This window comes from Leptidea sinapis, chromosome 23 (genome assembly GCF_905404315.1).
Source record: "Leptidea sinapis chromosome 23, ilLepSina1.1, whole genome shotgun sequence".
NCBI lineage: Eukaryota > Metazoa > Arthropoda > Insecta > Lepidoptera > Pieridae > Leptidea > Leptidea sinapis.
Window position 1 is genome coordinate 2,452,701 of NC_066287.1, and position 288,358 is coordinate 2,741,058.

The window sequence follows — 288,358 nt, forward strand, 5'->3', positions numbered from 1 at the left end:
TTCTTTCACGTAAAATAAATGCACAGTAGACTTCAGTTACGGAAAATTAATACATACGTGCAATTCAACAGCAACTTATCAACAGAAAATGTACATATGGCAAATATTACAAAATCTCAAGAAAAGGTTATTATTATTATTTATGTCGCCGAATCAATCAAAATTGAACATACAATCTTAATATATATAAATTGCGTGACACGTTGTTTGTCCGCGATCGATTCCTACACTAATGAACGGATTTAAATGAGGATTTCTTCATGGTGTGCAGTTTAGTCCAACTTGAAAAATATGATACTTTTTATTTCGATTTGGGACCCATAATTATTTTTATTTCCAATATTTGTTTTGTTTGGACATCTTTTCTGAGAGAGAATTTATTGACGCACGGTTTGACAGTTCTGCTGTGAAACAATTTCATCAAAAGGGAGTATATTTACGAAATAATTCTTGATGTTATAAATTATTATTGACACATTCATAAAGAAGAGTATTTTATCTATTATGTGCAGAACAACGTCTGTCGGGTCAGCTGGTTATAATATAAAAGTTTATTGAATCACTGCCTCCAAGAGCAGCACAAGAGATGTGGCTGAAGCGTCGACCTTTTTAGTAGCTGTGCACACTTTTTATGAACCCATGTCCTCAGTGATAAGCAGTTATTTAACATATAAACTTGGTGTGTGCACCGTGCCAATTTAGTGACATCAGGCTTCCCCCACATTATGGATTTGCCTTTATTTCCAGTTGTCTTATTTGTGTACTACTGTTTATTTTTCGTTTTTACGATCGTGCATACTTATTTTTTTTTATTTCAGATGGAATATAGGTAACACTGAGGATCTAACTTATTACATGTTTAACTTTTCATTGCCAAATCGGTCAGTGGAAATAAATTAAGTTTTCATGTAATTATAATGTTTAACGGGTGAGACCCAATTAATATCGCTGTGCTTTAAACAAATGAGCAATGCAACTATACGAAGGTTAACATAAAAAAGGAGCCAAGTGGAAGTCACCACATTGCATTCGGCGGTCTCTTCAATATAACTCGCTGAACAAAAACCGACATCTCGACAGATTCATCAAAAGTAAATTAATGTAGCCATACAGAAGCGGAAAGGCTTCAGGTTTTTTACACATTTGGGATCCTTCGTTGTTTGACATATTTATTTTTAGGGAAATATTGACCTTTGTAGGGTAGCTATATACTATACATATATATTATATCTGTCTTTCTGTGCAACTTTGTTAGTATGGTAGACTTATACGTTTGAAGCCGTCATTAATTTAATAAAATATAGCATCATGTTTAATTTATTATTTTTGTAAATGTGCATATTTACAATTACAATACAAATAAACTTGGTATAAAGACCCTGAGAATAAACCATGAATATGCAAAATATTAACTATATCGCTGACAACACTGTCAATACAATGATTATTCTGAAGTTATCCGAATGTTAAGCATCCTTGGTAAATAATTCCGAATAAACCAACCATAAGCAAAATGTCTATTTGTAAACATTTTGCATATTCTTGGTTTATTTTCGGATATAACTTTATACCAAGTTTATTTGTAAGGCCATTAATACATAAATATATAAAAAGTAAATTTTGAATTTATTTATATAAATCATCTGAATTGCCATGTCGATATTTTAATAAATAAATAATCACTTTAATATTTCCTTAATCTTTAATAAATTTGGATATGATGGAAAAGTTCGTATCACTTTTTTTGATTTGGATGAAATTTGGCATACTGGAGAAGAAATGATAAAATCTAAAACTAATGTCAATATAATAAAGATGTGTATACATTAATTAATGAATTAAAATTAATAATTTAATTAGTATGTTCTTTTAAATTTTTATCAATGACATATTACAAACGTCAAGAGTAAAGATTCAATACTCATTTGGTGATTATACTCTCCTATAACGTAATAATTTTTTTTTCAACTTTGGTTATGTTTCAAATTATTTTGTACTATCTTTTAAATCTAATATTTACTTATTTTTATATTTATTATTTAAGTTAGGATATGTATGGACCAATTTTGATGGATAAATGTCAAATAAATCAATAAAACATACTGATCCCTCGCATATAAGGACGGTGGTACACTCACCAAAACATCCAAAACGGGATTAGGCGGAGGACACAAAGAGACAGCGGGGCGCCGGCTTATCGACTCGCTAATGTGCACCGCGGGTGACGTGTGAACAACGGCTTACAAAGACGCGTGACACAAGCTTAAGAGGAAGCGGAAGCGACCAATACAGTAATCTTAAACTCAGATGTTCTTTATTCATTTATGACAAGAACTTTAAATACTCATCAGATGTATTAATTTAACAATTGCTACAACATAATATTCAAATAAACGAATTTTTATTAAAAATGATCGCCACTTCTTAACAAATCAACAATTTAATGAAAAAAATATTATGTTTATGTCAAAAGAATGTCCAAAAATCACAGGGAGATAAAAATAATATGAAAAGGAAACATATATAAGAATAATAGTTGTATTATAATAAATAATCCATTAGACATATACTAATTAAAATATAAAAAATTATATCTTAATGTGTAGAAGACATAGACTTCATAGCAAATAAGTATTTATTTTTACTATCTTAAAATCTAACTTTTAATTTGGTAAATGATAATTTAGGGCTCGTCTTGAGACACAATAACGTAATGCAAAGCAAGAGCTCTAATAATGATGAATTCATACTATAAGTATCAACACGCGATCCGTCGCGGTGTGTCGATACCTGAGCGCTCGACTGGATTTTACGGCGTGTGGGCGCGTGTGATCACATGGCGTGCTGTATATGTTATGGAGGTATTAAATATAAGAGATTTATTAGTACTGACACGCATTGGATGGCGTGGCGTGGTGTCGCGTTTTATCTATTCAAAACTCTCTGTAAAAACTACGACCACTAAATTGTCCAAGCGTATATCGTCTTCATTTCCACTTCTTGAAAACCTGTTCCACTTAAATCAGACTGTTGCAAAAGTCACTCAAATAGAGTTAATTGTTTCGTACGATACTCACGTCAAAATGTTTTACCATGCATCACAGTTCATGATGTATAATGATCCAAACTCGCTTAATTCCGTCGCTTGCACCAAAGCCGTTAGTCTTTTTGTACGCTATAATGCAGTGGCACTAATGTTTTATTGTGTCCTACTGTGTAAAGGTGTTTATATACGTGTTGTGTTGACGACAATCCGATGATCCGACAATACAGATAGAGTGTGTGAACACGACTTTATACAAATAGCATATATACATTGGACATATTTCGAGCAACGTACACAAGTCACCCATTCATTGTTCGAAACCTAGATAATTTATGTGTCTAGATAGACTGCGACATCTGTGAACACGCCAAAAATAAAGGGTAAATAGGTAACTTCTATTATCAGCAACGCACGCACTCTTAACCAAAGTGACTGTCGTATCGCGAGTGTAAGCGTAGTTGTCACACACACTAAAATAATAAACCTAGTCTGTTGTCATGCCTTACAGCAAGAGGCTCTATCAAAGGTTTGAAAGTTTAAAATTACGCACCAGACAATACAACATAAATAAGTACATATCCTTTAAGTCTTTTCTTTCATGAAAAATATAAAATAATTTCACTAAGGAGTTTCACAGAGAATTATTAAGCTGAATAAACGAACCACTTTGTAAGGGATTTTGGTCAATACATTTGTCTCTAATTTTTTTATTTATTGAAAAGACCAACAGCATAAAATCTATATACATAAAAATGAATTGCTGTTCGTTAGTCTCGCGAAAACTCGAGAACGGCTGGACTGATTTGGCTAATTTTGGTCTTTAATTATTTTTGGAAGTCCAGAAAAGGTTCAAAAGGTTAAATAAATATGAAAATACTCAGACTTAAATAAAAACAACAATTTTGATTTTCCTTTGATGTGTCCAAATAAAAATAATAGTTTAAAATGAATAACTAATTGAATTTTGACAGTCTTTTCAGCGATATAGTCAAAATTTTGCATATTCTTGGTTTGTTCTCAGGTATAACTTTATATCAAGTTTATTTGTAAGGCCGTAGGTGTTTTATTTATCGATTGAGGCAGTACGAAGTCTGCCGGGTCAGCTAGAATGTTATAAAAGAATCTTAAAAATTTGTGTAGATATAACAGCCAATTGCAGGTCTCTATATAAACAAAAAATCAACTAATGAATATTCAACTTAACACTTTGTGTAAGTGTGCGTGCATTGCTCAAAATAGAGGCTAACTCTAAACTTTCTCTTTTTTCGACTTTTACACAGCTGTCATAGTCTATCTAGGCGTATTTAAAATGATCTAAGATGTTTAGTTTAAAAAAGTTATAAGAGCAATATTATATATATACATTCGCATTGATATATATCTATATGAAAGTGTTAACTCTGCATATACTCTTTTGTAACACTTCACTTTCACTTAATCTTAATTACTTCTTTTTATTTTAATGTAAATATAGATTTCAAAGAGTGGCATTGAATATCTTGCCACTTCTTCTCATGAAAGCTCAACTTTTCCTAAGCGGTGTTAAAATCTTTGACATTCATAAGTGTTATTTTGACCTAATTGAATAAATGATTTTTCCCTCTTTCTTCGTTTCTTGTTTTATGCATATTTGAAGTCGGTATACTCAATTTATGTGATAGAATGATACCTACCTAAAACAACATATTTTTCACACACCCTTTGCATTGATATAGGTAACAAGACGGAGTAGTCGCTCCGCGTGCATAAATTCACATTCCTTTGACCATAGAACATCTTTTAATAAAAAAAAAAACACTAACAATACTAAACGCAAACATAATACGTTGATTCGTCTAAGTAATTCAACTCTACTTTTCCGGGGTGTGGCACCATTGAATAGCCTTAGGAGTTTGTATCGATGCTTTTGTTAAATGTTTGCAAAAACCAGCTTTTTATGTATGGGGCTTTCTTGTTTTATAAGTTTTGGTAATATTATTTGGTGTCGGTTTAAAGATTGTTCATATTCGTCGACATTAAGATATCTATTCATAATACTGTAGTGTTTTAAGCATCCTTACACAAACAATGAATTCAAGCTCTAAAGGTTGACGCATCCAATATACGATAGTTTATATTTACCCAGTTAAATCTTTTTTACTTTTTATGGAATAATTTATATTATTTAAACACGATTCATATATTGGATACGAACATTCACTACGAAGTAATTTGTTATGTATGTGATACACATTGTAAAATACTGTATTTGATTGAAAAGAGTGGCCGTTGAGTTTCTTGTATGTTCTTCTCACGAGCTCTACTTTTTATGAACATATGGCAAATTCAGCCATTTTAAAGAAATAGTGATGATTCGAAAGCACTTAGTTTAAGCCTAATTTAATAAAGTTTATTTGACTTTGAATGAAAAAGAAGGAGAAAGTTTTAAAGTTGAAAAAAGATTTTTTATTTAATTAAACTTATATTAGTAATAATCTTGTCCATTTCTCTATCGTTAATATGATATTGGCCGTCCACTCCTTGTTTGTGTGTTTGAAAGAATTCATAATTCCTCCGTGAATTGTCACCGAATTTGTTAAATTGATACACGTATCGTTGTCCTTTTTAAAAACTTTTTACATAGAAAGTACATTGAAATATTGTCATTGTTCTAGATATTCCATCAGATAGAACTTTTGGCGCGCAAGACAGACACTTATCTGTTTTTCTGTCTTAATATCTAAGAAACGTAGCATTTACATCCTCTTTGCTGAGGAGCATAAACAATAGAAGTGTCAAATAAGTTGTAAATACAACCGCCATTATTTGTCACGTTCAACTATTGCAAAGCGCACAAATTGTAGGTTTACATTTACTTTATAATACATTGTGCCTAAATTGAAAGGCACGCGACATTTAAAATCTAACAGTCATTATTTGTAACTCAATACCGTCGAATTAAGAGACCCAGTGAACCTATGTAGCGCACGCGTCAAATTGGCGGCCATCTTGTGTTACCGTTCAACTGTTCTGAATTTTACAATAGGTTTTTTATAAGCTACTGGGAAGCTGATAAAAATATTTACCAATTATAAAATTGATTTTTTTTGTTGTAAGCATATTAGAAGAACATTAGAATTTTGAAATATAGTACCTATTTGTATTACAAATGCATCAATTATAATAAATGTTATTAAAGGAAGACATAATTGTTATTATCGCGGCCATCGCGTGGTTTGAATATGTTCTGATTGGCACATATTTTGAACGCTTGTTTACACAAAGTTTTATATGGGTTAACTCTAACGGCCTTACAAACAAATTGGCATGATCCAAATGTTTTGAGTTTGCATCATTTGAGGCATCCTCAGGACATGTTGACTCGTGTAGAGGCGAAACACGTGTCGAATTGTTTAAAAGACAAATATTGGCGGAATTAACACTAAAGAAAACTCAAAACATTTGGATAATTATGGATTTCTGCAAAGTAACGCCTACTTTAATAAATTTTAGCGCATTTGTAGTCCCGCTCAGACCTTTTGAGTTTTTCAAGGATCCTGAGTGGCACTGCGTTGTATGGAAGGGCGTATCAATTACGAACAGCTGAACGTCCTGCTCGTCTCATCCCTTATTGTCATAAAAAATTAGATAAAAACAATATTACATATATTATAATTTAAATATTCGTAATTTCTATTTTAAATATAGGTTTAATAAAAAAATTGAATTATGTTTATTTAATGGTTAAGAAATAATTGGTAGAGTCGCAATTATGATTTAATATAAGCCTCAGTTTTTGCAAAAAACTGTTCAGCATACTCAAGTTATACATAAACCTACCTATAAGTTATTTGAATGTCGTTGGAACTGGTATATTCTATTTAAATTATTAAAAAAATATAACCAAAGAGTAAATCCAGATTAAATTATCTATGAATGGTTCGTAACAAACAAGAATGTTTGTGTGCTAATTAGCTTCGCCGCGGGGTTGCCAGCTCATTATTGTAATTTACCAATTTGGCTCAGCGTGCTTCACTTGAGTCCCCGATCGGCGCGTGCTGGCAACTAATAATAACTTGTGAACCCTTGAGGGATCAAATGGGAGATTTTGTTTGATTTAATTATGTTATGGTTACTATTGTATGTCACTTAAATTATTGAGAACGTATTTCTTTCGAAGCTATACATAATATAAGCATCAGTAATAATATTGTGCTTTTGGGAAATAAATGAATGATGACGTCACGATTATCCAAAATGAACTTGGTCAATAAATCTATCTATTTTTAATAAACTCATTAAGTAAGAAACTAGTAATTCATAACAATAGTTAACTATAGTGATAAAGATCTCTGAATACTATACAGTTTTTCATTGAGATTATATTTACTTCCTTTGCTGCGGCCATATTTTCGCAATAAAGATCCTCCCTATTAAAATTCTTAGGATAAACTTTTAATGAGATGAACTTTCCCTAGACCCTGAGTCTTAATACCCCTAGTAAGGAGTTTATTTACTTTTCCCCGAAAGATATTTACATAGTTTTTTATGCTTTGTAAAACTCCTACGAGGAAAATAAAAATATATCATTTTAATTTTAAGAAATGTAAGTATAAATATCCAACTGTTTTGAGTTTTCTTAATGTGTTAATTCCGCCAATATTTGTCTTTGAACAATTCGACACGTGTTTCGCATCTACACGAGGCATCCTCAGGATATGTTGAATCGCCAAACTCTGGCACGAGACATTCAATATTCTTTTTGTAAGTATAAATTGCAAAACGCAGAGAGCTATTGACGTCTGTTTGACAGGCCAAATCTAAGGCTATGCTGCACCAACTAACGTTAGCAATAAAAAACAGGTTAAAGTACCGGTTAAGCTAAAAATGTGCTGCAACATTTGATAGTTTTTAGATGACGTCATAACTTAACTGTTAAGAGTAACCGTCCAATCTTCGCCGGCTTAAGCTTATTGTTAATATTAAATAGCTAAATAGCGAACTGTCAAAAGTGCAACACTCTACGCAGTTTATGTTAAAGTCAGCGTTACTGTTTACATTAAATTTGACTTAAACCTTACGTACAACAGCTAATATGATGCATCTTAACCCGTGGGAGGCTCCTTTGCACAGGAACCCGGCTAGATTATAGGTACCACGTGTAAACATTACTGTATTTCGGTCTGAAGGGCGTCGAAGCTTGTGAAATTACTGGGCAAATGAGACTTAACATTTTATGTCTCAAGGTGGCGAGCGCAACTGTAGTGCCGCTCAGAATTTTTGGGTTTTTTGAAGAATGCTGAGTGGCACTGCATTGTAATGGGTAGGACGTATCAATTACCATCAGATGAACGTCCTGCTCGTCCCTTATTTTCATAACAAACTCAGCCTTAAATATCTAAAAAGCTGTCACAAAGTTTGTAAATAAAGTTAGCTAGTGTCAAACAAAACGTGTAAAAGAGAAGAACATCTTTAATATAGTTACAGTAAGATAGAAAAGGAAAGCGAATCTATTATTACTGTAACCGATAGTTATTGTCAAGTCCTAAAAAGTCAGCCACGCTTGGGGTTAGCTCCTTAGTGTTTTGAATACTACACAAGCTAACCCACACATTGACAAATCAAAATCAGGTGGCCTGTGCGCTATGATATTCTAAGTCAATCGTCAAAATATTCAATAGATAATATGTTATGTTATATTTTTAAAGTGATAACCCTCACTTCTAGGATTAATACTTCTAGTATTTTATAACGAGGCGGTACTCGAACGGTTAGCTCAGTTAGTTAGAGCACCGGCACGGAACGCCGGAGGTCGTGGGTTCGAGTACCGCATCGTTCATAAAATTTTGTTTTTCAAATTCAATAGATAGCCAAACAAACAAAAAAAAATATATACTGATTTTCGTATATATTTTTTTCGCCCCATGAATCATGTTAATAATAAATTAATTTAAAAATGGGATTTTGGATTTTAAAGTAAATTAATTTAAAGTTGGTCAAAAGTTGCCAGCCAAGGCAATGTTTGCCTCCCCTCGGCCAAAACGATGAGCAAGCACGGTAACTAGCAATAATCTCTCATAAACCAGTTGGATGGAACATTTTTCAAGAACAGAGAAGGTGGATATCATAGCCTGGATAAGTACAGTGTAGCGTCAGTTCTAGAGCTTAATTTTAGCTCGAGAATACAATTTATTGTGACAGATTAAACCAGAGTTACTAAGATAACATAAAATAATGGATATGGCATATTATCACGAGCTAAGAAATCAGAATAGCTATAGGAAAAGAAAATCATGCGTGTCCTCCTGAGCAGAGGATATCCATAAATATCTATATTCTTCATTTATCGCGGTTATGAGACAATTCCCTAGATTTTTCCCCTCGCATCAAACCTTTCATCCAAGTTCTCTTATTCTTTGACTGGACAATGTGGCAAGAGCAACTAATGCGTATCACTTACCATCAGGTGAAAGTCTTACTTATCTGAACACTTCTTCTAAAAAAAAACACACCATACACTTCAAATTTTGAGAGAAATTCGTCTAATAATTGAAGATCATATTAGATTGCAAGTACCTATTGGTAAAAAATCAACGCTGTCCCATCTCTTGTAGCACTGACTAAACAAAGCAGATCATTCGACAAAATATCAACCAATTAATATTTTCAATGCCTGATGTAAAAAAAGATCGCACATACTGTATTTATTCCTTGAATAAATTGTAAAACGATGAGATTTTAAGCGGAAATATTGTTTAAATATTGTGTCAGGTAAAGATCAATGTATTTTTGTGGGATACAACTCCAAGCACAACACACTGCGCTTGTGGTCTCACAAGGATAAAATGTCTCATTTATTTTGTAAAAACACTGGCATCCATGACCTGAACACAATAATAACTAGCACATTAGTACAATGTGTACTTTAATCTAGAGAAGATAAAATAATATAGTAATGCCACATCCAAACTGCGTAGGTCCGTGGCGCAGTCTTTCTTCGGAACGCTTTGTACTTGCCGCGTATGAGGTAGTATTTCTTTAGTTTTTACACTAAAATAATTCTTACGAGAAGATGTCCTCTACTTCGAATAAGGCCGAACGTGATTCTAGATTCTCCATGGACTTGGCGGTATGGATTATCGTTTCATTTTATTTTTAATTTAACTCATATTTTAATTGTCTTCTATTACTGTATCTAAATGTGATTAAGGGTTATGTTTGGTCTCATCTTATAACCAAAACTTCCTTGACATTGACATTCTTGTTACAAGAGTGGCTACCTTTAAGAAACTGATATTTAACAAGTTGCATAAAATAAATTCGTACTCTTTGACTAATATTGTCATATAATGTGGATAATTTTTAATATGTATATTTGTATCATTATGTATTTTAAAACCTGTATTTGTTTCTACAACACAAATAAGTAATCTGTGGATAACGTAGTTGATTATACATTTATTTATATTATAAGAATTGTAAATATTAAGTAAGATGTCATGTATAGTTGTTTGTTGTTCCCAATAAAAAAAAAACTCATATTTTCACTGTCTTCTATTACTGTATCTAAATGTGATTAAGGGTTATGTTTCATAGATTAAATTTGTAACCAAAAGTTATAAACGAAGTGGCAATCGAACCTGCGACCTCTCGGCTTCCTTCCGAGTGCTGTTAGCTACTGTGTTTAAATCTACTCGTAAATCTTGGTATGTCTTCTTCAACTCTCAGGTTGTGACTAAATCTACAGGATCTACTTTACAGGTGATAACCTGCTCAAACCCAATAATAGCTTATAAGGAAATTGGCTTGAGATGTCGCTCTTTCAAATCTTAACAATTTGTTATTTTTAAAGTGATATCCCCCATTTTTAATTGGACGTAGTTCCTGAAACGTTCCAAGCCACAAACAACGCATTTTAAGGAATTCGTGTTTAAAGTTTAATAAATATTAGTCTATTCCATACATGTGGGTTGGGTTACTTAGCCATGATGTCATTCAAAGAGTGAAAGTAGGGCTGCCATTTTTTGTCAGTCCGTTAATATGAATCACGTGACCAGTTTTGTGTTCTTAACTCAATTTTGACATGATTGTGGTTTGGAAGGTTTTTCAGGAATTACGTCCAATTATACAAATTAAATTTGTAACCAAATTTTATGAACGATACGGGACTCGAACCCGCGACCTCTCCGGTTCCGTCTGAGCGCTTTTTTCAACTGATTTTAAAGAAATATTTATATTGACTATTAAAAAACGCTTCATTTAATCCTTTAAAGCATTTATATAAGCATTTAATAAAGTTTAAATGACTTTGACTTTGAGCGAACGGTTCGAGTGACGCACGGTATGTAAATGTGTCGCATGTCGTGTTCGACTTTCAGGTTGGGTTGAATGTTCATGTCCCCCATATGGAAGTATTGGCGAATAGGCTTAGATCTGCAGCAAATGCGGTAAAAAAAATTCGACAGTTAACTGACTTATATACGACGCGACCAGTTTACTTTAGTTTTTTTCATAGTATTATGTCCTATGCTATATTGTTATGGGGCAGTGCGGCCGATATTAATACCATCTTTGTGCTGCAGAAGAGGGCTATGCTCTCTATTTATGACCTAGGTCCTTAAGAATCATTAAGAGGAAAATTTTAAGAAATAAACATTTTGACTGTTGCTTCTCAATATATTCTTGATAATATTCTATATGGTCATAAACACATTGAGGAATTTCCTAGAAACTGTGACATTCATAATGTTAACACGAGGAACAAACATAAACATGATATGTTACTCTGTTAAATCGAGTTAGTAAGTCTTTTATTGGGCAATGTATATTCTTTTACAATATGATCCCAGAAAATGTACACAACCAACGCATTACGATATTGAAAAGAATTCTTAAAAAACGTTTGTGTGGGAAAGGTTATTATAACATGCACGCTTTTTTAATGATACCACAGACTGGGAATGAAGCGAACACCCTCAGGCTCTTTTATTATAAGTTAATTGTACGATATTACATTATAATCCACATTTTTATAAAAAAAACTGGCACTCTGTTTTGAATAGGTGGTTGTTTTTGACGTTCAATAAGTGATTTTGAATCCTATTTTGAATAAAAATATTTGGTTTTGAATTTGATCCCAGAAAATGTATAAAACAAATGTTTTACGAATTTCAAAATAATTGTTAAAAAACGTTTGTGTGGGAAAGGTTATTATAATAATTGGTTAAGGTTGTTATAATTAATTTAATAGTCATTATTAATCCGTTAATGTTGCATAAGCTATTATTTTTATACTGACTAAGAACTAAATTATATTGATATCTTTCAAGTTAATCAGATATAACATCTGATTAAGTTAAGAAAGTAAGTAAACACTCAAAATCAATGAAATCACAAAAAACAAATCCGATCCAACATCCGGAACATATGCGGAACGCCTACAGAGTGTCGTGTTAAAATAAAAAACATTAAAAACGGGAACAGAACCCCAGTCGCAGGAAGTATCCGCCCACCGAACCCTTTAAAAAATAATAAAGGCGAGACCCTATTGAAATAGTTACAATAGAATTTAAAAAATGTCCTTTAACATCTGTTTATTCGCTTTTAATTTTATGGCAATAGTTTCAAGTTGAGATCTATAAAGCGTACTTAGGCTTTGCTTAGACTTTCAACATCATCATCATCAGCAGCCGGAGGACGTCCACTGCTGGACAAAGGCCTCCCCCAAAGATTTCCACGACGATCGGTCCTGCGCTGGCAGCGCAGGCATTATCCAACGTTCATGAAGGCATTCATCCAACGTATTCCGGCGATCTTGACCAAATCGTCGGACCTTCTTATAGACTACCAACACTACGTCTTCCGGTACGTGGTCGCCATTCGAAGACTTTACTGCCCCAACGGCCAAGTGTCCGTCGAACTATGTGCCCTGCCCACTGCCACTTCAGTTTCACAGTCATTTGGGCTATGTCAGTGACTGGTTCTTCTACGGATCTTCACTTTTCTGTTTCGATCTCGCAGGGAAACTCCGAGCATAGCCCTCACCATTGCCCTCTGAGCGACCATGAACTTTCTTTCAGTTCCATAGTTAGCGACCACGTCTGCGTACCGTAAGTCATCCCTGGCAACACACACTGGTTGAAAAGCTTCGATTTGTACACTGTGGTATTTGGGTCGAAAACATTTTACGGAGCTTCCCGAAAGCTGCGCATCCAAATTGGATTCGACGACTGACCTCTTTCGTGACTTTGCTCAGACTTTACTTATGTAAAACTTAGTTGAGTGTGATAAAATGGGATCTTGACTTTTTCATTGTGCTCTCGTTGCTTAAGTTCAATATAATTTCAGCTATCAAATGACTATAAAACGATATCAAGGATTATGCTAAGCTTACACTCAGATATATCATCTCATATAAATTATCTGCCTTAGGCCGGGTTTTTTTTTTATGGAATAGGAGGACAAACGAGCGTACGGGTCACCTGTTGTTAAGTGATCACCGCCGCCCACAATCTCTTGCAACACCAGAGGAATCACAGTAGGGTTGCAGGCCTTTAAGGAAGGTGTACGCGCTTTTTTTGAAGGTACCCATGTCGTATCGTTCCGGAAACACCGCACAAGGAAGTTCATTCCACAGCTTTGTAGTACGTGGAAGAAAGCTCCTTGTAAACCGCACTGCGGAGGACCGCCACACATCCAGATGGTGAGGATGATATCATAACTTGTGGCGTGTCGTGCGAAGATGGAATTCGGCGGCAGGAATCAGTTTAAACAGCTCTTCGGAACACTCCCCGTGATAAATGCGGGTTTCATCATATTAGCTGTTTTAGTTAAGGTTTAAGTCCAATTTAACGTTAACAGTAACGTAGACTTTAACATAGATTGCAGAATGTGTTGCACTGTCGTATTCCTTGGCATAGTTAATGTCAAAAAGTGCAATATCAAGACAATATTTAATATTTATTTGAATATTTTGAGAGGTCGCTATTTAGCTACTTAACATTAACAGTAGCTTTAAACCGGCGATGATTGGACCGTTACGGTTAACAGTTAAAGTTATGACGTCATCAAAAAATTGTGTAATGGTGCAACCAGTCTTGCGAAACTCTCTAAGAACAAAGCGATTCACTCAATTATATGAAACCTCATATATATCTCGTGAGCGTCTTGTCCGTTTGCCCCCTCATATATAAGAAAGACGACATAAATTAACCATTCTAAATATTAAATACGAACTTAGATTGGTCTCCGCTGCGCTCCAACTAGATACCGCACTACCTAAGAACAATAGCCTTTTTATTACGACAGCTATTAAATTCTTGTATGCGTGGCATTTTGACACTCAATGGCATATTTCAAATTTTGTACCATACGCTTCGTATTATTTTACGTTGAAATTAATAAAATACGAATTACTGATGATATGTGATCCCAGTGTCTTTCTTATCTCTTGTAGTATTATTTTTACAAAGTCAACGTCACACAGTGTTCGAGATTGGCCTCGAGTAGTAGTATTAGTTGCCACACTTTGCGTCAACAAAAGTTCAATTATCTACAGCTTATTAAAAATAAAAATTATCTACACAGGAAATAATGATTTAAACATAATAAATAAATTTTAAAAAGTACCCTCTATAATATTTAAAAAAAAATACTTTGACAAAAGTATTTAAAAATGACAATAATTCCACTAGTTATTATATCTTGTGAGACGGTGCTGAACCCTTCGTATATTAAACCGGCTCACACTTGACCGGTATATTAGATCCACTAACCTGTTGCCAATATACTATCTACAGATAGAGACAATTTACTATCTTCTACTGTCAATAATCTGAAGCTGTCCTCCGATAAGTCATCTTATCGCCTTAAATTGGGACGCGTGAATTGCAATTTCCATACAAACTTCTATCTATAAGATAAGTCAAGAGATGCGTTGCCAGCCCATGCTCTTTTCTTGAAGGACCCTAACGGCCGTTCCCAATATACTATCTACAGATAGAGATAAATTACTACCTTCTACTGTCAGTAATTAGCTGTCCCAATATAACCGATAAGTCATTCTTATGGCCTTATATTGGGACGCGTGAATTGAAATTTGCATACAAACGTCTATCGCTGGTATGCTATACGTCCTCCCATTGACAGACAGCCTGTACGGATAAGGTGAGTTACCATCGATAAGTTTATTGGGACAGAAAAGTCAACGATAGCTACGATTTTTATCTCAAGCAGGCCACAACCGGAGATAGACTGAATATTGGGAACGGCCGTTAGGGATGAGATCGCATTGTCTAATATATCTGTCATTTTTTTTTTTTTTATGAAAATACGGGACGAGACGAGCAGGACATTCAGCTGATGGTAAATGATACGCCCTACCCATAACAATGCAATGCCGCTCAGGATTCTTGAAAAGCCCAAAAATTCTGAGCGGCACTAGAATTGCGCTCGTCACCTTGAGACATAAGATGTTAAATCTCATTTGCCCATTAATTTCACTAGCTACGGCGCCTTTCAGACCGAAACACAGTAATGCTTTCACATTACTGCTTCACGGCAGAAATTGGCGCCGTTGTGGTACCCATAATCTAGCCGGCATCCTGTGCAAAGGAGCCACTGGTAAAATGTACATTCAATATACATTTCCGTGCGGCAATTTTACGCAGACAAAACCAATAAACGAACTAGTATTAACGGAAAACTAATAAAATATAGACGTCGTAAGTGAGTTAAGCTAATTTGGTTGTCAATGTGTAACTTTTTATTCACTTATCGACCTTTAAGTAAAGCAAACAAGATATTAATAATTGTGATAAATTATTTCATGAGACTGTCAACACTTAGAACTTGGGTACAATTTTATTTGATGAGCCCTTATTATTATTTTTATTATGCTCTTTTATTCCTAGGTCGAATATAATTTATTTCTCACAGTTTTAAGTATTTTTTTTTAAATAATAATACTAATAAATTTTTTTTTCTTACAATTATATTGTTATTTGTAGAAGAAATTTGTTGTTGATGTTATGACCTTAAATTTTTCTCTTGTCTCTTTCAATATTTTTTTCTTATTTAAAGAATATTTTAATATTTATATTAATACTAGCTGACCCAGCAAACGTTGTATTGCCGATATTTAAATCAAACAAATTTAAAAAAAAAATGTCAAAAAATTTAAAAAACCTTTGATGTGACCACCCTTAACATTAAAGGGGATGAAAAATATATGTTGTCCGATTCTCAGACCTACCCAATATGCACTCAAATTTCATGAGAATCGGTCAAGCCGTTTCGAAGGAGTTTAACTACAAACACCGCGACATGAGAATTTTCAGCATAGAGATTTCAGCATAGACTTAGAATATATTAGCATATAGACGAATTGACAGCCCGATAATGCATGAGCACTCTTGTTTTGTCAATTTGATCGTTAGCTAGTGGTTTACTATTCAATATACTAAGGAGCTTATGTCTAGCGTGGCTGACTGTTGATGACTTGTCAATCAGAAAAGGTTACAGTCACAATATATTCCCTCTCCCTGTATCTCGTTAGAGGTAGTAGCTAGACTATGGGTACCACAACGGCGCCTATTTATGCCATGCAGCTGTAATGTGTAAGCATTACTGTGTTTCGGTGTGAAGGGCGCCGTAGCCTAAACAAAGGTATTCTTCTTTGTTCGTCTGTACGCAGGTATTAATGTAAGGTTATTGATGAAAGTAGATTGACTGAACAAGGCTTTGGAAGAAAATGACGGGGAAGGTCTAATTAGGCGTTGGTTTTATATTTGAGGACATTTATACATCTAGGTAGACTGTGGGAGCTGTGAAAACGTCGATAAAAATTGAGGTTGACCTCTATTTTGAGCAATGCACGCACACTATCACAAAGTGACATACAATTCCCGATTGTAAAACGTAGACGTCACGCACACTAAAGTAATAATCCTAGCCTGTTTTCATCGGCTGTCTAGCAGCAAAAGGCTCTATCTAGACACATAAATTATCTGAATTTCATCATTAGATAGTGCATCTTATGTTGACAACAAAGAGTGACGTTGATATACTGAATGGCGTAAACAATTTAAAAAAAATGGTTTTAATCATAACCATAATAAACTTGCTAAGCTTACTAATCGTATAAGTTAAGAGATAGTAAGTCTTGTGTGGGGTGATGTATTTGCTTTAAATGTAGGTATCATGAAATAAAAAAAAATAATAACTTATGTGACTTTCTTAATGATATTACAGATTGGGAATGGAGCAAACGCAGTTAGGCTATTTAAAGTATTTATGGAGTACTGATCTCAATTCTGGGCGGGTGCACCCTAGTATCAGCTTCTTCCATTAGTCGCACACAACGAAGAGCGGCTCGAATCATGGACGATCAAGTCATCTCCGATCGCCTTGATTCTTTGGCGTTGCGTAGAGATGTGGGTTCTCTCTGCATCTTCGACAGCATTTACCACGGGGAGTGCTCAGAGTTCAGGTTGATTCCAGCGGCCGAATTCCACCACCGGACATTACGTGCAAAGTACCATCCAGTACGTCTGGCATTCCTCAACCGCGAGAAATTTCTTGCCTCGCACATGGCTTTGTGGAATCAATAACAGGCTGCGGTTTTCCCGAACCGATACGACTTACGGCCGCTCCCAATATTCAGTCTATCTCTTATTTGGGATAAAAATCGTAACTATCGTTGACTTTTCTGTCTTAATAAACTTATCGACGGTAACTCACCTTATCCGTACATGCTGTCTGTCAATGGGACAACGTATAGCTTACCAGCGATAGAAATTTGTATGCAAATTTCAATTCACGCGTCCCAATACAACCAATAAGTTATTCTTATCGGCTAATTACTGACAGTAGAAGGTAATAATTTATCTCAATCTGTAGATAGTATATTGGGAACGGCCGTTAGGGACCTTCAAGAAAAGAGCATGGGCTGGCAACGCATCTCTTGACACCTGTTGTTGCGGATGTCCATGGGCGGTTACCTCACCTCTCCCCATGCCGTGAGCTTCTAGCCCGTTTACCCCCTCTTATTTAAAAAAAAATATTGTTTCGACGTTTTATCAAAAATTTCGAATGAGTGGTAGTTTTTGATTTTCAATAAGTGATTTCATATCCAATTTTGAATAACAATATTTGAAAATAACGATTTTATTTATCTCGGGACGCTATTTACCAGTGGCTGCGACTGGCACCATAGCGCAGGATGTCAGGGTACCACAACGGCGCCTATTTCTTTCAGTTCCATAGTTAGCGACCACGTCTGCGTACCGTAAGTCATCCCTGGCAACACACACTGGTTGAAAAGCTTCGATTTGTACACTGTGGTATTTGGGTCGAAAACATTTTACGGAGCTTCCTGAGAGCTGCGCATCCGAATTGGATTCGACGACTGACCTCTTTCGCGACTTTGCTCAGATTTTACTTATGTAAAACTTAGTTGAGTGTGATAAAATGGGATCTTGACTTTTTCATTGTGCTCTCGTCGCTTAAGTTCAATATAATTTCAGCTATTAAATGACTATGAAACGATATCAAGGATTATGCTAAGCTTACACTCAGATATATCATCTCATATAAATTATCTGCCTTAGGCCGGGTTTTTTTTTTATGGAATAGGAGGACAAACGAGCGTACGGGTCACCTGTTGTTAAGTGATCACCGCCGCCCACAATCTCTTGCAACACCAGAGGAATCACAGGAGGGTTGCAGGCCTTTAAGGAAGGTGTACGCGCTTTTTTTGAAGGTACCCATGTCGTATCGTTCCGGAAACACCGCACAAGGAAGTTCATTCCACAGCTTTGTAGTACGTGGAAGAAAGCTCCTTGTAAACCGCACTGCGGAGGACCGCCACACATCCAGATGGTGAGGATGATATCATAACTTGTGGCGTGTCGTGCGAAGATGGAATTCGGCGGCAGGAATCAGTTTAAACAGTTCTTCGGAACACTCCCCGTGATAAATGCGGGTTTCATCATATTAGCTGTTTTAGTTAAGGTTTAAGTCCAATTTAACGTTAACTTTAACATAGATTGCAGAATGTGTTGCACTATCGTATTCCTTGGCATAGTTAATGTTAAAAAGTGCAATATCAAGACAATATCTAATATTTATTTGAATATATTGAGAGGTCGCTATTTAGCTACTTAACATTAACAGTAGCTTTAAACCGGCGATGATTGGACCGTTACGGTTAACAGTTAAAGTTATGACGTCATCAAAAAATTGTCTAATGGTGCAACCAGTCTTGCGAAACTCTCTAAGAACAAAGCGATTCACTCTATTGTATGAAACCTCATATATATCTCGTGAGCGTCTTGTCCGTTTGCCCCCTCATATATAAGAAAGACGACATAAATTAACCATTCTAAATATTAAATACGAACTTAGATTGGTCTCCGCTGCGCTCCAACTAGATACCGCACTACCTAAGAACAATAGCCTTTTTATTACGACAGCTATTAAATTCTTGTATGCGTGGCATTTTGACACTCAATGGCATATTTCAAATTTTGTAACATACGCTTCGTGTTATTTTACGTTGAAATTAATAAAATACGAATTACTGATGATATGTGATCCCAGTGTCTTTCTTATCTCTTGTAGTATTATTTTTACAAAGTCAACGTCACACAGTGTTCGAGATTGGCCTCGAGTAGTAGTATTAGTTGCCACACTTTGCGTCAACAAAAGTTCAATTAACTACAGCTTATTAAAAATAAAAATTATCTACACAGGAAATAATGATTTAAACATGATAAATAAATTTTAAAAAGTACCCTCTATAATATTTAAAAAAAAATACTTTGACACAAGTATTTAAAAATGACAATAATTCCACTAGTTATTATATCTTGTGAGACGGTGCTGAACCCTTCGTATATTAAACCGGCTCACACTTGACCGGTATATTAGATCCACTAACCTGTTGCCAATATACTATCTACAGATAGAGACAATTTACTATCTTCTACTGTCAATAATCTGAAGCTGTCCTCCGATAAGTCATCTTATCGCCTTAAATTGGGACGCGTGAATTGCAATTTCCATACAAACTTCTATCTATAAGATAGAAGTTTGTCAAGTCAAGAGATGCGTTGCCAGCCCATGCTCTTTTCTTGAAGGACCCTAACGGCCGTTCCCAATATACTATCTACAGATAGAGATAAATTACTACCTTCTACTGTCAGTAATTAGCTGTCCCAATATAACCGATAAGCCATTCTTATGGCCCTATATTGGGACGCGTGAATTGAAATTTGCATACAAACGTCTATCGCTGGTATGCTATACGTCCTCCCATTGACAGACAGCCTGTACGGATAAGGTGAGTTACCATCGATAAGTTTATTGGGACAGAAAAGTCAACGATAGCTACGATTTTTATCTCAAGCAGGCCACAACCGGAGATAGACTGAATATTGGGAACGGCCGTTAGGGATGAGATCGCATTGTCTAATATATCTGTCAATTAATTTTTTTTTATGAAAATACGGGACGAGACGAGCAGGACATTCAGCTGATGGTAAATGATACGCCCTACCCATAACAATGCAATGCCGCTCAGGATTCTTGAAAAGCCCAAAAATTCTGAGCGGCACTAGAATTGCGCTCTTCACCTTGAGACATAAGATGTTAAATCTCATTTGCCCATTAATTTCACTAGCTACGGCGCCTTTCAGACCGAAACACAGTAATGCTTTCACATTACTGCTTCACGGCAGAAATTGGCGCCGTTGTGGTACCCATAATCTAGCCGACATCCTGTGCAAAGGAGCCACTGGTAAAATGTACATTCAATATAAATTTCCGTGCGGCAATTTTACGCAGACAAAACCAATAAATGAACTAGTATTAACGGAAAACTAATAAAATATAGACGTCGTAAGTGAGTTAAGCTAATTTGGTTGTCAATGTGTAACTTTTTATTCACTTATCGACCTTTAAGTAAAGCAAACAAGATATTAATAATTGTGATAAATTATTTCATGACACCGCTAACACTTAGAACTTGGGTACAATTTTATTTGATGAGCCCTTATTATTATTTTTCTATGCTCTTGTTTTCCTAGGTCGAATATAATTTATTTCTCACAGTTTTAAGTAATTTTTTTTTTAAATACTAATACTAATACAAAATATTTTTTTTTTTACATTTTTATTGTTTATTGTAGAAGAAATTTGTTGTTGATGGTTTATCCTTAAATTTTTCTCTTGTCTCTTTCAATATTTTTTTCTTATTTAAAGAAAATTTTAATATTTATATTAAGACTAGCTGACCCAGCAAACGTTGTATTGCCGATATTAAAATCGCGATACAAAAGTAACTGTTGATCGTAGATGGGTGAAAATTTGAAGTTGTATGAATTTTTGAATGCTGACTGAATGCTGAAATTTAAAAAGAAAGTCAAAATAATTAAAAAAAAAATTTGATGTGGACCACCCTTAACATTAAAGGGGATGAAAAATAGATGTTGTCCGATTCTCAGACCTACCCAATATGCGCTCAAATTTCATGAGAATCGGTCAAGCCGTTTCGAAGGAGTTTAACTACAAACACCGCGACATGAGAATTTTATATATTAGATTAATTTGCTAAAATGTATGTAACGCTCTATCTATGTCCGTTTTGTTACTTGATCTCGATTTGCACCTATAATTGGGGTGTCACCTAAATAGATATATATGTATATATATATATCTGTGTTGTTCTTAAGAAATTGTATTGGTGCTCAACTGTTGGAGCAATAAATAAAAAAATAAAATAAATAAATACGTCTAACGATATTGTATTTAATGTAAATTTTTAAAATTAAATATGTACTTAAAATTTGGAATTTTTCATATTAATAATATTTAGAAGGATGTAAGCATAGACTTAGAAATATATTAGTATATAGACGAATTGACAGCCCGATATTGCATGAGCACTCTTGTTTTGTCAATGTGAGCGTTAGCTAGTGGTTTACTATTCAATATGCTGAGGAGCTTATGTCTAGCGTGGCTGACTGTTGATGACTTGTCAATCAGAAAAGGTTACATTCGCAATATATTCCCTCTTCCTGTATCTCCGTTAGAGGTAGCAGCTAGATTATGGGTACCACAACGGCGCCTATTTATGCCATGCAGCTGTAATGTGTAAGCATTACTGTGTTTCGGTGTGAAGGGCGCCGTAGCCTAAACAAAGGTATTCTTCTTTGTTCGTCTGTACGCAGCTATTAATGTAAGGTTATTGATGAAAGTAGATTGACTGAACAAGGCTTTGGAAGAAAATGTCGAGGAAGGTCTTATTAGGCGTTGGTTTTATATTTGAGGACATTTATACATCTAGGTAGACTGTAAGAGCTGTGAAAACGTCGATAAAAATTGAGGTTGACCTCTATTTTGAGCAATGCACGCACACTATCACAAAGTGACATACAATTCCCGATTGTAAAACGTAGACGTCACGCACACTAAAGTAATAATCCTAGCCTGTTTTCATCGGCTGTCTAGCAGCAAAAGGCTCTATCTAGACACATAAATTATCTGAATTTCAACATTAGATAGTGCATCTTATGTTGACAACAAAGAGTGACGTTGATATACTGAATGGCGTAAACAACTTAAAAAAAATGGTTTTAATCATAACCATAATAAACTTGCTATGCTTACTACTCGGATAAGTTAAGAGATAGTAAGTCTTGTGTGGGGTGATGTATTTGCTTTAAATGTAGGTATCATGAAATAAAAAAAAATAATAACTTATGTGACTTTCTTAATGATATTACAGATTGGGAATGGAGCAAACGCAGTTAGGCTATTTAAAGTATTTATGGAGTACTGATCTCAATTCTGGGCGGGTGCACCCTAGTATCAGCTTCTTCCATTAGTCGCACACAACGAAGAGCGGCTCGAATCATGGACGATCAAGTCATCTCCGATCGCCTTGATTCTTTGGCGTTGCGTAGAGATGTGGGTTCTCTCTGCATCTTCGACAGCATTTACCACGGGGAGTGCTCAGAGTTCGGGTTGATTCCAGCGGCCGAATTCCACCACCGGACATTACGTGCCAAGTACCACCCGCATCACGTAGACGTTTTGCAAGAAATTTTTTGACTCGCACAGCCACTTTGTGGAATCAATAACAGGCTGCGGTTTTCCCGAACCGATACGACTTACGGCCGCTCCCAATATTCAGTCTATCTCTTATTTGGGATAAAAATCGTAACTATCGTTGACTTTTCTGTCTTAATAAACTTATCGACGGTAACTCACCTTATCCGTACATGCTGTCTGTCAATGGGACGACGTATAGCTTACCAGCGATAGAAATTTGTATGCAAATTTCAATTCACGCGTCCCAATACAACCAATAAGTTATTCTTATCGGCTAATTACTGACAGTAGAAGGTAATAATTTATCTCAATCTGTAGATAGTATATTGGGAACGACCGTTAGGGTCCTTCAAGAAAAGAGCATGGGCTGGCAACGCATCTCTTGACACCTGTTGTTGCGGATGTCCATGGGCGGTTACCTCACCTCTCCCCATGCCGTGAGCCTCTAGCCCGTTTACCCCCTCTTATATAAAAAAAAATTGTTTCGACGTTTTATCAAAAATTTCAAATGAGTGGTAGTTTTTGATTTTCAATAAGTTATTTCATATCCAATTTTGAATAACAATATTTGAAAATAACGATTTTATTTATCTCGGGACGCTATTTACCAGCTCCATAGCGCAGGATGCCAGGGTACCACAACGGCGCCGATTTCTGCCGTGAAACAATAATGTGTAAGCATTACTGTGTTTCGGTTTGAAGGGCGCCGTAGCTAGTGAAATTACTAGGAAAATGAGCCTTAACATCTTATGTCTCAATTTGACTAGCGCAGTTGTAGTGCTGCTCAGAATTTTCGGATTTTTCAAGAATCCTGATAGGCACTGCATTGTAATGGGTATCAATTACCATCAGCTTAACGTCCTACTCGTCTCGTCCCTTATTATCATAAAACAAAAAAAATATTAAGTGCGATTGTCCATTATCATTATGACTTATATAATACAGCCTCAGTTCACAGTATAGGCATGCTAACCCCCCCATAAGGGAGCACATAAGAAGCCCTTTATGAAGCCGAATGACAAAAACGAACCGCCATCTGCAACATTTCAATACTAATAATTGGTTTCTGGTCGTCATTTTAATTACGCCCGACCCGTTTTTCGCGGCATCGCAATATGGCAGACACTTTTAATTCCAACATGGACGGCGTTAAAGATAATGTGGGATTAACGTTAATTAATTAGAATTCTAATAAATTCTGTGGAAGGGGGGAGGAGGGATGGGAGTAACGGGCCCATGTTTGTGAATGTTACATAGGTACGTGAAGAGTTAATTGAGTAAATTTAAAGAATTAGGCGTTATTTTGTCATAATTCATAATTATTGAGAGCATTTAGAATCAATGAGAAGCAAAATTTAAATAAATGAGCATCTTATCTGCTAATTCTCAATATATTCTTGACTAGCTGACCCGGCAAACGTGGTTTTTTAGCCGTTTCTAGGACATTGCAACATTACTTGATTTATATAAATAAAAGAATTTTTCTGAAACAAAGGTAGCCTAAGCTACTCCTTATTACATTAGCTACCTGCCAATAAAAGTCCCGTTAAAATCGGTACAGCGATTTCAGAGATTAGCCGGAACAAACAGACACAGGCAGACAAAAATTTAAAAAAATGTTATTTTAGTGTATGTACTGGATATACAGGATGTCTCAAAGTTATGGGACATGAAGGGAAAGTACCTTAAATATCATAGATAGGGTATTTTACTGCAAGAAGACTTTGTATTATTTTTAAATGTTAGTAATTCTGCATTCAAAGATTTTCTAAAGATTACTTGCCTCGTCTGGGAATCGAACAAACTTAAATATAAAAAATTTATCCCTACTTTTATGATATGTAGATATGAGAAAATAGTAAATTAAGTGGGTATTTTTTTGTAATATAATTAATTAAATGCTCAAAATGTGATCCCTCCTATCTTACGCAAATCGAAAATATTTTAATGAGTCCGCTACCTTTTGATTTTCTTATCATTTTATGGTGAATACTCGATATGATATGGCACAATTCTGTTTGTAACTCGCCCAAGTTCTTGTATTGCTTTTAAACTAAAAAAAAAACTGTGCTATAAAGTATTTTAATTATGAAGTGAGTACTTATTTACGAATAATCAATGCTATCTATGGAATGATAATATCTCTACTTTTTGGACGTCGTCATCGGCAATAAATAATATTCTTGAAATTTGACTCAATTAATTTACGTTGCTCCTTTCTTTTAAAATACTGTGTTACTTAAGAAGAGTTATTAGTTTTTGGCCATTCTTTCGATTGGCATCATTAAACTAGGGGTGTTTTTCTTTACATTTAAGTCGGTTCGATTCCTAGACGAGGCAAGTAATTTTTAGAAAATCTTTGAATGCAGAATCACTAACTTTTAAAAATAACATAAAGTCTTCTTTCAGTAAAATACCCTATCTACGGATATTTAATGTACTTTCCCTTCATGTCCCATAACTTTGTATATTCACATACATGTAGTAACGGTTATACAACAAATACATACAAACAGACACTCCAATTTTATTTATTTGTATGTATAGATAATGTTATGTATGTAGATAGGCACATAAGTGAAATTGCTAGAAATTGTCATTACCATAATGTTAACACGAGGAACAGACATCAACTTATTATGCATACTACTCGGCTAAGTCGAGTTAGTCTTTTATTGGGCGATGTATATGCTCTTACAACACAATCCCAGAAATTCTACAAAACAAATGTGTTAATAATTAAAGTCGAAATTGCTGTACGAGGCAAATACATGCGAGGAGCGGCTGGTAAAAGTTGTATGAAAATCTATATCTGTCGTGGTTTAGCGGATAATTAAATTATAATATTATAGCAAACTCATATCTGTGGAGTAATTATTTAAAAATGGAACGATCTTTTCTTTTTCCGAAACATGGCAACCAAGAAGGTAATTTATCAAAGGTTTTATATGAATTTCGAACTTGCAAACAGAAGGCTGTTTGAATTATTGTAATTATTATTTTATAGCAATAGCAATAACAGTGCATTATTGTATAATGCATTAAAAATATTGCAAAAAACAATGCTGGGAGAGTTTCTTGCGCCACTTCTTCTCAATCAGAGCGCCATTAGTTTCCGAAGCGGTAGTAGTGTCTGGTATATTAGAAATGACATCAAAAAGAATTCTAAAGGAATCAATTTTGAGAAAATAAATGCCTTTATGGCTTTTTTACCTCACCGAGCTCAGAAGCTGGCCGGTGTCTAATGGTGCCGTTACATGATCAATAAATTTGTAGCAGGCTTGTACAACATTGTGACAGGTGGCGAATACTGGATTGATCAATACAATCCCAGAACAACGCGTCAGTCGACAGTTTGTCTGTTACAAAACGAACCAAGGCCTACCAAAGTGAAGCGATCAAGAAATGCAGGTAAAATATTGTTGGTTCTTCACTGTGACGGGGTATTTGGTGTCAATTTCATTACGAAATCAAAGCAGCATTCACGCCAAATAGTAGTAGTTCTTCACAATATCTGCCAGAACTTTTCCCTGCCAGCGACAGGCGACCGAATACCAGGCTCCGCAGGCTATTTCTTCGCCACGACAACCCGCCTGTGCATCCAGCGATCAAAACAAGGGACTTCCTGGACACCACACCGGTCAAAGCCACGGGTCCTTACAGTATTGATTTAGATCTCATTTTTTCATTCTCTAAAATAAGTAATTAACTGAAAGGGATCCAGTTTTTTCGCAGGACTTGTTACAATAACTGGTTTAGACTTTGTATAGAGTCTGGTAGAGATTTTTTGTCTATATAAATTGATTTTTTAGCTTCTCAAAACTTTCTGAGTGCTCGATGTACACGCCTTGGTCACAACTAGGCATTGATGAAATTACGTATACGTCCCACATTTTGACGACACCTATAGGCCAGTGGTTAGTGACCCTGCCTACTAGCTAGAGGTCGCGGGTTCGAATCCGGATAGGTGCGGTGCAATCATTTATATGATAAATATAAATGTTTGTTTCCGAGTCATGGATGTTCATAAGTATTTATGTATGTTAAAATAAGTATATTGTAATAAATATATCGTTGTATCCATAGTACAGGCTACGCCTAGTTTGGTGCAAGATAATTTGTGTGTTAATATTGTCAGTATAATTTGTCGGTCGTCCATTAATATCTCTTTTGCTGGCCGCTGCAGTCTTGTACCATTCTTAAAAAAATGGCAATTGTAGAGACTGCTGATAGAAGTGAAAACTTAGAATTTTTAGTATTAAAATTTGAAATTTCATTATGTTTCAAAGCAATAAAATTATAGATTTCATTTATTTTTAGAACTTATTTTCAATAATATATTACACAAATTAAATTTATGAACGATGCGATGACTCGAACAAGCGAACCTCTCGGGTTCCGTCCGAGCGCTTTTCCACTGAGCCAACCTTTCGAGTTACGTATGGTTCACTTAGAATGGTTACAAATTTAATTTGTGTTATAAATCCCAGCAGTGAGGGTTATCACTTTGAAAAACAACAAATTGTTATTAATATATTAATCAAACAAAAACAATAATTCAACTATGCACAGTTTGTTCACATTAAAGTTTTCACCAAATCCGTTCAATTTCATATAGAAGATATACACAGCACTAATGTTGTACAATACAGACAGATGTATAGCTACAGATATACTGCTATAAGCATTTTGGTGACGCAAACTTACGAGATTTCACCCATCCAAAAAGTGTCGAACTTTATATATTTTTTTAATTATTTATTTATCGCGTGCGCCAGTCATGAGCATGTCGGTGACGCGAACCCATAAGATAACCCTCTACCAAAAAGTGCCCAACGTGACTAAAGAAGTTTCCACTTCAAAAATATATAAGTGGCTGTTCTGTGGTCAAAAACCGTGTCTAAGTATACAAAAGAGCATAAGCAAAATCAAAAGACTTTATTTTTTTATTTATTAAAATAACCTTGTCCCTAATTGATACTATTAATAAGTGAAGCAATAAACCAACATTTTAATACATTTACTGAAATAGTAGAATTTTCCATGTGTGTTCTGCATGCGAAAAGTTTTTTTTTCATCCAGAATACAACCTCTAAATACATGAAGGAGGTTTTAAAAAAAAGATTATTATAAAAATAGTAGCCGAGATAATTTATACGTCTAGAGAGACTGTAACAGCCGTGAAAACGTAGAAAAAAATTGCGGCTAACTGTTAAGCTCTATTTTGAGCAATGCACGCACACTAAAACAAAGTGACTGACGTATCGCGAGTGTAAGACGTAGCTTGTCACACACACTAAAGTAAAGCTTGGCTATTTGGCAGTGACTATCAGCAATAGGCTCTATTTAGGCATATAAATTATATCTTTGTAAGAATAAATAGTTGAAAAAACTTAAAAAGACACGCTTTAAAAAAAATGTGCACAACAATTTTTAATAGGCATAAACTACGAGTAGTATTATACCTATTATTGCGATAAAAACTGAAACAAAGAAAAAAATTCTATTGCAAATAACATTTATTACTTTTACAGTGTGTTAGTTTAATACATAAATATAAAACAATTTAAAATATAAAAAGTTTATTTGAAGTGGTCTCCATTGGCTGCAATATAGTCCTTTAAGCCTTGAGGCCAGTTATCAATAGAAGCACGCAGTCTTTCCATGGGAAAATCGTACGGATTGTTTTAGGCACTCCAAATTATCATGGCGCTTAGAGCAAGTCATACTCTCTAAAACTGACTATAAATCATAGTCCAGCAAATTAAGATCGGGACTAGACGACGGCCAGTCTTCAGCTCTGATGATGTCCGAAACGTTCGTTCAACCAAGCCTGCTTAGACACCGAGCTTTATGACCCGGCGCCGAGTCTTGCCGGAAGGACCATTCTTGGTTATTAAGCATGGTGTTGTTAAAGGGCTTCACTGCCCTCTCAAGAATGGTATCTTGATATACTTGATGTTGTGATACCTTTTTCACAAAAGTATGGCTCATTTACTCCTTTATAGCTACCCCACCAAACCATCACTGAAGTCGGATAGTGCCCACGTTGCACTCTGTCGACAAATTGGGAAGCTTCCTCAGACCTTTGAGCATAAATACGGTCATTTTGTTAGTAAAAATTTTGCAGTTGTAAAAAATTTCTCATCCGTACACAAAGTTTCTTTGTGACCAACCCCTGCGCTTCAAACCCTAGTAGTTGTTTTGATTTTACCACCCTATTCTTTTTTAACCAACTTCAAACAAGGAGGAGGTTCTCAATTCGTCGGTACGTCTTTTTATATATGTTACCTAAGAACTTTCGACTGGGTGAACCGATTTTGATAATTCTTTTTTTATTTAAAAGCCGGTGCTTCCCATAGTTGGTCTAGATCTGACAATGGCAACCATAAAAGTCTTTTATTTACTATAAGTATGTGCGCGACAAATTTACGAATGACCCGCCAACCGATTTCGATAATTCTTTTTTTATTGAAAAGGATATACTTCGAGGGAAGTTTGGTGAGAGTTTGGTTAGGTTCTGATTATAGGATGATATTGTTTTGGAATAGTTGTTGAAGTTGGTTTTTGTTTTAGTTAATTTTTTTTTTATTAACAGTTAAGAAATCCGCGACATGGTTCTCGGTGCTATCTTCATCTCCCGAGATAGAATGTGCTCAAATTAGAAAACTCAATGGACATTCATATAAAAATGACATATTCCAAATTCAAATGTAATGTTTTTTTTATTTTTAATTGTGATTATGGCCAGACTAAGTGTATAACAAAAAAATATAATGTCAATAAGAAGCTCTTTTATCTTTTAATTATTTGTGTGTATTGTAATTATTGTGTTTAATACAAACTTTGTCCTGATATTAATGAACACAAAAAATAATTATCAAATTCGGTGCAATTGGTTGAAAGTTATTCGCGTAAAGACTTAAAAAATGGAAGGGGGACATGGAAGTGATTTGGTAATGAAGTTAGGTAATTATTTTTTATTTATTTATACATACCTATCTTATAATATAAAAAAATTATAAAGTTATATGAGTTACAGATAAATAAAATAGTTATAATATACAAGATGATGCAACAGACGTTGCACTGTTGAAAATAAAAAAAATTAGGAAAACGGTTGACCCTCCATCCCTTCAACTTCCCGCCAATTGTTTCCATTCCAATCAATACTTCAAATTGTACTTATAACGATTTTCAGCTCTTCCACCTCAATAATATAATTTGTGTTGTTTTGAGTTTCAGATTTCAAAGAGTTAGCTGTTCTATGTTTTTGAGCTTTTCGAATTCAAAAGTCTGGTATAAGTTTAATAAAACCCTATATTTTGTCTCATACAGACGACAGCGATTAGAATAGGGCATCCATAATTTGTATATAATTTATTGAAATAAAAATATTTTGCCCTGAAACCTTTTATTCATTTTATATCTCCTCTCGTTGGCCTTACTATTTTATCATTTCAGCCAGAAGACGTCCAATTCTGGACAAAGGCCTCCCACAAAGATCTCCTCGATGACCGGTCCTGCTCTGCCTTCATCATACCTGGATCGTTGATGATCCGTTCGGATCAGCTAACCATCTGACACATATGGTCTATCCCAATTGGTTGAGTTGCCAACGCGGCTCCCGGATGTGGATAGCTACATGCCGTCCTTATTAGATCTTCTGCGGACTAGACATCCCGATAGCTCTCTACCGACGCCCCTCTCGGACCGTTCAACCATTGTCTAGTCAGGTATGTAGTGCCTATCCGACGCCCACGTCACAGACCACCTGCCACCGCCGCGTTTGGAACTACAAGTAGGCAGATTTTGATACAATGCGTTCCTTTTTTGCATCCTACCCTTGGGGCAAGGTTTGTTGCCCTTCGGATGATCTCAGTGCATGCACCGTTACAGTAGCCGATGTGATACTACAGGGTATAGGTATTTTATACCAAGCTCTGTTATACGCATCGGTGGCAGATAATAGCCCTGGTTCGATGTGTCAGTTAAAACAGCATCTGACTGCAAAAAACAACGAACTTGGGTTGCAGCGCTGGGCTCAAACGATCCGAACTGCAAATTTCTAAAGAGGAAATGTAACCGTTCCTTCAGATTTTTTGAGACAATTCCTCGGTGTCAGAGCTCTATGTTTGAAGTACAGTTGAGACACAGAACCGTTCGGCGAGCTCTATTTTTGATGGACGTCAGGAAGTCGAGTGGGCCGGATGGCATTTCTCCAATCGTGCTTAGAATGCGTGGCCCTGAGTTGACACTGGTGTTAACGCGTTTATTCCGGCACTCATATTCAAAAGGTGTAGTCCACTTGATCCAAAAAAAGGAGGCTGTTCGGATCCGGCAAACTACAGGCCTATAGCTATTACCTCCCTGCTCTCCAACATTACGAAGAGTCTAATTAACCGCCAGCTCTAGGTATTCCTAGAGGGTCACTAGTTGACCAACGACTGACAGTACGGCTTTTGCCATGGTCAGCAGGCGATCTTCTGGTATACCTAACGCATTGATGGGTGGCGGCTATCGAAACCAAGGGGGAAGTCCTGCCAGTTAGCCTGGATACAGAGAAGGCTTTTGATCGTGTATGAAGAGAAGGTGCATTTTAACCCCCAAAAGACTCAAGTTTCGCGTTTACCACAAAAACAACCCGATTTGTCGTATCACTGCTCTTCGACAACACTTCCCTCACAGCCTCGCCTATTATCGGAATAGTAGGTCTTGAAATCTCGAGCGATTGCCAATTCCGCGGTCATCTGAAGGTTAAAGCCAAATTGGCTTCGAAGAAACTGGGTGTCATAAATATAGCACGGCAATATTTCAAGCTGGCCTACATTCTAGCTCTCTACAAACTCTACTCCACATATGGAGTATTGCTGTCATCTCTGATCTGGCGCACCCCAATATCAGCTCGATTCATTTGACCGCGTGCAATGCAGAGTGCCCTGTGAACGACTGGATCACTGGGCGTTACGTAGAGATGACGCTTCATTGTGTGTCTCCTACCGCATTTATCACGGGGAGTGTTCCGAAAAGCTGTTTCACCTGATTCCTGCCACCGAATTCCACCTTCGCACGACACGGCACAAATTAGGATATCATCCCCACCATCAGGATGTGTGGCGGTCATCCACAGTAAATAATTCACTCTTATCACTTTCCTCTAACGAGAAAAAGAAGAACAACAATCTTTATGAATTAAAAAACAGTCTAATATAAATTACTGAATAAAAACAATTAAATGCTTAATTCGACGTCAGAGCGATCACTTGTATATCAAAGCCATTAACAATTCCGATCTTTACAAAGATACCGGACACAATTACAAATACATCAATAAATACCAACTTAATGCTTGTAAAAAGGGTATTTTAATTGTACTCAAAGTATTAAGTTCAATTTGCATATCAAACTTAAAAGGACTGAACAGCTTTCAACAACTTGATATGCAAACATCAATAAGGTATTGGGTTTTTTAAGAGCAGACTCCTAAGGACTTCTCCTTACTTTTCGGTGCCTTTTTAAGATCCATCCTTATTTAAAGCTGCATCCACTGCAGCTTTTAAATTTGAGATAGAAAACTGTGTTTGGAATAACGTAGAACTGTTGGCGTATGACCATTCAAAAACTTTCGCAAATCTACTTTAGGAGAGGCTAATTTGAAATACAAATGTATCTGACAATCAAGTGGGGGTCACCGCGAGACTGTCCATCATAATATGCCTTCGTAGGATCTTTGAATTTTTCGGTCACATCGGCCACAAAGAAAAGCGACAACCTAGAAACATACAAGGAAAAATACAAGACAAGCGATCGAGGGCAGGAGTTTCAGGTGTTGGAGCGAGCAGATCGGCGACGCCGCCAAAAAAAACGTCCACGAAACTACATATTGCTGAAAACCATATCAAATGGAAAATCATCTGGAAAATCATTCGTGAAAGTCACGACCCTCAACAATGAGGAAAACGACACAAAGAAGAGGAGGTATTTGAGTTTTGGATTAGCAGAAATTTACATCAATATGTCACTCGTTTATTTATTGTTATTGCGTTCTAAATTGCATCTTCCAATATTATATTTTATTATAGAATCTGAAGAAGATCTCTTTGTGAGACTTCCTGCATATCAAGAGCAAAATGTTGAATAAGGCTACCTGCTTAATCATTCATTTCTTTCGAGCATTAATCTTTTTTGAAATCCAAAGATCAATGATCTAATTCTGAATATTTGATTCTCATTCCTTTACTTCGTTTGATGATATCATTGTCTTGATTATTAGTAAATCTTCCATTAAGTGCTAAATACCATAATAATTTAAAATATTACAGGCTCATGCACTATTGCTGTTAATATTATATATTATATATATTAATATATTAATGATCATTCTTCCTAAAAATTTTCATCCTAAAGTTTTCATTCATACTATTTGTAGTGCTACCGGCGATGCTCATAACACTGATGTTTCCGAAAATTGTAATTAATAACATCATTAATGTAAATATATTTAAACTCCTACTGTTTTTTATCATAACGCTTTTATCCCTAAACATACTCACCATAATATTTTCACTCATACTCAGAAAGAAACACTTATCAAGTGTAATAAAAAGTATATGCTATATTCTACCCAGAAGATGATATTTATAGTTTTAATGATTATTATTGGATCTGGTCAAGATCGCATTACATGCATAAATCCACACTCACCGTAAGTACATAAATTAAGGTGTTATATGCGAGCATTTTATTAGCGATTATATAAAATATTTTAACTTAAGACTATATTGTCTTAATTCAAATGGTAAAAACACAAATTGTATTAAATTCTAATCTACTTTACCACAAACTGTTTTTCTCTTAAGGCTTTGACGTTTTATTATCATTTTATTTGAAAACCCAAGAGATTTTTATCAAGTTTATTTACATTTAGTTACAAATTACGTGTCATTTTGTTCTATGACTATTTGCCATCTTTTAAGTAGTAACATGATTCCATTGCTGTACTTTGAGACTTGAAATAACTGGACAAATTACCGCAATTATAGTGTCGCTCGGAATTTTTGTGTTTTTCAAGAATCCTGAGTGGCACTGCATTGTAATAGGCAGGGCGTATTAATTACCATCAGCTGAACGTCCTGCTCATGTCGTCGCTTATTGTCATAAAAAAAGTTATTTTTGGCAGTCCTCTCTTCACTTCCTGACACTGCCTTAAGAATTCTGAAGAGACTGAAACAGGTGAAAGCCTGAATATAAAGATGTTTCAAGCCAATTCCCAGCCAAACTCTCTTAATAATTTATTAATGGCTAAAGATGTGAGTGATCTAGTGTCAAATCAAATCAATATCACTTTATTCGTTAGGTCAAGGAAATGACACCTATGAATGTCATGTTTTATTTTCTTTTTACATCTACCACCACTTCGGGAAAAGTTAAGCTTTAATTAGAAGAAGTAGCAAGAAACTCATTGCCACTGTTTTATATCAACATTTACAGCATCATCGTTTTGCAAATCATTTCAACTAGAATATATTATGTAATGAGATGCAACAAAAATACTCAAACGTCAAAACACGAGTTAGTCAAAAAGTAAATTTAAATGAATACGTAAAAACTAGATTTAATGCGAGATTTTTATTAGTGATTGTAAAAAATAAAATAACTTTAAAAACATTCAGCAGAGTTTCTAGTAACAGAATCGTTCACGAGCATATTTTAGGGAAGTGAATGACCCGTCTCACGTCGCCGCCATAAGCAGTGTTATCGTGATAAAAGATCACATCTTTCTATTGATTATTTTCGGTCGCTTTCTATTAACTTCTTTCCTAAATCTCATGAGTTGTTGCTAGTTGAGATAGAGATACGTCATCTGCTTTTCCACACCAGCTACCACCATCTTAGTAGATAGTAGCGCAAGAAATTACTCTTTGATAATACTGAAAAAGCCTGCTGCAGTGTCGTGTGCCGAGGCGTCTCGTTCTCTCAAATATTTGCGCAGGGAACGATGCATAAACTCGTGGTGCCTGGTCGACGGTAACTTAATAAATCATTTTATTAATTGTTGGAGGTGATTACTAATTATGACAGTAAGGGACTACGCGCACTTATTCAGCTCCATTCGCGTTTCGCTGAACGATTTTGGTCACACTTATACAGCTCTGCTTCTATCAGCCGCATACGGAACTTTAAATCACGCCTGCACTCTTTGCGTTCATTATAATTACATCAAATCAATGCAGGAACAATACAGGTCGCAACTTGTCGACAAGGAGTCGCGAACCATCCCTGTAAAGAGCTGTTCCGCCGCATTCGACGGCGAACAGCGCTGTACGCGGAGGAACAGCGCCGAACGTTCTCTATAGCATTCGCATAATAAAAACACATTTATCCTCATTTTATGCTGGTTTGCCGCGAAAGCAGAATGGACGCGGAAAACTGAATCGACGCGTACATGTCTCCATACAAAGTTGTTGTTTTCTATGGACAAAAGCTGAAAAGAGCTGAACAAGTGCGCGTAGTCCCTAATGGTGACCATCATGTTCACGAACTATCCTTACACAAACAATGAGTCAAGCTCTAGCATCCAATATGTAATATCTAATTTCAATGAATTATTTAATATTATTTAAACACGATTCATATATTGGATGCAGCACCTTATAAACTAATTTCAAATTTGTTTTGTTTATTACAGCCATTGTATAATACTCTATTCGATTATAAAGATTGGCCTCCGAGTTTCTTGTACGTTCTTCTCGATAGCTCTACTTTTTCCGAAGTTATAGAAAATTCAGTAATTTAAATTACTTACTCGTAAATATTTTAGTGATGATTCAAAAGAACTTAGTTTAAGCCTAATTACTATTAAGGAAGTGTTTTATCCACGAGCTTTATAATGATTCAGGGGAAACTTTTACGTTTTAAATGAAATAGATTATTGATATAAATAAGATAAACTCAAGGTGTTAACTCTTCATTTTGTTGCTGTCAAAAATTTTGCTGAATATACACATCATTTTGAATTTCTATCCATAGATATTTTATTAGGTCTTATGAGACCTGTAATTGGAGTGAATGTAATATTATTCCAAAAGTGCTCAAATGTAAATTCAAAAAAACTGAAAGATGAACTCTACATCGAAATTTCAAACTGTCATTTTCAGAATATCGCCGTAACTCAAACTTAGTAGATTGACTTGAGTTGTTAAAAAAGTAAAGGTAAAAAGATTTTTGCTTCAATTCTTAGTATTATTACGTGCAAAAGTAAACCAAATTTAATATTATTTGTCTATTAAACAGTTCACACGTTTTGCGTACCTAAAAAAAACAACATGTTATAACCAAAATATTATGTTTATTGCGTTTCAAAATGTCATTTCTATGATTTATGTTATGTATAATCTGTGCTCTCTTGGCCTGAGACGGCTTGCAAGTAACGCGTGTGTTGTGCAATAAATAAAAAATATCTACGAAATTCGGTGGTATTATTTCAAGATATAACACAAAATACTCTCCTTTACATTATAAAAATGAAAAAGTGAAAGTTAATGAAGTGCAAAACTTTTAGTGCGCCCCATTCCACAGCTTTGTAGTACGAGGAAGAAAGCTCCTTGAAAACCGCACTGTGGAGGACCGCCACACATCCAGATGGTGAGGATGATATCCTAATTTGTGGCGTGTCGTGCGAAGGTGAAATTCGGCGGCAGCTTGTGAAATTACTGGGGAAATCAGACTTAACATCATATTATGTCTCAAGGTGACGAAGGCATAGTGCCGCTCGGAGTTTTTGGTTTTTTTAAGAATCCTTAGCGGCACTGCATTGTAATGGGCAGGGCGTATCTATTACCATCAGCTGAATGCCTGCTTATTTCATTCCTTATTGTCATAAAAAATACATATTTAAAATGTTTTACACTAGATAGAACGTAAAACAGATTTTACGCTCTTTTCAGAATCGGAAACCACTGAAAGTCGAGTGGTATCGTCAAAGCACTTAAACTGTGGTGCTTTCTACCGGAGCGATAAAGCCAATCAACAGAATTACCAACAAACAATTTACAAAGTAGGACTTTGCAAATTCACCAATAAAATTTCACAAAAGTTTTCACTTCACCTCTGGCACTGCCACAACCGTGCGTTTTGCTAGAAATTTCTTGCCTCGTTTCTCATACGCTTTGTGGAATCAATTATAGGCGGCTATTTTCCCGAACCGATATGACTTAGACCCACCCTCGCTAACATATGGCTGCCAAACCTGGGCGCTCAATAAACACCAAGCGAAGAGACTAAAAGTGACGCAAAGACATATGGAAAGAAACTTATTATGTATTAGACTAAAAGACAAAATAACAAAGAATGAAATACGGAAAAAAAGTAAACTTAAAGACATAATACGAATCGCAAAAACTGCAAAATGGAATTGGGCAGGCCATATATCAAGAGTCAGTAACGAAAGATGGAGCAGTATAGCAACAAACTGGTACCCATTAGACGCCAAAAGAAGAAGAGGTAGACCTGGTACTAGATGGAGAGACGACCTAGTAAATTACGAAGGAGTGATGTGGTCACGCACATCATACAATAAGGACCAATGGAAAAGAAGGGGGAGGCCTTTGCCCAGAAGTGGGATGATATATAAAAAATATTGTAAATAAATTAGTAATAGTTTTAATATTGTAATAGGCTTTAATAAATAATAAATAAATATGACTTAGGGAGAAGAGAACTTATAAGCCGGCAACGCATCTCTTGACACCTGGTGTTGCTGATGTATGGACATCTTCCCATGGTTGCCTCACTGCTCCCCATCACGTGAGCCTCTTGCCCGTCTTATATAAAAAAAAAACTTGAATCAAGAACATTTACTGCAGGTTGGTGCCTACGTCACTAGATGCTGCACTGGTTCCTGGAAATGTTCCTAATTGAAGCATAAACTTTTCGCACATTCATAAAGAAAAAAGTTACATGTAAAAACCGACGTAGAGGCAATACGCTGCATGCAATTTTTCCACCTTTCGAGTTTCTATTTCATAATATGTTTTCAATTTTTTCTTGCCGACATTCAGCAATTGTTTTGTGTTTATTTACTGCCGTTTTCAATACCCTATCTATCTTTAGTTTAACTTACTAGAGGTAATACAAATGTATCCTCTTACGCTTACTTACATTTCAATAACCTTTCGACATAAAGCATTGGACTATAACTATACTGGACATAACTATGGATAGATCAGATCTTGTCATTAAACAGTGGCAGCAATGTATCCGTAACTAGAGATACGTTATTGAAAACGGCCGTTAGTCAGTCTCGTACGGCGCGTGCCGCTATGTAGACATATTCTGTCTTCTCAATAGATTATACACAACAGCGAATCTTATGGAATGATTCTTTAATGTCTCGGAGGTTAAGTTGTAGTTCTAATAAGATTTTCTGCAAGTATAATTATTTCTTTATATTTTGTTCTATAATGTATTGTCTAACGGTTTTAGTATTAAGGTCATGATGGAGTCTATTATTGTTAATATATCAAGGTCAAGCTAGCATACGCAGCTGTTTGGAACTGTTGAAAGGTTCGTTGTTTCCAACTAGCTACTGTTCCCCATAACTGTAGGAAGTAAGTCCAAAAAGCCTTAATGAATAACACACTTTTAGAGCAATAATTTGATGTAGTGAAAGACTGTCTTTTGATCAACCAATACAGTAAGTACCACCCATCGCGAGGCGTTTGGTAACAATATGTTTTCTCCATGTCAGTCGTTTAATACATGCTAAAGTACTTTACTGCGTCAGCTTGAATTAGAACACACTATTTATATTTTCCGCAAGCCTATGATTCTACTGTATGCCAGCCACATGTATATCAGCGGATACTCCATAGAGAGTGCCGCTTGCGCCTCTCTCTCCCCAAGAAAAGGTCGCCTTCGATGAAGGCTTGGAGCAAAGCCAACCTCAGGTGGTGTTTAGTGGGTAGGCAACTAGGTTTTACGTGAGTTCCACATATCCAACGCAGACTTAGGCTGCGTTGGTATGCATGAGCATGCACCTCCTCCCTCCCGTCGTTATCCCCAAGGGTAGCCCTTTCCCTTTGTTTGGGCGCAAAAAAAAACCTTCCCACAAGCACACAGCCGGTTCAGAGACGCCCCGCGACTGTTGTTGCGTAGTATTTCCAGCGTATACGACCCATCTTGCTCGACAGAATAAACGAGGTTTTTAGTCGGTCTGTGTATGCGGACCTGACATATTGACCCCATTTCGGCGTCTTCAATACGTAGATGTAATTTCTTCCACTTTAAAAAAATATTGACGTGCAATTTGTATTCTAGTGAGAGGTCTGGTGTGGTGACTTTATTAGAATGTGCGTCACATACACGAGACTTACGAGTCAATCTCAATCAAGACCCAAAAAATATGAAAATATAAAAACTCCCACACCAAATTAACCCATGAAATAACGGGTCACGGCCCTTTTAAAAAACATCTGTGTCACCGACAGCCGGCTGTGCGGAGCCTGCATGCAGGCAGAAGTGACGGCTGCACACATCATTCTGGAGTGTAGGAGTGTGGCCACTTACCGGGCCAAACACCTGGGGTCACCGAGGACTCTCCTCGAGGTCATGGGTGACATCAGAGGTTTGATTAACTACCTTGAGGAGCTGGGATGGCAAGATTAGCCGCCCACCTCACCACGCAAAATAGGCACGCCATAGTCGTTGAGTTGCAGATAGTAGCCCGTGATAACCTATAACCTATGACTGCCAATAAATTTCTTGCCATTTCTTCTTAAACAATCACTATGACCTAACTTTTGAAGCTATGGTGAAATGTATACCTGAACATGGTACAATGTATAACATTAACACAAATATGCTAGTATTTTTGGTATACGTAAGTACTTTTTGCCTTGGGGTAAGCAGTAATGTATGGAACTCCAAGCCACATATGAAGTGTTGCTGTTGTCTCTGGTCAGGATCACCGCAGTATCAGCTTTAATGATTAGTAAGGCAGAGCTGCTGGAATTGTCGATGATCCAGTTCTCGACGTGTTTGACCTGATTCATGCTGAACACGCAGCTGGAACGTTGAGTTCCAGCTGCGTGCATGACACACCACAACTTGTGTATCAAGTCAAAATTAAATAAACTTTATTCAATTAGACTTAACGCGTAGATTAAGAATATAATTATGAATATTTCTTTTAAATTACTGAATCTACTATAAGTCCGAAAAAGTAGAGTTCGTGAGAAGAATATACAAGAAACTCAACGGCCACTCCCATAAATCTTCGTCAAAATTAGGAAGTATGGCGTTTCGCCTTAGTGAAGTGAAACATTTTGCTATGGTACATTCGAACTGTGGAATGCGCTTTCTTGTGTGATGTTTCCAGGATGATACGATATGGATACCTTCAAAAAAAGTGAGTACAACTTCCTGAAGGCTAGTGATTCATAATGCCCCCGTTATTTCCTTAGTGCTAAATAATGACGTACAATAAACAATTAGACTGAAGCTTGAGCGTCAAAAAATGTCCGACCGGCGTTTTATATACATTGACTTATACAGATAATATTAAAACATTCATTCAAATTACCACCTTATTTCCAGGCAGTAATGTTCAAAGTCTTATTGCATACGCTCATCAACTTAATACTCGGACGCGAACTCAAGGCAAGAACATTTTGTTTTGGCAATTAAAATGTAATTATATAATAAAATTATTAAAATCATCAAGTCAGTCACACAATTTAAAGGAGCACACACCTGAAATACGGTACTCCATCATTTGTGAACAGTTTTTCACTGAACACTTTGTCTTTGCGTGGCGTTGTATTCAAAGCGTGGTAGAAACACAACTGAATGAAAAATCTTGCATAATAGACGCGTTGTTGGCGTTGTTAGTACAATTTTTGAGCGCGATTGTGAGTCTGTTAATTGAAAGTCAATTAAGTTGCGGGAGAATGTAGGCACTGGTGATAAATTAACATCAGATAACTTGTGCGCTCTTCTAAAAAAACAAAAATCTGTGAGGTGTGTCAGGAGACTAAGTTGTCTCTTGACACATAGGGACAACAGAGAAAAATAAAAAAACAAAAGTAATAATATTTTTCCAATTTTATTTTGACAAAAGAAATTATTAATTCACTTTTTTCTTATTCCATTTTCCTTATTATAATACACTTTAGTAAGTAATTATTCTATCTATATTTATAATAATTTCTATATTTTACAAAAAAAAAAAACTATTTACAAGGTCATCCCGTAACACCACGCTGAGGAAAATTCTATTTTATTATTTATTTTGATAAATAATAATAGGTAAATAAACGTAACAAATTTCTTTTTATATTAGTTGGTTTGCTACGAAATTGCCTGTTCAAATAACATGTTCGTATATATATTTTTTATTCCTGTATAAAGTAGGATAAAGAATCTTTAATCACGTTAGCGATAACTATAAATATTCTTACGTAGGAATCTGATGATATTAGTGTTTTGCCACACCGGTGTAAAAAACGCTGATTAAACTCGTAGCAGTTTTGTCAATTATGTCTTAGAATATTTCCGAAAACCTTAATTATTTTCTAATAGATTGATTGATAATATCATTTATATATGAAATTTCATATTCATACAAACATGTTTACAGAATGTTGATAAACAGAAAGAGAAACGCAAGCCTCTACAGACAAAATAGAACTCACCTCAGTATTACAACAGTTAAAATATAAAAGTACATTCATTCCAATAAAATATACTTGTTCGGAACACAATTTTGCACAGTATCATAAATAAGATACGACAAAGCTGTTATTCTTTTTTCAATAGTTTAACAGATACTTACATGTACCGCGAAAACAATTATGGCAGTAAAATACTGCACGATCATTAAAATATGGAGTCTTAAAAGATCTCATCTTCAAAATGAAATTGTTTAAATATTCGGTTCGTGATGCTTGTTACACTATGAAAAAAAAGTTATTAAAAATTGATAATTATTAAATTGTATATTGCAAGCATTTGAGGTATCCGTTTTTAAAGCATTAGTTTTGAATTCGCACAAAAACCAATTAGCTGTAATACAATTATTGGATTTAGTGCCAATAAATAGCCTTTTAATCTCTTTTACCTACAATTCGGGGAATTAAACAGTAAACTATTGATGCTTATCTCCAATTAGAGTAGGTATCCATAACAAGTAAACTTTTATTCAATATTATTATGGCCAAATGAGGATAACAGCTTTGACGCACCTAAAATACAATTTTACATAAAAACACTTAAAAATATTTATCACAACAGATGGTTTGTGTTCTCATTTCATTTACTAAATAAATAAAAGTGGTTTAAAGCTTAAATTAATATTATTATAAGGTTAACATTTAACATAAATTCACTATAATATGATACAGTATTAAAATGTACTTCAAAATTATAATATTTTACGCATTTTTTACACAAATTTATTTCAAGTGTTTCTCATTTACTAATTGTATTTAGGAATTCAATAGAAAATCAACAGAAGGATATTTCAAAGTTTAGATAGAACATAGAACATATGTTTGTGTTCATACTCCTAAGTTTTCATAAATCTGTGTAATAAATGGACACTAATCGTTCTCCGAAGAACTTTTAATAAAAAATTCAATCAAAACAAATCACCGTAGCATTATATTACTAAAATGTAAACATACAAAAGTTTAAAATTATGTCAATTTGAATCCATATTTACAATATTGCACGCCTAAAACTATACAATTGAAATTACAATGGCATATAATATAACCTTTCTTCAAGACACGAACGCAGAAATATGTCTGTGGCATAATCCACCATAGCTAAACAGACAACAAATTATTCTAGATAGTAACTATAAAATTTACAACAGTTGGTTGTGCATTTCCAAACGGGGGGAGTTATTATATCCTCGAAATTTTTATATTCTTTTACCCAACGATGTTAAACAGCAGGCCATACCCTGTTGACAAATAATTATCGAGATTAATAATCTGTTTTAAGATTTACGTCAATATTAAACGTCAAATGTTAAAAGTAAATACCATAGTATTATGATTCGTTATCGAAAATTTTAATAAAATGAAAGGGGTGGTTTGTTTGTCCATCGACAAAAAGTTATCACAGTATTGATTCTCAAGTTTTCAGGCTTATAATTCAAGGTGTCTCATATTTTGATGTAATAAATTATAGTCACAAATTTTTAAACAGAAGGCTGATAAATGATTAAGTTAAATTTATTTAATCAACTAATACGATTTACACCATTTACATTAATTAAAGATTGTTTTTTAAATTCAGACATTCATCATAAATGGATGGATCTACCATTTAATCCCATTTAAACGTGACAAAATAAAAAAATATATAAAAAGTATCTATTAATAGAAGAAAACAAAATAAAATTTAAAGATTTCCTAAATTAAAAAACGATAATAGAAAAGTACTCTTTGCTACTTAGTAGCCCTTTTCTTCGACAACTTTATGTTCAAAAGTTTTTATTATGCAATGCATATCAGAAGTCATAGCTTCATGAATCATAAAAACTCGCACATAAAAGTTTCCGGGACAGAAGATCCTCACATTTGTGACTATAAAACTTAACGAAGCCATAACTGACTTACAGATAATGCAACAGACAAGAACACTCCAAGTTCATTCCTTTATAAACTTCTAAATATCAATGTTATTATATGCCATTGTAACATGCAGTAAAACATTCTATTTTGTGCATTCGTTATTACAAACCGGTCATGTAAATGCATGCAGATGCAGTCACTAAACAGAACGGATTCAAAAATAGTGCATAGTTTATACCCTGTTAATGTTTAGAACGTGCGACTTTTTAACACGGTTTAGTCATAAATTAATGGTATAAATGAAGAAATGTCAACAATTAATGAAGTTTTATAAGCGAAGTGCAGTATTAACCATATATAACTTATCTTTCAGACGTGAATTACCGACGTGTAAGAGTTCTCGCGGATAAATTTTGAAGAATCTTTATAAAGGTAAACATCTCATATTGAAGCTGGTGTTTTAAGATTCATATACGAGATGAGATTAAATTAAAAATATACGACCTTACAAATCTATATATATTATTATCTTGTAAGTTTAAACGCCTTGAAAAACACGCCGCGTTCTAACCTTCTACTAGCTGCAGGCTCTTACACCTTTATTAAATTAAACAATTCCGAGCGTACTCACAAACTATACTTCTATATTCAAACAAAAAATCTTTACAATTTTACAAAATTGGTAAGAATTATTTGTGATACACCAAGGCCATTTTCGGAATTACGAATGTCGCCGCTGCAATCTATATAAAACTTTATTCTGTTCATAATAACGTTCTAATTTACATTATACACATATATACAATGATTTATCTATATAAAATTTCAGCTATCATAATTCTGTTCGTTCGGTCCTAAGAACTGACTTCTTAAGCCCATCCGGTGAAAGAGAGCTAACCCGTTTTCACTGTAAAAAGTATTTATATGATGTTAAAAGAAAGTACATAGTCGCTTACTTTATGGAGCACAAAATAAATTTTTAAATACAGTAAAAACTCTTATTTTTCCATTATTCGAGGAGTACAAACTTGAATCCAGCTTTATAACGTGCTCAGTATCCAATTAATACGAGTTTACGTGTGTGTTCCGTTAAGATATGTCTTTAGCTTTTAATAATGACAAGTGTTTTGCTTTTACATGAGGTATATCACGGGAATTTGACTCACCGATATCTGGCACGAGATTTGAGTGTCAGGCTGAGATGTATAGACTAGGGTCTAAGAGAGACTTCTAGTCTAGAGAGACTATCTGAGACTTTGCTTAGATTATACTTATGTAAAACTATACTGAGTGTGATACAACGCGAACTCGACTTTCAGCTGTCAAATGACTATAAAAACGAAATCAAAGCTAAGTTTACAATCAGCTTTACGTAAGTAAAGTCTGAGCAAAATCTAAGTAAGCTCTATAGATCTCAGACTCAGACAAATCGTAGAGGAATTTACATTAAACACAACCCAATACAAACTCACAATATTTGGATAATTATGGATTCCGGAAAAATAAAGCCAAATTCAATAAGTTTTCTTAAGATGCTCAAATAAGAAAAACAATACAGAAACACAAATAAACATTGAGTTCTTTGACCAAAAGCAATAAAAAGTAGCACGATTACATTGTTTTCTGTAAAAAGTTTCTATATGATAAATTAAAAATAGGTACTTAATATTTTTCTTCCGTATTTAACAGTCTTATTATCGATTATTCGTTTACTCAAAGGTTGAGGTTTTTACTGTAGATAAAAATTAAAAGATCATTTTTCGAAAGTGCACTAAGTCAGTAATATTAACTGTAGCAGTAAATCAAATAATATATTCAAACGTATAGCCACTCAATCCTTATATTATACTTTTGCTTTCATTTGTAATTTGTTCAAAATCAAAACAAGCCAATTTAACAACAAATTATTGATAGATGTTAGTGGTAAGATCGAAAAGAGACAGCAACATGCATACTTATTGCTATTCACAGGGCATTCGGATTTTTTTTTTCATAAGGGGCTAGACGAGCAGGAAGTTCAGCTGATGGTAATTAATGCCCATTACAATGCAGTGCCGTTCAGGATTCTTGAAAAACCCAAAAATTCTGAGCGGCACTGCGATTGCGCTCGTCACCTTGAGACATAAGATGTTAAGTCTCATTTGCCCTGTAATTTCACAAGCTACGGCCCTTCAGGCCGAAACACAGCAATGTTGACACATTACAGCTTTACGGCAGAAAAAGGCACTGTTGTGGTACCCATAATCATCTAGTGCAAAGGATTTTACTTAATTTGAAATAGTACATTAATTAATATTTGTCGATAGATCCAAGGAGAAGGAATATACAGGTGAAACTTTAGAATTTTCTTACGTCGAAGTATAATCCCCATTTTTATTTCTAAACTTTTTTTTTTTATAAAACTTGACATAATATATGCAGAATGCCAACGGGAAACAATTTATCTACTGCTTTCAAATATGAGATTGAAGTGTTTAAAAAAAATGAGATTTAACATCTTATGTCTCAAGGTAACGAGCGCAATTGTAGTGCCGCTAAGAATTTATGGGGTTTTTTAAGAATCCTGAGCAGCACTGTATGGAATGGGCAGGGCTTTTCAATTACCTTCAGCTGAAGGTTCTGCTCGTCTCGTCCCTTATTTTCATAAAAAAAAATAAAAACATTTTTATTGTAGGTCGCTAATATAAGATATTTTTTATTGATTATAGAGTTAGAACTAAGATATGGTATTAGTGAATTTTTTAAGTTGGGCGGGGTTGCATCATATTATAAGCTGTTATAGTTAAGGCTTAAGTCACATTTAACGGTTAAGTAACACGGTTTGTGTTACTGTTAGCATAGTTAAAGTTAAACAGTGAAATATCAACTCAGTATCGAATATTTATTTGAAACTTTTGACAAGTCGCTATTTAGCTATTTAACATTAACAATAGCTTTAACCGGCGAAGATTGGACGGTTACGGTTATCAGCTAAAGTTATAACGTCATCTAAAAATTGTCAAATGATGCAACTCGTTTTTTGCTTAAAAGGTACTCTAACATGTTTGTTATTGCTAAAGTTAGTTGATGCAACCCAACCTTAAAAAATATCTCTTTTCGAATATATGAGACGATAGATGTTACAGAAAATCTGCCAAATAAAGATGCAACTATCCGTAGTAAGAGGAAATATATCGATTGATCTTTAGATATACTTACGTTAGTAGTCCAGGGTTGGTTTCCGTCTGGTACCAGGAGTACTGCGGCACGTAGGGTGGGTGGGGTTGCGGCGGCCCCTGATGGAGGGGGTGGGCGTGTGCACCTTTCATGTCCCAGGGTCCAGGCGGCGCCCCCTACAGGAAAACAAACATTTCAATTTAATAAAGGTTTATATAATATAATCAAATAAAGATGGTTGCGAAACTGAAGTGGCAGTGGGCAGGGCACATAGCTCGACGGACAGATGGCCGTTAGGGCAGTAAAGTCCTCGAATGTTGACCACGTATCGGAAGACACAGTGCTGGACCCCCACAAGATGGACTGACGATCCGGTCAAAATCAAGATCAAGAGAATACCTTGGATGAGGACAGCGTTGGACCAATCGTCGTGGAGATCTTTGGGGGAGTTCATTGTCGAGCAGTGGACATCTTCCAGCTGAGATGATGATGTTGATGAAAGGTATATATGTATATACCGGATGCTTATTATACATATTATGCTGGTTAGATAGTAAAAATTTAAATCCAAATATTTTATTAAAAATAGGATAATTATAAAATCTTTTATTGAACGTCAAAAACTACACATTCGGAAACGTATGGCTCAGACAAGACAAGGCGCAAGAACAAGACAATTCGTTAAAATTAATAATTAAATATATATAGTTTAAGGACGTTCGCTCCATTCCCAGTGTGGTATCATTAAGAAAATCATTTATGTTATACATAGTAACCTTTACCACACAAATGTTTTTCAACAATTCTTTTGAATTTCGTAATACATTTGTTTGTAAGAAAAGCATATAAATCGCCCCACAAAAGACTTACTTACTCAACTTAGCCGAGTAGTAGGCATTATAAGTTTATGTCTGTTCCTCGTGTTGTGTTAACATTATGGTTTTTACCACTAATGTGTCTATGTATATACATAACATTATCAAAATGATATTGAGAAGCAACAGTTAAAATGTTTTTTGCTCTGTTTATAAATATTGAAGAAGTAATTTATATTGTAATAAAGTTTTGACAAAGACCAAGTTTGCATGCTATTTGTAATGGCTAAATAGGAGATACTTTAAGCTATTGTAAGACCAAATTCTTACCCTATTTAAAGGCGAAAAAATTAATATGAATGAACGAATCTGTGCTAAACCAGTAAAAAATAATCTTTATTCCAACACATAAATTTTAGGGAAGGCTGTGTTTCCATCAAAATATTAAAACCCAATTGGCTGTTGTTACTTCAATTTATCTAGAGTTAATAAAACAGAGTGTTTGTCCACAAAATAGGCGCGGTTGACACTCCTTAAACGTTGATTGTATAGAAATGGATGCACGATAGTCGGCCATCTTGTTTTTGTTGTAATAGTGAGTTCCCATTTAATTAATTTTGGTAATGTAATATGCATTACATATTCCTATTTATTATCCTATGGCGTACAAAATTAATTAATATTTTTTTATGATATAAGAAGCTTTGTTATGATTGTGAATTGAATGAACTTATAAATGCTTTTTTTTAGACGAGCAGGACGTTCAGCTGTTGTTTATTGATACGCCCTGCCCATTACAATGCAGTGCCGCTCAGGATTGCTGAAAAATCCAAAATTGAGCGGTACTACAACAGCGCTCGCCACCTTGAGACAAGTTGTCAAGTCTCATTTGATTTCAGTAATTTCACTAGCTACGGGGCCCTTCAGACCGAAACAGTAATGTCTACACATTACTGCTTCACGGCCTACCCCGATATTGACATGTTTTTAACTAAACCTAGTAGAATTCAGCAACTTATAAGCAAATGATACTTTCTCCCCTAAATATCGAATTATTGTAAACTTTAATTATATTATTATTATTAATAACTGTATATTTTATAAGTGTAGAACTTGAACCACGTGGTACATACTAACAAAATGTAGTTATTATAAGTAGTAATTCTATATTTAGAACTAATGTAATCTATCTATACATATAAAAATGAATTGCTGTTCGTTAGTCTCGCTAAAACTCGAGAAAGGCTGGACCGATTTGGCTAATTTTAGTCTTGAATTATTTGTGGAAGTACAGGGAAGGTTTAAAAGGTGAATAAATAGGCAAATGCTCGGAATTAAATAAAAACAACAAATTTATTTTTCTTTTGATGCGTACCCCGTCGAATTTATTGACGCAACGGTTTGACAGTTTAGCTGTAAAACAATTTTATTACAACAACAGGGTGCATTTTTACGAAGCAATTCTCGATTTTATGATATGTTATTGACAAATTCATAAAAAAACATTATTTTATTTATTAAATACAGAACAACCTCTGTCGGGTCAGCTAGTAGATTATATAATATCTAACTCTCTAGTAATTTTCCAAACTAATAAGATTTAGATCCTACCTAATAAGCTAGAGCTCCCGGGTTCGAATCCCGGTAGGTGCAAGCATTTATATGATGAATATGGATGTTTGTTTCCGAGTCATGGATGTTTAAATGTATTTATGCATGTTTATATGAATTTATGTATATTTAAGTAAGTATATTGTACTAAATATACCATTATCTTGTAACCCATAACACAGGCTATATACAGGTTGTCCCAAAGTTATGGGAGATGAAGGGAAAGTACCTACCTTAAATATCGAAGATAGGCTATTTTACTGAAAGAAGACTTTATGTTTATTTATGATCATCATAAGAGTAGGGGTGTTTTTTTTTACATTTAAGTCGGTGCGATTCCCAGACGAGGCAAGTAATTTGTAGAAAATCTTTGAATGCAGAATTACTAACTTTTAAAAATAACATAAGGTCTTCTTTCAGTAAAATAGCCTATCTTCGATATTTAAGGTACTTTCCCTTCATGTCCCATAACTTTGGGACAACCTGTATATGATTAACTTGGGGCAAGATAATTTATGTGAAAAGTGTGTCATATTATTATTATTATACATGCACGGTGTATTTGTGGACACTATTCCAGTTAACAGCAAGAAGTAAATAATTCAAAGGCCTCCTAATACCTAGTAAACTCAAGAGTTCTAGGTAACACTGTAAGCCCTTTATAAAAAGGTCAATTGTTCTACATTGTAACTGTTAGAGCGCTTTTTATGGCTTTTTTCATTTTTCAAACGCATAAATGTTAAACGACATATTTTATTAAAACCTTTCGTTACAATTCAATGAAAAACTTACGTTTTGTTTCTATATATACACATTCGGCCTTAAAAATAAACTTGGTGGTAAGTTAATACCTAAGAATAATCCAAGAATAAGAAGAAGGGTAAATGTATACACTTCTATAATAAAGTCCCAGCCACTGTTCAGGCATTATCTATAAATAAATTTAAATGTTTTATAAAAAAATGGCTCTGTCATAAATCCTATTACTCCACTGCTGAATATCTAAATGATCGGACAGCCTGGGACTGGATTGTGATAATTTTATAGCGATACAAATGACTGTACAATAATGTTGTAAAAAAAAGAATGCTGGGAGAGTTTCTTGCGCCACTTCTTCTCTCTCAGAGCGCCATTTGTTTCCGAAGCGGTAGTAGTATCTAGTAGTTATTAGAAATTACATCAAAAATAGTTCTGAAGGAATCAATTTTGAGAAAATAAATGCCTTTTATGCCTTTTTATGTCTTTAAATATTCAAAATGTTGACTATATAACTGATAACACTGTCAATACAATGATAATTCTGAAGTTTACTAATTGTAAAGCAGCCTTGTATATAAACGCGGGAAACGTAATACGTCCGAATAAACCAATCATAACCAATAATATCTATTTGTAAACTTTTTGCATATTCTTGGTTTATTCTCAGGTATAACTTTATACCAAGTTTATTTTGTAAGGCCGATGGATTATTGTCAATATATCAAAACATATCAAGTACAGTAACAGACTGCCAAATGATGATATGTCTAATCTTTACATCTTCATACATACTTTAATTGAACTAATAACTTCTTATTAGACTGTAAACTGCTACGTAACGTAACGCGTTACGGCGCCAGTCTGTCTGGCTTCTCTCTCTCTCACGCATACGGCAGCGGTACACAGGCGGCAAGCATTATTGTGTTTTGGTCTGAAGGTCGCCGTAAGTAGTGAAATTACTGGGCAAATGAGACTTAACGCCTCATGTCGAGGTGACGGTGCAGTTGTAGTGCCACTCAGAATTTTTGGGTGTTTCAAGAATCCTGAGCGGCACAGCATTGTAATGTCCAGCTCGTCTCGTCCCTTATTGTCATAAAAAACCTAGTGCAAATTCCACAAAGTGGCGTTTCGTGGCATGGGCATTGCAATACGCAAACCGACCGTGTGAGTAATGATAGGATGTAGATTAAAAAATACTCACATATCCTACTCTGGGATCCCATGACTGTTGATGGGGCTTCACGTCACAAGATCCACCATCCGGTGACCTTCCTGCCGTCGGCTATAACAAATACACTTAAATTAATTATTTCTCGCTACCAGTAATCGGTAAGTGGTTAGTGAACTGTTAAGCAAGATGGTTCTAAACCCGGTAAGTACAGGAGTTTGCATGACATTATGTTAATATTTAATCCTGATTCAAGGTTGTTTATATATTTCACCTGATTCCTGCCGCCGAATCCCAGTTGTTACCGGGACGATACGACATCCTAGTACCTACAAAAAAAGCGCGTACAACTGCCTTAAGGGCCGGTAACGCTCCTGTGAATCCTCTGGTGCTGCAAGAGAATGAGGGCGGCGGTGATCATTTACCACCATTCCATAAAAATATATATATTGGGTATATATATTTTTTCCTTATGATGAAATATTTCGATCTGTATGATAAAGCTGCAGGATATGTTTAAATTTAAATAAAGTCTTCTTTCAGTTAAATATCTCATCTATAATATTTAAGGTTCTTCCCCTCTATGTGGCATTGGGAGGCCTATGAGATGGAAATATATAGTTGTAGCTGACACCCATATTTATAGGCTATGCGGAGTTTGGGTATAAAGAGTTTCTTGCGCCCGTTTTTCTCAGGTCTAAGGCAATTTTTCGAATGGGTGGAAGTTTTTGACGTTCAATAAGTGATTTCATATTCTGTTTAAAATAAAAAATTTATGTTGTTTTCTTTTTTGAATATGCCTATCACCTATTGGAGATATACCTCAGGCCTTAGAAGATGCGGCCCAAGGAACTCAGCGGGATAAAAGATAAAATTATATTCCACTAAATATTATAATTCGGTGAACCAGTAGGTACTATGTGAACGGGTAGATCACTTGCATTGAGAAACACTCAATCATCAAAGAGCTTTTTGACCTGATTCTTACCGCCGTATTCCAACTTCGAAACGCCACAAATTAGGATTTCATCCCTACCACAGGCGTTCGTCTACAGTGCGGTTTTACAAGAACTTCCTTCGGGGTACTCAAAGCTGTGGAATGACCTTCTTTGTGCTGTGTTTCCAGGACGATACGATATGGGTACCTTCAAAGATACCGTGTACACCTTCACCTGTACCTCCTGTGATTCCTCTGGTGTGGCAAGTGATAGTGGGAGGCGGTGATTACTTAGCATCAGTAGATCCGATCAGGTACCCTCCTTTGTTCTACTCTTCCATAAAAAATATCATTATTTCTATTCCATTGATAATATTGTGGCGTTTGTGGAAAGGTCACCACAATTCAGTCAATGTCAGGTTGAGTTAGGCTATAAGGCTATTCCTAAGGTCTTATTGATAGTATAACATGGTAATAAAAAATCGCTTACATATCCAACCTTTACGTCCCACGACTGTTGTGGCGGCTGCTTTACATCCCAGGGTGTCCCCGTAGGAGATAGTCCAGGAGACAGCTCTGAAACTGGCGTGGAACTCGGCGTGGGACTGTGGGCTTGTGTGGGACCGCCCTGGTACCCGGATGGAGAATGTTGGGACCCGCTAGAACTGCCACCACCTAACAAACAAATATTTATTACATTAAGTTTTATAAAATGAAATAATAGGTATATTCTTGGAACTCAATCTACCATCTAACGGGCCAGATCTAAGGCTAAGGATCTATAGAGCGTACTTAGTCTTTGATCAGACTTTACTCACGTATATAACATAGTTGAGTGTAAGTTTGGTATAATCTTTAATTTCGTTTTTATAGTCATTTGATAACTGATATTATGCAGAGCTCAAATTAAAACCAATGCAAAAATCAAGTATTCGTTCTATCATACTGAGCCAAGTTCTACGTGAGTAAAGTCTGTAAAAAGTCTTAGTTTGATCTGTGGATCTCAGCCTATGTCTAAATGTAATCAAACCCAAACGAACACAGAAAATTTAAATTAAATTATTGTTAAAATCTGGTTGAAATAAAATCGGTTTAGGATTGTTCCAAAAGATCTATGTATAATTTACAAACGCATATTTATTATAAATTTAGGCATTTAATTATTTCTTAATAAATACGTACTTTTAGCCCAGTTGTCACAGAAGATCGAAGTCAATTTACCGAGAAGATGAAGCATAAAGTATATCGACTATATAAATATAAAGAGGAAAATTTTAAATGGAATGTTGGAAAAGTAGATCTGAACGTATATTCCCCGATCAGACCTGGAATTCACTGAACAGGGTTTATGAGTTCAAGGAATTTTACCAGTGGGAGGCTCCTTTGCACAGGATGCCGGCTAGATTATGGGCACCACAATAGCGCCTTTTTCGGACGTGGAGCAGTAATGTGTAAGCATTATTGTGTTTCGATCTGAAGGGTGCCGTAGCTAGTGAAATTACTGGGCAAATGATACTTAAATTCTTGTCTCAAGGTGACGAGCGCAATTGTAGTGCCGCTCAGAATTTTTGGGTTTTCCAAGAATCCTGAGCGGCACTGCATTGAAATGGGCAGGCTGTATCAATTACCATCAGCTAAACGTCCTGCTCGTCTCGTCCCTTATTGGCATAAGAGAAAACAATAGGAACTTGCATGAAAGTTGCTATGAGAGAGTTGTATATAAGTTGCTATAAATACATACCGTGTAGCATCTGGTTGTTGTTGGGTGGACTTCCTGGCGGCAGACCTAGTCCAGGAGGCGGCGCTCCAACCTGAGCTGCCTTCATCATCTTTTTGTACTTGCTGCGACGATTTTGAAACCATATCTTGACCTGTTGAAACCAGAAATTTAAATTAGTACAATATAATGCTTATAAATATCGATTATACCTGAGTAGAATTATCAGCCACACCGAATTTATGTTTTTATTTCAAGAATCCTGAGCGGCACTGCATTGTTATTGGCAGGGCGTATCAATCATCAGCTTAAAGTCCTGCTCGTCTCGTCCGATACTATCATTTGTACCAAGACTGACAGAATATCCGCATGGGTAAGCAATTATTGGTTGTTAAAAATTTCGCCAGCACTTGGATGGCCCTATGAGACGCATTGGCACTTTTTTGTGCCATTGGGACCCACGCGCCAAGAATATCGACACCAAACGGAATTGATTTTCAATGAGATCGATAAAAATATTATATATTACATACATATTGTAGAATGTTTGCAATGGTTTGTAAAGTTTATCGAGTTTATTTTTGGGGGTAAAACATGTATTACAATAGCTTCCTTGAAATAACTTATTATTTTGGTTTGTGGAGGGTTGAGATTTTGAGTTATAGATATTTTAGGACTTAGAGTCTTAGAACTTAGATTTAATAGTCAGCAATTATTAAATAAACTTCGAAATCAGCGCCTCTTTTTGATTTTGAATGCTGCTTAAATCCATCCAGTTAATATAAAGAGGAATACAATAAAATGCAGGAATAAAAAACAGGATATTTCTACTAACACTTCTGTTCTTGCATGAGGGCATGGGCGAAAGTGGTCACTTAGCTTCAAGTTACCAGCTCGCATATCGAAGAAATCATCAAATTTGTTCACGAACACGACTATATTTTTATAAGTGCACAATCATCTCTGACAAATCTCTGACATCAATGCATCGGATTGATAAAAATAAAAATAAAGTCAAAGTTAAAAATACTTATATAGTCTCGTAAGAAAGTCTTGAAACGTCAGTTAAATTATTTTAACCATCATAAAGCTGCTTATGTTGTAAAAAAAACCAAACAAGTAACTCAACAATAATTGTGTTTTTAATCATTTGAATACAATATCATTGTCGTCCATCACTATAACACCCACATTCTAATATCCACATATTTCATTCCATATTAACTTTCTATTGCAGGTATATAGCTTATCATGTCGGAGACATCCCTAGTACGCATGCGAACTGTATAGATAATATAGATTAGAGGGCGGGGTTTAAGGGTGCGTGTTATGAATTACTCCTACCCTAGTGATGTGCATCCTTTATGTCGATTGTATGATCAATAATATTCTTATTAATTACTATACCAGTGGTTTTAAGTGAGATTGATTGAAATTGAGATGAATATTCAATAAGAATAAATAATTCCTCATGTAGGGGAATCATAAAGGTGAATTAAATTTAAAAGTTGAATTATTGTGACCAATCGGTTTATTATAACATTAGGTTGATCCGCAATGATAATCGTAAAAACTCGTCATCTTCAGACGCTATATGATAATATTTATTAACTCAATAATTTCACTTGTCGACCTTCAAGCCAAAAGATACCTTAACCTCTTGCGGCAATAATAAGATAAAACAAACACGGGCTGACTGTTTTAAGCTTCGTAACATATAAGGAAGTACAGGAACCACTTTCCGAAACTTAAAGCATCAAAGTATCGAGTTTTTAAACATTATTGTGTTAATTAAGCGCCTCGGTGCGTTCATTTAATCAGGTGTCAGGCCATTTTGTAATAAACTCCTTATTAACAAACGTGATTGAAATTTTAGCGACATTCTTGATTTTAATTGTGTTTTATGAACTTAAAGTTTGGACGATTCTTTTAAATCTCAAGTTGTACTCTGATTGAAATAAAAATGAGAGCCTTTTCATAGTTTTTAAAATCTTAATTATACTATACTTTATTTTCAAATTATTATTATATTTTCATGAATTTATAATGAATAAATAAATATATTAAATATTCTAACCAAAATATATAATTTCTTGCAAATATCTATCAAAATATCAAATATACATTATATTTCAATGAATTTTGAGCTTTGACTCAATATACCTGTCTATTTTCCATCGATATCGACAATGAGCATGCCCATCACTACAACCCCACCCTGATTAGCTAGGTCAAGCTGTGATTTAACCCCAAACCTATTGGCTTTGTTACAACGTGCTTTTTCAATTACCACGTGTTTTATATTAAATAAATAAATATTTTTACTGAACATTCCATATGATATTCATATAGCTTCAAAAAATAAATTGTGCTATTGGATAGGGATTGCATTCGAAGGTGGTTAAGGAATTTCTGGTTTCGCTTAGACTGGATCCAGATAAATCAGGACTTTCGTAAATATATTATCTATTGTTACTGGTTAGATATAATTGTGAGACTTTAAGAGCGTAATTGAAAAAGACAACGAGAATTTGTATCACCCAATAGTAGCTGGTCTAAAGATAGATTTATAAATAGCAGATTTAACCAAACCAAAGATACGACCCAACACAATAACGGCAATGGCAGACATTTGCAGATATACAGATGAGAGGTATTTATAGGTGAAGATTTACCAGTAGGGACTAGATTATGGGTACCACAACGGCACCTTTTCCTGCTGTGAAGCAGTAATGTGTGTTCCGGTCTAAAGGGCGTCGTAGCTAGTGAAATTATTGGGTAAATGAGACTTAACATCTTATGTCTCAAGGTGACGAGCGCAATTGAAGTACCGCTCAAAATTTTTGGGTTTTTCAAGACTCCTGAGCGGCACTACATTGTAATGGACATAAAGTGGGTTAGAGAGGAGACACGTTGCGGGTGACGAAATTGAATCAACCTGGACTCAAAAGTAGAGTTGGCCGAAAAAGGATAGGAAGATGATTTGTAATATGAATTCAAACCAACATTTATGCAAGATGCGGGATTGATTCAAAAGTTGATTGTGTTATATCTTTACTATGGTACAAGACAGTTCGTGTGTGAGTCCGAATCACACTCTTTATTTGATACACTTTGACTGAGATTGCAACTCTACAATTTTTTCAAATATTTATTTGCGTACATTTTTTGTATCTTTATTACAATAATAACCTGATATCTGCATAAAATCATCCTACATCGGCCTAAAAACACTAGGACATTTTTTACAATAAATTAACAATCTTATAGGAGAAACAAGTTGAGAAAAAAAATGTAAGCTTTCCCACCAAAAGCATTTCGTCAGGCAGGGACGGTGGTATGCAACCGACCAACATATCTGAAGTCGGCATTCTGCCAGCGGCGGCAACTACAAAGGAGTCTTGGACATAGATGGGATAGCACTAAGAAGTGCGCGGGGACTGCTATTCTGCGCGGATGGTTTTATACAGTACGTACTTTTAATTCAATTTGGTTTACTATTCAAATAGGATTATTTTAATTTTAAAGGTGCAACTTATTTAGTATCTAAATGCACTTAGTAACATAAACGATATTTTTGGTACATGGAATTACTTCTTCTTGGCACTTTTGCAACCGCAATCGCGGGTTGATTATTCAAAGTGCCAACTTTACAAAATATATCGGGAGAATATCGTGTAAGAGACAATTTTAGTGTATTGGATAAAAACTTTTCTTAATTCACCAAATAATCTTATCACTTGTGCTTTAATTACTATGAATTGGTGTATAATAACCGTGCGTTAAAATAGCAACAAGCTGCCATCTTTATCACGTTATAGTGACGTAATATTAACCAAAAATTTGTCAAGACATTATTATGTTTTTTGATTGAATTTCATTAGCACTGCGTTTTGTTTTATCAATTGCTGAGTTTTATCAATTGAACCTAATGTGATGACAATCTATATTTATAAACGTAAAAGTCCTGACTGACTGATTCACTCACTTAAATCAACGCCCAGCCCAAACCCTTGAACCGAGAAAGCTGATTTTTTCAAAACAGGTAGTTTATATAACGCAAGTATCCACTAAGAAGGGATTTTTGAAAATTCCACCCTTAAAGAGTGAAAAAGGGGTTGAAAGTTTGTATGGGGATGAAGTAAAATTTTAAGTAAGAGACTTGAATCTTTGCGTATGGACTCCTTATTACAATACAAGAAAATGAATTAGGTATATTTTGCTTATGATGTAGATGCGGATACTTTTCATTGTAAATTTTATATAGAATTGTGTATTTAACATTAATAAATGGTGATATTAAAATAATGACAGTTCATTTTTTGTTGCAACGAGCATATTGCATAATGTGTTCGATTGATTTACGTAAATCTTTTTGAAATAAATGGATTTTACTTTCATTCCACGTCTCAATTATTATTCACAAACATACGTGCTCTTTGATACTAAATTATCTTGTACGATTTCTATCAATATAGAAGTATTCAAGATCATTGGCCAGTTGGTATAGAAACTTCAAGTTATAGCAGGAATTATCGAGATCAATTTGTCTGTGATTACGTGATATGATTTTCTTTTAAGGCAAAACGAAATTGGAATTGACAGAAATGCGTTTTATAATCGAATGACGAATAAATAATCATATATATTTTATCAATAATCTTCTTTACTATGCTAATAATATTTAAACCTGACATTCAAAATATTCTATATCTAATATCGATAGAGTACAGTTCGAATAGATGTAAATAATATTACATTTATAAGAAATCATATTAAAATATTGAAGAGTTTATATACGAATAGGAACTAAAATACTATTTTAATTAACTTCTATAACCAACTAAATTTAGAATAATTCAGAAATATTAGAACTGCAAACAGAATGAAAACGTAATGTGAAGATTTTTAGTTTTAAAAATCCCTTGGTATTTTTCCACGCATTAATTATATAATATGTGTTTAATATAAAAATAATGCAATAACCAATAAGTGCGAAAATAATCTTTTGTAATTTAAATAAATGTGATTTATAGCTTTTAAGTTTGACATAATTATGTGCATAACAACATTCTTTAAAAACACGAAAAAACCACATTAATAAAGAAATAACAGGATCAAAGGCCTTCCGACCTCATTATATTTATTAAACTCAGCGAACAACTCTAGAAACATCAATCAAACTTTATCACAACTCAATTTGTGAATGGCACTGAGAATTATAAATAATTAATTAAAAATATATAAATATTAATGCAGTACTCGATAGCGCATGACGCGGTTCTTATGTTTTTTTAATGTAAAAAACGGTAGCTGGTACAAAACTGCATGCCGATGATGGACCGCGAATGGCGTGGAGACGATTTATTGCTAAAAATAATACTAAATAATAATAAACTTGCAATGGAGTGGTGTACTTGAACTATATTAATTGCTTTTTATATTAATGCGGTTTGACTATGTTGTTGTTTTTGCCGGTAATTGCCTTTAATATAATTTTGTTTCAATAAGTTTTCGCAGATGATAATATGAAAACTTGAAGTGGTAAAATTGCAAAGAAAACGCCTTACCACATTTATAATATGTTATGTGTATTTATTAAATATAAAGAGGTAAAGAATTGACTTGTAGCTTTTTTTAATGACAATAAGAGACAAGATGAGTAGGACGTTGAACTGATGGTCATTGATACGCCCTGCCCATTACAATGCAGTGCCGTTCGCCCTTCTGACCGAAACACAATAATGTATAAACATTACTGCTTCATGGCAGAAATAGGCGCCGTTGTGGTACCCATAATATAGGCGGTATCCGGTGCAAAGGAGTCTCGCACTCTACTTCGCTCTCCAACTTTTATACGAATATTCAATTTTACAAATATACAATTTTAATGTTAAGGATAAATCGTGGCCTGTAAACTCTTACACTATAATGGCTTAGAAACACGAAATTTGAGAGCATTTACAATAGATGCAGACAGTTTTTAGCACTTTATAAGTAAATTGTTGATCATCTTTTAATTAAAAAAGTTGAGATGATATATTATAGTAAATGTGTATGTACAAAACAAGTTGGTATCGTCAAGTGGAACAGACTGTCAATTATATTTTATACGCATCAAGATGCAAAGCAGAACTAAATAAATATGCATGAGTAACTCATAAGATTATGGTTTAGATACGGCTTTATATTTACAACGTTATTTTTTTCATGTTTTGAAATTGTTTTTACTTTATGGCAGAACATTCCTTATCAGTTTCCAATAAATTAAATTTTGTTTTATTACTTTTGGTTACATATTGTTTACAGATACTAAGACAAATATGACATTTCTTAATATTAAATTTCATTATACATATATATGTATTACATATTGTTTCTACGAACACTGTCAGTGTAATCAATGTGTAACACTCTGTTTTTTTTTTCATTCATCTTTAGAATTTATTTATATTCCTACATGGAAATAATCAATGGAACGAGCAGATGTTAATGATAACAACCTTCTGTTAATTGGTATAGCATTGTATTAAATTGTAAAGTGAAATATGTTTTCTTAAAAATAAATAATTATGTTATTCTGTCGAGATGCTGAATAAAAGATCGTGAGCCATAAAGTATATATAAATTAGTGAAGTCTCTATAGTTTTCGATGTTCAATTGGCACAAATACGTTGACTGTCAAGTCATCGCTCGCGGTCACAATTCTCGCTTAAATAACAACTTGAATTTGTCTAAACATTGATATTATTGCGATTTTCCTGTGCCGTATTTTATTTCAGTTTAATTTTAGAATTTTAGTAATGGATAAATAAATTAAAAGTAATACAAGTGGAAATAATACTTATATATTATTTGATCCATTGCCAAACTTGTCAAACAACTGTTCTATACATACTTTTGTCTGGAAGCATAATATTCTAAATATTACTAATAATTGTGATGACTCAAACATAAATAACTCATAATTAGTTCAGTCATTGGTTTGAAAATAAGTGAGTTGGAGAATATAGATAGAAATTAATATTATGCCAGTAGTTGTTTCTCTATTTGAAATGTTTTAAAAATTCAAAAATGTTTGTCAGACATAAAATAACTATTTTACCTTTAGTGATTTAAAATGCGTTTATTTGAACGAAATTCTATACTAGATACTTTCAGATACTTAAAAACCGATAACCAAATTAAAAAGCAACACGAACTATATTCAGGTATAACTTTTTTATCACTGTCATTGTTTATTACAATTTAACTATTTACTGACATTTTTTTATTGATATTCCATGTAATAAAGTACCCTATAAAATGTTTTCGAAGTGTTCCCGAAAATCTGATAAATCTATTAAATCTGAAGAGATTTCAGTAACCTTGACAACGTGTGTGGTAAATTTTATGATTACTTGTTGAGTATTTGCCAATAAAGTGCAACGAAGAATATATTATGTGACATAATAATTAATATAGATCAGTAAATATTTCATAATTATATACAATTATGCTTCTCTATGTATTTTATGTCCGTTTGACACAGATGCATGATGTAGGTAAGTACATTTGCTAGGCTGACATACCGGTAACTCTACCTACATTCGCATAAATCTCCGCTCGAGAAAATCATTTATTGGACTCCTGATATTTGAGACAGTCTGCAAAAAAGAGGGCCCCGTACCATAAAACACCTTAATCGTATTGATATACTTGTGTATTAATTGTGACTCTTGAAACTTTTTCACATTTACCCCTTTATTCATAATGGTCCGCTAACTTTAAACAGCCGCTAAGGAGTGTTTTTTCTCATTCTGACTTAGGTCAATAGAAGAAGACAGAATGAGAATTAGCAATGCTTTAAGTTAGCAGACTATTATGAATAAGGGGGTTACTATTAAGCTCTACATTTCGAGAGTAGCAGTAATTATGTTATTTTTGCACGTGTATTAATGAATCACTTACTTCGACTCTAAGATAATGTCACAAGAGAGACATAAACTACACATATAATTAAATTAATATAATATTCACACACTTTTATATAAATTGTCTTGCCCTAAACTAGGCATAGACTGTGTTTAGTATGGTTTGCAAGACAACGATATATTTTATACAATATACTTGCTTAAATAAATACATATATATAAAAATTCTTCTGCATTCGAACATGGGACCTCTAGTAGTTCAGTAGGTAGACTAGTCACTAACCACTAGGCTATCCCACATAATTTGTCATTAAATAATTACTTATGAGTTGGATTGGAATTGGACATAACTCAATTATATGTTCAGCAAATTGCATTTGAATGTTCAATTTCAATTGATTCAATTACTACACTATAATGAGTTAAAAATGTATAAAAATAAACCTTCTTGGTGCGAAAATCTTAAGATGGACCCAAGTTTGCTACATAACTATGATTACTAAATATTTTATGTTGTATTCAATTGGATTTCTTTTTCAAGTTTTTGTAATAACCTAAATTACCTGTTAATAAAATGTTAACACTGTTTTAAACACTATTTTGTAAATGCTCGAAAACATCAAAGCCATTAACATTAACAAGTGTTAAACTCAGATAATGCTTGAAAGACACAGAATTTCACAAATCTTTCGTATGAATTGAGTTTCAAGCGCAAAAACCCAAGTGCTTTTTGCGCGAGTAGGTGAAAGCCCGCACAATCTCTGGGCAATGTCTTTACGTTTGCCGACGCTGTTTTATTAGCGACGCGGGGGTATGCAGCTTGTTCCTGCCCCGGCCGGATTCTATCGATATTTTTTATCGATAAGACGTTTTGGACGATGCGCGTCACTGTTTAGGCCATGCTTACATGATATATAATGTGTATTTTTTTAGTAATTTATATTAGAGCAAGAAGTTTTTTTAATTTTAGTAGGTATACTATGTTTATGAATTTGAATAAATTAAAACAAAATATCTAGACTTTGACAGCAACGGTGTACAAAAACATTATTAAGAAACACTACATCATTTATTGAAAGTCTAAAATTACCACCCATTCAAAAATTTATGCCTCACCTGAGAAGAATAGGCATAAGAAACTTTATTACTGAGAACAAAAATCCCTTTTTATATAGTTGGGGTTGAAGCGAGCGCGAAGTCTTCCATTCTTATTTCATCGGAGGTCTAGGCTGTTTCTAGGAACTTAATGCGCTTGCTCTGTGGGAGTTTAAATCATATCCTTGGGGTCTATTATAGGGTTAACACGGGGTCATTTTTAGCCGGGCGGCAAGTCACCCGTTGCATCGCTTATTAAAATCGAATCGCCACCGCATTCACTCCGGTCGTCAAGAACAGCATGCGACTTGATCATTTTCAAAAAAAAATTTATTATTTCGGTTATTTCGTAGCGGAACACTACAGCTCAAAACACACCTCATGCGGCTAGCGATCGACTGCAACTGACCATTCACGGTCGATTTTAAACACCCGCGGCCCGCCGCACACAGGTCTACGCCGCACGGCAAAAGTCGGATTGCAACCAACTTTGGGGGTTGCGAATATAGTCACTTGCGCCGTAGTTGAATTGTCATTTAAACGATCGAATTTCGCCATGTGGCCTAGCCGTTTGACGATAATCTACACGTGTAAACCCCCTATTACTTTTAAGAGGTGTAGTATCCTCAGGAGGATCAGGTGATGTATGTCCTCTTTTTCCGATTTATCTACCAATGGCATTTGGTAATTCTTTGTGTTTTGAGTCTTCAGTAGCCTCGTAGCAGAACAGCACATATTAGATTCAGGATAATGGACCAGGTGCCCGTTGAGCCTGCAATGGTCAGAGAGGAATCCTGTAATGGTTCTCAACTTCTTCCTGTTCTTGGTGATGCATGGTCTAAGCCTTTGATGGTAGTTGCCCAATTACTATTACATTTTATCACTATTTTTATTTTTATCTAATTTGCCTGGCGGCCATTTTAGAATTTTGTTTATATTGTTATTGTTACGGCATTAGTAATAGATAGTAATAGGCATGAGACAGTGAAGAACACCTGCACGAAGTTACAGCAAGATAGAAACGGTAAGCTAGTCTGAAAAATCATCGATTTTGATTGACTAGTCGTAAACAATCAGCCACTCTTGGGCTTAGCTCCTTAGTATTATGAATATAAAACCTATAGATAACGCACATATTGACAAATCCTCTACTTCCTTCGTTAGAGATGTTCTTCTCTCTTGCACGCTTTGTTTGTCTTTACGCTAGTATATTGTAATTCTATGGCTAAAACATTAATACGTCATCCCACATACTTCCATAAGTCGGTTATTGAAATGACAAAAGCCAGTTTAGTATTGCGATTGCCTATATAATTCGGCGGTTAGAAGTATGGACTTAAAATCATCAGTACCAAAACCTGTCTGCCATAAACTATGACAATTGTATTAATACGTGTCAGAACTGATATAATAATTGTCAGCTGCAAGGCATTATCACAGGTCGCGCCGTCAAAAGTGACGACCGAATATGGGGACACGTAAAAACGGGTTTTCTGGCGAATAAGTCGCTTCGTGGTGGTTGCTTACTGAGAAATATTCAGGAAATTTATCAAACATATGCGATGATTCATTTGCAGGGCCCTTAATTTTTTAATAACACGAAGTAAATAAATTAGCAATATGTTAATATGTTATTCTGTTGGCTAGTGAATATAATATGTGTAAGCCCAAAATTCTGCACGACAGATCAATTACTCTTGTTATCTATAGAGTACGGGCTATACTGAATAGTCTGGTAGAAATAGACAGATCTTCGATGGGTCAGGACATGTAGCGACGGAAGGCAATGAATGCGCTGACGAAAATGCAATAATTGGTGTTAAAAGCACTCAATTTGGCCTTGAACCCTTCTTTGGAGTCCCAAGGAGTCGTGCTAAATCAACCATTGATAAATCAGGTCCACATGAGTGTAATAAACTCTGGAGCATCAATCTGGGCTTAGACCATTCCAAAAAACTAATCCAAGCCTTCAACAAAAAGGCACTAGGGTAAAGTAGGGAAAATTTATGCATTCTAACAAGGACACTAATGGGGCACTGCATATTAAACAAATTCCTGGTATCACACGAAACGAAAAAGAAACACTGGAAATACGGTAGAAGGAAGCTTCACAGCTTCATTCCACAGCTTGGTTGCAGTGGAAGAAAAATCCATGAAAACCGTAGTGTGGAGAAACGCCACACATCCAGATGGGTGGGGATGATATCCTAATTTTCTGGCATGTCGAAGGTGTAATTAAGGTCAAACAGCTCTTTGGAACACGCCCCGTGATAGATGCGGTAGCAGACACACAATTACGCGACGTCTCTACGCAACGCAAGCTGATCTAGCCGTTCACAGAGTACTAGTCTATGACCCTTGGCTGATCCGGACGAGGAGTATAGAAGCTGCTATGCTTCTATAAAAAATGGTATCTTCGTCAAAAAGACCGCGAAGGCATAAATTTTAAAAGACGTCCACATTTCCATTTGCCCGCCGATTGTCAATCACTTCTAATCCACAAAAAACCATCCGGCATTCACAAAAGGAATGCCTTGTTAAAGCAATGAATATTTATATAACTTGTAATCGAATTTAACACCGATTTGCGATTTATACTGAAAACTTTTTGTACCCAAGTCAACGTACGAAGGACTTGGGTCATACATTATTCAGGAGAGCTTGCGAGGTTCAATTTAGCGATAAAATTTTCACTATAGCTCAGTCGCAGAACATTGCAACGGAACAAGATTTCGTTTCCAAAATTCGTAATCTTAGGCAGTGAGGATTGTTGCAAACTTGCATGCTTTTCCCACAGATGTGCCAATCTTGACATGCCACAAATTAGGATATCATCCCCACCATCTGGATGTGTGGCGTTTCTTCACACTGCTGTTTTAATGGATTTTTCTTCCACTTACAACCAAGCTGTGGAATGAGCTTCCTTCTGCGGTATTTCAGGGACGATTCGAGGAGTTTTTTTTACTCTGCAGTGCCCCGTGAACTTTGTGCCCCTTGTTAGAATGCTAAGCTTTACCTACTTAATCCTAGTGCCTCGTGCGCAGCCTCTTTGTTGAAGGCTTGGATTAGGGTTTTGGAATGGTCTAAGCCAGACTCCAGAGCTTATTATACTCATGTGGACATGATTTTATCTCAGCATAGATTGAATATATTTTTGTCTTAGATTCTAATTTTTTTGCGGAAACAATAACGATCCAATAGTTTTTATTAGTGTTGATTCCGCTAAGATTTGTCTTTAAGTCTCGTTCCAGGATTCAGCGAGTGAACATCTACTGAGAATGTGGAGTCGAAACACGTGTCGAATTGAGACATAATGATGTTAAGTCTCTTTTCGTCCAGTAATTTCACTAGCTATGGCGCCCTTTAATTAATGATTACACTGGTGTTCTACCGATGGGAAGGATCTTTGCAGAGGATGCCTTCTAATTGCATAGCACGGCAATGCCTGATTATGCCGTAAGAAGCAGTGAAGTGCAAACATTATTGTAATTCAGTTTGAAGAACCTATCTAGGAAAATTACTGGGGTAATGAAACTTAAACCCTTTTTTATCTCAGGTAAATGAGCGCAAATGTAATGCCGTACAGAATTATGGGTTTAAATAACAATTTAGAGTTTTCATCGTCAGGAGAAAGTCTTGTTAGTCTCGTGACTTTTTTTCATCAAAAAATCTGGTTAGAAAACCAGGCACAGTTATAAAAATATTCTACTGCTATTAGTCCTTGATACGTGTGCAAAATTTCAAGAAAATCAGACGCCTTGAAGGTGAGCGTAATTCTATTGAAAGAAAATAAAGTGGCAGTGACGCAACAGGTTGAACCGTTGACTCTAACCACGGAGCCCCTGGTTCGATCCTCGCCCGCCATGTACAAATGAGGCAACGCTCTTATGATTCCTCTGGTGTTACACTTATTTTTTTATGAAAATAAGGGACTAGGCGAGCAGGACGTTCAGCTTATGGTAATTGATACGCCCTGCCCATTACAATGCAGTCCCGCTGAAGATTATTGAAAAATCAAATATTCTGAGCGGCACTGCAACTGCGCTCGTCACCTTGAGACATAAGATGTCAAGTCCGACAGACCGAAACACAGTAATGCTTTCACATCACTGCTTCACGGCAGAAATAGGAGCGTTGTTGTACCCATAATCTAGCCGGCATCCGGTGCAAAGGAGTAAATTAATTAACTGGTAAATTATCTATGCTCGTTTGTCCTCCTCTTCCATAGAAATAGAAAGATTCCGTCACATACATCGATACAGATTAGTATAAAGCATAGAAAAATGTCTCACATCCATGTTTGTTAATTAATATTATACTTTGACATAAATTATCTTTTAGAATTGGAGAATGAGTAATAATATAATAACAATAAATGATAAACCAAGTGATCCCTCAATATTTTACACAATAAAGCCGTGATTAAGTTAAAGGTTTGTTTTACAATTCTGACTAATCATAATTTGCCTGGGGCATCCCTTTAAATTAGGTAATTGTGTGCTCTACGGCGCTCGCTTCTACGGCGGCGTATAATAAGTCTACATGACAATCTGACTACTAAATCTTTTTAAAAGTAATTAATTAACGGGAAGCATATTAGTAATATTAAGTATAGTATAAGAACGTATTGTAAGTCCGTACGTCCATATAGGTTAAGTGGCTCTTTTTAAGGTTCCGTAGTCAAGTGGCAAAAAACGGAACCCTTATAGATTCATCATGTCTGTCTGTCTGTCTGTCCGTATGTCTCAGCCACTTTTTCCGAAACTATAAGAATTATACTGTTGAAACTTGATAAATAGATGTATTCTGTGAACCGCATTAAGATTTTCACACAAAAATATAAAAAAACCATGAATTTTGGGGGTTGCTTATACTTAGAATTGAAACTCAAATTTTTTTTATCATCAAACCAATACGTGTATCTATGGATAGGTCCTTAAAAATGATATTGAGGTTTCCAATATATTTTTTTCCAGAGTCCGACTCGCACTTGGCCGCTTTTAAATTGTAACCTGATGATAAGTGATCACCGCCGCACACATTCTCTTGCAACACCAACGGAATCACAGGAGCGCTGCAAATCTTTTAGAGAGGTGTGCGTTTTTTTGAAGGTACACATGACGTATGCTCCTGGAAACACCGCACAAGGAATCCAATTGCACAGCTTGGTTGCACGTAGAAGAATGTTTCTTAAAAAACGCATTGTGGAGGAGCGCCAGAAATCCAGATGGTACGGATGATATTCTAATTTGTTGCATGTCGTGCGAAATAGGCGGCTCGTTGAAATACTTCTAGTGATAAGTGTGGTAGAAGACACACAATGAAGCGACGTCTCTACGTAACATCAAGTAATCTATCCGTTCATAGAGCACCGGATCCTCGAAAATTCCAGCAGCTCTGCGTTGCATGCGGTCAAATGGTTCTAGCTGCTGAGGGTGCGTCAGACCAGAGGAGACTGTCACATAAACCCCAATACTTGGCTAAAATTTTTAAACTGTTTATTGGTATTTCTGCTATAATAACAATCATTAAAAAACCATGAAGGTTAGTTAGGTTGACTGAGCTTTTTACGCACTTAGCCCATTGATTGAGCTATTATGCGTGTGTGATCGTCTCGTACTTCAACCAGCCGAGACCATACCAAAAATCTAGGAGCCTTTTTTAATTGCTGCAGTAATCCGAGAGCGATGCTGGAGATCGGAGTTTCCTCTGCCTCCATATATCTTCTGTGTAAAGGGCTGTCTGTTTCATATATGGTAAATGGATGCTTGTTTAAGGGACACTAGCGGGTCACACCAACTATTTTGTGTATTGTTCCTGTCTACATAGTTGGATTTGTTTAATAAGCTTTCACGTCTCAACTACTTAAGCAATTGACTAATGTTACGTTGCTAAAACAAAATATATCAATTCATCAGAGTAACAAAGTCACGCTGGCCTGGATACCGGGACACAAAGGCATAATAGGTAATGAGATAGCTGACTTGCTAGCTAAGGATGGAGCCTCCACTCCCTTCATAGACCCAGAACCTTTTTGTGGAGCAGGTGAATTTCCTATCCGCAATTCCCTAAGGAATCAAGAAAGCCTGGAAGCAGACAGTCTCTTGTCCTCGCTACCAGCCCATCGGCAGGCTAAGCTGCTCCTAGGAAACTATCAACGTAAGCGTACCAAACAATGCATAAGCTTGGACAGGAGACAACTGAGAGCCCTCACGAGGTTCCTCTCAGGCCACTGCAAGGTGAATGGGCACCTAGCCAGAATGGTTCTCAATGAATAAAACCTGTGCAGATTCTGCTGCGATACCGCTGAAGACCCCATACACATCCTTATGGAATGCGAGTTCATTGCCTGAATCAGGCTGGGGTGTCTTAAAACACCTTCACTCAAAACAGGGGACGTGCTCTGCTTGGACCCTCTAAGGCACCTACGCTTCTTAAAAGTAATAGGTCTTGAGAATGTAATTTATATCCCGGCACACGTTTCTTAGTTAGTAGCTTCGACTTTTCCACAGCTCATTTGTTTTTTTAGACATAGGAAGTCTAGGGTAGGCGCGTTATCGCAAGCAGGGGGACCAATATGTCCTTTATGGTCTGGTAATCTAAATCCCCTACTCAAAATAATAGGCGATTGTGAGTCTAGATGTTTTTTGTACGTCAATGATCAATTATTATGAAATTTTTCACAGACTTTGTCACGGGTACAGAAAAGGAAACAAGGTACACTTTAACCCGACAATTTATATGAAATTCGAAGGGACCACGATACTTAACGTGAACGAAGTTTGGGAAAAATGAGTCTTTATTAAATAAAGTAAAGCAAGCCAAACTAAATCCAATTAGATATTAGAAATAACATAACTGTATTAAATAAACTGGGCAATTTGAGTCTCCGATTTCTCAATTAACCCTTATTGAATCAGTAACGCAAACAGGGGTCTCAAATGCCCTTATTATTTTGTCATACGAATCCTGCAGAACAGAGGGTTAACAAATATATCTAATTAATATGCTTAGATACATCACTTAATTGATATGACGAGTATTTTGGACAAGCATACTTTCATGGAAGAGAAAAATAAGCAGATTTTACGTTAAACGGTATTTAACGTACCAGTGGGAGGCTCCTTTGCACAGGAAGCCGGCTAGATTATGGATACCACAACGGCGCCTATTTCTGCCGTGAAGCAGTAATGTGTAAGCATTACTGTGTTTCGGTCAGAAGGGCGCCGTAGCTAGTAAAATTTTAAAAAAGGTTAGCGATCCTACCTACTAAGCTAGAGGTCCCGGGTTCGAATGCCGGTAGGTGCAAGCATTTATATGATGAATATGGGTGTTTGTTTCCGAGTCATGGATGTTTATATGTATTTATGTATATTTAAGTAAGTATATTGTTTTAAATATATCGTTGTGTTGCAACCCATAACACAGGCTATTATATATGCCTAATTTGGGGCAAGATAATTTGTGTAAAAAGTGTGTCAATATTATAAAAAATTAAAAAAAACTACCCGCTTAATAGGAGAATCAGTTTATGAATGTTAATGATCCTCTAATTATCTGAAATACTGAAAATAATTACTTATTATATTAAATAATAATTTGGAACAATGTCAGTTTATGTAGCTAGATATTTAAATACATAAAAGTGTCTTTTCTTGTGTCAAATGTTTAAGAATAATCTAGAATGTATTGTAATGAAACGCGCATATAAATTTGCCTTAACTCAAGCTTATTTCATCAAAGGTACGTTATATTTTCCACGATTGTATAACGGCTAACCATAAGGCCCGGTATCCACCAAAGCGGATAGGAGACGAGAGGAGATAAGACGCGAAGCTGTCAGGGTATTTCCACCAGAGCGGAGAGGAGATATGAGCTGTGTTTATAGCAACGCTTTGGCGCCGCTTTATCGCTCGACGCGGCACAACTTTCTATAGAAAAATGAGACATCTCCTCTCCTCTCCGCTTAATCCATTTCCACCGAAGCTAAGCGGAGAGGTGATGTGGAAATAACGAAATCTGATTGGTTATCAAAATATCTCCTCTGTGCTTTGGTGGATACCGGGCCTTACGCACCTATTTTTATTTATTTATTTATTCATTAGCTTAGCATAATCTCAGCTGTCAATAAATACCAAATCAAAACTGGGACTCAGATAAGTTTTACGTAAGTAAACTGTCAAAAAAAAGTCTGAGCAAAGTCTAAATACTTACCTGATATTCCTATAGACGAGGTATATAGAAAATGTTCTCCTTAAGATAACCTGATTGTTTAAAAATGCTAAAAATAGGGGTACCTATGTTTCTTAGTTATTAACAAAAAACAGTGCAACAATATTTTTACATCCCAGAGGTGATGAAGATGATGGTATCGTTGCTTCAAAAGCAATAAACTATTCCCAAAAAAAGTGTGTGTGTAGTTATGTATGCACGCAAGAAGTTATACTTCTTTAGCGTAACAAAGTAAAAATCATAAAACAAAACTTGTAAAAATCTTGCAACGATAGCTTTGATAATTAATACGGCCCGTACAGCCTTGGCTGAACGGGCTTGAACCCTTTGCCTATGCTAGTAATGGACGAAGAAACCAAAAAAAAAATTACGAATGACGCAAACGTCAGATAGTTCTAGGAACCAACTTCACCCTGTTTTGTGTTACAGTGTTGCGCGCGCATCTTAAAATTTCACTCTCATATTTTTTTCATAACGTGCCTAAAGAAGTATAACTTCAAAAAGACAAAAATATTATAAACGCACTTTCCAAGCTCAATTTTCCAAAGAACGCCTCTAAAGCTTCACACGCCCAAATACAGACAACCAAAATCTAAGAATTGTGACTAATTCGAAAATAATTATGGCCGACCGCTTCCGTCGTGTAAAAACCACAATTGCAGGCTTGCGTGCTACATAGAAACAATGTTATGAAAAAATATAAGCAACCACGACTTTGCATACGACTTTTGGCCTTATTCCAATTGTAATACAGATTATATTTTGAAATAGTATGTACGTACGAAGTGCTACTTCTCACGCCATCTTTGAAATATTTTTACGTTTGTATGTTACTGTCAGAATTGATTTTTTGAACCGTTATTTTTAATTCATGTGAACTTTGAATCGATTTCGTGTTAAACTTAAATATTTAACATGTACTGAAATGGCAAAAACGCTTATCACGTCTTGAAAATTAAAAAAAAAACGTGTGCTTTTCGGATATGTACCGGATAATAACGGTTTTGAACGTATCTATATCGCTGCGTCATTTGACAACGTAAATTTTGAATTTAAGTGATATTTACTTACCAAGTGTCAGCAGAAGACAAGCTGTTTCATAGGTTCTACTCGTGGAGTTAACCGGTAAATAAGGGTTATTAACACTCCTTTAACGGTTACAACTTCTAATGATATAATAGACCGACTTAAACCATTAGTAAGCGTTAAGTTGGAAACTGGATTTGAACAACTCTTGGGCTTATTAATTCATTACACATTTTACCAGTGGGAGGCTCCTTTGCACCGGATGCCGGCTTGATTATGGGTGCCACAACGGTGCCGATTTCTGCCGTGAAGCAGTAATGTGTAAGCACTACTGTGTTTCGGTCTGAAGGGCGCCGTAGCTATTAAAATTACTGGCCAAATGAGACTTGACATAGAATGTCTCAAGGTGACGAGCGCAGTTGTAGTGTCGCTCAGAATTTTTGGGTTTTTCGTGGACCCTGCGCCACTGCATTATAATGGGCAGGGCGTATCAATTACCATCAGCTGAACGTGCTCGTCTCGTCCCTTACTTTCATAAAAATGAGACAGTTAAGAATGGAATATTTGCTGCCAAGGTTCACAACTCAGCCCCCATCAGTTTTAAACACAAAATGAACAAACAGTCATCAAAATATTGTATGTTAACAATTCACGGCATGCTATCGTGAGAAAATGTTGGGGCCTTGACTGCAAATTGTGACTCTATGCAGTCACCATGAAATAGACCTACTTAACTATAAACCATGCATTAATCTTATATACAGCCTTACAGGCTATGTTTAGGCTAAATCTATGCATATGATAAAATCATAGGCCGTGTTTATACACATTTTACTCATGAGCCGAGGCCAAAGATACAGTTTTATTTTTTTATTTTTTACAAACTATTCTTGTTATGGTGGTACTCATTTGATGTCTTGCATGACATTAGGATGGTGAGAAAATCTTGTATTAAAGCTTTTATGGCTTTTATTTTGTCCGTTATTTTTTGCCTGTTTTCATGTAAGGTAATGATGTAATCTGTGGTTGGTGATGTACAATGGTGCTTTTACTGTCTAGTTTTTAAAATTATAATTTTTTTAGTCTACTTGCTATTTGGTTGACAATCTCCGTGTAGCTTTTAGTGTTTGTTTCATTCCAATCGTTTGCTTGTTCGTTTGATCAAGGAAAAAGAATATGTTTTTTTTATGCAAATAAGGGACAAGACGAGCAGGACGTTCAGCTGATGGTAATTGATACGCCCTGCCCATTACAATGCAGTGCTGCTCAGTATTCTTGAAAAACCCCTAGCTATTTATATGTGAGGTTATAATTCGCCTGGACAACACTTTAATAAAAGTACGAGGTGCCGGACCCCACGATCCCAAAGTCTCCACTCCATATGGAAGAAACATGTCTTCGACTTGGTTGTCAACCCTAACTCAATATATTTTTCAAATAAGATCAATATCAACAATATCTCTGATTCCCTTTTTTTATAGATTTTTAAACGGCTCATATAGAAAAAAAATTTGCTTCCAAGTGCGGTGTTTCCGGGATGATACGACATGGGTGCCTACAAAAAAAAGCGCGTACACCTTATTTAAAGGTGACTGTGATTTCTCTGGTTTTGCTAGAGAATGTGATCATCGGTCCATCTTGGGACCTACCAACACTGCGTCTTCGGGTACGTGATTGCTATACGAGAACTTTACTGCCCCACCAGCTATATTTCTGTCGAGCTATATGCCTTGCCTACTACCACTTCTGTTCACAATCATTTTCTCATTTCTGATTCGATCTCGCATAAAAACTCCGAGCATAGTTCTCTCCATTGCCCCCTGAGCGACCATGAGCTTTCTCATCAGGCCCATAGTTAGCAACCACGTCTGCGTACCGCAAGTCATCACTGGCAACACGCACTGGTTGAAAACCTTCGTCTTCAGACACTGTGGTATTTGAGACGAGAAGATTTAACGCAGCTTTTCGAACGCTGCCATATTATACATATTGAAATTGAAACGTTTTGATGTTTTTTGATTGATGAATTGATTTGTACATAAATAAATGATACGTATTTGACGAAGTTTCACACCATTTCTTAGCCCTAAACAAGGCACAGTCTGGTGTATTTAAATACAGTGTACTTTGTTTATATTACATATTATATAAGCATCCGGTAGGTAATCGCTGGTAGCATATCTGTAACGACTGCCCACTGCGATACGGTCAAATACAAGCGCTGCATCGATGTTACGGGATGTGTCAAAATATTACAGACTAGCTGACCCGGCAAACGTTGTTTTGCCCTATAAAGTATAATTCACGCGATAGTTTTATAAGTAATAAAATTTTGCCTATATTATAGCCTGTACATCATTTTGTTCTATTGTCAATAGTTTTTGCAGCGCACGCAAAAATAGGTTTTCAATTTTACACCTTGTGTTACAAAATAGCAATTTTATTACGGATCCCTAATTTTGAAAAAAAAAACATAGCCTATAGCCTTCCTCGATAAATGGACTACCCAACACTGAAAGAATCATTCAAATCGGACCAGTAGTACCAGAGATTAGCGCGTTCAAACAAACAAACAAACACTGCAGCTTTATAATATTAGTATAGATTATAGACTTACGCCCGAAATTAATATTGTATCTGCAATCTCAGATTCAGTCTGATCTTGTATTCAAAATTATCGCTGGATTGCTCACCTACCTACTTGCCAAAACTCAACTAGGCTATCTCGACCGTTCTTAAAGAATAAATGTTACTGTAATATTTGTACTATCACAACTATAGTTTGCAATGAATAATTCGAGTGTTTAACATTACATTTATTTATATTATCAGGTATTCATATATGAAATTATTATTATTTGTTATTTTTTCTTGATTGGACACAATATAGTCTGTCGGATCAGCTAGTTAACAATCTTTGTAAGCGGACATTTTGGATCGCAACGTAATTGTCTATGCCTTGGGGCTGCAAGGTTTGAAATCGCGTAAATCATCGGCATTAGATCGTGGCATTTGCCTCACGTACAAAGATCTGTCATTATTCTGATAACACCGTCTGTCTACGTGCGAAGTGAGAACGCAGTAGTGATGGAATGCGGTTGTCGATTGTGGTTTTCGGTTTATCGAATTAAAATATAACTGTATTTGGATTATATGTAATTGTTGGATAATTTCAGTAAGAATTTATTGTAGAAATGTACAAAATAATCTGCAAGACATGTAAGCAAACTGTGTTACAAATTCAACAATGTTTCATTAGAAATTTTACTTATTACAATAATTTGACACAAACAATAATTACAAAAAACATATATATTTCTATGATTCTTTAATATTTATTAGTTTTTTAAAAAGACAATTCCTATAAAAATAAAATAGAATTTGATTATAAAACAATAACTAAATGTGTCGTGGTTATTACAATGTAAAATAAACTCAAAAATAAATTAAAACTCAAAATGTATACCTACATATATGATGAACCCTAAACCTATGTTTATAGTATGCAAACACTTACCCCCTTATTCATAATAGTCTGCTAACTTAAAGCATTCTCACTCTGTCTTCTTCTATTGACCTAAGTCAGAATGAGAAAAAAAACTCCTAAGCGGCTGTTTAACGTTAGCGGACCATTATGAATAAGGGGGTTATTATATTAGCTTGAGTCATGAGTCAGTGCGACCTTTTTTGGGATTTTGAACAAGTGGAAATTAAAAAAAAAAAAGTAAAAATAGAGAAAATTATCATCATATTGATAGTACTTATTAAAATACTAAGGAGGTGTTTTTCATTTATCTATTATTAGTTTAATGATTCGTGTAAACGCCTTTAAACAGATCGTGAACATTGTCACAAAATTCGCAACAGTAATAAATTGGGTCTCACTGGCGGAACCTTTGGAGGCGATATGTGTGTAACTTTATACGTTTTCATTAATTTCACTTGCAACTCAAGGTTTGTGCCACACTCATTAGATTAACTAACTGCTATTTCTAAGTCCGAAATTCAAGATTTGGTAAGCTAGTGGGAGGCTCCTTTGCACAGGAAGCCGGCTAGATTATGTGTACCACAACGGTGCCTATTTCTGACGTGAAGCAGTAATGTGTAAACATTACTGTTTTTCGGTCTGAAGGGTGCCGTAGCTCGAGTGAAATTACTGGGCAAATGAGACTTAACATCTTATGTCTCAATGTGTACCACAACGGCGCTTATTTCTGCCGTGAAGCAGTAATGTGTAAACATTACTGTTATTCGGTCTGAAGGGTGCCGAAGCTCGAGTGAAATTAGTGGGCAAATGAAACTTAACATCTTATGTCTCAGGGTGACTGGTGGGTTTTTCTGAATTCTGAGCGGCACTGCATTGTTATGGGTAGGGCGTATCAAATACCATCAGCTGAACGTCCTGCTCTTCTCATCCCCTATTTTCTTAAAAAAACCAATAGAAGTTTGTTGTAATATAGCTAGTTACCTATCTCTGGCTTTTATAGTTCACAAAATATATTACGTTAAAGAGTTAATGCTAATTACCAATTATTGTAAGGGTCATCTCAGCCTCGTGGAGGAGGGTGAATGGTGCACGAAGGGTTAACATATTGTTAGAATTAAGAATACTTTCCATATGGTCTAGTTTTCATATGATTAGATAACAACAGCAATCGGGGCTTAATTTCAGAATTCTTCTTAATTTAAGAATAGTCGCACATTAATTTTTCAACGAAGACAACAGAGACCCCAGTCGCAATGCTAAGCTCATTGTATATTCATTGGGAACGCAACAACTAAATTTAACCGGCTACAAAATCTAAGGAAATATAACACCGTTCTTAAATACTTCATTCTGCTCTTACATAAAAATCCTTAATATATAGCCTCATTTTATAGTAAGTGATCACTCCAAGTCAGAACATCAATAAAGCGCTACCGACCAACATTAGTATCGAGCGTGCGAAATCCCCAAACATATAATTATAATTGTCGATAACCGTAACCCATCCCTACAGCCTATACTACGGTAAGTATACATCAGTGTTTGTAAACATATAATTACTTGGTAAGTCGATGCATATCAATTATTTATGTGTGTGCGTACATGATATATGTTTGTGTGTGTGCGAAACTAGTTCTGCAAGAATATGAGTGATTGTAACACGGTTCAATTTTACTGACCACATACGATGTTTATTTAATTAATTAGCTTATAGTTATGAGGCTTATATTTTGATAATATCATAAGCATCTTTTTTTGGAATATAATCTTAATTTACTATTGAGGTGTTGGGTTTTTTGGAAGCTAAGTACGTCATTTCGAGTTTATGAATAAACAAGAAATTATTGAATATACTTGATAAGTGTAATATTTTAATAATTAAACATAACAAAAATAATTATATATTTCTTTTATGACGCAAAAACTGTTATGGAAAATCGTTCTACAATTCTAAAAAAAAATATTTAAACATAACAACATAATTTTAATACTTAATTGTTAAGTATGTAGGCAAAAATATAATTTTGAATTTATTAAATCACATGGACAAGTCTTTTTGATATTCTGGAACTTAATAATAATAAAATGAAAATCATATTCATTTGATGTATGAAGTAACATTTCCACTTTTACGGGCTTTAGCCTCGACTATTCAGCCAAGCGACCATAGACGAAAACAAAAGTTGCCAGTTACAAAATGACTTTAAACAATTTAATGACAGTGATTATTGTGTATCAGATTTTAATCAGCTTTTAGTGTAATTGTGTTAAATTGATGGCTTTTAAAACGTTGATTTTTGCATAACTAACAGTCCATGTAATATTAAGTTTGGTAGCGAATTAATATACGATATTAAATACTTTTTGGTGGATGCTACTCAAGGCCAAGGGCACTTTATAAAATTCCCTTCAATTTTATTCATAAATACAATTTGATGCAACAGATTTTATCATTTATATTATAATATACATATTTGATGATTAATAATTATAGTACTTATTTATGTATTTGAAGAACTACTACTATTTCGATAATTTATAAGATGTAGGTATTTATAAGCTAGGTATATATATTATGGTTTAATTTAAACTAATCAAATATAGTACGCGACGGTGAAATTATTTTAATATACTTAAATTAATATTTATTCAAATATGACCGCAGATAGAAGCGTTTTCTGATTGCTTAGTGTAAGCGATTGCTATATTAGAATTAATCTTGTTTATGGTTTCGTAAAAAAGAGAGGTAAATGATACGGAAACGAAACGCGGATTTTTTTTTTAATAATTAATGCTGGCTTAAGAACTCAAATTATTTCAACTGATTTTTGTCTATGAAAAATATTGCCATAAAGGAAAATAAAAGTAAAGTTATTAAAGTAAATACTTCATAAAGCACATTGGGCACTAAAATTGATATGGAGAAAAAGTAAACATTGAACAGACAGCACAAAGAATTTTTTGTTAATGTACTTAATTAATTATCTATGTACATAAATCTGACATCATGGATTTAAAAATGACAGGAATTTAAAATTTGAATCAAAATTATTCGTTTCTTAATTATGTATCCATAATCCTATGGTATGTTTTGGGAACATGCTTTAAATAAGGTATTATGGAATAATTTGACTAACTTTAACGTAAGATATTCGGAACACGGATCTAAACACAAAGTTTACTTTTAATTAATACTTGGTCTAGACCCGCTTTATTAGCATACGTTTTAAAATTTACTAAAGAAGTTTACTTTTTTCATTTGATATTCTAATTTATATATTTAAATCAAGATTAAAAATCCATTTCATTGTGATTATCATCTTCATGTCTTAAAATTAGAGCGTGACGAGTTTTTGATTTCATAAAATCATTAAAATTCATGTCGAAAGTATGCTTATAGAAACAAAAATTTCGCTAACTAGGACATGCTCTATTTTTCATATCAAATATTATATTATAAATGTATTATAATTTTGAGAAAAAATTTGTATCGAACGCATTGTATTGAACAACAATTTAAAAGCAAAAAGTGTACCTTGGTGAGTTCTACAAAATATTTTTCACATGGAACAGAATGTGTGGGCAAAAAAATAAAAATAATAAAATGACACATACAATCTCCTGCATATTCCCCGAAGGGGGAGGCAGCGTTATAAATTTTGCCGCATTTCGCCGGCTATATTTCTGGCACATTCTCTCTGCTGCTAGTTGCTACTGAGAATTTCCATATAGAAAAAATCTTCTTCATTATAATACTAATATCTAATTTGCTCTATTATATATCATTTTGAGGTAAAATATAGATACCCAAAGTTTCTGTCAATATGGGTGCGCAGGATATTAAACAAGAAAAATTTTCACACAAAAAATTGTACCTTGGCTAGAGCAGCAAAAAATTTTTTCACATGGACCAAAAGTTGTGGGCAGTTTTTGGTAAATAACCTTTAATAAGGTGATCGTCTCACGTAATACTTGACCTCCGTACATACCGGCGGACGTTCCGCGCTGTGCCTTCGTAATTGATGTGCATAAACATGAAATATCTACAGGATGATTATTTTTAGACAACCATTGGACAGAGCGTCTCAAAGTCCAGGAAAAATCTTATGGGATAAAGACGTGGAGGATAATGCTATCAACGGACCAGAAAATAAAACCAGAACTACTTCAAACAAAGTAAAATGGGAAATGATACTCATGGCCCATCTGTCAAGAGTTTAGCGAATTATCAGAAGTAGGTAAATTAATTTCTTCAACATCACTTTTTACCCCTACTACTAGAGGTTTACCATCAGCTCAGTGAGATCTTCGCCTTGCCAAGCGAAACATGTCTTTTACATTTTCAATACTTGGTATTTTTACAGGTTCCTAAGTCTTCTTGTCTAATAGATTCACAAAGAATTTATTTTGTTACGTCAATGTAAAAATCCATGCATGCAGTCGGAATATTTCATAGTTAAAATACAGTCTTTCAACTCTTCATTTACTTACTGCTCTAAACCTGCTTAATAACCGTTCACCTTTACGTGAAACAATATTAGTGTAGTATATTTCCATAAGGCAACTCCAGGGGCTTCGAAATTCCCCATTTTCACAACGCCAGACAAACCAATATCACAATCAATATTTTCAGGTTAGATTTGTCGTATATCGTTGATATAAATTTCCAGAAGAAAATATTGATATAATAAGAGATACCCTGTATATATTATAAAGCAACAATTTTTAGAAAGTCAAACTTTGTATCAATCAATCTTCAGCTACGTCCTATAACAACGCAAGCAGCGGCGCGTGAATACTCTGCACCAACAAACTGTTATTTTATAATAACATAGTCCCATTGTCCCCCCGGATCCGTATTGTCATTTTTTCGCTTTGTGGTAAATTATAGCTTGAATGAGGGGAAAAATTATTTTTCCGCTCGCCACAAGGTTGAATGTTCTCGTAAATGTATTGTTGTGCTTAAAGATTGTTTTATATTTTATATTGTTGTCTGTTTAAAAATGTCTTTGTCACATCATCAAAAAAAAAAACAAGTTTGTTTTTATTGTTATGTCGAAATATATATAGAAACGAAATAAGGTGGAGGTCTTACCTACATCATAAATTTTATTTTGCACATTAAACCTAACGGCGGTTTTTCTTGTGATCGAATGTATTGAAAAATGATTTAAATATTCTTTATTAGATTTTGGTATGAGGCGATGGTGGATTATATAGGATGTAGTTTTTATTAAGAGCATTGGTAAAAACAATGCTCTAAATAAAAACTAATTAAAAAATCAAATAGATTTTTATCAATTATTTCAAGACGTCAATAACAATTAAGTTTCAAAATAACGATAATAATGACGATAGTTTCCGATAATTTATAAATCTTTTTTTAAATTGGAAGGTGTAAATAATGACAATACGTAATTAAATAAGTCAAACTCTTCTAATCTCTGGAAAATAAGATTATCATTAAAAAGTATAACGGACGACCTTTATTAACATTAATTAATCATTCATGATTAATTAATGCTAATTTTATTGAATACACCTGTCGCGAAATTCTCAAAAGTCTAAAACAAGTTCTCGAAATTGTTAGGCTTAAGTTACGTTGCATTTTATGACTTTATAAAGTTCTTACATAAAAACGACAGAAGGCGAATTGTTTATAGGTTACATTGATAGCATTATTTTATAATTATCTTATGACGAATGACATTTATACATTGTAAGTCATTTCTACATTGTATGACATTTCCGAGAATTTTCAATTTTCTGCCTGTATTTTAAACTATTATTTAAGATTATTGTTAGAATTTTAACAAGGAATAAATATTTTTACCGATATTAACATCGTCCTTCTAGATACACAATTATAAATTTAAAAAAAACAATAACAAAATATTGTTATTAAGGCTTATCATGTAAGTGGATTATAACAAAGACATCTGGCCATTCCGACAACAGCCTTGTAAATCCTACACTTAGACGTGTATAGACCGCGTCTGATAGATATTAATTAGGTGATTATTACTAGCCAAATACAAATTAGTGATATATCCGTTATCTCAGAACGAGAATTATTAAAATTTAATAGAAAAAAGTCTATTTATTTAATACAAGTTATTGGTTAAAACTGGTTTAATTTATTTTAATATTTTATATTTATTTATAACCCAGAAAATTAACAGTCACTGCCGCTGTTTTCTGAGTGTGTCAAAGAAAAATAAAGAATATCAAACTATAATTTTAATAAGTTAATCGTTAAGAAGAATAAAATAGGCAAATTTAGAAATATTTGAAAAAAAAAAGGAAATAGTGTTATGTTCATTCGGGCCATCTGATTGTAATTGATCATTGCGATACGCCTTTTTAGTAACTTTTAACACGCAAACAGTCTAAGCACAAAGTCAGACTCAATATAGTGTGGGTAAAATTTTTCATTTTGACAAGATGTCCACAAACTTGGGTGGTTCACGTAACCTGAAAGTTTCAATGCATTATTTACCTATTAATTAGTTATAGAATGTCTGCTCTAAATATATCTAGATCTACGATGTACGTGTCGTTAGTAGCAAGGTGTTGTAAGTACATGTACCCACTTGTTTTAATTAATATATTATTATTTATTCGTGGCATTTTTTTTATGCTACACTGTATAATTTTCTACATTTTTTATTCTAGCAACACTTAGTCATTAAACGCATTTCCTGGGAACGTGCAATGGATGTTCTTATTGCAGTTAAATTAAAATGTTCACTTTTAAAAGAAACTTATTATGAATTAACTTACGAACAACTAAATATGTCGCACTAATTAAAGACTGCTACTCTAAAGAATGTTTGGATATCTTTTCTTCAATAATTTAATTTTTTTTCAACTTTCATATCTAATTCTCTAGTCCTGAATTAAGCTAACTAGGTACTAAATATGTACGACTAATTGAAGACTGCATTCTTTGATGTTTGCATCTCTTTGTAATGAATTTTATTTCGTTATTTTTCATATCCCATGTAATGTTAAGAGACCTAATTTAGACATAAAGTGGTATAGGTACCTAATGGTTTTTAACCATCTTCCTAAAAATATTAGATAGTTGCCTTAATCTTTAATACATAAACAATAAAGAATATGGTTAGTTAATAAATGCTTTTATAATTTAAAAGAATTATATTATTTTAAATTATTTATTTGAGGGTGGTAATATTAAGAATTTTAATTTTAAAATGTGTTATTATATCTAACAGCGCAATAAAATATTCCATTTAATATTGACAATTAAATATGTGAATGCCGAATTATCAATTTTAATGACTATGTTACCACGATTCATGCAAATAAATTTCATTTCATTTCAAAAAGGTTACTTAAATATAATATTGAACGATAACTGTTATAACTGTTATGAAAGTACACAGTTCTGATACTTTTAATATACAAAATATGATTTTTAAAGGTATAAAAATAAAGTTATAACATATTATACATAAATCAAAGAACCACAGTCATGCATCGCCGCGCTGGTGAATAAGAGTGCCCCTTACTAAGAAACAATAAGTGATTCATAGATGTTTTTTTTAATGAAAGTGAACATTTGCCGGAGTTTCTTTTTTTATTACTCCTGTGGCAATGGTCGGTTGGATGAAGTATTTATTGAGGCTGGCAACAATGTGAGTTCATTGTTACTAACATGACATTAATTAGTTGATTTATAAATCTTTTCCGTAAATAGGTTAGGTGGGTAACTTAATATTATTATTTTTTTATAAAAGGGGGCAAACGGACAAGAAGTATATGTTCATGTTTATACACTATATTAAGCGTCAGAGATCTGCTTTGCTTTACAAAGCAAATGATTGTTTTTTTTTTAATAAAAATATTGTCTCTTTCAAAAGAAAAGACCGAGAAAAATTTATAGATACAAAAGTAAAACGAAGTTTAAGAATGCATACACAACATACAAACAGCTGAAGTGGAGGTGGCCAGATGAGAGAAAAGCAAGAAAAATTGACAAAACTTATTACAGAATGGTCCTTTAGACGGAAAGAGACATAGAGGAAGACAGACTAAGAGATGGGAGGATGACGTTAAGAAAATAGCGGGTTCAACATGGACTCGCACTGCAAAAATGAGAAAAGACTGGAGAGCTTTAGAGGAGGCCTTTGTCGGAAGACAAGTTGTAACCGAACTACCGTTTGCCGATAATCAATAGATATTAAAATTGTTAGTATATTAGTTGAACTCTAGTTAATAGTCAAAATGAGTTTTTCAGATAGTAGTCATAAGTAAATTAATTTTAGGCACACGAAACTACTCAGTATAAAACTTGTTAACGACAATAAAGGTGTTTTATTTTATTTTATTATTTTCCTTTCATGTCTAAAAATCTTAAATTATTTTCAAAATTGATTACTTGAAAATACTTTTTAATGTCAACCTCTACTACTGCTTCGGAAAGAATTGCCACCATGAGAGAGAAAAACAGCTTACTCTTCCAGAAATCTTTCTTTGCGCTCTTTTATTAGTATTATCGTCATGGAACTTATAAAAGACATTCATAATCAAGTCGGAGAATATCTCATTGTTAAGAATTTAGATAATCTGCATTTGATTTAGACTACCAACCAAGCATTTTTAAATATAGTTTTAAAATATATTCATATAGGTATAACTTCTGAACATAGGAATGGACATAGGATTAGAAATAGGATGGATTGCATATAGGATTGGACTGCCCTTAACACTAATGTGTATTTATTCTATTTACCCTATTATTAGAGTTAGAATCATGAAATTTCTTGTTTTTCTTCTGTTGTATAAAAAATTCAATACTTTGACCAAAAAGGTGCCATTTTTTGTAATCATATAGAACGAGAAACAAATCTGGCATATAATCTAAAAATCTGTGAAGCTTGTGATGCCAACCGTAAAAATAACACGTATTCTTGTTGTTAATTAAATGAATGTTAAGAATTCTATGTTTTTGTTTTAAAACTACATATTTGACTGACATTACAATTGTAAGGCCAAGTTCGCTAGTGGATGCACTTAAGGCCGATGCCACACTTAAGATAAAGCCATTATTACCGTGTGTGTCACCCGTAACGACGCCATTTTGACTATTAACTACGGCACTGAGCGTAATAGTGGGAAAAATATGATGAAACAGTGAAATTGGTTTTGAATTTTTTGATTTCCGCTTTTTGTTGCGTAAAAAGTTTTTGTTCACTGGATGTTTACGCTGCAGCCTTTGCCTACTTCATTTTATACACATATCTACATATTTACAAACGATAAAAGTTAAAACTTATACAGCCAATACATGTAACCTTACCTTTTTATTCTTTATTCGTAATAATTCCAAAGTGTACCTGTAACAAATAAATAATGTTGCATTACAATTAACGAAACAAAACAAATAAAAAACAAATTAAGTTAGTTAACAGACATTTGGCGGCAAAACAGACGCTGGCCACCATAAATTCTAGCCCAATAAAAAAGCAATTTAAAATACATTCAAATTCGAGAACTATACTAAGTCGACCAGTTATTCTTGATCCTTGCTCGCATCAAATTGAGTTGTAATTCATCAGAATTGAAGACAATTTCTTAGAGATTTGGGTCAGGGTATATTTGACGGGTGGTCAGGCGAGCGTGACGTCATCGGTCGGTAAACACGCTTTATGCACAAGCGTTATAACTTCACTATCATGATTTCATCGATAAACTGTACTTTTATTTCGCATTTTATTATAAGCTGCACATTTCTTTGTCTGAGACTGTAACTTATAAAAAGACATGATAGGAGAACTTTAATTGTACATGACGAGATTTATTTCTTTATTTAATTTTCCAAATATTTTTTTTTCTTTGGGTAATTATCAAAACCGGTAAATTACAATTCTGACTTCATTACGAATGATTATCATTCTAGATAATATAAAACTAGATGGTTTTAAAGTACTACTGAATCAGATTTTATTTTTGGAATTCATAATATAGTCTAAGTTTACGTTGTTAAACTATTACAATCTTATGGGATTCATTATGGGATAGATCCAACTGATATACAAACGGATGGAAGACTTGGATATAGGATTGGTTTGCCTTAAACAAGATGATTAATTCCCGAGAGAGTTTTACATGAACCTATTATCATATAGCACTATTCTATATTTTTGCACTAAATTTCGTAGAAAGCCTTAATATAAAACTACCTAATTAATACTAAAACGATAAAAATGATATTAGAAAATATGATTAGTTTAGTGATGAGTAGTGGTGACGAGAACTAATGATAAAAATCCTCGAAACTCAACCAGAAATAAAGGAAAAATACGGTATAGAAGGGAAGACGAATTAAAGAGGATAGCAGGACCTTACTGGCTATCACTAACAGCCCTTTGCCAGTTCAATTTTAATATTTTTTCTTATGGATAAGGAGGACAAACGAGCGATCGGGTCATGATGTTAAGTGGTCACCGCCGCCCACATTCTCTTGCAACACCCGCGATTTCACAGGATGCCGGCAACACGGCTTTTAAGGAAGGTGTACGCGATTTTTTTGGAGGTACCCATATCGTATCGTCCCGGAAAGACCCCACAAGGAGCTCATTTCACAGCTTTGTGGTATGTGGAAGAAAGTTCCTTGAAAATCGCTCTGTGGAGGAACGCCACACATCCAGATGGTAGGGATGATATCCTAATTTGTGGCGTGTCGTGCGAAGGTGGAATTCGGCGGCAGGAATAAAGTGATACAGCTCTTCGGAATACTTCCCGTGATAAATGCGATAGAAGACACACAATGAAGCGACGTCTCTACGCCAGGTGATCGAGCCGTTCACAGAACACTGGGTCCGAGCAGCTCTGTGTTGCACGCGGGCAAATAGTTCAAGGTGATACTGGGGTTGGCCAGACCAGAGATGACAACAATACTATATATATGACCGCACCTGCACTTTGTAGAACCCTAGCATATAGCGGCTTGGAGCATTGCCGTGCTCTATTTATGACACTTATACGAAGTATAAATAATTTCTCTAGTCCTCTAGAGTAAAGGCTATTTTATTTCAATCCTAAATAAATAATCACATAATCATTACTAACAGAAACTAATATGGCTAAAGAATTGTCCCTTATATCGTATTACTAATATAGATTATGACTCTTGTATTACAGAACTGGTAGCTATTAATCAAAGGTAAATGCCTACATTAGGCAAATATATTTGATTAAATATCACTTATGTTCGTCTTTATTTATGACTATTTGTATTTCTTGTTATATTACTTAATAGTAGAATTTATCATCATTGCTTGTGAGAATTTTAAAATTTATTTTATCGTGTGAAAACGCCAGTGAAACCTCAGCACGGGGTAAAAATAGGTAAATTACAAATCAGGTTGGCGACGCATTTGTATTTCAAACTGCCCAAATGATGGCATCTCTATTTGAATTCAGTGTTGAATTAGAGGTAGACAAAAATCCCTGAAACAAGTACTGTGGAGTATGAAATTACGAATAACATATCATTTATTTTTACTGTAAATTCTTAAAGAACCTTTGTATTCAATCACCATTCCAAAACAGGCTGTTGAAAGAAAATGAACTAATATTTATTTTAAATTTAACGTTTTATTAACGTGATGCGCATGCGCATGACGTGCGTTCTAACTCTGACATTTGACATTTCCGGTTCCTCGGCACGACAGACGGCTCTGAATAATATTCTTTAGTGTTGTAATTTAGTTTTAGAGGGGTCACGCAATGTAGTTAAATAAATATTCGAAACTTACTAGTACGATATTTTGTTTATAACTTTAGATTTACTTAGCAGTTTTAGCCTACTTTTAATAACGTAATAATCAAAATTTCTAAACTAGAATCTTTTATGTATTAAATAGATAAATTAATTTGGCTATCGCGTGAGATCACAATGTATATTTTTTATTTATTTTTGTACGACATTTTCCTCCTCCTCGCGTCGTTTTCCTCATTACTGAGGGTCGTGACTCCCCCGCTGCATCAGTTTCTCCCGTACGATTCCCATCCATCTGCTGCGACCCTTAGCCTTATGAAGGCCTTAATTTAACTTAAGGCAGAAGGACATTACATGGATCTCACAAATTTTTACTGTAGAAGAACTTTTGAGATCAATCCATCTAGTCTTGTCATTGTCCTACTTTTCAAAAAAATCTCATATATAAAATTCTCGTGTCACGGTGTACGGGACCGAACTCCTCCGAAACGGCATGACCGATTCTCATGAAATTTTAAGTCCGATTCTCAGACCTACCAAATATGCATTGGGTAGGTCTGAGAACGATTTTTTTTTTAAATTTTTTTGACATTTATTTATTGATTTGTTTGATTATGAGTCACCATTAAAAATTCAAATTTACACCCATCTACGATCTACAGTTACTTTTGTATCGCGATTTTAATATCGGCAATACAACGTTTGCTGGGTCAGCTAGTAATAATATTATAATGGACAAGTGCAGTCTTTGTAAAATGGTTTATATTTGTCGATATCGCGCTGAACCCTAAAAAACGTTATATCATTCGTTTGTCCTTGAATCTATGCCGGAATTAATATAGTTTCAATACTAGAAGATGATTTATGAGCCATTTTGTTCGTAACGTCATTAGTAGTTAATTATTACTAGATCATTTGTTATACACGGGTTAGGGGTTCTTATCATCGACGTCTGTTCAAGATAGCACCGTATTGAGATGACTTAGAGTTGATTTGCGATTAAACCTGTATTTTGGTGTTAAATTAGCACCATTCGGGTTTTACGATGTTGGTTATATATTTGTTATAGTCAAATTTCTAAAACGCGACGCTTTAGTTTTTTGCTAAATCTTTGGCTAGATAAACCTCAACGGCCTTACAAATTCAAATTCAAATATTTTTATTCAAAATAGAATGTGATATTACGTATTGAAAGTCAAAAACTACCACCCATTCCAAAATGAATGCCTCAGACCTGAGAAGAACGGGCGCAACAAAATCAGCGAGCTTTTATTTTTCCATCGAAACAAATATGTTTACAAAGTAATATTGTACAATTAAACTTATTATTTAATAGCCTGAGGGCGGTCACTCCATTCCCACAAATATATAAACCAAGTATATGGAAAACGTTTACAAATAGACTCTTTGCTTATGATTGGGTTTATCAGGACTCTTAATATTTCAATATATAAGACTATAATAGCTCAGATGGGACATTGGGTGATAAGAAAAGCAGAAGACCCCGGTTCGAATTCCGGTCCGGTTCAGCACTCGTAGTATTTAAAGCAAATTAGTTAAATATATAATATAGTATACCACAGTACATAGGTGAGAAGTAATACTTCTTTATGACATAATTTTTCTACTATTTACAACTTCACAGAAATTACTACCTAAAAAAGACTTAAGAAAAAACATTTCAATAGTAAATTTAAGCTATTTTATTATAATAAACACGCACACAACTAAGTCTATTATTTTATTATTTGCAGCCTAATATATTATTATTTCTTTATGTCACAATATAGTCATAAAAAACAAAATGGCGCGTAACCAAAAATCGTGACGATTTCCTATAAAATTTCTCTAATACGAAGAAGTTTCACTTCAATAATATAATGATAAATATATCCTCAAGCTAGATCTTAAGTTATTATGCAATAGCAGATGTCTAACAGATTTCTTTTTAGACTCAACGAAAAATAAACTTAGCCTATTTTCCGTCAAAGCTACATAATTGCAACACTTAATCGTGATTAATGGCAGCATTGGTCAACGAGTTAATCCTGCTATCGATGCCCTTGCAACACTCAACAATTTTGATTTATTACATTGTTGCCAGTTGCCACACACAAAACTGTTCCACTTGTTAAAAGCTCGCGTGCCAAAGGTCAACTTTTTGCCAACGTAGCTTTTTTAATGATAATCTTTAGTGTATGGTTTTTGAATGGATTAATGACAGTTTGAGAAGTTCAGTTTAATGAAGCAAAGAGGCTATATACCTGCTTTAGGGTAAAACCTTAGATCATTTAGATGTAGATAGACTATGACAGCTGTGAAAACGTCTTTTAAGTCGGTGCCAAGCCAAATTTAATAGTAGGTACCTACACTTGCCACGCGTGACTTTGAGAGTGATAGCTTCATCTAGAACAAAACAACCCAAGCGGACAGACACCCATGGCCAGACAACCTTAATAATTACAGTAAGCTTTTTATAATATTAAGTTTTATTTTGTTTAGGGCTTGGCACCGACTTAAAACCTATCCAGAGGTAGCACATATAAATAATAGCATATTAAAGGTATTATAGGTTTGCGAGGTGTATTAAATAAAATTTTTAGTTATTTGATACTTTTAAGTTTTTGTAGTCGGTTTTTTTAAACATAGTCGTTTTTTATTATCGGTTGTCTAACAGCAAGATAATCTATCTAGACATATAAATTATCTAAATGTAAAATATATTTCGCAGGTGAAGTAAAGTTTGAAACAATTAATTCTATATATGTTTATAAAAAAAATCCTACGAGCAACCAAATTATCTAGCCTAGGCCTAAAATAGGCCTTTTTGAAAAATGTCGTGTGTATTATTTTGTTTGTACTGGTTTTATAAATAAAATAGCTTTTATTTTAATGTTATGAGTCCTTGCGATGCAAAAACTTTTTAGGCCTTTTAAGAACATTGAGCACACGGAGAAATTTGTTATTTTGCAAGTTTCAAAGAGCAAAAAGCCAAAACGAATAACTTGTTTACATGTATTAAATGTATAATGTATAAATAATATAAAATTATATGTATTCATAAAATAATTCAATCACATTACTTTTAACTCTATCAAACAAGAGACATAATAATAGATAATTAATGTCTGATGGTAAAATTCAGTAAACGCATTATTAAAAAAACCTCATTGAGAAGGAAAAAAAATATATGGTAGGTATTTTATAGAACAGAAGGAGAAACGGGTTACCTGATGGTATGCGATCACCACGACCTAATCAAGTCAGATTCTCAAGTAAATTTTTATGCTAATACGATTAGTAAATGCATTATGTATCCGTTCCTAGTCGATAGACGACATATTGTCGCTTACGGTACGCAGAAGTGTTCGCTAACTATGAGCCTGATGAGAAAGCTCATGGTCGCTCAGAGGGCAATGAAGGCTATGCACGGAGTCTCACTGGGACAAAAATCAGATATGAGGATCACGGTATTGATCGGTACAGATCTCTGTAGGAGACTAAAATCACCGAAATAGCCCCAATGATTGCGAAACTGAAGTTCGACGGAAAGATGGCCGTTGGGGCAGTAAAGTCCTCGAATGGCGACCACCAGAAGACGTAGTATTGGTAGGCCCCCTACCAGATTGACCGATGATGATGAAGTATGAGGGCTGCGCAGGACATCTTCCGCCTGATATGATGATGATGACATTTCTGTCGTCATTTTCTATATTATGTTATTTGACAAATGTCAAATAACATAATATATCCAATGGATCCATCCAAATGGATGACAGAAAAATATATTACCAATATGGCCTTGCATGGCAAGCAATTTGCCCTTTATAATGTAAGATATACCACGCACCCTTCAATAATATTACGTAAATATCAGAAGGAAAATTCCCAAGTCGAGGCCAACACGCGTTCTTTCTCAATCCGACAAAAACTATAGGCTAACCTACAAACTTTAGACACGGCACCGTCTTGGGCAAGCATCCGGTATTCCAATCGAGCCAATATACAAGCCAGATTAACGTGACCTCCCTCACTCTATCCACAGACCCCTGAAACGCCTGCAACGCATACAGATAAAGGGACGAGGAAGATCCAGGTACGCTGGACATCAATAGAACGGTCAGTGCAAAAGTAATAACCAGCGTAAGAAGAACTATTCTAGTATTGTAGTGACCCCCTCTGACGTCCAATTGTGAGGTGAGAGGGGGGCGAGGGGAAGCCGAACCGTAGCAGTCCTTATTTAGAACGTCACTTGAGCACATTACGACTTTAATCGGGACTTCCTACTTACGGGCGAGCTACGCTGAGATTTGTTCCAATTTTAAATTTCATTTTTAAATTGCTGCCAGCAAAATTAAAAAGTTACGCGCAATGCTTATGAATATTAATGAAAAAACAAGGGTAAACGTAGATTAACATCTACTGCAGATAAAAAACGAATAACATGAAGAAGTTTCATTGTTTGCAATCTAACAATGCAAAGACAAAAATAATTAAGAAATGTCTGTAAAGAGCGGTTGTGTTTATGCAACGCATATTTTATGTATGACATTAAACTTATATTGTTATGCAATTAAAACAGAGGTGACTGACGTACAGCCGTTATTGCGACAAAAAAAAATATTTTATTGACCAAGTTCTTGAATCTTATTACGACATTTATTTAATACCACTGCTACCATGGCTATTTCTTTCAGCTGAAACAAACATGCGTAAGAAATTCACTGGGTTTTTTTCCCAAAGACTAAATCACATTAAATTATTTAAAATTGATTGAATTAGGCTTTATTTTGCGGAAATCCATGATTATCCAAATGTTTGTGAGCCTTCTTGCGTGTAAATACCGCTAATACTTGTCATTTAATCAATTCGACACGTGTATCGCCTCTACACGAGGCATCCTCAGGAGATGTTGACTCGCTAAACTCTGGCAGTCTCGTGTTGTGCAGACTCATAAAATTTTTATTTACATTGTTCATTAAACAGCCTGATGGCGTGGAATAATAATGGTTTCCTTCCTTGATAATCTGGTTAAGTAATAGAAATCTAAATAAGAAGGTTTCGCTCGGGTACTAAAAGACTTGCCTTCATATATATCTCCTTACTATTTAATATTGTGTGTATAAATTATGTCTGTTTCTGTTTTATTTCTTCCTAATAAATAATTAAAAAGATCTACCTCCATAAAAATGATTGCCTGAAAGACAATAGTCAACTTAGCCCGACTTGTACAAGGGGCCATTCTAGGTCCTCTGCTTAATAGTATATATAAAACTATCGATGTGTATGAACTTCAAAAAGGCTGACTTATAAATACTCTTGTAAGTTTATTTATAATGTTTTCACATCTTAACTACTCAACGATGACCATGAATTTGTCACAAAAGCTATAACAGAAAACGAAGTGGTTATATTTATATTATAATCTCACACTAATTCACAGAAGCTTTTAACATTTTTGAAAATCCCAATTATTTGGAATTATAAAATATAAAAGCCACTTACTTACATGTCACTTTTACAACGGTGAACGTTATTAAGAACAGATTATATAATACGGTGAGTTGCTCATTTAATTACGTCAAAGTCGATACGAAAAACGTAAAAGGTCGGATACCGTCGCAAAAACAACAGTAACACTGTCGCAACTGACAGACAATTAATGTAAAGCCCCCACATACTGTTGATTATACGTCAATAATGACATTATTGACTTGCAAAAACTGCATTAAGATGTACACCGTACCATCGGAAGCGTTATCATCTCACGCCAAACTGTTCCTAATTCCACCTACCTATAAGATCTTAAATTCTGTCAACGTATTAATCCATGGAAATAGTTGGATCGACTATTGATACTGGAGTTAGTACTCGTTGGACAGATGCGTTTTCTAGATATTATCTCATTTTCTATTAAACCTAGTTGCTTATTTACGACTTAACCTACTTAAGTTAAAATGGAACTTGTAGTCTATAAACTTTATATCTTTATTAATCGATAAATTTCATTTAATTATAACTACGGTGTGCTTTGAGAACTTATTCCTTACTCTCATAATTGTTAATATTAAAAAAAGGTTTTATCAATGTGACAGTTGGAAAAAGAGCCGTTGTGATATCCATCTAGTACACAGAATCCAACCACTGGTATAACGCGTAGATATCACTTCACTCTATACTAGAGACTTAGAAAGATAAAAATATATTCAGTTCACAGTGTACAAAAATTATGTAACCGCGCGTTTTTCTTATATGCTTATACGCCATAACATCACAACTTCAAAAAGATAAGAAGTATAAAGGAGTTAGTTCAAAGAATAGAAATTGTTGGCAGTCTAGAAAAATAATAAATTGTGCAATATTTCTTGAATCTTCATTACGTAAAGCAAATACCTTTGACCATGTTATAAACATCATTATGCGTTTTAATTATGTGCATAAAATCTCGTATTTTAAAACTGAATATTTTTTTATAATAAACCATGAACAAGAGTAACTCGAGTGGTAGGCATGTATAGCTTTTTTTATGTTTTACTTCTATCGGCAATCCCTGGCAAACACAGGGAGTAACCTTGTTTTTGCTAACAGAGCACCTACCTATGTTTGTGTAAAATTTAAGCTTGCACCCTTAAATAGCAAGACCTATTGAGGGAAAAGAAATCACTTCTTTATTAAATACATAAAACATTATTCCATAGTATTTTTTCCAGTGGAACATTTTTCGCAGGATGGCTAATCTTCTCCCGTGAGGCACACAACATCGTATGTCTTTAAGCGAGGAGCCCATTTATATCAAGCAGGGAGCATAACTTACTATAGGGGTATAACACCCGATTGGATAAATGTCTCAATGTCTGACACGTTAACTTATCAGCCTCAACAGACACGATATCCGAATCATGGTGGGCACCCTAACGGGTCACACATCACTATTTATGCACCTTTTCACAATCGGCGTAACGGACAGCCCTAAATGTAGAGGTTATCTGGCTGACAACGAAACAATCACTTACGAAATCCTGAAATGTGCAGGGGTGCCCAACCAACGGGCAAAAATCTGAGCAGATACGAGGTTGCTCCAAGAAGTTTGCGAACACCCCAACACCACAGGAATGTTCTGAACTTTTGGAAGGATTACCGGCATTACTTAACCGGCTGGAGTTTTCCCGAACCGATACGACTTAGGGACCTTCAAGAAAAGAGCATACCATCTTAAAGGCCGGCAACGCATTTCTTGACACCTGTTGGTCCATGGGCGGTTGCCTCACCTCTCCCCATCACGTGAGCCTCTTGCCCGTTTGCCCACTCTAATATGAAAAAGGTGGTAGAAACAGGAGCCCTTTTACCATTACCAAGTCTCTTTTTCTTTTAGTAATTAAAAAACACAGCTTTGCACAGAATGTCACAGTTCAGATAACAATAATCCTTTCATAGAGGGGTTATAAAGAACTCCCCACATGTTAACTTAAATAGGTTTATTCCGATTGGCTTGATGAGAATTTCGATTCTCATTTACAAATCATAATATTAGGGTTACTAATAAATCATTTATTGAATAGAATTTATCTAACTCAAGTATTTTGAACCGTTCCAGTATTTTTAACGGAGTTAAAAACAGAAGGGGTTTCTTTATTCGACGCACTACGCTTTTTAACTTTGAATATGATTAGTATATTGGATCGTACAGCACTTTACAAACTAATTTGTCATTACTAAGTATTGTATAATACTCACTGATTTAAAAGAATGGGTGTTGAGTTTCTTGTATTATCTTTTTTTTATTAAAATAAGGGACGAGACGAGCAGAACGTTCAGCTGATGGTAATTGATGCGTCCTGCCCATTACAATGCAGAGCCATCAGGATTCTTGAAAAACCCAGAAATTCTGAGCGGCACTACAATTGCGTTCGTGCAATCTCATTTGCAATAGAACTTATTATCTAGCCTGAGGTCGCTCCATTCCTAATCTGTGGTACCTTTACAACACAAACGATTTTTTGAACAAAACTTTTAAATTTCTTCATACATTTGTTTTGCATGTTTTCTGGGATCTAGTTGTAAAAGCATATACAACGCCCCACAAAACTCTTACAAACTCGACTTAGTCGAGTAGTATGCATTATAAATTTATGTCTGTTCCTGGTGTTCACATTATGGTTATGAGTTATGACATTTTCTAGCAAATTGAACTATGTGCCTATGTATATACATAACATTATCAAGAATATATTGAGAGGCAACAGTTAAGATGTTTACTTGTTTAAATTTTGTACTCAATGATTCTGTAGGACCATTCATCCCTTATATCCATAGATATATTACAATATAAGCATTGTGTATTCATACGAACATTATTGCAAATGTTAGAAGTGCAATTACTTCACTGTGAATGAAGCGGGCGTTCCATATGACCTCGATATGACGTGTAACAGTAATAAATGCACTGGTTATACGGCTGTTACTTTGGAATTGAAACGTAAGTGAATTTTTATGGAATAGTTACCACAGGTGAGCGACTTTATCAAACATCATGCTCAACTCTCTCAACTAAACGTTTTTTAAGTAAAGAAAAGAACACATACAGTTTCCCTGCAAGATCAGAAATGAGGAGATCCATAGGAGAACATAAGTCAACGGTATAGCCCAAATGATTGCGAAACTGAAGTGGCAGTGGGCAGGGTACATAGCTCGATGGACAGATGGCCGTTGGGGCAGTAAAGTCCTCGAATGGTGAATACGCACTGGAAGACGCAGTGTTGGTAGGCCCTAAAAGATAGACCGATGAGCTGGTTAAGATCGCTGAAATGGGATGAATGAAGACAGCGCAGGACCGTATTGTTAAGCATCTCCGAATAAGACCCATAGTGCCGATGATTACATAGTGAACATTGTGAGTAAATTTTGTGCACTCGTGAACACCAATATTCATACAAAAGCCACCCCCCACCCTATCAAGCCGCACACTACAAGCACAAATCCGTACTGTGAGACGGGACATGACCGAGACTCACTACACTCACCACTAATGAAGGAATTTCTAATTGTCCAAAACTAGTCGGTTCCTACACCGAAGCATCCTGAATAAAACCGTTTTAAGTAAATAAAGTTAATTCAAATATTTTTATTAAAATAGGGTATGAAATCACTTTCGCTTATTGAAAGTCAAAAACTATCAACCATTCGGAAATTTATGCCGCAGACCTGAGAAGAACGAGCGCAAGAATCTCAGCGGGCTACTAATATCTCACGAAAGTTTTAATAATTAAATACTTTATCTGCCACAGATAGCTATATATCATTAGATGATGTCCTTTTCAACTTCCGGTCATTTGGAAATTTGCTCCGAGTAAGCTTTGAATATTAAAAGGACATATTCTTATAAATTGCAAGCCAGGTGAATAGTAAATAATTGTTATTGAATTAAGAGGCATATTTTTAAGTGTGTTCTCGGCTACTTTTGTATTTAAAAGGGTAGATGTCAAACAATTGCTTTTATTACAAAAAGTCAGAACAAATAGGCTCGAATTTTGCTCATAAAAACATACAAGTATTTATTTCAACAGGCGTTTTACCATCATACATAAAATTATCTTTGCAAGCTTTGAGAGTAGATCGCAATGTGAATTCAACAGCTAATATCACGTAAAGCATAAATCTATATAAGGAATATATTAAAATGACTAGTATGGTATTATGACTCGCCGTATCACAATAGGCACTTCTGTTATGCGATCTTGAATTCACGTACTTTTTGCGTCTGCATTTGTGAATTTAAAAATTATCCTTTATACGGCGACTTAACGGCTAAGCCATTTTTGTGCAAACTTCGTGTGGTCCGTATATAGTTTAAATATTTATTTATTCTTATGATACGTTGGCAGGTTATCCAAAAAGGTGTCAGAGAAATCTTGAAAGGAATTGTATCTGCACAGTATAGAATGATTTTTGCTTTATGTGTTCCGGTGTTGTGTGTCTTGGTATTCTATTTTATAATGTTGCCCCACTTGCATTACAATCTAGCCTTAACTTAGGCTAATAAGTAATTCTACTTTAACTGAAACTGTTAGATAGATTAAACTTAAAATGTGTCCATTAACACCGTTCTTAATGTCTCTATAAAGGGGAAGTTGTTCATGTGTTTTTTATAATATCACTATTTTAAATGTTCGTTTTAGTCTTCTTACTATATCAGTGTTGTCAAGGAGCTGCATTGCCTCGACATTCACGTGATGATCAAGACTATGTTGATGGGTTTCAGCTTATTTTTGTACTACTTTGCCAACGAACTCGATGTTAAGGTCCCGATGGAGATCGCTGTTTCGAATGTATCAAGATGAGTTCAAATCCTGGCATTAATGATAAAAGACGAACACATAGACAAAGAAAATGTTGGTGGGAAGATATCATAGCCACAGTTGACAAGCAACATAAGTATCAATGGATAACAATTTTTGAATTTGATACCAATTGTAATTAAATTACTTTTATTTCTGGTTTTATAAAGTTTTTGTGTTCAACCAATGCTTCGGATAAAACATGCAATACCTTTTATTCTGTATTGAGCAGTTATTTTTGGGCATAATCTATACTAATAATAGAGAGATAAAGCTTGTGAGTTTGTAGGAGGTATTCTGGATTTACTGAACCGATTTTGAAAATTATGTTACTAATAGAAAGCCACATTATTTGTGAGTCTCATAGGATCACTAATCCAAAATCCGTTTTTTGTGGTACTCGATTTTGTAAAGTAACAAAAACGTTTCTTTTGACCGCTGCCTTAACGATGAGAGATTTATGATTGTTTTATATTTAAGTAGGAACACCAACTAATATTATGGTTACACTGATAAATGTGGACAAAGTCGCGGGTAAAAGCTAGTTGATAATAATTACAAAAGAGAATATTTATTTTTGACTGAACAATTGGTTATGTTTTAAAGTGATAACTCTCACTTCTGGGATAAATTAAACAAACAAAACTGAAAACAAAATTTTATTAACGATGCGGGACTCCAATCCTCTCGCGTTCCGTGTGAGCGCTCTTTCCAACTGAGCCAACCATTCGAGTGACGTATCGTTGATAAAGTCTTGTATGCTTTGTTCAACTCTCATGCTGTGGCTTCATCTACCGGATCTACTTTGCAGTTGATAACCAGCTCAATACCAAAAATTGCATATTAGGAAATTGACTGTAAATGTCGCCCTTGCAAATCTAAACAATGTATGTTTTTAAAATGATAACCCTCACTTCTTTCACTTGTCTTTGACTTTCATAAATACATCAAACAAATGTCAAAACATCAACAGTAGTAATAAAAACTTCTGCAACACCTGTCCGACGATTTACTTCATCCAAATATGGCTAATAGATTCATATCGACCGACTAATTTATATCGAATTGGAAGCGATACTTGAAAATCGATATTAATGACGGCTCAATACTGACAGATTACTTACATATTTATAATCTTGAAGGTTTTATTAGGAAGTTTTTTTTTGAGACATCCCTTACTTCTTGGATTAAATATACAAATTTAATTTGTACTTAAATTTACGAACAATGAGAATTTGAAAATCTTGTTCAACTCTCAGGTTGTGGCTCCATCTACAGGATCAACAAGTCATCATCTACAGGAAAAACTAACAATCTAGATATAAAAGAGCAATCAACATCTCAAGTCAATTTCCTAAAATGCAATTATTTGGGTTGAACAGGTACTGTAAAGTAGATCATGTAGATAGAGCCACAGCCTGAGAGTTGAACAAGACATACCAAGATTTACGATCGATGCGTCACTCGGACGGTTGGCTCAATTGGTAAGAGCTGTCATAAGCTTCTACCTTTTGCTTGCACCTTCCGTTTGATTTACGTTAAGTTACATTTTGAATCTCAAAAGTATTCTTTATATTTGTGGTTGGTTGTAGTGGAAAAATGACTGGCTTAATGGTAAGTCTAAAACAGCCGTTTTTACGCCTTACTGCAACTTCTTTCCAAAAATGAACAGACATTGTCAGCAGAATTTATTATTGGTCTCATAGCAATATCGATTAATTTCTGAGCAACTCAGCTAGTGCTAGTCGACATGTTACATGTTACATATTTTTGTAGATAATATCGACACATCAGTTGCAAAGAGTAACAAGTCTGAAATTTATTAAGTTTGAAATAAGTATGAGAAATTACTAAAGAAAAACAAGTCGATAAGTGAATGCAGTTTAGTCGTTACTTCCAATATTTCTTCATAAGTCAAGGATATTTTCGTTTCATACAGGAACGACTCGAGTTGTTTTTTTTTTTAATTTTGTTTGAGAATTCTTTTCTTGGTACTCTTTGGAACCATATGTTTGTTTCCGAGTCATGGATGTTTATATGTATTTATGTATGTTTAAGTAAGTATATTGTATTAAATATATCGTTGTCTTTGTACCCATAGTACAGGCTATGCCTAGTTTGGGACAAGATAATTTGTGTAAGAGTGTGTCAATATTATTATTATTATATCTTTAAATTGCATGTACTACTTAGATTCAATTATCTTATTCTCCTAACATAACGTTTGTATGATTTTCTGATTGGCTCCTAGGTAAAATATTGTTTTTATCATTCTATTATTTAGTGCTATCACCTAAAATACATTTCATACAAAGTACTTATGCTTCTATATTATCATAATTTGCTGTAAGTACAGAAATCGCGGTCACTGCACAGATCGCCTTCCTGTCGGGCAAGTCAGGCTGATATTAATTAAGTTAGCGGATACTTAATGCAAATGGCTGGCGCCAGCCGTTTCCCCTCTCTAATCAACTATTCTAAGGAATTAGATGCTTTTTTAGATTTCTTTACCAGTGGGAGGCTCCTTTGCACAGGATGCCGGCTAGACTATGGGTACCACAACGGCGCCCATTTCTGCCGTAAAGCAGGAATGTGTAAACATTACTGTGTTTCGGTCTGAAGGGCGCCGTAGCTAGTGAAATTACTGGGCAAATGCGATTTAACATCTTATCGGGAGTACCGCTCAGAATTTTTGGGCTTTTTGAGAATCCTGAGCGGCACTGTATTGTAATGGGCATGGCGTACCAATTACCATCAGCTGAACGTCCTGCTCGTGTCATCCCTTATTATCATAAAAAAAATATATACAACTACATCACTATTTTTTGCATAGTTATTCGTGTAACTTTAATCGACTTTAAGTACTCAATTAACATTACAGTCGCAAATATTGATTACTTAAAAAACTTATCAATGTTTCATTAAAACACGAAAGACGGCTGCACCATCAACAAGCGGCTTTATCCAAAAAACCTTTGCCTTTAGCACAATGTCAGTTAAAAAGTCAGTGTCACGGCATGCGATAACCTACATTTCTGACACTTTCACTAAATAAAAGCAGTATTACATTCAACCTTTTTGCAAGCCTTGCGCTTATCTTGTTGACATGTAAAACAGGAAATTATGATTCATAGTAATCTTTTTAATTATCGAAAGAAGCTTGAATTCTTTGCGTACATTCTTAGGGGTATAATTCATCGACTGTTTAACGCAAATTATTTTCTTGAAACAAATAATGAAGTTGTCAGAAATTCTATCAGGCATTTTCGCACGCTTTCAAATGCCTGTTTTTCATAAAAACTGTTTTTTATGAAAGACTCTTGTAACACCAGATGAATCACAGGAGTGTTGCCGGTCTTTTAGAAGGCTGTACATGACTTTTAGAAGGTAGCCATGTAGTATCGTCCTGAAAACATCGCACAAGGAAGCTCATCACAGTTTGTTTGCATGTGGGGTAAAGTTTCTGGAAAACCGCACTGTTGAAGAACGCCACACATCTAGATGGTGGGGATGATGTCGAAATTTGCGGCATGTTGTGCGAAGGTGGCTCAGCAGCAGGGATCAGTTCACCATCATTCTCGAAACCATCAGTTGAGGCTCGCACCCCGTTATCAACACCTGTTGTTTTGTTATTAACCTAAAATCCCTTCTCCGTTAAAAACTCAAAAGCAACGCTGACCTTTCCGGACGTGTGAACGCCAACAATATTTCATATACGTTGTATAACACACTGGTTCTTATCAACTCATGAATAACGAGGGCGTACACTTAGCGTCTGATTTTTGAAGTGAAAACTTCTTACCAGCATTGAGCTGTTCTTGGGATGAGTATAAAATGTTAAGCTCGTGTCATGACACGTGACCTGATCGAAAATTTGTAAGACAGTCGTTGAAATTATGGATAAAAGTTGATTTTTCTGAGAGATTATCTTTTTTATGTAATATAATTGTAATAGTTCTGAAGTGTTAATTTTTTTTGTGTAATATTAATTGTTATTTTTGTGCGCAATAAATGAATATTGTATTGTATTTAACCACATTAATGCTAGAACTTTTATACTGATATTTCGCACGAATATAAAGCAATTCGTTTTAACAATCAACAATTATTCCCTAACCATTCCAAAATATTCAAAAATGCATAACGTTAATGTACAAGTTTTCAGGTCTGCCGGCACTCCCAGAGAGCAAACTGTAATTTTTTTCTATATTAGAGGGGTAATAGGCAATGCTCATCTAAAGAAAATATATGCATACTATAGAAACTGGCAGTACCACCCGGATGAGAACTGCGCATACAATTAGTTCTACTACTATTAAAATGTTGTAAAAGTGATGAGTATAAATCTAGATTAGCTCTAAAATTGTTTAAGTTGAGTATACGTCGACCTTTACTCATTTCAACGTGCTCACATACCGAGGCCAATTTTTTATTGGTCAGTGAAATTTTATTTATCGCTACATTACATATTTGTTTTTTACATTATTAAAAACCTATAAAAATAGCATTTTGTTTATTGAACTCATAAAAATTTATTATTATTTAATTCCATTTCGAGGAAATGTCTTCTAGTATATGAATAAAAGGTGGCATTGTACAAATAATTATGGAATGTTGATGGAACTTTTGGTAAAGAAAAGGACAAACTTATGACAATGGTTACAAGAAAAAAAAGCAAGATATGAAAGGGTTGTGAATAAAGCTGGTAAATATGTTTAGTGGCAAATGTGCTAAAATGATTTGAAATCGTCATTTAACAATATTGACAGATACAGACTTGAAGTATAACATAGTATAGTATAGTAGCACTGCATGGAAACATGAATACATGATCCCACGTCAGGTGAAATTGAGCCTTCTCCTTTTGCCAATTGCTTCATCGCTTAACTATATTTATATTAGGCAATTAAAAAATCCAAGCTTACGACAATTATACGAGGGATGGAATGGCCATGCTTTTTGTTTTTTAAATTAATTATTTTTTTAATAATTAATAGTTAAGGCATCCCTTAGCATGTAAATATTATTAATTGTTTTTTTATTAAGCCACTATTATATAGAGATGCTAGTCAGTATGATAGCTACCATTTTAAAAATTTAAAACTGTGGGAATAATATATTATCTGCAATCAATGTCTTATTTTTGAGTTTGACCTCTAAGTGATCACCGCCGCCCACTCTCATTCTCTTGCAACACCAGAGGAATCACAGGAGCGTTGCCGACCTGAAACGAAGATGTATGCGCTTTTTTGTCCCGCAAAAACCGCACAAGGAAGCTCATTCCACGGCTTTGTAGTACGTTGAAGAAAGCTCCTTGAAAACCACACTGTGGCTTGAACTGTGTTCGATTTCATGTAGTAGTTTTTGCGCGATATAAGATGCGATAAGACATAATATAATTTGTTGTTTGTTTTGGCATCTGTTTTTCTATTATTTATTCAACTGTCCTTAGATGTCTGCAACCAGAGATCAAGACATAATTTGCTGGCAAGTGAGAGACTGAGTGTTAATGTCCAAGAATGAGCATTCTTAAATTTTTTATAGTTTTAATTTTCCACACGGCTGAACTTATAGATTTGAATTATTTCTGTTGCAAATATTTGACGTATGTCAAAAGTACTTCAGGACAATTTTATAGAAACTCGTAACCCCATCATTTTACATCTCTTTTTACGTTTTTGAGGTATTTTGGAAAAGTGATTGGGATAATTTTGAATTTTTTTCTACCCCCCAAATGAATTTCATCTATTTTAACTATAAATTACTTAGAACTTTGCTAAGATCAAATAACACTAAAAATACTGACTTTCAGATTAATTTTATTCGATAGTAAGCCGTGGCGGTTTTGTTTCTTTACTTCATCAAGGAAGTCTGTCGATGAGTGATGACACAAACATAAAAAATCTAAGCACGCCATTAAATAAACAGGAAAAAGAAAATAAAAAAAAACGACCTACAATTAAAAGCGTACCTACCAGGCGCACATAAGCGTAAAGAGAATACTTGGAAATCAAGAAAACAACGCATTGCACACTGTCGTAGTAAACGTTGATTACCTTGAGCGGTAATGCTGTCTCGCTCTAACGCTCGCAGTCTATCGCCGTCTCGCTTCCACGTTACGTCATACAGAGTTAAAGGTTTGATTGATGTCTTAAGAAAAATTATTACTTAAGTCCGGCATGAGTTATGAAATATATCCATTTTTATGATAGCTTGATCACTGTTTTTGTGATGCACCTAGATTTACTTGAATTTCAGCAATTAATTTTCATCAAACCTTCGGGTTTCATTTTAGACTTTTCAATTTTAGGTTTAGGGATGAGAAAGAAAACTTTTTACTGGAATCTGGATATTCCTCTTCAGTGCGGCTTCTGTGTACGAAATAAACTTCCTTCCCAACACGACCTTCAAAAAAATCAATTAGGTGCCTTTTTCTAAAAGGCCGATAAAGCTCCTGTAAATCATCTGGTCTTTGAGAAGAATGTGGGTGATAATGATAACATGAGGTGACCCGCTCGTTTGTCCTCCTCATCCATAAAAAGCCTTTTGGACTTGGCAGACGGCAGTAACTTCGTGAGTTGTTGGTCAAACTGTTGGAGAGAATATTTTAAAATTTTTGGTTTCCATACATAAGTAATAAAAAAAGTCATAATAAAGTTCTTCCTCAATGTATATCTGTAGGTTTCATGTTGATATTTATTTAAGTCTTAAAACTACTTTTAACTATAGAAAACTGTTATTCTAATATGAATTATAGTTTATACTTCATCCCACTGCTGGGCAAAGGCCTCCCCCTTTTTCTTCCACAATATTTTGTCAGCTGTTGATCCGGTCCAGAGTTCTCCTTCAAAGGCAATTAATTCGTCGATCCACCTGGTGGTAGGTCTGCCTCTTTTACGTTTTTCGTCCCTCGGATACCATGATTGACATGTTGATATTTACTTTGTAAAAATGTTTTTTATGAATCAGTTTAATAACACAAATTTTAATGCACGTTTTAGTCTTAAATAGTAAATGTATTTCTATCCGTTGCTTTATTAAAGATGAAATAACCCTCATAACTGATATAAACCACAATTTGCTGTAACTTTAACCTTCAGTACTGTACGCAAAACAGTCAGTCGAAGAGTAATTCCTCCTGTTTTGTGTTTCACTAGGCTTAGGTCGACGGAAATGACGTAACAATGACCTATATCTTATATTAAACATAAGTATAAGTGAATATTACAAATAGTTACTTTAATTGCAGGAAACACACATACAATACTCACACAGATGTCATGGCTAAGTCATTGTGTACGGTCAGCATAGAAAGTTACATAGCGCATATAAAGTAAAAATGATAATACGTGTAATAGTCGAATATGGAATATTGGGAAATCCAAAAACGTCAAATATAATATTATAATACGACCATTCATCATTTGCCTGTATATATATATATTGTTTTACTTCTTTATTTGCTCACTAATTATGAATTTTAAATTGATGCATGAAACTCTTATTTATTCTCTGAAAAAAGTACCTTAACATATTATGACATAGCTATCTGATAATGAATGTTAAAATTAGTCTAGTTGTTTCAAAGTTAAGTCGAATGAAACAGAAATGTTAAGACAAAAAAAAACTGTTATAAGTTCTGTTATAACATTAACTGCATTTGGTTATGAATGTTATGACATTAGAAGCACACACTTCAATTTTAGTTACAATGGCTGCCAAACATGGAACTTAGTGACATAATAACTAGAAATGCCTTTTACACAGGCATATGTTGTAAAGAAAAAGATGTACAAAAGTTGCTTACTTGGCCTTGCGGCCTTTAAGATATTTAAAATTCCAATTTAAAAATATATATATTTATTGTATAAATGCAATCTACTTATACGATGCGGTAAGCATTTATTTTTTATGTTAAACTATACCTCAAATATACACACTTATATGCGAACCGTACAAGGATTTCCATAATGCAATGCATCTAGATCCTACTTGACTTACAAGATACCGTCAGCATATATAAGTTATTACAATTCTACTACGCGCATATTTTAAACCTGTTTCGTTTAACTCGGTATTTATTCATTTTTAATCATAATATTGAAGTAGCTGTTAGGTTTCCTCTCTCTATGTGAAAATTTCAAATAGTTTGTCGAGGGAGTATACATATTTTATTCGTGTTTATTCTTGTCAATTGTGTCCGCCATTTTGTTTATTTCGCAGGTAAAGAATACCAAGGAAGACAACAAACAAGAAGTTTTCACAAATGTCACAGTCTTTGTAGACGAATAAATGATCTAAGATTATATTCATGTTAGTTGAATGTTCGCTTAAAACGATTACATTTTTTTATTTATGAAAATAAGGGACGAGACGAGCAGAACGTTCAGCTGATAGTTATTGTTACGCCCTGCCCACTACAATGCAGTGCCGCTCAGGATTATTGAAAAACCAAAAAAATCTGAGCGGCACTACAACTGCGCTCGTCACCTTGAGACAAAAGTTGTCAAGTCTCTTTTGCCCAGTAATTTCACTAGCTACGGCGCCCAGACCGAAACACAGTAATGCTTATACATTACTGCTTCACGGCAGAAATTATCGCCGTTGTGTTACCCATAATCTAGCCGGCATCCGGTGCAAAGGAGCCTCCCACTGGTAAAAACACTTTACTTGTACTTATTCACAGTGTGTGTGGATTTATGAATCACTTCGCAAAATAGGTATTTAAAGTGATTTGTTTAATACTAAAACTGTAACTATTGATTTTAAAGCCTTTTCCGAAATGATGGTGAATGGTAAAATATAGTATATCATATAGCTTTGATATTCATAATTGTCAGTTTTTGAACTAACTGAAAAGAGGAACTTTGATTTGACTCTTAATAACGACTCAACTAATAGTAGGTTAAGTACCGAACGTTAAGTACAATTCCTGTCCTTTGATATTAGAAATACATTAGAAAAGTTTTGCAAAACTCTCGTCAAACACCCTTCAATACGATAATGTCACCCTTAAAGCTAGTTAGTTAAAGGTTATATTTAATTTCTTTCAGTGTTAAAGTTATGACGTTTTAACATTAGGAAATTGATGTATTACATTTTTTGTGACGCCTTGTATCCGGTAAGATAACGCAGGGTTCACATGATATGCAGTCGCTGTTCATTTGAATACTTACCTACGTAATACAAGTTGTTAAAGGACATGCTGTACTTCTAACAAGATTAATGGCATAAAAGTGTCGAATGATGATGACTTGATGTTAAGTGATCACCGCCGCCCACATTCTGTTGTAACACCAGAGGAATAAAAGAAGCGTTGCCGACCTGTTACAAACGTGTACGCAGATTTTTGTCTCATTTCGAATCGTCATAGAAACACTGCACAGGGATGCTCATTCCACAGCTTGTTTGTACGTGTAAGAAAGTACCTTGAAAGCCGAACTGTGGAGGAACGCCACACATCCAGACGGTGGGGATGATACCGTAATTTTTGGCGTGTCACCCGAAGGTGGAATTCGGCTTCAGCAATCAAATCAAACAGCTCTTCGGAATACTCCCTGTTATTATTATTACTGTGTATGTAATATCGTTACTGCTATAAAATAATGATAATCTAGTCCCAGGCTGTCCGATCACTTAAATATTCAGCTGTGGAGTATTAAGATTTATGACAGAGCAATTATTTAATAAAAAATTTAATTTTTTTTATAGATAATGCCTTAACAGTGGCTGGGACTTTATTATAGAAGTGTATACATTTACCCTTAAAGCTATTATGTATCTTATGAAGCCTACTAGAATTAGTTACAAGCAATCCCTTATTTCTAGTGTTATAATAATGAAAATCACTATTTTGAGCAAAAAGTTGATTAAAAATTTTAATAAATGTTCTGACAATGAACAGTCATAATGTTTATTTCTTTAATTTTTTATTTGAGTGACTGTCTATAACCAAGCTGATATTCGTATATAGCTCTCTTTTACAGCGCTGAGTTCTAACGGTCTTGGTTCAATTTTAAAACAGCGAATGCATTTTAAAAGATAATTGCAATATCATGTGTAGTAACATACTACCAGTATGACAATCTATATCTATATAATATATATAAGAGATTTATTATTTACCTATATATTGACTCATCGCGATATCTCTGGAACCATTAGGTATGACTTGAAATTTGGCCTACCAAATATAATAATCCTAGAATATTCCTTTCGCCGAGTTGAGGTCAGCTGTGATTTTCCACCCGTAACAGTTTTTTTTTAAATATGACCAGAACAACATCTTTTTTTTTTTTTCGAGACGACTAGGACGTTCAGCTGATGGTAATTGATGCGCCTTGCCCATTACAATGCAGTGCCGCTCAGGATTCTTAAAAAACCAAAAAAAAAAACTGAGCGGCACTACAACTGCGCTCGTCACCTTGAGACATAAGATGTTAAGTCTCATTGCCCAGTAATTTCACTAGCTACGGCGCCCTTCAGACCGAAACACAGTAATGCTTACACATTACTGCTTTACGGCAGAAATAGGCGCCGTTGTGGTACCCATGATCTAGCCGGCATCCTGTGCAAAGGAGCCTCCCACTGGTAAGGTCGTCTGTCGGGTCAGCTAGTATTTATTAAGAATGAATACGACAAGCTTGTATGTAAATGGATGATCGCTAGGTAAAAGAGCAGGATGTCTTTGTTCAAATTCTAAACCAGAGCGAGACAAGTGACCGCACACCCTGAGAACAACCTTTTGATCCAAGAATGGGTTAAGTTTTCGAAGAGGCTTAGGCAGCGTTTAATACGTTTTTAATTTCTGAATTTTATTTCATCATCATCATCAGCCGAAAGACGTCCACTGCTGGACAAAGGCCTCCCCCAAAGATCTCCACGACGTTCGGTCATGCGCTGTCCTCATCAAACGTAATCCGGAATTTATATTTTTATATATCCGAATGAAGGATACGTCAATACGAGTTATTTTACCTTTTGTAATAAATAATCGATAGGCGTAATGTTATCGTTAGCATGGACAATTAGTACGGTCGACTGACGCTTTTCAGATTCAGCCTTTGATTAAGGATTGGTCCAACTACATACCGCACTTCCTAAGAACTAGAGCTCTCTTATTACGGCAACTATTAGATGCTTTTGTGCGTGGCATCTTGACACTCAATGTGATCTTTCTAATTTTGTAACATACGCACCGTGTTATATTACATTGAAATTAATAAAATACAAAATACTTACTGATGTGTGATCAAAGTGTCTTTCTTATTTCTTGTTCATTTTTACAAAGTAGAACTACGCAACCCGGCATTTTAGTTTCAACTATGTATTAGCAAAGTTTAACAGAACATGTGACACGTTAACGACACACATTGTTTGACGACCTGTATAGCCTAGTGGTTAACGATCCTACCTACTAAGCTAGAGGTCCCGGGTTCGAATCCCGGTAGGTGCAAGCATTTATATGATGAATATTCATGTTTGTTTCCGAGTCATGGATGTTTAAATGTTTTTATGTATGTTTATATGAATTTATGTATGTTTAAGTAAGTTTATTGTATTAAATATATCATTGGCTTGTAACCCATAACACAGGCTATATATATGCTTAACTTGGGGCAAGATAATTTGTGTAAAAAGTGTGTCAATATTATTATATTATATCTACTAGAAAACCAATGAGCTCCCTTGACCATACGTCATTTAATTTCATTTCTCGACAAGCTATAAACTACTGGATCAGCTTGCTTCTCAGAGTGAACATTAACAAACTACTTGGCATTTGATTATTTGTTTACACGCTTTATAAATAGGAAGGTACAGATAAGAACGACTCAAGGCCGCAGTCTATTGTATGCTAATCTTCTGTCGGACTAAAGGTACTATACGTTACTGCTTGTGAAGGAGTTGAATAAAAATGCGCTTATATGATCTTTCATCAATTGTTTTATGGAATAACTTAGTTCCCGAATGGCGAATATTAAAAGGAAATAAATTAAAACAATAAAAAAATAAGTAGCCATAAACCATCAAGGATAAATTTCGCATCGAATGGTGGTAGTTTCATGTCGATACGATCAGTGGTTTAGGCGTGAAAGAGCCTTTGAGGCAAAGACCATTTTCACTATATATATAATACTATCTGTTAATATAATATCTGTTTATTTTCTCCTCACAAAAATTTTAATCTAATACAGTACATAAGTGTGTGTGTGTGTGGTATTATACTCTCTTTTACTATAAGTGTCGAAGATGAAAGGAAGGAAAGAATAGAAGGTTAGTCCTAAAGTCAACTTCAGTCAGTAGTCAAGATTGAATGAAGCTGCATATTTTATCTTGAAACCTAAAACAGTACATAAGTGTGTGTGTGTGTGTGTGTGTGTGTGTGTGTGTGTGTGTATGTCTGTGTGTGCGTGTTGTGTGTCTGTGTGTGTGTTTGTGTGTTATTAGACTCTCGTTTACTATAAGTGTAGAAGAAGGAAGGAATTGAAGGTAGGTCCTAAAGACTTCAGTCAATACTCAAGACTGAATGAAGCTGCGTTTTTCATCTTGAAATCTAATACGGTACGTAAAAGTGTGTGTAGATATGTTATTATACTCTCGTTTACTATTAAAAAAACTCACACAAAGTAAGGTTTCAAATAAAAATAAATATTTTGATAATTTCTACGTCTACATAGACTGTGACAGGTGTGAACACGTCGAAAAAAATAGCGGAGAACTGTTAACGTCTATTTTCAGCAACACACGCACACTAACAGAAAGTGACTCACAAATCGTGAGTGTTCGTGTTATTATATATAACATAATCATTTCAAAATATTTTGACGCAATAAACAAACAGACAATTAATTGAAGTCCCACGAAAGAACAAAATCATGGACACCGTATTCGTTTCGCTACATGATTTAGTAGGTAGGGTCATTATAAAAAGCTAACCGAAAGTGCCAAGGGGAAACATGCAGTTTGTAAGTAACGGCGACTTATCGCCTTTGTTCCTGGGTCAAGCGTTGAGGCGCGCGGCCGCGAATTGGATGGGTGAACGCCCGCAACACAAAATATTTATGCAAAATGTTTACAGATAAGCGAATCTTTCTAAATTTATATAATGATTCTGGATATGGGTTTTACTATTCCCGAATATCAAGAATCTTAAAATTAAAGATATTATGCTTTTTTATAATCGCTAAGAAAATGCTCACAAAATACCTTTAGAAAGAGCGCTTGGACGGAACCCGAGAGGTCGCGAGTCCGAGTTCGGTATTGTTCATAAATTTTGTTTACTAATATTTGTATAAGCAATTAATCCTAGATGTGAGGAATATCAGTTTAAAATAAATTGTTTATTTGGTTACTCCTAATTTAGAGAAATATAGTCAAAAATAGGCATAAAGCGGGCACTGAGTAAAAAAGGATTCCGCGCCGTGATATTAGCAAGTGAAGCACCGTTATGCTAGTGTGTGTGCGGTTACGAGGGATACTTGTTTTTTTAGATACACAATTTTTTCTCCCTTAAATAATCATATTATATGGCCACAAATACTTATATAAGTAGTATCGTTTTTACACTTTTTCACAACGTACGACGGCTTTTTTAAAATATTTTATTGAGACGCAAACTGATCTGTCACAGACGATGACAATTCTCATAATGGCAGCCAATCGGCCTGTAGTAGTTTAAGTGTGTGCGTGGGGCACGTTAATCGGCTTGTTTTGGTGCTACACTGTTGTGTAAGGTGACACGGAATCCTTATTTTTGTACTAGTCCGTGAAAGCGGGCAACACTTTGCTCATACCATACAGACTTATTACCTAAAGCACGTGCCAGAGACAGCAAACTGCCATTCGCCCCTGTACCATAAAACGAAAACGATCATAAAAGATCAATATTAAATTCAATATTTTTATGAGTAACGGCCATCCATTGACATTTGTATAAGGGCATAACCCTTTTCCAATAAATAGACAACCTGTTATGTAAATAGGGTTCAGTGATAGTATCGCAAATGTCGTAATCGAACCCACTTTACGTCAGATCTAATCTACTGTGTTAAATGATTCAATAGAGAATATGTATAAAAAACTACCGACTTATACTTGTATTTGTTAGTTAGCAATAGCTATAAAAAAATGGCGTTTTTAGAGACTGCCAATAGAAGTGTTAACTTAAAACTTTTAGTATAATGCTTAGAAACAATTAAATTATTAATTTCAATTTATTTTTAAAACTATATCAAGCAATCAAACAAAAACTATTTCAAGATATACACGTTGAAATTTTTCAACTAAATCCATTTAATTTCACAAAGATATACACAGCACTAATGTTGCACAATACGTCAGCTGTATAGCTACAGATACACTGCTATATGCATTTGAGTGACGCGAACGCGCGGTGAACTTACGATATTGAAATGAAATGAAATATATCTTTATTGCATACAACACAATAATGAAACATAACAAAAATCGAGACTACAAAAAGCAATAGGCGGCCTTATCGCTTAAGAGCGATTTCTACCAGGCAACCTGTAATGAATCAGTTATAGTTGAAATGATAACAGAAGGTGGTGTTATCGATATGCATATAATTTAAACATACAGTAAATGATTCCAAGAAAAGAACTAGTATTGAAATTGTCACAGTAATAAATAATAATTATGGAGAATTGTTTTGAAAGATTGGAGATATTCCATCCATCCAAAAAGTGTCTAACTGTATACATATTTTTTTAAATGTTTATTTATCGCCAGTCATCAGAGTGTCGGTGTCGCGAACCCATAAGACGTTTCCCAACCATGAAGTGCCTAACGCGGCGAAAGAAGTTTTCACTTCAAAAAAAAGTTAAAAAAGTCGCTATTTAGAAAGTCTGATTCGCACAGTGCGTTGCTTTACAAATATTTGAATTTGCCAGAATTTTTTATTCCTTTGTTGTTTCATGAGAATGTGGGCGGCGGTGATCACTTAACATCAGGTTACCCACTTCGTCTGCCCTCCTCTTCTCCTCATATCTAGAGATTGTTAGAAAAGTGCCATCAGACACATTCTTAGTTTTTTTATGGAGGAGGACAAACGAGCGTACGGGTGTTAAGTGATCACCACAGCAAAAATTCTCTTGCAACACCAGAGGAATCACAGGAGCGTTGCCGGCCTTTTTGGAAGGTGTTATTTATTATTAAAGTTATTTTTTTAAATGAAGTTATAAAGTAACTAATTCCCATATTTGGCTAGATTTTAATAATTTGGGGGTAAAATATTGATGATATTATATTATCATACTAGCTGACCCAGAAAACGTTGTATTGCCGATATTAAAATCGCGATACAAAAGTAACTGTTGATGATCGTAGATGGTTGAAAATTTGAAGTTGTATGTATTTTTAATGCTGACTCATAATCAAACAAATTTAGATAAAAATGCCAAAAAAAAATTCGTGTGGACCACTCTTAACATTTGGGGGGATAAAAAATAGATGTTGTCTGATTCTCAGACTACCCAATATTTCATGAGAATCGGTCAAGTCGTTTCGAAGGAGTTTAACTACAAACACCGCGACATGAGAATTTTATATATTAGATTATATGTTTAAATAATAATATGATATTTCTTCGACACCTTCAAGTATAGACCATAAAGCCTTATATTAACTTAAAGTCCGGCAACGCATATTTTCCCCTGGTTTTGCGAATATCCTTGGGCTCTAGTGGTTGGCTCACCACATCCCATCAAATTGATGGCTAAATCCAGACTAGACAAAGATTTTCCAGAGATTTTCCTCCCTAGCATCAGCAATTTCATCACTCTCTCATATGAGCATGAATAAATATATATTTTCTAAGAAAACAATGGAACCACGAGGCATAAAATTATGCATATATTTACATATTATCTGTGCATATGTAGGACTTTTTTATGTATGACTAATGCAGGTTGGCATTATGTAATAAAAAATCTTTCCGTTGTTTTTAAGGTGCTAACTCTTTGGTATGATGGTTGGAATCCTAAATCAGAGTTTTGTGCTGTGATGATATTAATATTTTTATAAGAGGAGGCAAACGGGCATGAGGCTCAAATGATGGGGAGTGGTGAGGCAGCCACCCATGGACCTCACCAAAACCAGGGGTCAAGAGATGCGTTGCCGGCATTTAACCGGTCCCTAACGGCCGTTCCCAATATTCAGTCTATCTCTTACTTGAGATAAAAATCGTAACTATCGTTGACTTTTCTGTCCCCATAAACTTATCGACGGTTACTCACTTTATCCGTACACGCTGTCTGTCAATGGGATGACGTATAGCTTACCAGCGATAGAAGTTTGTATGGATATTGCAATTCACGCGTCCCAATATAAGGTGATAAGAATGACATATCGGGTATATTGGGACAGCTTCAGATTATTGACAGCTAATTACTGACAGTTGAAGGTAGTAATTTACATCTATCTGTAGATAGTATATTGGGAACGGCCGTAAGTCGTATCGGTTCGAGAAAACAGCGACCGGTAATTGATTCCACAAAGCACTTGCCTCGCACAGCCAGCGAGGCAAGAAATATTCCGAGCTGACATTTGTGTGGGGGCGGATAGTTTAAAGACCGAATGAAACACAGTGGCATAGCCGCTATTTTCCGCTGTTTGTGTCTCTTAGGATCCAACATGGCACTACCACTCATAAAGGTTGTGGAATTATCTCCCCAACTCTGTAAATCCCGTACAATGTAATGTGGATATCTTTAATGGCTAATAAAGACAGACAATACCGACTGAATGTATTATATAATGTTCGACCTCATTATCGCGTTATATTAAAACGAAATTCAGGACAAACCCGCTATCAATCTCATATAAAAAAAAACAATGGGTGTTAAAACACACGATAGTAGTGCGTGCATTATCAAGGTTAAGTGATTAATAGCGAATACTACTAATTTTCGTTTTATATTCATAATTTTATTACATTTCGAATATATATACATGGAAATTGTAATAACTTTATTAGCAATATAATTTAACGCGACACTTATTTTATTTATCAATAGGAAAATGGTCTTAATATACTTAATTAAAACAGAAAAATAAATTCTATCTTCTTCGTTGGATTACTCTTGACAGAGCAGTCGTGATCACGTCGAACGACGAACGATTCTACGCCAGTTATCCCTGGCTGTTGCTTCTCTGGCACATGTGTTGAGGGGAGTATTGGTTAGGGCTTTGATCTGGTCTGTCCAGCGCATAGGGGAGCGTCCTCTTGACCTACTGCCGTTGACCCTTCCCTGAACAACGAGTCTCTCTATGGCATGCTCTCCACGTCGCGTGATATGTCCGAAGTATCTGAGGATACGGGCTCTGACTATAGATGAAAGCCTTTCTTTCACCTTGAGCTCTTCAAGTATCGAGACGTTTGTGCGGCGTTGTGTCCAAGATACTCGTAGCATTCGTTGAAAAATAGATACTTAGTTAAAAACAGCACATATAAAATTGAAATTAAGTAAATCTGTGCAGCGCGTGATTCATAGCTAAAAGGAGCTGACTCAGTATTTAGATAAGTTAGTGCTTGAGACACCAACACACCACTGGTTTTCAGCAGCCCTTTCCCACAAGGTGGAGCGACGATCTCGTCAAGATCGCCGGAATACGTTGGATGAGGATAGCGCAGGACCGATCGTCGTGGAACTTTTTGGGGGAGGCCTTTGTCCAGCAGTGGACGTCTTCCGGCTGATGATGATGATAATGATGATAGGTATCAAATATATATTCAATCATATTAAGAATTTACAATTAAATTATTATACACATATTATATATGGGAATGGGTACTGTATATATTCGTGTATTTAGTCGTGGGACAACTGTCCGCATCGGGTTTTTAGTTCAAGATACGTAACCTGAACTTAATAAATGTTTGATATTGCTGCTTAAATGCCGCTATGTATTGATATAGCAGTCGAAACCTATTATCGTGTAATTTGTGGCATGTTCCATATTTCGGCTTTGTTTTTATACGACGTGATTTTTCTATATGTTTAGAACGTCATTGACTGTTGCACGTTACTGCTTCATGACATAAAAAAGTAGTTGTAGATATGGCTTAAGAGATCTCTTATATACCATGCATTCTAAGCATAACTTGAGCATAAGCGAGGAAACCAGTGGACGGCGGTGATCACATAAAACCAGGTAACCCGAACGCTCGTTTTTCCTCGTTTCGTCAGAAGTAAAACCTGCATTGTAAGTACATGAACCTCTAAACTGCTTATGAAGTCCTGGTACTTGTTGCTAGGATGACACATGATTTCAACCGCTATGAAAGACATTACTATCACCGCAACCATATTTTTGTTCTCCTGGTGTCTATGTAGTATTACTACGCGTACGTCGCGCCAATGACGTCAGAATATATTAACGTACGCTCGCGTCACATAAGGCAATCTCTTCTTCACTATGATCACCTGGTACCAAAACAATGTATATTGCTTCCTTTCTCATTTTCTCCGACGTTAAATCTTATAAGTTTATGTGTCTGTCTCTTTTTACTGTCGATTTTTCATCTACTTTCAAATCACAACGATGCTAAAAAAAAATTCACTTCAAAAACTACCGAGTGGACCCTACGATGCTGTCCAAAAGTAGGTCGAAACACAGATGTATGACAGTGAAACAATTACAACAAATTGCCTATAATTGTCAACAATTGCCCACAATTATCCAATTTACTTAAATTTATTGTTTTTCGAATTAGTTTCATTTGAAACGCCATCTTCCTGCTCGTTAGTGGAATTGAAACTGTTTCGTCGACGATAAGAATATTTTTTTCAGCAATGTTAAGCGACTAAAAATGACCTGTATTCATTCATTCATTTAATATGACTAAATATTTGCCATTAAAATATATTCGTATCTAAAATGGCTTCCAGTGCTTAGATAAACTATTTGTTATTGAACAATATAAGTATCTTCAAATACATAAAAATTTCAAATATGGTGTTGCAAAAGGTGTTCATTTACCATTAAGTGACCCATATGCTTGCTTGTACTCCTAATCAATAAAAAAAACGCAAACACAAGGTGAAATTTCGTATGAACAAAGATAAATATTAAAATTATTCTTATGTGTGCCATAGCGGCCAGGATTTACTAATATTCTTATACAGAACCATTTTAAGATTTATTCCAACCATTTACCTTATAACTAATTTCAAAATGCCTCCATAGTGTGTGATAATAAAGCACATAAAATTGTATTATAATTTAATACATAAGCCTTTCAAAAAGTCGCAAGTCATCGCTGTTAGAAAAGATGACTTTCGAATTTCAAAATCGGATCCCTGATTGGCCGTCAATACTAACCGTTCGGCCAATGGCAGCTCGTCAAAACCGATGACAGCGCACTTCAAAGACAATGGAGCGGCTTCTGTTAAAGTGGCAGTGCCTATTTGTGATTTGAATTAAAAAAAGAACTCAGCGGTATTGTTCGATTGACCCATAAATTAAAGAACTCTTACAACGTAACTCACCTTCATGCAGCGATCATATTACTTTTTTTATAGCGTGGCTTTATAATATAACACAGAGTTGTAACGCCGCCATACTGTTTGAAAGAACCACAGTTTATTCTATTTTTTTTTTAAGCCTCAACCATCTTTTTAAAATTTCAGTCTTATATAACCAATTATACTAGCTTAAATCTGAGAAATATAAAATGCTGATTTACTTTTTTAAATGTCACATTGATGCACACAGGGCGTTCAAAATTTGTTACCATGAGGCGAATCCGAGAACCTCAATACACCTAAGAATCAAAGAAATATCCACACACTACTTTATACTACACCTACTATTTTTTTTTAAATTATATACTCTCCCCCCAAAACTCAAATTATTTAAACTCTGTAACCCAAAATTTAGCAAAACGAATGTCTAAGCAACTTCAAAGCGAATATTTGCTTGATCTAACCTAGGTCAAAACTTTTTATAAGTCAAAAATTCTAAGGATGCATTGAATTTCTTCTAACAAAAGGTTTATGATATCAATACAGTGAAATAACACTCGGAAGCTTAAAAAAATATTACATAGACCGGGATATTCAGAGCTGGCAACACTCATCACTATAGACATTTCAAATATCGAATAAAATCAAGAACAAAAGCAGGCCGCAGAGTCAAGTGTCAGAAAAAAAAGGTAATTTGTAATCGTTGGACGTCAGAACGAAGCGATGATGGATGGTCGCTACCGTTCTTTAATTCGAAATGAGGCGCTGTGACGAATGACCAGTGCCTTATTGTAACCTAATGTTGTTTTGAGTAGAAGTCTGAATCCACCTTTGCCTAGAAATAATATTAAAAAATAAGCGTCACGCAATTTCGTCACAACGTTGATAATAAAATGGCTGCATGGAAATTGCTATAGGATAACATTTATATACATTGTAATACATTTACTTGAATATCCTTTAAAAAATTGTGAATATTACAAAATGGTCGCTTTGTAGAATGACTTTGCAGTGCTCTTGTTTAGGCAGGGACAGAACTTCATACAGAATATTCTAGAAAAAATAAATGTGATTAAAAATTCAAGCCAAAAAGGTATGTGTTATCGGTTTTTCGTTATTTTCTCAAACGATACATTCACATGACAGGCTGACAAAATTTTTAATTCTTAGAGCCTCACAAGATCTTTTTAATAACAGTAATTATTAATTACTAAACATAGGTTGAATTTTAAGATATTAGGTATAATTAAATTGTGGTAATTTTGCTTATAAATATGCTATATATATTGCCATAGCTAAACCATTCACACACAGCCTGTCACGAATAAATTCCAAAGGTATATATATCGACAATAGCTTAACATTGATTGTAAAACACATTAATAAAACATAAACAACGCATTAAAATTCATATATAGCTCATTTCATAAAGTTTGTTGGCATAAAAATAGTAAATTTTCAATTACAATAGTTAATCTATCTTTGTTAGATAAGGAAACACAACTCTAAAGAAATTTTATAATTCGATAAAAAAGCCGCGAAATAATTTATAAGAGACCATAGAGTATGCTCTACACAATAACAGATAACTAATAATTATTTATGGTTTTAATGATTTCAATGTTCGTTGCATAATATCTATGGACTCTACTACAATATATTCCATTTTAACTTTGTAACGCTTAATTTTATTCATTTTCAATATAATTCAATTTCATATTATATTAAGTATTCCTGCCCAAAAAGACCGAAGAGATAACTTCATGAAAGCGAGGTTAAAAATAATAATAAATACAACTGTTCACAGCGCGACAGCACTCCCTTAGTCGAGTCGACCTCACTCAAGCGAACGTGATAGGACAGTCTCATTCACTACGGCACTAAAGAGCTAAGTGCACCCGAGGAAGTCTGCTCTTCTTAAATTTTTCATGTGGTCCGCTTTATAGGGGTACACCAGCGGTGCATTTTTTTTGTAAAGCAGTTAAAATCTTATGTCTCAAAGTGACGAGCATAATTGAGATGCTGCACAGAGTTTTGGGTTCAATCCTAATCCTGAGCGGCACTGCTTTTTAATAGACAGCGCATATCACAAAACATTTCATGAGCCCATCAAGAGTTACACCAAGAGTGTCCAACGCGCCAAAAAAAGTTTGCACTTAAAAAAAAGTTTAAGTCTTCTGCTAAAAGTCTATAAGGCCGTACATATAACAATTCCTTCTCTATGGATGGAATTAATTGTAAGAAATCCCCGTAGTTAGTTTTTAAGCAAATTAGTGAAAATTTTAAATTTTGGCAACATAGTTGACATATTGTATTAAAGCACTCTTAATCGCGATGCATCGGGCGTTTATAATAATTAACTTGAAAAAGCAACATTGTCTTTAGTTAAGCTAAAAATCCAATAGCAGAGGTCGTTAGTTCTAAATGAACTTGTGAGAAAGAGACGGATAATCTATTCATATTTTTTATAGTTTTAATGAGAAATCGAATCAAGAAATAGGAAACTAGTGTTGGGAAAGAGTGAATCGATAGATATCGATGTATTAGTTATTGTTTTTATGAATTTGAAACAATGAGAGTTATTTGATTCATGTTTATTTTATTTTCATGATAACGTAAGACGGAAATTATTAGTTTACATATTTTATAATATATTAATACTCTACGAATTTGTTAAAAAAATTTTTTTGCTAAGTGTATATATTTCATAAAATATTATGGTATATAAGTCATTACCATTGTTATGCTTTTTAAAATCAATAAATGAGGCAGTTTAGAATACAATCATATAGTGCCTATACGATAGGACGATACTAAAATTTCAAGTGCGTAAACTTATTTGTTTTTAAAGGCAAATATGTGTGAATTCTGTAGCTATCGATGTTTAATCAAGTAATAGTGACATCACTAACATCGATGCGGGCCCATCAAAGTGCGCCATACAACTACAGACAATAACTGAGAAAAATTAAATTATAATAAAATTAACTTGAGATTACTTTTTATACCGTTAACATATTGTGTTGATTGGAGACTTAGACTATACTAGACAGAGCAAATATTATCTTATATCCGTTTTCAAAGTCTAAATGAATTTGAGCTTTACGTGGCATAAGGAATTGCAGATTTAATGGCCTCTTTCTTTTTTTGACAAATTTCATTTCTTATGGGCTTATATTTTTTTTATAAATGCATAGTATTCTTACACAATAGGCAATATAATATTACTATACTATATATTACTGTGTATATTTAAAACTAATTTTCTGTGAGAAACAAAATTAATTATTTCTATTGCTCTCAGCGCTGTATCTACAAAAATTCCTGATTATTTATTTGATGGTATAAATATTAATTATATATATGGTAAAAATTTACAATTTCCCGCCTATATATAAAATTATTTTTATTTGAAAAATCAAATATTTTTTTTTCAAACTTTATAATAATATTTTTGAAAAAGGTATTACTGCTTTTTTATAGTCGTCGTTTAAGACATTTTTATAACATAAAAAAACAAAACGTGTACTTTCGTAACCTATCTAATTCTTCCTAAGTCTATATTCTCACGGGCGCGGCACACAGAACATACGAACCGATTATTCATTCTATACGGTGACACATGACGAATCAATCTGTTACGATCAAATCCAATCGAATCAAGCCGAGCTGTATGTTGCGTGGCCGTTGCCGCGAAAATACTGGATCTACTCTATGGCCTTAATGGCTGTCAGTCTAGAGTCTAGATGAGGCTCGATGAGAAAAAATGCATCGAATTGATTTCCGATTGCTTAAGAAAAATCTTCTTTCTTTTATAGTTTACATCAAAAGACGAGTGGCTTAGTAGATGATCACCCCAACTCAGCAGCATAAATTATGATATATAGCCCTATTTTAACTCCCGCATTAATGTTAAATTCAAATCGAATATGTACCCAATTATTTTTTTTATGGAAGGGGAGGACAAGGGGCATACACACGGGCCACCCGATGGTATGACCTTTGCAGCCATACTCGCTTGTAACACCAGAGACATTACAAGAGCGTTGTAGACCATATAAAGCGTCGCTTAAACGTACATATGAATTAGAAAACCGAAAACATCTAGATAGAGTCTCTTTCTATCAGACAGCCGATAAAAACAGGCCAGGAATATTAGTTTAGTGTGCGTGACAAACTACGTCTTACTCTCGCGATGTATATCACACTTTGTGTTAGTGTGCGTCAATTGCTCAAAAAAGAGATTAGTTCTAAACTTATAAAAAAATCTACGTTTTCACAGCTGTCATAGTCTATCTAGACGTAAAAATGATCTAAGGTTGCATGGTGGGTGAGGATCGAACAGGGGGCTCCGTGGCGAGAATCTACAGTACCACCCATTGCGTCTCCGCTGGTTTTTATACACATCATGTATCTATCCAATACATTTTTCGAATAGAATGAAAATATTAATCTAATTATAAACAACACATTCAGTAGCTTCTACTGTGTCAAAAGATGACAGCTGTCACTTGTGTTTTTGTCGATAGCAAAACAACAGTTTGAGTTTTATGTAAGTTGACTATACTCAGGTTAAACAATAAAATAGAAGTACGGTGAAAACGAACTAAGATATATATTGAATGTAAGATACACCTACAATAAAGTATTTGAAATAAAATCGATTTTAACCTACAAAAATAGTTTAATGTTCATTGTAACAAAAACATCAAGGAAAACAGCCTTTAACGACATCTGGTCAATTGTTTTGCAATACGACAAGACAAGATATATATTTTATGACTCTTACAAGTGTAGCTTGAATTAGCTCCATAAAGCTTAAGCCTGTAAAAATATTTCAACACACTTTAAAAAGACAACTACATCTAAGTAATTTGAATACCTTCCATTTAACATTATTCGCGCTAAAAATGACAGCCGCGCATAGACAAGTGGCGGGAAAGAAAAAAATAAATCACTACTACGAAACAGCACTGTCACAGATAACAAAAAGCCAGTAATTATCCCTCTCTAATCTACTACTGCGTGATTGTAAGACGTGTAATGGTTTTACACCTTATGTCAACCAATTAAAATACATTTTACAGTTGCACGTCTAGATAAAGACGACAAGTGAACGTGCAGGCTTAATTATTAGGTTTGTGACATAATTGTAACGTTGTCTATGGTTTTTTTTTGTTTCTGGTCACGATGTGTGTAGAGAAGGCTTTCTAAAATAGGTTTTGATGTAATAACTAATAATGACTTTGCAAATACTATGGGAAATTTTAATGGATGATAGAGAGGCGAATATTGATACAAAATTTCTAAACATATAATATTTCCTAGTTAGCTAGCACTTGGGGCGGGATTATAGGCGCATTCTAATTAAAAAAACAGTCAAACTTTTTTCTGGTGGAGGAAACTATAACATCTTAGCTTACTATACAGGCTATAATAAAAAAAATGCCTACGTACAAAGTACCTACCCAAGTCAGAAGTGAAACCCACCTGGTACAGATTCCCAGGATGACACATGATTTCAACCGCTTTGAAAGACATTACTGTCACCGCTACCATATTTATGTTTTCTTGGTTTCTATGTAGTAATACGTCGTGCGCATGACGTCAGAATATATTGAGGTATACTCGCGTCATACATAAGACTATCTTTTCATCAATTATGATCGCCTGGTACCATAACACAGTAAAATACATCCTATTTCATTTTCTCCCACGATCAATCTTATGAATTTATATGTCTGTCTCTTTTTACTGTCGCTCTTTCGTTTCATCGACTTTTAAATCACAACGATGCTAAAGAAGTTCTCACTTCAAAAACAAAGTTAAGGTAACCTTACTTACCTGAGTCTGTGTTAATCCTAAGCTAGCAGCCAACTCCGCCCTTTCAGGCAGTGCTAGATACTGCGTCCTTTGAAACCTCCTGTTGAGCTGCTGAAGTTGAAGACTGGAGTATATCGTGCGTGGTTTCCTCATCTTCTTACCCTTGCCATTCACTCTTAGCCCAGGGTCGTCCGAGAGGCCACATTTTTCTGTAGATAAAAATGACTTTTATCAAAAAAAAAATATATAAGACTTAGATTATTTATGTATCTTGATAAACTGTGACAGATGAAAACATCGAAAAAAATTGAGGTTGACTGTTAACCTCTATTGATTAATGTACACTAACACAAAGTGGCATGCAAATCGCAACTGTGAGACGCAGCTTGTCACGCATACTAAAGTAATAAACCTGGCCTGTTTTCATAGGCTGTCTAGCAACAAGAAGCTCTATTTTGATTTGCATTTTCTTTGCTTAAAGCGAGTTTAATACATTTAAATAAAATTCTTATTTAAAGATTAGTACGCTTGAAATAATGCGTTTAAAAAGTGCACCATGGCGAACAATGACCTAATTTTGAAAACAAAAGTTTTTATTACAAAATATAAATATTATATTATTAAATTTATAAACAACACACAATATGTATTAAATAAATTAACATATTAGCAAAAGTTTTTAAGTAACATTACAGCGTTAAAATACATTATGTATATTATGTACCTATTTGAAAAGAAGGTATTTAAAAATTTATAATTATATCTATAGCCTTACGGCCTTACAAATAAACTTGGTATAAAGTTATAACTAAGCATAAACAAAGAATATGCAAAATGTTTACAATATCGTTGGCAACACTGTCAATACAATGATAATTCTCGTGCCACTAAATAAATAAAAAAAAAAAAAAAAAAAAAATGATAATTCTGAAGTTCTCCGAATGTCAGGCAGCCTTCCAAATAAACGCGGGAAACGTTATACGTCCGAATAAACCAATCGTAAGCAAAATGTATATTTGTAAACAATTTGAATTTTCTCGGTTTATGATTAGTTATAACTTTATGCCAATTTTATTTGTAAGGCCGTAAGTCTATTAAAAGTCAATATATTACAATTTCCCCAAAATGGGCTCATCAAACTTAGCCCCCCAAAAAAAAGTTTTTTTCTATTTTTGAATTTTCAATATCGCATATCGTTAGTTCGTAGTTTGTTCTTAATTGTTCGCTATAAATAATTGTTTGTTCTTTTGTTGTTTATTTAAAAACAATTAATTAAAAATGGGGGGAAACGCCTACTATTTGGTTCAGGGAATACCCGGCCGCTGCCGCGGCACGCTACGCTCGGCTGCGTTGTTTTAACTGTTCTAACAGCAAATTAAAAAAAAAAACGGAACAAACAAATGTTTATAGAGAACAATCAAGAACAAATGGCGAACTAACGATGTAATAAAAAAAATTATGAAAAATAAAAAAAATTAAAATCTGGGGGGCTAACTTTCTTGAGCTCCCAAAATGGCGAAGAACTATGAGTGACATTGTCAATGTCAGTTTACAATCTTATGTCTACAGAGTAAATATAGCATAGACATATATCATCTGTTAAAATATAGTGTGGTGTTCGCTACTCTATAATTGATAGCTATAGCTTGTAATTATAGATATCTGATTGCCTTGAGATGAAATGCGTTCATTTTAAACTTGCTTGAGTCTTTTGTTTTAAAGTTTCTCACGACGAAATTTGTCATAGCCGTATGTTTTGAATTGAAAAGTTAACGCGTATAAAAGTCTCACTTCATGTCAAAGTTAAATAAACTACTTATACTTAAATAGACTTAATCTAAGCCCTTTTGAATTGTCATCATAAATATTTAATTTCAATTACCGAATCTACCATATGTTCGGAGAAGGAAGATCTGGCGAGAAGAATATACAAGAAACTCAACGGCCACTCTTTTTAATGAAGATGTATTAGATCTAGACCTTTAAAACTTGAATTCATTGTTTGTGTAAGGATGCTTCGTGAACACGATGGTTGTGATTACTGTCATAAAATATCATAATCGCATCATACAAATACATTGATTTATTTTAACTATAACAAGTTGACTAGGGACCACAAGTAGCACTCGTTCAGGAGTTGACGCATGGACCAGCCATCGTTCCCGTCGCACATGATAAGGGACAATTGGTGCATCTATCTTTCTAAATAGACGATTAGAGAGATTGTTGTAAATTATATTGAAATAAAATTTATATTTACATGTTCTATATTCGTTTGAATACAACGAAACAATTTCATGTAGTTTGTGTTGCAAAGTTAGACAACTGCAGTATAAATATTTATGTTATCAATAAAATAATTACAGCAGAAAACAAACAAACAGTAACTCGAGTGGTGTAATAAATAAAGCCAATTATCTGCATCCTCCATGAAAACTGTTATTATCGCCTCGGTCAGTAGTAGCCCATAATGTCCAATTTGATATATTTATTTACAAAACTTGGCAACACGCGAATTTGAGCTAAGCTATGGTCTATTTTGTGCAAATAATTCATTGCTAACAACATCCTCAATCCAAAAATATAGTGAATTTGGTAATAAGAGACCACTAGCGTAATCACTGGGATTAATAAATAATGAACTACATGAGACATACTTGGATAATACATATTTTCACCTTAGATCATTTATAAAAAAATGATCTTGACAGTTAACCTCTATTTTGAGCAATGCACGCACACTAACTCAAAGTGACATGCTCATCGCGAGTGTAATACGTAGCTTGTAATGCACATTGGAGGTATAAATCTGGCCTGTTTTCATCGGTTGTCTAGCAGCAAGAGACTATCTATTAATAAATTATCTAAGGCATTACGGCACATTAGATATTCACGTTGTGATCGGGTTTTAAGATATTATTGTAGGTAGATTTCCGCTAAATTTCTGCAGCACTTTCTTTACTTCTAACGACTACTAATAACGAATTATCATATAAGATATAAATCTGGTCATTTTTCATCAGTTGTCTAGCAGCAAGAGGCTCTATCTAGACGTATAAATGATCTAAGTGTTAAAAAAATTCTCATAAAAAATATAACTGTGTTTTACGCCTGTTTCTCACTTCTAAGAAAGCATTTCTCCACCAAATGAATAGTAGATTCTAACTGCATATTTTCATTTTCATAATTTGACATAACTGCATTACAGTTATGTCAAATTTCTATGATAAATTTATGAACGGAATCTGCCTTGATTTTTATTTGCTGTTACGAGTTAGCGACAGTAGAAATACACTCGATCAAGATTTCAAGTTTTTAACAATTGCGGTTTGTGAGTTAAAACTATGTAGGGTACTCATAGAGGTAAGGATTATCATCTCATATGGGAGAAAAGTTGAAAAAGTGTCTAGGTGTATGCTGTAAGTTATAGTTCAAAAACCATCCACAATGGCGCTGGTGGAGACACAGGGTAAGGTATGAATGTAGCAATTGTAGATGAATTGAAGTATGCTGAGTTAAAATTTTAATATCATTGTCGACTAATGTAGTTGATTATTGAAAATTTAAATAACTTACGTTGTACGAAATAATATAATAAGTATAAACTTAAAGTAACACCTAATCTGTTCTGAAAAGTGAGAGTTTCTTGCTCATTCTTCTCTGAGGAAATCTGCCTTCCGAATGAGCTGTATGAAAAAATTACATATTTCAAGTGTAATATGATTTACCTATGAAATAAAAATATTTTTGATTTGATTTGATTTGAAAATAATTATTATAGGGAAATATACACCTGGACTGATTTTATATGTGGCGCTTCTCTTAAAATATACCCTGATACTAATGTAGCGCCACTCGAATTGAATGCATTTTGACGGACACTTTTTCATATACATAGATGATTATTTTTACCTCTACCCTCCATTTTAAAACGAAACCCTTAAAACAACTCAGTGGGATACAGGCTCATCAAACTTAGCCCCCCAAAAAAAATTTTTTTTCTATTTTTGAATTTTCAATATCGCATATCGTTAGTTCGTAGTTTGTTCTTAATTGTTCGCTATAAATAATTGTTTGTTCTTTTGTTGTTTATTTAAAAACAATTAATTAAAAATGGGGGAAACGCCTACTATTTGGTTCTGGCACTCGCCGGCCGCTGCCGCGGCACGCTACGCTCGGCTCGTGCGTTGTTTTAACTGTCCTAACATAACCTAACCTAACCAATTTTAATGAATTGCAAATTTAAAAAAAAAAAATCGAGAACAAACAAATGTTAATAGAGAACAATCAAGAACAAATGGCGAACTAACGATGTAATAAAAAAAAAAATTAAGAAATAAAAAAAATTAAGATCTGGGGGGCTAACTTTCTTGAGCTTGAGATAAATTGACGCAACACACGAAGATGCCAGCGGCATCGTCCATTCGCAACTTTGACAGCTAGCGGTACAGAGTAAAGAACGAATAGAGTACAGAGCTTGAGGCTGAAAAAGTCGAAGATTTTTATTATGTGTCGTCTGTTGTTTTGTGGCCCTACCGTTAGCCAATACTGTTTCTGTTGTTTCTCTTCATACGATAGAATAGGCAATAGTGATCACTTTGTACTAATAGGTGCGATTTTTCAGTGAATTACTTGTTGTGTGGTTCTGTAGGAATTGGTCATTTAAAGCAATAATGAATAATAAATTGAATAAGTTCATAAGTTAAAATCAATCTTTTAGTTCTAAATGGTTTCCCATGGATATATAGATGGATACACATGTCTGTCTGTCCGACAAAACAATGCCAGCCTAAGGTACAGCCACACCCCTGTAGGGATGGGGCACTTATCGAAAAGATTTAAAGATTTCGATGTTAATATAATAGTTTTGTACTAAATGCTTATGAGTGTTCACACAACACTTACAACACAAAACTGGTTTTATTCAACTTATGTTGATATTGCAAGGTAATGCTTTTATTTCATTTATTTTTTTTTTTCATTTGAAAACAATGTACTTAATTGTAATTTCTCGATTGTCCCATTCTTCCATAAAAAATTGTAAAGAAGTATTCGATTCATATATTATGGATATCTACATAGGTAGGTCGTGGATAGCCTATCGTGTTTTAATTCAAATCAGTTCTATTGTTAATATTTTTGAAATTGCGCTCCCAAAACTAGACATTTTTTTTCTGTTATGTGATTATTCTATAAGTACTCATTTACATACGTCTTTTTTTTTTTATGGAATAGGAGGACAAACGAGCGTACGGGTCACCTGGTGTTAAGTGATCACCGCCGCCCACATTCTCTTGCAACACCAGAGGAATCACAAGAGCGTTGCCGGCCTTTAAGGAAGGTGTACGCGCTTTTTTTGAAGGTACCCATGTCGTATCGTCCCCGAAACACCGCACAAGGAAGCTCATTCCACAGCTTTGTAGTACGAGGGAGAAAGCTTCTTGAAAACCGCACTGTGGAGGACCGCCACACATCCAGATGGTGGGGATGATATCCTAACTTGTGGCGTGTCGTGCGATGGTGAAATTCGGCGGCAGGAATCAGGTTAAACAGCTCTTCGGAACACTCCCCGTGATAAATGCGGTAGAAGACACACAATGAAGCGACGTCTCTACGCAACGCCAAGTGATCCAGCCGTTCACAGAGCACTGAGTCCCCGACAATTCGAGCTGCTCTACGTTGCACGCGGTCAAATGGATCGAGCAGATACTGGGGTGCACCAGACCAGAGATGACAGCAATACTCCATGTGTGGCCGGACCTGCGCTTTGTAGAGCGCTAGAATGTGGGCCGGCTTGAAGTATTGCCGTGCTCTATTGATGACGCCCAGCTTCTTCGAAGCCAATTTGGCTTTGCCCTCCAGATGGCCACGGAATTGGCAATCGCTCGAGATTTCGAGACCCAGTATTCCGATACTAGGCGCGGCTTTTAGAGAAGTGTTCTCGAAGAGCGGTGATACGACAAATGGGGTTTTTTAGTGGTAAACGCGCAAACTTGAGTCTTCTGGGGGTTAAATTGGACAAGGTTCAATTTACCCCATTCCGCGACCTTCTCGAGAGAGGACTCGATAGAAGACACAAGTTTCTCCCGGCACTGGTCGACGATTTCCCGAGAGAGACCTGCATGGCCCGTGTATACGGCATCACCAGTGCTGTCATCTGCATAGCAATGCATGTTGGAGGTGTCCAACATATCATTGATATGCAGAAGAAACAGCGTAGGAGATAGCACACAGCCTTGGGGCACTCCAGCATTCACGGGCTTCGGGTTCGAGCAATATCCGTCGACAACGACCTGTATGCTACGCCCAGTGAGGAAGCTGGAGGTCCACTTGCACAAGCTCTCGGGAAGCCCAAATGATGGAAGTTTTGAGAGGAGCGCCTTGTGCCATACACGATCAAAGGCCTTCGCTATATCCAGGCTAACTGCCAGGCCTTCCCCCTTGCTTTCAATAGCCGCCACCCATCTATGTGTTAGGTATACCAGAAGATCACCTGCCGACCGTCCATGGCGAAACCCGTACTGTCGGTCGTTGATCAACTGGTGACCCTCTAGGTATACTAAAAGCTGGTGGCTAATTATGCTCTCCATGATTTTGGAGAGCATGGAGGTGATAGCAATAGGCCTGTAGTTCGCCGGATCCGAACTGTCTCCTTTTTTTTGGATCGGATGGACAAGGGCTGACTTCCATGAGTCAGGGACTACGCCTTTGGAATAAGAGTGCCGGAATAAACGCGTTAGCACCGGCGTCAACTCAGGGGCACACGTTCTAAGCACGATTGGAGAAATGCCATCCGGCCCGCTCGACTTCCTGACGTCCAACGAAAACAGAGCTCGCCTAACAGTTTTCTGCCTGAACTGTACTTCAGGCATAGAGCTCTGACACGGCGGGATGGTCGGCGGTGTTTTTCCGTTGTCGTCAAGAGTCGAGTTGGAGGCGAAAAGAGCGCACAGGAGCTCGGCTTTCTCTTTTGCCGTATGGGCCAGGGTGTCATTCCTCATGTGCAACGGCGGCATGGACGGCTGGTTGAAGTTACCAAGAGCAGCTTTCGACAATGACCAGAACTTGCGTGTTTCGGTCGGGTAACTGGAAAGCTGCTCGCCGATTTTGACGACGTGCTTAGACTTCGCACGGGCGATTTGCCGCTTAAAAAATCTGGAGGCACGGTTATATTTCCTCTTAAGAACTTTGCAGTTCGGATCCTTTGTGCCCAGCGCCGCAGATCACAGCCCAAGTTCGATACGCCTGTTTTTTGCAGTCAGATGCTGCTTTAACTGACGCATCGAACCAGGGCTGTGATCTGCCACCGATCGGTACTACAGAGCTTGGTATAAAAATATCCATGCCCTGCAGTATCACATCGCCTACTGCAATGGCGCAGGCACTAGGATCATCCGAAGAGAAACAAACCTTGCCCCAAGGGTAGGATGCAAAAAAGGAACGCATCCTATCCCAATCTGCTGACTTGTAGTGCCAAACGCGGCGGGTCGCTGGTGGTCTGCGACGTTGGCGTCGGATAGGCACTACACTCCTGACCAGGCAATGGTCGGACGTTCCAAGAGGGGCGTCGACAAAGGCCTGGTAACCATCGGGATGTGTAGTCAGCAGAAGATCTAATAAGGACGGCATGTGGCTATCCACATCCGGGAGCCGCGTTGGCGACTCAACCAATTGGGACAGACCATACGCCAATGCAAAATTATGCACAGATCGCCCTGCGTAGTCTGTGGTACGTGATCCAAGCCATTTGGCATTGTGCCCGTTGAAATCACCCAAGACCACGATTAAAGCGGAGGGGATCTGTGCAAGCACGACGTCAATTGCAGCTTGAACGCAGCCCATGAGATGATCGGTTTCTGCGTTACCACTATGGGACCTGTAGACACACGCATAGATACGGACGCGGTCGTCTAAATCTACGCGGAGCCAGAGAGTAGACAGGTCCCTACCCTCAAAATTGCCGAGACGGCGACAGCAGATATCCTCCCTAACGTACACACATACCCCGGCATGAGGCAAAAAGTTGTGCTCAATTTTGTACCCGGGGTACGTTAAATATGACGTATCGCTAGGTCGAGATATCTGCGTCTCCGTAAGGAAACACAAGGCCGGCTGCGCCGTCTCAAGGTGGTGGTGGACGGCGATTAAATTGGAGTGAATTCCCCTGATATTGCAAAAGTCCACGTTGAGCGTGGAGCGGGGTGCCGTGGTATTACTGCCTCGTTTGTCCTCGGTCATGCGCGGTTCAGTGCCCACCCCAGAATACGAAGGGCGGCCCGAGCGAGAGTGCTCGGGGAGGGATTCTCCGGCTCTGGTAGAGCTGGTACCCTCCTGGGGTAATATCTTTTTACGGACCGCTCTCATAATTTGTGTGGGGGGGGGGGGGGGAAGGGATGGCCTCCGGTCCTCGACACTAACCTATGCGAAACATAGCGGCACTAGGCCGCTACTTCACGCCGGTATTCTGTGCGAGTGTGGTAATTAACCCGGACGGGTCTGGCCCGATTGTGCTGACGTCATAAGACGGCAGCGTGACTCTCCCACTTCTAAAAAGCCCTTAGTCGCCTCCTACGACACCCATGGGCCTGGGACTCCCCTATTCTTTTTACGCCCCGGAGAAAGTACAGGGCAGTACGTCTTATCTATTAAAGTTAGTTTGTTGTTGTTAGTTGAACTGTCGCAATCGAAAAGTTAAATAATATCTACATTACAGGTCTTGCAGTCCTAAAAATAGGTATATATCATTATACCTAGCTGTCCATTATTTATATTTAATTATTATTTGATTTATCGATAAACTTTAGGCACGTCACTAGCATCGCGTCGAAATCGTACCGCCCACTATACCGCCTACCGAAAATGTTAAGATAAAGCGAACCAAGTAAAAAATAATAATGCCTTTCTTAAAACATTTTAACCCTTACAAAAACACTCTCAAAGCAACCGCAGAACCATTTGTTTGAACCTTCTGATGAACCCGTTGGTCAAAGAGCACAAGTGAGCATCAACGAACGGGTAAGGTGTTCGATATCAGCCGTGCTTAAGCTTAAAAAATCAAATTTTCTTCACTTTTATTGGTAGAAAACAAAATACTAAAGGAAAAATTGGTTTGTGTATCAATTTTCGAAAAAAAAAAAAAGTTTCGTTTCATCAGTTTTCTCTTAATCGTACGCAAACTTCATACATTTTGATGCAAATGCTTTCCTACCATCCTACCATTTGTTTGATAGTTATACACGACTTGCACTCGACCAAAAAATATATGAAATAAAAGATATGTTATAATATTAATTTAGGTCTCACAATTTTCATTCTTTGCTCTCAATACGTAATTAATCTTTTCAACACGCCGAAGAATCTACACTGGTAACCTTGACATCTATATATATGCATTTGCATACTTCTGTTATGAATACTAAGTTGCATTAACAAAAAGACCTACCAAAGAGGATGTAAATACTACGTAATAAGGGGCGGGACTGACTAAGTAAAAATTTAAAATTATTTATGAAACTTGCAGTCATTTGACAAAGTTTGAAATACTAGTAATTACGGTATGACGATTGGCAACAAAGTATAATCCGGCTAAGTTTGAAAGCGAACAGTTGCTTTAAACGTATTGGATTTCGGCAATCTCCTTTTTTACCAGATTATGCCGTCATCTGTCAATCTAGCAATGACTGAATGTTTCATACAATCGAGCGAATTGCTTTTTTCTTAGAGGGTTTCGCTAGCAGGTGATACCTACTAAGAATTTTGTGGAAGCTCCTCATATTATGAAGCGGGTCGTGCATTTATCAAATCGGAACTAAACATCGTGGAGTAATAAATAACAATACTCAATAATCTATATACCTACTCAGTGTTTGTTGTTATGTACCTAATGTACATTTTTTGTGCAAGAGGGTCTTCCTAAAAAGAGCATAACATTATAATATGCAAGTTACTTGTTTTTTTTATGAGAATAAGGGACGAGACGAGCAGGACGTTCAGCTGGTAATTGATACGCCCTGCCCATTACAGTGCAGGATTTTTAAAAATCCAACATTTCTTAGCGGTACTACAATTGATAGAATTTCACTAACTACGGTGCCCTTCAGACCGAAACACAATAATGTTTACACATTACTGCTTCACGGCAGAAATAGGCGCCGTTGTGGTACGCATAATATAGCCGGCACCCTGTGCATAGGAGCCTCCCACTGGGTAATAAGTAATGTTAAGTGATAACCGCATTCTATTACCTATTCTCCGTTTAAAAAAACACTTTCATCTACATTTTTGTGATTTGGTACGGTAAATTTTATATATTTCGTTTTCTGCTATTTAACATTAGGTTATTAGCGCTAAACCGGTACACAATGCCAGATAGAATATCCTATACTTCATCATACATAACTTAGTTTCTTTTCACTTTTAATATCAGTGAAGTGTCATTCTCAAACGATGTTTTTCTTTAAGGTTAGGAAGATCATTTACATAGATAAGGAAGAGGAACGGTCCAAGAATAGACCCTTGTGTTACCCCCATACTGAGAGGAGTCCCAGAAGACCTCTTGACAGTCGACCTTCTGAACTCTATTGTTTAGATACGAAATCAGAAGATCGAGCGCAGTTCCTTTTATGGCATAGTGACATATCTTTCTGATAAACTGCAGTCATATTCTATGGCAATACCAGAGCTAATGATCATTCATAGATTCAGGGTTTATTGTTCAGCAATTCCAACATGAGCAATTTTCGCCCGATTTGCTCGCTTCGCTTGAACAATCATTTAATTCGCTACAAGTACAAGAGTACCGACTTCATAATTATTGCAATTACAAAATAAAAACTCAATCAACAAACTAATCAGTAATTATTGCTTGAATTCATTAATTTAATTGTTAAGTCAGATACAATCGATTTTGCTTAAAGTTGATTTGTAGCAATTGATTTGAGGCAAACAGGCCCAACGTATATATAGTTGAACTCTCAGGTTGTGGCTCCATCTACAGGTTCAATTTTATAGTTGATAGCTTGCTCAACCCCAATAATTATTGCATATTACGAAATTGATTTGACATGTCGCTCTTTCAAATCTAATTTTTGTTTATATCTTTGACATATGTAGCTAAAAGACAGATATTTTGATGTAACTATAGTAGAAATCTTATGTTGTTAAAATAAACAGACGCATCACAAGATTGTAAAGAATAATAAACATCCCATTACTTTATATTATAACCTAATCAATGGCGTACATCTTAAAAAGATCGAAGCAAGATAGTCTTCTTCGAATCGGAGTGATTGTATTTTTATATAATTTTAGCATTAGATAATTTATACGTCTAGGTAAAGGCTCTAGCTGTTGGGCAATGCATGAAAACAGGCCAGGTTTATTACTTTAGTGTGCATGACAAGCTACGTCATACAGTTGCGATTTGTATCTCACTTTTTTTAATGTATGTACGCTGAAAATAGAAGATAACAGTTCCCCGCTATTTTTTTAATGTTTTCACAGCTGTACAGTCTACCTAGACGTACAAGTGATCTAAGAGTATAATATATTATTAAGTTCTTAATCTTTGTTTGATCAATTTCCAAAACAATATCAACGGCCATATTTTTTCTGTTATCAAAAGTGACAGGAACATTGTTATTACCGGGAATCGTATCCGGGACCCTCGGTACATCTGCCAGCCTAGAGCGTCACCACAAATAATTACGGAGTGGAAAGCCATCATTATAGACATTTTTAATTACAAGTTTGAGTCGAAATTTTAGTTTTAAAAAAGTGACGCTTAAGGCGGCACGTGGAGGTACAGTCGCGTGAATAATGTTTTATTAAATCCTGCTATTATTATTAATAGGATTTAAACATTTTAAATTTTTGTATTGCAAGTAATTTCAATAACACAAAATTAATTATGATGAAATTTGGAACACAGACAGTGTACTTTTTAATCTGAGATATGATATGGACAAGAAGGTCGCGACAAATTTAGAGATGGTTTCTGGAAATGACTAGAACATAAAAAACAATAAATATCTGATGCTGAATATGATGACATGTTCAAAATAAACGTATTTCGAAATGCAAAAGAATAATAAATGTATAAAATAATCATAAATGAGAAACGGTTTGTGTGTTAAAATTTAATTCTTATATTTTAATGTTTCCTGTATGTGTATATGTGTTCAATGTGAGTAGAATACCAGTAAGGTTTATTAAGTCTTTAAGACGTTATACCACAATTGATTGACAAAAGCATATTTTTTTGTTATTGATTAAAAAGTATTGATCAATTAATTTTATAATAAGAATCATAATTACATAATCGGAAATAATGATAAGAAATAACCTTTAGAACAAAAGACTCATTGTTTATTTTATTACTTATAACTGTTATATGATTGTATTATTAATATTCAGATATTTTATGGATTCATTCATATTTTTATTGTATAAGGTAAATCTAATTACACCATGCCTTGCTTTGCCAATGGACTTAAAGGTATCATTGCTCGTTATCATTTTTCATAATCTTGAATTTGAATGAAATTCACAATTTACCATATACTTATTGGAAATAAAACAAGATAGATTAGTAAAGCTAATCTATAGTTACTGTAACTTATTTTGATTGACAAGTCGTAAACAGTCAGCCACGCTTGGAATAAGCTCCTTAGTATTTTGAATATTACCTACACCACTAGCTAACACACACATTGATACATCAAAATTGGTGACGCATTATTCAGCTTTCAGATGTTCTATACGCTGATTTAATTTAAGTCAATGCAATTAACAATAACATTTTTAATAAGGTTAAAAATATCATTAACAAATATTTCATAACATAAACCGATAACAATATCACAATTTGTGTTAAATATTTCAGAATTAGTGTTTATATATAATTTTGATCAAAACAATATACATTATATCAAAAAGAGTTATAAAAAATCTTATAAAATAAAGAACAATTTACTTTTGACAACGACTGTACAATATTCAGAGTTTCGTACAAAACGTTCAGCCCAGTTTCGCCTCTTGCCTCGAGATACAAGTTACTACGAAACTTTAATCTTTTATCTCAAAATGCCCGCTTCACGTTAAAGCTAACACTAAAATACTTTGAAACGTGAGTTATTGTTATGCTACCTAACGTTTTGACTCATATACTAATGCCCGATACCTATAATCAAAGGACCGTCGTAATACAATCACTATTATTAAGAATAATAATAATACCAGCCAGTACAACTACGTACCAGCATCTGCAGTTTCTATTAATACCAATAGATGTCTCTGATACTAATTTAAAGCTTCTTCAACATTTATTATGTATTAGCTGACTCAACAGACGCTGTTCTGTCAATATAAAAAATGATGTACCTAAGTATTCGGGAATTATGTAGTCTAAAGCCAGTGGAAATTAATGATTCTATTATATGTAGTAATAAACTGATAATATCGTATTTTTGTAAACAACTTTTACATTAAAGCTTTTTAATTGCTAATTTTTAAAATGGATATAGTATGTTATCTGGCCTTTCTGTAGAATTATATAAGATACACAATTCCACCATACATTATTTTGTTATATCTCAATGGGTTGAGACAGAGTTTTCGTTGAAAGCTCTCAAACGACTAATTCTTTCCGACATCTCCTACAAATATTGTTTATGTGTATAAAATATATACAAAAACTAAACATATTATATACTTAAGCCTTTCTCGAGAGTCACACTATCGATTGGCAATCGGTGCAATAGCTTTAGTTTATCGCGAACAGACAGACAGACAGACGCGGTGGAGGACTTTGTTTTATAATATGTAGTGATACCTGTTTTTTTAATAACATCTGTTCAAGTGTTAGTCAGTCTTAAATCATGTTTAATTGGAAATGTAGTTGAGTTAACCAATAAAATATATTTGTTACTTTCGGCATTTGTCCCACCGCCTGCGAGAAACGGAGTAAATACATAAAATATATTTTACTTATCATATTTATTATCAAATTCAACCGGAACACAGTCGGGGTGTGTAGCTAGTGTTAAATAAAAACAGATGTTACGTAATCATGTCAGAGGAAACTCATCCGTAAGGATATTCTCCGACGTAGTGTTTTCTAGGCGACCGGTTGTCGGCAAGGCCGATTTTCCAATGCGTCAGTTTTCATATTTCATGATTTCTATTCACCTTCCTTAGCTCGAAGGTGAGGCCGGACTTGTACGAGTATTCAATATTATTTTCTTTAATAAGTATCTCGCCTTTATATAAATACTTATTAAGGATTAAACTTGTGTACGTAACTGTATTATTTACTATACTACATGGAAACATTATCTTCACCCCCTAGCGCTCATTCTGTTACGTCAGTACGGTTTTCAGTTTCATTACCGTTACGTCATGTCCTGATATTTTTGTGCTGTCGCTGCCTTCTTTTTGAAGTTTTCATTGTAACGTTTTGACTTTTATTGTTAATAGTTCTGTAGTTTCTGTTGTTCTATGTCGGTATAATAGTTCTGTCAGGAATATAAATACTTTTTATACCTAACCCCGATCCTTTAATTGTTTTTTCATCATTATAATAATAATTATCAGCATCACCACACAACAAACTCACATAAATCTATAACACTGAAAAAATAAATCGTAATTTATTTATTAATAATAATATCCTAATGATACTTGTTTTGCACACCGTACTAAAGTGATGATGTGACGTCATCAGGTCCAGAGATAATCTAATTGGGTAGTAACTATTCATAAAGTGACCTCGCCAATATCCATTTAAATTCGAGCCAACTACTATAAAATTTTATCAAAATCTGTCGAGACGTTTTAAGAGTCCATAAGAAGCATTCGCCGCACATATTTTTATACAATTCATTAATTGTAAAAGTTACCGTGTGTTTTGATGAAATTTTTATTACTTCTCGTCTATGCACACAGGATTTAAATTTGTTGTATGTTGCTTGAGCAAGAATATCGTTAATAGCTTAGAAAATTTATTGAATTAGGCGTTACTTTGCGGAAATCCATAATTATTCAAATGATTTAAGTTTTCTTTAGTGTTAATTCCGCCAATATTTGTTTTTAATTGTTGGCACGAGACTCGTGCCAGATTTTGGCGAGACAACACGTCCTGAGGATGCCTCGTGTAGAGGCGAACCACGTGTCGAATTGTTTTTTAAAAACAAATATTGGCGGAATTAACACTAAAGAAAACTTAAATCATTTGTATAGTTAATAGCTTAGACTTAAAATATACTAGCGCAAAGACAAAACAAGTGTGCGAGAGAGAAGAACAATTCTAACGGAGATACAGCAAGATAGAATCTATTGTCACTGTAACCGATTTTGATTGACAAGTCGTAAAAAGTCTGCCACGCCTGGCACCAGCTCCTTAGTAATGAATATTAAACCACTAGCTAGCACACACATTGATAATCAAAATTAGCTATGCGTTATCGGGCTGTTAGGTCGTTTATACGCTAGTATATAGTCTAGCTATCGGCTTGATTCTTTGGCGTTGCGTAGAGATATGGGTTCTCTTTGCATCTTCTACCGCATTTATCACGGGGAGTGCTCAGAGGAGCTGTTCGGGTTGATTCCAGCTGAACTCCACAACCGGACATTACGTGCAAAGTACCATCCGCATCACGTAGACGTCTGGCATTCCACAACCGCGCGTTTTGCAAGAAATTTAAAAGCCACTTTGTGGAATCAATTACCGGCTGCGGTTTTCCCGAACAGACCTTCAATAAAATCGCATAAAAGGCATAAAAAGACATAAATTTTCTCCAAATTGATTCCTTTAGAATTCTTTTTGATGTCATTTCATATAACTACTAGATAATAATACCGCTTCGGAAACAAATGGCGCTCTAATAGAGAAGAAGCGGCGCAAGAAACTCTCCCGGCATTCTTTTTTTTGCGCTCTTTTCAATAAAAATATACAATATTGTACAGTCATTTCTATCGCTATAAAATAATTACAATCTTGTCTTGATTTACGACAGAGCCATTTTTTTATAAAACATTTAAATTTATTTATAGATAATGCCTGAGGTGGCTGGGACTTTATTATAGAAGTGTATACATTTACCCTTAAAGCTATTATGTATCCTATCATACTCCCACCTTAAAGGCCGGCAACACATTTCTTGACACCTATTGTTGCCATGGATGTCCATGGCGGTTGCCTCGCCTCCCATCCCGTGAGCCTCTTGCCCATTTGCCCACTCTTATATAAAAAAAATAGTATGTGGTCTATTCTAACTCTATGATTATACCTCTATGATATTACAAAGCGAGCAAAACGTAAATCGGACACATCAAAACATGTCACAAAGAAAATTTGCAATTGTACTAAAATTGAACCTTTAAATTCACTCAATAATTCATAGGACAGAACTTCTGTCGTGACTTGTAAATATTTAATGTCGTATCGGTATAGAACTGTCGTAGAACACGTGACGCTTTTACATGACTTTTATACGACACGATGTTTTGACGGCAAGTTGTGCAGGTTTACTTATTTTTTTTTAATAAGGGCCGAGACGAGCAGGACGTTCAGCTGATGGTAATTGATACGCCCTGCCCAATTCATTGCAGTGCCGCTCAGGATTCTTGAAAAACTCAAAAATTCTGTCTCGTCAATTTGAGACATAAGATGTTAAGTCTCATTTTTCCAGTAATTACACTAGCCGCGGTGCCTTTCAGACCGAAACACAGTAATGCTTACACATTACTGCTTCAAAGCAGAAACAGGCACCGTTGTGGTACCCATAATCTAGCCGGCATCCTGTGCAAAGGAGCCTCCCACTAGTAAAAACTTAATATAGTTTGGCAAACATAATATTTTTATGTATTTATCTTTATACTTATATATAAATTTCGTGTCACTTCGTAAAATACAGAACTGATTTTAATCAAATTGTGCACACTATATGCAGTTTGATCAAACTTGAGAAGTAGGCTAGTTTTAAATTCGATTCATGACCGTATATTTTTTTATTTCAAATTTTATTTCTGTATTCAGAATATTTCTATGAGATATATTTTTGACGCACAGTTTGGCAGTTCTGCTATGACATCATTTAATTACAAGATCAGAGTAAAACGAAATAATTTTATAATGATTAAAGTTCAATAAATTTCGTAATTAACCAAAAAAAATCTGTATATACATAAGTCCAATGTCCCGATCAGTTGGTTTTAATATAAAATTTGGATTTAACAGACTGCATTATTTTACATTAATACAGTCTTTTTTTACTTTACCTTAAGTTCTAGTGATTTGCCCTTTGGTTTCTAATGTTATAAATTATGAAGGCCTAAAAAGATATTACGATATGAAAAACAAAATTATTTTAGTTAGCCCGACGTTTCCTGACTTTTCCAGAGCAGAGTACAAATTCGTACAATTATTTCTACTTACTAAAACTAAATAAATAAGTAAGTACTGAATTATACAATCCACAGATAATAAAGTAATATTCATTAATTGAAATCCTAAATTTTCTTACAATTACTCAACGATAAAATATCGTATTGTATAAAAGAGTTTTATGAGAGTTCGTAATATTTTATTAGGAAGAAAAACTGTCCATACTCGGTAACACAATCGTATTCTAATAAAAGTCATTATTCTACGCCTTCTTCGAACCATACTTTAAGTTATCCAACACCTTTTGGTAGAATAACAGAAAATTGTATAGTCTTTTCGGAAATTGTATGAAATTATATTATATTACATGATTATCTTATTTAGAAATAGAAAAGAAATTTTCTTTGATAATATTTAACTTGAATATGATATATTTATATTTTTACATGTAGTATTTTCTTTATTAATGCGAGTGTTACACATTTAAATAAAACACTTTTAAAGGAAATCTGTGTACAGCAAATACCACCTCCGAGGAAATAAATGGCGCTAAACTTCATAATGACAACTTCGACAAATACTATCTTTGACTCACTTCATCTGCAGTCCCCCTGAAAACGAGATCTGGAAAGGTCTTGAAACGTCGGGTTAACTAAAATAAAAATGTAACTTTTACGCAAACATGTAATGTTTTTACCGTTACAATTACACGCGTTTTAATCCTTTAAAATTGTTTTATTTAAATTTTTACATGTAATAAAATTATCTGTACCTATATGATTTTTTTCCAAATACTAATCTTAGTGGTTGTAATGTATTTTATGTATAAAGTACTCAGGCCAAACGCATTCAAGTAAGAATAGATTTTCGCACAAAAAGAATCCTAGAATTTATAAACAAAAGATGATTCTAGTTTAGTTTGCCATGTAAATAAATCTACACGGGTATTGTATATTTTATACGTTAGGCAAACACAAACTCCAAATTTAAAACTATTGAGATCACACAGATATGTGCTGCTTAGAAAAAAATCGAAAAATAGAGGAAACCTGCCACTAATATATAATATATATAATGACTTATTCTGTCTCATTGATATTAGGTTCAAAATTGAGTTTAGAACTAACCTCTATTTTAAGCAATACACGCACACTAACACAGTGTCATAAATGGCGAGTGTAAGACGTAGCTTGTCACGTACACTTAACTAACATTCCTGGCCTGTTTTTTATTTGTTTGACTATATCTAGACGTATTAATTATCTAAGCTATTATGTTTTACAAAAAAATTAAAAAATTTATAGACTTACCATCTTTAGGTGGACTTGCACATTGAGGAGCATAGGAACCTAAGTGATACCCATACGTATTTTGATGCATGGGAGGAAAAGGATAACCTAAGGACCTAGGACTTGGGAACCCAGAGGCTTCATGAGGATTTTGCTGACCACCCGGACTCCCAAAATGATGGGGATGCTGATATCCCCCCTTAAAACTATACCCATGTTGTTGCAGCTCAATAAAAGCTGATTTAGACGATACATTTGTTGGTGTGGAATTCGCTGAATTGGATATATCGTGCGGAGTTTGGTTCCCCCCTAAGTGGTGATGGTGTTCTAAGGCTTCTTGGGTGGTCATAGCCGGCTGGGGGGTAGACGGGCCCCCTCCGTCCGAAGACTGAGGAGGCCCAAATGGATCAGAGAAACTCAGGGTGTTGGTTTTGACGTGTGGGGATTGAATTCGGGTAATTTTGAAGGATTTCTGGTGCTCCGAGTGTATTCTGCCGCTGTTTCAGCCTGCGAAAGAAAATATTTAATCAAAATGCGAAATAATGCATATAAGGAAGAGGATCAATACATTTTTTTTTATTTCCAGGTCGATAAAGCATTGGTCGGAAATGTTTTAGTAATTTTCTCTACCTCAAATTCAAAGTCAAATAAACTTAATTTAATTAGGCTTAAATTAAGCGCTTTTGAATCATCACTACAAATATTTCTTTTAAATTACTGAATTTACCGTATGATTGTATAAAGTAGAGCTTGTCAGAGGAACATAAAAGAAACTCGACGTCCACACTTTTCAATAAAAATGAGTATTATACAATGGCTGTAATATACATAACAAATTAGTTTGTAAGATGCTGCATCCAATATATGAATCGTGTTTAAATTATATAAATTATTTCATAAAAAGTAATATTGCATTTACTGTATAAATATAAATTATCGTATATTCGATACATCAACCTTTATAGCTTGAATTCATTGTTTGTGTAAGGATACTTCGTGAACCTATGTCCTATGAAGATACAGAAAAATTACAAATAGTGTTAAAATTTACATCATCTATATTTTATTTGTATTAGTTAATAGGTATTACTTTGAAGACATTGCTTACTTATATACTTAACTTATAATTAATTTATACCTTTTTACTTTATTAAGTTTCTTCTTTTCTGTGATTATTTTGTTTTAATATAAGCTCTTTACGCCTGAAACCCAGGTTTACCTAGTTCAGGCACATTGTTAACTAGCTTTTAAGTAAAACTTGTATTATTATTCTTATTATGTGTTTTAATATATTATATATTAATAAATGAATTGAATGAAATTGATTACTGTCACAATTAGTAATTGCATCCACAAACAGCACCAGGTGGAATCTTCTCATAAAGTCTTTAAATCCCACCATGAAATAAGAAACCCCATTTGTTTGTTTTCTTATTTATTTCATTAAACAGTTTCACCTTATCCCATACTCGCTTGGAATACCAGAGAAATCAAAAAAGCGTTGCCGACCTAGTACAGCGTCGAATAAACGCACATATGAATTGATTTTGATTTGATTTGATTTATCTCTTACCGGTATAGCCACAAGATTCAATATGAACCCGAGTGAGATCAGGCTAAATATATATATATATAAACTGTAGGAGGCTCCTTTGCACGGAATGACAGCTAGATTATGGGTACCACAACGGCACCTATTTCTGCCGTGAAGTAGTAATGTGTAAGCATGACTCTGTTTCGGTCTGAACGCCACCGTAGCTAGTGAAATTACTGGGCAAATGAGACTTAACATCTTATTTCTCAAGGTGACGAGCGCAATTGTAGTGCCATTCAGAAAATTTTGGGGTTTTTCAAGAATCCTGAGCGGCACTACATCGTATCAATTACCATCAGCTGAACGTCCTGCTCGTCTTGTCCCTTATTTTAATAAAAATAAAAAAATATTTAGTATCTAATAAATATATTCGTTCGTTACGAAAACACAAAATCAGTTTTATAGATAACGGACCTCTTGGCCATCGTCAATGGACCGTGTATAAATTGGTTTCCATAATCTTCGAACTCAGCTGACCCCTGTGGGCGGATTCGATAAAAAATTCTTGTTACGCTTAAGTAACTTAAGCTAAGATCGTTAGAGCGTACTTAGCCTTTACTTAAGTAAAACATAGCTGATTGTAGGCTTAGCATACTCTTTGATTTAGTTTTGACACGCTCTTTATTAGCTTCACATGTATGTATGTTTGTAACCGACTCATTTGGGCGCGATTTAGACCCACTTTAAACCGCCGGATTTCAGTCAAACTTCGTAGATTTATCGAGGACCGATGACAATACATTTAATTGATAAAATTATTCCATTTTTCAATTTGCAAAATAAGATTTTTGTTAATTTATATATTTTTTTCATCTCTCGTCGATAAAGCAGGAATCGATGTTCATTTTAAATTTCAACTATTATCTTTTCAACCAAAGTGTGTTTTTACTATTTTTATTATTACTTAGATAATTATTTATACGTCTAGATAGACTGTTACAGCGGTAAATACGTCAAAAAAGATTGAGGTTGATAGTTACATCTCTATTTTGAGCAACGTACACTAAGTCAAAGTGGCATATAAATCGCGAGTGTAAGACGTAGCTTGTCACGCATACTAAAGTTATAAACCTGGCCTGTTTTCATGGGTTGTCTAGCAGGAAGAGGCTTTATCTAGAAGTATAAATTATCTAAGACTAGACGATCCGTCAGCGAGCTCTTTGTCATAAATAGCTATTATATGCAGTAAAAAGTTAGACCGTGTGTGTCATAACTATGCTATAAAAACTATTGTTTTTGGTGCCAAGATTCAAAATGGTCTCTTGTTTATTTAACAAAAATATTGATACATCTAGATTGTTGTGATAAAAACAATAATATTCCAGGAAACTTGTAAATGTTAGCTTATCTTAAACTATTATTAAATTAACGAATTACTTTGATAAAACCATCACAAATACCTCATAATATAACCACTGGTGGTCTATGATCCCAAAAAGAAACTAATTTTGTATAGCGATAGCCTTTCAAAGAACCATTTCTCAAAAGCCAACGCGAGAAAAGTTAAACCTTAAAACAATTGACCTGTATAAAAAGATCACGACTCTATTTGTGCGTGGTTCCGTACAGAAATTAATATAAATTATTCATTTTTTTTGAATGACTGCATTAGCGCTGAGCACTTTTCTTGGGATGGGTATAAAATGTTAAACTCGCGTCATGACACGTGACCTGATCGAAAATTTGTAAGACAGTTGTTGAAATTATGGATGAAAGTTGATTTTTCTGAGAGATAAACTTTTTAATGTAAAATAATAGTCCTGAAGTGTTAATTTTTTATGTAATATAAATTATCATTTTTGTGGAAGATAGCGCAATAAATGAATATTGTTTTAACCACATATGTGATAGTACTTTTATACTGGTAAATAAAGCAATTCGTGTGAAATTATTAGGTAATGTTTAATGTTAAATTTTTCACTACTGCCGGCACTATCGGAGTGCAACCCGTTATTGTTTTTAAATAAAGTTCTTTTTTGTTATCCATGCGTCTTCTACCGTATATATCACGGGTAGTGTTCAGAGGAGTTGTCCAGGTTGATACCAGCAGCATAATACCAACCTCATCATGTAGACATCTGGCATTCTACAACCGCGAGTTCTGCTAGAAGCTTCTTGCCTCGGACAGCCACTTTGTAGATACAATTACCGGCTACAGTTTTCCTGAACAAATACGACTAAGGAACCTTCAAAGAGCATACTCCCAACAACGCATCTCTGGAACCCTGGTGTTGCGGTGTCCATGGGCGGTTGCCTCACGACTTCTACCACGTAAGCCTCTTGCCCATTTACCCCCCCTCTTATGTAAAATTAAAAAAAAATACGTAAATATAAAACGAACAAAGTGTACATTTCTATAGCTTTCTGTAAAAAGAAATCCATGACGCCTTCAGTCTTAAATTTTCGTCCTAGCTTTTTTAGAGACACTCTAAATAATACTATACCTACTGTAATGATAAAATTAAAATAAATAAACAATTTGTTATGTTTTTTAAGTGATAACCCTCACTTCTGGGATTAATACACAAATAGAATTTTAAAACAAGATTTTATGACGATACGTCACTCGAAAGGTTAGCTCAGTCGGGAGAGCATTCGCACGAAACGCGAGAGGTCGTGGGTTCGAGTCCCGCATAGTTCATAAAATTTTATTTGTGTTAAAATAAATAAGTCTTTTCTTTGTTTTCAGTGTTTTCTTTGATTAACTCGAGTGTTACACATTTAAATAAAACACTTTTTAAATGATTAACTCGCGTGTAACTGACCCCCAAACGTGCTCTTAAAACGTCATGAAACATCGGGCTAGCTAAAATGATAGTAAAAATGTAACTATATAACACATAATAATGATAAATCCTTTAAAAAGGTTATTTATTTAAATTTTAGAACAGTGTTCGTTGCAACTTCGGATATATACTCTAATGACTTGAATACCAGATGAAATACATAGATATCAAAGAATACAACAACTTGGAAATCTATTATTACATGAAGAACACTAGTAAAGAGAGATTGAGTAAGTTTAAAAGCATTTTGATCCAATTATTAAAAATAATAGACAAATCTCGTCAGTTGAAAATCTTCTGTGAAAGCCTTAAGTAAATGTAACGTTAAAAGGCATTTATTTTCTCAAAATTGATTCCTTTAGAATTCGCTTTGATACAAATGGCGCTCTGAGAGAGAAGCAACAGCGCAAGAAACTCTACCAGCATTCTTCTTTTGCTCTATTTTAATAAAATATACAGTTACCACACAATACCATTTAAACGGATATATTATTAATAAATTTTTATTTCTGATACTTATGTCTTTCAAAATGTAGTTACATCTTCTGACTCTATAAATATACTTTCCTTACATTATCATATTTAATATACATAAAACTTAAGTTATAACCTAGGCTTCAACTTATATAAGTTTAATTAAGTTATCACTTCTCTATCGCGTCACGAGGCACTTTATTTATCAATCAAAACTTATGCAAATTAATTTTTTATATTTTTAACTAACTGCATTTTTTAGTAATTAATCATTGTGAGATTTTATACTACTCTACGGTACCCTAAACCCCTTTTCGGCAAGTTCTTTGAGTTAATTACAACATCGTCTATCTCTTTCCAACACATTAGGGTAGCATATATTTTACTCTATCGTTCATTAGTTCGCCGGCGCTTAGGTCTCGGTCGGGTCAATCAGTTTTTTATTTTGTTTGTTTGTCTGAGCGTTTCTGTAATAATAATGTTTACAACCAACTAATTGGTGTAAACTATTTAAAATTATCGTCTGTCAATGCCTTTTGTGGGTCAATTTGTTTAACAGGCGATGTTTTAGAACAAATGTGTGCCTAATTATATTTAAATCATACGTTAAATTTAACATTACTAATTTATCCCGATGTTTCGTTTACCTTACAGTATTTAGTAGCATTGTATTCTCTTATATAATGTAAGTGAAATTTGAAATAAGACATATTATTTGTGAAGTTAAATTATATTTAAATTGGTGGTCTGTGATGGGCTATCCTACCTTAAATGGGCAGGCCGTATCAGTCGTCATGCCAGTATTAATGAAGTCATCCACAGGGCTTTTACAGCTTTAATATACCAGCTTTATTTAGAGCCAAATTTCGCGATGGAAAGCGTTCTAATATAAAGACACAGGGAAGGGCGCTGGTGTGGAACGCGACTTACGTCAACACTCTGGCTCCTTCTCATGTCGAAGACTTCAACTGCCGAAAACAACATCGCAAATATGTCGGTTTCAGTGAGTCAATCTTTGGTGTCCAGGCTCTTGGCCTGTGGGGCACAGATCCACAGAGAACGTATAAAGTACTATCTACGGGCCTAAATAGTGCTACTAGAAACCCAAGTGCTGGCAGCTATCTCGGTCAGCGGATCAGCCTAGCTATCCAACGCGGAAATGCTGCCAGTATTCTTGGTACATTTTCCCGTAATGATGGTCTTAATTTAATGTAATCATAGTCTTGTAAATATAGTTATAACTGTAGTTTTTTTTATAAATAAAGTAAATAAAACATTTTTAAAGGATTAAAAGGCGTGTAATTTTAACTGAGTTTTTACATTAGATTTTTGCGTAAAATTTACATTTTTATTTTTATTTTAGTTGACTCGACCCGATGTCCCCCTGAAAACGAGATCTGGAAAGGTCTTGAAACGTCGGGTTAACTGTAATAAAAATAAATATTAATTTTACGCAAAAATCTAATGTAAAAAACACAGTTAAAATTACACGCGTCTTAATCCTTCAAAAGTATTTTATTTAAATGTGTAACACTCGCGTTAATATTAGAAAATACTATGAATAAAGTAACTTACTTGAGAAAAAGTCTGTATGTAAGAATTTCAGAAATAAGGGTTTATTCTCAAGTATTATTATTACTAACTCGATTAATTATGTTAGACGAAAGATAAATTCGAGCTTTCTTGTTAAAAGCGAATTAAATAGTAATAAGTTAGATGGCTATGTTCAACGAACCGTGCCTTGAAATTGCTATTTGATTGTTGAACTCGTGTTCCCATGAGCCCCTCTCCATGCCTCAATGAATTAAATTTTATTGCTTCTGTCCTTATTTATATGTTTACGTCGAAGAGTTGCCCTTTCATTTTATATCTTACGCTAATCCTACTGCTACTTTTGTTCAAGTTGGTAGTAATATAAGAATTCCAAAAAACCGACGATTCGATGTGTTTTCGGTTATTGAATTTACAAGAAGACGACAGCGCTCTAGTGATTCCTTTGGTTGGAGTTTATGGGATGTGTTGATCACGTTCTATCAGATGACCTGTATCACATATTCTCGTTTGGCCTTCTTGTCCCTAAAAACATACTTCCTGCAGCAGTGGGAGTGCAACAACGGTGCCTAATTCTGCCGTGAAGTAGTAATGTGTAAACATTATTGTATTTCGGTCTGAAGGGCGCCGTAGCTGTTGAAAACTACTGGGCAAATGAGACTTCATATCTTACGTCTCAATGTGACGAGCGCAGTTGTAGAGCCGCTTTGAATTTTTGGGGTTTTTCAAGAATCCTGAGCGGCACTGCATTGTAATGGGCAGGGCGTATCAATCACCTTCAGCTGAACGTCCTACTCTCGTCGTCTCGTTCTTTTCATAAAAAAAATACATTTCGCATATGATTTATTCGGACGTATAACGTTTCCCGCGTTTACTTGCAAGGCTGCTTGACATTCGGTAAACTTCAGAATTATCATTGTATTAACAGTATTGTCAGCGATATAGTCTACTTTATTTGTAAAGCAGTTAGTGTTCAAAGATAATAGCCCTTTTAGTAGTTTTATTCTCTTAATGGCAAGAGTTCGCTACAGTTTGTATTATCAATAACTTTTTATCCACAGTACTTTCACTCAATTTTACCACTTGCCCATTTAATCCCCCTAAAAACGAAGTCAGTGAAATGAAATTAATCGGCAAAAGATAAGTATGTCGATATTTTATTGTAACACCAGATAATATTACAAGAGTAACGATAGCTTTGGTGTTGAAAGAACTGCATTTATGGCCACTGTACCATAGCTAGGTACCCTACTAAAACTACCCCTTATAATAATAAATAAAAAAAAAATTACTTACATGCCCATGGAATGGCAATGGCGTGGAGAATGTACTAAGTACTATCTAACCAACTCAATCGGTCTACTGGAAACCAAAGCGCTGGAAGTATTTCGTTTCGGACCTAACCTAACGGATCAGCCTAGCTGAAATGCTGCCAGTATTCTTGGTACACTTCCCCGTAATGATAGTTTATATAAATATTTTAATACATTTTTAAGATTTATAACCTTAGATCCTTAGCACTTTCTCTCTCACAACAAAGCAAAGAGAACATCAAGTACAAAGAGTATAATATAAAGATTCGTGTCATAATTGCATGTACCTACTCTATTAATTAGTAACACAAGCCACAATATGTTTTTTCCTTCGCGTGCCATGTTTACGATCAAAAATATTAAAATTGGTCGCGGTTATCATCTGTTGCCGTTAGCCGGTGTGTTTGAAGTTAAACTTTTTAATTTAATTACGGCGTTCATGTCCAGTTTTATGACGATACTGGATCTGACTTGATATTAGATTTCTATTTGATGTGCCCGTTGCTCGTTCAATTAAATCCCTATTCGATATTCTTCAGGCCTTGGACTGCGATTGCTATTTTAGTTTTTTTTATGGATTAGCATTATTCCATCCATTTGACCGCAAACAACAAAGAGAGGCTCGAATCATCGACGATCAAGTCATCTCTGTTTGGCTTTGATTCTTCAGCGTTGCGTAGAGATGTGGGTTCTCTCCGCATCTTCTATCGCATATATCACGGGGACTGCTCAGGGCAGTTGTTCAGATTGACACCAGCAGCCAAATTCGACCACTGGAAATTTCATCAGCATCGTGTTGACGACTGGCTCCACAATCTCGCGTTTTACGAAGAACTTCTTGCCTCGTACAGCCACTTTATGGAATCAATAACCGACCGCAGTTTTACCGAACCGATACGGCTCAGGCACCTTCAAACATACAGCCCCCTTAAAAGCCGGCATAGCATCTCTTGAACCCTGGTTTTGCGGATGTCCATGGGCGGCTGCGACGAAAGTCTCTTGCCTGATTGCCTCCTTTTCCAACACCACAGCAATTCCATGAGATTTTCCGTATGCAATAATGCAATATTAATCTACATAATTCAAATCTATGCAATCTAGCGAAAACTTTTCTTACATACGCTTCCATAGCGATGAGAGATACATGATTCTTTTATAAATATACTGCCTGCATTGGAACAACAACTAATGTGGTTATACTGGCTAATGCAGATGAAGCAAGAACTGCTGGTTTTTAATAAAGCAAAGAAAATGCGCATCACTCGGTGATGTATACATATTTGTTCCCCTTGAAGTGGAGACGAAGTGACCTTGGGTTTCATCAGCACTAAAATTCATAGAGTTAACCAGGCGTGTTACCGATTTGACAGATAGCCCAAGGTCTGGTAAGTACCTCTGTCACATGATTTGTTGGGCCGTACATAGAGGTAATGTTATCAGCTTCAAGTGCACCTTTCCTGCCCACTGAGATATTGATTTATAATAAAATACCTCATAATATACTAGGACTCACTGAGCAGAAATTAAAGAAATATATTAAAGCTTCTTTGACAAAGAAGGCTAACTATAGATAGTAAATTATATAGTTTTTGAAGGCAGAATGGAAAAATACATTGTACGAATAAACAACTCAACCTGAAAATGTCAATAGTGTGCTTTCGAAAGTAAAATTTTGTCCATTACTTAAAAAAGTCTTAGAAACTAACTGAAAAAGAGAGGCTGGCTACAGGGTACGACATTGTGGAGAAATGAGGCTGAATACTGGTGAAAATTGCAATTTTTTGTTTAATATTGATTTTATCTATAATTCGAATAATGTATTTATAATGATCCGTGGTTCTTGTCTGGTTTTGCTCAGGCCTCCAAAAATAGTATTATATTAGATAAAATAGGCTAACTTTTTATATGATTTAAAAGATGGGCTGGGAGTTTCTTATTAACTCTTCTCCCCATGTCGTATCAACTTTACACACACTATGGTAAATAAATGTTATTCTATTAAATTATATTATATTCAATAATGATATTATTTACAATTTCGTACTTAAAAATTTTTGGAAAAATTGATTTAAGTCTTATATAATTTAATAACGAATGTTTTATGATTGCAATAAATACATTTAAATTCTATTAAGATTACATTAGTTTATAATGTAATTAGATTACTTATTTATTACCATTGATAAGAGTTGTGAGGGAAAAGCGTATTTAACATAATAAATTTATATTTTATAGGTACACTATAAATGCGTTAGTGTATTTTTAATTCTATCGATCTATTAACTGTAGAAGCCTCGAGCAATTGCTACTAGCATACTTCCGATGCGAATTAATCCGTTAATAAAATTAATAACATGTGCATATTGTAGTGACCCGCACAGCTGCCCGAATAAAAACATAACTTGGCCTCGATAATCGATAATTTACAATATTTCGATGCAAAAAATTGCTATTAAAAGGTAATTTTAGATTGAAATACTGCAAAAAGTTTTACGACGCTTGCGCCGTTGACGCTAAGTTGACTTTTTGTTGCCAGCAGTAAATAAAGGGTTAGGGTGAAAAAGCTTTGTTTTTTCCTGAAAACCTAGATATTATATACAGTCTCAGCGTTGAGTGGTATCGTTAATCCACAGAAGTCATAAATAGGGCCGTGCAATTAAATATTATTCACGACTCTAGTTATAAACAGTTACATAACCTATCATCGTCATTTCAGCCGGAAGACATCCACTGCTGGACAAATGCCTCCCCCAAAGATCGCCATGACGCACGGTCTTGCGCTGCCCTCATCCAACCTATTCCGGCGATCTTGATCAGATCATCAGTCCATTATGTAGGAGGCCTACCAACACTACCTTCCGGTACGTTGTCGCCATTTGAGGACTTAACATCTATGCGAGCTTTGTGCTCTACCCATTACCACTTCAGTTTCGCAACCATCTCAGCTATGTTGGTAATTTTGTTTCTTTTTTATTTTTTTTATTTATGTTATAGGAGGACAAACAAGCGTACGGGTCACCTGTTTTTAAGTGATCACCGCCGCCCACAATCTCTTGCAACACCAAAGGAATCACAGGAGCGTTGCCGGCCTTTAAGGAAGGTGTACGCGCTTTTTTTGAAGGTACCCATGTCGAATCGTCCCGGAAGGAAGCTCATTCCACAGCTTTGTAGTACGTGGAAGAAAGCTCCTTGAAAACCGCACTGTGGAGGACCGCCACACATCCAGATGGTGAGGATGATATCCTAACTTGTGGCGTGTCGTGCGAAGGTGGAATTCGGCGGCAGGAATCAGGTTAAACCGCTCTTCGGAACACTCCCCGTGATAAATGCGGTAGAAGACACACAAGTGACGTCTCTACGCAACGCCAAGTGATCCAGCCGTTCACAGAGCACTGGGTCCGCGACAATTCGAGCTGCTCTGCGTTGCACGCGGTCAAATGGATCGAGCTGATACTGGGGTGCGCCAGACCAGAGATGACAGCAATATTTCTTGTGTGGCCGGACCTGCGCTTTGTAGAGCGCTAGAATGTGGGCCGGCTTGAAGTATTGTTTCTTCTTATATAATCCTATATAAACTATATTTGCGCATTAAATTTGGTGACGGAACCCAGCTTTTTAGCTGCGCTGACGCGGGACATTCAGAGAAAGACTCTGAATGTCCCGCGTCAGCACAGTTTGCTCTCCAGAGTCAGGAGACATCGAGAACAACTCAGTTTGTCACAATGGTACACAATATTTATAACAGGTTCCAAATTCAAATGTAATCTTGTTGTTATTTTCTTTATTCTAAGAGTATCTACGATCAGATTAAGACAGCATATTAAACAGTTTTTTCGTTTTACTCACCAAATAGTTTTTCATTATTATTTAATGTTAGTAATGATAAATAAATTTAGTAATTTTATTATTTCACTTAAAATATACAAACTACGAGACGATGCAGGGAATGTAATTATTTAAAGATAAAAAAAGATCTTCCATAGAATATATATTTTATAATAATGTGATATCTGTTTTACTTTTAACATGGTACCTATAACAAACACACCTGACCCGTATAATTATATCAAAATAACTTTCTCAATGACAGTTTGCAGGGAGAAAAAGTTAATGAGTAAAGCAACACTTTTTGTTCTAGTATTGGTGATAGCTATCTCACGCAATCCTATTCTAAGAAGATATACATGATTTTGACGTTTCTAAGTCCCTGGTACACGCAAACAAAGCCGTGGCTTTCATAACCGTTGCTTTATTAAACAATATTAATATTTTTTTACTCTCTGACATATCTAATGCATTGGATGTTTGGTGCCGTTGTCGTTGCCTCGAAAAAAGGACCTTATAAATTATATTTAGCCCAATTATGGACAATCGAAAGGCTTCTTTGCACAGAATACCTGCTAGGATGGTACCACTACACTAGAGGACTCTATACAAGCACGGAATACACTCCCCAATATTAATCCCAATATGGAAAATCGCCTTAGCAAGCTTAATAGAATTTAACTTAGACAGATAACGGTAGTAGATAGCCCCAACTGATCACAGTCCTCATAAGAAACATTTATTTAATATTGTTAATAATTGCCTACATGGTGGCAGAGGAAATGGCTGCGCATGTACTTTTGCACTGTCTAAGTGTATTAACTTACCGGGCTCAACATCTTGTCAGCCCAAACACACTCCCGGATGTCTTTAGGAAGGAGAGGTTGCTGAGGTTTCTGGAGACGTTGGGATCGCAGAAATAACAAATATATTCCCACACACGCAAACTAGGCGCACAGTCGTCGAGTTGCAGAGATAAGCCGTTATAAATACCATATATCAAACTATAGGTGGGAAAACTATTGTGTTTCGATTTGAAGAGCACCCTAGCTAGTAGTTTTACGAGTGGGAGGCTCCTTTGCACAGGATGCCGGCTAGATCATGGGTACCACAACGGCACCTATTACTAATGTGAAGTTTTCTGTGTTTCATTCTAAAGGGCGCCATAGCTAATGAAATTACTGGACAAGTGAGACTGAACATCTTATGTCTCAAAGTGACGAGCGCAATTATAGTGCTCCGTTCAGAATTCCAAGTATCCTGAGCGGCACTGCATTGCAATGTGCAGGGTGTTCCAATCACCATCAGCTGAACGAGCTGCTCGTCTCGTCCCTTATTGTCTAAGCCTAAAACTACGGAGCTAAAGAGACTTAATATCTTGTCTTAAAGTGACGAGCGTAATTGCAATGCCACTCTAGAATTTTGAGTTCGATAAAGAATCCTGGGAGGTACTGCATTGAGCGGTAATGGGTAGGACGCATTCTTTACTATTAGGTGAACGTTTTGAAGTTTTGAACGTTTATTCATAAAAAAATGTTTATTTATAGGTACTGCAACATGGAATGGTATTTACCGTGAGTTTCAGCACAATGCCGATATATGTAACGTAATTCTTGCATTTTAAAAGTAATACGAAAAACTATTGCACTTCACAACTCAATGTCGGACACCCAACCTGTGGAATAAACTATTTCTATGGTATCAAGGCATATTATTTCCCGTATAGTAAAACATTTTGTCAGACTCACATATTGTGCATTTTGTAATTCTGGAATAAATCTAAATAAAGGTACAGATTTTATAGAAAACATATGAAATTTATGTTTGAAGGATAATTAATACCTATGTGTATTTTGTTGAATATATATAATTATTTATTATGCCTTAACTGGGATTATCGTAATTAATAGTAATATAATAATATTGTAACAATAACATTGTAACGCTTGAAACAAGTTTGCAACTGGAAAAACTTTTTTATAACAATGGGATCAAGAATATTTAACACAAAGTGTAAACACATATGTATGATAAATAATAATGATATTGACACAATTTTACACAAATCATCTTGCCACAAATTAGGCATAGCCTGTAATATAATAAGACAATGATATATTTGATACAATATACTTACTTAAACATACATAAATACATATAAACATCCATGACTCAGAAACAAACATATTCATAATATAAATGTTTGCAACTACCGGGATTCGAACCCGGGACCTCTAGCTCAGTAGGCAGGGTCACTAACCATTCTATCTGTTATAAATATCTGCATAATATTTCTCATTTTGTTATTACAAGTTTATTGGTATTATGTAGGTCAGCAAGGAAAGCTTAACAAACGAGTTTTGCACATGAACTCGCCAATATTTATCAATTTTACGCATTTAATAACTTCAGTGATAAAATTAATTGATATTTTACGATTCGATACATTGATTTGATGTTTGTATTTCTTATAATAATTATCTTATGATATTAGTCTAACGGTTTTACTAATACAATCAGAGTTCGGTTTGTATCCTATAGGAATTCGCTGATTTTATGACATTGAAGTGAGGACTACCTTTTTTTTTATGGAAAAAGGAGGACAAACGAGCGTACGGGTCGCCTGGTGTTAAGTGATCACCGCCACCCAAATTCTCTTGCAACACCAGAGGAATCACAAGAGCGTTGCCGGCCTTTAAGGAAGGTGTACGCGCTTTTTTTGAAGGTACCCATGTTAGATCGTCCTGGAAACACCGCACAAGTAAGTTCTACAGTTACCTGATGTTAACACTCGATGAATCACTAGAGCAGGCCCTTTAGAAAAGTGTGCGCGATTTTTTTAAGGTACCCATTTCGTATCGTCCTGGAAACACCGCTGAAGGAAGCTCCTTCCACACCTTGGTTGACTTAACACGTGTCATAATGCGGAACTACCGCAAACACATCTTCTCAACTCAACGAAATCAAAATGAAACACACCAATTTTCGCCCTTGACTGAAAAGTACTGGTATTTATTACTTCATTTATACTTTAATAAAACGGTGTGAGCCAATTACAATATTAAAGTAAGTAATTAATTACAAACAAACAACATTAAAGCTTACATATTACACAAATAATGGTAAATAAATACAATATTTACTATAATGAAGAATTATAATAATTCGCACTTCAATAAGGCTACTGGAAACCCAAGCGCTGGCAGCTATTTCGGTCAACGGATCAGCCTAGCTTCAACGCGGAAATGCTGCTTGTATTCTTGGTAAGTTTCCCCGTAATGATAGTTTTAATGTAATGCAATCATAGTTTTGTAAATATAGTTATAAGATTTGTTTTATTTGAATAAAATTTTTGATAATATTTAAATTCACTAATAAATAATTATCGAAATACCGTTCATCCATCCCTCTCACAAAAACGCAAGTACTCTGTTAAAATCTTTTGCCATCCATCCGCAAATATATCACAACCAGGCTTGGCTTTGAGTAGAGCGTTGAGAGCAAAGAGACACCTCGATATAGGTGAGTCGCATCTATATTGCCTCTGAGAACTTTGCACATAACTGAGAGATGCTGTGACTTTCGCCTAACCTCGAGGGGGTTGTAGCCTAATGTACCCAGACAAAATTTCGTTGGATACATATCCGTACATACGTTTGTAAAGGTACCTAAGAAAAGCTTTTAGTACCTTTTCGAGAAGGAGTACATAAGTACGTACGTAAGCCGCCGAATTCCACCTTCGCACGACGCGCCACAAGTTAGGATATCATCCTCACCATGTGGATGTATGGCGGTCCTCCACAGTGCGGTTTACAAGGAGCTTTCTTCCACTACTACAAAGCTGTGGAATGAACTTCCTTGTGCGGTGTTTCCGGGACGATACGACATGGGTATCTTCAAAAAAGCGCGTACACCTTCCTTAAAGGCCGGCAACGCTCCTGTGATTCCTCTGGTGTTGCAAGAGATTGTGGGCGGCGGTGATCACTTAACAACAGGTGACCCGTACGCTCGTTTGTCCTCCTATTCCATAAAAAAAAAGTACTTCCCTGGGGATTCCACACACACACATACACACAGTTTCTAGCTTGCTGCGCACTAAAGCACTAAAGCTGTGTCACGGTGTATCTAGATTTCGCCAGCTATATTTTTCTATATCCCTCATAGTGAGCGCAAGGCTCGTTGCCTTATAACGGTCATAAAACCAGACACAGAAGAATCTAATACCATTTTGCCTAGCACATAGATTGAACTCAAGACCTCCAGGTTGTACTATCGCTACGGAATCGGGCAGAGGTAACCTAGCTAAGGTGAATGTTAGAACTAGATCATTGAGAAATAGAAGCATTTTTAATTTATTATAAACAAAATAAATTTTTCTTTACAAAAGTATGTAATGTTGATTAGCATTGATAAATAGTTAATAATTTTCCAACTGTAAAAGTTTGAGGTAATTTGCAGATTTTTGTTCGAAGTATCTATTAAAGATAGAAAAGTTTAAAAAATGAATTTTCTTCTCATATTCTGTAGATATATAATTATTTTTTTGAAAATTATAAGCTTTGTATAAACCTTCAAGAAATGTTTTCAATTATGCGATATTTTGGCGATTTCTTGAGATAGCGGCCTTAGACCGGAACACAGCACGGACACAACTATTTCGGTAGCTAAAAATTTAGCCTAAAACTGAAAATGGCACCGCTCTGGTGGCGTCATACAAGTAGATTGAAATTCAAATAAATGAATTCTTTATAACAATACCCGAACTGAGAAAAAATTGGAAATGAATTAATTGGTATTAAAACACATAGGATCTGACAATTCAAAATGACAGTCACATATTTTTCGAAGGAGCTGTATTGAAATAGTGATCACCCTTAGGTGGAAAGAACTGATGATGCATACTGAGGAACACTACTATGGGGTAGTGTTTTCCAACATGCTTCTTCAAAGAATATTGTGGTTTCATCGCTTTAGACATTTATATGGTCTTAAGCTTACAAAATCAATTACAAAATACAGCTTATTTTCTAGTTATTTGCCATAGCAACTTTCATAAAATATAAAAAAAACATGATATCCCGTGAACCCCACCAGCTAGCAGAGTCAGATAAAAACTGTTACTATAAAACAGTAACACCCTTATTCATAATAGTCTGCTAACTTAAAGCATTGCTAATTCTCACTCTGTCTTCTTCTATTGACCTAAGTCAGAATGAGAAAAAACACTCCTAAGCGGCTGTTTAAAGTTAGCGGACCATTATGAATAAGGGGGTAAGTATTGTAATGGCATATTAGATATGTCTTGCTGATGTACAAAGAACCTTATTTCAGTACCAATGCCCCATACAAAGTGGTATTTCTGCCTTAACTTAATACTATTTGATTGAGTTAAGGGTGGGTTATTAGTAATTATTATTTTTATATTATATTTGGTTCTATTTTATTATAAACGTTTCTCATATATGTAACTCATGGTCGCTCAGAGAGCAATGGAGAGGGTTTTGCTTGGAGTCTCACTGCAAGAATCAGAAATGTGGAGAGTGCTGTGGAGATCTTTGGGGGAGGCTTTTTTCCAGCAGTGGGCGTCTTCCAGCTGAAATTATCATGATGATGATGATGATGATGAGCTTCAGGTCTTCTTTGAAGATACGTGAAAGAGTCCTAACGTAAATCTTAATTTTTCACCACATTTTTTTTTCATTATACGATTTTGGCGGAATCTGACTTCAACGGACTGTTTGGAGTTTCTTTTTCTGAGCGACCATTAAATTTGTTGATTGTTGTATGTAACTACTATTTATATGATAATATACTTTCCTTAGATAATTTATACGTAGTTAGAGCCTCTTGCTGTTAGGCAACGCAAGACAACAGGCCAGGTTTATTACTTTAGTGCATGACAGCAACGTCTTACACTCGCGATTCGCTAGGCACTATATTTTGTGTGTTGCTTAAAATAGAGGTTAACTGTTCACCGCTATTTTTTTCGACCAGTCCACAGCAGTCACAGTCTATCTAGACGTAAAAAATATCTAAGATACTTTCCTATAAAAGAGAGCTGAATATATATAACGGTTATAAAAAACATATATAAAAACGTATTTATATTTTTACAAAGCAAAATGGCAACAGTAAAATTAACAGCCAAATAATAGAAGAGAAATATTTATATGAAATACAATGGAATATTACCAAAAGGGTCGAAAATAGCAACAAAAGGGTATAACCACTTCGGTACGTATTTGGAAGTAGCCAGGGACACCGCAAATCAACCATATGACGGATGACAGATGTTGAATTGTGGAATATTTTGTAGAATTCGCTACTACTGGCAACATTTCATGGAGCAACTAAATAAAAAATAGGTTTTGAATGTTTTATTTTTACAACAGGTTACACCGATATGAACAAATGCTGTCTGACATGAGAGAATATAACTATCAAATAGGATCGAAGCGACCTTATGTCAAAAATATAAAGTATGTATTCTTATAACACAAATTGACAGTTCCGATTGAGATGAAGTTACGTTTCGATTTAGGGAAAACGGATGTTGCGTAACAAGATCGAACGTCAATTGCTGGGAGATGCGTTTTATGTGAAATTTAACTTAAAACATCATATAATAGAGCATAGATAACCCTTTTAATAGTATTAGAAATGTTCGAGATTTGGTTCAACAATATTGGTAATTTCGTACGAGCTTGTCCATTTCTAAATCTGTACTTATTCGCTCTACAAATCACCTTGGAGGCGAAATTTCTAACTTAGCTTTATCACTTTTCATACCATAAATATTAAATACCTTCTACTTAGATATCTATGGCTGACTCAGATTTGGCTTCTTGAAATCCCAGTAGGTATCATGATTTCATTGGTCAGAAATCTTTAGTCTAGTAATTTAGCTCACACAAGGACCTTACGATAAGATATAAGAATCCAAAATGGCGACCAAATTTTGTTTAACACCTACATAATTCCAAAACAATTAAGGTAACACTAAAGTTGAATACAAAATTAAACTTTATAATTGAATGCGGTAATCTGTAATTATCACATTATTTACCCAAACATAATATGTATTATGTAACTTTATTGTATGTTTAAAAATAGATTGCTCTGAAAGATGTCTCTTGACATATTTTGACAGCTGAATTGTTTTTTCTTTTATATTCCGTCCGGGGTAGGAAAAGACCATAAAGTCTGATTTTAACGTATATTAATATTATATTTTTATAGCCGTATTATGTACCTTTTTTTAGAATATTCTAGGTCGACTTTTTTGATTCTTTTTAAGAATATCTATGATAATTATTCTAATATGCTTTAATATTAAAATCTATGCTTCGTATTCAAATAATATATAACTTTTTCATAACTCTACCATGATTTAGAGACATTTTCCATGAATCCAAGAAAACTCAATATTACCATGGAATATTGGTATCATGTCAAAACATGTGCATAATTGAAAGTCGTTTTAATTGCTTTGTTTCAAATGAAACCCGACATTTGCAAACATACGTTATAGCAGCCATCGTCGATTCGTAAATAAATAATTAATATTGATTTGTGTGTCGCTTTGTCGAAACTCGAGTGTAATCGCTGTATCGTAATCGTTTTATGACTCGTAACGGCTTGATTTAACATATTACTTTGAATCTTGAATAAAATAAAATTACCTTCTTTCTTCTTATGGGGCAAACGGGCAAGAGATTCACGTCATGGGGAGTGGTGAAGCAACCGCCCATTGACATATGCAACACCTGGGGCAAGAGAAGCATTGCCTACCTTTTGCTCTTTTCATAAAGATCCCTAAGTCGTTTTTTTTTATGAAAATAATCCGGACGTTCAGCTGATCGTAATTGAAACGCCCTGCACATAACAATGCAGTGCCGCTCAGGATTCTTGAAAAACCCAAAAATTCGAAGCGGCACTACAACTGCGCTCATCACCTTGAGACATAAGATTTTATGTCTGATTTGCCAAGTAATTTCACTAGCTACGGCGCCCTTCAGATCGAAACTCAGTAATGTTTACACATTACTGCTTCACGGCAGAAAGAATACTAGTATCTAGTTGTCCGTTGCATTCGCAACTAAAGGTTTTATCTCAGTTAAAATGTTTGAGTAGAGATTACAGAGAGAGTTGTCATACTGAAACATGCAGGGCAAGACTGACAGGCATTAAGTTGGGATGGCAACATCCCATTCTGCACGGACGCACGCCAAGAAAGGGAAGATATTATTAGGAATACTAGTAGGAAAGTCATCTCCGAAATACGCTGCATTTTGTGTTGTAAATATTACTTCGATCGGTTCAGTAGTTTTCGCATTAAAACGAAGGAAAATTCTGGCTCTCCGTTTATTAGTATAGACAGACAGATTATCAATAGTTTCTCATAATTCACAGCACACACTCAATAAAAATTTAATAACTGTGTTTACAAATATTATAGTAGTGATTTGTAAAATTTTGCTAATCAAATACAGCCTTATAATAGTGCTTTCTATTTGTAATAGATTTTTTAATGATCGTTTCAGTTTTCAGGGAACAATTAATAATGAAATATTTTTCTTACAAGCTATATATGTTTGTCGCGTGTGTTTGGTTTCGTTATGGACAAAACTAAAAATAAAAATATGTATGTAATATAGGTAGGTACTATCGTTTTATAAAAAGGTAAAGTTTGTGCGGTTGTAGGAAGTAATCTCTGGATCTACTGAACCAATTCTGAAAATGCTTTTACCGATAGAAATCCACATTATTTTTGAGTATTATAAGATATATATTCACCCTAAATATGAAAAGAGTTTCGTAGTAGCCGGATTTGCAAATTAAGTCAGTGAAAATACAGTCAAAAGATATAATATGATTGTTTTGTACCTATATATGCATGAAACACCAACTTATATGAATACACTGGTAGTTGTGGATAATTTGCGGCTAACAGCAAATGTTTTATCATCATCATCATATCAGCCGGAAGAGGTCCACTGCTGGACAAAGATCTCCATGATCATCGAGCCTGCGCTGCCCTCGTCCAACTATCCGGCGAACTTGACCAGATAATCAATCTATCTTTGAGCAATCTATTGAATGTATGTCATTAAAATATTTTTGAGTTTGACTCTTGAGGGGGGAGGGGGGGCTACCAACGCTGCGTCTTCCGGTACGTAAAATACAAACGGTGGGACGTTATAATAATAATCTATGCTAATATATGTCGCAGGGATATGATAAAACCAGAGATATGGTCAATTTTCTAAGTGAATTGAATCAAATGTAATAGAATTTAAAAGATGCCATTGAGTGTCAAGATACCACGTACACAAGCATTTTAAAAATATATACAAAAAACAAATATAATAATTGGTAGGTAATCAGATAGCAAAAAAACATTATAATAATATTATATATTATCTACGAGTATAATCTATTTAATATGTTAGTTAGATTTTAAAGATTTCAATTAATTATATATTTTTACTGTTAATAGTAATACGGCAACAGGATCTTAAAATCACGTTAATTATTAACATAGATATAGATATCATATAGATAGATATCATATAGATAGATATCATAGAGAGATAACATATAGATAAGTTCTGGATATTAACTAACATCCGAAATGGGAAGACCATGATTTTATTTGTTTAGATCATTTATAAGACTAGATAGACTATGACAGTTGTGAAAACGTCGAAAAAAAATGAGTTTAGAGTTATCCTCTATTTTAAGCAATGCGCACACTCACAGAAAACGTACACTAAACTAATATTCCTGGCCTGTTTTTATCGGAAGTCTAACAGCAAGAGACTATCTAGACGTATAAATAACCTATCTGAGGCAATTTGCTTTTTTTTCGTTTATAAGCTTTTATAGGAATTATTGTTATTTATAAGATCTGTAAGAAGAACATCTTCTCGATAGGCGAAAAGTGCCGGCGATCACAGCGATGAGTGCCGACATAGCAGTCAGGGTTGGCACTTCTGAGTTATAAAATAATTTTGTTTGGATCTGCCTATTAATTAATTATAAATTATTTAATATATAAAGGAATATGTAATTTACAAGTGGGAGGCTCCTTTGCACAGGATGCCGGCTAGATTATGGGTACCACAACGGCGCCTATTTCTGCCGTGAAGCTGTAGTGTGTAACCATTATTGTGTTTCGGTCTGAAGGGCGCCGTAGCTAGTGAAATTACTGGGCAAATAAGACTCAACATCTTATTTCTCAAGGTGACGAGCGCAGTTGTAGTGCCGCTCAGAATTTTTGGGTCTTTCAAGAATCCTGATCGGCACTGCGTTGTAATAGGCAAGGCGTTTCAATTACCATCAGCTGAACATCCTGCTCGACTCGTCCACAATTTAAAAAAAATTTTTTGGTGCTATTTCGTTGTCATGCGAATGTCAAATTTATTTTTAAATGTCTTCTGTTTTATAGGCTAGGAATTCATGTTACAAATTAATTATCATTGGAGATATTATATTTTTGAGGTTTTTAAGTAATTAAGAGGTTTTAGACCGGAACGCAATAATGCTTACACATTACTGCTTCAGTACAGAAAAAGGCGCCATTGTGGTGCGCATAATCTATCTAGCCGGCATCCTGTGCAAAGGAGTACTGGTAAATGCCCTTAGCAGCCTCATATGACATCCTTGGGCCTAGGACTACCCTATACTTTTTATGCCCCGGTGAAGTACAGGGCAAAAGTAAGGGCATAAGTAATAAAATAAAAGGAAAGGAACGAGTTCTCGTATATTCGATCTTCGGAAAATTTATTAAAGTAGGCGTTACTTTGCGGAAAGCCATAATTATACAAATTATTTGAGTTTTCTTCGTGTTTTGCCTCTACACGAGGCATCCTCAGGACGTGTTGTCTCGCCAAAATCTGGCGCTAGACTCAATGTCTACGAACACGTGTCGAATTGTTTAAAGACAAATATTGGCGGAATTAACACTAAAGAAAACTCAAATCATTTGTATATTCGATCTTCGATCGACCTTTTGGCTTCTTTCATTAGCATCAATACTTTCATACAACCTCTTTCATTCTTGGTACTTTTAATCTGATTCTTTGCCAATATACATCAAAAGGCATAAAAGGCATTTATTTTCTCAAAATTGATTCCTTTAGAATTCTTTTTGATGTCATTTCTTATACTACTAGATACTACTACCGCTTCGGAAACAAATGGCGCTCTGAGAGAGACGAAGCGGCGCAAGAAACTCTCCCAGCATTCTTTTTTCTGCGCTCTTTTCAATAAAAATATACAATATTGTACAGTCGCTATAAAATAATCACAATCTAGTACCAGGCTGTCCGATCATTTAGATATTCAGCAGTGGAGTAATAGGATTTACGACAGAGCCATTTCTTTATAAAACATTTAAATTTATTTATAGATAATGCCTGAACAGTGGCTGGGACTGTATTGTAGAAGTGTATACATTTACCCTTAAAGCTATTATGTATCTTATGAAGCCTAGCCATCTAGACCTTTACTTGTACTTCAAGTACCTATATACAAAAAAATTTCATGTCGTTCAGCTCAAATTATACAAGTATACATAACAATTATTATTTTATATACAATAACATATTGATGTTTAAAAATTGTCCAAATTACATGAACTGAACCGAAGATATTTTATTTTGAAGTGTAAGGTAAGTAGTTCTTATTAGGCCTAACATTCTTATAAGAATTGAATGCGTTGAAAATAGATTTATATCTGGTTATTTTTAAAACTTAACAACAATTATATTATACTAGTTGCCCCGACAGACGTTGTTCTGTAGATAATAAAAAAAAAACAGTTTTATAGGAATTTGCCAATAATATTTCAAAACATCAAGAATTATTTCTTAAAATATGCTCCCTGTTGTTATAATGAAATTGTTTCACAGCGGAACTGTGAAACCGTGCGTCACTAAATTCTCTCATAGAAAAAATGTCCATACAAAACAAATATTGAAAATAAAAATATTTATGGGTCCCAAATCGAAATAAAAACTACCCTATCTCTCAAGTTGGACCAAACTGCACTCCATGAAGTAATCCCAATTAAAATCTGTTCATTAGTTTAGGAGTCCATCGCGGACAAACAACGTGTCACGTAATTTATATATATTAAAATTTTTGGTATTGATGTGATTTTTACTCTGAGACAGTAAGTATAAAAATTATTATCTGAAATTGTCATGTAATATTTTAAAACATATTTTGTGTTTATGCTCATTTGACATTGTCAGAAACAACGTGAGCATTAAGTGAATTATTAATTCTATTGCATTTGTTATGTTATGTATGTACACACATATAATATAGGTAACATAAAATTAATATTTATATAAATTAAAAATTATTATTTATATTAATTAATAGATATAAAAAGCTAAATGTTGAAGATGCTAATACTGAATTGTGAAGAAAACTTAATGTTTAATACGAATTGTTTTCAATGCTATTTAAATGTTAGCTAATAAAAATATGTTTTTTTTTATTCATAGGTACGGATTAGATTATGATTATCATATTGTAAAAAGTTATCTACAACATTGAAATTGTGTTATTTAAGAGAACGCAAAAGATACAAAAAAGAGACATCAGGAAGAGTTTATTATATATTTTCTAATTGTTTTTCTCTTTGTAGGTACTTTAAGCGCAGGTATATTAAGGCTTAAAGTAATTAACAATAAGATGGTCTCGTCATTATATAGAGCAGATCAAAGTTGATTGAGTGCACAAGTTAATGAAAGAAGTTGAGAAAGGTCAACCAAGGCGATCAGATAGGGGGAAGTATAGTGAAAAGGGCCACGTAAAGAGTAGGTATGTACTTTGAATAAAAGAGCGTGTATGAAAGGCTTGATGCGAATAAAAGAAACCAGATGGGAATTATGTAGAGACCTATCAATCTCTTTCTAAGTAAACTCTACCTAGGCCTTACTCCTTGGGAAGACTAGTGTAAGTAAGTCAAAATATATTCTTAATAGCATTAAGGAATTTATAAATTTCAATTATCGTAAGACATGTCATCAAATAAAATCAATTGGGTCTAATACAGACATGAATTTCCTACAGATATTTCTAGTTAAATGAAAGAAATTCTGTAAAACATGTAAATTGAAGAAGTTTCTACTAACGAATTCTTGAGATTTTTCAAAGAAATCCAAGGAATATCTAAGAAGGTATGTAGACCTACATTTCTTTTATTCAGAACTTAAAACTATGTTTAATTGGTTTGGCAACAAATGTAGTTTTTAATAATTTTTTGTTGATAATAATTTAATTTTCAAAAGATTTACTGCCAAGTATTTGCTCATCAAACGCATTTAAATATTATTTCCACATTAAAAAAATATTTTTACTTACGGTATGTTGGTATGCTCTTCAATAACAACTCATCACTTCACAAATTTTGATCACAAATATGTATAATGAAAAATAACCTCGATCACAGCACTTTTAATTAAATTTTAGAGGATTTTTGAATATTGCAAGCGATACAAAGGCTTTAGCGGAGATAAGAGGCTGTTAGAGAATTTGAAACAAAATGCGATATCATTTCGGTGAAATGGAGTTGGGCGCCAAAACTATTTCGTTCTCTTTTCACGTCACTGAAGTCATTTTCCGATGTAGAGTCTGTTGAGTTTACGCAGTTATCACAAATCACAACGGATCGCCGCACCACAGAACACAAATGATAGTCATCAAAGTAGGAAAAAATCGTCACAAATGTTTGTAAAAAAAGCACCGCACACAAGCACAAAATAGTGTCCAATTAACGATAATGTTTGTGGAAATTTTAATAGCGTTCCCCACCGAAGAAACCCGACACAACCAACTCCTGTTGAATTTAAACACTTAATGACCGGTTGGAGGAAATTGTCCGCAAAACGCACGGCCCAGCGTAGTCCCCTCTCGCTCTAATTAGTACGTAACTAAGCCGCTTGTATGAGCGGTTTGGCGCTAGTGTCGACCAAAGGCGGGGCTTGTTTAGAGGCGGTCGGCATCAAAGGCGTAGCTGAGTTCCGATTGGCGGATCGATCCCACGATTACGTTTCCTACGCTACGTGCAAGTCTGGGCTGGTACCGGCGCATTGATCTTCGGCGCCTATGTTGCCATTAATTTTTTTATGGGTATTTTTTGGCGGTGCTCGGAGCTTTGGTAACCTGTTACTAAGACCACGCCCAGCAGAAGGCTCTGTACATCCGCTATCAATCGAACGTTGCGTCTTTTTATCGAAGTGTGCGTTTTTTTTTCTTTGAGCGACGGTCTCTTTTGATTCCCTCTGTAGTGTCAGTTACGATGTTGAATTTTTTATGGGACATTGTATTTTGTGGTTGTTTTATTACTTAGAGTCAACTGTTTGACACTTGTGAGTATTTTGGAAATGGACAAGAGCTGTAAGATCGTTGTTTTGACGTGTTGGATATGATAGATTTCCTAATTTTTTTTTTATGAATTACAAAAGTTACTTTAAACCATTATGTACCTCCTCGTTGTAGAGACTGTGAAATATACATACTTTGAGCGTTAATTCTACTTGTATTCGTAAAGATATTTTCTCACTTATATAATATTATTTATGTTGTTATTTTCTTTGATTGACGCGAGAGTGGCGCGTTTAAATAAAATACTTTATAAAGGATTAAAACGCTGGTAATTGTAACTACAAAAGAAAAGGACACTGTCAGTAATTTTTTTCAAAATCCATCTGTTTATAGCAAATACCATCTCCGAGGCAACAAATGGCGTGAACTTTTTAATGTCAACTATGACAAAAAACTATCTCGACTCCTGTCAACTGCAGTCCTCCTGAAAATGTGCACTGCAAAGATCACGAGACATCGGGTTAAATAAAATGATAATATAAGTGTTAGTTTTACGCAAAAGCCAAATGTAAAAATACAGTTACAATTATTATAATATGCGTTTTAATCCGTTTTATTTTTGTTTAAAATATATTTATATTCTTTGAACTTTAAGCTGATTCATATAAAATGCAGAACTGCTAATTCTTGTTGTATCATACTGTAAGTACTTTATTATTTTATATTAATAGATATTTTGTTTTGTCAGTCATTAATGATTAATAATAGTTGATTTAATATTACTCAGCACTCGTTTTATGTAATTTTTTGTATTTCAAATTTGAGTATCTACTAGCTTGCCTAGTGGAACGATTTATAAACTAAGTCCGCAATGTACAATTAATACTCCAACGCCCGTATCTGTTTTTTGTTTGTTTGTGCGTAACACGCCTTAACTACACAACCGATCTTCATGAAACTTTGCACCCACGTTGTCAGGGGTAAAGAAATGGTTTAGGATGCATTTTATCTCGAAAGAACTCCCGAGGGTGAGACGAATTTTGGTCAGGACCATAAACGAAAGACGGTGAAAAGCTTGGGCTATTTTTCACGGTACCTACATTAAATTCAAGGCCAATTAATACTTCTTTCGGTGCGTTAGGGAAAAAATATCAGAGTGAACTTAACGATGCGCGCGCACACCGTCACGCAAATTCGACACCCTGACGTTAGCTGGTCAACTAGACCATTTGTATCATACTTCAGCTACCAAGCCTCTTGTAACTCATATGTCTACTGAACTACAATCAATGGACGAGATTTAAATTTTATTAATTAACTACAAGTTTTAAAATAAAATAATTTTTTTTTTCTCTGATTGTATATAAATAATTTAATGATATTTAATTACAGGTTATTTAACTATAATGTTATGTGGTATAATATTAATATTTTCAATACCTTCTTTTTCTTCTCCTTCTCAGTCTCGTGCCAGATTTTGGCGAGACAACACGTCCTGAGGATGCCTCATGTAGAGGCAAAACACATGTCGAATTGCTTAAAAACAAATATTGGCGGAATTAACACGAAAGAAAACTTAAATCATTTGTATAATTATGGATTTCCGCAAAGTAACGCCTACTTCAATAAAAAAAACCTTCTTTTTTTAAGTATATTGCTACATATTTTAAATAGGTTTTAGATTTATGTTGGTTTGAAATTTTACGTACCTACTTGAACGGGGCGTACCTTAACAGCCAAGTTTTTTTTGGAGTTCCCGAGGGAGAGCGGAATCGCGGAGAAAAATTAATATTTAAATAAAATTCCCAATATTATGTAGTATCGTATAATATCTCATTTATGTAGGTACTTATAGTACCTACCTAGGAACCTAATGCCACCATACGTACCTACAATGTTAGTATGATCTAAATTTATAGTTTTTCATAAAAAAACTAATTCTAAAATAAATTAAATTATTATCTAACTATATTTTTTTATGTATAAAGTTCTCGTGTCCCGGAGTTTGTTACCAAACCCCTCCGAAACGGCTAAACGAATTTATATTTATATCGGGTAGGTCTCAGAATTGGCCAACATCTATTTTTCATATCCCTACATGATAAGGTTCACCTACCCCTAACTTTTTTTTTGACAATTATTTTTATTTTATTATGATTCAGCATTAAAAAATACATACAACTTTAAATTTTCACCTTTCTACAATCAACACCTATTTTTGTATCGCGATTTTAATATTATTCTATTCCATCCACAGATACGCAATAGAGTTGCAAGATGGCAATCGAATATAATGATTGTTGTAGTACGATAAATTTTATGTACGATATATTTGGTAGGTCTGAGAATCGGTCGTCATCTGTTTTTATACCCCAAAAATTTTAATTATTGAATTTTCTTAGCACTTATATAATATTGTCTTACTATGTAATAAGGTATTATAATTTTAAAAAACGTAGACATCAATAATTATTTCTGAAAATTCTTAACTACAGAGACAGGAGCTCAAACTCTATATGGTTACTAGCTGACCCAGCAAACGTTGTATTGCCGATATTAAAATCGCGATACAAAAGTAACTGTTGATCGTAGATGGTGGAAAATTTGAAGTTGAATGTATTTTTTAATGCTGACTCATAAACAAACAAATTTAAAAAAAATGACAAAGAAATTAAAAAAAAATTTGGCGTGGACCAAACCTTAACATTTAGGGGGATGAAAAATAGATGTTGTCCGATTCTCAGACCTAGCCAATATCCTCTCAAAATTTCATGAGCATGTCAAGCCGTTTCGAAGTTTAACTACAAACACCGCGACATGAGAATTTTATATATTAGATTTAATTGTATTTGCTTGTCCATATAGTTAAGATTAAATATAAAATTTTGTGTTTGTGTGTACGTCTATGTCTATTTTGTATGAATTAAATTAGTTTTAATACTCCAAATAAGATTGTACAAAAATGCAGAGAATTAAATCGGGTGGTTCTGTTATTATTATTTTTGTCATAATTTTTTTTAAATGGAAAAGGAGAACAAACGTGTGTACATGTCACCAGGTGTTAAGTGATCACAACAACATGCAACAAACACACAATCAACACCAGAGGAGTCGCAGGAGCGTTGCCGGCCTTAAAGGAATTTTTATGCGCTTTATTCTTAATTATTTTAACTCGTACGCGTTGGTCATCCACCCTCGCCCTATGAGTAGGGCATGTATTAGAAATAGAAACATAAATAGGTATATTTATTTACCATAGGGAGTGACAATAACATAACATATTGCAAAAACACTTAGTAAACATCATGAAGCCACATCAGTTCATAAACGGGCTATTTCACGGGGAGAAGAATTGATAAGAAATCCATCTTATAAATCATATAACATCTTAGCCAATTTAATCTCATCATCATCGGCTGGCAGACGTCCACTGCTGGACAAAGGTCTCCCCCAAAGATTTCCACGACGATCGGTCCTGCGCTGCCCCCATCCAACGTATTCCGGCGATTTTGACCAGATCGTCGGTCCATCTTTCCGAGTCATGGATGTTTAAATGTATTTATGTATGTTTATATGAATTTATGTATGTTTAAGTAAGTATATTGTATTAAATATATCATTGTCTTGTAAACCATAACACAGGCTATATATGATTAACTTGGGGCAAGATAATTTGTGTAAAAAGTGTGTCAATATTATTATTATTATCATGTGGGGGGCAATTTAATCTAATCTTATACAATATTATGCGGCCTGCGCAGAACCAGACAAGAACTATGCATAAGTATCCTCTTTTTTATAATCTACAATACTATAGTAAGTCTTCTTTGTCAAAGAACCTTTAATATATTTCTTGAATTTGTTCCCAACGAGTCCTAGTATATACCGTCTGGTATTTTATTGTAAAATTTAATGACGGAGCCCTTAAGTCTATCTAACTTTATAAACCGCACGTACACTTTATTATTTCTTCTTGAATTAAATGAATTCCAATCGCAATTTTTTTTGAATTCAGTCATTTTTACACACAATATCTTATATAAGTATATAAAATTCTCGTGTCCCGCTGTTTGTTACCAAACTCCTCCGATACGACTTTTTTTTTAATTCATTTATTCTAGTAGCCTTTACAAATTTCATGAGTACAGTCGTCCATGTCGGCAGCAGCTCTCGTGGAAAGAAAATACTAACAATAATAATTAGAATACTAACTATTCTACTTTGACTGAACCTTTGTTTGAAATTTTATGTGCATTTTGGGTAGGTCTGAGAATTGGCCAACATCTATTCTTTGATAATTTTATTATTTATTTTATTATGATTCAACATTAGAAAATACAAACAACTTCAAATTTTCACCCGTCTTCGATCAACACCTATTTTTGTATCGCGATTTTTTATTGTTCTGTTCCATCAACAGATCCGTAATAGGGTTGCAAGATGACAATCGAATACAATAATTGTAGTACGATATATTTGGTAGGTCTGAGAATCGGTTTCATCTATTTTTTATATCCCAAAAAATTTATTTTTTATTTTTTTATTTACTGTTTATGGCAATACAACGTTTGCTGAGTCAGCTCCGCTGAGCTTAACTCAACGCTTTTAGTCTTATACAAATTTTTTGAGTTTTCTTTAGTGTTAATTCCGCCAATATTTGTCTTTAAACAATTCGTTTAGGTCTCGTGCCAGAGTTTGGCAAGTCAACATGTACTGATGATACCTCGTGTAGAGGTGAAACACGTGTCGAATTGTTTAAAGACAAATATTGGCGGAATTCACAGTGAAGAAAACTCAAAACATTTGGATAATTATGGATTTCCGCAAAGTAACGCCTACTTCAATAAATTTGCTTTTAGTCTTATTAGCCCAGTGATTTTGTAGCCTCTGATGAAATATAATTTTCATACTGTACCTATTCAATTTTAATATTTTTCGTAACTATTGAATTATCACGACGAGCTGTATAGCCGAGTGGTTAGCGATCCTACCTACTAAGCTAGAGGTCCCGGGTTCGAATCCCGGTAGGTGCAAGCATTTATGTGATGAATATGGATGTTTGTTTCCGAGTCATGGAGGTTTAAATGTATTTATGTATGTTTATAAGAATGTATGTATGTTTAAGTAAGTATATTGTATTAAATATATCATTATCTTGTAACCCATAACACAGGCTATATATGCTTAACTTGGGGCAAGATAATTTGTGTAAAAAGTGTGTCAATATTATTTTTATTATTATCACGCAATAAAATATTATTACGTAATTGTTTTTTTTTTCTTTTTTACATTTACCTACCGTAAATATAAACAGATTATTATTTTTAAATGATATACCTCACTCTGGTATTAAACATACTCGGACGGTTGGCAGTTGGTAAGAGCGCTCGGTTGGAACCCGAGAGATGCGAGTCGAGTCCCGCATCGTTCATAAAATTTTGGTACAAATTTTGTATAAATACCAATCTGTACTTATTTAACAATTGTTGGTAGGTGATCACCTCTACCCATTTCACGTGTAATGTACAGGATATTATGCACTGCCGTTTTTTTTCAATAAAAATGTCACGAGACGAGCAAGATGGTTCACTTGTTGGTAGGTAAGTGACATGCCCTAACTCTTGATTGAACCCAAAATTCTTGAACTCTCATTAGCCCAGTCAAATCACTAGTACTTACACGACGCCTTGCAAACCGATACATTATATCGCTTGTATATTACCATAGATTGACAATAACCAAAAAACCAATGACCAAATTAAAGATAGTGAGTAGTAGAGTATTAATTCCACTAAGATTTGTACTTCACCAATTGCTACTGTCATCTCTGGTCTGGAGCCCCCCAGCATCAGCTCGATCCATTTGACTGCGTGCAACGCAGAGCAGCTAAAGTTGTCGGTGAACGGCTGGATCAGCTGGTGTTACGTAGTGTGAGCTTCATTGTGAGTATTCTAACGCATTTATCACGGGGAGTGTTCCGAAGAGCTGTTTCACCTTATTCCTGCCGCCGAATTCCACCTTTGCACTACACGCCACAAGTTAGGATATCATCTCTACCATCTGGATGTGTGACGGTCAGCTACATGGGTACCTTCAAAAAGAGCGCGTACTTCAAATTTTCAGCCGTCTTCGATCAACACCTATTTTTGTTTTTATATTATTCTGTTCCATCCACAGATCCGCTTTAGGGTTGCAAGATGGCAATCGAATACAATAATTGTAGTACGATATATTTGGTAGGTCTGAGAATCGGTTTCATCTATTTTTTATATCCCAAAAAATTTATTTTTTATTTTTTTATTTACTGTTTATGGCAATACAACGTTTGCTGAGTCAGCTCCGCTGAGCTTAACTCAACGCTTTTAGTCTTATACAAATTTTTTGAGTTTTCTTTAGTGTTAATTCCGCCAATATTTGTCTTTAAACAATTCGTTTAGGTCTCGTGCCAGAGTTTGGCAAGTCAACATGTACTGATGATACCTCGTGTAGAGGTGAAACACGTGTCGAATTGTTTAAAGACAAATATTGGCGGAATTCACAGTGAAGAAAACTCAAAACATTTGGATAATTATGCATTTCCGCAAAGTAACGCCTACTTCAATAAATTTGCTTTTAGTCTTATAAACCCAGTGATTTTGTAGCCTCTGATGAAATATAATTTTCATACTGTACCTATTCAATTTTAATATTTTTCGTAACTATTGAATTATCACGACGACCTGTATAGCCGAGTGGCTAGCGATCCTACCTACTAAGCTAGAGGGCTAGTCCCGGGTTCGAATCCCGGTAGGTGCTAGCATTTATGTGATGAATATGGATGTTTATTTCCGAGTCATGGATGTTTAAATGTATTTATGTATTTTTATATGAATTTATGTATGTTTAAGTAAGTATATTGTATTAAATATATCATTGTCTTGTAACCCATAACACAGGCTATATATGCTTACCTTGGGGCAAGATAATTTGTGTAAAAACTGTGTCAATATTATTATTATTATTATCACGCAATAAAAAATTATTACGTAATTGTTTTTTTTTTTCTTTTTTACATTTACCTACCTTAAATATAAACAGTTTATTATTTTTAAATGATATACCTCACTCTGGTATTAAACATACTCGGACGGTTGGCAGTTGGTAAGAGCGCTCGGTTGGAACCCGAGAGATGCGAGTCGAGTCCCGCATCGTTCATAAAATTTTGGTACAAATTTTGTATAAATACCAACCTGTACTTATTTTACAATTGTTGGTAGATGATCACCTCTACCCATTTCACGTGTAGTGTACAGGATATTATACACTGCCGTTTTTTTCAATAAAAATGTCACGAGACGAGCAAGATGGTTCACTTGTTGGTAGGTAAGTGACATGCCCTAACTCTTGATTGAACCCAAAATTCTTTAACTCTCATTAGCCCAGTCAAATCACTAGTACTTACACGACGTCTTGCAAACTGATCTTTACAATATACTAGCGCTTAGACCAACAAATAATGCGAGAGAGAAGAACATCTGTAACGGAGATACAGCAAAATAGAAAAAGAAGGCATATCTATTGTGACTGTGACTGATTTTGATTGACAAGTCGTAAAAAGTCAGCCACGCTTCATATCAGCTCCTTAGTGTTTTGAATATTCATCTAGCTCCAGTGGGAGGCTCCATTGCACAGGATGCCGGATAGATGATGAGTACCACAACGGCATCTTTTTCTGACGTGAAGCAGTAATATGTATGCATGATTGTGTTTCGGTATAAAGGACGTCGTAGCTAGTGAAATTACTAGGCAATAATTCGTCGCCATTTCTAACACATTGATTTCTCGTGAACAAAACGCTTCCTACTGCCTAAGCTCATAGAAAACCAGTGGACTTCTTTGCTATGGCTGCTAGATGAGTATCAAAATTCACAGCAATGCTTTTTTGCATAGACTTATAATATACTAGTTTATAGACAACTTGACAGCCCGATAATACTTGACCAATTTTCATTTATCAATGTGTGCGTTAGATTTTTTATGACAATTAAGGACGAGACGAGCAGGACGTTCAGCTGATAGGAATTGATACGCCCTGCCCATTATAATGCAGTGCTGCTCAGGATTCTTGAAAAAACCCAAAATTCTGAGCGCCACTACAATTGCGCTCGTCACCTTGAGACATAAGATGTTAAGTCTCATTTGCTCAATAATTTCACTAGCTACGGCGCCCTTCAGACCGAAACACAATAATGCTTACAGATTACTGGTTCACGGCAGAAATAGGCGCCGTTGTGGTACCCATAATAGCCGGCATACTGTCCAAAGAAGCCTCCCACTACTAGTCCCAATTGTCCTACTTTGGCCTTGTCGACCTTAAGCACCAAATTAAAGATAGTGAGTAGTAGAGTATTAATTCCACTAAGATTTGTACTTCACCAATTGCTGCGGTCATCTCTGGTCTGGAGCCCCCCAGCATCAGCTCGATCCATTTGACTGCGTGCAACGCAGAGCAGCTAAAGTTGTCGGTGAACGGCTGGATCAGCTGGTGTTACGTAGTGTGAGCTTCATTGTGTGGCTTCTAACGCATTTATCACGGGGAGTGTTCCAAAGAGCTGTTTCACCTTATTCCTGCCGCACGAATTTGCACTACACGCCAGTAGTTAGGATATCATCTCTACCATCTGGATGTGTGACGGTCAGCCACAGTACGGTTTTCAAGGACCTTTCTTCCACGTGCTTCAAAGCTGTTGAATGAGCTTCCTTGTGCGGTGTTTCCGGGACGATACGACATGGGTTCCTTCAAAAAGAGCGCGTACACCTTCCTTAAAGGCCGGCAACGCACCTGTGATTCTTCTGGTGTTGTAAGAGAGTGTGGGCGGCGGTGATCACCCGTACACTCGTTTTTCCTCCCTGTCTATAAAAAAAATTCCAAATTCGACACGTGTTTCGCCTCTACACGAGATATCCTCAGGAGATGTTGACTCCCTGAATTATTTGTTATTAAATTATAATAAAGTCTTCTTTCAGTGAATTATTACATCTACTATATTTAAGGTTATAATTAGATATTAAAATAGTTCCTAAAAATGAAATTTGAGAGAGAGAGGATCCTAGAGAAGAAATAATATTTCATGTGGCATAGCCATGGGACGCCTATATATCTAATATATTAAATTCTCATGTCGCGATGTTTGTAGTTAAATTCCTTCGAAGCTTTCCGATTTCATGAAATTTTGAGTGCATATTGGGTAGGTCGGAGAATCGAATAACATCTATTTTTCATCCCCCTAAATGTTAAGGGTGGTTCACGCCAATTTTTTTTTAAATTTTTTTGTTTTTTTTTTTAATTTGTTTGATTATTAGTCACCATTAAAAAATACATATAACTTCAAATTTTCACCCATCTACGATCAACAGTTACTTTTGTATCGCGATTTTAATATCGGCAATACAACGTTTGTGGCATTATATATATACATATGTATATCTTTTTGTAATGATTGAAAATTTTAGTCTCTAAAACATTAATTAATCAACAATTACTTATTCACTATTATTCGTTATCCAAATTAAAATAATTGTATTTGTGGGCATTTCATTTAGCTTATAATAATTGTCTTTTATAAAAAATTATTTTATTAATGGGTAGAGTTTAACTTTTTAGTTTGGTTTTTATTGAAGAGTGTTTTTCAGTTTATATTAGCAATAATGTATGTTTCCTTTTTTAGTCTTAAAATGATGATAATTTCGTAGCAAGAATAATCGAATTTTTGTTGTATGCATGTCTCCCTTAAAAACACCAATAAGGTAAGAACCTGGTAAGTATAATGAAATAAACTATTTAAATTATTGGCTTGTCATCGGTCCTTGATACATGTGGAAAGTTTTAAATTAATCCGACATTTCTAAGGAGTTGAAACTGACGTTCAAATATTCTGTTACATAGATCCACACCAAGCAAAAGAGTATTAAAAATGCCAATGCTACTCAAAATTTGATGTTATATCGTCAGCGTTTCCAAGGAAAAATAAAAATATATGTTGGATCAAAAATTTTACTTAAATCGCACGTATACAAAATACACCCTCGAATTTTTGAAGAACAAAGTTATCTTTTATGCAGAAACTTTACCGTAAGTATTTATCTATATATTAGACCATTTATACGTCTAGAAAGATTATGACAGCTGTGAAAACTTCTAAAAAAAGGTGTTTAGAGTAAACCTCTATTTGAGCAATGTACGCAGTATGCATATAAAAAGTGTCATACAAATCGCGAGTGTAAGACGTAGTTCGTCACGCACACTAAAGTATAAAGCCTGGCCTGTTTTTATCGGTTGACTATCAGCAAGAGACTATCTAGACGTATACCTTACATTACCTAAGATATATTTACATTAATTAAAAATCAATGAGAGGTAATGTCAAAAAACTGTCAAATTACTTACTCTACTGTAATTGCGGTTTTATTAAACGAATTTTACAACGCGAACAAAGAGGATATCAACTCGTTTCGAATTTCGAATGCTAAACAAATCTTTTTTTATACGTAATAGTAATTTAGCCGTATCCATAAAAGAAGCGAAGCCACCACAGAGCATCGAACGTTCTTAGAAATATTAATGACCACTTTATCATTTTATTGTTTATTTATTTTACGTAGAACTGTGGTTTATTCGCTGCCTCATAAACAATTAAAACAAACCTCTTTGACGGTGATTGTAAAGTTCTGTTGGCTAATTAGGGTGAGAAATGGGATTTTTAACTAGATGAAAATGAGGAGAGGCTCGGTTAAATGGTACATTCGTGTCGCAGGGTCAATTCCGTTAAGAACTTTACATGCGTTTTTCAGAGTGGTAAAAAGGTTTAATTAACCAGCCACTGAATTTCACCTTCGCACTACACGCCACAAATTAGGATATCATCTCCACCATCTGGATGTGTGGCGGTCCTTCACAGTGCGCTTTTCAAGGAGCTTTCTTCCACGTACTGCAAAGCTGTGGAATGAGCTTCCTTGTGCAGTGTTTCCGGGACGATACGACATGGGTACCTTCAAAAAAAGCGCGTACACCTTCTTTAAAGGCCGGCACCACTCATGTGATTCCTCTGGTGTTGCAAGAGAATGTGGGCGGCGGTGATCACTTTACACCAGGTGAGATGTGCGCTTGTTTGTTCTCCTTTTTCCATAAAAAATATAGTTTCGACGATACAATGGAAAAATTCAAATCCGTTGGAGAAACAAAGTCACCGACATAGCCGGAATGATTGTGAAACTGAAGTAGCAGTGGGCAAGACACAGCTCGAAGGACAGATGGTCCATGATCGCTCAAAATGCAATGGAGAGGGCTATGCCCGGAGTTTACCTGCGAGATCGAGTCAGAAATGAGGAGATCCGTAGGAGAAATAAGTCACCGACATAGCCCAAATGATTTTCGCAACTGACGAGGTAGTGGATAGGGCACATAGCTCAACGGACAGATGGCCGGTGGAACAGTAAAGTCAAATAATTTGATTTGATTAACCAAATATAGATATAAAACTTCATAAAAATCGATCAAGGCATTTCGGAGGAGTATGGCAACAAACACTGTGTGAGTAAAACGCTTTTTACAGGAGGCTTACGAGTGGAAGGCTCCTTTGCACTGGATGTCGTCTAGACTATGGGTACCACAACGGCGCCTATTTCTGTCGTGAAGCAGTAATGTGTACTCATTACTGTGCTTCGGTCTGAAGGGCGCCGTAGCTAGTGAAATTACTGGGCAAATGACATCTTTTGTCTCAAGGTGACGAGCGCAGTTGTAGTGCCGCTCAGAATTTTTGCATTTGCACCGCATTCTAATGGGCAGGGCGTATAAATTACCATCAGCTGAACGTCCTGCTCGTCTCGTCCCTTATTTTCTAAAAAAAAGGATTAAAACGCGTGTAAATTATAATTTTGCTTTTACATTAGATTTGTGCAGAGAACCCACCGCCTATGTGATGCTGACCATCTCAATGAGGAGTTACAGCATATCAAGAAAGTACTCCATGAGAACAAACTGCAGCTTCCTCATCAGCACCGGAACAGAGTTAAGGCACCAACAGTGCCACGTCAACCACCAGTAAATTTTGTCAAAAAAACCATCTGTCTACGGCAAATACTAACTCCGAGGCAACAAATGGCGCTAAACTTCATAATGACAACTATGACAAATACTTCATCTGCAGTCCCCCTGAAAACTAGATCTGGAAAGTTCTTGAAACGTCGGATTAACTAAACTAATAATAAAAATCTAATGTAAAAACACAGTTACAATTTCACGCGTTTTAATCCTTCAAAAAGTGTTTTATTTCAATGTGTAACACTCGCCTTAATCAAAGAAAATGCTAAAAACTACGACACGAGAATTTTATATATATAGATGTACGTTTTAAATAATTTTGTTTTATAAACTTTTTTAAATTGCATGACGTTTAAGTCATTTTCATTTACTATCTATTTATATATTATAGTATAAATTATCTAAAAGTCAGCTTATTATAGCGGATAGCGGTGTCTTAGTAAACGGAACCTTAATTATAAAAAAGTGATGCAAAAACTGAGCAAACAATAGTAACAAATTAATATTTCACCTTTATAATCTGTGTAACAGTAGTAGATTAAGTCCGGTAACAGATTGCGAGCGTTTCTGACATTAATTGTTTGTTGCTCATAATGTGAATGGGCCCTTATCTATTTTATGAGGCGTGAACAGTTTTGTAGTGCCTTTGTCGCAAAAAGACGACCCCATTGTTGATCTATAGCCACCAAGAAAACTTTATTGATATGTATTTTTATATAAGCCGACAGTTTATTTTGTTTTTCCCTATTCTTCTAAAACTGTGCGTCATATCTCGTAGAACTATTGATACAAAAAAAATTGAAATTAAAAAAATATTATCACGAGTCGAAATAAAAAATATTCTATTTCTGTCTTAGGTTGGAACTAACTGCATACAGTGTGTCAAATTTGATTAAAATTGGTTCTGTAGTTTTGGAGTTAACGCGGAACAAATAACGTGACAAGAAATTTTGCCCACTGTAACTTCAGTTTCGCAATTATTTCTGCTATGTCGGTGACTTTGGTTCTCCTACAGATTGTTTTTTTGTTAGTTTGTCGATATTATAATATAATTGCTTGGCAATAGAAAAATTCACCGTAGTGAAACTGGCTAGACGCCTCCCTGATCTCTAATATTAGATTATATATGTTACATTATTTTAATAATTCATAATTATGTTATTCATCATATATTATTCACGCAATAGAACATAAGCTAGATATCAAAAACTCATAAAAGAGATATCCAGGTGTCTAACCGATTTAACAGGTGACCCAAGATCTGGTACGTACCTCTGTCAAAGGATAAGTTTGGCCATACAAAGAGGTAACGTTGCCAGCTTCATGGGCACCTTACCTGCCGATAGCGATCTTAATGATATTTTCTATTTGTAATTAATTAATTTTATTAGATTATTTAAGTTTTATTTTATTATTTTTTATATAAATAGCGTTATTAATTATTAAGTCATATTATTATTAATATAATATTATTTTTTAATAATTAAATTATAAAGGTATTATATATTAATCTTGAATTGTGAAATAAGCTACATATTGTGTTAAGTCGACATAAATCTACTTTACTTCAAGAATAATTATCATAACTCATAACTTTTAAACATATTTTAACTGTAATAACATAGGTTACACCGAAGTTTACTAATAAGTTAAAACTTACAGTGGAAAAATAGTAACATTGCCTTAGATAATTTATGCGTCTAGCTAGCCTCTTGCTGCTAGACAACCGATGAAAACAGGACAGGTTTATTACTTTAGTGAGCGTGAATTTGTATGTCACTTTGTGTTAGTGTGCGTGCATTGCTCAAAATAGACATTCATCAACCCCAATTGTTTTCGACGTTTTCACAGCTGTCAAAGTCTATCTAGATGTATAAATGACTTTAAAACTTCGCTAAATAAATATTTCAAACGAGATCTTATCTAGGCTTAAGTGTTTGCTAGTGAAGAAAAAGGCACAATAAACGAGTATTTAAGATCGCTAAAAAAACTTGGAAATTGACACAAATATTTAGATTCACGTTCTAATAATTGACAAACCCAAGTAATTACATACCAAATATCAAAACAACCCTTGCTTGACATTACGCCACATTTGACAATTACACAATAAACCTCTTAAATAATACAGCACAAAAGTACCGTAATTTCAACAATAGCAACACTCGGTAAGAAGATTCGAGTGCGTTCCGAATTGCGACAAAAAATTGGCAACATTAGACCCCCCGTAACAATGGCTGAATAGAATAAAAAAAAATGGCGAACGCCGCTGTCATTTTAATAATGGAGAATGTCAATACGTTAAAGAGGCCGCATCGATTGTTATTTTTTTCAGCGGCGCTTAGGTTTGGTAATAAAATAATGATTAGTTTGTTCAAATTAATTATTATTGTAAGTTCCGATCTTGGCCGACACCAAAATGCGTTGATTTGTTACACTATTATGAAAACTATTCAACAACAAGAACAAAGAAAAACAACAAAATAAAGAACAAACGAACAACAAAAAAAAAAGAGTACTAACTCTTGAATACTTGTGTTCTTTATTTTGTACACTAGTACAAAATAAAGAACACAAGTTTTGTATATTAGGGAGCAATTGTGGGAGGCTCCTTTGCACAGGAAGCCGGCTAGATTATGGGTACCACAACGGCGCCCATTTCTGCCGCGAAGCAGTAATGTGTAAACATTACTGTGTTTCGATCTGAAGGGCGCCGTAGCTAGTGAATTACTGGGCAAATGAGACTTAACATCTTATGTCTCAAGGTGACGAGCGTAATTGTAGTGCCGCTTAGAAGTTTTGAGTTTTTCAAGAATTCTGAGCGGCACTGCATTGTAATGGGTAGGGCGTATCAATTACCATCAGCTGAACGTCCTGCTCGTCTCGTCCCATATTTTCATTAAAAAAAAATTGAATTGGAGCTTATGTGACGGGAAATGGTAAGGCAACCGCCCATGGACATCCGTAACACCAGGAGTCAAGAGATGCGTTGCCGGCCTTTAAGTTGGGAGTATGTTCTATGAAGGTCCCTAAGTCGTCTCAATTCGGAAAAACTGCAGCCGGTAATTAATTCCACAAAGTGGCTGTGCGAGGCAAGAAGTTTCTAGCAAAACGCGTGGCTAATGCCAGACGTCAACATGATGTGTATACTAAACATACGGCCGTTCCCAATATTCCAGTCTATCTCTTACTTGAGTTAAAAATCGTAACTATCGTTGACTTTTCTGTCCCCATAAACTTATCGACGGTAACTCACCTTATCCGTACACGCTGTCTGTTAATGGGACGACGTACAGCTTACCAGCGATAGAAGTTTGTATGGAAGTGTAAATGTTATTCTTAACTAACTTAGCATATTTTTAAAGCTAGAAGTTTTGTCCAGTGCAACCCCGGGGCATTAAAATAGGGAAGTTACAGGCTCACGGGTGAACAAGGTGTATAAGAGGCTCCTCTGCACATAATGTTTAATTATGTTTAATTATGTTATAGCTGACAGAAGGACCCTTAATAGGGTCTAAATAAATTTACCAACTTGGTACATGGATATCTCAACTTTTTATGATAGAACAACTGTGTTGCAAGACTTGGTTTTTTACAATTTATGTTTTTGATTGTATAGATATAGCATACACATTATTTGAGTTTCGTTTAGTGTTAATTCCGCCAATATTTGTCTTGAAACAATTTAACACGTGTTTCGCCTCTACACGAGGCATCCTCAGGACGTGTTGTCTCGCCAAAATCTGGCACGAGACTGAAATTCAGTCTCGAAGTCTCAGTGTCAAAAATACGTGTCGAATTGTTTAAAGAGAAATATTGGCGGACAATTATACACACACACTACATGCTTACTCATTTACAAGGTTTTAAATAAAAAAAATCACACTAACACATCCTTCTTTAAAAAAAGGAATTTAACCAGAACTGTTACACGAAGAGCTAGTCATATTGAGCTGCCAATGGTGAGAAGTAATTATGGAAAACAGACAATAACATTTGAGGGAGTTCAGATATATAACAACCTGCCCTCAGAAATAAGAAATGCCAAAACATTGACTTCTTTTAAAGCGAGCCTTCAAAGGCACATACTCAATAATTATGAAATGTTTCAATAACATATGTAGGTTGTTTTATGTCTTATCTGTTTGCCTAACATTGAAGTGCATTCTGTACCCACCATAATCATTGTTGTTAAGTATCTACTTTAATTTGTAAAATATTAATTTCTCATGTAAGTGACAATAGGTCTTAATGGGAATTAAGTTATTTAAACCTAATTACCACTAAAGAAAACTCAAATAATTTGTATAATTATGTATTTCCGCAAAGTAACGCCTACTTCAAAAAATTTTTATAGATATTATGGTGTAATAAGTGGCATGTAATATGTTCCATATTTCTTTTTTGTTTTTATACGACGTGATTTGCCTATATGTATAGAACGTTATTGGCTATATAAGTCAACTCTACGCTTAGGAGTTCATAAAAAACTAAGTGATAAAATATTTGCATTTCATCCGGAATATTAACATAACGTAAAATTAACATTAAAATTGCACTTGGCACAGTTTTTCCGCGCAATTTTTTGCAATTTACGAATGCATTATCCAAAGCGAAACCATTCTCTGTTGTAATAGGGAGTCATTACATCAATTTGTTTGCAATTCTCGACATCTGAACACGACATGCCTGTTTACTTGATAGTTTATCGATATTTGTTATCAGCTGGTTCGTGGAGTGGTTTAAGTGCCTGTTTAGTAACGGATATGTTCATGGATAGCATTGACCTCAGTTCCGGGTGTTAGGTATGCTCAAATATAAACTATTTTTGTGTAAGAGTGGACAAATGGCGAAGGGGCTGAGTAAGGAAGAAAGAATAATCATTGAACCACACCACTAAAGCCTCCGACATTGTTCAGTACTTCAGTACAGACAAAGTTCTTTTTTTTTTATGGAATAGGAGGACAAGCGTGCGTACGGGTCACCTGGTGTTAAGTGATCACCGCCGCCCACATTCTCTTGCAACACCAGAGGAATCACAAGAGCATTGGCGGCCTTTAAGGAAGGTGTACGCGCTTTTTTTGAAGGTTCCCATGTCGTATCGTTTCGGAAACACCGCACAAGGAAGCTCATTCCACAGCTTAGTAGTACGAGGAAGAAAACTCCTTGAAAACCGCACTATGGAGGACCACCACAAATCCAGATGGTGGGGATGATATCCTAATTTGTAGCGTGTCGTGCGTAGGTGGAAGAGTTCCGGTTGGGGGTCGAAAATTTGGTGACGCGTCACGCAGTCGACTTTAACTCTTTTGTTGTTGGAGTCCCGTTAGAACATATATCGACCTTCCTGGATCTGAAGCTGTGGCCGAAGGGAGTCGTGTTCTGCAAGTATCGCGGACGTCTCCGATCGCCGGAAGTTACTGAACCCGGACCTCACATTGCCACAAAAATGTGACGTAGATTTTAAGTTATATGAATATGTATGTCAGACTATAAGGTATTTACGTTATGGGCTATGTAGCCTGAAATAAAATGATTTATTATTATTGAAAATTGAATTGAAAAATATTTATTTTAGTAACAAAAATGGTACAAACATAATATTAGACGAAGTGAGGAATACCTGTGCCAGAAGCCACGCTCTTTCATTTCAATTAATATTAACAGTATCAAAACTAGGGACCACAATTTAAGTCTATAAAAATATAATTTATCATATAATAATTTATTCAATTAGGTCAAAATGACACTTATGAATGTCAAAGATTTTACCACCACTTGGGAAAAGTTCTGCTTTAATAAGAAGAAGTGGCACGAAACTCATTGCCACTCTTTTTAATCTATAAAATTAGGGATGCACCAAAATTACTCTAGCTGATGTATCAATTCGCATGCACTGACGTGATGAGAAGGAAAGAGCAACCACCCATGGACATCCGGAACACCAAGGACCAAGGTCTGAGCTCTATGCTAGAAGGTTCCTTCAGTTGTATCGGTTATTTAACAAAGTGGCTATACCAGTGGGAGGCTCCTTTAAACAGCGGGCTAAATTATGGATACAACATTAGCGACTTTATCTGCTGTGAAGCAGTAATGGGTTAGCATTATTCTATTTCGGTCTGAAGGGCGCCGTAGCTAGATCAGATTTTTGGGTTTTTCAAGATGCCTGATTGCGACTGCATTATAATAGGCAGGGCGTATCATTTACCATCAGCTGGACGTCCTGCTCGTCCTGTCCCTTATTGTTTAAAAAAAATTATCTAACTCCATTAATTAAACTAGCTACGGAGCTAACATCCTGTGCTCGGAAACTCCAACTAGTAACTAAGTAGACACCTTAGTCTCGGGATAACCAGGCTAAAAAAAATTACTGAATAACATGATAAAAAATTTAAATTTGTTAAAAAAAATTAAACATATTAAACATACCTTATCTACAAATAAACTTGGTATAAAGTTATACCTGACAAAGAACCAAGAATATGGAAAATGTTGACTATATCGTTGATAACATTGTCAATACAATGATAATTATGAAGTTTTCAAACTCATCATAATCAAAATGTCTATTTGTAAACATTTTGCATAGGTATTCTTTGTTTATTCTCAGGTATAACTTTAGTTATATATTACCTAGTGTTTGATAAAATAATATTTAACTTTATTGTAATTGGTCAGTCAATATACGAATTTATTATATTCTTGATTAACTCAATGGCATTCAATGACATCGCTTAAGATCCATGCCATAATAAAATATACTTCAAACAAAACAGCGCTTAAATCAAGTAATTAATATTTCAAGCATAATAACGTTAACATTGGGTGGCCAATGCTGACCGGAAACATTCGAATATCAATAATAATTTAAAAAAGATCATCGGAACACTAAAATGGCGCGAACATCCCATTTCACAAATTACACAAACGAAAAAACTAAAGGCGCCGCCATATAAAGACGCCGCGGCAAAAAAAAAACAAATCGTTGGTCCAGATAATTAAAATCTGCCTTGTTAGTGTATTGTTACCTGTTTGTTGATGGTGGCTTCAAATCTAGGTTGTAAAGTTCCTTAATAGATCTTATAATTGCTTAATTGATGGCTTTTGTAAGGGCCTGTAGGTTTTGGGAGCGTAGCTTTAGTTTGTCAAAACAAAAAACTTACATTTAACGTACAAATAAATTCATACATTACCGCAATACCCTTAAATGGAATGAAATTGATTTAAATGTAGGAATGGTGATAGCATAGTTCTTAACAATTAGTAGATGCACAGCACAATTCGCCAATAAATCGGCATTAAAATATTTGACTGTCAATATTACAATTATTATTTTATTATTTATCAGTCTCCTTTGCACAGGAGGCCGGCTAGATTATGTACACCACAATGGCGCCTTTATCTGCCATGAAGCAGTCATGTGTAAGCATTATTGTGTTTCTGATTCGACTTAAGATCTTATGTCTCAAGGTGACGAGTGCAATGGTAGGCTTGTCTCGACCCTTATTGTCATAAAAAAAATATATTTATACGTCATTAATACACATTACAAAGCTTATATACTTATAATTCAATAATATCATTAAAAAACATTAGTTTGTAGGTACCACTCTCAATTATTACTATTTTCTACTCCTCAACTTTTATCTGTCATTTATACAGCCTCGATCGCTAATATAAGCACATACTTCATTGAGTCTTTGAAAAAGTCTATACTCTATGGCCTAAAAAATCATTGTTTTTGTTGTAAGGAAATAAAACTATAAATAAATTAATGAACATATTACAAAACGAATGAGAATGCATATTTTGCAATACTCATCTGACGGACATAAAGTAAACATTTGAAAGTTGATAAATCATAATGTGACAAAATATTTTGGCGGTAACCGGCAGCCATTTGTCAGCACAATGACACTGCAGAACTAAGCTGTCTCGACCACTTAGGTGCATTAGGTGATGCAGCATTTCTTGCATTAAGTCGTCAGCAAGGTTTGGCGAGTTACAGCTCAATAAGTGAACAAAAGAAATGCTTTTGAACTTGCGAGGCCTAAGGTTGAGAAGATAATATTATGACTTACAGTCGTAATGAATATTCGATTCTTAGATCATTTATATGGCTAGATATACTGTGACTATTTTTTATGAAAATAAGGGACGAGACGAGCAGGACGTTCAGCTGATGGTAATTGATGCGCCATGCCCATTACATTACAATGCAGTGCCGCTCAGGATTATTGCAAAAACCCAAAAATTCTGAGCGGCACTACAACTGCGCTCGTCACCTTGAGACTTAAGATGTTAAGCCTCATTTACCCAGTAATTTAACTAGCTACGGCGCCCTTCAGACTGAAACTCAGTAATGCTTACACATTACTGCTTCAAGGCAGAAATAGGCGCCGTTGTGATACCTACCCATAATCTAGTCGGCATCCTCTGCAAATGAGCCTCCCACTGGTAAATGCTGTCAAAACATTGAGGTTGATAGTTCTATTTTGGGCAATGATAACAAAAAGTGTCATACAAATCGCGATTGTAAGACTTAGCTTGTCACGCACACTTAGCTCTGGGAGGACTAAAGTCTGAGCACAGTCTAAGTACGCTCTATAGATTTCAGTTTCACAGTTATACATTTGCAGCCTTACAAATTACTGGGTATAAATTTATACCTGAGAAAAAACCAAGAATATGCAACATGTTTACAAATAGACATTTTGCCTACGATTGGTTTATTCGGACGTATAACGTTTCCCGTGTTTATTTGGAAGGCTGCCTGACCTTCGGTCAACTTCAGAATTATCATTGTATTGACAGTGTTGTCAGCGATATACTTAGTCAACATTTTGCATTTCTTCGTTTATTCTCAGTAATAACCTTATACGAAGTTTATTTGTGAGGTCGTTGATGTTAACGAAGCTACGAACAAATAACGATCGATCAATGATTTGTTCGTAGATGTGACGTTGACATCTCCACATGGATCAGGCGCTAAACCTGCGTGAATGAACGCGCACTCCAAGTACTTTGTCGTATCATCCTGGAAAAACCGCAAAGAAAGTTTATTCCACAGTTTGTGTGAATGTTTAAACATTTGTCCCTTGGTATATTTGTAATTACTTCGTGTAATTACTTCATAAAAAATGTGGATAGCTCTGTTTAATGTTACATAATATTATAAAAGCGCTATTAATATTTTTTCATATTTGTATAGGACTATACTATGGTAATAACTAAAGTAAACTATTCGAGCCGTATCTATATCAGTTAATTGTTCAATCTTTTTAACCGCGTATGCTGCAGAACTAAGTCTGATCGCCAATCCTTCAATATTGAGTCCCATTGTAATTTGCAATTATGAGTAATGCCAATGCCAGAAGATTTTATCACCTCTCATTATACGTTTTTGACATTTCGTACCCTAAATTTTATATATTTCGTTTTCTTTTTTGTCTGCTATTACAATAGTTTATTAATTCTTAACCAGTAAATAAGGGTTAGAACTTGGTATAGGAGTAGGCTACCGTATAGCATACTCGGTTTGCTGAATCTAAAACTCTGGAGCACTGCCGATTTCGGAAGCTTCAGAATCTGAAATTTCGTTACGACTGCCATATTTTTGGGGCAGGAAATTTTTGAAAACGAAACCCTGATCGTCGGAGCTACAGTGGTCCTTATCGCACTCATGAATGCCTGTCTCACCCGCGGTAGCGCGACTGTATGTTGTTTTAGAATTCTTAAATCTGGAAAAGTCCTCACATTTCCTTTAAAACTATAACTTCGATTGTGTCAAAGAGGACATTAACACAAGCCAAAACACGTACAGGTAACAAATGAATGCAGCCGCGGTTGCGTGACGAATTCGGCACTTTCTAAGAGAAATGGGGTCCTGTGGAGAGACGACATTCAAATATGACAGATGTGACATATAGCAGGTAGGCCCCGTTAATTAGATTTCTAGTTTGCGGAGTTTGCGAATCGTTCTTTTTAGTTATTGGGGTTCCGTGCACGAGGCTTACTATCGGTAAAGCCAGCCTCCTCTATTTTTTTTTAGTGAAAATAAGGGACAAGACGAGCCGGACGTTGAACTGATAGTAATTGATACGCCCAAAGACCTAAGACCCAAAAATTCTGCGCGGCACTACAATTGAGCTCGTCACCTTGAGACATAAGATGTTAAGTCTCAGTAATTTCACTAGCTATGGCGCCCGTCAGACCAAAACCTTCAGGGCAGGAATAGGCGCCGTTGTGGTACCCATAATCCAGCCGGCATCCTGCACAAAGGAGCCTCCCACTGGTATATCAAGCACCTCAAACACCCTGTCTCTTCTGTTTGTTAGTTTTCCCTTAGCAGTCGTTCGTAATAATCTAACATACTGTGGACATATTTTGTCGATTCGATGTAAGACACTGGTATCAGTCCGTCTGTCCTCATCTATCACGGGAAGTGTTCCCAAGAGCTGTTTGACCAGATTTCTGCCGCCATTTTCCACTTTCGCACGACATGCCACAAATTAGGATAATATCATCCCCACCGTCTGGATGTATGTCGCTCCGAGTGCGGCTTACAAGGAATCAACACAAGAAATAAGAATGAAATAAAAACAAAACTCATTAGTATTTAAAACTAATACAACAAACTAATTTGTTTGTTGAATACAGCCATCGTAAATTACTATATTGATTGAAAAGAGTAGCCCTTGAGTTTCTTATATGTATGTTGTTCTCACGTGCTCTACTTTTTCCGAACATATTGTAGATTCAGTAATTTAAAAGAAATATTTATAGTGACTATTTAAAAGCGCTTAAGTTAAGCCTAACTAAATAAAGTTTAGTTGACTTTTACTTTGACTTCCTTCCACATACAACAAAGCTGTGGAATGAGCTTCCTTGTGCGGTGTTTCCGGGACGATACGACATGGATACCTTCTAAAAAATACGGCGTACACTTTTCTAAAAAGCCGGCAACGCTCCCGTGATTCCTCTGGTGTTCAAGATAATTTGGGCGCCGGTGATCACTTAACATCAGGTGCCCGTACGCTGGTTTATCTTCTTATTTGTTGTAGTTGACTGTTTACGACTTGTCAATTAAAATCGGTAAGAGTAACACTAGATCCGCTTTGCTTTTCTTTTTTGCTCTTTGTTTGTCTATTTTTGTCTATACGTTATTAGTCTATGGTTGGGATTTATACATTTGCTGTACTCGATAGCTTTTGTTTTTTTTTATAAATATACATTATGTGATTTGTTCTTACTCGAGTACCTAAGCCATGAGGTTTGAGTATTTTTTTGATGCATAAATTCACGTGGATTGTAATTTAAATTATTTGTTAAATATATGTGTAATGATGTAAAAGTGTGGCAAGGAGTTTCTAGCTACTTTATCTCATTAAAGTTGATTTTCCGCAGTGATTGTATATGGTAAAAATTTTGACACTTCTAATGTCTCATGTTTTGATGTAATTGAATAAATTTGATTTGATTTGAATCACATCAGCGCGACGCAAAAAGTTTCTTGTGAAACATAAAAGATTTTTCTGAGGGTTGCCTCTGGGTTCTGAGGTTGAGGCTTTGGATACAGTTGCTTACAAAATATTGTTTTATGTATTACAGCTATTTTAAAATACTCTATTTGATTAAAAAAGAGAGGCCGTTAAGATTCTTTTATGTTCCTCTCACTTTTTCTGCAGGTACAGTAATTTAAATGTAATATTAATTATAAAGTAGTTATATATATTCAAACAAAATAAATCTTATAACTATATTTACAATACTATGATTACATAAAATTTAAACTTTCATTATGGGGAAGCGTACCAAGAATACTGGCAGCATTTCTGCGTTGGATAGCAAGGCTGATCCGTTGACCGAAATAGCTGCCAGCGCTTGGGTTTCCAGTAGCCTTATTGAGGCGCGAAGATAGTACTTTGTACATTCTCCGCACCTCTGGACCCCACGGGCCAAGTGTCTCGACAAAAGGCAATTAAAAAAATTCACTTTGAGTTTGCCTACTGAATAAAGAAATTACGAATTTTGAAGTCACCCACTTTAATTTTTTTTAGAAATATTTATTAAAAGTTATTTTTTCTCAAGTGTAAGGTTTTCTTAAAAAACGAATAATATTTACAATTGAAACCACAAATTATCCAACAACATTAATATTATATTTAAATATATTTTGTAATGTTATTAGTTTCGAAAAGAACACGCACAGTAGCATAGAGAAAATATAAATCTATTCATTCCACACAAAATCGTTCAGCCGTTTAATGCATGAATGTGTTTGCTTAAGCGTGATTCTTTAGTTCATAGGATTAAAAGGATCTTAGTAAAGGATACCGGCTTGTTTGTTCTCATATGTATTTGCCTGTGATTGTGTCCGCGTGAAAAGGTTATTTTTGTTCTAAAGGCAAATACCAGTCACATGAGATGAATTAATTCTTAGAGTGAAAATAAAATAAAAATAATAGTTTAAAAAAACATAAACACATACTTTACGGGAAAACCAAACTAAAACGTAGAAAATAATTTAATAAAAAAAACCCCCATTTGTCGTATCACCGCTCTTCGACAACTCTTGCCGTCTCGCCTGGTATCGAAATCTTAAGCGATTGCCAATTCATTTGGAAGACAAAGTCAAACTGGTTTCAAAAAAGCTGGGCGTCATTAATAGAGCACGTCAATATTTAAGGCGACACTAAATGCCAGCGACCTTGAGCGATATGAGTTCACGGCTGCCGGCCCGCCATCTATGTAACAAAACCAATATTTTCAAAATTCTTGGGTGGAAAACAGTTTATATGCTTACAATCCTCGTTATTCACTACTAATCTGAATAAATGAACCTACAAACCGGCTCTAACACTGCCGAACCTTCAAAAAGGCTTGCCGAGCCTTTTTGAAGGTTCGGCAGTGTTAACTATAACCATCAGCAAGAATTAGCAACCTACAAATAAGACTTAAGGATATGTGTAACAGTATTAAGTAGTGTTCATAGCTCGAAATGCTATACTTTCACCACAAAACTTATCATGTTTGCGTGTTTTCTGCTTACTCTTCGCCCAGATTCAAGCACTCTACAAAGCGCAGGTCCAGCCATTTATGGAGTATTGCTGTCATCTCGAACCATTTGACCGCGTGCAACTCAGAGCTGCTCGAATTATTGGGGATCTAGTGCTCTTTGAACAGCGTTGCGTAGAGACGTCGCTTCATTGTGTGTCTTCTACCGCATTTATCGCGAGGAGTGTTCCGAAGAGCTGTTTGGCCTGATTCCTGCCGCAGAATTCCACGTTTGCACGACACGTCACAAATTAGGATATCATCCCCACCGTCTGCATGTGTGGCGTTCACCCACAGTGCGGTTTTCAAGGAACTTTCTTCGACGGACTAGAAAGCTGTGTATTGGGTTCCTTGTGCTCTGTTTTCAGGACAACATATCATGGATACCTTCACTTATTCTAGTAATGCAGGAGAATGTGGGCGACGGTGATCACTTAACATCAGGTGACGTTGGTTTGTAGTCTCTTCCATTTTAAAAAAATCAATAAGTCTAAACTAGGAATAGTGTGATTTACAAAAAAAAGAAAGTTATTTATTCTTAAGCTCAGAATACAGAACAAACCAGAAACTGTCAACGTGTACAATAATGAGGCGCTGTAAACTAGTTAAGTTCGTTAAATTTTCAATTAGCAAAGGCTGACCCGCGTACTGTTTACAACTATGTCAGTTCTTAAATAATTACGACGTCGTGTGTGTTTCTCACTTGAAAAAATGCTACCATACATCCGAAGAAATCGAATGGAATTACATTTCATCTACAAGTAGAACATTTTCAATAAATTTTATTAAAATATTGAATTTTAAAACAAGACCTAAAAGCGGTAATGTATGGAGCGTTGGTATCAGTGGGAGGGGGATGAGGCGCGGACGGGGAGTTATTTGATTGAACACTCCTTCTGGTTTGTTCTGTATTCTTAGGCTGAGATCTATAGACCGTAGTTAGACTATGCTCAGACTTTACTTATGTAAAACTGAGCTGAGTGTGATAAAACGGAAATTTACTTTTGCAATGGGTTAGCTTAAGCTCAGCATAATTTTACCTGTCAAATAACTATAAAAACGAAATGAAAGATAATGGTAATCTTACACTCAGCTAAGTTTTACATAAGTAAAGTCTGAGCAAAGTATAAGTACGCTCTTTAGATCTCAGCCTTAGTTCTTAAGATAATGTAAATTTCATAGTAAGATAACTTTTTGGTGTCCGTACAAAGAATCTTTTTGACGTCCCATGTAGCCGATTGCTAACAGACACAGCCTACTAAGCTAGAGATATGAAGGATAAGTCCTTCAAATAAGTTTGATGAATATGGATGTTTTTTTCCGAGTCATGGATGTTTATTTGTATTTATGTGTGTTTAAGTAAGTATATGATTGTGTTAAATATACCCATAGAAGAGGCTATGTCCAGTTTACCAGTGCTAGGCTTCCGGATGCCGGCTAGATTATGGGTACCACAAAGGCGCCTATTTCTGCCGTGAAGCAGTGATGTGTAAGCATTACTGTGTTACTGTCTGAACGGTGCCGTAGCTAGTGAAATTACCGGGCAAATGAGACTTGACAACTTATGTCTCGAGATGCCGAACGCAGTTGTAGTGCCGCTTAGAATTTTTGGGTTTTTCAATAATCCTGAGCGGCACTGCATTGTAATGGGAAGGGCGTATGTCTGAACGTCCTGCTCGTCTCGCCCCTTATTTTCATAAAAAAAATTATGGCGTGTTAATTTGTGTAAAGGTGTGTGAATATTATATTATTATTGGGTATCGGATATAAAAAAATCCATTAAAAAAATAACTTGACTAGATTGGAAGAAGGTTTCCGGTAGCTTCTATTTCTTGAATACAAACGGAATGCAACGGATTTTCTTAAAGCCCACTCTGAGTCATATGAGCTCTTCTTATTTTTGTAGGTAGACTTCCTCTTTTACTTTTCCGGTACTATTATTTGAGCTTCATAATATAGATTTTCTCTAAGCCCCACTCCCTGTCTCTATGGCTTTTTCCGGAGGCTTTGTTGTTTCAATTTTGGATAAATCTGGACAGTAAAGGCTTCTTCTCAAGTACTCGTATTGACAAATTGAAGATTCCTGCGCTGTAATACTTCCAAAGTCGACATTAATTAGATTTAAGACGCCCAGACTTGTAACTGGTGGCCCAGAAAAATAGCTTATCCTGAAGATCCTGGTAACGATAATAGAACAAACTATGAAAATTATTGTATTACTATCGATCCTTTATAAGTATGCATAGATCGAAATTAATCCGACATTTTAAAGGGGTCAAGATACATTAAAACCAAACTATGTACCAACCTACATATCAACCTATTTTTTTATGAAAATAAGGGATGGGACGAGCAGGACGTTCAGCTGATGTTAATTGATTCACCCTGCCTATAACAATGCAGTGCCGCTAAGGATCATTGAAAAACCCGCAAATTCTGAGCGGCACTACTACTGCGCTCGTCACCTTGAGACATAAGATGTCAAGTCTCATTTGCCCAGTAATTTCACTAGCTACGGCGCCCTTCAGACCGAAACACAGCAACGCTTACACATTACTGCTTCACGGCAGAAATAGGTGCCGTTGTGGTACCCATAATCTAACCGGTATCCGGCAGCCTCCCACTGGTAAACTAGACATATCCTGTACTATGGGTATATTTAACACATTAATATACTTACTTAAACATTCATAAATACATATAAACATCCATGACTCGGAAACAAACATCTATAGTTGTCAAATAAGTCATTCATACTCTAGCTTAGTAGGCTGTGTCTCTATGGTGAAGATGGTGGGACAGGCTATTTAAATAATTATAAGTATTGGAAGTTCCAATTCAATCTGACAATTAAATCATTGACAAATTTCGTTCAATTCATAATTCTATCCCTACTCCCCCCGCCGCACGCTTTCTCTCCTATTCCTACATCGATACATTTTATTAATAAATATTATTTTCACTTCTCATGCTCTGAAATTCCTTATTTGTGCACGATATAGGCTGAGTGATAGTGCAAAGAAAATGAGCCATACAGCCAAACACAATAAAAAGTTTAGACATAGAATTTGTTATTTTTTAATATTTACTTTAATTTATTTGCCTCATATGTTTTTTAAAACATAAAAGATATTAAAATTAAAATTAAAATACGTTAGGTTATTTAATTAATTAAAAAAATATATATATTACCAAATTAATTCAATAGTAGGCTGTATAGGTATGGAGCCCAAGCCTAATATCAATGTCGTAAGATTAAAAAATAAGCGGCGGGAAACAGGTCTTGTTTTTCCGTGCGTTTATTAATTTCTTCAAATTTGCTAAAATTGTTAAAAATGTCCATGTTATACCACTGTTTTATTTCATCGCAATCGAAATGAAAAGCAGAGTTTATAACTCGTCCACAAAACTATTGTAACAAAAATGGTTCGTTTTGTGCACACGTTGTGAAATCTACTATTCCATTATTTACAACAGGATTTTCGAAAAGTTTTAATTGTAATAAATCTATAATTTTACAGAAAAACAAAACTGCTTTTTTTTGGAAGAGGAATTGTCACCTGATATTAAGTGATCCTTCCGCCAACGATCTCTAACTATAATAAAATTATATAGGCCAAGTTCATATATAAATGAAATACATTACAATTATAGATGCTACAGAACTACATTAAAATATTACATTAAATTTTCATAGATGCTCTGAGAATGGAGAGACATGATATGTAGACAATAAAAGAAATATTTACAAAAATGTTTTATTTCATCTCAAAAATTTCCTGATAATGTTTTTTATGTTCATAAGCACATTCACGAATTTGCTAGAAACACGAGGAACAAAAAAAACTTATTATACCTACTATTCGGTTAATTCGAGTTAGACTTTTAATGGGCAATGCACAAACTGTTACAAGAAGATCCCAGAAAATTATCTACGTAATTCAAAAGAATTGAATTGAAGAATCCTGAGTGGCACTGCATTGTAATGGGCAGGGCGTATCAATTAACATTAGCTGAACGTCCTGCTCGTCTCGTCCCGTATTTACATTTAAAAAAATAAGTAATTTTGAATTCTATTCTGAATAAAAATATTTGAATTTGATATTTTTTTTAATACCGCCTACATTGATAAGTGCACAAAGGTTTTACGTCCTTCAGATAGGTGCGCAGGTATTAGCAGTTGCATACTCTTTGTATTTGTATCGAATATAGTTGAATCACGTCTGCGATGTGAAACACGGATTGTTTTTACCTCTTCGACAGCAAGTCGTATCACACGGGCTGTTTTCGTTCGCGAAAAATCACATCTTCACAGAAAAAAAACATTTAAGTTTTTGTTATAGAAGAGGAGGACAAACGAACGTGCGGGTCACCTGATGTTAAGTGATCACCGCTGCCCACATTCTCTTGCACCACCAGAGGAACCACAGGAGCATTGCCAGCCTTTGTGGAAGGTCTACGCGCTTTCTTTGAAGGTACCCATATAGAAGAGAGTTCCTACAGTTCCTTGAAAACTACACTGTAGAAGATCGCCAAACATCCAGATGGTGGGGTCATCCCCATATCAAATGAAATATCCCATCATAGATAATTTTAATTAAAGAGGAGTTAATGATAATGACAGTGAGTGACACGACTAGAAGAACTTAGAATGTAAAAGGGAGCGAAGCGAGCATCAGACTTGAGTCATAGGATAGGTTTTTTTTCGTGGTTTTTTCTATAAAATGGGCCCCGCGAAGCATGACTGCTACTTGGCCTTTAGAGAAACTTTTATCTTTTTTGAGGTTAGGTTACATTAATTTGATTTTCAAGAGACTGGTGCGTTACCTTTTCATGGGAGTGGGAGAGTAAGCCAGAGGATAGAGGACATCTCCCTCCCTCCCCCTTCCCCTTTCACCCCCCTCCACCTACGACGTGATACTAAATTCTTACCAAATTATATCTAAGTCTTACCAAATAAACCTTATAAATACCAAAGAAAAAAGAAAGAAAGTGCTTTTTTTCTCATTTCACGGAACCAACTCCGGCATTTGGTCAAATCACTAGATTTGTTTCGAGAAATGATAAAACCGTGTTGTTATTTTAACATCCTCCGAGATTTGATCAAATCACTGTTTTTGTTCATATCCCTGCGACATATATATTGTGTCTTTTTTGACTTATATAAATGTTGTAATAACAACTTTTAGTTTGATCCTCCAGGACATGAAATAGCGCTCGTAAAGAATCATTTAATAAACTAAAATTAACAAAAATATGAACGATGCGGTACTCGAACCGGCGACCTCTTCACTTCCACTTTCGTTCCACTCTGCCAACCTGAGAGTTCAACAAGACATATCAAAATTTATGAATGTGACGTCACTCGAACGGTCGGGTTCGAGTCCAGCATCGTTCATAAATATTGTATTCAAATTTAATTTGTGTAATAATTAATCCCTGAAGTGAGGGTTATCACTTTAAAAAATAACAAATTGTTTGTACTTACCGGGATTCAAACCTGGAGCCATATTTTATTCTTTAAGAAATTATTTAAATATCGGATAGCCTTAGAAACAAAATACAGCCGTGTGTTCTGCGCATGCGTGTAGCCCTATCATTATATGCCTTGCGCGGACGCAGGCTGGCAGTACATAGGTATTATGTATAATTATACATACCGCTTATTTACCAGACACGCAAGCATTTTTGTTTAGAGAAACGTGTTTCTTCGACTGTTAGGGTTGAAACTAATTTAAATACATGCTCTAGAATATTTTATAACTCTACTAGCTGCCCCGACAGACGTTGTTCTGTAGATAATAAAAAAAATACTGTTTTGTAGGAATTTGCAAATAATATTTCAAAACATCAAGAATTTTTTTCGTAAAAAATGCTCCCTGTTGTTATAATGAAATTGTTTCACAGCAGAACTGTCAAACCGCGCGTCAAAAATACTCTCACAGAAAATATGTCCAAACAAAACAAATATTGGAAATAAAAATAATTATGGTTCCCAAATCGAAATAAAAACTATCCTATCTCTTAAGTTGGACTAAACTGCACTCCATGAAGTAATCCCCATTGAAATCCGTTCATTAGTTTAGGAGTCCATTGAGGACAAACATTGTGACACGAGATTTATATATATTAAGATGTTATCTAAATAATTGTATATTTTTTCTGTGATAATAATATTTCTTATTGTTTCGATTTCTGTAGAGATTTATAAAACTAGGATCTAAACGTGCATTCTGCAGTTCAAATTCAAATTTAAATTCAAATATTTTTATTCAAAATAGGATGTGACATCACTAATTATTTAAAGTCAAAAACTACCACCCATTCCAAAACGAATGCCTCAGTCCTGAGAAGAATGGGCCCAACAAACTCAGCGAGCATATTTTTCGGACAAAAAATATTTTTGCAAAGTAATATTGTAGAATTAAACTTATTATTTAATAGCCTGAGGGCGGTCGCTCCATTCCCAATCTGTGGTATCATTAAAAAAGTCATTTATGTTATGATAACCTTTAAAACGTTTCTTAACAATTCTTTTGAATATCGTAATACTTTTGTTGTAAAAGCGTAAACATCGCCCCACAAAATACTCAATAACTCGACATAGCCGAGTAGTAGGCATTATAAGTTTATATCTGTCCTCATATTTGTGAACGTTTAAGAACTCCTTCGGGAATGGAGCAACTGTCCGCAGGCTATTTAATAATAAATTTTATTGTACGATATAACATTGTAACAATATTTATATGAAAAAAAAAGCCCACTACGTTTCTTGCTCCTTTCTTTCTTCTCAGGTCTGAAGCATTCTTTTTCGAATAATAGGTAATTTAGACTTTCAATAAGTGATTTTTGAATAAAAATAATTGATATTGAATCATTAATTTCTAAGCAATAATTTGGAGCTCTGCAGATTAAACAAACACCTCCTCAATCTTAGGCCTCGAAGATTGCAGAGCGTGTATATTCTAGTGCAGATGAAACCTCGTTACACATTCTCTCTGAATGTGGTCCTATAATGCGTAAACGTAGCATCTCTTTGGAAAGACATTGAAACACTTGAGATGCGTCAGCTCACTGCTAGAGATATAATAACACAACATATTACCTCATGGTACGAACGAATGAACGAACTAAATCAGTTTGCTTTTCAATTTACATCATTTTTGACATTCAATTGAAATCATTGCGATTTAATCAGTTGATTTGACGTCAACCTAAAATAGATAGCTCTAATCACGTCGTTGTACGAAATAGCAAAGCAGTTCATTTTAGGTTGTCAATTGAATCGCAATAAGAGTTCATGGTAGGCCCGCTCGTCTAAAGAACTTTATTTAACTCGGTACGTTAGCAAAAAACTTCGCAAGAACACCAATTGACACGAGAGTGGGTCAGGGATTGGAAATAATAACTCCAGGAACGAGTCGAGTATAGAGATAGTTTATGCCTCTTTATAAGTTTTTTTTAAACATATGGAGCACTTTCTAACATAATCATGTTTCATCGTGGCATTAAGTTTTCGTTTCATTTACTCTTATAGATTTCTGCGAGAGAAGTTGCCAAGATTTACACTTATTGATTTTTTAGTGACCGGTTAATTTTATTGGTTTATTTCGCGGAGAAGGTTTCTTCTTGGATATCTTTCACTGCTGAAAACAAATCGTGAAATATCTAATTGGGGTCACCGTTCGAGAATTGAAGCTTAAGGAATTTATATATTTCTCAAGAAAAAAACATTAAGAAAAAAAATTTACCGCCTTATTTTACGTTACGTTTAACTTTTAAAATTTATATGGACATATACAAAGAACCTTAGATCATTTATACGTCTAGATAGACTATGACAGCTGTGTAAACGTCGAAAAATTGAGGTTGACTTTTAACCTCTATTTTGAGCGATGTACGAACACTCAGTGACATCCAAATCGCGAGTGTAATATGTAGAGCTTCTCACACACACTAAAATATTAAACCTGGCCTGCATTTATCGGTTGCCCAACAGTAAGAGACTCTATCTCGACGTATAAATTATCTAAGATTTTAAAATTTGACGTATTATACAAAGAACAATCGACAAAAGGTGTATACCATCGAAGCTGACTGCTTATATTCATTAGACGAATATTTTCAAATAAAAACTTGACTATATACTATATAATACTACTACTAATCTTTTGTTAAATTTATATTATTATAACTAATGATTAAGAAATGTATTTTATAAAATTTGCACGTCATAAATGTGACAAACATGTACTTAATAATATTTATGTAACATCAATCTAACGTGCAAATAAAAACTTTGACTTTGACTTTGAAGTAGTATTCAACTGTTTTTTTATGACGACGTTCACCGGATGCAGTGCTTTTCAGGATTCTCGAAATACCTATTCATTCAATCAATTCAGAGCGGCAACAAAATTGCACTTGCCGTTCAAATCGAAACACAATAATCCTTCCACGTACTGTCTCAATGTACATACATATTAATAGATTCAAGTATAAATAGTAATAGGATGAAGCAGAAACAAAAAATATTAATTACTAATTAATATTAATGTGCATTCAATCGCCATTTTGAAAACGTCATCGTATTGAACGTACTATGCACAAAGCGCGGGAACGAGTAATGTTTTTTTTTGCCTTCACCTGTCAAGGAACCGTTCATTCAGCCAGCAGTATTATTATGTTTACTAATTAATATTCAATGTAAATACATATTAAGTTGTAAGAATGTTAGGAATTGTCTGTTACATATAGTAATTATGACAATATTATAGACTTCTATCTGTTCTGTAATATATTGATATTATGTCGACTCGTTGTGCTTAGGTACGTATTAATAGGTACAATATAATGGTAATCTTTCTTATTTTGTGTATTTTTACTTTAATCATCTTTCTATAGATAATCAATGGTGTGTGCTCTAGTTCCATCCTTGGCGAGTCAACATCTCCTGAGGATGCCTCGTGTAGAGGCGAAACATGTGTGGAATCCGTTGAAGACATATCTCAGCAGAATCAGTAGATAACTAATAACATTGCTGTCGATATTAATACCATGTTTGTGCTGCAGAAGAGGGCTATTCGCGGTATTTATAACCTAGGTCCTAAAGAATCATTGTGAACAAAATTTAAAGCAATAAACATCTTGACTGTTGCCTCTCAATATATTCTTGATAATGTTGTGTTTGAACATGACACATAACTGAATATGCTAGAAACTGTCATAACCATAATGTTAACACCAGGAAAAAAAATAAACTTATAATGTCTACTACTCGGCTAAGTCGAGTTAGTAAGTTTTTTGGTGGGTTTGTAAGTGGGGCGTTGTATATGGGGCACACTAAATGTTTTGCACTTCTAGCTAATCGGAACTATTTGAATTTTGAATGTTATATTTTTTTAAACGTTGCAACCTTCTTAGTAAAAAAAAAACAATTGGTGGGAAATCATTTGTCAATTGTATTTTATCACACATCAAAGCTCTACGTACGCAACGAAATTCGGGGATTCTGTGTAAAATTGATCAGCTCTCACTGGGCAATCGTGGTCCATTTAAAATCCAAAAATTGATTGGGCCATTCTGACCCTATATTAATCGAGCGTCGATTTGTTAAAAATTTTCAAAAATAAATTACTAATGTCAGGGTAGGTTATTATATATTATTATATTATATACTCTTCTATTTCTGCTGTTGATAAATCAAACAACCATATATCTGGATGTGAAGCGTTCCTCCGCAGTAAATTTTTACAATAATTTAATCATTATCATCATCGTCATCATTCCAACCGGAAGGCTTCTGGCCAAGGGTCTCCCCCAAAGATCGACATTACGATAGGTCCTGCGTTGCCCTCATCCTACCTGTTCCGGCGCACTTGAGTCTTGAGCAGATCATCGGTCTAATAGTGGGGAGGCCTACCAACACTTCGTCTTCCGGTACGTGGTCGCCATTTGAGGACTTTACTGCCCTAACGTCCATCTGTCCGTCGAACTATGTGCCCATTGTCACTTCAGCAACTATCTGGGCTATGTGACTTTGGTTCTACGGATGTACAATTAAACTGTAGAATAAGCTTCCTTCTAAGATGTCTATCTGGCTGGCAACCTGGACGGTGATGTCTTGGTTGTTTCTTTTATGACTATAAAGGACGAGACGAGCAGGATGTTTAGCTCAGGATTCTTGAAAAACCCAAAAATTCTGAGCGGCACTACACTTGCGCTCGTCACCCTGAGACATAACATGTTGAGTCTCATTTGCCCAGTCATTTCACTAGCTACGGCGCCGTTCAGACCGAAACAATAATACCTACTTACACATTACTGCTTACGGAGAAAAAGACGCCGTTGTGGTGACCATAATCTACCCGGCATCCAGTGCAAACGAGCCTCTCACTGGAAAAGTTATACCGTTATTTTAGAAAATGGGCAACGATATTTAAGTTTACTAGCATGAAAAATCCTCAATATGTCAGTGAAGAAAATTAGCGGTAGGTAAAAATAATCCTGTTTAGGTTAACACTCAAAATAAAAGGTTTGCCCGTAAACCCATACACAACAAAATCAAACTTGACCACGCGAAGCAACATAAAAGTTGACATTGAGACAATAATAAACAATGAAACACAGCTAATATACAATTTAATTGTCATTTCATTGGTATTATTTATGGAGGTCTTTTCGTAATAAACTACTCATTACCGCTGGGTATTTGTTAAAGTTGAAGAATCGGACATTACATATCTAATTTAAAAAATTACGTAAGTTACGTTGCAAGCTTTTGTGACATATTGCCTCGTCTGTGACATTGGAGCTGTTTATTGTACAAAAAAGGTAATTGGTGAATAGTTTAGTTAGTGAAAATTTTCAGTACCCTGAGCACTTTCTTTGTGGCCTTTGAATGTGCTGTCACGCTCGTGTCGACTAAAGGCGTGACTGCATTACAGCGGCGCTGTGCGGCACGTCGCTTCATGTCGCTCAACGGTACATATCGCATTACAACTGCAAAAAACTGCAGCTCGTGTCATTTATAGCAGTTCGGTGTGCGAGCAACCTTACAAGATGCGCGATAGTGACAACGATTTGGGCATTATTTCTTTGTTGAGAGCAGAAGAAGAACGAATTATGGAAGAGAGAAAAAATAAGAAGGAATGGATTGCGGTCATACCAAACTCACGCGAAGGTAAATATCACTATTTGTTTCCTAGCCTTCTTAATGACTCTGCACGATTTCACACATACTTTATAATATCAAAGATAAAATTCTATTAATTTAACAATTAACAGTACGCATAATGAGGCGATGCGCCGCTTGTTATGCTGAGCGTCGCTGCACTGCGAGTCGAGGGCTGCGCGTCAAAATATTCTTTCCGAGGCAACTCTTCTGCGACGCACATCAATGTACAGTGCATCACCGCCTTTTTCAACATGCACCATACAATTTGATTTAAATATTATTTCATCACTTTGTGCCGCACTGTACAGTGCCGCGCAGCCTCGCTGTAATGCGGTCCGGCCTTTAATTATTTATTAAAAAAGATTAAAAAGTACTTTTTTAACTTAGTTTTAAGCCTAGATTTATTTGTCTCGAGGCGGATGTACATGGGCAAGCTACTGAATACCTAAGTACTCAGGGTATTTCTAGTTTCGACTTCAATTGAATAAGTTTTTGATTGGTTATTAACTGCCAAAAGGTAATTGTGGTGCCAAAAGGTGTTTTGACTAATAATCTAAATAATATCTTTTACAACTATTTTTAGTTCAAGGCAGTGCCTGCAGTAAAATTTATCGGAGTAATTATTTATACACAAATATAAATTTATATTGTAAACTAGCTGACCCAGCAAACGTTGAATTGTCATTTAAAGTAATAAGAAAAAATTAAAATGTTTGGGGTATAAAAAATAGATGAAAACCGCTTCTCAGACCTACCAAATATTATCAAATGGTACATAAAATGTATCGTACTTCTATAATTATTATTGCATATTATTCTGTTCCATCCACAGTTAATCTACCAACTATACTTGGCTAAAATTGAGTTTATTTTTTACCGCCTCAGAAAGAAAGCTATAAAAATTCGAAAGTTATTCATTTTAAACTATTCTTTTCTCCGAAATTTACCGCCTCAGAAAGAAAGCTATAAAAATTCGAAAGTTATTCATTTTAAACTATTCTTTTCTCCGAAAATAGCCAAATCGGTCCAGCCGTTAGCGAGACTAACGATCAGCAATTCATCTATATATATATATTCTTTTCGTTTCGTTTCGAAGTGAAAATTTTATATATATATATATATATATATAAAATTTTCACTTCGAAACGAAACGAATACACTTTAGATAATTTATACGTCCAGATAGACTCAAAAACTGTGAATGCGTCGAAAAAAATTGCGGTGAATTGATAGCCTATATTTTCACCTCAATATTATTAACACTTGGCCTGTTGTCATGCGTTGCCTAACAGCAGGAGGCTCTATCTAGACGTATAAATTATCTAAGTAATACACTAAGTAACAAAATTGTTTCATGTTACAGTCAGTGTCACATGTTAGTTTGTCGGAGACAAAAAAATATATAAAACAGTAATAATATAATACTTACCTATATATTATTCAAACATACTGCCATTTAATGTCTGCGATTTTTTTTTAATTACAGCCAAAGAATCGTCTGCCTGTCCATAGTAAGTAGGTATGTCCTTCTATAACAAAGTACTTGTTGAAAATCAGCGTTGCCAGATGAAAAGGCATAAAAAGGCATAAAAGGCATTTATTTTCTCAAAATTGATTCCTTTAGAATTCTTTTTGATGTCATTTCTTATACTACTATATACTACTACCGCTTCGGAAACAAATGGCGCTCTGAGAGAGAAGAAGCGGCGCAAGAAACTCTCCCAGCATTCTTTTTTTTGCGCTCTTTTCAATAAAAATATACAATATTGTACAGTCATTTCTATCGCTATAAAATAATCACAATCTAGTCCCAGGCTGTCCGATCATTTAGATATTCAGCAGTGGAGTAATAGGATTTACGACAGAGCCATTTTTTTATAAAACATTTAAATTTATTTATAGATAATGCCTGAACAGTGGCTGGGACTTTATTGTAGAAGTGTATACATTTACCCTTAAAGCTATTATGTATCTTATGAAGCTAAGATATACCGCTTTTCCGCTTTTTACACCGCCTTTCTTGATAATGGACCGCCTTCCGCTTTTATCTGACGCGGTTCCGCTTTTTTTGAGACTAGTTAGTTCCATGTCATGTTCAACTTTGAGCAAGTTGAAAATTTACTCGGTTGAATGAATAATTCCAATCTGAAAAGACTGTTGTTAAAGTAGTACACGAAAAAATGGTGACTTATTGAATGAATGGTGAAAGACGAAAATGGTGAACGGCTGTTCACAAATCTTCCTAAGAACGCGCTCACAGCTCTGTCAGTTCCCACTTCAAATGCAGATTATGAGAGGAAATTTTCAAAAATAGATAATAAAAAAACTGACAAGCGAAATCGTCTAATTACACCAACAGTCAATGTAGTTCATTTGGCGGGCTAGGCTGTAAGAAAAAATGAGGCGCTGTTCCAAAATTTCAAAGCTTCTCCAAACATGTTGGCAAAGATGACTGTCAAACAGATTTACAACATTCCAAAAGCAGAGGTCGAAGAGTCGGGAGACAATGCTGAGGATGTGTTTTCCATCGAATAGGGAATTAGAATAAAATTCCTTTTAAACACTCACATTTTTTTATGATCACTGACATATTCCCTTTAATTTATGAAATCTCTCTTCCTGGTATGAATAAACATATAAAAAAATAAAGCTTATGGAGAAAGAACAATCGATAATGTTAGGTACATACATGTTAATATATAATGTTTAAACAAGAAGTTCCGCTTTTTTTGTTGAAAATCCGCATTTTTAAAGTACCGCTACCGCATTTTCAACTTTCGTATCTGGCAACACTGTTGAAAATTAACATTTAGTAAGAACATGTCATTGCGCACGAGATAAGGGAGGTATGTGGTATCGGTTGTATACCTAGCTACTAACAATGATATTATAGTATTAAAAGAGGTAGATATGTCACTAGCGCGCCGAAAATCAATCTCCTAAATTGAGTCAATTGGTTCCTTTGGTCATAGTCGCTCTCTCGATACGAAAACGGTACACACGCGTTTGTTGTTGACAGAATTGCTTACAATTTGATATAGGTACAACATTAAAATGCCGTCTTGTGTTATGGGAAGATGCACTGATGATACGAAAGTAAAAAAAAATCTTAGAATTACATACCACAGTTAAGAAATCATTAATTATAACGTTGCCATGACAACGCCGATCACAGTTATGTTTACAAAATGACTTGACAATATAACTTGAGCTCAAGTTCAACTTGTCTGGTTATTCCAGGTCATTATGATATGGCTACATTAAAAAAAACACGCTAACTTAGGTACCGAAAAGGCTAACACCGCTCTCTTGGCAGCCGTAGTAGTAGAAATATGATCATATACCATCAGGTTACCTAAAACCAGATTCAGGAGGCTCTATGTGATTATGAGGTCATCACCAACGAACGAGTGAGCCCGTTATCCGTCGATAGCTAAATAAAATGAGATAAAATTCTGAACAATAATTTCGAATAGCATCAAAGCAACTCCGGCGCCGAAGGCGTGGTCGATCTACAACTCGAGTGTCAGTGGCGCCGATGCTTTCCGTTTTGACGTTTCAACTTTTTTCTTCTTTTTTTTTTCAAAGTGCCCGAGGCAAAGGTAACGCATTAAGTTTATTTAATTAATGGCAATACTAATTTATTATTGATGATGACTTTACTGTTATAGATTCTGATTCATGAATGGTCAGTATTTATTTAAGTTTTTTAAGTGTTACAATATATAAAACAAAGTATTATTCACCTTAGATTTATCTATATATTAAAAGTTCCATCAGTCCTTCACCAGTGGAAGGCTCCTTTGCACAGGAAGCCGGCTAGATTATGGGTACCACAACGGCGCCTATTTCTGCCGTGAAGCAGTAACGTGTAAGCATTACTGTGTTTCGGTCTGAAGGGCACCGTAGCTAGTGAAATTACTGGGCAAATGAGGCTTAACATCTTATGTCTCAAGGTGACGAGCGCAATTGTAGTGCCGCTCAGAAATTTTGGGTTTTTGAGAATCCTGAGCGGCACTGCATTGTAATGGGCATGGCGTATCAATTACCACCAGCTGAACGTCCTGTTCGTCTCATCCCTTATTATCATAAAAAAAAATGCACTGTTACTTTACAACTGCCTATAGTTTATTTGACTTTGATCTTAGTCCTGACTAGTTGACGGACAGTCTTCAGCTCTGTTATCAGTCCCGATGCCCTTGCTTCACGGCAGAAAAAGGTGCCGTTGTGGTACCTACGCATAATCTAGCCGCCATCCTGTGCAAAGGAGCCTCCTGCTGGTAAATGGCCTTAGTCGCTCTTACGACACCCTTGGGCTTGAGATATCCCGATTCTTTTTATGCCCCGGCGAAGCCTTCGCCTACGTACAAGCGTGGCTAAACTACGGCGTCATACTGTGGGGCAACAGCGTAGATGCACACGAACTCTTTATTTTACAGAAAAAATGTATTCGTGTGCTTGCAAATATTAAACAAAGAGAAAGCTGCAAACCTTATTTTCAAAAACTAAATATTCTTACATTACCGTGCACATATATATTCGAAATATGTAAGTTTGTAAGAAAACACCCAAATCTATACACAAAAATCATAGACATGCCCCGGCACAACAGACGCTATAAAAATAATCTTTTGCAAACTAACTCTAAATTAACATTACACAGTTCGGGTCCCTACCCAATGTTAGTTAAAATTTATAATAATTTACCAGAACACTTAAAAGCCGAAACCAATATTAAAAAAATCATAAGCTCTTTGAAAAAGTTACTTATGGAAAAATGTTACTATTCTATTAATGAATACATAGAGGAAAAAAATATTTGAATGTCTGCCCCTCTGTCGTTCATTGCTATGCCTTATTACGAGATGCATGTGATAATTATTTAGTACTACAATTTTATTTAGTAACTAACTCGCATGTAACGCAATTTAATTAAATAAATAAAAGCACAGAGCAAATATTTCCTAAGACTCAACGCTATCATATTGATCTTACCACTGGGCCGTATCTGGGTCACATATTATAACGTACAAAATGAGGGCGAAAAATTTAATGAAGGCAAAGCTAGTGGATGTGAAGTTATGTAAAGATCCATTTCTGTTTTTTTTTTTTTGTGTGAGTAGTCATTAAATATTTGACGAACTGCAGTCTGGTTACTTGGTTAGTTACAATTTACAAACTATGCGTCACACATCGACAACCTTTTAAGCTATTGCATAGCTTCTATCGCGGGCCTTGAGCGTGGAGACCGAACCCAGAATTTCCGTAACGAAAATAACCTAAGACTTACTTACTAGATGTATATAGAAATTTCACTACGCGCATTACAGTTGCCGTGGAACAGCGGTTATCAGATATGCTTTTTGTGCAGTAGGTCCCAGGTTCGAGCCGGAGGTACGCTTGATTTTTTTTTAATTTCTTTATTTTTTTTATCACTTTTTTTTAATTTTTATTATTATGACATGCATTTTTAATTAGTTTCTCCTGTCCCGTTTTCTGTCTGTAATCAAATCTTGCAAGTTAAATTTTACTCAATTCCCGTTTGCTTTTTTTTAAATTAACTTTATCAAAAATAAAATACTGCATAAATAAAATAAATTAATAATTATAAGTGCATAAGTTGATAAAATATATATATATATATATGCAATAGCTTTGCCGCGGCAGTCCCCGAGTGCCACACGTCTTTTTATTTAATTAATAATCTCTTTAATGTCTGTTTTTTTATGGATGATAGGACAAACGAGCGTACGGGATACCTGATGTTCAGTGATCACCGCCGCGAATATTCTCTTGCAACACCAGAGGCATCACAGGAACGTTAGCTGCCTTTCAGATAAGTGTGCGCTTTTTTTGAAGGTACCCAAGTTGTAACGTCCTGGAAACACCGCACAAGAAAGCTCATTCCACTTTGCCAGTCATTCTGTCAAGAATGTGCTGAGCAACTCGTGAAAGTATCAAGATGAAATTTACATCAAATCTGCTGTTGAAAGTGTAAATTCAATTGAAACATATAGAAGTAGAAACAACTGCAATGTTCTCAGTAGAATCGAACCATCTGTCAATAGCTCAAAAGTCAAATATCTTTACCAGTGGGAGGCTCCTTTGCACAGGATGCCGGCTAGATTATGGGTACCACATTGGCGCTTATTTCTGCCGTGAAGCAGTAATGTGTAAGTATTACTGTGTTTCGTTCTAAAGAGCGCCGCTAAAGCTAGTGAAATGACTAGGCAAATGATACTTAACATCTTATGAGCGCAGTTGTAATGCCCCTCAGAATTTGTGAGTTTTTCAAGAATCCTGAGTGGGACTACATTGTAACGGGCAGGGCGTATCAATAACCATCAGCTGATCGTACTGCTCGTCTCGTCCCTTATTGTCATAAAAAAACCTTAAGCTACAAGCATCGGTGGTTTTTAACAGGTTGTGAATTTTATCTGAGTTCGACATACGGGCCCTACCAACACAATCTAAATTTCATACGTAAATGTAGTATCCTACTCTTGAGAAAAAAGCTAGATTGCACACCGTGGGGTGTGTACTGATAAAATAACAAGAATAAACACTAAATAAAAAGATTTTCCTTAAATAAAAAGTAATTAAACAGTACAATGTATACATTGCTAGCAAAATTTATTCAGGCGATTAATGTCTCTCACTCCATTTATTATTCATACTACACTCTCTGTTCATAAAGTTGACAATGATTGATTTATAATATTATCAGTTTTTGCTTTTCTTTCTTCTTCGCTATGCAAATTTTTACTATGCCAAATCTTGAACTGCCTCGTGTCTCACAACGTACTGAAAAAGAGATCTAAAGTTTATAGACAGTTTTGGACATTAATACGTTTGAATGTTTTAGTTGTTTTATTCATATTACTTTTCATAGCGTACCATCACCAATATTTTATTTTAACCTCTACGAGTAAAGAAATAATTTAGGTTTATATAATAATATAATAATAATAATATTGACACACTTTTACACAAATTATCTTGCCGCAAACTAGGCATGGCCTGTAGTATGGGTACAAGACAACGATATATTTAATACAATATACTTCCTTAAACACATAAATACATATAAACATCCATGACTCGGAAACAAACATCCATATTCATCATATAAATGATTGCACCTACCGGGATTCGAACCCGGGACCTCTAGCTTAGTAGTCAGGGTCACTAACCATTCGGCTATGCCGTCGTCGAGACCCCATCACCCCATGGCATGATTTGTATGTCCTACAATAAGTAAAACGCTAACTTTTTCGTTCCGGGAAACACTGATCGCGCGATATGCCTCAGATCCGCGCAATTTTGACACTCGCGCATCGTTTTCTGTCAATGCGTATTATTTTACATGTATCAATAGATTGCTTATAATTAGGATCATTTGACTGAATGTATTTGAAAGCTATAAGACAATGCAAACTAAACCATCTCATAAACAAAATAAGGGTCAGAACTAAGTGAGGGAGTAGAGTGCCGCGCGGCACACTCGGTTTTTGTGTACCTGAAAAATCTACTGCCGATTTGGGAAGGTAAATGCAGTAACGCACGACACGCCAAAAGTTAGGATATCATCCTCACCATCTGGATGTGTGGCGGTCCTCCACAGTGCGGTTTTCAAGGAGCTTTCTTCCACGTACTACAAAGCTGTGGAATGAGCTTCCTTGTGCGGTGTTTCCGGGACGATACGACATGGGTACCTTCAAAATAATTACTTAAGTACAGATGTCTATATCAGAATGCCGTGTAAACTTGAAATATTTAAAATGGTTAAGCAGAAATATGATATTTTTGATGTTCTGTCCTCAGATAATTTATAACTCTAGATAGAGCCTCTTACTGCTAGAAAACCGATGAAAACAGGCCACGCTTATTACTTTAGTGTGCGTGACAAGCTACTACTTACACTCGAGATTTGTATGACACATTGTGTTAGTGTGCGTACATTGCTCAAAAGAGAGGTTAACTGTCAACCTCAATTTTTTAAGACGTTTACACAGCCATCCAAGTCTATCTAGATGTAAATGATCTAATGTCCGTAACGTGTAAGCTCCAACCTGAATAAAACTTGTGAAGAACTACCGCCTAAAAAACAAATAGATTCATTTAAGTAAAACAGAAACATAAATAACAATTATTACATTACTTATCCATTTATATCTCGATTTTGCGACCAATAAAAATAATTATACACCTAATCCTATGACCATTTCTTTTACCGAAAGCCGACTCAACAGGTAATAGTATTATTTTTTCCAAAGGCCCTTTCCGAAGCACGCGAGCGTCGGGCGCCAACGCCATTTTTGTTTATTTTTTTTCTGCGGTTGCGTTTAGGATAGGAAACGGCCGCGGGCCGAACAGTCAGTCAAAAGTCACGCGTTCAAACTTGGATTTTAAAACGAAAAAAATAAAAGGGTCGTGAATGATACAGTTTTTTCGGTAAATTAGAGATTTGGAGGTTCGTTTTTTAAGAGAAATTGCGTGTTGGACGCGTGTAATGATACGTCTGGTTTCGAGTTTTCGGAACGTCCCGACTAAGACTTTGCTTTTTTTTTCTTCTAGCTCAAATTAGGGTTTAGGCTGGGTTATTAAATCAATTATAGATTTCGGTTTCTGTATCGGGATAGCAGTATCGAGAATTGAATAATGTTATATTTTGAATAATCCACGACAATTATATAATTAGAAATGTACTTAGGTAGGTTATCTTTAGCAATATGCAAGCATTATCAGGTCACGAGCTATACCAGGGGATATTGGCTTTCTTGCCTTTTAGCTGATTTGAGAAAGTATACAGGTACTAAAAGTCTACTATAAAAATGTTTGAAATTAGGCTTAAGTACATATTTTTTTTGTCGTCTATAGTTAATAACTATAAGTTTTTACTAATTACTTTTTAATTAAATAATATACTTATTCTACAAAAATCTATAAAAAACAACAACTGCAATATCCGGTTGAACTAATATATTGACAAGGTAAGAAAGTGTTAAAAATATACACGTACTATATTAGATATACATACATATTAAATAATATAAGTTTACTATTGTTACATATAGATAAACACTAGCTGACCCAGCAAACGTTGTATTGCCGATATTAAAATCGCGATACAGACAGATACAGTAACTGTTGATCGTAGATGGGTGAAAATTTGAAGTTTTATGTATTTTTAATGCTGACTCAAAATCAAACAAATTTAAAAAAACTGTCAAAAAATTTAAAAATAAAAATTTGCGTGGACCACCCTTAACATTTAGGGGGATGAAAAACAGATGTTGTCCGATTCTCAGACCTACCCAATATGCACTCAAAATTTCATGAGAATCGGTCAAGCCGCTTCGGAGGAGTTTAACTACAAACACCGCGACATGAGAATTTTATATATTAGATAATATAAGAAAGTAAACTTACCTACCTAATGACGATATTAATAATATAAACAAATCGAAGATAATAAAATCTAATCTACTCTTATATCGATTTATGTGTCTGATTTTTATGTTATTCGAGAATTAGAGTATTATTATAACCTAATTTAAGTTCTGTGAATTTTGTGATGTTTTAAAAAAATTTAAATTATAACTGATATTTCGGGATCCCGTTATTAATCTCTGAATTAAAAAAAGATTTTTTCTGTTAATTTAAAATAAAGACTAATGTCTCTGGATATTTTTCTTTATATTTCTTATTTAAATCCCTGCTCCCTCCCTGATAAAACGCGATCTTGACTTTTGCATTGAGCTATCTTAGCTTATTAAGCTCAGCATCATTTGAGCTGTCAAATGAATATAAAAACGAAATCAAAGATTATAATAAGCTTACACTATCTAAAGTTAACGTACGTACTGAGCCAAGTTTAAGTAAGCTCTATAGATCTCATCCTTTAATCAGGTTTTGCTCACGAAAAAAAAACACTTAGCTGAGCGTAATTCAGCTAAGTTTTTTTTTGGCATAATATTTTTTTGGTAGTTATTTGACAGCTGAGATCATAGACTGAGATTATGCGTAAATTAAACTAAGACAGCCCAATAGAAAAGTTAAGCGCGCGGTCTATAGAGCGTACTTAACGAACCAAATATGACCGTGTGTAATTTTATTATTTTTAATTGTACACTTTTGTTTTACATTTTATATCTTATGTTTTAAACTTCAATTATATTTAAGTATATCTTATTTGTAATTTTATTTTGTGATATGCACTTGCTCTGAAATAAATGATTTATTATATTATTATTATTATTATTAAACTTTGCTCATGTAAAACTTTACTGAGTGTAAGCTAAGCGTAAGATTTGCTGTTGATAGTTATTTGAAAGCTGACATTATGAGTACCTTAAATTTCTTAACTTAAGGTACTCAGCCCAAAACAAAAGTTAAGCACGCGTTTCCTTAGGTACATACAGTAAATTGTCAATAATTATTATTAATAAACTTTTACAATAGAATATTCATATAAGTATAATTAATTCTCACTGTAACGAAAATCTTATTTGACTATTATTAGTGTTATTGAATACGTAGAAATCGGTGTCAAATTTATGTAATATGCGGTCTTGCTAACTTTTCTTGGCGTGAGAAACTGGACGCGTTATAAGATGCGTGACAGCTATGGGTGAGAGATTTTTTTTTTTGTAGAAAAGGAGGACAAACGAGAGTAAGTCACCTGGTATTAAGAGATCACCGCCGCCCACATTCTCTTGCAACACCAGAAAAATCACAGGAGCGTTGCCGGTCTTTAATTAAGGAACGTGTGCGCGTTTTTTTGAAAGTACCTACCCATATCGTCGTATCGGAATCGGAAATCGGAATGTATATCGTATCGTCCTTGAAACGGAAAGTTCTTTGAAAACCGCACTGTGAACGCCACAGATTCAGGTGGAAGAGATGATATCCTAATTTGTGGAGTGTCGTGTGAAGGTGGAATTTGGCGGTAGGAATCAGGTGAAATCAGAAATCAGGTTTTCGGAAAACTCCCCCGCAATATAGATATTCCGGTCCAATATGAAGACCGTATTCTGTATGGGGTGAGACGTGGAAGGTCACCGAGTCCATCTCTCATCAACTTTAGGTCACGTTAATCATTTCGACCGGACTTTCGCAATATCCTCGGTATTCACTGGCCCGATCATATTTGGCAACGTCATGACTTCCCAATTGACAGACAGAACGCCGCAAATGGAGCTTGCATGAATGACCCTAAATGAAATTGTCTTACTTTTTTTATTTGGCTTTCGTCATTTGGACTTTTTGAAATTTACGACGCTATGATGAACAGACAGAGTTCTCTGTCTAGTATTTCTATACTACTATATTGAATGGCTGGTAACGCCAGCTGATACCAACTTTCGGCGTATGCCAAAGTTTTACGTCCGAAACCGGAAAAAAAGGATTTAACTATATGCTGAAAACTAATTTAAAACTTACGAATGAATTTACGGAACGCATTAAGCTCATTGTCACTCAGAGGGCAATGGAGGGGGCTATGCTTGGAGCTTCCCTGAGAGGTCAAATCAGAAATGAGGAGATCCGTAGGAGAAACAAAGTCACCGATATAGCCCAAATGAATGCGAATTTCAATTCTCAAGTGGCAGTCGGCAGGGCATATAATTATATAGCTCGACAGACAGATGGCCGATGGGACAGTAAAGTCTTCGAATGGCGACCACGTAGGTACCGGAAGAAGGCAGTGTTGCTGCCCCCTACAAGATGGACCGATGATCTGGTCAACATCGCCGGAATAGGTTGGATGAGGGCAGCGCAGGACCGATCGTGATGAAGATCTTTGGGGGAGGTCTTTGTCCAGCAGTGGACGTCTTTCGGCTGAAATGAATTTAGGAGAAGATACAAAAGAAAAAACTGTTTCAAATTTGATCCTGCCTTTAATTGATTAAAGTACATTATCATCATCCAAATTATTGGATCATTCCATTAATTAGGGTTACATATTTTACCACCGCCACCATTGCAATTGCTTATTACTTTACCTAAAGTTTTATGCAACTGGATGTCTGAAGGTATTTTGTATCAATTATTATCAGCTAGTACAAAGCATCATTAAAATTAATTTTCATTATACTATTACATGATATTTTAATGAAACATTAACTTTAATGACGTGAATTTGCTAAGAGTTACCTACGCCTGTGTTTGAAATGTTATAAAAAGTATTTTATTTTAATATAATAAATACTCCCGACAAATAAATTATTAAAAGTAATTGAAATATTCACATCCTTAATATAATATAAATATGCATCAGTAGTAAAAACTTATGAAGACGAATAAGTTACTAATTCAAATAGATGGATATAATGTTACTATTATATTTCTAGTGAGAAGGTATTATAGAATTTGTTTAGTAATTCAAATTCAAAATATGTTTGTATTTAATAAATAGATTTTTAAATTACTTATTTTACGTCAAAACTTCCACCCATTTAAAAATTTATGCCTCAGACTTGAGAAGAACGAGCGCAAGTAACTCAACGGGCTTCTTCTTTTTAACAAAATTTATTACAGTAAAATTTATGATTCAAAAGTCTGTGGTGGTGCGATATGTGGTATAAAAAACTTATAAAAAATATAAAAGTGGATTATGGTTTAATCTACAACAAGTATATTATTGATGAAATGTTTTAAAAATGTATTTTTAGTCTACTTTATCACAGTTTAGGCACGTGAGTCAACCGTTTAATTTTACTCATTGTGTAGGGTACCTACCCAAAATTATATATGTAAGGCTATTGCTATATTGAAAGTCAGGAGAAACAGAGATGGCTGGAGTTTGGCAGGTTGCAAAAGTAGATAGTGTTTCAAAACCTCGAATTTATCTTATTCCTAATCATAGGTTAGGTTATCACGGGCTACTATCCGCAACTCAACGACTATGGACTATGGACTATTTGCGTGGTGAGATGGACGGCTAATCTTGCCATCCCAGCTCCTCAAGGTAGTTAATCAAACCTCTGATGTCACCCATGACCTCGGGGAGAGTCTTTGGTGCCCCAGGTTTGGCCCGGTAAGTGGCCACACTCCAGAATGATGTGTGCGGCCGTCTCTTCTGCCTCCATGCAGGTTCTGCACAGCAGGCTGTTGGTGACACCTATACTAAACAGATGTTTGTTAAAAGGGCCGTGACTTTGGCTGGCAAGTGAAATCAGTGATTCAAAAATTTTATGTGATTCTTCATCCCACCCGCCTCCACTTGATCAGTTATTAAGAGACAAAAGAAGTTATAAACCATTATATAAATATATTAAGAATACAATTCTAATAATATAAAATAAAGTGAAGTGATAAGTGAACTGTGAAATGAAATGTACCTATACATATTATTTAGATAATAAAAAAAGACTTAACTTAAAGGTCTTAGCTACCAGGTCATAAAATCCCAAAAAAAAAATACAAACGATGACATTGACAATCTGTGTTGTGTCAAACTCAAGAATGGATTTTGTTATCTGCTCTAGTGATATTACACTTGTTACTTTACCGTTTACAGTTTACACTTTGCACTTTGCGCCTTGCGGCTTTGCACATAAGGGCCGCACTTAGCTAGAAAGAAATGTGATTGTTTATTTGGTGATAGTGATAAAACCTACCTATTTTTAAACTTTTATCAGTCTGTTACGTTAAATATATACGGAAAATAGATAAACTCGGTGTTGTAAGGTATTAGTATAGAAATCAAGTAGCCATGGCCCGGAACTTATTAAAATTAGGCGCCCTAGAGGCAAAGAAAACAGCGTTTTTGCTATGTGATATACAGGAAACATTCAGACCGCACGTAAAACACTTCGGCGAAGTTGTAAAAGTCGCAAATAAAATGGTTTGTATGTTCAAACAGTAAGTATTATGTAATTCTTGATATTATTATGAACAACTCAAAGACGAAATTTTTCGGAATATATTGAAGACTAATCATTTATTAGTCTTATTTAGAGAGTTAACTATAAGTAAGTATATTATATTTTATATTTACAATATAATAGTATATTTATATTTTATATTATAATATATTATTAGTAGGTATGTTACAATGTTTTTCGGGCAGAAATATGTAATATGCGAAGATCTATTTGAAGTAATATTATGTTCTTCATTTTTTTGTGGTTATTTATATATATAGTTATATTATTGAATATTTTCGTTAAAACTGACTAGCAGTCTACAAACTTAATTTTTAAAAGGCTGCCAAGAAGACTTCAAATAGCTCCCTGTGTTACTGTGTGCTCTGGTATTCGTTCAATTTGTAATAATTTATTTTATGTAGATTCATAGATGTATGAAACACAATATATATATATCTCAGGAGGGAAGAATGATTATGCTACTCAGTTCTGTTCAGTTATTGGCTTCGCCTCATGCCTACAAATTACACCCTTGTAGGATTAAAAAGGGCATTAAAGGCATTAATTTTCTCAAAATTGAATCATTTAGAATTCTTTTTGATGCCATTTCTAATACTACTACCACTTCGGAAACAAATGGCACTCTGAGAGATAAGAAACACTCCTGGCATTATTTTTTTGCACTTTTTTTAAAATAAAATATGCAATTTGTACTGTCATTGTTTTTGCTATAAAATTATCATTATAAATAGACCCAGGCTTCTGATCACTTAGATATTCAGCTGTGGAGTAGTAGGTCATACACATAATATCATAAACAGATAGATCTGTTTGCAAATTTATGGCTCAAACCTTTAAAAATAACCTTTCTTAATAAAATTTGTGTTACAATAACTTTTGCAACACATTTGTTTTGTACATTTTGGAATATCATCACAAAAGTCTTACTCAACTTAACAACAATGATAGCAAATTTAAGTTTGTTCCCTCTGTTAACAATATGACTTTATCAGAAAATTAGATAATTGTTTTTTTATTAAAATAAACGATGAGACAAGCAGGATATTCAGCTGATGGTAATTGATACACTCTGGCCATTGCAATGCAGGACAGCTCAAGATTATTAAAAAACCCAAAACCCTCTGCACTTGTCACCTTCAGACATAAGATGTTAAGTCTCATTTGCCCAGTAATTTCACTAGCTACAGCACCCTTCAGACCGAAACACAGTAACTCTTACACATTACTGCTTCACGGCAGAAATAGGTGCTGTTGTGGTACCCATAATCTAGCTGGCATCTGGTGCAAAGGAGCCTTCCACTGGTACAAACTGTTAGTGTGCCTATGTACGTACATTACATTATCAAGAAAATATTGAGAGGCGACAGTTATAAATCTCTTCTACAGCATACAGATAATAATATAATATTGACACACTTTTTACACAAATTATCTTGCCCCAAATTAGGCATATATAGCCTGTGTTTTGGTTTGCCAGACAACCATATATTTAATACAATATATCTACTTAAACATACATAAATACATATAAACATCCATGACTCGGAAACAAACATCATATAAATGCTTGCACCTACCGGGATTAGAACCCGGGACCTCTAGCTTAGTAGATAGGATTGCTAACCACTCGGCTATACAAATGATATGAATTTTCCCGTTAATGATATACCACCAGACATAATAGAACTATCTTATTAACTTATCTACATCAAAATGTATTTGTGTACTATGTTTATGTTAATCTTACCATGTTTTTATTTGGCAATATTAAGAGATTATACGGCCAAGAGAACATTTACATATTATGTAAATTTTCAATGCTTTCAAGTTCAACAATAACATTATTCATTTTAAATACTTTAATGAATACATGTAATTAAAACAGATTTTTTACAATAGTATTTGCCGTTGAATTTAAACAGTTATTACGAAAATTCAGTTATAAGTAATTACCTACATGTTTTATTAATTATATTATCCTATTTCAATAATAAAATAATATAAAATTATTCAGCTATTTTAAACATTCTGCAGTATATGATCACACCACATTATTATAGATATGTTGGAACAATCCTAAATCACGAACTAAATAACTAATAATGTAAACTCATCATGTTCTAATCACATATTTCTGAAATGTAAGAAATGATTTCTTTTTTGGAAGAGAAAGACAAAAGAGCAACCTGACGTTAAGTGTTCACCACCACCCACATTCTTCTGCACCACCAGAGGAATCACAGAACCGCCTGTTGCCTCACCCAGTTAGGAAGCTGGAGGTCCACTTGCATAAACTCTCAGGAAGTGCCTTATGCGATACACAATCATAGGCACTCTCTATATCCAGGCTAACTGCCAGGCGTTCTCTCCATTCTGCATACTGTCTCCTTTTTTTGGACCGGGTGGACAAGAGCTGACTTTCATGAGTCCGTGACTACGCCTTTGGAATATGAGTGCCCGAATATACGCGTTAGCTAGAGCGTCAACTCAAGAGCACACGCTCTAACCACGATGGGAGAAATGCCATCCGGCCCGCTCGACTTCTTCACGTCCAACGAAAAAAGAGCTCGCCGAACTGTTTTCTTTCTGAACTGTAATTCAGGCAAGGACCGCGGGATGGTCGGCGGTGTTTTTCCGTTGTCGTCAATAATAGAGCTTGAGGTTAAAAGAGTGCACAGAAGATCGGCTTTCTCTTTTGCCGTATGGACTAGGGTGTCATTCCTCATATGCAGCGGCGGCAGGGACGGATGGTTGAAGTTATCAAGAGTAGCTTTCAACAACGCCCAGAACTAGCGTGTTCCAGTCGGGTAACTCGAAAGCTGCATGCCGATTTTGACGACGTGCCTCGATTTCGCACGTGCGATTTCCCGCTGAAAGAATCTGGAGGCACGGCTATATTTCCTCTTTAGAATTTTGCAGTTCGGTTCCTTCGTGTCCAGCGCCGCAACCCAGGTTCGATACGCCTGTTTTTTGCAGTCAGACGCTGCTTTAAATGACGCATGAAAACAGGGCTGTGTTCTGCCACCGATCGGTACTTCAAAACTTGTTATGAAAATATCCATGCCCCGTAGTATCACATCGGCTACTGTAACGGCCCTGTGCCGTTAAGTGCCTGCACTGGGATCGCCAAAGGGAAGCTAATCTTGCCACAAGGATAAGATGTAAGGAACGCATCCTATCCCAATCTGCTGACTTGTAGTGGTCTGCGACGTGGCTGTTGGATAGGCACTAAACTCCTGACCATAAAATGGTCGGACGTTTAGAGAGGCGTCGACAGAGACCTGGTAACTATTGGGATGTGTAGTTAACAGAAGATCTATTAACGATGGCATGTAGCTATCCACATCTGTAAGCCTCGTTGGCAATTCAATCAATTGGGACAGACCATGCGCCAATGCAAAATTATGCACCGATCGCCCTGCGTATGGTACCGCATTGTACCTGTTGATATCACCCAAGAGTACAATTTCAGCGGAGGAGATCTGTACAAGCACGTCGAACTACCCTTAAAATTACCGAGTCGCCGACAGTATCCTCCCTAGCGTACACACATTCCCCGGGAAGAGGCAAGAAGTTATGCTCAATTTCGTACCCGGGGTAGGTTAAATATGATGTATCGCTTGGTCGAGATATCTGCGTCTACTTAAGGAATTACAAGGCCGGTGCATCGGTGCACATCTCAAGGTGATGGTGGACGACGTTTAAATTGGAGTGGATAGCCCTCAAGTTGCAAAAGACCACATTAAGTGTGGAGCGGGGTGCCGTGGTTTGAGTGAATTGGGTTCTCTCTGCACCTTCTACCGCAAAGGTACTGATACCAGCTACCGAATTCCACCAACGCACATTTCGTCAAAATGTGAAACACCGCCCGCATCATGTTGACATCTGGCATTGTACAACCGCGCGTTTTGCGCTTCTTCTTCGTTCTTCTTGCCTGGCACAGCCACTTTGTGGAATCAATTACCGGCTGGAGTTTTCCCGAACCGATACGACTTGGGTATCTTCAAGCATAGAGCATACTCCCTTAACTTAACTAACATTAGCCTTAAAGGCAGGCAACGCATCTCATGAAAAGCTAAAAATGAACTTATATACGTTAAAATATCAGTTTTATTTAATATTTCTAATTATTTATAATTGAGAGCAAAATTTAATGAAATAAATATCTTGACTGTTGGCTCTCAATATATTTTTGATAATATTATGTATGTGCATAGGCACATAAGTGAATTTGCTAGAAACTGTCATAAACATAATCTTAACACCAGGATCAAATATAAACTTACAATGCCTACTACTCGGCTAAGTTGAGTTAGTAAGTATTTTGTGGGGCGTTGTATATGCTTTTACAACAAGATCCCAGAATTTGAAATGTATTACGAAATTTAAAAGAATTGTTAGAAAACGTTTGTGTGGTAAAGATTACATAAATGACGTTGGGAATAGAGCGACATCAACTAACATTAGCAATAACAAACATGTTAAATTACCGGTAAATAATCGTAAATAAAAAATGTGTTGCACCATTTGATAATTTTCAGATGACGTCATTACTTTAACTGTTAACCGTTACCATCAAATCTTCGCCATTTCAAGCTATTGTTAATGTTAAATAGCTTAATAGCGACCTGTCAATATTGTCAAGTTAATATTCGATATTGACTTGATTTTTAACTTTAACTATGCCAAGGAATACGACGATGGTGCAACATATTTCGCAGTCTATGTTAAAGCCAGCGTAACAGTAAACGTTAAATTTGACTTAAACCTTAACTATAACATTTAATATGATGCGACCCAGCTTGAAACAAATCGGCAGATACAAAATTGCGATCAAACTTTTTCAGATAGAAGCTGCCAAGCATTTTCAAATCCCAGTTTATGTATCGGAACAGTACCCAAAAGGTCTTGGCAAAACAACGAAGGACATTAATCTAAGCGATGCAGCACTGGTATATGAGAAGACCACATTTTCGATGGTCACTCCGGAACTACAGGAACGACTAAAGAAAGATGTTCCAGAGTTGGGCTCTGTTGTTTTATTTGGAATTGAGGTAAGGTTTATAAACTCGTTATTATTATTAGTCCTGCTCGTCTAGTCCCTTATTTTATAACATGACATAAGAATGGTAATAGTTATTTTTACTAGTACCCTGATTCGACTTCAATCAAAAAAGGGTTACATAATTATAGATTTGCTTTCCTTTACTATCTTGCTGTATCTCTGCTAGAGTCTTCTTCTCTCTTGCACGCTTTGTTCGTCTATGCGCTAGTTTGTTGTAAGTGTGCCCTTATAAGCAATTGTAACCAGTCTTTGCCTCTCTCTCCCTGGTAAGTAATCAACCAGTGGGAGGCTCCTTTGCACAGGAAGCCGACTAGATTATGGGTACTTACCCGTTTTAGTCAGCGGCGCCTATTTCTGCCTCGAAGCAGTAAACATTGCTGTATTTCGGTCTGAATGGCGCTGTAGCTGGTGAAATTACTGGACAAATGAGACTTAACATCTCATGTCTTAAGGCGCAATTGTAGTGCCGCTCAGAATTTTTGCTTTTTCAAGAATCCTGAGCGGCACTGCATTGTATTGGTTTGGGCGTATCAATTACCATCAGCTGAACGTTCTGCTCGTCTCGTCCCTTATTTTCTAAAAAAAGCATTAATCTGCCAATGATTAAAAAACTCAAATAAAATAAAATATCTGATTTAATATTGATTTTTATTTTTCAGACTCATGCATGTATAGAACAGACAGTAATAGATCTAATGTATGACGGAGTCACAGTTCATGTGTTGGCTGACGGAGTTTCTTCAAGGTCTTTGATGGACAGGAGTTTAGCTCTACAGGTGAGAAAAATATTGAATCGTCATCTTGATAAATTTAGAACTTTTCATTCGGAATAACAATCGAAATTAGAAACATCATTGAATCAATCAATACAAAATAATAATAACTTTTATTTCTCACCAACAACCAAAATTACAATATAGCGAAAACTTAAAAATACAGGGGATATATAAGTTATGGTCGTGGATCGCTGGAGCCTGTGGTTGTTAATAAAATACCTGTATTACTGGTCACCGGGATTCCACTTTTACACAGTGACTAAAAAGCTTGAAATTTCAAAGGATAAAGGTAAATGTGTGTGTGTGGGTGTGTGTGTGTGAGAGAGAGAGAGGGGTGTATGTGCAAACATGCGTACGATAGGGTGTTCGCGGTTTATAGGTGTGCTAACTATCCAAGACCTCCAGAAGTCTCTCTGTGTGACAGTAGTCTTGCAAAAGGGGCCATTCGTGTGCAGTTGATCGACATTTGTACATGTTTAGACCATACAAACATAATACCTTGTGTAGCTTATTACAATGGTACGCTCCCAGAAACAGAAAGAATCAGCGGCTAAATGATGTCCTTACCTTCGTAGATACTGCCACAAGATGATTGCGGCGAGTAGACTCTGGCATAAACTCTGTTAAAGGGTTCTGTTTGATAACAATCGCCAATATCTGAGGTAGTAACACCTGCAGCTAGATCTAACTTCAATCCGTTAATTCCAATTTTTTCTTACATGACGCCATTTTGCGTGGAATAAACTGCGTCCGACTCCACTCGGATCGGACGCTTTCGTCCGAATGCGTTTGGATCAAGTGTTTACACTATACGTGTAGTCATCCGAGCTAATAGCCCAGTGGTTAGTGACCCTTCCCACTTAGCTAGAGGTCCCGGGTTCGAAGCCCGGTAGTTGCAAACATATATACGATGAATACTGATGTTTGTTTCCGTGTCGTGGATGTAAATAAGTATTTATGTATATTCAAGTAAGTATATCGTATTAAATGTATCGTTGTCTTGTGCCCATAGTACAGGCTCTGCCTAGTTAGAGGCAAAATAATTAATGTAAGAGTGTGTTAATATTATTAATATTAACTTAAATAGTACCTAAATATAAAAATTTCATGTGTACCATAATTTATGTACGATGCGGGACTCGAACTCAAGCCTGTCGGGATCCGTCCGAGCCCCTTTACCTACTGAGCCAACTGTCCGAGTCACGCATTGAGCATAAATCTTGGTACGTCTTGTTCAACTCTCCGTATAGAACCTAGATAGTTTATCGTTTTAATTTCTGTATTATTATACAAATGATTTAAGTTTTCTTTAGTGTTAATTCCGCCAATATTTGTTTTTGAATCAATTCGACACGTGTTTCGCCTCTACACGAGGCATCCTCAGGACGTGTTGTCTCGCCAAAAACTGGCACGAGACTGAACTGACTAGTCTAGAATTAACACTAAAGAAAACTTAAATCATTTGTATAATTATGGATTTCCGCAAAGAAACGCCTAATTCAATAAATTTTCTGTATTATTTTCAGCGTCTCCAAATGATTGGTTGTTTCGTGGGTACATCAGAGAATGTTTTATTCAAGCTTTTGAAGGATAAAAACAATCCAGCATTCAAAGCCATCTCGAAACTCAATTCGAAACCAACTCCGGATGAATTTGGTCTTGTGGATTCCAAAATATGAACGTATATAAAAACTTAAGTGCAGGATTATGGGTATTCATTAATTAAAAACATTATGAAATGCTCGGAGTAAATTGTTTAATTGAATATCAGTGAAGCTTTGGTTGTTGTAATCAAAATCTATAAGTTATGTGATCACATGATAAACTAAATAAAACAAAATTGGCAGTTGTAGAGTAGAATTACTTTTAGTATTAAATTTTGAAAGTTTAGAATGTTTAAAAGTAATTAAATTATTAATTTCAATTTATTTAAAAAAAAATACAATTTGTGTATCAATCAGAAACACTATTTTGACAATGCACCTTGTACTTTTTACTTAATATATACTGCATATACAACGTGAACCAGAAAGGGTATAACATCCCTTCAATGGTACGTTATTTGGGTCATATGTAATAGTATGGTGATGTTTAAGTTTTAATAAATAAATAAAAAAAAAAGAAAATACTTCCCTACGGAATAAAAATATTACTTATTTTTCAATTTCTTTCAATTATAAATACCTAAAACAATTATCTTCTAATTAATTACAAATCAAGTTACCTAACCGTTAAGTGCTAGCCTCTAGCGTGAATAATCTGAGGCTGGGTTGCAATCAACTAACTTACCCGTTGAGTAAAAAATGTGTTGCACCATTTGACACTTTTTAAATTACGTCATAACTTTAACTGTTGGCCGTAACCGTCCAATCTTCGCCGGTTAAAGCTAAGTCCTAAGCGACCTGTCAAAAGTTTCAAATAAATATTAGATATCGACTTGATATTTCACTTTTCAACTTTAACTATAGATACTTTAACTACGATAGTGCAACGCATTCCGCAGTCTATGTTAAAGTCGGCGTAGCTGTTAACGTTAAATTTGACTTAAACATTAACTATAACAGTTAATATGATGCAACACAGCCAGCAAGATATTTTATCTGTTGTGCGAGTCGAAGTAATTTCCCGAGTAGTGTGGAGGTTGATAGAAATAGGGTAGTATAAAAAATATAACTTCAGGAACTAACATAAAAGTTAAAAATCAATAAATCTTTATTGTTTTAGTTAATTTAATAAAATATAATTATATAATACAATACTTTTATTTTAACAGAGACCATTTCAACTGCTCTTTCGCTGACTGCAGTACCTGAAATACGAAATCATTCCACTTTTAATTTATTATTACTCCTCACGCTGTTTTATGTTTGTAGAAAGAACAATATTTTAATAAAGAATATTATTAAATTATTTTTCTACAAATATATAGCACCACATTTCATGGCATTCACTATACTTGACAATACCCCATCACACTTTTGTAGTTCAGATCAAGTGCTTTCTACCGAAAACCTTATAATAGAAATAAAATAAGAAAATAGAAATTTTATACTTAACTCCAAATATTTTTTATATTTATATTATTTTTTAGAACCTTAATCTCTATTTCTTCAAATTCTTGATTAGGATGCTGAATTGGATTAGAAATTAATTTATTAAGATTTATCCCCCTTATATCTGAGTGTCTGTTTGTAATATTGAAATTTTACTACATGTATATGAATATATATATACAGTACAAACACCAAAATAACATTTTTTAGAATTCTTTTCTGTCTGTTTGTTCCGGCGAATCTCTGAAATGGCTGGACCTATTTTGACGCGACTTTTATTGGCAGGTAGCTAATGTAATAAGGAGTAACTTAGGCTACGTTTATTTTAGATAAATAATGTTGCAATGTCCAAGAAACGGTCTAACTCTAAAAATAATTTATATGGCAAAACAACATTTGCCGGGTCAGCTAGTTATTTATAAAATTAAATCTATAATGCTATTGAAGTTAGTGAACATCTTCGATACTTTACATATTACAGTATTGTAAAAATAAAATAAGTATCTGTTTGTTATTTCAAAAAAAACTATTATACCGCATAATTTAGTTTGAAGTATGATACAAATAGCTAACGTCAGGGTGTCGAATTGGCGTGACGGTGTGCGCGCGCATTTTTTTTTTATGATAAGGGACGAGACGAGCAGGACGTTCAGCTGATGGTAATTGATACGCTATGCCCATTACAACGCAGTGCCGCTCAGGATCAGAAAACCCAAAAATTCTGAGCGGCACTACAATTGCGCGCGTCACCTTGAGAAATAAGATGTTAAGCCTCATTTGCCCAGTAATTTCACTAGCTACGGCGCCTTTCAGACCGAAACACAGTAATGCTTACACATTACTTCTTCACGGCAGTTATAGGCGCCGTTATGGTACCCATTATCTAGCCGGCTTCCTGTGCAAAGGAGCCTCCCACTGGTGAAATCGTCTGCATCGAAAAATTCACCCTGACATTTTTCCCTAACGCGCCAAAAGAAGAATAACTTCAAAAAACCGGATCTCATGATAAATTAATGAGGAACTGAGGAAACTTCTTAAAATTTATATATAAACTACATACAGCAGGTTTTTTAATGATAAAGAATGCGATCTTTAATTCTTGTACGGTGTTGTGTTGTATCGAGATTCATATTATGATTATGATTCAATTTAAACAGTTATTACGAAAATTCAGTTATAAGTAATTACCTACATGTTTTATTAATTAAATTATCCTATTTCAATAATAAAATAATATAAAATTATTCAGCTATTTTAAACATTCTGCAGTTGGAACAATCCTAAATCACGAAGTAAATAACTAATAATGTAAACTCATCATGTTCTAATCACATATTTCTGAAATGTAAGAAATGATTTCTTTTTTGGAAGAGAAGGACAAAAGAGCAACCTGATGTTAAGTGTTCACCACCACCCACATTCTTCTGCACCACCAGAGGAATCACAGAACCGCCTGTTGCCTCACCCAGTTAGGAAGCTGGAGGTCCACTTGCATAAACTCTCAGGAAGTGCCTTATGCGATACACAATCATAGGCACTCTCTATATCCAGGCTAACTGCCAGGCGTTCTCTCCATTCTGCATACTGTCTCCTTTTTTTGGACCGGGTGGACAAGAGCTGACTTTCATGAGTCCGTGACTACGCCTATGGAATATGAGTGCCCGAATATACGCGTTAGCTAGAGCGTCAACTCAAGAGCACACGCTCTAACCACGATGGGAGAAATGCCATCCGGCCCGCTCGACTTCTTCACGTCCAACGAAAAAAGAGCTCGCCGAACTGTTTTCTTTCTGAACTGTAATTCAGGCAAGGAGCTCTGGCACCGCGGGATGGTCGGCGGTGTTTTTCCGTTGTCGTCAATAATAGAGCTTGAGGTTAAAAGAGTGCACAGAAGATCGGCTTTCTCTTTTGCCGTATGGACTAGGGTGTCATTCCTCATATGCAGCGGCGGCAGGGACGGATGGTTGAAGTTATCAAGAGTAGCTTTCAACAACGCCCAGAACTAGCGTGTTCCAGTCGGGTAACTCGAAAGCTGCATGCCGATTTTGACGACGTGCCTCGATTTCGCACGTGCGATTTCCCGCTGAAAGAATCTGGAGGCACGGCTATATTTCCTCTTTAGAATTTTGCAGTTCGGTTCCTTCGTGTCCAGCGCCGCAACCCAGGTTCGATACGCCTGTTTTTTGCAGTCAGACGCTGCTTTAAATGACGTATGAAAACAGGGCTGTGTTCTGCCACCGATCGGTACTTCAAAACTTGTTATGAAAATATCCATGCCCCGTAGTATCACATCGGCTACTGTAACGGCCCTGTGCCGTTAAGTGCCTGCACTGGGATCGCCAAAGGGAAGCTAATCTTGCCACAAGGATAAGATGTAAGGAACGCATCCTATCCCAATCTGCTGACTTGTAGTGGTCTGCGACGTGGCTGTTGGATAGGCACTAAACTCCTGACCATAAAATGGTCGGACGTTTAGAGAGGCGTCGACAGAGACCTGGTAACTATTGGGATGTGTAGTTAACAGAAGATCTATTAACGATGGCATGTAGCTATCCACATCTGTAAGCCTCGTTGGCAATTCAATCAATTGGGACAGACCATGCGCCAATGCAAAATTATGCACCGATCGCCCTGCGTATGGTACCGCATTGTACCTGTTGATATCACCCAAGAGTACAATTTCAGCGGAGGAGATCTGTACATGCACGTCGAACTACCCTTAAAATTACCGAGTCGCCGACAGTATCCTCCCTAGCGTACACACATTCCCCGGGAAGAGGCAAGAAGTTATGCTCAATTTCGTACCCGGGGTAGGTTAAATATGATGTATCGCTTGGTCGAGATATCTGCGTCTACTTAAGGAATTACAAGGCCGGTGCATCGGTGCACATCTCAAGGTGATGGTGGACGACGTTTAAATTGGAGTGGATAGCCCTCAAGTTGCAAAAGACCACATTAAGTGTGGAGCGGGGTGCCGTGGTTTGAGTGAATTGGGTTCTCTCTGCACCTTCTACCTCAAAGGTACTGATACCAGCTACCGAATTCCACCAACGCACATTTCGTCAAAATGTGAAACACCGCCCGCATCATGTTGACATCTGGCATTGTACAACCGCGCGTTTTGCGCTTCTTCTTCGTTCTTCTTGCCTGGCACAGCCACTTTGTGGAATCAATTACCGGCTGGAGTTTTCCCGAACCGATACGACTTGGGTATCTTCAAGCATAGAGCATACTCCCTTAACTTAACTAACATTAGCCTTAAATGCAGGCAACGCATCTCATGAAAAGCTAAAAATGAACTTATATACGTTAAAATATCAGTTTTATTTAATATTTCTAATTATTTATAATTGAGAGCAAAATTTAATGAAATAAATATCTTGACTGTTGGCTCTCAATATATTTTTGATAATATTATGTATGTGCATAGGCACATAAGTGAATTTGCTAGAAACTGTCATAAACATAATCTTAACACCACGATCAAATATAAACTTACAATGCCTACTACTCGGCTAAGTTGAGTTAGTAAGTATTTTGTGGGGCGTTGTATATGCTTTTACATCAAGATCCCAGAATTTGAAATGTATTACGAAATTTAAAAGAATTGTTAGAAAACGTTTGTGTGGTAAAGATTACATAAATGACGTTGGGAATAGAGCGACATCAACTAACATTAGCAATAACAAACATGTTAAATTACCGGTAAATAATCGTAAATAAAAAATGTGTTGCACCATTTGATAATTTTCAGATGACGTCATTACTTTAACTGTTAACCGTTACCATCAAATCTTCGCCATTTCAAGCTATTGTTAATGTTAAATAGCTTAATAGCGACCTGTCAATATTGTCAAGTTAATATTCGATATTGACTTGATTTTTAACTTTAACTATGCCAAGGAATACGACGATGGTGCAACATATTTCGCAGTCTATGTTAAAGCCAGCGTAACAGTAAACGTTAAATTCGACTTAAACCTTAACTATAACATTTAATATGATGCGACCCAGCTTGAAACAAATCGGCAGATACAAAATTGCGATCAAACTTTTTCAGATAGAAGCTGCCAAGCATTTTCAAATCCCAGTTTATGTATCGGAACAGTACCCAAAAGGTCTTGGCAAAACAACGAAGGACATTAATCTAAGCGATGCAGCACTGGTATATGAGAAGACCACATTTTCGATGGTCACTCCGGAACTACAGGAACGACTAAAGAAAGATGTTCCAGAGTTGGGCTCTGTTGTTTTATTTGGAATTGAGGTAAGGTTTATAAACTCGTTATTATTATTAGTCCTGCTCGTCTAGTCCCTTATTTTATAACATGACATAAGAATGGTAATAGTTATTTTTACTAGTACCCTGATTCGACTTCAATCAAAAAAGGGTTACATAATTATAGATTTGCTTTCCTTTACTATCTTGCTGTATCTCTGCTAGAGTCTTCTTCTCTCTTGCACGCTTTGTTCGTCTATGCGCTAGTTTGTTGTAAGTGTGCCCTTATAAGCAATTGTAACCAGTCTTTGCCTCTCTCTCCCTTGTAAGTAATCAACCAGTGGGAGGCTCCTTTGCACAGGAAGCCGACTAGATTATGGGTACCTACCCGTTTTAGTCAGCGGCGCCTATTTCTGCCTCGAAGCAGTAAACATTGCTGTATTTCGGTCTGAATGGCGCTGTAGCTGGTGAAATTACTGGACAAATGAGACTTAACATCTCATGTCTTAAGGCGCAATTGTAGTGCCGCTCAGAATTTTTGCTTTTTCAAGAATCCTGAGCGGCACTGCATTGTATTGGTTTGGGCGTATCAATTACCATCAGCTGAACGTGCTGCTCGTCTCGTCCCTTATTTTCTAAAAAAAGCATTAATCTGCCAATGATTAAAAAACTCAAATAAAATAAAATATCTGATTTAATATTGATTTTTATTTTTCAGACTCATGCATGTATAGAACAGACAGTAATAGATCTAATGTATGACGGAGTCACAGTTCATGTGTTGGCTGACGGAGTTTCTTCAAGGTCTTTGATGGACAGGAGTTTAGCTCTACAGGTGAGAAAAATATTGAATCGTCATCTTGATAAATTTAGAACTTTTCATTCGGAATAACAATCGAAATTAGAAACATCATTGAATCAATCAATACAAAATAATAATAACTTTTATTTCTCACCAACAACCAAAATTACAATATAGCGAAAACTTAAAAATACAGGGGATATATAAGTTATGGTCGTGGATCGCTGGAGCCTGTGGTTGTTAATAAAATACCTGTATTACTGGTCACCGGGATTCCACTTTTACACAGTGACTAAAAAGCTTGAAATTTCAAAGGATAGAGGTAAATGTGTGTGTGTGGGTGTGTGTGTGTGAGAGAGAGAGAGGGGTGTATGTGCAAACATGCGTACGATAGGGTGTTCGCGGTTTATAGGTGAGCTAACTATCCAAGACCTCCAGAAGTCTCTCTGTGTGACAGTAGTCTTGCAAAAGGGGCCATTCGTGTGCAGTTGATCGACATTTGTACATGTTTAGACCATACAAACATAATACCTTGTGTAGCTTATTACAATGGTACGCTCCCAGAAACAGAAAGAATCAGCGGCTAAATGATGTCCTTACCTTCGTAGATACTGCCACAAGATGATTGCGGCGAGTAGACTCTGGCATAAACTCTGTTAAAGGGTTCTGTTTGATAACAATCGCCAATATCTGAGGTAGTAACACCTGCAGCTAGATCTAACTTCAATCCGTTAATTCCAATTTTTTCTTACATGACGCCATTTTGCGTGGAATAAACTGCGTCCGACTCCACTCGGATCGGACGCTTTCGCGTTGCGTTTGGATCAAGTGTTTACACTATACGTGTAGTCATCCGAGCTAATAGCCCAGTGGTTAGTGAACCTTCCCACTTAGCTAGAGGTCCCGGGTTCGAAGCCCGGTAGTTGCAAACATATATACGATGAATACTGATGTTTGTTTCCGAGTCGTGGATGTAAATAAGTATTTATGTATATTCAAGTAAGTATATCGTATTAAATGTATAGTTGTCTTGTGCCCATAGTACAGGCTCTGCCTAGTTAGAGGCAAAATAATTAATGTAAGAGTGTGTTAATATTATTAATATTAACTTAAATAGTACCTAAATATAAAAATTTCATGTGTACCATAATTTATGTACGATGCGGGACTCGAACTCAAGCCTGTCGGGATCCGTCCGAGCCCCTTTACCTACTGAGCCAACTGTCCGAGTCACGCATTGAGCATAAATCTTGGTACGTCTTGTTCAACTCTCCGTATAGAACCTAGATAGTTTATCGTTTTAATTTCTGTATTATTATACAAATGATTTAAGTTTTCTTTAGTGTTAATTCCGCCAATATTTGTTTTTGAATCAATTCGACACGTGTTTCGCCTCTACACGAGGCATCCTCAGGACGTGTTGTCTCGCCAAAATCTGGCACGAGACTGAACTGACTAGTCTAGAATTAACACTAAAGAAAACTTAAATCATTTGTATAATTATGGATTTCCGCAAAGAAACGCCTAATTCAATAAATTTTCTGTATTATTTTCAGCGTCTCCAAATGATTGGTTGTTTCGTGGGTACATCAGAGAATGTTTTATTCAAGCTTTTGAAGGATAAAAACAATCCAGCATTCAAAGCCATCTCGAAACTCAATTCGAAACCAACTCCGGATGAATTTGGTCTTGTGGATTCCAAAATATGAACGTATATATTAACTTAAGTGCAGGGTTATGGGTATTCATTAATTAAAAACATTATGAAATGCTCGGAGTAAATTGTTTAATTGAATATCAGTGTAGCTTTGGTTGTTGTAATCAAAATTTATAAGTTATGTAGTCACATGATAAACTAAATAAAACAAAATTGGCAGTTGTAGAGTAGAATTACTTTTAGTATTAAAATTTGAAAGTTCAGAATGTTTAAAAGTATTTAAATTATTAATTTTAATTTATTTAAAAAAAAATTACAATTTGTGTATCAATCAGAAACACTATTTTGACAATGCACCTTGTACTTTTTACTTAATATATACTGCATATACAACGTGAACCAGAAAGGGTATAACATCCCTTCAATGGTACGTTATTTGGGTCATATGTAATAGTATGGTGATGTTTAAGTTTTAATAAATAAATAAAAAAAAAAAGAAAATACTTCCCTACGGAATAAAAATATTACTTATTTTTCAATTTCTTTCAATTATAAATACCTAAAACAATTATCTTCTAATTAATTACAAATCAAGTTACCTAACCGTTAAGTGCTAGCCTCTAGCGTGAATAATCTGAGGCTGGGTTGCAATCAACTAACTTACCCGTTGAGTAAAAAATGTGTTGCACCATTTGACACTTTTTAAATTACGTCATAACTTTAACTGTTGGCCGTAACCGTCCAATCTTCGCCGGTTAAAGCTAAGTCCTAAGCGACCTGTCAAAAGTTTCAAATAAATATTAGATATCGACTTGATATTTCACTTTTCAACTTTAACTATAGATACTTTAACTACGATAGTGCAACGCATTCCGCAGTCTATGTTAAAGTCGGCGTAGCTGTTAACGTTAAATTTGACTTAAACATTAACTATAACAGTTAATATGATGCAACACAGCCAGCAAGATATTTTATCTGTTGTGCGAGTCGAAGTAATTTCCCGAGTAGTGTGGAGGTTGATAGAAATAGGGTAGTATAAAAAATATAACTTCAGGAACTAACATAAAAGTTAAAAATCAATAAATCTTTATTGTTTTAGTTAATTTAATAAAATATAATTATATAATACAATACTTTTATTTTAACAGAGACCATTTCAACTGCTCTTTCGCTGACTGCAGTACCTGAAATACGAAATCATTCCACTTTTAATTTATTATTACTCCTCACGCTGTTTTATGTTTGTAGAAAGAACAATATTTTAATAAAGAATATTATTAAATTATTTTTCTACAAATATATAGCACCACATTTCATGGCATTCACTATACTTGACAATACCCCATCACACTTTTGTAGTTCAGATCAAGTGCTTTCTACCGAAAACCTTATAATAGAAATAAAATAAGAAAATAGAAATTTTATACTTAACTCCAAATATTTTTTATATTTATATTATTTTTAAGAACCTTAATCTCTATTTCTTCAAATTCTTGATTAGGATGCTGAATTGGATTAGAAATTAATTTATTAAGATTTATCCCCCTTATATCTGAGTGTCTGTTTGTAATATTGAAATAACCGTTTTTTACTACATGTATATGAATATATATATACAGTACAAACACCAAAATAACATTTTTTAGAATTTTTTTCTGTCTGTTTGTTCCGGCGAATCTCTGATATGGCTGGACCTATTTTGACGCGACTTTTATTGGCAGGTAGCTAATGTAATAAGGAGTAACTTAGGCTACGTTTATTTTAGATAAATAATGTTGCAATGTCCAAGAAACGGTCTAACTCTAAAAATAATTTATATGGCAAAACAACATTTGCCGGGTCAGCTAGTTATTTATAAAATTAAATCTATAATGCTATTGAAGTTAGTGAACATCTTCGATACTTTACATATTACAGTATTGTAAAAATAAAATAAGTATCTGTTTGTTATTTCAAAAAAAACTATTATACCGCATAATTTAGTTTGAAGTATGATACAAATAGCTAACGTCAGGGTGTCGAATTGGCGTGACGGTGTGCGCGCGCATTTTTTTTTATGATAAGGGACGAGACGAGCAGGACGTTCAGCTGATGGTAATTGATACGCCATGCCCATTACAACGCAGTGCCGCTCAGGATCAGAAAACCCAAAAATTCTGAGCGGCACTACAATTGCGCGCGTCACCTTGAGAAATAAGATGTTAAGCCTATTTGCCCAGTAATTTCACTAGCTACGGCGCCTTTCAGACCGAAACACAGTAATGCTTACACATTACTTCTTCACGGCAGTTATAGGCGCCGTTATGGTACCCATTATCTAGCCGGCTTCCTGTGCAAAGGAGCCTCCCACTGGAGAAATCGTCTGCATCGAAAAATTCACCCTGACATTTTTCCCTAACGCGCCAAAAGAAGAATAACTTCAAAAAACCGGATCTCATGATAAATTAATGAGGAACTGAGGAAACTTCTTAAAATTTATATATATACTACATACAGCAGGTTTTTTAATGATAAAGAATGCGATCTTTAATTCTTGTACGGTGTTGTGTTGTATCAAGATTCATACACTCGACCCAGTTGGGGCTATCACCATATGATAAAACCATCGGTTTATCAGGTGAAAGAGGTTGAATGGTATTGTGCGGAAGTGCACCATCCTGTTGTTAGATGACATTATATAAATTATTAAAAAAAAATTTAACCCGTACTCGTTCCGTAAAAATGCTATATGCCACCCGCATCACGTTGACGTCTGGCATTCCACAAGCGCGGGGTTTTAAAGATATTTCTTGCCTCGCACAGGCACTATGTGGAATCAATTACCGGCTGCTGTTTTTCCGACCCGACACGACTTAGAGCCATTCACAATATACTATCCACAGATAGAGATAAATTACTACCATAGTAATTAGCTGTCAATAATCTGAAGCTGTCCCAATATACCTTATATTGGGACGGTGAATTGCAATTTACATACAAACTTCTATCGTTGGTAAGCTGTACGTCGTCCCATTGACAGACAGCGTGTACGGATAATGTGAGTTACCGTCGATTAATTTATTGGGACAGAAAAGTCCACGACACTTACGATTTTTATCCCAAGTAAGAGATAGACTGAATATTGGGAACGATCGTTAAGGGCCTTCAAGAAAAGGGCAACTAACGGCCGGCAACGCATCTCTTGACCAATTGCGAATGTCCATGGGCGGTTGCTTCACCACTCCACATCACGTGTGCCTCTTGCCCGTTTGCCCCCTCTTATAAAAAAAATACTCGTAATTCTGGGTCCTTTTGGTAGTAGAAAGTCTTTTAATAAACTTACACCAATCATATTGGTACTAACTTTGCTGTTCTGATTTTTTTCTTCCCATTCAATGAAATGATCCTCATATGAAAGTATGGATCCGCATTAAAAAAAAATATTTAAGTTAAGAACCCAGTCGTGTTCCCATGAAGAACCTGCTAAAGTCTAAATTGATTTGAATTAGGTTTTCACTAATTGTGACATGGTCCCAGTAATTCTGAATAACAAGACTCGAGTAATAATGCATTTTCAAAGAAAATAAAACTCGCCAGCATTTCTTTTTTGAGTACCGTCGAAAAGTCGACTTAGCTCAAAGAATGTTATCAAGGTTAAAAGAACATTAAGTTTCTTAAAGTAAATTAAATAATTTTAATGGTAATAGCAATAATTACTGTGAGTATTTATATAACTAAGCACCCAAAAATTATTTCTATACTAAGGCCAGCGAGAGGAGATAAAGAATGTAAACACCGTTACTGAGCTACATTTCAATAGCGAGCGACTATTATCTCTGTCCCTATCACTCGTACGCAGTAATGGCGTCAGTTGATCAACGATAGCTGTCGTTGCGTATTTCGTGGTACAAGAAAACAGTCAGTACCGCAATTGTCAACATTGTTCCGCCATTTTGTAAACAAGTTCATTCCTGTTTGTATTGTTCGAATTGATGCGTATTTTTCCGTTTCCGTATAAACTTAGAATATTAATCCATTACTGTTAGTTTTTAGTTGATTTTTGCTGTTACTGTGAGTAGTTGATTTAAATGATGGAGCCACAGTCAGAGGAAGCTCTAGACATATAGCTTTCAAATATATAAATTCATTTCAATATTCAAAGTTATCGATGAAAATGTTTTGAACCCCTGAAACTTCGGTTACATTCTTTATCTCGTCTTTTTGGGCTTAGATTAAAAAGCTTAAATCAACCAAAAGCGAAAGGTATATTTATACAGTATGACTGGTGAGACAATTCAATTATATAGGTACCTACATACAAAATTTATTTATTATTATACTAAAATATAATTGAAGAATATAAGTAATTAAAGTCATTAATAATTGGATAAATCACTACCGATTGCGCGACTCTTTCATTAGTTGAGCGCAAGCGTCCACAGGTGCGTGCCCCGTGATTAGCGTGTAATCGATCCATTTTTGTACTTAATTACTTAGCTTTGAGTTAATTTTCGTTTAAGTTTCTTAGTGGTCGCTAACTATGGGCCTTATGAGGAAGCTCAAGGTCGCTCAGAGTGCAATGCTCGGAGTTTCACTGCGAGATCGAATCAGAAATGAGGAGATCCGTAGGAGATCTAAAGTTACCGACATAACCCAGATGATTGCGAAACTGAGCTGGCAGTGGGCAGGGCACATAGCTTGACAAATGGCCATTGGGGCAATAAAGTCCTCGAATGACGACCAAGTATCGGTAGGCCTGTCCGGGCCTGACCTGGCCTGGTAGGAAAATGGACCGATGATCCGGTCAAGATCGCCGGAGTAGGTTGGATGAGGGCAGCGCAGGACCGTTCGTCATGGCGATCTTTGGGGGAGGCCTTTGTCCAGCAGACGTCTTCCGGCTGAAATGATGAAGATGAGTTAAATTTAATTAAATGTTTTTATTTTTAGTTTATTTCTTCAAATTTGATCGCCAACTATCAAATGCATAAGTATAGTTAATGTCTTACCAGTCACTCTGTATAAAGGGAGATAAATAAAAAATAAAATAAACAATATAATTTAATGCTAACTAAAAACAAACAAAACTACATAAATTGCATGAAAAAAAAACTAGCTGTTTTCATTTCCCTTTGACGCTTATTATTTATTCATTATATTGAAGAAAACCTGTAATTAATATCATAATATATTTATGGATATTCAATTGATCACGGCATTGATAAGGAATAACAAATATTAGAACCAAAACCAAATCGACATATACACAGACAATACAATATTATATGTATACATATATATAACATAAAGAAAGCGCTACTGCGTATATGGAATCTATACCTTCACACAACGGTCATGACGTCAAAAACCGCGTTGCCTTCGGGTATATTATCAAATCCAGTAAACAAAAATCATTTCAATAAAGTGTACCTTTACCTAACATTTGTGACGTCACTGGCGCGTGTTGATATCGGGTATACATTCAGATTTAGTATACGCCCCTGCATGTATTTTAAAACATACCCGACCGCAACGAAGCAATTGTTCGGTACTCTTTTGGCACGTTACTATTTCAATCGTTCTATCCTTTTCGCCCGAGGCTTGACGCAATATTTTGTTTGTTGCATCATTTTGTGACCACGTGCGAGTCAGTACTGTTTGAATTGTGATTTCAAGTGTTTTTTAATTTAAAAAGTGGTAATAAGTGCACAGTACATTTCGAAAATTATAATAAAGCGATAACTATATGGTTTGTGATCCTTTTAGCGTAAAAGTAGATGCGAATAATGATAGATAAAGCTAGTTTAGAGGGTTTTATAACCGAACATTGTAGAGTTATCGAGAATCTGGATTTTGAATCGGAGGAAAAGTACTCCATGCGATTTAGACTGAAGACTGATCAAAATGAAGAACAAGAACGATATGTTAAGTTTATCGACGAGTTTGTTAAAAAAATATCAAATTTTACGAACACTAACTGGATAGTTCGAAAGTCATATCCTTCGTTGAAGCGCTTCTTGTATCGAAAAACCTATACATGTCAACATTCATCGTTCAATAAAAAATCAGAGAAGTCGTCTCGTGGACAAAACTGTAAGGCTAAAATAGACTTTGTTATCAAAAAAGTTAATAAGGACACTATTCGAAACGACAAACTGTTGTCGGAAGGGTATAATGTGTTAGTGACTATAGTTTTTGAACACTCTCATCGTGTTTACGTTGCCGAAGCCTTGAATTTATTAAAATGCAGCCAACAAACCGAAGAAACTTTTCAGAAATATTTTGATAGTGGAATGACACCTTGCGCAGCAATAAATTACAACGAATTGAACATACTGGACTCGTTTCAAGATGAGGATCTAAATGGAATAGAGATGTTATCGAACTCTCAAATAAATCCCTCCGAAAATCAAGTGTACTACATGTACAATAAATGGCGTACTGAAAAGTATGGTGACCGTAATGAATGCAATCTCCACGAAATCATACAAGGGAAAATTGAGAGTTTAAATAACAAAGGCTACTCGATACTATTGAAAGAGAATCCCAGGACTATCGTGATAATTACTCCTATTATGAAACGAGTCTTTCTGTCTACTGCATATGAGAATATGATCAGTTCCAGTTCTGCGATTACTCTAGTTTTTACATCTCACAAAATCGGTGGTCTTCCATTGGCATGTGCTATACATACTGAGCAAAATGAGTCCAATTACACGTTGGTTTTTGCCGCTATTAAAGAAGCTGTAGAAAAGAACGAGGTGGGTAAAAAATTTGGGCCTGATATTGTTATGACGGACGATTCTACTGCCGAACGAAATGCTTTGAGAACAATTTTTCCAAATGCTCGATTACTATTATGCGCATTTCATGTTTGCCAAGCCTTTTGGCGTTGGCTTTGCGTTGCAGATCACAAGGTTGACATAATGAAAAGACAGTCAATCATGACACGATTTCGAAATATTCTTTTTGTAACTGATCCAGAAGAAACAGTAAAATTGTATAAGGATTTGACAGGTGACGAGTATGTTAAGACGATGCCAGCTCTGTTAAATCATCTGAGTAACTTATGGAAACGCCGGCTTGAATGGTGTGTCTCTGATAGATTGGATTTAATTACGCGAGGAAACAACACCAACAACATAACAGAAGCATCTATACGTATTCTTAAAGACGTGATACTTCAGCGCTGTAAAGCATTTAATGCTTGCGCATTAGAAGATTTCATTACGTCCATTTTTGAAAATTATTTTCTGCGGCGCATCGTTTCCTACGCTAACACACGAAAAACCAAGGATTCCATATATGCAATGTTCATGAAGACTGCTCGAAATATTAAAAATATATCTAAAGTCAACGATAATGAGTACAGTGTGGAATCAGAGACAAGCCCAAATACTTTTTACACTGTGAGAGCTGATTTAGCCGTTTGTGACTGTGACGCTGGAAAATGTGGAAGATTCTGCAAGCACCTGTGTAGCATTGAACAAAACTTTGGAGTCATATTTCCCAATTCTCCTCGGCTGTCTATTCAAGATAGAATGTCACTAGCAAGAATTGCGACGGGGAATGTGATAAATGAAAATTTCTACATGAGTATGGTAGATTTGAATCAAACACCGAACAATGATTTGGACTCGATAGAACCGCAGTGCTCTTCCTCCGATACACAAGAGCCGATACAGAATGTAGACAATTCTTCGTCTTACAAGCAACAGGTTGCTGTAGAATTTCCACACCAATATAAAAATGCACTTGCAGAGTTTAAGACTGAAGTACAACGCTTCACAAAGTTATTTGAAACAAACCCCACTGTCCACAATCTAAGAGCACTAGGAAAATTTACAAATATGATTAAAAAAATCAATACATCAGAACAAGGACAAAACTTCATTTTACGTCAGATAATAAAAAGACGTATACCAAGGAAAATTAATGTTCAAAGCACAGCTCTGAGTAGACGTAAAGACAGAGGAATAGGAAAAACCAAGTCAAGGATTCAAGCTGGGCGACCGTCTAACACAGAACGCAAAACTAAACGAAAGCATAACTTAGGCCAGAATGTTAAAATGAATGTCCATAATGCGCGCTAAATTCTTTTTTTTAATTTTATGATTATTTTTCTAGTAACTAATAAACGTTGTTTATCCACTTTTGTTCTCGTATGATTTACCTCAATTCCTCACCTATAAAATAAACGTCCCTTTATCTGATATCTATCCCAAACGAATGTTGCGGTCGGGTATATTTTGAAATCCTTAACACGACGGTAAATATTTTTATACTATACCCAAAACGAATGTTGGAGTTGGGTATATTTTAAAATCCTCAACACGGCGTTACATATTTTTATGGTATACCCGTACTCAACACTATAGAGCGTTGTGTGAAGGTATAGATTCCATATACGCAGCGCTACTCTTAATATAACTTTTACATAACGCCGTTTATAGCTCATTTGTGAAATGAAGTTTTTCTAAACAAATGTGATTGTCTCAATCTCATCTAATATATAAAATTCTCGTGTCGCATTGTTTGTTACCAAACTCCACCGAAACGGCTGAACCGATTTGAATGTTTGTTTGCAAATTGAGTAGTTCTGAGAATCGGCTAACATCTATTTTTTATAGTCAAAAATTTTATAATTTATATGACAATACAATGTTTTTTGGGTCAGCTAGCAATACATGAAATGTATAAACAAAATATAATGTATAGTACAGATTCTCGAAAATTCTTTTCGATATACGTTCCACGTAAGCCGAGCGTGCAAGCGAGAGAGTGGAACAAGGGAAAGAGAGGCATTTAAGCAATAAATATTCGAATTAACAAGTGCAAATAAATATTAATTTATCGAGAAAATTAAATTCTTAATTAACTCATTCTTTTTATTATACAAAATAATGATAATAATTCAATTCAATTCATAAAAGTATGCAATTTTTCATCAACGTTTACTAATGACGTTACCACGTAAGTTAGCATTCATAAAACGACTTTACTGATAACCAATTTTTTAAAATTTAGATAATGAATATTGAATGTTTTGTCAGGGCACCATATACTGGGCGGTTACAATTTACAAACAAACTACGTGTCAGTTAAATCTTCTTTTAAAGAGACTGCCAAAATACTTCAAATAGCTTTCTGCGTTAGATTTGTGTGTGTGATATTTGTAATTTTCGTCGAAAATTTTGTATATATTAGGGATATTATTATTATTATACTATTAATATTAGGGATAAGTGTAATTCCACCTACTGGCATGTATTGAAGACCATGACTTCGTCTCGTGTCAACAAATCGCACCCTCTTTAGACACATTGAGTAGCCATGACAAAACAATGAATATTCTACAAAAATGGGAATTTAATGCAAAATCAAACCCAACAATTAATATGACAACTACATACTACCTAATATATACTACTACATAAAATATAAGTGAGAAAATTATTTATTGATTCTCTGTCTGTGTGAGTTGTTATGCCTACCGGTAAGTCGAGAAGGAGTCTTTTTTGGGTGATGTATTTACATGATCAAAGAAAATGTACAAGACAAATGTATTACGAAATTCAAAAGAATGGTTATAAAGCTTCTGTGTGGTAAAGGTTACTACAACATAAATGACTTTGAGCGAGCGCCCACGGGCTGTTTGATAATAAACTTTATGGTACAAAATTAATTGTGACGAAATTTTATTAAAAAAAGACTTTTTTGACTTATAAAACATTATTTTAAACCTTATTTTGAATAAAAATATTTGAATGTGTCTCTCATCTTGTGTAGAAACACACATTGTAATTTTGAATACTTATGACCTTCGATCAATAATGTAGAGAAAAAAAAACGGCTAGAGAAACGTGGCCACAAATAGACGTTAATATTTAAGCATTACTCTGTTTCGTTCTGAAGGGCGCCGTAGCTAGTGAAATTACTGGGCAAATGAGACTTAGCATCTAATGTCTCAAGGTGACGAGTGCAATTGTAGTACCGCTCAGAATTTTTGGGTTCTTCAAGAATCCTGAGCGGCATTGCATTTTAGGGCAGGGCTTATCAATTACCATCAGGTGAACGTCCTGATCGTCTGGCCCCTACTACTGTCATTAAAAAAATACGTTTGTCCGACATAGTATAGCGTATACACGCTCTAACAGCCCGATTATGATCAAAGTTGATTTTACAATAGTTGCGTTAGCTAATTTAAAATTCAATATACTAAGCAGATAATTCCAAGCGTGGCTGACTGTTTACGACTTTTCAATCAAAATCGGTTACAGTCACAGTAGATTCGCTTTCACATGCCTGTGGTGTCACCATTTGTTTTAGCATGACCGAATCACAATCAATGTGCGGACGCAAGCGCTCCTTCAAATATCGTAATAATACTTCTAGAACACAAAAAAGGTCACATTTTTATTATTTTTCGTGTATAGAATTTAGCCAAGAAATTATCGTATACTTCCTTTATTTATTTCATTATTCAAGAGAGCTAACTCTGCTAAGTAGAGTCTGAGCAATGTCTAAGTACGCTCCATAAATCTCAGCCTAATAGTTACTCAGGAATAAAGGCAAATGATATCCCTCTAATATGAAAAAAATATAGTTTCTTCCCTCTCAGAGCGTCATTTGTATGGTGCTAGGGATTTAACTGAATAGCAGAGTTCTGACGGGATACATTTTTTTCTTGTTTTAAGCGAAGGGTTAGAAATCGGATAGATGCAATTTTTTTTTTTTCAAGTTATGGGTGTTTATATTATGTTAAGGCGAAGAGTAAGCAGAAAACACGCAAACAAGGTGTTTTTAGACAAGTTATGTGGTGAAAATATAGCATTTGGAGCTATAAACACTACTTTATCCTGTTACACATACCCTTAAGCCTTACTTGTAGGTTGTTAATGCTTGCTGTTAGTTAAACATAACACTCCAGAGCTATTATGAACTACCTTACTTACTTTTACTTTTTTGTGTTGGTACATTTATTAAGATTAGTAATCAATAATGAGGATTGTAAGCAATTAAACTGTTAGCGCCTGTTAAAATGTAAAATTTTCGACGCAAGAATTTTGAAAATATTGGCTTTGTTACATAGGAGCCGTGAACTCATATCACTCAAGGTCGCCGGCATTTAGTGTCGCCTTAAGGCACGTTTAATTAAGTAATATAGTATCGCAATTCACACATAGTATAGGTTATTTTAAGACTAAATAAATATTTTTTCATATCAATTAACTAATTTGTATCTTATAAATTATAATATCATTTTTATGCAGATACATATGAATCAATCATTACTGTTTTACTAATAATTGCCCACGATTTCATCTGCACTATTGCGCTCCTTCGGGAACTTAAGCAATTTCGGGATACAATGAAACTACCCTATATCCTTTCCTTCACCTCTGATGACATAAAGCGTGAAAACATAACAAATAAACTCACATACAAAATATATTATATTATAACAATAATTAATCAATAAAATAATAATATTTAAATAAAACATAATTAAAACCTACTGTACCTAATATTAATCGAATAAGAGTTCCTTTTCACTGTTTCCAAAACTTATAGAAGTACCCACAAAAAAGGAAATCATCTTTTTGGGCAAGATAGACAAACAGTTAATTTCAGTTAGCCTTTAAAAATATTGATTACTTATTTTTGATAGTGGAAAAGGAGGACAAACTTGCGTACGGGTCATCTGGTGTTAAGTACTGGAATACTGGGTCTCGAAATCTCGAGCGATTGCCAATTTCGTGGTCATCTGGAAGACAAAGCCAAATTGGCTTCAAAGAAACTGGGTGTCATTAATAGAGCACGGCAATACTTCAAGCCGGCCCACATACTAGCACTCTACAAAGCGCAGGACCGGCCACACATGGAGTATTGCTGTCATCTCTGGTCTGGCGCACCCCAGTATCAGCTCGATCCATTTGACCGCGTGCAACGCAGAGCAGCTCGAATTGTCGGGGACCCAGTACTCTGTGAACGGCTGGATCACTTGGCGTTGCGTAGAGACGCTTCATTGTGTGTCTTCTACCGCATTTATCACGGGGAGTGTTCCGAAGAGCTGTTCAACCTGATTCCTGCCGCCGAATTCCACCTTCGCACGATACGCCACAAGTTAGGATATCATCCTCACCATGTGGATGTGTGGCGGTCCTCCACATTGCGGTTTTCAAGAAGCTTTCTTCCACGTAGTACAAAGCTGTGGAATGAGCTTCCTTGTGCGGTGTTTCCGGGACAATACGACATGGGTACCTTCAAAAAAAGCGCGTACACCTTCCTTAAAGGCCGGCAACGCTCCTGTGATTCCTCTGGTGTTGCAAGAGATTGTGGGCGGCGGTGATCACTTAACAACAGGTGACCCGAACGCTCGTTTGTCCTCCTATTCCATAAAAAAAAGTGATTACCGCCGCCCACATTCTCTTGTAACACCAGAAGAATCACAGGAGTGTTGCCGCCTCTTAAGGAAGGCCGGCACTTAAATATGGGTAAGGCTAATATTTAAAGGGATATTTCGCATTTCTTGAACTGAGTTAGTCATAATTTGTTTATATATTTAGAGCATTAGCTCAAACCAAAATACAATCAAAGAAGAATATTTAAATCATTTTTCACCAAACGAGACTCCCATAGAGATTAAAATATTATTTATAAATATAAATCATTGTTAAAAAATACTTTTTACAAAATTTACTTCATTAATATAATTTTATGTTGCTAGCTAAGTAGACTACTCATTTATAATGGTTAACGTTTAGTCGATAATTATTGGTTTATTTGTTGTTAATGATTATAATTATGTTAATGGTTGTTTATGATACGATCTTTATTGAAGTTACTGTAATTAAAGTGTTCTTTGTTTCTAATATTTAATGCTTATCTTATACCTTTAAACGAGCAATTCTTGTATATATATATTCTGAATATCGGAAATAGCGCCAATGATTTTAATGAAATTTAGTATACAGGGGATTTCGGGGGCGATAAATCAATCTAGATATAGGTTTCAATTAAAAAAAATATAGTTTTATCTGTGTTCGCCACTATATACAAGACTATAATAGCTCAGATGGATAATTGGGTGATCCGGCTTGGTCGTCCAGATATTGTATATAAAATGCGTTCTAGGGATTCATTGAGAGATAAATTTAGTGAAATTAATATCATGACAGTACACTGCCTGTACATATACAAGAACCTCCTGTACGCTCATAAACATATTAGCCAATTTAAAAAGAATAGTGATGTACATAATGTCAATACTTGAAACTAACATCAGCTCGCGATTCCATCTACTAGACTCCGTAAAATTGCTAAATCTTTTAATGTGGATTGTGTTATATTTTATAATAACATACCAAATGATATTAAAATATTACCTATTAAAAAAAATGTATCGTAAAAAATAAATTATCCTCTAAGGCCTATTAAAATGTGAAAGAACATTTGTAAATCTTGATATAAAAGAGTGGCAATCAGTTTCTAGCTACTTCTTCACATTATCTCAACCCTCTACGAAGTAGCGGTAGATTCAATAAGAAATTTTTTTTTTTATATTCATAAGTGTCATTTCCGTGACCTACGTGAATAAACTGATTTTGATTTGATTATAGTTGGTATATTGTTATACCCATTTAAATGCTATTGCAACTTTTGTACTTCATCCTGACTTATAAAGTTTTGATCCAATAAATGATTTGACATTGGCACAACTGTCATGTTGTTTTTGCGGGCTGTCACAGCAGTGTTACCAGAATACTTTATTTAACTGGTCTACTACCTGAGCGACGGTCTGCTCCCCAAGAGGAACGTCTTCTGTGCGGAGTGCCGCCCGTGACACTATCGACGTCGGGTCCGAATCGAGGATCACACTGGAATTCAAATTTGTAAATTTAGTTACAGATCGTTGATTTCAAAAAGCTCAAATCAATATCCACTCTGTAGTATTGATTTCAGTATTTTAAGTAACATTTCAATTGCTTTTTAAACTTGCTGACACTAAAGCTAATCATATTACTGCTTGCAGGTGTATATTAGATATATACACCACACACATGAGATAATTTGTCTGTGGGAGACTCCTTTTGTACAGGATGCCGGCTAGATTATGGGTGTAAGTATTATTGTGTTACGATCTGACGGGCGCCGTAGCTCATGAAATGACTGGGCAATTGAGACTTATCATCTTATGTATGTATATACCCATTGATGAGCCTGCCAGCAGTCCAAATGGCGGGGCTGCATTCCAAAATCTGCCCATTAATGTAGAAAACGTATGCTATTTTAAAAACAGCGTCCCGACCGTGGATTTTGAAATGGATCAAAATCCAGGACGCCATGCCATTTGGAAGTATCATCCTGGCGAGTTTGGAATGACCGTCAATGCGTCAAACGTGCACCATGCCATTTGGAGGCACGCTTCATGAATGTGCATTCAGTGTTGCGGTGCCGCAGGATAACGACGTATTCGAAGGTGTAAAAAAACGTGATAAATGTCGTCTGTTATCGAAATTGTCCCTGCTTAGGGCAGGTCACAAATGAAGTCCTCATTACCTCATTATCATCACAACAAAAATAAAAAGAAATGCAGCCTATATTGAATTAGGCACTAAATTTATTTAAGACCAAAGATGAAAACGCAAATATTGAAACAGTCAAGAAAAATCTTTCAACTATGAGTAAATAAAGGCTAGACTGTTCCAGGGAGTAACAAATTTCGGAATCTTCCATTTTTTTTAAAGTAAATTCACAAAAATAAATACAGACTTCCGACTACAGACCTATATCCATATTGCCATTTTTATTCAAAATCCTTGAAAAATTGGTGCAGCAACAAAAACATAAATTTGTTGTAGACCATTCACTCCTAGATTAGAAAATAAAAATGTTACAGTACTGACGATACTAGATTTTAGCAAAGCCTTTAATTCTATTGACTTCGATATTCTGTTGGGAGTGCTGAGTTTGAACATAATATCTCCATGAGCAATTGTATGGCTTCGTAGTCCAAGTGACTACCGCACGTCGACAGTATATTAAAGTTGACGACAAATACTCTACTTGGTCCAACATCACAGTCGGCGTGCCCCAAGGTGGCGTGCTGTCTCCTCTCTTTTTGCTATTTTCATTAATTCTATATCTTCAAAACATTATCCCTTCTACTATTTGTATGCTGATGATCAGCAGATTTACGCCCACTCACCTCTTGATAATGTCACACCAACAATTGGTTTACTTAATGCTGATTTATACAATATCACTAAATGGTGTGAGATGTATGGATTTCGCTTAAATCTACACAAAACACAGGCAATTGTTATTGGCAGTTCACCCTATACCTCTTGTAATGATTGATCGAATCTTTCTCCGATTTGTACCCTTTAGTAAGTCCGTAAAAAACTTGGGAATACACATTGGTCAGACGTTATCGTGGAACACACAAATTGAGAATGTCATTAAAAAGATTTTTGCATCCGCTTTTAATTTAAGGCTTTTAAGACTTCGTAATTTTTTACATATTAACCAACATTTTTTATACCAACATTTGAAATTTAAATAGTAGCTCTCTAAATCTTACTTATGAGCAACTTAACAAACTTGAGCGTCTTGAAATTTCTTCAAGATATCTGAATTTCGGAAATGGTTCAAGTGGCTACCGATTCCATTTCGCCGGAACACTCATATTCTTTTCCTTCTGTACTTTCTTCGACCCAAACACTACCCAATATTTAAAGAAAAGATTTGTTTATTTGGGTGATTCTCATGAGCTTAAAACTGTGGTCTAGAATTTTATGTGTTCCTCGTCACACCTTTTTTTCTAATTAATCTGACTGTGGAATGCTCTACTTATTTATGAAAAGCTCAGACGTTCAATGGATTCAAAAATTTAGTAAAATAACTATTTCTTATGACAAGTCCTCTAGTGAAAATGTACCTATAGTATAACTATTTTATCAATTTATACTTTATTAACTAATTATTTTTGCAGTCGTTAAATCTATTTTTTTTTGTGTAAATTGTATGTATATCCTATTGTATGTTAATTTATTGCCATTTGTCAAGTTATAAATAAGATCTCCCACACCTTTAGGTTACCAGGAAGAGATCGCTGAACAGCGATAAGGTCGCCTAATTATGCTACCATAACATTTATAATTATTATTTTTAAGTGCAATTAACTGTATTCATTCATTCATTCATACAGATAATGGCACCTACTACTGATACCGTAGGTTGCATTCTATAAGCTAGGTTGAATATTGTTGAAACTAGCTACAAGAATGATATGTGATGGATCGTATGTGCGTACATTCGGATGAATTCTAATCGCGTCCATTTGGATGTATGGTCAGTGCCAGGCTTAATGTGATAAAAGAAAGTTATTGGCAATATTTACTGACAGTGTCTTCTTCTTTTTTGATACGTGTAGTTTTGGGTTTTAATTTGGAGATTATTGGATCAGGTGTTAGGTATTTCAGCCTTTCTATTGAAATTGGGATGTTTTTTTATTTCAATGAATAATCAATATTTTGCAACATTACAAAACAAATGCTTAGAACTCACCCCCCATCGCAGATTTCATCGAAGGCCAACATGACAGCATCCAAATTATCCAGGAGTATTCTCTTCTCCACATTCCTCCTCAGCAGTATGCTGACAGATTCGTACAACGCATTCAATACTGATTGCAGAATCAGCTAAAATTCATAATTTTTATTCGCAGTAGAATTTAAAGTATAGTAATAATAATATTGACATACTTTTACATAAATTATCTTGCCCCAAACAAGTATTGCCTGAACTATGAATACAAGACAATGATTTACCAGTGGGAGGCTCCTTTGCACAGGATGTCGGCTAGATTATGGGTACCACAACAGTGCCTAGTTCTGCCGTGAAGTAGTAATGTATATGCATTACTGTGTTTCAGTCTGAAGGGTGCCAAATTACTGGACAAATGAGACTTACCATCTTATGTATCAAGGTGACGAGCGCAGTTGTAGTGTCTCAGAATTTTTGTGGTTTTTTAAGAATCCTGAGCAGCAAAATCCTCAGTCATGAGGGAGCAAACTCAGAGACTATCAATTTGGACTACTTCTTTGCACAATGTTTCCAGGACAATTTTTTATATTTAAAATTTATATATATATTGCCTCTTTGTCCTTCTTCTTTGTTCAATATAAATATTTTTGGTGTTATGGGCACCTAAAGCAGTTTTCGTTATTGAAAGTGTTGCGTAAACAAATTCTAGGTGAACATATTCCAATATGATATGGGAAACAGTTGGTGGCGCAAACGTTAGAGCCGTTACCTTTTTACGTAAAGATCTTAAAGCTCTTGTGGTATAGCTAAACATGCCGAGGAACAAACACAGCTTCTAGTAAATTCAAAGGTTGTGGTTGTGAGTACTTTACTTTAGCTTTACTAAACTTGTTATCATTGCTTTACTATTTAAATTGACATTTATTTGGTGTGTACACAGTTCCTGGGATGATTCATATCTATACCTACTTCAATTATTCTTTAGGGTCCGCTGGGAGTGTAGCTCCGGGGCTTCAAAAATTCAAAATTTCTTTATTCATTATGATTAAAGTTCAAGCTAGAATGTTAAATTTACTATAGGCACTCTGCTGAGAAGAAGCCATAAGAAATTCACTGAACAATATTTGATACAACATAAACGACTAAAAGTAATCTACTTCAATGTAAAGCAGCCTTAAGTTATTAAAACTGTAATAGGCCTTATAAGTCAATTTACTTCACACAATCATAATATACATACCTACAAATGAATTACTTTACTCCAAGTTTTACCTTTTTCCCTAAATTTAAAAAGTGACGCTCACTATATTTTGAAAATTTATTTACTTTGTTTTCATGTGTTTGTTTACATACAAAATATTTTCAAATATATTGAGAGTAACCTTACCTCATTTTCATGTGAACTTCCCATGACATAAAAATATAAATCCACATTATTTTTATAGACACAAGTTAGGCCATCTAGCATTATGATTTCTGCATTTGCTCTGAAAGTTAAAATATTATTTTAAGATCACAGGGCAAATATGAAAAACACATTATTACAATTAAGTATATCTTGTTATAATCCAGAATCAGTAATTTTTCGATAAGGAGATGCTGAGCAGAGTTCCTTTTTCCGCAAGTACTCTTTCCTTGAAACCTATTCAGACAGCCCAAAACCTCATAGTTTTGTAAGTTGTTAGATAATATTCATGTTCACCAAAATGACATTGAATGTGAGTTTTTTTATGATAATAGCACAAGATATAGAATAGGGACAAGACAAGCAGTACATTACATGATGGCAAATTGGCCCATTACAATGTAAAAACACACTTGAAAAACCCAAAAAATTCAGAGTTGTACTACTTTTATTGTGATCATCACCTTAAGACATAAGATGTTAAGTCTCTTTTGCCCAGCAATTTTATTTTAGCTATGGGCCCCATCGCTAAAATAAAATTGCTGGGCAAAACACATTAATGCTTCACAGCAGAAAAAGGTACGGTTGTGGTAGCTAGCTGGCATCCTGTCCAAATGAGCCTCCCACTGGTAAAGCAAAGTCTCATGGGGCAAGGCATTCCCTTCCATGCAATATGGCTAGAGAAGAGATGGCTGGTCAGTGACTGATCAATTTGCTTCTCCAAATTATTCAAATTTTTCTATGCTATGCTAGGTTGATTTCCTTATTTTTTTATTTTTTTTTTCTCAAAATTGATTCAGTTAGAATTCTTTTTGATGTCATTTCTGATAACTACTAGATACTACTACCGCTTCGGAAACAAATGGCGCTCTGAGAGAGAAGCGGCGCAAGAAACTCTCCCAGCATACTTACTTATATAGCTTACTATGCTAATTGGGACTCTTACCTATGTGTTTTATTGAACAGATTCTTTTCAAATGCTTTTTGATCTTTAGTATTATTAAGAATATCAGGATCATAGTATTTTGCTAGGATTCTATTGCCGTCATTGTCCATAATGCACATACCTTTCACCAAGTATAAGGTGGGTTCCTGAAATCATACATTTACAAACTTTGTACAATATCTTTAATCACTATAGTTTTTTTTTTTTTATAATGTAGTAGCTTATAGCAGATAGTAATAACTATCTGTAGTAGCTTATACTATAAGCAAGTGCTATAAGGGAAATGTGCAGAGGCCCTTTTCCTACGAGAAGGACTCTTTCATTTAGATTTCTAAGACCTATTTGTCCAGCTCAAACAATTCATGCTCTTTTAAGGTGTTTTGGCCGATTTTGGACAAGGAACTCATGAGCAAGCTTTTTTCTCGTGGACTTCTAAATGAGATCTATATTTTTCTTGAGTTGACACAATTTCTTTCTTACTGGTGGACCTCATTGTTGGTTATGAATGATGGCTATTTTATGTTTTTTAGGATTGCGTTTTGAGGTCTTTGGAGTATCTCAATATTGGAGTGGCTTGCTGTACCCCAAAGCTGGATTCCATAAGTCCAGATAACCTTGATGGCTACTCTAAATACTAGGAGTTTGTTCTTCTGAGATACTAGGGAGTTCCTGCCAAATAAGCCAGTAAAAGCTTCTGAATTTAAAATTCATTTCGTCTCACATAGCTGTGTGATGCTTTTGTGATAAACATATATCTTGAAATTATGGTATGCACCTATATTTTGTATACCACAGAATTCACAATAACAATTTGATTTGATGTAAGTTACTTTGGGTTTCCAACCTCCAAGTGTTTTTTTCTTGTTTTTACACCAAGAAGAACAGTCACCTTAGTCCTGTGCTTATTATAAATTTAAGACAACTTTTTTATTCCAGCCTTAATGTTGATGATACTCGGAACATGACAATTGGAGTACAAAAGTTGTAACTGACATAGTAATGTCAGTTAAAAGAGATTTGGTATTAGGCTGGACACATAGCAAGATATAAGATGGACATATGAGACAATTATTGGACTATATATGAAGAAACAAAAGGAAAAATGAAACTAGAACTTATGTGAAAAATATCTTTAGTGTTAATTCCTCTAAGTTTTGTTAGTCTAGGCACATGCAAAATGCAACCATCTATAAGCCTCCAATCTATCTGCTGCCTGTTATATTCATCCTCTACCAAAGAATGGGCTCCCAATGAACAGGTAAAACCCTGCCGAAACCAAGTCCACACATGTTTTTGCCACTCTATGGATATCCCGGAAAGCTCTCTTAACTCTGGAATGAGCACAGACAGAGGCCTGGAACAATCTAGAGGATAACTATACTCAAGATTTTCAATCAATTTTGATGAACAAAGTACAATAATGATTGAAGCAAAATTATATTTGTTATAATTAAATGTATACATACAATTAAAATTGGTGAAATCAAGAATCTGTACATAGTAATTATTGTAACTTAACTGTAGATTGGATATTTCTTTTATTATTTTTACATTAACAACTTTATTTATTTTGATTATTTTAGAACTTAACAAATATTTTTGCACTGCTCTTGAAATGAACAGAAATCACACAACAACCAAATTTAAATGACATGATTTCATCTCGAGACATCTAGATAGTAGATTTAATAATATGACCTGAGTAAGAGTTTACTTTAGACTAGCTAGTTGTGCATGTAAGTTTAATAATTATTATAAGTTAGCAATAACAAAATTCTCTTCCCTTTTGTTACTCATAGAAATATAATAAAAATACTTACGAAGAGAGACCCTTCCATCGTATTTTTTTTATAAACCATTTTTTTATAAAATTTATTGTAGGCAGCGATACTTTTAGCGGAAGCCACGTTAACTGCTTATCAACACTTTGGACCAAGGAATATATTCGCTCTAACGAGCTCTGAAAACAGTAATCTAGTATTTATTGTTAACGAGTTTAGGTATCTTTTAGTTTAAATTACTTTTGCTACAACAAGATTGAAGATTACAATCCTTAGTTTTAGTTAGGTAGCTCGAAATTACGTGTTTATGTGACATTGACATATCACAAGTCCATAGATTCATAGATGCAATAGTGCCTACCAAAGAGAATTTAAACACTACGTTCAAGAGACTGGAGTTCCATAGAAAATAATGAGAAATGTCTATTGTATTGTACTAAATCTTTATATCAACACTAGCTGACCCGGCAAACGTTGTTTTGCCATATAAATTGTTTTGATCTTTTGCTAGTTGATAAGAGATGGCGCTAGTTGTATTCATTAGTAACAATCACACTTCTTTTATATTTTGTATAATTCACACTATAGTTTTGTTAAGTTTCATCAAAATCTATTCAGTAGATTTTGCGTTAAAGAAGTTCAAACATACATCCAGACATACAAACTTTCACATTTATAATATTAGTAGGATAATCAATTAATGACGTAATGTCAGAGCTGCCATTAATACCATAATAAATAGTAATAGGGTTGGAATCAATCCATAATTTTTATCGATAATTAACTATATTACACACAATTATTATGCATATTCTTATATCGACAGATTATTATCCAATAAGAATTGGCTCTTACTGAGACCGGCCAGATTATAAAGCACATATTTTACAGCTTTTTTATTACATTGTGTAGCATAGAAATAACTACGCATTTATACTATAAATAATTAAGCAAATCACGCTGAATAATACAAATCGACAATTCGTAACAAAAATTGTTAAGTCACTTTAATTTTGAATGAATGACATGTCACATGACACTCAAACCAAAACACACAAAAGAGTCAAATATATATGTTAGAGGGAGACAGCCTTTGCCGCCATTATTTTTAGTACAATTTCATACATTTTCAAGTTTATTAGAGAGTTGCGCCAGGCTGGTACTTATGTGTTAATTGTGTTGTGTTTTTTTTTGGCTAATTATTACAGCTCATAATATTATATTACTCAAAACAAAATACAGGCCTCTTATTGTACAATGCAGTGTAATTTAATAAATGAACTTTTGCAAGTAAAATATCATAATATTAATTATATGTTTGATCATTTTATAATATGTATTAAGATTATAATTTTAATTTAGCGTGAGACCAAAATGGGACCATTATTAAAAAAATATTTGAATATTGGTAATTTGGCTAAGCAAAGAGGATTTATTTATTTCACTACATCCAAAACTTCTGTGGACAATACTAAACGTGCTGTACTTTCAACAGTTATACTGTGGAACGCCTATGCTGAACGCCTTTACGGTTTTTATACGCGTGTCGTATTGTACTATGCAACATCGCTTCATTTACAATAATTATAGGCATTTCTTGCAGCTTAACTTATTAATCAAGTGATTATAGTATCCATAATATAGCGATATTTCATGATCGCTATCTTATGGATTCTTAATCAATTTTATATCTATTACAATATATTCTTTGCCCTGTCCAACTTTCATTGAACTTCGAACCAGTGGCTAGTATCTTTTGCCGTCCGTGTGAGTAAAATACAAGATATGCTTACTCTGACCGCTTCTTTTACATATTTTATAGTCTACGAAATTCTAGTAGTTAAGTCATTGTATTTTAAGGGGCTTATTACCTAGTAATTGGAAATTAAACAATCACTCGCTTTGTTGGTATGGTCTTAGTTGCACCGTATGGCCGCTGATTAGCGAATTTATTCATTAGTTTCATTTGACTACTTGTTATGCTACTCAGTGTCGAGTTAGTAAGTCTATTGTTGGGTGGTGTATTACGCTTTTACATGATCCCAGAAAAAGTCCAAAAAAATGTGTTACGGAATTCAAAAGAAATGTTAAAAATCGTTTAGATATTATGAGGTAAAGGTACTCGATAACTCACTTTCTTTATTTTATCATGCGCTTCTAGAGTAAAGACTTATAAGTATGCAGTTAACGTCTTCAGTATCGGTATCAAAAAGAACGAAAGAAGATTAATGAAATGATGTACAGAGGGAGTTTACAAGGAGCCGTTTCGCTCAATAGCTGTTTTTTTAGCCAGATTTTGTCAATTTTTAACAATAACAGTTAGGTAAATATTTATCAGATTTACTGTGATTTTGTAGGTCACGAGTACCTAATATTTATTACTACTATAATTATAGATTTAGAAGGTTTAAAATGCGTTATATAAAGTACTCCAGAGAGCTCTACGGCGTCTCATTAATTATATTGCTTCCAGAGGTTAATGCCAAATTTCGGAAACAAATTTTAAAATGAAATATTGTGAAGTTAATTTGCATTATGTTACGGAGCTTGATGCAACGCAAAATCCAGGTGTTATCCATCTTCGGCTTCAATATTCTTTTAGTATGCGAAATCATTTGGATAGTATTGCTATCAAAGAATTTGCAAGTAGATTAGGGTCATGAAATATATTTAACTTAAATAATTTATACGTCTAGATTGCGTCTGTTGTTGCTAGACCTCCAGGCCAGAATATTAGTTTAGTGCGCGTGACAAGCTACGTCTTACACTCGCGACTTGTGTTAATGTGCGTGAATTGCAATTAAAAGCTAGTTCTAAACTAAATTTTTTTTCAACGTTTTCACTGCTGTCATAATCTTTCTAGACGTATTAATGATCTCAGGTATTTAAGTTAGTAAGGTGTGGAAGTGGAAGGGCGAGATAATATGTTTTTTTTAAAGATCAATAATAGTTTTAATCTGACTAGATAACTGTTTTTATATGAGCTTGACTTGTGTTTAGGTAGTATAGCTACATAAGCTGTATTTATTATGGACACAATGCGATGCGTAGAAATGTGATTGAACACTACTTCTGGTTTGTTAGGATATTGATTAAACATGAAAAAAAGTGTCAAAAATCATAATTGAATAGAAGGAGAAAAAAGGTTTTAACCAAGTTAAGATTGTAATATTAGAGGAAAAAAATATTGAGGCGATATTCAGTAGGTAGTCAGTTGAACCTCCTGAAGTCAAAGTCAAATAAACTTTATTCCATCGGGCTTACACTAAGAAGTGTTATCTTAAAGTAGTTAATCTTCGTTGGACTATACTTTGATTAATATTGAAATTGTTTAACATGAAAAAAGCTTAGGTTTTTACTTATTTTTTTTTGTTTTGTCATTTCATTAATAAATAATAATGCTAGGAAAGGTTATTTATCAATAAAATCTTTTATTGATTATAAAATATGTGATATGTACATAAAAATTTTGTGTGTGTACATCATTTGTATTATTATTTAATCCTGTATTAGTAGCAATTGGCTTATGGTAGCTATAAAAGGCCACGAAATTTTAGCATTTCATGTCATCTAAAAACCTTGCAAAGACGGCTTTGACAAATATGGATGTATGGGCTTAAACCCTTTGCCCTTCCGAGAGAAAAAAAAAGTTAGAATGAATCAAAAAAAAAATTAACGAATGTCGCAAACGTTAGAAAATTTCTGAAAACTCTTATTTATTATTTGTTACAAAACTAAATAAACAAATACACTTGGAGATTTAAAAAACATATTACTGAGCAATTAGAAACATTTTTTTAAAAACCATTTTTAAGCCAATAAAATATAACGGTTAAAAGTAGTTTCAACTATTTTTTCCTGTCGGAAGTATCGCCTTACGTAACGAAGCGGTTTACCCTGCCATAAGAAGTTATCACTTCAAAAGGTTTTTGTTTCAATAAAATCAAACGAGTAGTTTCGAAGAGACCATAATTTTGTCTCACTCTGGTATTTTACTGTCTGTTTGTAAATTATTATAACGTTCGTGGGACTATTAACTTTATTTATTTAAATTGGTACCGACTAGTTTAGAATTATTCGGAGGTTCTTCATCAGGGTGAATGAAATGAGTTTGCGGTGGAGTACTACAGTGGAGCTAGACAGGATGTAACTAGTCGGTACCAACACCAACGAGTAAAGTTGATTTAAATAAATAAATCATAGCTGTATTGTATATGACAGATGGTCGGACAGCGGAGTCTTAGTATAGGTTAATACGTAAGTATCCATTCCTGATCTGTGGTATAGGGTTAAAAGGCATTTATTTTCTCAAAATTGATTCCTTTAGAATTATTTTTGAAGTCTTTTCTAATATACTAGATACTACTACCGCTTCGGAAACAAATGACGCTCTGAGAGAGAAGAGGCGGCGCAAGAAACTCTCCCAGCATTTTTTTTTTGCACTCTTTTCAATAAAAATATACAATATTGTACAGTCATTTCTATCGCTACTATAATCACAATCTAGTCCCAGGCTGTCCGATCATTTAGATATTCAGTAGTGGAGTAATAGGATTTATGACAGAGCCATTTTTTTATAAAACATTTAAGTTTATTTATAGATAATGCCTGAACAGTGACTGGGACTTTATTATAGAAGTGTATACATTTACCCTTAAAGCTATTATGTATCTTATGAAGCCTACTAGAATTAGTTACAAGCAATCCCTTATTTCTAGTCTTATTATAATGAAAATCACTATTAAGACCAAAAAGGTGACGATTTTTATGAACATATATTATATATATAGCCTGCTTACATAAAACTACTTATATAAAATGGATATGTATAAATAATATATTATATGCTTTGTGTAATGCTAAGTATAGGTTTAAACATAAGTATCCATCCCTACTCTGTGGTATAAGGTTAAAGGGCATTTATTTTCTTAAAATTGATTCCTTTAGAATTATTTTTGAAGTCTTTTCTAATATACTACTAGATACTACTACCGCTTCCGAAACAAATGACGCTCTGAGAGAGAAGAGGCGGCGCAAGAACCTCTCCCAGCATTCTTTGGTTGAGTTCATTCTCACTCGCTCTTAGTATATCTCAAAAATTGAATGCCGCAGTTTCGATAACATTTACGTAAGTTAAAAGTGGTGTGCATTTGTAACCATGGAATTCACAGACTTTGAAAACAAAATCCAATAAGTACTTTAATTTGGATATCATACAGCCAACATTCAATCTACAAATTTCAGTAATGTAACCCACAAAAATAAATTTGGATATTATATAGCCTATTTATATAAAACTTGGATAAGTATAAATAATATATTATATGCTTTGTGTAATGCAAAGTATCGGTTAATACATAAGTATCCATTCCTACTCTGTGGTATAAGGTTTAAAGACATTTATTTTCTTAAAATTGATTCCTTTAGAATTCTTTTTGATGTCATTTCTAGCATACTAGATACTACTACCGGAACAAATGACGCTCTGACGGAAAGAGAAGAAGCGGCACAGGAAACTCTCCGAGCATTCTTTGGTTGAGTACGGAATCCCAAAAACATTCTCACTCGCTCTTAGTATCTCTTGTTTGTATAATAAAGAATCTTAATCTTTGTCGTTTATTTCAGAAACGTTCAAATCTTATCAGCGTCAAAGCGATGCTTTTTTCATTTCGTTATTTAATACCAAACTCATTCGCATTGATTTCGGTTGGCAATTCATTTTAGCGAAAGAAATCGCGTTGAAGGCTTATCACATTCATCTTAGCGTGTGGCACAAGGTGTGAGATACAGCGAGTTTATTGCTGTTTCTGTAGGTGCTATGTAATAATAAAATAATAAACGTTAGTTAATGTTAGTGTGTGTGTTAATAAGAATAAGAGTTGCCTTAAACTCAAATGCAGTTTAAAAGAATTGTACTGGCATAAACAATAATACATATTTAACAGTACTTATTTATTTGAGATACATTGATTGTATGATGTGTGTTAATAAAGCAAAAATAATATTGTATTACATTATTGAAAATTATATATTTTATGTGATTTATCGGCAAAATGTGCTGTGCGACTGCTAATGAATAAGATCTTTATAACTACGATTCAAGCAAATAACCTTAATTTAATTTTGTGTGTTCGTAAAATATTTTTTTAATAACATTTTCAATAAGTTATTGTACTTATGAAACCGAGGCCATTAGAGTTATTGTCTGTAACAGCTAAAGCCATAATATCAACGTGTTTTAAATGATGTGTTGTGGCATGCTGCTCACGATATTTAATGTTTCTTTGATAAAATTTAATGTACCAACATTTATAATATGGAATAGAACAAACCTTTGCAAAATACGCCCCAACGCTTTAACCGCTAAGCTAAATGTCCAGATAAAGCAATGTCCATAAATTCGGGCTTGAATCGCGGTAGGTGTAAAGTGTAAACATTTATAATATTATGATTATGAATGTTTGTAAGTCAACTTTGATGAAATGTTTGTTAACTGATTTTTTTTAAAGGATATTCTAAACGAAATCCAATTCAACTGTAAAATTTCCATATAAAACGAAATCCTCGTAACCAGTATCATTAAGTAATCTTAATTCACTACTAATTAAGATTAACTAATGAAGACTAGAACTTTACTAGAAACTTCGTCACCTCAGATCATCAACCAGCAAACAACAAGATGATAAACCAACGTCAAAAATACAAAATAATTTCCGCAAATTTAAATAATTAGAACACGACAAAAATGCATTATATTTTTAACAAGCCGGTAAATAAAAACTAATAAGGTATACTTTAAAATTGACGATTATATATTATATTGAAATTAATATATTGCACTGTGTAACTACCATACCAATACAATTTAATATAAAGCAGGTTATACTTGGACTGGTCCGCTTTTCTTACTATATAATGATTTTTTCAACTTAATTCCTTTTTGTTACAAATTTTTATTGACTTTTAAGATTAGATATACGTAGGTTAACCCCACGGTTTGGATGTCGGTCTGTCCTTACCATAATATAATAGTCACAGTGAGAATTGTGTAGAGAATGCTTGATATTTTGTGAAGTGATTGAAAAGTTTTAATTATTGTAATTCAGTTATTAAGTAACGTTATATATATTAAGTAACGTTATATGTTTACTGTGAAATCATTATATTACGATGATTATGAATAAAAACCAATAAAACTCGCAAAATAATTTAAACGCTTCCGCCTGTTACTTGCAACCACCAAAATATGTTCTTGTTTTAAAAGATATTTCACATAACTTATTAACGGCTGGAGATTTTCGCGTATGAATATAAAAGCTGGATGTTTTATGAATACGTTACAGACGAGATATTAATGTTTGTATGGGTTATTGACCGACAACTCAAAAATTGAATGCCGCAGTTTCGATAGCATTTACGTAAGCTAAAAGTGATGTGCATTTGTAACCATGGAATTCACGTACTTTAAAAAAATCGAATACATAAATTGTGATATTTTAATCAATCTATAAATTTCGATAATGTAACCCATAAAAATAAATTTGGGTATTATATAGCCTACTTATATAAAACTTGGATAAGTATAAATAATATATTATATGTTTTGTGTAATCCTTTCTCAGCAATTCGGTTCTCCTTATAACTCCCTCATTTTTATTCAAGGATATATTTTATAAAAAAAATTGCGTGTGTACAAAGTACACATGTCAGAAGTGAAACCTGCATTGTGCATGAACCTCTAAACTGCATATGAAGTCCTGGTACATGTTGCTAGGATGACGCATGATTTCAACCGCTATGAAAGATATTACTAACACCGCTACCATATTTATGTTCTCCTGGTGTCTATGCAGTTATAAGTCGTGCGTATGACATAAGAATATATTAAGGTATACCTACTCGCGTCATACATAAAAATAAATAGTATGCATATTTCTGTCTCATTCTTTGCCGGCTTCATCCTACACATTTTTGTATTTGTGTCTCTTACCTGTCGTTTTTTCCGTTGCACTCGGTTTGAAATCACAACGATTCTAAAGAAGTTTCACTTCAATAAATACAGATTGGCGTGAAAATAAAAACACAATGAATATTCATAATATAAGAATGACAGGTTCCAAATTCAAACATTATCGGTATTTTTTTTTCTTTGTGGCTAACAGTATTTGTCGTCAGACTTAGTAGACAAGTACCAAACTCATGTTCCTTCATGAATCCCTAACGTTGTAACGACTTGTGTGGTCTAATACTTACTGTAAACATAAAATTATTATCAAACCTCATTCAAAAACATCTTTAATGATTACTATTCACAACGTGACCAACTAGATATATTGTAGAACACACAGGAAGTTCTGCGAATTAATATTTTAAATATAACTACTACTATATTTTATATACATATATAAATCTAGTGTCCTGATGTTTGTTTCCTGTGAACTCCTAAACTAATAAGCCCGCTGAGTTTCTTGCGCCCATTCTTCTCAGGTCTGAGGCAGTCTCTTTTGAATGAGTGGTAGATTTTGACGTTCAATAAGTGATTTTAAATCCTATTTTGAATAAAAATATTTGAATTTGAATTTAATGAACGTATTTTATATGGAGATTACTTCATGGTGTGCAGTTTAGTCCAATTTGAGAGATAGGATAGTTTTTATTTCGATTTGGGACCCATAATTATTTTTATTTTCAATATTTGTTTTGTATACTTTCTATGATAGAGTTTATTAATGCACGGTTTGACAGTTCTGCTGTGAAACACTTTCATTATAACAACAGGGAGCATATTTTACGAAATAATTCTTGATGTTATGAAATATTATTGACAAATTCATAAAGAACAGTATTTTATTTATTATTTACAGAAGAAATATATAGATTTACAAGAGCAAAATTTAAAATCATTTAAGAAATTAAATAATATCATTCATGTCTTTGTTTTTGATAATTGTTGCTTTATTAACTTAACTTACAACGCAGAGCAGCTCGAATTGTCGGAGACTCAGTGCTCTGCGAACGGCTGGATTACTTGGCGTTGCATAGAGACGTCGCTTCATTGTGTGTCTTCTACCGCATTTATCACGGAGAGTGTTCCGACGAGCTGTTTAACCTGATTCCTGCCGCCGAATTCCACCTTCGCACGACACGCCACAAGTTAGGATATCATCCCCACCATCTGGATGTGTGACGGTCCTCCACAGTGCGGTTTTCAAGGAGCTATCTTCCTCGTACTACAACGCTGTGGAATGAGCTTCCTTGTGCGGTGTTTCCGGGACGATACGACATACCTTCAAAAAAAGCGCGTACACCTTCCTTAAAGGCCGGCATCTCTCCTGTGATTCCCCTGGTGTTGCAAGATAATGTGGGCGGCGGTGATCACTTAACACCAGGTGACCAGTACGGTCCTTTTTCCTCCTTTTCCATGAAAATAATCTTTTATTAAGTCTGTATTATTCTCATGATAAAAACTTTCACCACATACCTACAATATATGATGACATACAGGATTTTCATCTTTTGTATTTAAAAAAATTGTAATCACCTCTTACCACTTAAAACAGTAAAACCAATAACAATCAAAGTGTATTTCCCGTATGAAGAACGCTAAACAAACAATAGCACATAGCGTCCGTAAAATAAAATTATTTTTGTATTAATATCCTGCCAGTTTGTACAGCTGACAGGCAATCATCAACGCGTGATGGTAAACAATGTGATCAAATAAATGCATCCGGCGGCCATATTGGAAAAATTGTAAACAAAAGGCGCGAATTGATTTTATACATTTTTAAATTTGTATTACGAACTCTGGTTGTTTTTTTCGTTGACTAGTTAACCGACTTCAAATAGGAGGAGGTTCTCAATTAAATCGGTATTTTTTATGTATTATGTACACACACAAATCTATCAAAAGTATACAGAATACAGATAACAGTGTTTTGTTAATATTAAAGGTTTAGATTATTGGTATGAAATAGGTTTGCATAAGAGGTGTATTAAATAAAACCTTTTTTATGTTACTGATATTATATTTTTAAATTTTTTAAGTCGGTTTTCTATACGTATTTATTTTTATAGATTATATATTAATGGTTCGTTACTCGAAAGGTCCAACGAGAACCGTCTGGTATGGAATCCTTAAAAACTTACCTAAAAATTTTATCGAACCATAAAAAACGTTATTGTCCAATTAAATATGAAAGTTAAAGGCGAAAAGGGCGTTTTTTGATAGGTCTGTGTTTGCAATCTAAATGGGCGTATTCCGTGATAATATATATAAGCTGCAATCAAATATAGACGAAGAGCTGGTTAAGTTTACACTTTAATATTTATATGGAAATCCGTTGCACAAGTAATGTAAACAACATGATCACAGATCATTAAATAGCAGCTCACATAACATAATGTATTGTTGTCTTAAGGTTTTGTAATATAGCAAAATTGCAGAGATTATAAAACAAATAATAAAAAATAAAGAATACGCAGATTGATTAGGTATTAAGTCCCAAATCTGTTTCATGCTAATCTATTAAGTCACTAGAGAAAATTTCATGATTTTTTTTATGTAAAAGGAGGATAAACGGGCGTACCGATCACCTGGTGTTAAGTGATCACCGCCACCCACATTCTTTTGCAACACCAGAGGAATCATAGGAGCGTTGCCGGCCTTTAAGAAAAGTGTACGCGCTTTTTTTTAAGGTACCCATGTCGTATCGTCCCGGAAACAACGCACAAGGAAGTTCATTCCACAGCTTTATAATACGAGGAAGAAAGTTCCATGAAAACCGCACTGTGGACAGCCGCCACAAATCCAGATGGTGGGGATGATATTCTAATTTGCGGCGTATAGTGCGAAGGTGTAGTTCGGCAGCAGGAATCGGGTCAGGCGGCTCTTTATATTCGAGCGTTTATATCGAATTTTTTAATCTTGCTGAATGAGTACTATGCAATTTTAGGGTATATCCACATTAACAAACGACGGAAAAATAATTTTAATCGGAGTAATAAAACTCATTCTATAGTCTGTGTTGAACTTATAAGTTAGTCCTGGTATCGTCTACGCAATGTAGAAAAACACAACATAATAATATCTAGATGTTTAGGATGATGTCATAGTAAGAGGAATGTGGTGCCATGGTGAATTTAGGCGCCAGTACTCAGGTCAAACAGTAATTCAGAACACTTCCCATGATAAAAGTGGTAGAAGATAATGAATAACATCACAACAAGACAAGAGCATAATTAGCAGTCATCTCTTAGACTACATGTAAAATACATTCATCTCGCGGACTATCTCGCAACATTTATTAGGTGGTACGTTTCCGATTGATGTCAGAACAGTGGCTGGCACTTAATTGGATTCCACAAATATAATATAAGTATACAAGTCTTGTTTTTTGGCATTAATTTCATAAGACTTGAGCTGATTAAGAATATTTGTAATCTGATTGTTGGGGCCATTAAATTTGTAAATATTATGAATCAACAAATAAAATTTGAAAAACAAAATTTTATGAACGTTGCGGGACTTGAACCCACGACCTCCGGCGTTCCGTACCTGTGCTCTAACCAATTGAGTTGATCTAAAATTTTGTTTTTCAAATTTTATTTGTGTATTAATCCTAGAAGTGAGGGTTATCAATTTAAAAACATAACATAAAATCAACATTGATCAATACACAAATAAAATTGAAATTGATTAATACAATCAGACTACATTTTCTTTGTGTGAATTTGCTAGAGGCTGTCATAAACATAATGTTAACACCAAGAATAGACATAATGCCAACTACTTGGCTAAGTCGTGTTAGCGAGTTTTTTCTGGAGCGATATATAGGTATATGCTTTTACAACATCCCAGAAAATGTTCGAAAAAATGTTCTATAAAAATCAAAAGAATTGTTAAAAAAAGTTTGTGTGGAAAGGTTACTAAAACATAAATGACTCTCTTATTGATATCACTGATTCGGAATGAAGCGATCGCCCTTAGCCCATTAAATAATAAGTTTAACTGTACGATATTACATTGTAACCATATTTTTAATGGAAAAAAAGCCCGCTGATTTTCTTGCCCCCGTTCTTCTCAGGTCTGAGGCATACTTTTTTGAATGGGTGGAAGTTTTTGAATTTTAATAAGTGATATCATATCCTATTTTGAATTAGAATAGTTGAATTAGAATTTTATTGGACCCAGTCATTAAATATGTACGTTGAATTGAATACGCATTGCTTGGAAACAGACACCTACGTGAAAAATCAATAAATTGCTCGCTAACTAACAAACGTTGATTTTTTGGACTTCTTTCACTATAATATTGTATCTCGCATTCTCCATAAATTTTGTTCCAAAAATATATATTACAACAAATTGTTACTTAGCAGCTATTGCATAGGAAAATAGACTTCAATTTAGATTGAAAAATGTAACGCTACAATCTGAAATTAAATAAAACATTTAAAAAAAATGATAGCAAAATATTGAACTTTAATTCAAATCGCGTTTTTTGTGGCTCTACGCAAAAGTACACAGATTTTATCAAGCAATGCAATATATTTGAAAGCGCTGTTTCGAGTTTTAATTAGGAAGGATTGATGTTCAGCATATTAGCGGAATCGTAAGGAAGTTTAATTAAATATAATAAAGTACCTCCATACATAATATAGAAAATATACAGGGTGTCCTGAAAATCAACCAGCGGTTCACAGATGGCTAGTTCATAACAACGTTTCACAATAATTGACGTGTTAGTTTTCCGAATTATTTTTGACATATTTAGTATCAATTCTTAAAGTCACTTTCCAACAACACGTGATTAATAGTTAACTTTTTGCTCTTAATAGTGATTTTCATTATTATAACACTAGAAATAAGGGATTGCTTGTAACTAATTCTAGTAGGCTTCATAAAATACATAATAGTTTTAAGGGTAAATGTATACACTTCTATAATAAAGTCCCAGCCACTGTTGAGGCATTATCTATAAATAAATTTAAATGTTTTATAGAAAAATGGCTCTGTCGTAATTCCTATTACTCCACTGCTGAATATCTAAATGATCGGACAGCCTGGGACTAGATTGTGATTATTTTATAGCGATAGAAATGACTGTACAATATTGTTTATTTTTACTGAAAAGAGCGCAAAAAAAGAATGCTGGGAGAGTTTCTTGCACCGCTTCTTCTCTCTCAGAGCGCCATTTGTTTCCGAAGCGGTAGTAGTATCTAGTAGTTATTAGAAATGACATCAAAATGAATTCTAAAGGAATCAATTTTGAGAAAATAAATGCCTTTTATGCCTTGCCTTTACCACAACGGCGCCTATTTTTGCTGTAAAGCAGTAATCTGTAAACATTATTGTGTTTTGGTCTGAAGGGCGCCGTAGCTAGTTAAATACAGCTATTTAACTAGCCTAGTGGAGTTACCAGCAGCTGTCTCAAGTTACTCACTGTATTGAAATGGGCAAGACGTATCAATTACCATCAGCTGAACGTCCTGCTTGTCTCGTCAAAAGAAACATATCTACCGACCTTTGATAACTGCCATTGCTTCGTTTATTTGCCAAAATATACCACACGGCCACATTATCACTGGACCCTGCTGAAACATAATGCCCCTCCCGTGTGCCCTTCACCCCCTCGCGCTCGTCCTGTTGCGTCAGTACGGTTTGCAGTTTCATTACCTAGCGTTACATGTCGTGATATTTTCGTGCTGTCACTGCTTTGTTTTTGAAGTTTTCATTGTTACGTTTTGACTTTTTCAAATCAAATCAAATCAAATCAAGTCATTTAATTGCATAGATTGAGTGGGTACATTGGTGTTATATTATAATCATAGGTGCTAACAATCTGCCGGGTAGGCATGCAAAAATAATATTTTACAATTCTTACTCTAAGTTTACCGTGAAAAACATACAACATAAAAACCAAATTATTCATAAAAGTCTATCCACCATAATATTATAAAAATGTGAAAAATAAAAATTTGCTTACTAAAAATGTTAATTTGAAATATCTGAATTAACTTATTCTAATGACTATACATTCATGTCTGTTAAATATTCTTTAACTGAATAATATTTCTTCGTCATTAAAAATTCCTTAATTTTATTTTTAAAAGAGTTAATATTTAAGTTTTGGTCCGCTAATGTTGCTGGTAGTTTATTATATAGCTGAGGAGCTATATTAAATATACTATTACCAAAAAGTGCCGTTGTATGCTGCGTGAAACATATTTTATTTTTTCTGCGTTTACTATCAGAGTAACTAAATAGTTGATCATTTGTTCTAATGAATACTAGCACTTCATATATATATATAGGCACGGGAAAGTAAGTATTTTAAATTTATCAAAATATGGTTTACAGGAATCAGTAGGGCTTAAATGAAATATAGATCTTATACATTTTTTCTGACATTTAAAGACTCTATCCTTATCTGTCGAATTTCCCCAAAATATGATCCCGTACCGAATATTTGATGTGACATATGCGTTAAAAGCTACTAACACTGCGGACTGGTTTACTACTTTAGACAGCATGTGCAATGCAAATGAAAATCTATTTAGCTTCATGCACAAATTTTTAATATGGGTTTTCCAATTTAGGCAATCATCAATATGTAGGCCTAAAAATTTTGTTTGTGTTATTTCAGATATTTTTTTACTTAGATAATTAATGTTTAATGCTATCTTATTGCGTCTATTTACAAATATCATTATGCTAGTTTTGTCAAGATTTATGATTTAATTGTTACATGTCAACCAGTTTATAATATTGCCTATAGTATTATTAATGTCACTTTCAAAAGAATTTAAATTTTCACCTATAAATATCACTGTGCTGTCGTCAGCAAATAAAATCATCTCATGGTTGGTTACCGTAGGGAAATCGTTTATATATGTTATGAACAACAATGGACCTAATATACTTCCCTGCGGTACTCCAGTGGTTACGGTTTTTGACTCCGATATATATGGTGTTTCTGTTTTATCATGCCGTACTAACCTCGCTATTTGTGTCATTTGTTGCCTCCCCGTTAGATATGATTTTAGAAGTGATAAGTTGATTCCTCTAACCCCGTACACGCTTAGCTTATTCAATAATATTTGATGGTCGACATAGTCAAATGCCTTAGTGAGGTCCATATAAAGTACGCATACATGCTTTCTTTTATCTACATTAGTAATGACTTCCTTCAAGAAATTGTATATTGCTAAATTAATTGATTTATTTTTTCTAAAGCCTTTTTGCTTTTCATTTAATATTTCATTATTTTCAAAATAATCGTTTAAGTTATTACAAATATACTTTTCTATTATTTTTAAGAAAATTGGTATAAGTGTAACTGGTCTATAACAGTTCATGTCTTCCCTATCTTGTTTTTTAAAGAGTGGCTTCACAATTGAAGTTTTTAAATTATCTGAATATACACCATTCTCTACACATAGATTTGTAATATGACACAAAACTGGCGATATTATATCAGATACATATTTTATTGCTTTGGTACAAATTTCATCAAACCCAGTGCTATTTGTATTTTTTAGTGTTTTTATGATATTATTTATTTGAGTAGGCGATGATGGTTTCATAAAAATTGAATTCGGCTTGTTCCAGTTAGCGTTTGCTCTTTCATTAGTTGTTGAAATTTTTACGACTTAGAAAATGTTCATTAAAAGCTTGTGCAATCTCTAAGGGGTCACTTATTATTTCGTTGCCTTTTTTAATACGTTCAATTTTGTAATTATTGAGTTTTAATCTGTTTTCATTTATTATGTCCCATGTAGTCTTAGATTTGTTATGCGAATTTCTTATTTTATAATCATTTTGGGATTTTTGTGTTAGTTTGATGATATTTTTTAAACGCTTTCCATACACTTTGTAATTTTGTTTATTTTTATTATTAGGTTTTTTTCTCTATTTCCATAGCAACTCTCGTTTCCTTTTGCAACATTGTCTTATTCCTTTTGATATCCACTTTGGTTTTCTAAATTATAAATTTACTCAAGTTTTCTTCGCTAATGTCTCTTCTTAAAATAAACCAGTATTCTATCCGACTAAATTTTTTAACAGTAAAGCTGAAAATTTGTGCTGTATGGTCTGATAGAGCCAGTTCTTCAACAGAACAGCTATAGCTCCGAATATTGGTCAAAAAGTTATCGATACATGTGCCACTTACTAAGCGCGTTGGCTGTGTAAGTGCTAATTTAAGATTAAAACCATGTACTAATTCATTAAGGGTTTGCGTAATTTTATTATTTATTAACACGTCTATATTTATATCACCACAGATAACGATTTTCCTTTTTTTGAAGCAATTTTTATTAAGTATGTTGTATAAACTGTCAAAAAATGTGTCTAAGGTAAATTTATTGAGTTTTGGTGGTCTATAAATACATATTACTATTGTGCTTTGATCTATTAGGTCGACTCCACTACATTCTATAACACCTGGTACGCTTAAGCGTGTGATATCCGTTAACTCTTTAAATTTAACCCAATTTCGTACAAGTATGGCTGACCCACCCCTTCTATTATTACGAAAATATGCAGAAGCAATGCGAAAATTTGATATCCTAAGCAGCTCACAATCGTGTTCAATTAAATTATGCTCCGTAAAACAAAGTACTTCTATAAAAATATTTTTGCTAAGTTCTAATTCGTCGAGTTGTACTACCAGCTGTTCAGATTTATTAATAAGTCCATTAATATTTTGATGTAATATGTATAACTTATGAGACTCGAAAAAAATTATTAGGTTCTGCACTGTTTCCGTTAGCTCCACTTTTCTCTTTTTCAAGAATATATTTTTTGGCACCATCCATTACCGTTTTCACCTTCACTTTGTCCATGTTCAGTTTGGGTAGCTTTATTTTCTGTATTTTTAATATTCCTCTGCGTATTCTTTATTTGTTTTTTATAACTGTCTATTTTGCTTCGATATTCAAGGCGTAAAATATCCTTTATGAGTGCCTGGCATATATGTCGTATTTGCATACTTCGTTTCATCCTTCTTCTACTATAATCCATGTCAACAAATGATACATTTTGGAATTTTCCGCATATAAATCTTAAATCGTAATTTAAATTATTTTCATTTAAGGCTCTATTATAGGGTATTTCACTTACTAAAATATTTGTGTGTGTGTTATTATAGAAAAATCTATTCAAACTTAGTTGAAAATCGTAGGGATTAGTTTCATGAGTGCCTCCTATTATAATGACAACATCATTTTTTGTTAAGCTTTGCATCAACCTTGTCTCGGAAAGAAGTATATCAGTTAATTTTGCACCTGGTTTCAGAAAACAAGTGACCTCATACATGGGCCCAGTCAAATTTTGCAATATTCTTTGAGTACCTCTCCCTTGCTCATCCGCAAAAATCACGGTCCTTTTTCTTGATTTAAGCTTCAGTAGGTCCTCTTTCTGGATTTTGCCCTCAACTACTCTCTTAGGATTATTTGGAATTGCTCTCTTGTCCTGCTTTACTTCAGTAACATGATACTTTTTCTCAGTCAAAAATGATTTATTTAAACTATCTGAGACTGTTGTCTCCTGATTTGATTCCTGTGTCTGTGCTGTTTCGGAGTGTAAAATATTTGTACCATTTTTTAACTCCTTTTTTTTTGTCAAAAGTTAACTGTATCGGTGTATTGCTAGTAGTTACCGACTTTTTCTTTTTTTTCCTACCCGTGTTTGGAGTAGTATTTGTATGATTCTCTTCTCCTAATTTTTTATAAATTTGAATAATTCTATTGCATTTCTCTACTTCCAACGTCAACTGTCTATTGTCATGGCTGATATTTTCAATTTCCTGGTGAGCGCTTTGAAGCTCAATCGTAAGCTCCTTTATTTTATCGTTTAGGCAAGTAATTGTTTCATCCAGTGATGTGTCAGGTAGACTCATTACAGTTGTGTCTAGAAGCGATATATTTGAGGTGGATATGGATAGAGATATGTGAGGTGTTTTTTGTTTGCAATAGTTCTGTAGTTTCTGTTTTTCTGTGTTGACATAATTGTTCTGTCAGAAAAATATATACTCTTTGTACTCAACCTAAATGCTTTCATTGACTTTTCATCAATAAAACACACAAATAATATAATTATAAGATTTGTTTTGTTTGAATAAATTATAGTTGGTACACAAAATAAATTTGAAAACAAAATTTTTGAACGATGTGGAAAACGACTCGCGTTCCGTGAGATCGCTCTTCCACTGAGCCAACCGTTCGAGTGACGTAACGTTCATAAATCTTGTGTCTTGTTCAACTCTCAGGTTGTGGCTTCATCTACAGGATCTACTTTACAGTTGATAACCTGCTCAACCCAAATAATATTTGCATTATAGGAAATTGACTTGAGATGTCGCATTTTCAAATCTAAACAATTTGTAATTTTTTAAAGTAAAGATAAGATAGCCCTCACTTCTGGAATTATTTGAACAAATTAAATTAGAAAACAAAATTTATGAACGATGCGGGACTCGAACCCGCGACCTCTCGCGTTCCGTGCGAATTTGTGTTTGTATAGGTCTACAGAAAAGACTGCGATGGCATATTACTTCTATCTCAAGAATTAAATACAATATCCATGTTAAAACTTAAAAAAATTGGGAGCGGTAATATAAAAGGTCATACTTTAATTTTTTAAACAAAATATACGATAATAATCCTTATCGTTTTATTACTACAACAATCGTTATTTTTTTTTGGTTTCTTCGTCCATTATTAGGACAGGCAAAGGGTTCAAGCCCATACAGCCGTATTCATTATGTATTAATTAATTTTCAAAGCCATCTTCGCAAGATTTTTACAAAATTGTTAATTCTAAAAACGTAGAATACCAGGAGGAATAAATCATTTCAATGATTTTTTGCTTCGGCCAAAGAAGTATAACTTCTTGCGTGCATAAATAAGTACTTTTTTTCTATTGACTGGTCAGCTAGCACATAATATTATAGGTACGTTTATTTAAATCGTATTCTGAACGAACCGTCAGTTATAAATACATTGTTAACAAACCTTTAATCCACAAGTATACGAAAGATTTCTTCAAGCGATTCTTTATCGTAAATCTTGGCAACCACGCCCTCTGTTTTTCGAATGCGAAATTAAAAGCTCTTCAACTTTTCGACGAAAAGTAGTTTTTATCGACAATTCGTTACTTTGTTTTACATAGCGATGTTAAATAAAGTTTAATTTATTACAAAGGTTAAAATAACTGCATGCGTGGGGCGTTCAGATTATATTCAGGGGTCGGTTGTGAGACGAATTTTTCGGAAAAACGTTTTACTTAATTAAATACCAACTAGGTACTTTGTAGGATCGATTACATAATATTATGTTTCTTCTTTTTATAATTAATTTATACACGGTTACGTTTTTATTATACACGAAGACACGCCCCGGCTTCGCAGTGGTGAAATACTGATACTAAATATACTATATATATATATATATAGAAAGTCTTTATAAACAACGTTCACAACGTTTTTGTCATTAGACAATACAAACATGTTGAGGTTATTATTGGTATTTTCTTCGCTAGAGAGCTCTGCTAAACGCGTGCGATCGCTGCTAATCATAAAGTGCCGAACGCTTGTTTTTTTTTCCGGAGGAGGAAAATACGTTTACGTATTTACGCCCTGGAACGGGGCGTAATATGTCGGACTCGAGTCCTCCTCTATGCTGTTAGCCCTGAAGGCTTTTACAGCGACATAGGACGTGGGCCGTGGATGCCGCAAAGACTACGCAACAACAGTCGCGGGGCGTCTCGTAAGGAGACTCGAACGTTGGACCGGCTGTGTGCTTGTGCGAAGGAGAGAGAATGAAAATGAAGATGAAAAGATGAGAAGAACACACTCGCCGGCGTGTGTTGTGATGTTTGGCCTTCGACGCGCTATTGGTAGGCACGCACCATCCCGGCCGGTACCGACGCAACCGCTATGACCGTGAATTTGTAATCTGTAATATCTTCGAATCCGGAAGACGCAGTGTTGGTAGACCACCCACAAGATCGCCGCAGTAGGTTGGATGAGGGCAGCGCAACACCGATCGTCATGGCGATCTTTGTTCAGCAGTGGACGTCGTCCGGCTGAAATGGAATATCTTTGAAGATATTCACTTAAATTTCATGCTCTAAAGGGCCATATTGTGTTATATTAAATGAACAATATATTTAAGGTACTAAATTGGACAAGGATTAATGCTGTATTGCTTAAAATCACTTCGTATATAAATGTTATTTCTCTTATAAAGTAAAAGATAAAAAATGTTTATTGAGGGCTATCCCTAAGAGATAGGCATACCATCGAAAGTAAGATAATGTTAGAAATGGATTTTCATACAACTATTACAGTTGAAATAAGCTCGTATATTATAATTTAATAAATGACGCATATTCGGCACTTTCAATAATTTTTCAAAACTAAAATACTCAGTCTGTAATGAATCAAAACTCAAAAGCCATTCGGACACAACACGCCTTCAAATAAAAAATGACCCATTCACGTTTGGAACGATAATCGTAAATCAACAACTTCACAAACATCCGCCAGTGCTTCCAACTCGACACCACCAATTATATTCTACGGGTATTTTATATTTAATCGTAAATTAAATTCAATCGATTCCCCTACTATGGGATCTCTCGATAACGATTAATCCTATTTATATCCTACTAATATTATAAATGCAAAAGTTTGTGAGTTTGTTTTATGTTTGACACACACACTTCTTCGTCTTCACGCAAAACTACTGAATGGATTTTAATGAAAATTTTACAATAATATAGCTTACACTTCAGAATAATACATAGGCTACAGCTTATAAAGATACCCAAAATATAAGGATAACTGTCAAGAAGTAGGAAAAAAAAGCTGCAATTTGCGAGCTATTCATGTTTGCTCTACAAAGCCCACAGGGCTTACAAAAATATATATAATGTATATCGGCTCAAATGCTACAGCAAACCTATTATAAAAACGTGGATAAAAAGATTAATAATTTTATTCTAGAAAATCATGTTAAAAAGCATTATTTGAAAACACGCGCACGTGCTCCGAGCCCTATAAATATGGTCACACTTTTGACACTTGAGGCAATTGCTGCCAGTACCTCAACTGTAGACGTCGTACGCCCTAGGCGTGGACATCTGCATCGATCGTGAGCCCACCCGTGTGTTCGCCTTCTACAAGCCGCCGCAAAATCGAATTGCAGTGGCTGATGTCCACACCTTGCTGGACTCGCCGCTGCCCACGAACCTTGCAGGCGACTTCAATGCGACACACACAGCGTGGAACTGCAACATTGTGAGGCTTACGCCTCATGGACGATGCAGACCGCCACGGCTACGTGGTCCCGAATCTTCCCCGAACACATGGCTGAACATTCGCCGTCCTTTAGAGTAGAGAGCCCTGCAGACGGCGATCGACTCGCGACGGACCTCAGCGCAACAGTGCCAATGCGCTTCGAGAGTCCAGACTCGACGCTGCATCTACTCGTAGACAACCCCAGCTGCCTACTGCCTACATACAAGCGATGATAGACAAGAAGAGGAAGCTGCGAAGGCAATGGCAAAACCTGCGGTGCCCGACCATGAAGACGCGGCTGATCGCTGGGGGCTGCCAAGATCTCAGGCGCACTGGAAACAGTCGCAGTCGAATCTTGGCACTCCGCCATCGACCGAGCCGGTGACGACTGGTCCGGCATGCACCGCCTCTGCTGCCAACTCTCCGGGAAGCCCTCCCCGATTAAACCCTTCATGGCCAGTGACGGAACCCCACTTACCGAGCTGAGGATCGAGCGGAGATATTCGCGGACCACCTGGAGACGCAGTTTACACCCAACCCAACTGCGGATGTGCAGCACGTAGAGACCATCGAGCGACATGTGAAGAACTACTTCGAGTCGCCGCGCCGATAGCGCCGACAGAAGATCCCGTCGTGTTCTCCCCCGGAAGTCCAAATGATGATTCGACGAACTAGACTGCGCAAAGCCCCCGGGTCGGATCGAGTCACCAACGAATCCCTACGTCACCTACCTCCGCGAGCAATCGCGACGCTGACGCTGCTCTTCAACGGAATCCTCCGTACCGGGCACTTCCCATCGTCGTGGAAGCTCTGCCGAGTCATCCTGATTCCCAAGCAAGGCAAGAACATCATGTTGCCTGGGAGTTACCATCCCATCACTCTTCTGTCCACCACCTCGAAAGTCTTCGAGAAACTACTGTTGCTGCACATCACGCCTCATCTTCAGCCACGCGACGAACAGTTCGGTTTCCGTGCCGAACACTCCACCACTTTACAAGTGAGGAGGGTACTGCACCACCTCGCTACCGCCTAAAACAAACGATAGCAGTCTGTCGCAGTATTCCTCGATATGGAGAAGGCGTTCGATCGCGTGTGGCACGCCGGCCTCCAACTGCTGCTGTACAAGATGTCCACGTCTACTACTCCCCGTCGAGTAGTTAAGACTGTGGCCACCTTTTTGGAAGACAGACGTTTTCAATTGGCGGTTGAAGACGCTCTGTCCACGGAGCGCCCCATCCGAACTGGTGTGCCCCAGGAAAGCTGCCTGTCGCCCGTCTGCTACAGCAGATACACGGACGACATCCCAGTCGCCGACAGCGCCATTTTAGTGCTGTATGCCGACGACGCGGCGTTCATTACCACACTGAATACTCCGCAGGCAGCGCTGAACATGCAGCGAGCACTGGACGCGCTTCTCACCTGGCTGAAGGACTGGAAACTTAAGGTCAACGTGGCGAAGACTCAGGCGATTTCCATCGGGCGGGCGCGCTTATTGCCGCCCCCGGTGTCACTCATGGGCAAGACCGTCGAATGGTCCCCTAAGGCTAAATACCTTGGTGTGACCATCGACAGGACCCTCTCAACAGTTACCCCGAGGCCCGTGAGGGCCTACGCGGAAGACCCAGGTCACTCAAGGCATTCGAGCTCAGGCTGTCGTACGGTACGGACCTCTCTGGGAAGTTGTTACACTGCCTGTGGAATATACGAAGGTGATCAAAGACACGTGCAGTTTTCTTTCGATGATTAGTAACTAATTAAGAGTGATCACCAGCAAGTCAACAATTGTGATGTCAAAAATGTTGACGTCACACCCTTTAAAAAGAATATGAATGCTCTTTCTTAGTCAAGGATTCAAGTTCACTTAATTTGGTATGTAAATCTATCTATTTTTGAAGGTAGTCTTAAAACTTAAAAAGAATTTCACAGCTATTGTGTACAAAGCCGTGTGATAGCGAAAAACTATTTTTCGCTACCCTCATTACGTACAAATTGAATTAAGTGTTCGAATTTATAAGAAATTCATTTTTGTGAAATTAAGTTTAACTAAATCACGCTACCGTCAATATTTGATACTTAACCTTTATGTTAGTAAAGAAAAGATACCGTATCATGAGTATTGAGCACTTATTATACACCTACTGGAGCGAGTGCGCTGCAATGCGTGCAATATTCTGTTGGTTTATATAGAATTCACTTTAATTGCATTATATAATATATAATGGTTCAACCATTTGCGGGCTGGCATTGTCAGCATTAATTTTGTAATTTTGAGTAATTATGCGTAGGTATGCTATAATATGGTTCGTCATGTTAACTGAATGGCATTGCTTGCGGTGGCGTCAAATATGGGCGAAGGGAACGATGGCTGGTCCATGCGTCAACTCGTAAACGCGTGCTGCTTGTGGTGCCAGATCGACCTGTTATAGTTAATGAATCATTGTATTTTTTGGATACAATTACTAATTGTGACAGTATCACGACCACCATGTTCACGAAGCAATCCTCTAATATACGATTAATTATAGTTATACTAGCTGACCCGACAGACGTTGTACTGTACATAATAAATAAAATACTGTTTTTTATAATATTTCATAACATCAAAAATTATTTCGTAACTTAGCATTATTTCGTACTTTGTTTTTATAATGAAATTGTTCCACAGCAGAACTGTCAAACCGTGTGTCAATAAATTATCTCACAGAAAATATGTCCATACAAAACAAATATAGGAAATAAAAATAATTATGGGTCCCAAATCGAAATAAAAAGTATCTTATCTCTCAAGTTGGACTAAACTGCATTCCATCAAGTAATCCCCATTTAAATCCGTGCATTAGTTTAGGAGTCCATCGCGGACCAACAACGTGTCAATATTAACACGAAGATGAAAAGTCTTTTTCGTGAAAAAGTAGGTCTGAAAAAAAACGGTTGAACACTAAAAATACTTTTTATGGCAAAACGACGTTTGCTGGGTCAGCTAGTAGCCGAATAATTATAAACTTACTTACGGTAGGTAGACGTGGTTGTTAACTATGGGCCTTATGAGAAAGCTCATGGTCACTCAGAGGGCAATAGAAATGGCTGTGCTCGGAGTTTCCCTGCGAGATCGAATCAGAAATGAGGAGACCCGTAGGAGAACAAAGTCACGGACCTAACCCAAATGATTGCGAAACTGAAGTGTATGGACAGTTGGCCGGTGGGCCAGAAAAGTCCTCGAATGGCGACCACGTACCGGAAGATGCAGGGTTGGTAGACTCCCCACAAGATCTTATCTGGTCAAGATCACCGGAATACGTTGGATGAGAGCAGCGCAGGTCCGATCTTCGTGGAGATCTTTTGGGGAGGCCTTTGTCCAGCTGTGAACCTCTTCCGGTTGATGATGATGATGATGAGACTTTCCATCTTAAGGCGTTAATACATGCCAGTGACCTTGCTTGTAGTATACTAGTATACTTAATAATATTTTTTTAGAACTGCTAGTTTTTATTATTATTTATATATGAAATGTATAAATATAAACATATAATATATATAAAGAGGCAGGAGGGCCTGCATCAGAACTCATCTTGTGTGATGTATGTAGGTAGGTAGGCAGGCAGGTGGGTGTGAGCAGAAAAATCACAAGTCCTTGTTACAATCACAGTTGTTTAATCAGCACAGGGTTTAATAATCGAAATACACATTCAAATTAACAATGTACAGTCTAAGCACTGATGTACTTAATCTTAACACTATATTAAACTATCACTCGGATGCAAAGCGATTCGTCACAAGCATGGTGTGCGGGCACCGTCTCGAACAAAAAGTGAAGTCAAGATGTTCGCCCGCACTGCCATCGACAATGACGCTTCGCTAGGCTGACTTTTACAGCTAAAAGTCAACCTGACGTCCAACGTTTGCGGATGCGCCGTCATATATATTCTGTCCGTGTGTATGTCACTGAAACGACTGTATGGGTTTTTTCATGAAATTTTGTGGTTGCATACCGATAATTGGTTAGATTTATTTACAATAGACGAGTCAGGCGACGTTGCGATACCTACGTCTGAGGTACGTCAGTTTGCAAACTGCACTTCTGATTGGTTAATTTTTAAAGTTCTATGACGCCACTAAGACCTGAAGCCTGTCCTCATCTCAACTCGCGAATTTTACAAATAAGTAGAAATTTTAGTAATCGGGAGAAAAAAACAGTAAGTCAGTACTCAGCGAGCCAAGACGCACGCTTCTCAGTGAAACCAATTTCCAACAAAGGTGAATTGGAATCGAGTTTAAATAGTAAGGTATTCTAAGAAAGTGTCTATACTGCACGAGTTATCTGTTAAATGTAATTTACTTGACATTTCATTTGCGCAACAGAAGTAAAAAAAATCATCAAAAGCAACTTATATATTATATACTAGCTAAACTAAAAAATAGTATACAAATTTTTCGCATCGCGGGCGTCCCTACAACATTCTGTGAATATTTCATCACGCTCTAAGCAACGATTTTGGAACGCATAGAAAAAAAACAAATAAGGATTGATATATATCGGCGCAATACTTACAACACACCTATTATTACGTGTGCCGAGCCCTATAAATACGGCCACGCTGTAGACACTCGATGCATTCATGCTCAAGTTGTCCATACGGAAAGGACCTCTCTGGGACGTCGTTACGCTGCTCGTGGAATATACGAAGGTGATCAAATACTTGTTACAGTTTTCTTTCGATGATCCAATTTTGAGTGATCACCAGCAAGTTAACAATTGTGACGTCAGTCATGCTGACGCCACAGATTTTAAAAATAATACCGAGGTTCTTTCTCCGTCATATACAAAGAATATGGAGAAAAACATTGCCATGATGATTTATATTTAAGTGGTTGTTTTAAAGACACAGTAATGGTTTATTTAATTATGTTAAATTTTACATAAAAGCATTGACATACAATAAATAACTATACCCAATCGCCTATTAAAAGGTCGGCAAAAAAAGTCCAAGCGGCATTGTATAGACATATACATGACTTTTACAGATAATATTAAAACCTTCATTGAAATTAGCACCTTATTTCATGGCAGTAGTACTCAAAGTCTATTGTATGCGCTCATTACAAGTAGAAACACTACGTCACAGGTTTTCTTAAAAGATGTCTTTTCAGTGTTGATTATTAAGTAATTTGTCCCCGTTCAAAAGCGCAACCTTCTGCCCCAGTAAGCAACAAGAACTTAACGATTATGGCCGTACTTAGATTAAACTTAACTCATAATTACTGCCGTAATGACTGTTGTTAAGATGCTTAACAAATAATTATAACCATTAACAGTGTTATCAAAGAATATAACTGAAGCGATAAGTTTTATTGTTAACGTTTGTTCAACGACTTTATTCCCATATTCATATTTTGCCCTTAGAGCATTTACCAGTGGGAGGCTTCTTTGCACAGGATGCCAGCTAGATTATGGGTTATATATGCCACATCAGCGCCTTTTTTTGCGGTGAAGCAGTAATGTGTAAGCATTATTGTGTTTCGGTCTGAAGGGCGTCGTAGCTTGTGAAATTACTGAGTTAATGAGACTTAACATCTTAATGTCTCAAGGTGACGAGCGCAATTCTTGTAGTGCCGCTCAGAATTTTCGGGTTTTTCAAAAATTCTGAGCGGCAATGTATTGTAATGGGCAGGGTGTATCAGGCATGTATCAATTACCATAAGCTGAAATGCCGTCCTGCTCGTCTCGTCTCTTATTGTCATAAAAAAATCGCGTAACACGTACGTTAAATGAAACGAGTGTAACTGCTAATAGGCCAGTGTCGATAATTATTTAAACCAAAAAAAAAGAATAATAGTAGGATGAAACCCATTGGAACTCGAAGAGTTTTGCGTAACTTGAAAAAACAACGCGAGCCCGCTTCTGCTCCGCTGTGAGTTCATAAGGGATCCAACGACAACAGAGTTTCTGAAATTTTAATTCTTCGTGTAAAATTTTCTGAATTTGGCTCATTCCAATCCCCAATATTCCTGGAATTGTCTCATAGGTAATCCGCCGGTTTTATTCAATTAGCCGCTTAGCAGTAGCCATATTATTTTTGTTCACGACAGTTGAAGGCCGCCCTTCACGAAATTCGTCATGTAAAGAAACCCGACCTCTTTCAAGCAAACCATCGCCTCACGGTGCTCAATCAAGGTGCTTCTTGTTTCTTCCCCAAAAGCAGTTTGAAGACGAGCGGCACAGTCTTGCCGAGGAAAAGAACGTTTAAAATCATCGCTCTAAAATCTTTTGAACTTAATTCCATTTCCGTTGCGTACGTAGAACTGTGATGTGTGATAAAAACAATTGACGAATGATTTCAAGCCAATTGTTTTTTATTACTAAGAAGGTTGGAACGATTAAAAAAATATAACATTCGAAATTCAAATTATCTAGAAGTGCAAAACTTTAAGTATGCCCCATGTATAACAAAAATGAAAGGAATCCTATAGACGTTTACGTGTTTGTGTCTCTATCGTCTCGCTTTTTCGTTTCATAAAGTTTCAAATCACAACGATTCTAAAGAAGATTCACTTCAAAAGTGTTGTCATTACCCTTGCAATCTTCAACTTTCCTCTTCATCTTTCTATTCAAATCTCGTTTGGTGCTTTCAATAAGGAACGCAACGTGAACATATATTATTCATGGTCAATAGTTCCGTCGTTATTGTTGAACACTTCATGGTACAGAAATCCACCCGACGCACAGTGCGTAATTTTCATAATCTAGAGAGACAAAAGTCTTGGACCCATACTGTACAAATTTACTACGCGATAAAATGTATAGAATCAAATTGAAAGACATTGTCAAGGTTTTAGACATATATTGCAACATTATTATATTATAACATATAACACAAAAATGACAATACACAACAAAAAAACACGTAAGTAATTATTCGAATGCACAAAAAAAATACAGATTTATTAAAAATAGAGATTCGTTTGAAGAATCACGAAGACCCTGAACACGAAGGAATTTAGTCAGAATAATGGGATTCTCCAAACTCATGGGTATCAGAATCTGAATGTTCTGACTGAATTTTTTCGTGTTCAATATCAGGAGTTCTAATGTCTAATAACTCACAGACTTCAAGAGACATTTTGCAATGTAGGGGTCTGAAGATACAAGTAAACGATTTATTAAATGTGTTCGTATCCACTCTTGAAGTTTTTCGCGTAAATAATTCTCTAAATTTTCTGTTGTCCTTATTTCTAGCCTCTTGTGCTTCTTCCGAAAGTTGGCCTATTGGAAGAACACAAGAAGCAATAATATCTTTTCCGTGAAAGAGTATTTTGTGGACACTAACGGGCATTGGGTACCATGAGTACTCTTTGATGTATAGGTCTCTCGTTTGCTTAGCGAATTCCTGAAACTTATTGATATTAATGTGAAATCCGCTGTTTATACATTCTAAGATAACATGGAAGCGCTTGATAAGCTCAACATTAACACCTGTTATTTCAGCGGACATTTCAGGATTTCTGAAAAACTTACGGGCTGTATTACCATCATTGGTATTTCCAGTTTGTTGTTTAGGCATATCTACTAATAAGCCTAACTCCCTCCTGAACTTTTCTTGTACTTGCTTCTTTTTCTCGGCAACTTTATTTTTATTCTCCGCTCCTGGAGCCTGCCACAATTTTATATCAAGTCTATATGAAATGTGCAATATGCATTCAAAAAATCTAATCCATGAATGTAGAGGTGACAGGCCCAGAGAAAGAAAATTGCTGTTTACCGGCTTTTCTAAGATGCGACTTTCATTATTCATGTCCTTAGGCTTTGCACCACATAAATAGCAAGTTTGTGTGGACGAACATGATGCTACTGCGTTACAAATTTTGCCGTCAATCATGCAAAATATCAGTGTTGGCTTAACCAGGACTTCCATGTCATTTACAACAATTTTAGTAGGTGAGAGTGAAGTTACTTGTTGCTTAATTTTATTCACCTCCGTCGTTATAACATTTACGGTTTCCTTGGCAAACACGAACTTGATGGGACGACAATATCTGGTCGAAGCTGGCGAAGGGTTTTGCCACACAATGTTTTCAACATTCTGGGTATTTATTGAATTAATTTGAATAGGCACCATCGATACGCTGAACAAACTTTCGTCACTGCAATGTTCTTCAGAAAATTTCTGTTTGAATTTATTTTGCTCCGCTCCATCACAACCCCATTTCACAATTATATCTAGACCTTTTAAGTCACTTATAGTTTTCAGTACTTCTTCTTGCACTTTACATAATCGTATAATCGTGTGATCCATAAGAGTTTGCAAGTTAATTTCGGCGCACGTTTCTGTGACATTAATGCCACCAGGATAGCACGATTGTTTTGCCGCTTTAACTCTGTAGTAAGGTGGATATATTTTCTTGTTAATGCCTTTAACTTGCTCTCTTATTAAACAATATTGATGTGTCGAGAGATTCGCATCGACCATTAATGCGAGAGCTTGATCTGCCGAAAGCCCGACGGGTTTTGAGCTCTCTATAACCTTCCGCGCTTTTTTAATTACAGTACCTCTTCTAGGCGAAAACTGACAAAGTTCTTTTACAATTGCCGCCGAATCTTTTTTTCCTTCCTTGCGAAGTTGTACTTCGGTTGCCATTGATATCTCTTGTAGACTTGATGTTTCAAGAAGATGTTGAATGCGTCGTCTTTTTGTTTTAGTGCTCAAACTTTCAAAGTCTTTTTGCGGTCTTCCGAGCGAACCCGAACTCGTTCCAGGTATTGACACACCTCCGAGCGCTTCAGTGGAAATATCAGGTAACGGTACGTTTCCTTCTAACCACGCAGAATTTGTATTTAGGAATCGATCTCGATGTCTTCCTGACTTCGACCATTTTTCTTCGATTTTTTGGCAAAAACTTCTGATAGTCACTTTTAAATTTTTTATAACGTCATCCGGAATGAACTAATGAAAATGAAATGGTTACCAAATTCCTGCAATATAAGATGTAATAAAGCATCCGTTCTTATTTCTTTTGCGTTAGCAAACCAAACGTCGAAAAATTTTCTACGTGATATTTGCGTTGGCATTCTGAAAAAAAAAAAAAAAGTTCTATGAGTGTCGCAAATATTCGCAAACAAATTAACGTTTTTGTTTTTGCTTATAAATAGTTCTTTCGAATAAATATAATAAGGGATCTGTATATTTCGATATAATGCACTAAAACTCAACAACAAATTGACTTTGTAATACTTCGACTAATAAATAACCTCTGTCAATTCAAATGGCGCTTGTGACAACATTTTAAGACTGATTAAAACAAATAAACATGGAAACTTACCTCAAAACTCAGAAGAAAACAATAACAACTCACAATAACTAGTAGCGCTAATAAACACAGTATATTCAACGAGCAAACTCAGCCGAATAACGCGATATGTTAGCGTTTGGTCCATGCAACTCAGGTAGGTGGCTCTTCCGACCCTTTTTCTATTGCGTGGTGCGAGTTCTTGGAAAATAAACTTTAGGGACGCGTAATATGGTTTGTCTTCTTGGAATATAAATAACAATTTGACCAGGATAGACTAGTGTGGAATTTGACTTTTGTCTCTTTAGATTATGAATATTTCACACTGTGCGACGCGGGAAATTGGGTGTCATGGGTCTTACCGAATGTGCCTACTGTTTCTGTCATTGCAACAATATGTAAGCATTATTGTGTTTCGGTTTGAAGGGCGCTGTAACTAGTGAAATGTCTGGACAAATGAGACATAACTCAAAATTACGAGTTAAATTGCAATACTACTCAATATTTTGTGTTGAATCTGCCTGCACTGTAATCGGCAAAACTCATCTCTTACCATCAGTTGAATGTACAACTTCCTTAAGGAAGCAACCTTACTTCGGAAGAGTAAGCAGAAAACACGCAAACATGGTGTTTTAGACAAGTTTTGTGTTGAAAGTATAGCATTTCGAGCTATGAACACTATTTAATTCTGTTACACATATCCTTAAGTCTTATTTGTAGGTTGCTAATGCTTGCTGTTGGTTATAGTTAACACTGCCGAGCCTTTTTGAACTACCACTTTTCTTTGAAGTTAAACAAGTTTTTTGGCATGGCGTAACGCATTTTTTTGATACTTCTCTCAGAAGTTATTCTTATAGCTTGTTATTTTTTTGTGTAGGTTCATTTATTCAGATTAGTAGTGAAAAACTGTTTTCCACCCAAGAATTTTGAAAATATTGGCTTTGTTACATAGATGGCGGGCCAGCAGCCGTGAACTCATATCGCTCAAGGCAGCTGGCATTTAGTGTCGCCTTAAAAGCCGGCAACACTCCTCTGGTGTTGCAAGAGAATGTGGGCCGTGGTGATAACTTAACACCAGGTGACCCGTACGCTCTTTTTTCCTTCTTTTCCATAAAAAAAAAACAGATAAAATATTGAGAGTGCCACGTAATCAACATTTAGATGGACAAAGTCGGTGGTAACCACTCATTGTAAAAAAATGTGTTGCCAAGTATTTTTTATAGTAAACTAAGTAATGATATGTCCACGCAATAAAACATTTTATGTACAAATAAGGTTGTCCAACTCCATTACAAAATGAGAATGTCCATATTAAACCTTTCTTCCACTAGTTATGCGAAAAGATACTTGTGTAATATGTTTTTTGTGCTTAACTTATATTTTATGTTTGACGTATTTTTTGGTTAATAGATTTATCTCTAGTATAGTGTGAAGTGTATATTCAAGTTTTTAATTTAATAAGTGACACTATCAATTTACAACAACAACTTAATAATGTAACCAAAACGTTAGAGTGCTGCAGAGGTTTGTATTCAAAATAGTTTTTACTTATTATGCTGCGGCCATATTGTCGCGATAAAGTGAGTACTTGCATTATAACGGCATATGAGCAATAGTTCATCAAATCAGTTACATAATATTATTATAAACGTTTTTGGAGATATTTTTACTAGCCAAAACCACATTTTGAAGTTAATATTAAAATTGAAACCAATATAATGGCGTACTCGTTTTGAAATTTAAATATGAAATAACTTAAGTGAACTTTTGTTCTTTTTGAGAAATAAACTCTTTAAACCTTAAATATATTTAAGTATTGAATGTTGTATTTTTTTACTATTTTCAAAATGTTGGACAGAATTTTTTTTTCCAATATTTTAGTTTTTAGTTACTTTGCCTTGCCTTTTTTATATTAAATACATGTTTCAAGTCGGTATTTTTTGTGAAAATTTTCTAAAAAAAAAATTTATTGAATTAGGCGTTACTTTGCGGAAATCCATAATTATACAAATGATTTAAGTTTTGTTTAGTGTTAATTCCGCCAATATTTGTTTTTAAAAACAATTCGAAACGAGAGTTTCTCGTGCCAGATTTCGGCGAGACAACACGTCCTGAGGATGCCTCGTGTAGAGGCGAAACACGTGTCGAATTGTTTTTAAAAATAAATATTAGCGGAATTAACACTAAAGAAAACTTAAATCATTTGTATGAAAATTTTCTAACCAAAGAGTCGTACAATAAGTAAAATACAGTTAGTTTGTAATGTTGTTTGTTTCGATGGAAATCGAATAATCTATATTATTAACACAGTTTCTCGTTTCGCTTTGCCAGTGGAAAATGAGCTTTATAGCAAACAACATATTATTACCAAGACCAATATCAATAATTTCACTGAAAAACCATCTTAAATTGCGCATTTTAACAGAATTGTCACCTTGTTTACAACTTTGGGGGCAATCAAAAGAATTTATTAACAATAAAACGGGTTAATAAAAGCCTTATCATTAGATATTCATTTAGGGTTCTGTTGTAAAGTAATATTCGTTTGAGATTGACTGACTAATGATGGTAAAGGTTTGTAAAGCACTTTGTTTCAGTTCAGTGCAGTCCTCGGGGCCTACTCCTAAAATCGATATTCGATATATCGTGGCATTGGTCGTGTCGACTCCTACTCTTAGTTACATCGTATTCAATGTCGAAACGATGATTGAACGAACGAAACATTTTTCGATATCGTCGGTCCTAACTCTACTCTTAGTTAAAATGTCAGAGACGAATATTCGAATACGACAAACAATCAAACGTCATTTTTACGTTTACATTATCGTTTCAAGTTGTGTAGATATATTTGCCATACAATATACATACTTAATAAATAAAATTAAAATAATTATATGTGATTTACTATTCAACAGGATTTATTTACTACCAAGTAATTTAAGTCATTTTGTTGATCGTTTATGCGTAGAAAGTAATGCAAATGGCCGCCTGAGAAATAGAAAGTCGACGAGAAGGGTTGAGTTACATTTTTTTACATTTTATTATCCGCAAGTTTTGTATTATTTATTAAATTTTAAATGGTCATATTATATTTATATTCATCACATAATTTTTGAATATTTACATTTTGTGTAAATGATGCAAATTGGTGGTGAAAAGTCTGGCATGGGCCTAAGCGCCTAAGCTATGTTCTTGTTTGTTTGTAACTGTCGCATTAGGTAATACCTGTAATGATAGTTGCTATGTGTGTGAAATAAATAAATAAACGTTTTGATTTTTGACACTTAGCAGTTAGCAGCGACGTATTACAGATTATACATCGTTTGCGCATAATTCGTTCACTCTATCATCGTAAAAAAATCAAAATATTAGTCAATGGTTACGATGTTGTTACGATAAACGATATGGAATACGAACATTTGTTAGAGTAGGGTAAGTGCGATATATTCGGGTTATTATCGTATCGTTCTGAATACATCGTTGTCGATTTTGCGAGTACTGTTTCATTGCGAACAATGCATGCGACAAGCATATATTTGTAATAATGGACTACATCTATATTTTCACCAGCAATGCTACCAAATCTGATCTTGTTTTCGTCGTTCCAACAATCGTGTCCTACATTTCAATATTAATAAAATACTTTGTATGTGCCACCTATTGATAGGTTTGAAGTCAGTGCCGAGCCAAATGTAATAGAGGTACCTACACTCGCCACGCGTAACTTTGAGCGGGATAGCTTCATGTA

The 288,358-nt window shown here is 35.1% G+C and overlaps 3 protein-coding genes and 1 long non-coding RNA gene across 6 annotated transcripts; 1 reads left to right on the forward strand and 3 right to left on the reverse strand.

Annotated features, from left to right (window-relative positions):
• Positions 1–41,221: 41,221 nt before the first annotated feature.
• Positions 41,222–167,133, reverse strand: LOC126971427 (homeotic protein distal-less). 2 transcript variants are annotated; one of them, XM_050817747.1, is made up of 8 exons: positions 166,627–167,133; positions 141,725–142,210; positions 123,053–123,240; positions 53,907–54,036; positions 52,656–52,840; positions 51,262–51,342; positions 46,918–47,051; positions 41,222–43,103 (listed from the first exon to the last, which is right to left on the reverse strand). In XM_050817747.1, the coding sequence occupies exons 2-8, from the start codon at positions 142,050–142,052 to the stop codon at positions 43,085–43,087; spliced, it is 1,065 nt and encodes a 354-aa protein (XP_050673704.1). In that variant the 5' UTR covers positions 142,053–142,210; positions 166,627–167,133; the 3' UTR covers positions 41,222–43,084. The 2 variants fall into 2 exon arrangements, with proteins under 2 accessions (XP_050673704.1, XP_050673703.1); XM_050817746.1 differs by having other exon boundaries at positions 41,222–44,626.
• A 43,455-nt stretch (positions 167,134–210,588) lies between these two features.
• On the reverse strand, positions 210,589–212,176 carry LOC126971505 (uncharacterized). The gene is made up of 3 exons (XR_007730925.1): positions 212,135–212,176; positions 211,822–212,000; positions 210,589–210,704 (listed from the first exon to the last, which is right to left on the reverse strand). It is a non-coding gene; the product is annotated as an uncharacterized LOC126971505 (long non-coding RNA).
• A 5,226-nt stretch (positions 212,177–217,402) lies between these two features.
• Positions 217,403–233,903, forward strand: LOC126971468 (isochorismatase domain-containing protein 1-like). Of its 2 annotated transcripts, none has more exons than XM_050817795.1 (4): positions 217,403–217,749; positions 222,640–222,846; positions 223,517–223,633; positions 225,160–225,797. In XM_050817795.1, the coding sequence occupies exons 1-4, from the start codon at positions 217,618–217,620 to the stop codon at positions 225,310–225,312; spliced, it is 609 nt and encodes a 202-aa protein (XP_050673752.1). In that variant the 5' UTR covers positions 217,403–217,617; the 3' UTR covers positions 225,313–225,797. The 2 variants fall into 2 exon arrangements, with proteins under 2 accessions (XP_050673752.1, XP_050673753.1); XM_050817796.1 differs by lacking the exons at positions 222,640–222,846; positions 223,517–223,633; positions 225,160–225,797 and adding exons at positions 230,747–230,953; positions 231,624–231,740; positions 233,264–233,903 and having other exon boundaries at positions 217,405–217,749.
• Positions 233,904–234,450: 547 nt separating this feature from the next.
• LOC126971470 (coatomer subunit zeta-1) lies at positions 234,451–254,336 on the reverse strand. Its single transcript, XM_050817798.1, has 6 exons — positions 254,063–254,336; positions 252,243–252,388; positions 251,279–251,378; positions 249,913–250,046; positions 247,130–247,220; positions 234,451–234,548 (listed from the first exon to the last, which is right to left on the reverse strand). Exons 1-6 carry the CDS (start codon positions 254,099–254,101, stop codon positions 234,501–234,503), a joined length of 558 nt encoding a protein of 185 aa, XP_050673755.1. The 5' UTR covers positions 254,102–254,336; the 3' UTR covers positions 234,451–234,500.
• Between the last annotated feature and the right edge of the window lie 34,022 nt (positions 254,337–288,358).

Coding starts and splice junctions, on each gene's coding strand:
- LOC126971468 (XM_050817795.1), top strand. CDS start 217,618: ATGGCCCGGAACTTATTAAAATTAGGCGCCCTAGAGGCAAAGAAAACA. Junction 222,847..223,516: donor TTGTTTTATTTGGAATTGAG/GTAAGGTTTATA, acceptor TTTATTTTTCAG/ACTCATGCATGTATAGAACA. Junction 223,634..225,159: donor ACAGGAGTTTAGCTCTACAG/GTGAGAAAAATA, acceptor TATTATTTTCAG/CGTCTCCAAATGATTGGTTG.
- LOC126971427 (XM_050817746.1), bottom strand. CDS start 142,052: ATGACCACCCAAGAAGCCTTAGAACACCATCACCACTTAGGGGGGAAC. Junction 123,241..141,724: donor TGCAAGTCCACCTAAAGATG/GTAAGTCTATAA, acceptor TTTTATCTACAG/AAAAATGTGGCCTCTCGGAC. Junction 52,841..53,906: donor CAACAACCAGATGCTACACG/GTATGTATTTAT, acceptor TTTGTTTGTTAG/GTGGTGGCAGTTCTAGCGGG.
- LOC126971470 (XM_050817798.1), bottom strand. CDS start 254,101: ATGGTTTATAAAAAAAATACGATGGAAGGGTCTCTCTTC. Junction 252,389..254,062: donor CGATGGAAGGGTCTCTCTTC/GTAAGTATTTTT, acceptor GTATGATTTCAG/GAACCCACCTTATACTTGGT. Junction 250,047..251,278: donor GAAGTTCACATGAAAATGAG/GTAAGGTTACTC, acceptor TATGAATTTTAG/CTGATTCTGCAATCAGTATT.